General features: G+C 43.5%; 3 protein-coding genes across 13 annotated transcripts in view; 1 reads left to right on the top strand and 2 right to left on the bottom strand.

The window, feature by feature from the left end:
• snx25 (sorting nexin 25) overlaps positions 1 to 21,766 on the top strand; it is a 317,716-nt gene extending 295,950 nt beyond the window's left edge. For 2 of the 3 annotated variants that reach the window (XM_068029407.1, XM_068029408.1), the window contains exons 14-20: positions 861 to 974; positions 1,828 to 1,992; positions 5,448 to 5,565; positions 6,373 to 6,439; positions 12,779 to 12,960; positions 16,930 to 17,030; positions 21,138 to 21,766. In XM_068029407.1, coding sequence (XP_067885508.1) covers positions 861 to 974; positions 1,828 to 1,992; positions 5,448 to 5,565; positions 6,373 to 6,439; positions 12,779 to 12,960; positions 16,930 to 17,030; positions 21,138 to 21,233 — 843 coding nt within the window. In that variant the 3' untranslated portion in view covers positions 21,234 to 21,766. The remainder of the gene's footprint in view (positions 1 to 860; positions 975 to 1,827; positions 1,993 to 5,447; positions 5,566 to 6,372; positions 6,440 to 12,778; positions 12,961 to 16,929; positions 17,031 to 21,137) is intronic. The other variant, XM_068029409.1, reaches the window with a different exon arrangement.
• lrp2bp (LRP2 binding protein) lies at positions 20,080 to 71,028 on the bottom strand. 7 transcript variants are annotated; one of them, XR_010974848.1, is made up of 11 exons: positions 70,707 to 71,027; positions 67,787 to 68,231; positions 58,187 to 58,302; positions 54,831 to 54,946; positions 52,763 to 52,876; positions 48,884 to 49,026; positions 48,628 to 48,733; positions 34,645 to 34,868; positions 33,589 to 33,754; positions 31,425 to 31,557; positions 20,109 to 20,169 (listed from the first exon to the last, which is right to left on the bottom strand). XR_010974848.1 is itself a non-coding variant. In XM_068029414.1 (11 exons), exons 2-10 carry the CDS (start codon positions 67,813 to 67,815, stop codon positions 33,231 to 33,233), a joined length of 987 nt encoding a protein of 328 aa, XP_067885515.1. In that variant the 5' UTR covers positions 67,816 to 68,231; positions 70,707 to 71,028; the 3' UTR covers positions 20,112 to 20,169; positions 33,184 to 33,230. The 7 variants fall into 7 exon arrangements, 6 of the variants coding, with proteins under 6 accessions (XP_067885513.1, XP_067885515.1, XP_067885512.1 ...); XM_068029414.1 differs by lacking the exon at positions 31,425 to 31,557 and adding an exon at positions 33,184 to 33,268 and having other exon boundaries at positions 20,112 to 20,169; positions 33,589 to 33,689; positions 70,707 to 71,028; XM_068029411.1 differs by lacking the exon at positions 31,425 to 31,557 and adding an exon at positions 33,184 to 33,268 and having other exon boundaries at positions 20,112 to 20,169; positions 70,707 to 71,028.
• A 4,975-nt stretch (positions 71,029 to 76,003) lies between these two features.
• ufsp2 (ufm1-specific peptidase 2) lies at positions 76,004 to 226,137 on the bottom strand. 3 transcript variants are annotated; one of them, XM_068029417.1, is made up of 12 exons: positions 226,068 to 226,137; positions 194,757 to 194,835; positions 190,216 to 190,399; positions 166,369 to 166,432; positions 161,141 to 161,295; positions 133,417 to 133,609; positions 127,869 to 128,012; positions 127,527 to 127,694; positions 97,764 to 97,885; positions 85,088 to 85,164; positions 84,484 to 84,608; positions 76,004 to 76,257 (listed from the first exon to the last, which is right to left on the bottom strand). In XM_068029417.1, exons 1-12 carry the CDS (start codon positions 226,068 to 226,070, stop codon positions 76,174 to 76,176), a joined length of 1,398 nt encoding a protein of 465 aa, XP_067885518.1. In that variant the 5' UTR covers positions 226,071 to 226,137; the 3' UTR covers positions 76,004 to 76,173. The 3 variants fall into 3 exon arrangements, with proteins under 3 accessions (XP_067885518.1, XP_067885520.1, XP_067885519.1); XM_068029419.1 differs by lacking the exon at positions 226,068 to 226,137 and adding an exon at positions 192,596 to 192,630 and having other exon boundaries at positions 194,757 to 194,837; XM_068029418.1 differs by lacking the exon at positions 226,068 to 226,137 and adding an exon at positions 192,596 to 192,698.
• Positions 226,138 to 276,287: the final 50,150 nt, after the last annotated feature.

A 276,287-nucleotide genomic window follows, 5' to 3' on the forward strand; every position in this document is an offset into this window, starting at 1 on the left:
AGTGACCTGTATTTTTTGTGTGTGTGTGTGTTTTGAACTTTTTGAACCTTCTTGTATCTGCACTCCTGTAGTTCGGTTCCCCCTCCCCCCCCCCCCCCCCCCCCCCCAGCCCCAGTGCAATTCTGCATCCTAACTTAGGGACAAAATTCCTGCCACCACATTGGGATCTTCCACCCCTCCCCCACTCCCACTTCCATTCTCGCTCATTTAGGAAGTGGAGATTATCAGATCTCTTGTCTGGGAGTCCTGAGAGAGGGAGAGTGACATTGGAGGATGTGTCAGGAAGGTAGTCCTGAGTGGATTTTCTATATTCATGTTGTACCCATGTAGAAATACTTCATTGACAGGATTATTCTAACAGACAGGTCCAAAAGTGTCTGTATATATGTCCAAGTTTTGAGCAAATATTAGTATCCTTATATGCTCCTGATGTTACTATCCTTATTATATAGCTCTCCTCATTAAATGGGAAGTACAGCCTGTATTTCAGCTGTATTATTTTGCTGTAATGTAGTGGAACAAAAATGACCACCTCCTTCAATCAAGCTGGGTACAACCAATGTTTAATTACAATAACTCAGTTAGCTTTGTTAAGAAAGCCAGGTTACAAATGCAGCTACATTTACATGCAAGACTAGCTTGATGTATGCTGGATTTACTGTCTCTATCCTGTTTTTATTTATTGCCGTGAGGGCTCCAGTTCTATGTAAATGGTGTGGGACATTCACTGTAAACATTAGATGGAGGCACAGATCCCTGTAATGTGATCTGACGAGTGGATTAAGTTTATACAGCTCTCAAAACTCGCCCTGTGATGATGCAGTGTTGTTAAAGTAGTAAATACCTGATGTGTTTTGCAGTGTTTCCCGATATTAAAGAAAGTGCAGCTCCCTTCTATTAGTAAGCTGCCCTTTAAATCCATTGACCAGAAGTTCCTGGACAAGTCAAAAAATCAACTGAATAATTTTTTACAGGTAAGAGAAAACAGAAATTTTAACTCCATGAGCAACATGAACACAATTGTCAATGGTAGATTGAAACTGGGCACATTCAAGTTTCATGATATGATGAACAATTTCTATATCTGGGGTAACAACACTTTATTCTACAGATATTTTAGAGTTATTGCAGATTTTCTCACTCTGGTTCCATTCCCGCTTCCAAGTTGGGTAAAACTCCTACTTCACTTTGATGAAAAGATTGATGCTACAGTTGCCATTTCAGCTCTTGGGTCAGAGCATGTCATTTGCTCCTTCTGACAGAAGACTAAATCATGGATAAATAGGTCTTCACATTATGATTCTTGCCATGATCTGAATATTACTCAAGTCAGACATCAAGAGCAGATTGTACATCTGGTTTAAGAAAAGAGTCAAAAATAAAAGTGAAGCATGATCTTTTTTCTGCACTCACAGGCAACATTTACGGAAGTATCTATTTGCTGGGGTAAAACAAGTTTTTTTTTTAATGTGTCTCTCTGAGGATTATTCGAGTTGAGAGACATATTTAAGAATAATGACTTGGAGTACACATTACATGGCATTAAGATCCACATTGAGGTGCTTTTAAATAACCACAGCATCAAAGATTTCAGCCTGTGTAAGTGTTTGCTGATCTGGGAAAATGGTTCACCACAGTTTAGAACATTGATGTTGATTATCTCCATAACTGGAGGAAGGTTTTGCTCTCTGGATTCATGGCTGCTTTAAAAGTCACCTGTTTTCTAGAAGTACAGTAGATCTGCTGGCTGGTTCCAAGGTATAACTAAGAAAATTGCTGTGCCGTTGTCTTTGTTACTACTTTCTCGCCTGAACTTTCTTCTTACAGAAACTCCTCACAGATGAGAGACTGTGCCAGAGTGAGGCACTTTATGGTTTTCTAAGCCCCTCTCCAGAATACCTGAAAGTTGTCGATATACAAGGGAAGAAGTCAACTTTTTCACTTTCCTCCTTTCTGGAGAGGCTCCCTGGAGATTTCTTCTCTCATCAAGAGGTACACATCACTAAATCGCTGCACGAATTGGAAAGAAACTGTATTATTCGACTTATTTTGTCTCACTCTGGTTTAACAGTGGGCTTTGTAATCCCCGATTACACTTCATAATTGATAAAAATATATTATGAACTCCCCTAATGGCAGAGTTTAAATGTCCTTGCTTCTCTCTGCAAACTCCTCCAGCCCCTCCAACTCTCCTTCAGTAAGGACCCCTTGAAACCTATCTCTGTCTGAGCTTTTGATCATCCCTCCCAATATCTCCTTGTTTGTTTTGACATCCATTTTTGTCTGATTACACTGCTCTGAAGCATCTTGGGATGATTTTTGATGATAAAGCTGCAATATAAATGCAAGTTATTGTTTGCGCTCTCTTGCGTCCACTTTTGTTTTGGTCAAGATGGGAACATGAGAGCTCAGCCAAAGTTGTCCTGATTGAGAGCAGGAGAAAATAATTTGATCTGTAGTGTATTGGTTTTGACCCAGCTCTAGAAAGGATTATTTTAACGCTCCTGTTGAGGCTGTATAAATGCAAAGAAGTGCTTCAAGACATTCATATACATCATAGATTTTTTTTCTCCTTATTCGACTATTTAAAAAGCAAATCCTGAGGGGGAGAATTTTATGCTTCCCCCCCCCCCCCCCCCCCGTGGTGACTTCGGAAGCAGGAAGAGTATATCATTGCGTGGGGTGGGTTGGGGGGCTCCCTGTCACTTTCCCACCTCCACCCGAATTAAGTCCAGGGCAGAAGGGCTTGTGGACAGCCTTCCCACTCGCTGCCAAGTGAGGGTCTTAAGTGGGCAATTAATACCCAATTAAGGGCCTCATCCCGCCACCACTGGTATTAGCCCAATGGCAGGCGGACCTGTTGCGTATGGGAAGCACGTCAAGCAAGCTCGTGCAGGTTGCTTGGCGGCTCCAGGGCTGGGAGCGGTGGTGGGTCCCTCGTTAAAAGGCACATAGTGCCTGATTGAGGGACCCGGCATCAGGAAGGGGACCCGCTGAGAGCCACCCCTGCCCTTGCTGCTGACACCACCCCTATACCCACCTCCACAGTGACATCCATCCCGTGAAACTCCTCCCACCCTGACTCACCTGTGGCATGTGTCCAGCACCTCCAGTGAGTCCAGTACAGGTGGTGGTGCTGTTCAGTTAAAGAGCTGCCGGTCTCTGATTGGCTGGCAGCTCTGAGCAGGTGGGACCTCTGTCGCTGAGGTCCTTAATCCTGGGGAAGGCCCAGTGCTGTCCACTTAAGTGCCTAATTGGCACGTATTGTGGCGGGTCTTCCCCAGAGGAGGCATTGCGGGGCTCTCGCTGGCGCTTTAGCCAGTGGCCAAGACCTGCGTTGCCTGGATACAATCCTGGCCTTAGTCTCTAGCAACACCAGAAACTGAACTGGAGTAGCCATATAATACTGTGGCTACAAGAGCAGGTCAGAGGCTAGAAATCCTGCGGCGAGTAACTAACCTCCTGACTCCCCAAAGCCTGTCCACTATCTACAAGGCACAAGTCAGGAGTGTGATGGAATACTCTCCACTTGCCTGGATGGGTGCAGCTCCAAAAACACTCAAGAAGCTCAACTCCATCCAGGACAAAGCAGCCCGCTTAACTGGTACCCCATCAGCAAACATTTACTCCCTCCACCAGCAACGCACAGTGGCAGCAGTGAGTAACATCTACAAGATGCACTGCAGCAAGGCTTCTCAGACAGCACCTTCCAAACCTGCGACCTCTACTACCTAGAAGGACAAGGGCAGCAAATGCATGGGAACACCACCACCTGCAAGTTCCCCTCCAAGTCACACACCATCCTGACTTGGAGCTATATCGCCATAACTTCACTTTCGCTGGGTCAAAATCCTGGAACTCCCTTCCTAACAGCACTGTGTGTGTACCTACCCCACATGGACTGCAGTGGTTCAAGAAGGCAGCTCACCTTATATTAGGGATAGGCAATAAATGCTGGCCTAGCCAGTGGCGCCCACATCCCAGGAATGAATAAAATAAAAATTATTGTCCATCCCTACTTGCCCTTAAAAGATGTTGATACAACTCAGTTGCTTGCTTGGCCATTTCAGAGGGAAGCAAAGATTCAAGCGTGTTGGTGTGGGAATGGAGTCAAGTATAGGGCAGACCGGGTAAGGGACATTGGTGAACCTGATAATTTTGTCACTACAATTTAACAGCTTTGTGGTCACTTCTACCAGCTATTTACAGTATTTCCAGATTTTTTTTATGATCGATTTCTCAAACTGCCTTGGTAGAGTTTGAACATACTTTCTCCAAATTACTCGTCCAGTCATTTCTATAACCAGGTATGTCATTAACTGAGTGAAGGAGCTTTTTATATAGTCTACTGTGTTACAGCTCATAATTAGAGGCAACTATTTATTGCAGAAATGAAGAATTCTTAGCTGTCTATTAACTGCTGAAGCTCATAATCTTTCATGTTACATTCTATCAGTGACGGCAGAGGCTGTCTTTAAAGATTCATCCACAAGGAAACAGTTTGCGTGGCCCTAGTTCTGTGTAAAATTATCATGGGGATATCTGTTTCAGTCATAACTAGATCCAAAGGAATTCAAGTACTTTCTTGAAAATAGACTAACACAGGTTATGGTGAATTACGCAAGTGAGAATTTTCTGATTAGCGGCAGCATGCACCTAAAACCCTGAACTAGCAAAGGATAAATTGGCCACTTTTATTCTGTATAGAAATTAATTTTTCATTTTCGAGGCTGCATTGTCTTTCCATTTTATGTTTAGTTCTTCTGGTCTTCCCAACCCATGCGTAACATGCAGCCAATGGTGAATGGGCAGAATACACCAAGGGCCGAGGCAGTAATGTGAAAGCACAGGTGTGAATAGGAACAGCCTGCGGATGGCCTCCCCACCCCCCACCCCAGCCTTTTTCTTCCAACCCCCACCCTCCACAGATGCCACAGGCATGTAGCTCCCACTCAATACTCTTCATGCAGCACAGCCTATACTGTAAATTCAATAGTATGTCTGATTAAATGCTGTCACTATATGGTGGTCCCAGTATTCAATGTATTGGAATTAGGTTAATTTATTTATGATGACAAAGATACCAGTTAGATTAGTATTCATGTATTGCCAAACTTATTGCTGCTGAAAAATAATGGTCATATAATATCAGAGACTGCACTATTAACGGCAGGCTTGTGACATCAGAGATATAAAATAACTCGGGAATGATTTTCTCATTCTGAGGTATTAACAAGGACCTACAAATCATAAAGATGGAATTTTCTGACATATGCGTTAGGATAAGAAGCTGATGATGACATCGCCATTGAAATGAAGAATGCTTAGCTGTGTACTGGCTTCAGATAATCTTTCATTTTAAAGTCTTGTCATTTGCCGAAGCTGTATACAATGTCAGTTCCTCCAAATATGTTTTTCGATTATTGTTTTTCCATTGCTGTCCTCAGGAGGAGACCGAGGAGGACAGCGATTTGTCTGATTATGGGGACGAGGCTGACTGCAAAAGAGACTCTCTTGCTGAACCTTGTTTCATGCTCATTGGAGAAATCTTTGAGCTCAGGGGAAGTAAGTGAACTTAATACATTTCTTTTTTTCTGTCGTTGTTTGAGATTAAGTGCATGAAGCTTCACTCCATTTTTCAGTCAGAAAGGCCTAAAAGAGTTTGCCATAAGAGGCTGGAATGCAATTGTAGTGTCAGCCTTGACTCAGTTGAAAATGCAGTACTAATTGTGTGCCTTCAACATTTAGATTTAATGTACTTGTGTTAGACGGATAGGGGTTGGAAAACAAGTGAAGGATTGTTGAGTATTCCAACAGCTTAAATTACAAACCCATGTAACGGCTTGTTTTTACGTATCTTTGGCTTTTTGAGGGCTATCACCTTTTTTGAAGTTATTAGTCAGTTTTTCCTACTTTTCTAGGCTGATATAAATGTGGTGACTGTAATAAATAAAGTTTATCGATCCTGAAGAAATATTTTTTTCTAAACTTTTGGACTACTTCTACAAGTACCATATCCCACATCCCACTCAACAAGCCTCATACAATACCATACTAAAAGAGGGACGATTTCCTTTGGAGAAAGGATTGTTGGCAACAGGCCTGGGGAAGTCCTTGATGCAGCACAGAAAGAACTATGTGCGTGACATCCTTGATATGAAAATGTCTGAAATAAATTTTTGTTCTTCATGACTTTACTGTTGTTGGCCTGGGTTTATTCCTGTTGTATGTAGATAATGCTTTATTTGAATGAAGAGTATTGTAGAAGATAATGCAACTGTTTACAATGTCTCCTTGAAGAGCACAAATTTGTACCTTTTTGTTTGGGAAGAATGGCAAAGATCTGTAATCTAGTCTTTTTATGTGTTACAGTGTTCAAGTGGGTCAGGAAGACACTTATTGCTCTAGTACAAGTTACATTTGGAAGGACAATCAACAAGTAAGTAGTTTGTTTTGCATCTTCAGTGGAAGGGGTTCTTTGTACTATATTTTTAAAATTCATTTGTGGGGTGTGGGCGTTGCTGGCTAGGCCAGCATTTATTGCCCATCCCTAATTGCCCTTGAACTGAGTAGTTTGCTAGGCCATTTCAGAGGGCATTTAAAATCCAGCTACATTGCTGTGGGTCCGGAGTCATACGTAGGCCAGACCAGGTAAGGACAGCAGATTTCTTTCTCTAAAGGATGGGTTTTTACAACAATCGGCAATGGTTTCATGATCATCATTAGACTAGCTTTTAATTCCGAATTTATTAATGGAATTCAGATTTCACCATCTGCCATGGTGGGATTTGAACCCATGTCCCCAGAGCATTAACCTTGGCTCTGGATTACTAGTCCACTATGCCACCGCCTCACCTGTTAATCCAATATCTGACCCAGGCAAGTGTGGAGTATTCCAAGGTGCAGTTGATTGATGATGGGACAGGGAAGGGTAGACTGGCACTGTGGGCAAGAATTCTTCTTACTTGGGCTTTAAATAATCCTCCAGAGCTAAAGCACAAACAGGTAGGGTGGTCTTAGCTGGTTGAGCAGCAGGAAGCTTACCAGTGGTCTGTGCTAGAAGGTTGCATGGTTTCCCAGCCATATCCATGCACACATTTGGAGATTCCTGAGCCTTGGCACTTCTCCACATGCATCTAATTAAATAGACAAGTAGAGAATCATAAGGCACAGAAAGAGGCCACTTGGCCCATCGTGTCTGTGCCGGCCGAAAAACAATACACCTATTCTAATCCCACCTTCCAGCATTTGGTCCATAGCCCTGCAGATTACGGCACCTGAGGTGCATATCCAGACTCCTTTTGAATGAGTTGATGGTTTCTGCCTCAATTACCCTTTCAGGCAGTGAGTTCCAGACCCTCTTTGGGTGAAAAAGTTTTTCCTCATCTCCCCTCTAATTTTTCTACCAATCACTGAAGAGTGTGTCCTTTCAGGCCGATGGAAGTTCTGATTTTGGACTAACTCGGGTTAGTGAATGTTAAGTGCAGTAAGTGGATTTTGATGTTCCTCAGACAGCTTGTTGGCCACAATGAATCACCCAAATTGGGTAAAATTGCTGGAACTTGTCTTAAGTTAAAGATGCAAAAGAAAATGATTAAAATACACTAAAAACTACTTCTGTCCTTGAAATGCAATTGTTGCACTTCAGTCAGCTCTGTTGCTTAGTCTTGATTCCATTGTCAAATTGTTTCCCAAAGACTGCTTTGATTAATTGACTGAAGGCCACATATTTCGCAGTGTAATGTCACTTGCTATTATTTAATGCAATTCACTACATCTAATCTGAGTATGGATACTCATATCCATATGAGTAAATAACTGCACTGGGGACTTGCAAACTATATACCCAGATCAGTAACCTTTCAACTTTTAATTATTTTCTGTGAATGCTTTTGCAAACACTCAGAGCAAAAAAAAAAACCCCATAGTGATGTGGAATTCATATTCTTGCCTTCTGTTGAAATTGTTTTAATGAGAATGACCTCCTTGAGCCATTCAACCACTTCAACACAAATCTATAAGGCGGTTTGGACATATTGGCCTAGAAATTTGGGCATGGCCATTTTTGGGCACGCAGATGGGTAGCAAAGGATTCCACCTCTGTGCCTGAATGGTCAGACTTGCGGCATACTCGATGTTGGGCCTCTAATCTTATTTCCAATGAGCTGGCAAACTGCAGGCAGTAATGGGCACCTTGTTGGCAGTGTGGCATTGAAGATCGAAGCGCTGCGACACCAGCAGCTAAAGGCCTGCTTAGGTCAGGAAAAAGAACCCGACCCAAACCCAATCAATCTACAGCGGACCTGAGCCCGACCCGGTCTGAGCCCCTCCAATTTTGCCCTGCGCCTGACCCGAGCCAGACCCCAACTCAGCCCAACCCGACCATTCCTTTACTTACCTTTCGACTCAGAACCTCCAGGAAGCTGCAGCGTGTGCGTGATGATATCATTGTGACATCACTCACTGACTGCGCAGATTCAGTTTCATCCCGGACTCCCAGCTCAGGTAAGTTTTTTATTTTTAATACTTACCGGCAGAACACTTAGCGTGTGTACCCGACCCGAGCCCAAAAGCCGGATCCGGTAGAGGGGCCAGACTCGACCCGAACCCAATGCATGTCGTCGGATCCTGTCGGGTTCGGGTCAGGTAGCAGGCCTTTACCAGCAGTGGTGCTCCAGTAAATGATGAATTGGGGTGCGATCAGGTCAGGAAGGAGGCAGTGGCAGCAGGCACGGAGTAGTAGTAATCTGTAACACAAACAAGAAACGCTGGAAATACTCAGCAAGTCTGGCAGCATCTGTGGAGAGAGAAGCAGAGTTAACAGGTCAGTGACCCTTCATCAAACTAGCAGTAATCTGTGTTGGGGTGGTGACCAGCAGCAGCTCACTTCTGCTCCACCTGGCTCCACATTCAGCTTACATTCTAAGATGTTACGTTAGAACATTAGAACATTACAGCACAGTACAGGCCCTTTGGCCCTCGATGTTGCGCCGACCTGTGAAACCATCTGACCTACACTATTCCATTTTCATCCATATGTCTATCCAATGACCACTTAAATGCCCTTAAAGTTGGCGAGTCTACGACTGTTGCAGGCAGGGCGTTCCACGCCCCTACTACTTTCTGAGTAAAGAAACTACCTCTAACATCTGTCCTATATCTATCACCCCTCAACTTAAAGCTATGTCCCCTCGTGTTTGCCATCACCATCCGAGGAAAAAGACTCTCACTATCCACCCTATCTAACCCTCTGATTATCTTATATGTTTTTCTATTAAGTCACCTCTCCTCCTCCTTCTCTCCAACGAAAACAACCTCAAGTCCCTCAGCCTTTCCTCGTAAGACCTTCCCTCCATACCAGGCAACATCCTAGTAAATCTCCTCTGCACCCTTTCCAAAGCTTCCACATCCTTCCTATAATGCGGTGACCAGAACTGCACGCAATACTCCAGGTGCGGTCTCACCAGAGTTTTGTACAGCTGCAGCATGACCTCGTGGCTCCGAAACTCGATCCCCCTACTATAAAAGCTAACACACAATATGCCTTCTTAACAGCCCTATTAACCTGGGTAGCAACTTTCAGGGATTTATGTACCTGGACACCAAGATCTCTCTGTTCATCTACATTACCAAGAATCTTCCCATTAGCCCAGTACTCTGCATTCCTGTTACTCCTTCCAAAGTGAATCACCTCACACTTTTCCACATTAAACTCCATTTGCCATCTCTCAGCCCAGCTCTGCAGCCTATCTATGTCCCTCTGTACCCTACAACATCCTTCGGCACTATCCACAACTCCACCTACCTTCGTGTCATCCGCAAATTTACTAACCCACCCTTCTACACCCTCTTCCAGGTCATTTATAAAAATGACAAACAGCAGTGGCCCCAAAACAGATCCTTGCGGTACACCACTAGTAACTAAACTCCAGGATGAACATTTGCCATCAACCACCACCCTCTGTCTTCTTTCAGCTAGCCAATTTCTGATCCAAAGCTCTAAATCACCTTCAACCCCATACTTCCGTATTTTCTGCAATAGCCTACCGTGGGGAACCTTATCAAACGCCTTACTGAAATCCATATATACCACATCCACTGCTTTACCCTCATCCACCTGTTTGGTCACCTTCTCGAAAAACTCAATAAGGTTTGTGACCTACCCTTCACAAAACCGTGCTGACTATCGCTAATGAACTTATTCTTTTCAAGATGATTATAAATCCTGTCTCTTATAACCTTTTCCAACATTTTACCCACAACCGAAGTAAGGCTCACAGGTCTATAATTACCAGGGCTGTCTCTACTACCCTTCTTGAACAAGGGGACAACATTTGCTCTCCTCCAGTCTTCCGGCACTATTCCTGTCGACAATGACAACATAAAGATCAAGGACAAAGGCTCTGCAATCTCCTCCCTGGCTTCCCAGAGAATCCTAGGATAAATCCCATCTGGCCCAGGGGACTTATCTATTTTCACACTTTCCAAAATTGCTAACACCTCCTCCTTGTGAACCTCAATCCCATCTAGCCTAGTAGTCTGAATCTCAGTATTCTCCTCGACAACATTTTCTTTCTCTACTGTAAATACCGATGAAAAATATTCATTTAACGCTTCCCCTATCTCCTCTGATTCCACATACAACTTCCCACTACTATCCTTGATTGGCCCTAATCTAACTCTAGTCATTCTTTTATTCCTGATATACCTATAGAAAGCCTTAGGGTTTTCCTTGATCCTATCCGCCAATGACTTCTCGTGTCCTCTCCTTGCTCTTCTTAGCTCTCCCTTTAGATCCTTCCTGGCTAGCTTGTAACTCTCAAGCGCCCTAACTGAGCCTTCACGTCTCATCCTGACATAAGCCTCCTTCTTCCTTTTGACAAGCGCTTCAACTTCTTTAGTAAACCACAGCTCCCTCGCTCGACAACTTCCTCCCTGCCTGACAGGTACATACTTATCAAGGACACGCAGTAGCTGCTCCTTGAATAAGCTCCACATTTCGATTGTGCCCATCCCCTGCAGTTTCCTTCCCCATCCTACGCATCCTAAATCTTGCCTAATCGCATCATCCTTTTTGATGCCAGCCTGTAGCAGTCCGTTTTAAGGCCTGTGGGCTTGGTTGTTTTGAGTGTAGCAGCGACTGCCCGGCTCAGGACAAACCAGTCTTGTCGTGGGGATCTCAATCAAGCGTTGGGTGTGTTGGGCATCTTATTTGCATATCAAAAGGGCCTAATGCCTGTAACAGATGTTGGCACTGTATGCCAATTTTTCTTCCCCCTTGGCATTTACTAATATGGAGGATGGCACACTTCTAGCTTGTAATGAGTGTGTGCTTCATGCCTTCCATATTGGAAGCTTAGGAGGCTGTTTATGGCCTGCAAAACGGACACCACGAGGCCGAATCTCTAGACCAGAGTAATGTTCGCCTGCAGTTCTATTTTGTACAGCTAATTAACAAATAAACACTCGCATTTGCATGACTCTTTTTCTCAAATGCATCTGAAGCAGATACAGTTCAGTTAAAAAAAATCAGATAATTTGCAACTAAAAATCACTCAATCAATGCCATTTGTTTTATGTGCTCCTCCCACAGTTTAAAAATGTTACTTTCAATCCTACTCTTAAGTGTCATCCAGCTCCTCAGCTCGAGCTGTCAGGCTCCAGCTCTCTCTGCTCTTCAGTTGTTCACCACTCCTGTTAGAAATACCTGTCATCTTGTTGAGTGTGCAAACCAAATCAGGGTCAGGATTCATGATGGACGAATACACAGTGCTGTGTACCATTATTCTAGGGCACAGTGTGTTAAGAGAGGGGGAGGAGGAAACCTATGGAAGACAAATAGGCAGAACAAGGTGGCACAGGGTGAGCCTCTCCAGAGAGTCAGTTGGTCAGTGAGAGCCTCAAAACATTTGCATTTGATAATCCTATCATAGGAAGGCCAACAGTTAATTAACTGTTAATTAAGAATCAGTCACAGCATTTTTATGGATCTTGTTGCGCTCTAATCAGTGTCCAATGAAAGTGAGCCTCTTCTAATGTAGCCACAAGGGAATTTTAGAAAGGTGCTTCTGACTGTTAATTCCTTGCTACAGTAGTATAGTGATTAAGTTACTGGGTTAGTAATCCAGAGGCCCGAAGTAGTGATTCAGACGGGAGTTCAGTTCCCACCACATCAGCTGAGGGATTTGAATTCAGTTAATTAAATAAATCTGCAATTAAAAAAACAAGTATCAGTAAGGTGACCATGGAACTACTGGATTGTTGTTAAAAAAACCATCTAGTTCACCAAATCACCAAGTCTTTTAGGGTAGAGAATCTGGGTCCGACCTGGCCTGACTCCAGACCTACAGCAATGTGATTGACTGTTAGCAGCCCTCTAAAATGGCCTAATAAGTCACTCAGTTGTATAGGACTGGGCAGTACATCACGTGAATGAGTTTTAAAAAATTTCACCCAAATTAATTCAGACGCATGCTTTTTAGTGCATTATTACTTCAATGTGCAACAGAATGATACAGAATAAACTGAAGCATGGCAAAAGCCAGCCAACTACCTCAAAAACCATCACTTACTCTTGTTTTCCATTACAAATGACATGAGAAGTACGTAGGATCTGACTTTCTTATGGCAAAGACACATGGCATTACTCACAGGAATAGTTTATATTCTTCAAATAAATGTACCCCCTTCAAAAATCAAGACTTTGATCGTATTTAAGTTTCAGTTATCGGGCTGTTGGAAATGTTTGACCATGACCAGTTTGTTTCATTCATTTCAGGCAAATCCGTGACACAATCAACTGGATAGTCAGTGAACAGATGCTGGTTTGCTACATCAATCTCTTTCGAGATGCCTTCTGGCCAAATGGTAAATTAGCACCTCCTACAGCTCCTAGAACAGAGCAGCAGCGATTGGAGACAAAGCACAAAGCTCAGCAGAAACTACTCGATAACATTCCAGGTATAGCTGGCGATGCATTGCATTAACTCTGGCAAGTAACTGATTTTGAATTTCTCACTAAAATCGATCAGTCCTGCTGGCTGGCCAGCCAGGCTTGTCATCAAAGGTGCAGCGTGTAATATTTGTCTTGACGACCATGGCCGAGGAATGACATTGCAATCAGACAATCATATTTATTCTGCCATCCTTTATTGGTCATTGAAATGGAGGATTGTTGCAAAGTCATTTAGTACAACTAGGGATGATTTTTTTTTCTATAAGGAAGCCTTTACTCTTGTTGACCATACTTACCAAACTTTTGGACGAGAGGAATCCTGTCCTCTCGACATTAGTGACATTTAGTTTGCTATTTTAAATGTTGCCATGTGGAAAAACACACAGAGTATCATGCTCATTCAGTATCTTTTGCATAAAACTGTGACATTTTTAACTCTTGGTCTGCTGCAGGTGGATGTCTACAGTATGTTCAGACAGCTTTTCAGCATGGTATTTCTCTGGTTGCCATGTTACTATCAACGGTTGATTAAATATTAGACTGGCTGTGGTTCTCTGACTTTAAAGATTTTGTTTCTGAAAGAGGAAGCGTGCTGCAGGTGTTCTGCCTTTTTATAAACTGATTTCTAATTTAATCAGTTAGTGAAATTAATATTCTAATATTGTTTCCCCTTTCCCTGCCCCCTCTGCTTCCTTTGGGATCGCACCTGAGCCGCCTTGACATCCCACCCTGACTGGTCAAGCAGAAATGTATCATGTTAGGAATCTGAGTCCTGGTTTCTGCACTGATTTTCCTCCCCATAGCTGGGATGCATTTGGCACTGTTTGTGTGTACACTAACTCCACACGGCAGAGGCATGAGTGGCCTCAGTCCTGGTGCTTCCACTGAGCCCAACCAGATGAGAAATCAGCATTATGGTCTCAGCATCTGCACCTGAGATACAGACAGTATGGTCTCAGTGTCTGCAGTGATGCATTGTGTATCTATTGGGAGAGTTGTTATGCATGGTCAAGCAGGGTGCATCCATTATTCCTCACCAAGGAGTAGGAGCAGGTCTGAAGTGAAGCTGTTTGTCTTGGGGATAAACTTTCTAAAAGTAGAGGATGAACCAATCCTATTGTCATACTTGTTGAAGGGTAGAAGAGATGTAAATGATCTCCTGTCCAGCCATTGCGCAGTTCTGTTTCCAATGCAGCATGTGGGACATTGACATGATTTTTTTTTTTCATTCATTCATGCAATGTGGGCATCGCTGGCTAGGCCAGCATTTATTGCCCATTTCTAATTGCCCTTGAGAAGTTGGTGGTGAGCTGCCTTCTTGAACTGCTGCAGTCCATGTGGGGTAGGTACACCCACAGTGCTGTTAGAAAGGGAGTTCGAGAATTTTGACCCATTGACAGTGAAGGAACGGCGATATAGTTCCAAGTAAGGATGGTGTGTGCCTTGGAGGGGAACTTGCAGGTGGTGGTGTTCCCTTGCATCTGCTGCCAATGTCCTTCTAGTTGGTACAGGTTGCGGGTTTGGAAGGTGCTGTCTAAGGGGCTTTGGTGCGTTGCTGCAGTGCATCTTGTAGATGGTACACACTGCTGCCACTGCATCGGTGGTGGAGGGAGTGAATGTTTGTGGATGAGATGCCAATCAAGCGGGCTGCTTTGTCCTGGATGGTGTCGAGCGTCTTGAGTGTTGTTGGGTGCACCCATCCAGGCAAGTGGAGAGTATTCCATCACACTCCTGACTTGTGCCTTGTAGATGGTGGACAGGCTTTGGGGAGTCAGAAGGTGAGTTACTTACCGCAGGATTCCTAGCCTCTGACCTGCTCTTGTAGCCACGGTATTTATATGGCTACTCCAGTTCAGTTTCTGGTCAATGGTAATCCCTAGGATATTGATAATGGGGGATTCAGTGATGGTAATGCTGTTGAATGTCAAGGGTAGATGGTTAGATTCTCTCTTGTTGGAGATGGACATTGCCTGGCACTTGTGTGGCACGAAAATTACTTGCCACTTATCAGCCCAAGCCTGGATATTGTCCAGGTCTGGCTGCATTTCTACACAGTCTGAGTATCTGAGGAGTCGCGAATGGTGCTGAACATTGTGCAATCATCAGTGAACATCCTGACTTCTGACCTTATCATTGAAGGAAGGTCATTGATGAAGTAGCTGAAGATGGTTGGGCCTAGGACACTACCCTGAGGAACGCCTGCAGTGATGTCCTGGAGCTCAGATGATTGACCTCCAACAACCACAACTATCTTCCTTTGGGTTAGGTATGACTCTAACCAGCGGAGCGTTTTCCCCCGATTCCCATTGACTTCAGTTTTGCTAGGGCTCCTTGATGCTGTACTCGGTCAAATGCTGCCTTGATGTCAAGGGCAGTCACTCTCACCTCGCCTCTTGAGTTCAGCTCTTTTGTCCATGTTTGAACCAAGGCTGTAATGATGTCAGGAGCTGAGTGGCCCTGGTGGAACCCAAACTGAGTGTCACTGAGCAGGTTATTGCTAAGCAAGTGCCGCTTGATAGCACTGTCGATGACACCTTCCATCACTTTACTGATGATTGAGAGTAGACTGATGGGGCAGTAATTGGCCGGGTTGGACTTGTCTTGCTTTTTGTGTACAGGACATGCCTGGGCAATTTTCCACATTGCCGGGTAGATGCCAGTGTTGTAGCTGTACTGGAACAGCTTGGCTAGTGGCGCAGAAGTTCTGGAACACAGGTTTTCAGTACTATTGCCGGAATATTGTCAGATCCCATGGCCTTTGCAGTATCCAGTGCCTTCAGTCATTTCTTGATATCACACTGAGTGAATCGAATTGGCTGAAGTCTGGCATCTGTGATGCTGGGGACTTCAGGAGGAGGCCGAGATGGATCATCAACTCTGCACTTCTGGCTGAAGATTGTTGCAAATGCTTCAGTCTTATCTTTCACACTGATGTGCTGGGCTCCCCCATCATTGAGGATGGGGATATTTGTGGAGCCACCTCCTCCAGTTAGTTGTTTAATTGTCCACCACCATTCATGGCTGGACGTGGCAGGACTGCAGAGCTTGCATCTGATCCGTTGGTTATGGGATCGCTGAGCTCTATCGCATGCTGATTACGCAGTTTGGCATGCAAGTAGTCCTGTATTGTAGCTTTACCAGGTTGACACCTCATTTTGAGGTGGTTTTGCTCCTGGCATGCCCTCCTCCACTCTTCATTGAACCAGGGTTGGTCTCCCGGCTTGATGGTAACGGTAGGGTGGGAATATGCTGATATTCAGGAAAAGTGTGATTTGGGGAGACTAAATAGCACGGTGGTTTAGAGATCTGCGGTTTGGCTTCTAAGAAATCCAGGTATTTCATGGGGTTTGTATTCCCTCTGTTTGCAATTCATCAATGTATCTGCATACTTATAATTTGCCATAAATTGGTCCCAAATTCTATTAGATCATCACATTTTTGGTGATAAAGATAGATAACCTCACGACCAGAATTTTCTTCATTCTATAAATGGATGCATTCTGAACACATCAAGGATCTTCCCCTCGTCCGATTGGTCCTAGGGAGTCACATGCATTGCAAAAGGTGATGTCATTAATGTGCAGGTTAAGATGTGATTGGCTGTTCTCAGACTGTATGAAAGGGCTGCCCTATAGCTACAAAATCTGACCAGCTGCTAAACTTTGACTTGGAAATGGGGAATGTATCCCTTCTTTGGTACTGTCTTTCTGATTCAGCATTCTCAACTTTATTTTAACAACTTTTAATTGTAATTAGACATGAATTTCCTCCAAGCTTAATTATAGCTACTGACACAGATGGAAAAAAGATGATCTTTGGTTATTAAACCGAACCAATGAACACTCTCTTTTAGGTTTATTAAGAATTATCTTTAACATTTTTCTCTTGAGGCGGTCTTCCTTGTGAGTGGATCAATGAGGAATCCTGTGACATGAACCAAGTGATAGTAGTTATTCTCTGGTATTCTTTTCCAGATGCACTGCAGAACCTCGTCGGACAGCAGAATGCGCGACATGGGATCGTTAAAGTTTTCAGCGCTCTACAGGAATCCAGTGCCAACAAGCATCTTCTCTATGTTAGTACAGTAGGAATTACAATTCCCAATATGGGCTCTGCCAATGAGACTTTGTGGCCAACTCGTTGGAGAAGGGTGTATAAATGTCAGCTAGTGTTGGTCCTGCTTTATTTCCATCCTGCATTTGTCTGCCCCACTCTCTTCCTCACCTGCCATCCTCTACTGCCTCATGTTAGGCAATGACAAGACAGCCAGATGAAATCAGCTGTTGCTTATTTGGGGGAAGCTGAATTTTGAACTCAGATCTCCCAATCTGACACTGGTGCATTTTTGCCATCAGCAATTTGCCCAAATTCTCTCATACCCAGCTTTGAATGGTCTATAGTGGGATTCTCCAGGGGTTGTTATTAGGACCACTGCTTTTCTTGATCTATATTCATGACCTAGACTTGGGTGTGCAAGACACAATTTCAAAATTTGCAGATGACACAAAACTTGGAAGTATTGTGAACTGTGAGGAGGATAGTGACAAACCTCAAGAGGAGATAAACAGGCTGGTGGAATGGACAGACACATGGCATCCTGTTTCTGACTTGTACATTGCTCAATGTTTAAATATAAAATGTGGTCAAGAAACTGTAAAGATATGAAAATATGTGATTGTCAGTTAAAGGAAAAATACTTTTGAATGTTATTTTAAATGGAATCAAAATAAAATGTCACACATGGCGGTGAGATGTAATAAGCGCGAGGCTGACAAGGTCACTCCTGGCTGTGTCATTTGTGGGTGATCAGGCCAACCTCCCACTATTCTCAGCTGACCATGTCTGGTCCACTGTTTGTCTTTGCCAGCTGTGAAATATTATCAATCTTGAGTGGTAGCTGGTTGATACATTGCTGCAAATCTCGCCCAGTGTTTGGTTTTGAATGGGATGAGATTGCCGTCAACAATTTTAACCTCCTCCAGCCCTAAAACTTTCCAAGATCTCTACACTCCTCCAATTTTGGCCTCTTGCGCATTCCGTATTTTAATCACTCCACTAGTGGTGGCTGTGCTTTCAGTTACTAAAGCTCTGGAACCATAACCTCTCTGCCTCATTTCCTGTCTCTCCTCCTTTACAATGCTGTACAATGCTCTCTAAAACCTACCTCTTTGACCAAACTTTTGATCATCTGACCTAATATCTCCTTATGTGATTCACTGTCAAATCTTGTTCGATCATGCTCTTGTGAAGCACCTTGGGACATTTTACTACATTAAAGATGCTATTTAAGTGCACGTTGTTGGTGTAGCAAACATCTTAACATGCTAATGTTAACCCATTTACTTTAAATGGCTATTGTAAAGATGTGACAAAAATAGTGTTGAGAACCATTTCACCAGCAATAACAACTACTTGAATTTTATGTAGCATCTTTCAATGTGCAGTGTCCAACCTCTGCTTCCGCTACACCGCCCCACCCATCCCAGCTGCAAGACCCCGGGAACAACCCCCTCATTCCGCAGGTTACCTTGCTGCCAGTCGCCTTCCCTTGGTGCTGACAAACAGACTCTAGGCTGCCCAGTCTTCGCCACCCACCCGACGGTCATCTGCTGCTTCCTGCCCAAACAGACAACAGAGTGGTGCCATTCAAAATGTCTGACTCCTGTCCGCTCCATTTCAGCAACCAATTGTTTCTGAAAAGATTCCACTAGTCGTCTTGGAAATCTATTTCATAAGTGATGAGCCCTAAATTTACTTTTTACTAATGTGAATCCATGCCTCCTTCTGCTTCACTACTTAACTTAGTGATATGCCGGCTTTACCTGTCCCTGTGCGGAAATATCGTATGCCCCTGCAGGAAGTTAAAATCACCCCTCAGTTCCTCTGACTCTAAACCTTTGTGCATCTTGGCCTATCTTCACCCCATCATTGGCTGTCCTGCCTTCAGTTGACTGGACCCTACACTCTGATATTAGCTCCCTAAGCTCCTCTGCCTCTCCACCTCCGTCTCCTCATTTTGAACCTCCTTGTCTTTGTGCTTTTGCTCACCCCTCATAATATCTCCTTCTGTAGCCCGGTGTGAATTTTGTCTGATTCTTCTCTGTGAAGCACCTTGGAGTTTTTTCTGTGTTAACGATGCTGTTTAAATCCAAATTGATCTCTTTCAGAGTTCTGCCAATATTGAGTCGTGACCTAGCTTAGCTTTCTAATTCTCTTTTCCTCACCCTCTTTTCCCAAGGGAGGTCCACCACCTCCAATTAAACGTCATAAAAGGGAAGTGACGTAAGTCACCAGGTCAATAAGGAATCACATGCACAGACCTCCATGCTGTCAAACAATGTTTGTCTTTTTTTTATTCATTCATGGGATGTGGGCGTCGCTGGCTAGGCCAGTATTTATTGCCTATCCCTAATTGCCCTTGAGAAAGTGGTGGTGAGCTGCCTTCTTGAACCACTGCAAGTCCATGTGAGGTAGTTACACTCACAGTGCTGTTTGGAAGGGGGGGGTTCCAGGATTTTGGTCCAGTGACAGTGAAGGAACGGCAATATGGTTCCAAGTCAGGATGGTGTGTGACTTGGAGGGGAACTTGCAGGTGGTGGTGTTCCCATGCATTTGCTGCCCTTGTCCTTCTAGTTGGTAGAGGTCGCGGGTTTGGAAGGTGCTGTCTAAGGAGCCTTGGTGCGTTGCTGCAGTGCATCTGTTAGATGGTACAAACTGCAGCCACTGTGCGTCGGTGGTGGAGGGAGTGAATGTTTTTGGATGGGATGCCAATCAAGCGGGCTGCTTTGTCCTAGATGGTGTCTGTTTAATACATAACCATGAACCCCATAGACTTGTTCTCCAGACCTGTTTGATAATTCTATGTGTGCTCAGGAGAGCTATTTCCACACTAGAAACTCAAAATATCCTAACCCAGTTACAGTTAATGACTGGTAACAATTGATTTCTGTTAATAAATGTAATACAAAAACCTGTAGCAAAGACATTGAGTTCTTACAAATGTGATTTAATAAAACCCAGAACAGTGTTAGTGATAGAATACTGAGACTCAGTTATTTAGTTGTTGAATGACTTTATTAACACAGTCACATCACTGTTGGAATTTAAAGTGTAGTTTGTGTGGTGGTATTCACAGGATGACTGAAGTATTAATCCTGTCAGGAGGGCCACAAAGCTTCCACCTTCAGTTCTCCTATTCATTTGCTTGGTTAAATCTGAAATTTAAAATTAGAGTCATGTAATCTACTAAAGAGAACAGAACTTTAGCTAAACGCTAAGATGGTATTTCTAGACCCCTTATCATTAAATTGTGGTGAATCTTTTGGAAAGCAGACCATCATAGGGGTCCGGTCATTAATATTCTATATTCTGCATTATTAATATTCTCAAAGTTATTGAAGAGTTTTATAGAATGGGTGAATTTCTTTTATTCATTCATAGGATGTGGGCATTGCAAGGCCATCCCTAATTGCCCTTGAGAAGGTGCTGCTAAACTGCTGCCTTGAGCAAAACTGAGGATTTACTAAGCCATTTCTAAGGGCAGTTTAGAATCAGCACAATATGAATTTGAATTGTAATGGGCTCTGTGTACTTATGTTAGTGGACGGAGGTGTGATCAGACTACCTGCATGCCGTAGAATCTATATAGGTTCTATATCCAACAGCCAGAATTCTGCAAGTGATTGGCTCTAGGGCATTTGGTAACCTTGATGATTGACACACATTCCATCCGTTATTGCCAGACAAACTGTGGGAAATGGAAATTGAGTTATGTCCAGAACTGCAAATTAATTTGATTAAGCTTGCCTGAGCCTATCCAGAACCTCATGCATATATATAAATATACAAGCTGCTTTGGCCAGATCAGACCTTTGGAGAGCTTGCAGTGGACACTTGACAGATGCTCATCTGACAGAGCTGGACTTAACAACCTCCTTCCCTACCAAAACTACTTCAGAGTCCCAGCACCTGCTGGTTATGTGTATCTATCCGGATATGTGGATAGAGCACCCTCTCATGGGGCTTTGTATAACATCAGTTTCCTGGAACCAGACAGGCAGATTCAGCAAAGCTTTCTGGACAGGATCTGTTAGGTTCAGATTTGTCAACTGGATTTTGAAAGACGGGATGACATTTGTGTGTTAAACCTTTCTTCCGTTTTTTTCCCCCTTGCGCCTTTCAGATGCTGTTGGAGTTGCTCCTGATTGAATTATGTCCAGAACTGCGAATTCATTTGGATGAACTTAAAGTCTGCCCGAGTCTATCCAGCACCTCATGAATATATATGAAGTAAAAGTCATAATGGACCTAAAGTAGTTTTTTTTTAAAAAACACAAGCTACAAACTTTTTTCCAGAAGGACAAATAGGCCGGGATATGTTGATGTTTATTGTTTCTCCTCACACATGACAGATGTAGCACTAAGTGAAATGACTTTATGCTTCAGCATTGCTGAATCAATGCATAAAGCTACTTATTTTTTCCTTTCACGCTGATATCCGGTAGTTTGATTCTTTAAGAAGTACAGATGCCAGTAATTAATGTTGTGAGAAATGGAATAAATATTTTTTAAGACAACTTGAGAATTGTATTATTTTTGTTGGTGGTGCATGTGTCGTATCTAAGTTGCAAGCTCCTCACAGAGGAATTTAACATTCCTTTCTTATCAGTGACCATTGAGTAGCCTCTGTGTGCAATATGTATGTAGATCATTGTGAATATTTTATTGTTAAATAGAACTAGATTTTATTTTTACCAAAGATTTCAATGGTGTAGATGATTTATAAGCAATAAATTATGACGAAAATCTAAACTCTTCAGTGCAAACTTTCTTCTGTTGCTCAATGTCGTACCAAATGGGATTTTTAACATGGGTTATTGATTTCCATCAGATCTCTTCTTGGATCTCATCTGTTTAAAATAAAATTGTGATAGCCCTGGATACTCCATCTACCTAACACTGGCATTGCTGTGCAGTTCAGACTGTTGAAAATGAAGTAGTGCAGGTTGTGTGTGTATGAGGAACAGCCAGGGGTGATTTTACTTCTTGATTTTTGCCTACCTTATAGGGGAAATGTTTTGATTTCTCTGCAGCTCCAAAGCTGAAAATTAGAACTCGCCATATGAAGATTCACAAGCAGTTAGCCATGTTCTATATTTGTTGAAGGTCCAATGCATCACATCATTCTCTTCATTGTAACATTATGACTAATTATAAGTGCTCAGATTTGCAAGAAATATGTGGCACAATGAGCAAGTTAGTGTACGAGTACAATTTATATTTTGTAACTACATGCTCAGGGGACTCTGTTCTGGTCGTGAGGCATCAAAATTAGTTTTTGTTCATCTGGTTCAATTGATTGTGATGCATAATGTAAGCAACTGTTTTATTGATGCCAAATCACATACAGCACTGAGGCAATAAACTCTCAAAGCCAGTCATCTAATCAATGACTGCCCAAAATCAGTCTTGCTGATGCAGGATGCAGGCTTGAACCTACTGGGAGACTACCAGTGAACATATGAATTAGGAGCAGGAATAGGTCACTCAGCCCCTCGAGCCTACTCTGCCATTGAACAAGATCATGGCTGATCTGATTGTAACCTCAACTCCACATTTCCACCTACACCCAATAACCTTTCACCCCCTTGCTTAGCAAGAAGCTATCTAAAATCTATCTAAAAATATTCAAAGACTCTGCTTCCACGCCTTTTGAGAAAGAGAGTTACAAAATTTCAAGACACTCAGAGAAAAATATTCTCCTCATCTGTCTTAAATGGGTGACCCCTTATTTTTAAACAGTGACCCCTAGTTCTAGATTCTCCCACAAGAGGGAACATCCTTTCCACATCCACCCTGTCAAGACCCCTAAGGATCTTATGTTTCAATGACCTGTTTTAGCTGCACAATACTACAATTTTGTTCAATACTCACTTTTTTTTTTACCTTTCCCCACACCACCACTGGTCTTTATAATTTATTGCAGTTCTTTCCCCCGACCCCATGCCAGACACTTGCCCGCACTCTTCCAGTTCTAAATTGACCAATGGTTCAGCTCTCACTTCTGTCCTATGGGTAACACCATCCTCAAAATGGTCAGGCTGAGATTATGAAGCAAACATGTAAAATTGCATGCTAAGGCATTACATTGTACCATGCCACCATGCAGAATATAGGAACAGCAGTAGGCCATTCAGCCTCTCAAGTCTGTTCTGCCATTCTATTGGATCATGGCTCATCTGTACCTCAATTTCAATTACCCACCATTGCTCCACATCTTTTGATACCCGTACAGCAACAACTTGCATTTATTTAGCACTTTTAATGTCTCAAAATATCCCAAGGTGCTGCACAGGAGCATTTATCAAACAGAATTTGACCCCTAACAAAAATGTATGGAGTTCAGTCTTAAATTTCAATTGACTCAACAACCACAGCTTTTTGGGTGAGAATTCCAGATTTTCCACTACCTTTTATGTGAAAAAAAGTCCTCCTGATTTTACTAATTTGCATAGCTTTAATTGTAAGATGATGTCCCCTTGTCCTGGATTCCCTGTGAAATAGTTTATCTGTATGAATCTCTTATATTAAAGTCCTCAATTAGATCATTCCTCAACTTTCTAAACTCAAGGAAGCACAAACCTAACCTGCCCATATAATTTAAATCTTTACACCTCTGTTCTGTTCCAGCGAATGTATCTTTCTGGAGGTGCAGTGCCTCATATCTGTAATTTCCTCAACTATTTTTTAAAATCCCTGGGGTGGAAACCATCGACCCTTGGAGATTCATTTATCTTGCACTGAGTTACATTTTTAATTTCTTTTACTTTTACTTTTATTAACTCCACGAGGTTCCTGTCCTTGTCTTATGTTTATGTTCCTCATACCACTGATATTTTGTCCTCTTTCCAAACTGTGAAAACAGGCACAAAGCACTCATTTAACAAGTCTGCCATTTCCTTATTATCCATTATAGTCTCATCTGCATCTCTCGTTAATTGACTTCATAATATATTTATAAAAACTTGTTGGCTTTGATACGCCTTGCAAGATTTTTTTCATATTCACTTTTTGCACCTGTTACTTTGTTTCCCTTTGTCCCGCCCAGTCCCCTGGATTCCCTTTCTCCCTTAGATTGTGCACACCTTTGAGCTTGCTTCTTACCTTGTTTATTAACCATTGTTCTTTTTTGGGGTATGTGCAGATTTTCTATTCCACCAAATAACTTACTTGAAAAATTCCCACAGTTTGTCTTGTGGGTTTACCAATTAACAGTTCAGCCCAGTTTATTCTGGTCAATTCATTTATTTTTTCAAAGTTTATCTTAAATTAAAAACACTGGTTTGTGACTCTCCCTCTCAAACTTAATATAAAATTCAGTCACATTATGGTCATTATTCTCAACATGCTCCCTTCCTCAGATTTTTAACTTAATAGTGGTTCAATGCTCATCACTAAATCTAGAATGGCATGTTCCATTGTTGGTTCCAAAATATAATTGTTCTAGAAAACTGCCCACAATACATTCTAGAAATTCATTGTTTTTACTGCTGTTAGGACCAGGTGAGAAAGAGGTCTCTGATTCCTTTTCAGCCTTCGCCTGGTCTTACTGTAACAGGGTTTTATTTTAAACAAACCACGTTTCTCGCTCCCCCCTGGTGAATCCTTGTTCACCACTTTCCAATTATACGGCAAAGAAATTAGCACAAACAGGCTTTCTTAGGTTTAAAGAAGAAAAATTGAAATTTATTAAAACTTAACCTTAAACTCTAATTCGGTTGACGCCTACGGATACACAACGCGCCCACACTGGCATGCACATGCAAATAGAGACAGAAAAGAGCAGAAGAAATAAAGTGGAAAAGTTTGAGGCAACTTCTGAAGAGTTTTTGTTATAGGTCTTCGAGCTCACTGTAGAGTCCTTAACTATAGGTGGTTCTTGCTTTTTGTTGGGAACCCAGTATTCTTCGTAAACCTTTCTCACTGTAGGAGACTGTTCTCTCTTGGGGTTCATGTGTCTTCAGTCCATTTTTGGAGTTCTGTGAGAGAAAGAGATGGGAGCAGACAGGAGAAGGAGGTCTGCTTCAGTCCAGGAACAAAGAGCTTTCTGCAGACCCTCAATTCAAACTCTGCAGCAGCCAGCTAGTCATGTGACTAACTGGTCTGACGACGTCTGTGGATTGAATTGGAGCAGGAAACAGCTTCCCTGTCTATAAGCACTGTCTGCTAATATGTAAAAATGTCCTTCCACTTAGGGGGCTGGGCAACCCCTTGTAACGGGCCTTCTCTTCTTCCCAGCAACAATTTGAAATTTAATGTCCATGTGGCAAAATAAATGTGCTTCATTCTTGGCAGGTGGGGGTCTGCATGACACTAAAGTTGGGAGAAGCTGGACAGCTCATGTGAAAATTAAAATCTCTCATGATAACCACATTGTTTCTGCTATGTGCTTCTCTGAATTCTTTATTTATACATAACCTACTGCCTCACTACAGTGGGTAGAAAACGCCTTCCAGTTTCTTGTTCTGTTCCTTAATCCTATCCATAATGTTTCTACTTTCTTATTACACTTACTTATATTGCTGATATTGTCAATATTGCCATTACTCCTTTCTAATGATCCTATAGCTCCTGTCAAAGGAGGGTTGGCGAGTTGCTGCAATGCATCTTGTAGATCAGGTGTGTCCACCCTTTTCATTGTGAAGGGCCACATTACAATTTTTGTCCTACATAGGGGGCCAGTGAGGAAATTTCATTAAGTTAAAGGCATTAAAAAATTTATCTTACTGTTAATCAGAACAACAAATGTGCATTTTTGTGACAAAGCTTTAAATGAGATGACTGATCTATTTAACTTTCTTGTCACTATGTTAAACACCGAGTTAGTGAGATGCCAGGCATTGTTTTTGCTTTCATAAGTAGTCAATCTCTGCCTGCACACTTGATGTTATGATGTGGAGTATTCTGGATAGATGTCCATCTGTCAGGAGAGATCTTGATCTCTCCCCCTCACTATCTCTCTCCCCCCTCCCCTCTCTCCCTCCCTCCAACTGCCCTCTCTCCCTCCCTCTCTCTCCCTGCCCCTCCCTCTCTCTCCCTACCCCCCCCCCCCCCCCAGCCTGCCTCCCTCTCTTTCCCCCCTCTCTGTCTTCGTGCCTCCCTTGCTCCATGATCCATGTTCCCCACTACCTGCTCCTCACAGCAGCCAAACCCACAACTGGATACTGACCTTACCTGTTTTATCGAAGCTGGGGCAAATGGAGGGGGGAACCTGCAAGATACAGGACATTTAGTAAACCACACAAAAGCAGCAGGGGCAGCCAATTCCAGGGTGCCTGTGCCACATTCCACCAATCAGTGCTAATCCCCATCTGGTCAGCCTCTTTCAGTCACAGAGAGTGTCCAGTCATAGATAGGGGGTCCCCTGCTCGTCAGACATAGGTTCTGCCTACCCTCTCCACTTGGCATACAGGGGAGTCATCAATCAGAGCCGAGGCACGGGTAGATTGGCGGGCTGGATGGAAACCTTTGTTGGGCTGGATTCTGGCCCGTGGGCCATTTGTTGGACAACCCTGTTGTAGACCCCTACTGCCAGTGTGTACCAGTGGTGGATGGGTTTGCAGATCAAGCTGCTTGGTCCTTGATAGTGTTGATGAGTGTTGTTGGAGCTGCACTCATCCAGGCAAGTGCAGGGTAATCCATCACACTGTGACTTGTGCCTTTTAGATGGTGGACAAGCTTTGGGGAGTCAAGAGATGAGCAGAAATCCTAGCTTCTGACCGGCTCTTGTCGCAAAAGTATTTATACCACTGGTCTAGTTACGTTTCTGATCAATGGTCGCCTCCCCCCCCTCCCCCCAGGATGTTGCTGGTGGAGGTTTCAGTGACGGTAGTGCTGTTGATCGTCAAGGGGAGATGGTCATCACCTGACAGTTGTGCACGAATGTTACTTGTCACTTATCACCGCAAGCCTGAATGTCATCCCGGTCTTGCATGCAGGCACAGACTACTTCAGTATCTGAGGAGTTGCAAATGGTACTGAACACTGTGTAATCATCAGCAAACATCCCCACTTGTGACTTTATTTTGCAGGGAATGTCATTGATAAAGCAGCTGAAGATGGTTGGGCGTCGGACCCTGAGGAACTCCTGCAGTGATGTCCTGGGGCTGAGATGATTGGCCTCCAACAACCACAACCATCTTCATGCGAGCTATGATTCCAACTAGTGGACAGCGTTCCCCTGATTCCCATTGACTTCAAATTTGTTATGGCTTCTTGATGCTACACTCAGTCAAATGCTGCCTTGATGTCAAGGACAGTCACTCTCGCTTCACCTGTGGAGTTGAAATCTTTTGTCCATGTTTGGACCAAGGCTGTAATGAGGTCTGGAGCTGAGTGGCCCTTGCTGAATCCAAACTGAGTGAGCAGTTTATTGATAAGTGCAGTATGATGACTACACCTTCCATCACTTTGCTGATGATTGAGAGTAGACTGATGGGGTGGTAATTGACTGAATAGGAATTGTCCTTCTTGTAAATGGGGACTACCTGGGCAATTCTCCACATTGTAAGGTAGATGCCAGTGTTGTACCTGTACTGGAACAGCTAGGGGACACAGCTAGTTCTGGCGCACGTCTTCAGTACTACAGCCGAGATGTTGAGAAGGTCAATTCCTTTGCTGTATCCAGTGCCTTCAGCCATTTCTTGACATCATGTGCAGTGGATCAAATTGGCTGAAGACTGGCATCGGTGATGCTGGGGACCTCAGAAGGAGGCCAAGATGGATCATCCACTTGGCACTTCTGGCTGAAGATGGTTGCAAATGCTTCAGATTGGTCTTTTGCACTGATGTGCTGGGTTCCCCCATCATTGAGGAAGGGGATGTTTGTGGAGCCTCCTCCTGTTTGTGAATGGCAATGGGCAATTAACAACAGGATGTGGCAGGACTGCAGAGTTTTGATCTGATCCATTGGTTGTGGGATTGTGTTGCTCTTTTGCATGCTTCTTTCACTATTTCAGTGTGCAGTGTTGTAACTTCACCAGGTTGGCACCTCACTTTTATGTTTTGCCCCTTGCATGCTCTCCTGCATTCCTCATTAAACCAGGGTTGATCCTCTAGCTTGATGGTAATAATAGAGTGAGCGATATGCCAGGGTATGAGATTACAGATTGTAGTTGAATACAATTCTTCTCCTGCTGAAAGTCCAAAGCGCCTTATGGATGCCCAGTTTTAGCACGGTGGTAATGCTGCACAACACAACTTTGTCTCCACAAGGACTATGTGGTGGTCACTCCTACCAATACTGTCATGGAAAGATGCATCTGCGACAGGTAGATTGGTGAGGGTGAAGTCTAGTAGGACTTTCCCTTTTAATGGTTCTCTCACCAACCTCCCATCACCCGGGCTGGCAGATATGTCCTTCTTGGTCATGGACATTGACGTCCTCCACCCAAGCCCTTGCTACCCTCAGCGCATCTTCTAAGTGGTGTTCAACATGGAGGAGCACAGCTCCATTAGTTGAGGGAGGGCAGCAGGTGATTTCCTTGCCCATATTTGACCTAATGCCATAAGACTTCATGGCGTCTGTAGTCACTGTTAAGGACTCCCAGGATCATTCTCTCCCAACTATATATCACTGTGTCATCACCTCAGGTGGGTCTGTTCTGACAATAGGACAGGGCATACCGAGGAATGGTGATAAAGGGGTCAGGGACATTGACGGTAAGGTATAATTTGGTGAGTATGACTATGTCAGGCTGTTGTTTGACTAGTCATGACTAGTTGATTGGTTGCTCGACTAGTCTTTGGGACAGCTCTTGCCAGATGTTCGTGAGGTAGTGAGGATGAGTTTGCAGGGTTGATTGGGCATGGTGTAACTTAGGCGTTTCCAGTGTTTAGGCTGATGCTAGGTGGTCCATTCAGTTTTACTTTTTTGGTTTATCAGTAGTGATTTGATGCAACTAAATGGCTTGCTAGGCCACTTCAGAGAGCATTTAAGAGTACACTTCAGGGAAGGAAATGCTTGAGGGGCTGAACGGCCTACTCCTGTTCCTATTTTTTATGTTCTTAAATCTGCTGTCCTTATCTGGTCTGGCCTCCACGTGATTCCAAACCCACAGCAAGGTGGTTGATTCATAACCAGATGGGTTTTTACAGCAATCTAGTAGTTTCATGGTTACCATTACTGAGACAAGCTTTTTATTCCCAATTAATTAATCAAATTTAATTGCTATGGTGAGATTTGAACTTAGGTCTCTGGAGCATTAGTCCAGGCCTCTGGATTACTAGTCCACTAACATTACCATTACACTACCATTCCCATATATTACCACTACGCTATTTGCATTTGTGCATATTGTACTGAAATAAATTAAACATGTGCACCATGAGGGAGGGAGCTTTGTTTTCCCTTTTCATTCTGCAATTTTTCTGTTTTGCATGTGGGATTCTGATCCCACAGCTGCCAACAGTGTTGTACAATATCAACTCAATGTTAGTATTTTGACAATGCCAGGTAATATCTTAGGTAGATTTTATTTCAATACATATTTTGTTGGAAGAAACACTCCGAAGAATCCAACCTATTTTTGGGAATAAGAAAGATGTTCATAGAAAAGTTTTAATCAGTGGCCCAGAATAACCCAAAGCATTTTACAACAAAGTGCAAACTGTTGCTGTGTAGACAAAGACAGCAACTTACGCACTGAAAGGACTTACAAACAGATGATTTTTGTGGTTGTGATGGTTGAGGAAAGCATGTTAGCTAGTCAGGACATCGGGAGTAGTGCCATGGGGATCACTTACACCCACCTGATGAGCTGGCAGATAGAGAGTTCTGTTTGTCTCATCTGAAATCCCTGCAATGAAGTTGTCAGTCTAGATTAGAAGCTCAAGTCCTGAAGTGGACTAGGCTAAGATGACCAGACGAATTCCAGTTCAGTGCACACCAGTGTGGTATGGCAGTATTGCTACTGACAGTGCAAGATCTTGCACATTGTCTTCAATGTTTAAACACTCACAAAATACAGGAACTACTGTCTTACTGTTCTGAAAAGTCACATGTAAACATAATGTCTATTACTAAAGATTGCCTATTTGTCCTTTGTAACCTCAGCTTGTCCGCCTCCGAAATCCTCATCTCTGTTTGTCACCTCCAAATTTGATGTCTTTAAAGCTCTCGGGCTGGTTTCCCACCCCCCACCCACCTGATCTTGCACAAAATCCCATTTGCCCATAACCTCTATTCTCACTGCTGTACACTGAGGCCTGGTCCCCACTGCTTCAAATTTGAAACGGTAACTCTGTTTCTCTCTCCACAGATGCTGCCAGACCTGCTGAGTATTTCCAGCACTTCCTGTTTTAGTTCAGATTTCCAGCAGCTTTTATCAAAATTCTAACTCTCCTGGTTAAACTCCTCCATTGTTTCATGCCTCCCTATCCCTAAGTGTTGTCAAGTGTGACATGACACCCACCCACTCCAAACTCCCCACTAATTCTCCATTCTGCCTATTCATGTTTCTTGTGCCTCTCTCTCATTCTTTGAACCATCATTGTTAACCATGTCTGCAATGGCTTGCAAGGTTCTGGAATTCATAGAATGGTTACAGCACAGAAGGAGGCCATTCGGCCCATTGTGTCTATGCCATCTCTCTGCAAGAGCAACTCAGCTAGTCCCACTCCGCTGCCTTTTCCCTATAGCCCTACAATATTTTTCTCTTCCGATAAGTATCCAGTTCTCTTTTAAAGGCCTCAATTGAATCTGCCTTGACCACACTCTCAGGCAGCGAGACCATTTTTAAAGCCAAGCTTTAGCACACACACCTAGGGCTGAATTTTATGAGCCCTCCCGTATCGGGGGTCATGGCGGGGGGAGGGCCCCAGAAAATTCTTCCAGGAGAGGCCCGCCATGACCTCCAATGGGGTGAAGGCCCCGCTGTATTTTACCGCTGGCGGCGAGGCCTCTGTGCGGCCCCCACCGCTCAACCGCGTGGGAAGACCGGCGATATTGGAGTGCGCTGCCGTGAATGGTGGCGAGCTCATAAATTTCAGCCCTTAATATCTCATTTGGCTTGGTCTCCATTTTTTTGATTATGCCTTTGAGATGCCTGAGGATGTTATTCCAAATCAAAGGCTAGGTAAATTCCATTTCTAGGCTCCTTGTCTGTTGACAGGTCAGAAGTTTTTTTTAAAAGCAAAAAGGCCTCAAGTTGAAGTACTGCAGGATAATCTTTTTTCAATATATGATTAAAAATCTGATGCAATTTAAATAGTTACACTGGGAGTTTGAGGTGAGTAAATGGCTCAGTTCTATGAAGCTCAAACACCTGTTTGTCTAGTAATAAGGCGTTTAAGATGTTTTCCAGGAATCACAAGTCTTTTTTACTCAGGACTTAGTAACAGTGCTGCAACTTCCTGTTTCCAAAATGATGTGGGATTAACTACATGCTGAAAAACTGTTGTTTCACTATACCTAATTGTCATAACAATAATCCACAGGAGCAGAGTCTTTTCAAGGATATCATCACAATGGACTCTTCTTAAATTCTTTCCATTATAACTTGAAATTGCAGGTCAGATGCTATATCACGATCCATGTTAAATGCCTTGGATTAAAAAAAGCATTGACAGTCAGGTTAGATATTCCTTCTTTTCAGCGTGAAGTGCAATAATATATCCTGTGTGACATTCTGAATGGTTGGGCTATAAATGCAGCCTTGCCAGTGTCACCCTCTTTCCAAGCACAAGTTAACAATATGTGCTTCAGAACAGAACATGGAACTCCAAGTGAAAATCTCGGCATAACTATCAGAGACTGAGATTTTTTTTTGCTGGGGGGCACAATATTGCCACAATACCAGGTCAGAAAATTCTGTACAAAGTTTTGTTAAAATTGGTTTGGTAATTGGAGGACAATTTAGTGGATTCTGACAGCCTCCGCTACTGTCAGCACCCCGCACCCCTCTCATTTAACAGGTAGGATTAATAAATATGCGCTTTGCATAAAAATCATGGAACTTAAAGATGCAGTATCTTTTGTCTATTTTGGCTCCAATGCAAAAGTCCAAGCAACATCACATCCACTTAACCAACAATAAGTTCAATCCAAGAAATTAAGTTCCTTGTGTCACGCATACTGAAAGTGCAATGATACAACAATCATGGACTTACTCTGAAGAGTTATGAAAAAGTGACTTTGTCGTGAAAAAAATGAATCTTTATTTTAAAAAGTGAACAATGGTCCAAAATGAACACTGAAGAAAAAGGGATTGGTCTTTTGTGTATTCAAACTGTCTGAAAAGACATAGGACAAATCTTCAAAGCTACAAGGTGTCAAATGAACCCATCCTACACCTATCCTAACAGAATTGAATGTCTTCCACTGAAACAAACAAGGTGTGAAGTAGCCACGTCCTGGACCAAAGACCAGAGCGTCTTCTAACAGGAGGTGAGAGATAACAGCTTTGCCTTAAAAAAGGACAGCCAGAGAGAGAGAGAGAGAGGGAAGGGGAGAAAAGAAGAAACCTCCTAACAGCTTTTGTTCTGGCCAAGCCAGAAAACGCACATGCCCTGCTCAGAATCTGACATCTAGGTCAGTGAGAGCTAGAAGTAATGCACCATCTTCAACTGAACCTTCAATCAAGAGAGCAATCTACAATCATCTCAGGCCTGCATCTATTGAGAACTTGATTTCCAAGAGAATTCAACAAGTTTAATCGTAAACTCCTCCCTTCCCACTAAAAGTCACGCCTTTTTTTCCCTTCACTATTTGTCTCTTTCTGTGTGCATGTGTGTGCGAGCAAATGCGTGAGTGGATGTAGTTGTGACAATTTTGGGATAAGGTGTATTGATCAATAAACAATTGATTTTCCGTTTTTAAAACCTACAAGAAAACGTATCATGATCTATTTATTTGAAAAATAAAACATCAAGGGGCTAAACTGTAATACAAATCCACTTCTGTGGTGAGGTGGGAATCACCCACGTCGCACCACATCATTGTAACACTTGGAATACTCCAACTTTCCACAAGGGCAAAGCTAATTAAACCTTCTCCTCTTTTAATAATAGGTTTAATAATATCAACCCCTCCCTGCCAGCATAAAAAGATATTTGATATGGGATTGCCCCTTTCATTCAATGTGGGATGTAGGTTGATCTCGCCACTCCATTTTTTGCTGATCATAGCTTCATGGTTGTGGCTGGATATCAAGTGGAGTTCAGGCACCTACCCATGTTAGGAAGGAAAAATTCAAAATCAGCCATCTCTCAGCCACTTTCATGTACCCCCAAAGCGACAGCAACATCGGCAGGGATCTAAAGCCATGTTGTTTATCCAGTTCAGGCAAATTAAAAAGAACAGGAGAAAGCAGGTGAATTTCATTACGCTGAAATTATAATTTGCTCTTTCTGAAATTATACACATACAGTCAACCAAAAATATAAGTACTTCACTTGTGGGACAGATCAACATGATTGAAGCAGCCTGACGTCATGCAGGACTTGTCATATATATGAATTCTCAATGGGTAGTAAATTCTGATAAAGATCATACTAAAAAAAATCAATATATAGGATGAAATTCTATTTGTGTTCGTGAAATTTTGATTGATTGTAACAACATTTTTAGAACCTACCCTGTAATAGTACTTTCTGGCTTCCGCCTGATCTTCTTGTGTCCCTAAGCCCAACTGTAGACATCTGGCATAGTAGAAAGCAGATATGGCGATACCCTTTGCTATGTAAGATGGCAGACAATCAGTTTCATTGGCTATTTGTGAGATTTTGTCACATTGAGCAACCCTAGTGCAAATTTGAGACAAATGAGTTTGGGAAAAAGGACATATTACAATAAATCAATAATGTAACAACACTCAAATTAAATGAAAATCTCAAATCATTGATAGTAGCCAGATAAATACTGTAAACCCAGACACAGAAGATGGTGCTAATTATAAATTGATAATTAAACAATTTCAGTCACTCAGCCTCACATTGCTGGAATAATAAATACAATGCACTATATAAATATAATGCCACATGTCACATGCCATAGAAATATCTTGAAGTATCTGAGTTCTGAGTAAGCGAAAGCAAATCAGAGATTGCAGCTGTATTGAAATGCTTTGGTTGCGCCATGTTTGCTCACTGGTTAACACATTTATGTTACTTTTATACCTGTGTTGTTTTAACCCTTTTTTAATCAGCAGATCAAATTAAAATGGGAGTATCAGGAAAGGAATTAAGCATCCTGCTAAATAAAACACTCAGATGGAATTAAACTCCCATGAGACCAATTGCGGCAGAGGCTTAGTAGTAGGTATGTACCCAGTTTTGGTCACACGCATATATGGCATAAGCAGGCCGAGTTGCTGACATGGACTATCAAAAGAAAGTATTACTCTGCCAAAATAGAGGAAATAAAAATTAATTATACAAAGGGAAGGTGATTCAAACAAAATTGGAGGTTAGTGGATTTTACGTTAACTATTGCTGCATTATGCCATTCTCAACATTTATAAATTATAATTTCCATATAACCCTACAATATTTTGAGCTGCTTTGGTCATAAAAGTGGAATTGCTCCTGGATCATTGGTCTTTCTGTCCAGAAGGCAGTTTGGTTCTTACTAGGCACAATTACATTCCTGTATGGTTATTTTGATGAAAAATTAGTTTGATAATTCTCATTACCTTTGAGCAAGCTCAACAGCACTATGGTACAGTTTACGACTGTAGAAGTAAGCAACTAGGTGACCCTGAGCATAAACATTGCCTCTGCTTGATGCTGCCTTCAGGCATTCCCAAGCTGACTGTGCGTCCTTACGGATACCCTGCCCATTGAGGTACAGTAAACCCAAGGCACCCTGAGACTCTAGACTTCCATTGCCACAGGCTTCGGAATGCCAAAAGAATGCCTAGAAAAAGGGAAGCATATAAGAATAGCACATTTGTTAGGACAAAATGCTATGGTCCAAGGTTGTAACAGAATTAAAATTTATGGGCAGCCAGGGTGACCATCAACGGTGAAAACTGCAGCCTTCACATATAAACTACTTATCATTCAGCTTTAGGCGTTGCAGTTCTGATTTTTTTTTTAATAGCACAACTGTAAATGATTTTCTTTGAACATATACTGCAATTTATTTAGTAATTTTCATTTTTTTAAAAAGAAATACAGCCATTGGGCAGGGATTTTCTGCTACAGTGAAATCCCGTATAATTGTTGGGGGGTGGGGTGGGGGGGACCCTGCACTGTCCTCAACACTGTGTTTTTAACCCTAGACAATTTTCCAGCATATTGTCAGTGGGTCCCTGATGCAAATCCTGCCTTGATTGAGAAGTAGGGGCTGGTAGGGGGGGTTGTTGGGGGTGGGGGGAGGGGGGTTGAGCGGGAACCACTGTGGTAGTTGCTAAATACCTGATACTGGTGGACTGTGGACCAGGCCCAAATAGTATTTTTTTTTAAACATTACCCAAATCCTACCACAAACTACAATCAGCTGTCTGGGTTGCTAGGGCATAAATGACAGGAAATAGTCGATGCATTCCCATCATTTGTGTGGCATTGATTGTCGGCCTTGGCCCAATAGCATTCTCACCTCATGGCCAGAAGGCTGTGGGTTAAAGGGCCATTGAAAGACCTAGGATAACACTTCAATGTAGTACTGAGGGAGTTCTGCAATGTTGGAGTAGATATCTTTCTGATGACATGTTAAAGTTAGGACATATCTGCCTGTTCAGATGGACACAAAAGATCCTGTGGAACTATTTGCAGAAGAGCAGAGGAGTTCTCCCAGTGTTGTGGCCAACATTTATCTTTCAATCAACACTTCCAGAAATAAATGATTTGCTCATTTATTTCATTCTTGTTTGTGGGATCTTGCACAAATTGACTGTTGTATTTGCCTACCAAACATCTGTGATTACAATTCAAAAGTAATTAATTGGCAAGATATTTATGCTCCCACCCATGTATGCGACATTCTTGTCATTTCTGGTTAAAAAAAACTCCAGAGGTGATGGGGTTGTGGAGAGCTAATAGAGTAGCTCTCTGCCTATATCCTGCATCATCTGTGGGAGTTAAAAAATCCTTCCCCAAATTTACTTATCATCAATGTATTACATTGAAAATCAATAAAAAAGGAATGTATAAAATTGTCAAAGTATAAAATACAGCAGTTTATTTATATCAAAAATTTCACTTTTATAGTGAGCCAAAATTCCATATACAGACCATAAGACAAATGAAGAGTTGCTTGAAATTGCAAGAGCAAAAAGAACTCTAAAAAGTGACACCCAGAAAAGAAAATGTCAATATTTTGGACATTTGATCAGGGCTGAACAGCTACAGAGATCTCTTCTAGAGGGCAAAGTGGAGGGCAGCAGAAAGAGGAGTCGACCTAGGTGTAGTTAGATGATGGATGTCACAGAGCAGTTGCAGATGAGCTACAGTGGATGTGTGAGGATTGTGCAAGATAGATGAGCTGGACATACCATGACAGCATATCTGGTAGGAGTAGCTACAAGTGGCAGCAACAGCAGTGAGCCAAAATACTTCAATTAAGCACTACTTAAACTTACAATTTTCCAGAGACAGAGGTGCTATTGATTTGCTGGCTATTAAATATCACCCAAGCATGGCAATCAGCCGATTTACATGGGTATTTTTCTCCACATGAGCCACCCAGTATGTTAAGAACATAAGAACTAGGAGCAGGAGTAGGCAATTCAGCCCCTCGAGCCTGCCCCGCCATTCATTATGATCATGGCTGACCTCATCTCGGCCTCAACTCTACTTTCCTGCCCGTTCTCCATAACTCTTCAATCCATTACTAATTAAAAAGAAAGCTCTGGCTGGTAAAAGTAGGGAAAATCCCAAGATATTCTATAAGTATATCAATGGGAGGAGGATAACCAGGGAAAGAGTAGGACCCATTAGGGACCAAGAGGGAAATTTGTGGGTGGAGCCAGAGGACATTGGTAGGGTGTTGAATGAATACTTCACATCTGTCTTCACCCAAGAGAATGAGGATGTAGATATGGAACTTAGAGAGAGAGAGAGACTGTGAGGTTCTTGAGCAAATTGTCAAAGGGAGTGACAAGGTATTGAAAGTTTTGGAAGGCTTAAAAGTGGACAAATCTCCAGGTCCGGACGATTTGTATCCCAGGATGCTGTGGGAGGCGACGGTGGAGATTGCAGGGGCTCTGACCCTAATTTTTAATTCCACTCTGGCCACAGGGGAGGTGCCAGAGGACTGGAGAACAGCAAATGTGGTCCCATTATTTAAGAAAGGTTGCAGAGATAAGCCAGGGAACTATAGACCAGTGAGTCTCACGTCAGTGGTAGGGAAACTATTGGAGAAAATTCTGAAGGAGAGAATCTATCTCCACCTGCAGAGGCAAAATTTGATTAGGAATAGTCAGCATGGCTTTGTCGGAGGGAGGTCATGCCTAACAAATTTGATTGAATTTTTTGAGCATGTGACCAGGTGTGTAGATGAGGGTAGTGCAGTTGATGTAGTTTACATGGATTTCAGCAAAGCCTTTGACAAGGTCCCACATGGGAGACTTATCAAGAAAGCAAATGCACATGGGATACAAGGTAACTTGATAAGGTGGATTCAAAATTGGCTTAGCTGTAGGAGACAGAGAGTGATGACAGACGGCTGTTTTAGTGACTGGAAGCCAGTGTCCAGTGGCGTACCACAGGGATCTCTGCTGGGTCCCCTATTGTTTGTAATTTATATAAATGACATAGATGACTATGTGGGGGGTAGGATCAGTAAGTTCGCGGATGACACTAAGATTGGCCGAGTGGTTAACAGTGAGGTGGAGTGTCTTAGGTTACAGGAAGATATAGACGGGATGGTCAAATGGGCAGAAAAGTGGCAGATGGAATTTAACGCTGAAAAGTATGAGGTGATACACTTTGGAAGGAGTAATGTGACACGGAAGTATTCAATGAATGGCCTGACACTGGGAAGTTCCGAGGAACAAAGGGACCTTGGCGTGTTTGTCCATAGATCTCTGAAGGCAGAAGGGCAGGTTAATAGGGTGATGACAAAGGCATATGGGACACTTGCCTTTATCAATCGAGGCATAGATTACAAAAGCAGGGAGGTCATGTTGGAGTTGTACAGAACTTTGGTAAGGCCACAGCTGGAGTACTGTGTGCAATTCTGGTCCCCACATTATAGGAAGGATGTGATTGCATTGGAGGGGGTGCAGAGGCGATTCACCAAGATGTTGCCTGGGATGGAACATTTAAGCTATGAAGAGAGGTTGGATAGGCTTGGGTTGTTTTCACTGGAGCAGAGAAAACTGAGGGGTGACCTGATTGAGGTGTACAAGATTATGAGGGGCATGGACAGGGTGGATAGGGAGCAGCTGTTCCCCTTAGTTGAAGGGTCAGTTACGAGGGGTCACAAGTTTAAGGTGAGGGGCGGGACTTGAGGAAGAACTTTTTTACCCAGAGGGTGGTGACGGTCTGGAATGCCCTGCCTGGGAGGGTGGTAGATGCAGGTTGCCTCACGTCCTTTAAAAAGTACCTGGACGAGCACTTGGCACGTCATAACATTCAAGGCTATGGGCCAAGTGCTACTGCACTCTGGGGTAGTGAATTCCACAATAATAAAAAGAAGAAATGCTGGAAATACTCAGCAGGTCTGGTAGCATCTGTAGAGCGAGAAGCAGAGTTAACATTTCAGGACAATGACCCTTCTTCAGAACTGACAAATATCAGAAATGTAAAAGATTTTAAGCAAGTAAAGCGGGGGATAGGGCAAAAGATAACAAAAGAGAAGGTGTTGCTAGGACAAGGTGACAGAGAATAACTGACCAGAAGGTCATGGAACAAAGGCAAATGGTTTGTTAATTGTGTGCTGAAAGACAAAGCATTAGTACAGAGAGGGTGTGAATAGACTGTAAAGATTTAGATTTATGATTTTAGATTTAGATATACAGCACTGAAACAGGCCCTTCGGCCCACCGAGTCTGCGCCGACCATCAACCACCCATCTATACTAATCCTACACTAATCCCATATTCCTACCACATCCTCATCTGTCCCTATATTCCCCTACCACCTACCTATACTAGTGATAATTTTATAATGGCCAATTCACCTATCAACCTGCAAGTCTTTTTTTCGGCTGTGGGAGGAAACCGGAGCACCCGGAGGAAACCCACGCAGACACAGGGAGAACTTGCAAACTCCACACAGGCAGTACCCAGAATTGAACCCGGGTCGCTGGAGCTGTGAGGCTGTGGTGCTAACCACTGCGCCACTGTGCCGCCCTAAAGCACAAAGCACTCCAAGCACAAGCATTACATTTTTTTTAAAAGAACAGAAACAGTGGGTAGACACAGTAGAAACAAGCTAAACACACTAACAAAACTAAAACAAAATAAACAAAGAAAAAAGAAAAAAGAAAAAATAACTAAACATAAAAAGGCAGGATGCTCTGAAATTATTAAATTCAATGTTCAGTGCGGCAGGCTGTAGTGTGCCTAATCGGTAAATGAGATGCTGTTCCTCGAGCTTGTGTTGATGTTCGCTGGAACACTGCAGCAATCCCAGGACAGAGATGTGAGCATGAGAGCAGGGGGGAGTGTTGAAATGGCAAGCAACCGGAAGCTCGAGGTCATGCTTACGGACTGAGCAGAGGTGTTCCGCAAAGAGGTCACCCAATCTGCGTTTGGTCTCCCCAATGTGGAGGAGACCACATTGTGAGCAGTGAATACAGTATACTATATTGAAAGAAGTACAAGTAAATCACTGCTTCACCTGAAAGGAGTGTTTGGGGCCTTGGATAGTGAGGAGAGAGGAGGTAAATGGGCAGGTATTACACCTCCTGCGAGTGCAGGGGAAGGTGCCATGAGAATGGAGGAGTGGATGAGAGTGCCGCGGAGGGAACGATCCCTTCAGAATGCTGACAGGGCAAGGGAGGGGAAGATTCGTTTGGTAGTGGCATCACGATGGATGTAGCGGAGGTGGCAGAGGATGATCCTTTGGATCTGGTGGCTGGTGGGGTGGAAAGTGAGGACAAGGGGAACCCTGTCACAGTTCTGGGTGGGAGGGGAAGGGGTGAGGGTAGAGGTGCGGGAAATGGGAGTGGGGGGGGGGGGTGGGGAGTCCTCAGTTGAGGAAAAAGGAAGACATATCAGAAGCACTGTCATGGAAGGTAGCATCATCAGAGCAGATGCGTCGGAGACAGAGAAACTGGGAGAATGGAATGGAGTCCTTACAGGAAGCAGGGTGTGAAGAAGTGTAGTCGAGGTAGCTGTGGGAGTTGGTGGGCTTATAATGAATATTAGTAGACAGCCTACTAATGCCTCCAATGCAACTACATCCCACCTCAAGTAGGGGACCAAAACTGTACGCAATACTCCAGGTGCGGTCTCACTTATGCCTTGTACAGTACAGCAACACTTCCCTACTTTTATATTCTATTCCTGCTTGCTCCCCATATCTTTTATATGGGTGGCACAGCGGCGCAGTGGTTAGCACCGCAGCCTCACAGCTCCAGCGACCCGGGTTCAATTCTCAGTACTGCCTGTGTGGAGTTTGCAAGTTCTCCCTGTGTCTGCGTGGGTTTCCTCTGGGTGCTCCGGTTTCCTCCCACAGCCAAAAGACTTGCAGGTTGATAGGTAAATTGGCCATTATAAATTGCCCCTAGTATAGGTAGGTGGTAGGGGAATATAGGGACAGGTGAGGATATGGTAGGAATATGGGATTAGTGCAGGATTAGTATAAATGGGTGGTTAATGGTCGGCACAGACTCGGTGGGCCGAAGGGCCTGTTTCAGTGCTGTATCTCTAAAATCTAAATTTTAACATTCAAGTAACTACCTAATTTTTATTAAGAATTTATGGACTCTTTGAACAAAGGTCTGTGGTAAAGAATTCCCCCATTCTAACCACAATATGTGCAAATACATTATTCCAGCTCTCCCTTTAATTTTTGTTTGCTGTTGTCTTAAATTTGTTCCCTCTCATTACCACCTTACAAACCAGTGGAAACAATCTATCACTTCAAAATCCTGAAAATCTCTATTAGGTCACCCCATAACTTTCTCAACTCCAGTGAGAAAAGTCCTAATCTTATATGCCCTGTAATCGCTCATCCTTGGTGACATCCTAGCGAATCTACATTGAGCCTTTTCCATTGCCCTAATATCCTTCTTACAATGGGATTTCCCATGGCCTAATTAAGACCTTGTACAAATTCATTTCTTTTATATTCTATGTCTCTAGATACAAAAACATTTTTATGGCCTTATCTACTGTGCTGCCACTTAACTGACCTGTGCAGATGCACACCAGGGTTCATCTGCTTCATTTAATATTTTACAGAGCCAAGTTGGCATTCCAATTACCACCTGCCTTGCTGAAACAGCTAGGAGGGCTCAACGAGAAGCAAGTATAATAAACAGGGATAGGTTAAGGGTGACAGACAAGTGTGAATAAAAGTAGGCAGACTGGCAAGCATTAATGAAGTGAATGAGACACTTAGAGCAGGTGTGTGCTGCGGTCTACTCCTCTTAGAGAGAGAGCGAGCGAGAGAAAGAGACTTGTATTTATATAGCAACTTTCACAACTTCAGAGTGTCCCAAAGCAATGAAGTACTTATGAAATGCAGCTGCTGTTGTAATGTAGAAAACACAGGAGTCAATTTGTGCACAGTAAGCTGCCACAAAGAGGATTATGATAATGACCAGATAATCCTTTTTTTGTGATGTTGATTGAGGGGTAAATATTGGCCAGGATACCAAGGAAAACTGCCCTAACCTTCTTGAAAATAGTTCCATGGAATCTTTTATGTTCATCTGAGAGGGCAGACAGGGCTTCAGTTTAATATTTCATCTGAAAGATAGCACCTCCAACAGTGCAGCATTCCCTCAGTACTGCACTGGAGTGTCAGCCTGCATTTCAGGTCTCTGGAGTGGGATTGAACCCACAACCTACTAACTCAGAGGCGACATTTCTAACAATTGAGCCACAGCCGAGGGTTGTTTAATTCAAGTTATCCAATAATTCAATTTTTTCTTAGCAGTTTCCCACTTTCCTGTGTTATTTACATTGCTTAATACAAATTGTTAGATAATTCAAACTTAAAAGTTGTTTGAAGGTTTTCATGGTGAGAGCGGTAATGTTGAGTAAGACAATTTTACAGTTTTACACCATGTGAATTTACTCTGAAAAGGGCAGTTGTTTCCTTGAAAAAGGAGCTCTTAGAAGAACTGGCAGGCCTTGATGGTTCAGGTAGCGTACTCTGCTCGTCAATGGAGAAATGCTCTTTTCTGAGCAAATTCACATTGGTGTAAAACTGTAAATAACCATCTTAATTCAAACTTTGGCACCAACTGGCAAATTAGATGAAAAATTTATATTACATGGTTGTTATATAATTGTAGAGGTTTCACAATAAAAGAAATGGGAGTTTAAATTAATGTGAAATATATGAAATAGTTGCATAGGATTATATAGATTGAAATTGATTTGTTTTAACTCCTTTTTCATTTGAGAAACCTGTACAATTTTAACATGCTATAACTGTATTATGTTAAAATATATGCTTGTATATACATAATGTACACATCAAGGGCTCATTTTCTAAGTAAATGTTGCCAAAGAAAGCCTGGAGTCCAAGATAGAAATAAAGGACATACCCAAACAAACTAACCAAACTTAAAGCTCAGGGTCCAGATGGATTGCACCCAAGGATAGAGTCATAGAATTATACACCACAGAAGGAGACCATTCAACTCATTGTACCTGTGCCAACTCTTTCAAAGAGCTATGCAGTTAGTTTCACCTTCCTCCTGTTCCCCATAAACCTGCAAATTTTTCCACTTCAAGCAGTTATCCAATTCCCTTTGGAAAGTTAATATTGAATCTGCTTCCAGCACCCTTTCAGACAGTGCATTCCAGGTCACAACAACTCAGTACTGAATTTTTACAGCTCGCCACCAATCTTGGTGGCGAGATTCAAGAACGGTGCGGCGCACACGCGAGATATGTGCTGCTGAGCCACCGCAGTATTTAGCGCAGCGGCTCATTTACATGGAGGAGGTGGAACACCTACCCCCTATGACGTAGAGGGGGCGGGCACTCTGTCCCCAGCAACAGCATCCACCACCACCGCACAGGCGCTGGCGCTATTTTTAAAGGGCATCAAGGCCTTCAGTTAGATTTACATTTTTAAAGGTCCTGGTCTCCAAATACTAAAATTAAACTTGTAATAGCATTTTGATTCCCCTCTCCCACCTCCCCCAATGAGTAATTAATATATAAATTGCCCTCTCCCCCACAAAAAAAGTTTTTTTCCAATCCTGAACTTTCCCCCCAAACTTTACTAACTCTGACTCTCAGCCCCTTCCCGTCATCCCCACAACTAATAGGAAGAGTTTTCCCCACTCCCCCCCGCCCTGAAAACTTCACTCCTCCCCCCTCCCCACCCAAGTTCCGCCTCGGATATCCAAACGGAGATCCAAAGGCGTGGGAATTCCGGTAACCAGCTGGAATATTGGCGTGGGATGGCCATCGGGACAAGGTAAGTGATTATGCAGTAATTAACATTTATTTACATATTTACATTAAGGTTCTGTTGCCAAGCGCTGGGGGGCCGCCACGAGGCCTTGCCACTGCAGGTAATATGGGGCAGGGCCATCCCAGCGTCGAGGTCCGTGGCGAGCCTCTCCCGGAGATATTTTATGGGCACCCCCCGCCACAATCCCCGACATTGGTGGGCTGCTAAAATTCAGCCCCAAATGTTTTTCTCCATATTCCTCTGGGTCTTTAGCCAATTACCTTAAACCTGTGTCCTCCGGTTATCAACCATTTATCAAATCTCCACTTACCCTTCTCTGCTCTGAGGAGAACAACCTCAGTTTCTCTAGTCTCTCCATATAACTGAAGCCTTTTGTACCTTTCTAGTAAATATCAAAAGCACCATCTCCAAGGCCTTTTCAATCTTCCTAAAGAGTGCTACTCCCCTGCACTTTCTGTACTCCTCTAGGCTTTCTAAAGTGCAAAGTTGTTCTAACTGTCATAAGCTTTCTTTTTCTGCTTTATCTTACCCTGTATGCTTCTAGATAACCAGAGGGCTCTAGATTTGGCAGAGCCACCTTTTTTCTTTGTGTCTGCACTATACCCGTAGAATCTCATTTTCGAATGCCTCCCACTGGTTTGCCACGCATTTTCCTTCATGTAGCTGTATCCAGAATCTTTTAGAAAGATTCTACTGCTAACTGGTTTATAGCTGTCTGAAATAATTATATTTCCCTTTTTAAAGATAGTAATTACATTTGCTGTTGTGTTTGCCAGTTCTCTGGCACTAATCCTTTTTCTATTGAGTTTTTCTGTAAGGATACTGCCACTGCTAATTTCTCCCTAGTTTCTTTGCGTATAGTAACAGGTGTCAGAAGGACTTAGATAGACTGGGAAATGGGCAGACACATGGCAGATGAAATTTAATGCAGAGAAGTGTTAAGTTATACATTTTGGTAGGTAGACTGAGGAGAAGCAATATAAACTAAATGTCACAATTTTAAAGGGGGTACAGGAACAGAGAGACCTGGGAGTGCATGTACACAAACCTTTGAAGGTGGCAGGACAAGTTGAGAATGCTGTTAAAAAGCCATATGGGATCCTTGGCTTTATAAATAGAGGCATAAATTACAAAAGTTATGCTAAACCTTTATAACACTCTGGTTAGGCCTTAGCTGAGGTGTTGTGGCCAATTTTATTTTATTTTATTTAGAGATACAGCACTGAAACAGGCCCTTCGGCCCACTGAGTCTGTGCCGACCAGCAACCACCCATTTATACTAATCCTACATTAATCCCATTATCCTCTCACATCCCCACCTTCCCTACCACCTACCTATACTAGGGGCAATTTATAATGGCCAATTTACCGATCAACCTGCAAGTCTTTGGCTGTGGGAGGAAACCGGAGCACCCGGCGAAAACCCACGCAGTCACAGGGAGAACTTGCAAACTCCACACAGGCAGTACCCAGAATTGAACACGGGTTGCTGGAGCTGTGAGGCTGCGGTGCTAACCACTGCGCCGCAAATGTAATTACTATTTTTAAAAAGGGAAATATAATTATTTCAGACAGCTATAAACCAGTTAGCAGTAGAATCTTTCTAAAGGATTCTGGATACAGCTACATGAAGGAAAATGCGTGGCAAACCAGTGGGAGGCATTCGAAAATGAGATTCTACGGGTATAGTGCAGACACAAAGAAAAAAGGTGGCTCTGCCAAATCTAGAGCCCTCTGGTTATCTAGAAGCATACAGGGTAAGATAAAGCAGAAAAAGAAAGCTTATGACAGTTAGAACAACTTCGCACTTTAGAAAGCCTAGAGGAGTACAGAAAGTGCAGGAGTGAAGTAAAAAAGAAAATTTGGAAAGCAAAGAGAGGACATGAAAAAATATTGGCAGGTAAAATCAAGGAAAACCCAAAGATGTTTTTCATCAGTAGATTAAAAGCAAGAGGATAACTCAGGAAAGGGTAGGGTCTATCAGAGATGTACAAGGTAACTTATGCACGGATGCAGAAGATGTGGGCAGGGTTCTTAATGAGTACTTTGTCTCTGTCTTCACAAAGGAGAGGGGTGATGCAGACATTGTAGTTAAAGAGGAGAAGTGTGAAATATTAGATACGAGGGTCTGACAGCCTTGAAAGTGAATAATCACCAGAGCCAGATGGATTGTATCCCAGGCTGTTAAAGGAAGTCAGGGAGGAAATAGCGGATGATCTGAGGATTATCAAACCCTCACTAGTTCCAGGCGAGGTACCAGAGGATTGGAGGTCTGCGAACGTGTACCATTGTATAAAAAGGGTGCTAGGGATAGGCCAAATAATTATAGGCTCGTCAGTCTGACCTCGGTGGTGGGAAAATTATTAGAATCAATTCTGAGAGATAGGATAAACTGTCACTTAGAAAGGCATGGACTAACCATGACTAGCATGGATTTGTTAAGGGAAGGTCGTGTCTTACCAACTTAATTGAATTTTTTGAGGAAGTAACAAGGAGGTTTGATGAGGGTAGTGCAGTGTATGTTGTCTACATTGATTTTAGTAAGGCATTTGACAAAGTCCAACATAGCAGACTGGTCAGAAGAAATACAGGGAAATGTGGTAAGTTGGATCCAAAATTGGCTCAGTGACGGGAAACAAAGGGGTATGGTCAATCTATGTTTTTGCAAATGGAAAGCGGTTTCCAGTGGCGTTCCACAGGGCTCAGTATTGGGTCCCTTGCTGTTTGTGGTATATATCAATGAGGGAGGCATGATTGGGAAATTTGCAGATACCACAAAATTTGGCCATGTAGTTAATAATAAAGAGGATAGCTGTAGACTCCAGAATGATATCAATAGTTTGGTTGAGTGGGTGGAAAAGTGGCAAATGGAATTCAATCTGGAGAAGTGTGAAGTAATGCATTTGGGGAGGGCAAACAAAGCAAGGGAATACATGATAAAGGGGAGGATATTGAGAGGGGGAGAGGAAGCGAGAGACCTTGGAATGCAGGTTCACAGGTCCCTGAAGGTAGCAGGACAGGTAGATAGAGTGGTGAAGAAGGCATATGGAATGCTTTCCTATATTGGCCGACGTATAGAATACAAAAGCAGAGATGTAATGCTGGAACTGTATAGAACGCTGGTTATGTCACAGCTGGAGTACTGTGTACAGTTCTGGTCAATGCATTAAAGGAAGGACATAATTGCTCTGGAGAGAGTACAGAGGAGATTTACAAGAACATTGCCAGAGCTGGAAAATTGCAGCTATGAGGAAAGATTGGATAGGCTAGGGTTGCTTTCCTTAGAACAGAGGAGGCTGAGGGGTGACTTAATTGAGATGTACAAAATTATGAGGAGCCGAGATAGACAGGAAGGACCTGTTTCTCCTAGCGGAGAGGTCAATTACCAGGGCGCACAGACTTAAGGTGATTGGTGGAAGGAGTAGAGGCAACATGAGGAAACATTTTTTCACCCAGAGTGTGGTGGGTGTGTGGAATTCACTGCCCAGATCGGTGGTGGAGGCAGAAACCCTCAACTCATTTAAAAGGTACCTGGACGTGCACCTGAAGTGCTGTAACCTGCAAGGCTACGGACCAGGTGCTGGAAGGTGGGATTAGAATCGGCAGCTAGTTTTTTCAGCCAGTGCAGACACGATGGGCTGAATGGCCTTTTTCTGTACTGTAACTTTTCTACTGTTCTATGGTAAAAGATCAAATGACAAATCATCAATAGATGGAGAGTATAATGATGTAATGTTTAACCAAACTTATTGAATATTTTGAAGGAAGAGACTGCAAGAATAATACCGTGGATTTTCAGAAGGCCTTTGATAATGTCACATAAAAGACTCATGATGAACGTCAGGACATGTGGTGTCAGGGACCAGGTAGCAGCTTGGCTTGAAAGATGGCTACAAAGCAGAGAACTGAAAAGAGCCCTACAACCCTCTGAGAACTCCACGTACCTTCAATTCTGGCCTCTTGTGCATTTCCTTTGTTTCCAAAGTTTGCGGCATAGGATTTATATGGACAATTGTATTCAAAGAAAATTGTGCCATGTTGGTGTTTGTTATCCCAGTGTGAAACGTAATGTGTGGCTTGTGGAAAGGAAGGATGAAGAGCTTGGATTGAGTGGTAGGCTAATTTTAAACATTAGAGAGGCAGCAGCAGGAAAGAATGGGGGTGCAGAGAGGTTGCTGATGATAGGTGAAACAAGAATGTTGGTGGTGATTGGGTGGTAAAGTGCATTATTTGGGCTGAGTATCAGAGAGTAGCGAAAGATTAGGAAATGAAGGAGGAAAGCAATTCATTGCAGATAGTTTGTTGGTAAGTATGAAAGGGATTGGTGGGACGATGTGCAAATGGGATGAGAATGTGTTGAAGAAAGAATAGCGAAGGAAAGGTTCGGTAGAAAGTAAAATATGTGTGCATATGTATGTGCACGCACTAGGGAGGGCAATATTGGTGATTAAGAACATTGGGTGAATGTCATGTGTGAGAGAATTTGGAATGAGGTTTCCTATGTGGGAGTATTTGGGAAGCTGTTTCTGGGGTATGAGAAATTGGATGGAGCGAGATGGGATGTATGAGCAGTGGGAGGAATGTCCTGGGCACTGCAGGTAATGTATAAGGATGCTAGTGATAGGAAAGAGGCTTTACAGAGTGTGGTAGTGATGGGAGGATGGTGTTGGGAAGGAGAACTAGGAATGGAGCCATGGGATTTAGTGCATTTAAGGTGATTTCACAGTGTGGATATAGTGAGGAAGTTTGTGTGATGCAGTAGTACTGAGGGTCTGGACTATAGGAATATTAGAGGGATGCAAGTATTATGAGACAATGCAACTAGCTTGAGATGGCTCAGTGTCCTGATGAGGTACAACTGCCAGCATCAATGAGATTTCCCATAAAGCACAGGAATCCTTTATAGGGAATCCTGGCCAAACAGAGGGAAAAACCAATACTTTCTATCAATGGGAACCTCCTTTAAGTTTCTAAAGTCCTTTACATTATTAGCTATAGACCCTGCAAGTTTTTTTTCAAGCTGCACTTAACTGTGTAGAAAGAAGCAATGCCTAGTAAATGCATGAATATTAATCAAGAACATACTGTGCATTTAATATAGAGATCCCTAAATCATCCCTTACCTTTTGCAAATCCTGTGACTCAGGTCTACTGTAGAACAATCCCAGAGTAGATTGGGCTTTCACACTCGCGCTTGGGTTCCCATCATCTGCAGCAAGAAGCCATAGTCTGTAAAAAGCAATGTCCATTAACCATAAAAAAGACTTGCATTTATATAGCGCCTTTCGCAACCACTGGACATCTCAAAGCGCTTTACAGCCAATTAAGTACTTTTGAAGAATCAAATTGTCAGATGGTAAGAACAAACATTTTGCTTACCTCTCAGCTTCTGTATCACTCTGTTGGATGCCAAATCCTTCGAAGGAAGCTCTTCCCAAATTGTAATATGCTGCATATTTCAAGTGTTGTGCTCTTGGGTCATCAGAGTTTATGATTCTGTTCATGTATTTCACACCTAAAGCCTGACCAAAAAAAGCACTGTGATTATATGCTGCAAGAATACAGGAAGATTATTGGTTTTGAAAAACAAGCTAAATTTTCCAGACATCATTAAAAGCTTCTGATGAAAAGTCACTGACCTGAAATGTTAACTCTCTCTCCACAGATGCTGCCAGACCTGCTGAGTATTTCCAGCATTCTTTGTTTTTATTTCAGGTTTCCAGCATCTGCAGTATTTTGCTTTTATTTATCATTAAAAGCTTTTTTGGCAGACTCTGAGACTCAGTTCCCATAATCTATTGGTGTCCAAATTGTGACCCAGAGGCTGCATGCCACCCCTGAGACCTGGCATTCCAGCCTTTGAAGTACAGGCAACTAGCTCCAATATTTCTAAATTTCTAGTTTACTGCCTTGTCTTTTGTAAGTGTAGGTGTTTGGGAAGAGCTGTTCTGAGCACTACTGCTCATTAGTGGATAATTCCTAATTCAGAACACCAGGTCCTGTTTGTATCAGTAAATTGAGATAAGTGCAAAGTGATGGCAGCATGAATTAAAACTTTGGGGTCAATATTAATTTCTTGTGGGTTTTTGGTGGGCAGGACGAGCGCCAATGTGAAAGGCACTTGCTGCCCTAAATTTGGTGCCTGGGGCATTTTAACCCCCAAGCCTTAGCTCTATACCACCAATCAGCTGCCTGCACCAGAAACAGGCAGAAAGCAGCAGCTGACCAGTGGGTGAGAGAGGGGGCTGAATGTGAATCGTGCGCTGCGTTCCTCAGCAATGCGCTTTCAACTCAGCGGCCTACTGACATGGAAGGGCTGTCGAGCAGCCTCTGTGATATTTCGCATGGGGGCTCATTTAAATAGTGGGGGTGGAGCGGCCGCTTCCGATGACGTATAGGGGATGGCCGCCGTTTCCCCGGCAGCGGTGTCTGGTGCTACTTCGCAAGCGCCAGCACCATTTGTAAAGGGCTTTAAGCAGCAATTTCATTTTTTAAAGGGAGCAGGAATTTAATTTGTAATAAAAACAGTAAAGTAGACATAAAAGTGCCACTTACACCCCCACAATGATCACACAATAGAGTTAATTCCCTCTCCCCCTCCCCCCAAAAACCATTCTTGACACTTCTGAACTTTTAAACCTCAAACTTTGTATTCTTCACCCTTCAACCCCTTCCCACCATCCCCACAGCCAACGAAAAATGTTTTTTCCGCTCCTCCACCCCTCTCGCCCTGAAAATTTTATTCCTCCCCCTTCCCCACCTGGTTCTTGCCTTGGAACTCGGTAGCTGCGTTCGGAGTCGGTAAAATTAGCATGGGAGATCCGACAGGTAAGTTTATTAGCATCTAATTTAGGTTCATTTGAATATTTAGATGAAGGGCCGCACCGAGGTCCCCCCGCCACCGGTAATATGCGACGGGCCCTTCTTGACATCATGGGTCGAGGTAGGCCACTCCCCACAACATTTTACCAACCCCTGCGCCACGCGCCGCAGTGTCAAGGGGCCGGTAAAATACAGCCCAGGACGTTTGGGCAGCAGTAAGGTTGTTGTCGGTAAGCAAGTAAGTCATGGGAAGGGGGTTATGGCAGGGACCTGCAGGAGGGAAGTGTAGTATAAGGGTTTGAAATGGTTAATCTCTGGGACAATGTAAGTAACACCTCCCACTATGGTGATGTAAGAGCTCACATGAGAGAGGTTTGAGGAAAAGAAGCATCATGGCATCAGAGGAGTGAGTCATACTTGAGTGAAGCTGTACACAGTTCTTTAGTATGTAATAAACCAGTTATTGTTACAACCTACCAAACACTCAGTAATCTCTCCTAGCTAGACGAACCAAACATACAACAGGAAGGGGGTAGATATTTGTGAAAGGGAAGACCATGACTTTCCTTGTAGGGCTCAGAGGAGCACTCCTAGACTTCATTGACCCACAATGGAAAGTTTTATACTTACCTTGGAGAGCCTCTTTTGTCCGCAAGCCAGCTGCAGACCTGCTTGAGGCTGGCAGGAATGTTGCTCAGGTTTCCTTGCTCAGGCCCCAGTTTGGCCCTTTATGACCCCAACTTCCATAAAATCAAGAGGCCACTGCGTACTTTAAACAGGCACCTCGACTGCCTGTAGAATTCTGCTGCTTAAAATAGGCTATAGCACAAAAGATTTCATTTTCGAGCGGCTAAGTAACTTGGTTGTTTTTAATCAGAAACTGGGCATGGAGTTACAATTGACTCCTGTGTATGAAGCTATTGAGACTCTATGGTATGGATCTATGGGGTACACAAAGGCAGAAAAGCTTGTTTGAGGGAACCTCCATTTTGTACTTCTATTAGATTATTTGCCTACATTGAGTGAACATAAATATACCTTCAAAGTTATCAGGGCAATACTCAAGCATTTAACTATACAAGGATCTCAAAATTGTTTAGAAAACTATTTCTGCCGGAGGGATGGGTTATTTTCTGCCTTTCTTATCATCCCTTCCCAAAGCATGCATAATTTCCTAACTGAGCAAGCAACATGGTGCCAGCCCAGACTTCTACATTCTATAACCAACTGTGTGTGAGAGAAATAAAAACAAAAAATGCAGGAAATACTCAGGCAGTCAATGGAGAGACAAAAACAGTTAACGTTTCAGGTCAATGACCATTCATCAAAACTGTTTGCTCTGCTGGGTATTCCCAGCATTTTCTGTTTTTATTTCAGATTTCCAGTACCGTAGTACTTTGGTTTTAGGGTGAGAGAGAAGTCTGGGGTGACTCTTCTGCCCATTTTATTTCCCTCCCTGTGAGGAAGCACCTGGCACCTGCTCTGTGCCTTTTTTAATCGCACAGCTGAGATAGGGAATACATGCTTTGAGGAATTATGACTGTGATGCAACATGTTAATACTGTGTGCATGCCACCAGAAAACAATATGAGGATGAATTTCCATGATCCCAATCACTTTTACAGCAATGGAAAAGGATTTTCACTGGCTGCTGGGTCAGTTTACTTGCAAATCCACTGGATTAGTGATTCATGTAAATCCCTTGTAAAGGTGTGTAATCTGCTGGAGTGGATGCAAATTAGACTGCAGCCTTTAAAAGGATCATGCTGCCTGAACATGGCAGTAGCAGACTGAGAGATAGGTAGGTAAGAAAGAAGCAATGTTTGGCTCACTCACTTGATTTTCAGCTACCTTTACTGCAATCTCATCACTCCTTTTCTCAATACACACAGTCTAATGAGGCAACAGGACATGGTACACAGGCAATTTTACACATTCTGACCTACAAGTCGCCCTTGAGAATAGTGGCATCAAGAGGCATAGACTGTGGCAGAAAACCATCTGGGAATGTCACTCTCAGTGCCTACCCTCCTCCCATCCCCAGGATTGCAGACAAGTGCTGAAAAAAGTTCAACAACCGCAGTAGGGCAGGCAAGGTCATGCACCAGATACTCTCCCTTTTCTTCCTTGTCAGATTTAAGAAATTCTTGAGGCTCTGAGCACCAACATAAGTTTAAAGTTTGAAATAGTTGTGCGTATGCATGCCGGTAAATTGTGCATAAGTGGAGCCTCACTTGATGGGAGTGTGGATCACAGCAGTGACTGTAGAGGTCAGCATGTTCAATTCACAGCACTCATCATGTAGAATTGAGTGCACTGAATGGGGGCCTGATTCCCTGATTCTCCAATTTACCCTATTCTGTTTGTAATATCACTATCACACAAAGATATGGTGTAAAAACATCTTAGATGGTAATGGCGATTTGTTCTACTCACAGGATCCTCTTTAGTGCCTAAGCCATCGTAATACATCACACCAAGCTGATAGAGGGCCTGGAAGTCTGTGTCTTTAATTTTGTTAAATTCTGCCAAAGCTGTTTCATAGCATCCCTAAAGGCACACACAAAAAAAGCCAATACAACAATTAGGATAATCTTCAATTTTGTTTTTGAATGCATTCAGTTTTCTTACTGCTACCAGCCTTCACAGAGATCTGTGAAATAAAACTCTAGGTTTGGGTTTTATTCTTCATATATCTACAGATACATTTTGAATTCACCAGCCAAGGTACTTTCTATGATAGCTGTTATATCACTATAAATATATCAAACAATATATAATATGCAACCTAAATTCAATCATACCAAATTTGCAGAGTATGCAGTTTCTTCTTAGAAATACTCCCATAAACATTAGGGGCAGAAATTTCCCAGTCCCAAGGTGGCGGGAGTGGAGGCAGGCAGGCCAGGAAAGTAGCTGGGAGTCACATCAGGATGGCTCCCCAATGCATTCCCACTACCAGGGAAGTTTCTCAGGATGAACTGGCCAGCGGATTGGCTGTCTGCTACAAGGCAGCGAGCAGCCAATCTGCATATTTAAGGTCCCAATTAGGGGCCATTTAGAGCACTCGCCGGCATTTTGGCAGTGGCGGAGCAGGCCCCATTACATGCAAAGACCACCACCTCAGGGGTTTCCCCTCTAATTGGAGGGTCAACCTCCATGTTCAGGTGCCTGCTCAGACCCCGACCTGACTCAACAGCTCCCACCTCTCCCAGTGGGGCTGCCAAGGCTCTAGAACTGCCAGCCCTCTGATTGGACTGGCAGCATCAGGAACCCGCCCACCATCCTTAATTGGACAATGAACTCAGAGGCGACCAATTAGGAGGCCGTCTCTGGGAAAATAGCTCTCCCCGGTCTCGATGCCGCAAATGCAGGTCCTGACAGTTGGTTCCCGAAGCCCACGGTTACATCCTGCTCTAGGTTTCTGTTAATAAAATGATTCAAGTTTGATTTCCTTATATAACTAACCTCCAGTTCATATGGATAAACAGATGTGATTCCTTGGGTAGTTGTATTGGTGGAGTTCTGAGTCCACTAAGGGGCAGTATACTGTAATGTAATAGCAGCAGCTGACACTATAGGAGAGGCTGAAATCTTATTTTAATTGGGAAATATTTTATGTAGCAGCTAACCAATGATTTTATGTTGGTCTTATCATTCTCTACCTTTCATGGTACTGGTTCGTGAAAACATCATGTAGAAGCTATGCTGTATTGTACAATTTTTTTTAATTTATAGAATTTTAAGTAAACAATGCCACCTAGAACAATAAAATGTTTTATCCAATTATGTTCTGCAATAAAGCATCTGCTACAGATTTTTTCTGCCTAATGTTTGATTGATCTTCTGAGATATAATATGATCCAGTATATAATAGAATTAAAAGACAGAATGGGCTGAATGGCCTCCTTCTCTGCCAAAAATGTGCTATGTTTCTATGTCTCCACATGGCTCCTAATGTTTGGCGAAGGATAATACTGGCAGATGGCTAGCAGCAAACCATTTTTCCTGCTTCCTTGTATAACCTTGCTGGGGTGAGGGAACCAGCAAGAAGAGAATATCAAAGAAAATAAAGACGATGCATACTCAGGCACAAAGAATAAAACACCTCCTTCGTGTAATTTTAATTTACAACAAAGGTGTACTAATGTATTATAAAGTTGGGCAGAGACAATGCCAGAAAATACCAGAAAACATCTGATAATGTGGCTGCAAGTCATGAATGTACTCATACTCAAAACCAAAGTAGAAATTAGAGACTTGCTTAAGAAATTTCTTCTTGAAGGAAAAGTAGCCAGTAATGTCTTTTTCAATAAGTACCCATATTAACATGTTATTCACTCCCGTGATAAAAATTAATGTTGGAGTGTATGATGCAAAATATCAGTTTTGGTACTGTAAGTAGGAAAAAACAAAGGATAATTATTTTTATTGATTTTACCTCCAGAAATCATCGAGAGTCTATTAGCTGCTTTTTTGCTATATTTATGGACTATTACCTCACCTCTTCAAAGTAGAGTTGTCCCAGTAGGAAAATTGCTTGCAAATCTCCTTCTTTGATCCGTTTCCTTAAGAAGGCAGCCGCCTTTTGCACATCAGTGGTATATTTGAAGCTTTTAGCTGAATATAAAACACCAAAATATGCATAGTTTCCAACAGAACTTTTGAAGTTTTGCTTCTAATCTATGCTTTAAGTTAAAGGTAGTGCCAAGCAACTGTTACTGTGCCTGTTATTTCACATGTGGTGAGTTCCCAATTCTCAGTTGTGCATCAGTGGGAAAATGCTGAATTACAAAAAGTTGGATATTTCCCCAATGGGAAATAGGAAGAAAAATGATTATTGAATTGATAGGCAAGTCACTCTGGACTTTTGCTTGTGCTAGACGACCTTAGAAAAGGGCTGCAGTTTGACTACTCAGCTGGGAAATGATTTGCAGTGCAGGAAGATCTGGAGAAAAGGTAAGGTGAGTAAATGTAATCATTTATAAATTAAACCTTGCTTTTTAAAAATGTGATTTTATTTTTTATCCTAATTTTACCACTCTCTCCTGAAGACACTAACTCAAGCTGGGGTGTTGTTTCATGGTTCCACAGAGACCGGCTGCCTGGGGTGGGGGGAGGGGATGGTGCTATTCTTCATGATGGAAACTAGACAGTGACAAGGGAAGTTAACCCTGTGAGACATCGCAGCTGAGCCCAATGCTGTCTTAACCTAACTTCCTCACATGCACATTTTCCTGCAACAGTCACTGAACAGTAGTCAGCAGAGGAAATCTAAGTTGCTTTCTCCCTCTGCAGCAAAACAAATATAACTAAAGACCTTTCTTATCTGCATGACTCAATTTCACAATGGGCAGTACACTTTCCAATGGAGCAATGCAAAATACAGCTTAAAAGAAGTTAAAAACTTATTCCAGTAGGATTTCTATACAACTAGCATTTAATGGGCTCAATTTTACCAGCACTCTGACGTAGGGGGCCCGGAAAATCCTTCCAGGAGAGGCCCGCCATGGGCCTCGATGCCAGGAAGTTTCCACTGCATTTTACCGGTGGCGGCGAAGCCTCGAGGCGGCCTCCCTGCCACTCGGCAGTGGAGCCTTAATCTAAATATGCTAATGATATTAAAATTAATGAATAAACACTTACTCGGTAGCAACGGCCGTCCCACGCCAATATTCCGGCCAGTTGCTGCAAGTCCTGCGCCTTCGGATCTCCGTTCGGAGATCTGAGGCGTGACACTGGTGGGGAGGGGGAAGAGTGAATTTTTCAGGATGGGGTGGGGGGAAAAAAGCAACGCGATTGGTTGCGGGGATGCTGGGAAGGGGTTTAGGATCAAAGGGGATAAAGTTTGGGAGGAGAAAGGTCGTGAGTGAAAACTCACTTTTTCAGGGGGACAGGACAAAAAAAATCAACGTATTATTCACTGGGGGGCTGGGAGGGGATTGGAAGTGCTAATAAAATCTTATTTCACTTTTGAAACAACACTGTCTCTTTAAACATTTAAATGGCACTGAAGGGCTTTAAGCCCTTTAAAAATGGCGCCGGCGCCTGGGCGGTGGCACCAGACGCTGTTGCTGGTGATGGAACAGCTGCCCCCTCTACGTTATCGGGGCGGCCGCTCTACTCACTCCATTTAAATGAGTCCCCGCGTGAAATATCGCGGGGGCTTAGCGACGGCGCATCTGCGCTTGAAGGCGCACTAATAAAACTCAGCCCAATGTCTTTCTCTAAATCTTAACTGAACTTTTGTAAAAACATAGAAGTTTTTTGAAGGCTGATAAAGAATTAAAAAATGACTCATAATTGATATGAAAACATATTTAACATGGTAACACCAATGTTATGAAGCAAATGGATCTATGTCACCTCAGCACTGCTTTACTATGGAGACAGAGGGCATTCAACCTCACAGAACAATGCTTTCTCTAAGGTCATTTATTGCACAAAGTACACCCCACATAAATGCCATAAATTTCATCCCTCCCTGCTACTGGATGAGCTGTGGCCAGAAGGGCATCTTCCTACACATGTTCACATCCAACAGTTCTAGATAGTAGTCTAGGATATAGATCACAAGGACCATGGCAAGTCATACAATCCCAAAGGATCCAGCACAGTACTTGCTGAGCATACCAATTGGAGAAGGAAGGACCCCTACAATAAACAGGCTGCCACACAGTCACTACTACCTGCAGATGCATCACTCTCTGTGATGAAGTGCAGCACGTTGGACATAAAACCAAAAAGAACGAGTGATGTTCAGCCACCACCTGTAACTGGGGAAATACCAAACAGGCTCAAACTGTTTTTTGAGGTCACTCAGCACCAAGTGTCTCCTCCTCAACACAGCAATCCACTACATGAAAAACAACAACCCCGTCCAACACGATGACTAATAGGCAGAACAGTTCCTCAGCCCCATTCCTACCCGACCCTCATCCAATCCAATATCACCAGGCTAGAATGACTCCCAGAAACCCAACCAACCAAGCCTCCTCAACCCTTTTGCTTCATAGAATAAATGAATGTACTTTTCTGAAAATAAAGATTAACAACACTAAGTGTTATAAAGAAAATAATCACCTACCTGGGCATATCTAGAAATATAATTTGAAAATCAGTACACTATTTTATCACAAAAAATATGCAGCATATTACCTATACTTCATAATTTAATAGATCTAAGAAAATATGTGCACCACTCCCTTAAATACAGGCTTTTTTCTGTGAAATTAACTTATTCATTTAGCAACATATGAAACAGGTATAGGCAATTTGCCCCTCGACCCTTGTTCACCATTCAATTAGATCATGCCTGATCTGTACCTTAACTTCATTTTCCTGCTTTGATTTCCTATTTTTAATATCCCCTGACAACAATCTATGTACCTCAATTTTGAAATTTTCAACTGCCCGAACCTCAACAGCTTTTTGAGAGTGAGATCCAGATTTCCACTAAGCTTTATGTGAAGAAGTGCTTCCAGATTTCATCCCTTGTCTAGCTCTAATTTTCAGTTGTGACCCCTTGTTCTGGACTCCCCCATCAGAAGAAATAGTGTAGATAGAAATAAACTATCAAATCCATGGATCATCTTAAACATCTCAAATAGATCGCCCCGTAATATTTTATATGCAACAGAATACAAACCTAGTCTATGCAATCAATTAAATCAGACTCTTATGAGATCAGGAAAGCTATTGATCAGGAAATTACTGAGGTATTTAATTTGTTCAAACTTATTTTTAAGAAAGTTTTCTTTAAACCTGATTATTTTATTTGTTCCTCATTAAACAGTGGATACATTTTCAATAGGAGTCTTCTCAATTTTTAAACATTCTTGTCCTTGTATCACTATTTACCTAAATTCTGGGCGGCATTGCTCTTGATCCCACGCTCTTGCAATGTAGGACACTTGTTGGTTTGCTTCTGAGGCAACAGTTCACATGTTAACCTGCTTCGATTTGTAGACTGCAACCTGCAATTTATTTCATTATTAGCATGCTGAAAACGAACAGGTGAATGGTTAAAAATGGCAATTTATTAAAACTTACAGATAATTTAAGTATTATTTAAAATTTCTATATTTGTCTGCACAACACTAATAAATTTCATTTCAAGATTTAATTTATATTTTTACTTAAAATTTTTTAAACTAAAATTCTTTGTTGACACGCTGACCACACTGAAGTAGAAACTAGATGACACTGCACCCATTTTATGAGTGTAAAACTAGGGCAATGATGGCCAATTATAGGGACCAATGTCTTGTGCCAAATGGATGCCTGAAAGACTTTTGTCCCGATATTGACTTGGGCCATTTTTTAAACATTCCTGTCGATACACTTAAAACAGGCCTTAGGCCCCTTATATATGTTTTTAAAATGTTCCTGTGGAGCAGGAACTCCACAGTCTCCTGAATGCAGCCCCCACAACCATCCTACCACCCCACTACCTCAGGACTTACCTTTGGGCTGCTGCCAGCGAGGCATGCAGATAACCCAAAATTCATCTGGCAGTAGTTCACCTAAATAATATTAATGAGGCCCAATTTCAGGCTGGCCTTGGGCCTTCCTGAGGCATGCCTAGGGTTGGCAACTCTGGTTAAGATATTCATGGAGGTTTAATCAATTTTCTGACCACATGACATCTGACCTTGTGAAGGCTGATCACGTAACATCTACAAATGTTATAGCATTTACTTTAGGAAGGTGGGGTCCACTGTAGCTGAGTATTTATTTCATTGTTTCACATCGACAGCTGTGCTGTTGTGCAACAAAGTCCAAGAATCTGGAGGCCACCCATGAACAGGAGAAGAGGGGAAACCAAGGGCAGGGAAAAGAGCAATCCAAGGGCAGGGAAGTGAGGAAACAGTGGAACCCCAAGCCCCATTTCACGCACCTGCTCATTTCAGAGCTCCCCCATTTCAGCACTCCCCTATTTCAAAGAGCCCCCTCAGCAATTGCCAAAACCCCTCAATTGACTCCCTGATTACCCGGTCTCCCCATTTGCCGAGGCTTCAGAAAACTCCCCGTGAGATGTCACTGCTGATAAACCAGTCCAGCCATATTGCTGACTGTGTTTGCTGCATCTTATCATGCCATCCCTGGATTACTTGCTGAGAGAGCATCTGTAACTCCTCATCTTTGCTGGTTTCATCTCCAATTTAACTCAGTTTTGGTGGTATTACGTTCACTAGGTGATGAATTTTTATACCTAGATCTTCCATCTCGTGTTTTCCGATGGCGACAACCGAGATAGGGTATCTGCCAGCACCATTTCTCTTCCTGGCTTGTATTTCAGAGTGAAATCGTAACTCTGAAGCCTCAAGATTAACCTCTGCAGCCTTGCTGGTGCTTTACATAGATTTTTCTTGTAGATCTGCTCCAGTGGATGATGATCACTCACCACTATGAACTTTCTCCCATAGAGATATATGTGGAACTTCTCACATCCATACATGACTGCCAAAGTTCTCTTTCTAAGTTGGTCTCAGCTGATGTTAGAACTTTGAATGTGAATGCTATCGGCTTTCCCTGGTGTACCAGAGCTGCCCCCCCACTCCTTTTGTAGAAGCATCTACTTGCAGAGTGGAAGGTTTCTTTTTGTCATGGTATGACAGACTTGTCACATTACCTCTTTGAGTTTGTTGAAATTCCTGTTGTGTGACTCTGACCACTGGCACTCTCATCAGCTCCCGCAAGCTTCCTGTGTATTCCGACGTATGCAGTATGAAGAAGCTCATGTATTGGATCAAGCCAAGGAAACTTCTCAACTTTCCCTTATCTCTTGGGGCTTCCATTCCAGAGATAGCCGAGATTCTTTCAGAACTTGGTGTGTACACCATTCCGAAGAACTGGCATTCTGTCACCTTCACATTGCATTTGTCTGTAATTAGCTTGATCCCAGCATTCCTGGTTCTCTCCATGGCTTCATGTAGATGGTAGTCATAGAGAGATACAGCACTGAAACAGGCCCTTCGGCCCAACGCGTTCGCACCGACCATCAACTACCCATTTATACTCATCCTACATTAATCCCATTTTCCCTCTCACATCCCCACCTTCCCTCAATTCTCCTACCACTTACCTACACTAGGGGAAATTTTACAATGGCCAATTTACCTATCAACCCGCATGTCTATGGCATCTTTTTTGTCTACACCATATATATGGACATCATCAGCTATGCCAACTGCTTCTTTACATCCTCAGTATGTTTCATCTACTTTCTGCTGGAACACATCCTGGCTCACTTCAAGGCCAAAAGGTAGATGCAGAAATTTGTACCACCCAAAGGGTGTGTTGAATGTCTTAAACAGCGAAGATTTGTTGTCAAGCTTCACATTCCAGTAGCAATTTCTGGTATCAAACTTGCTGAAAACCTTTGCCCCTGCCAGTGCTGGTGTGATCTCTTCCAGTGTTGGAATAGGGTAGTGATTCCTCTTTATTGCTTGATTAAGGTCTTTAAAATCCAGGCAAATTCTTAGCCGTCCATTTGGCTTCTCTCTCACCATGATGGAATTTACCAGTCTGTAGGCTCTGTGACTCTAGTGATCACCTCTTTTCTTCCATCTCTTTCAAGCTTTCCTTTTATGTACTTTATGTGGGGGTTTCATCACTGGGTCAACAGTGATGTGAAATTCAAAATCTTCAAACCATCCAACCTTCTCATCAAAACACTCACGATACATTTGTACCAGATCTTCTTTGCTTCTGAGTGGAGGGCACTTTTCAATGGGTGTACTATCTTCAATCCTCAGTGTCACCTCTGTCACCTCATGGTTTACTGAGATAATCTGCAGCTCTTTGCAACTGTTCAATCCCAGAATAGTAGGACCATCTGTTATAGTGACGTAGGATATACAGTAAACATTGTTTCCTTTGTGTGTCCCTCTGATTTAGGTTGTTCCTAGCTTTCGAATCTCAGTTCCTCCGTATGCTGTTGGATGACATTTAGTTTCAGAGCACCTTTCCCTGGATAACCATTTTCTTCCACATTTTCAGGAAAGATCTTCCGGTATAGTCTGAGCAGGATGATGTTATTCTGTGCTCTGGTATCAAGCTGCACTTTCAGGTTTATCGTTGTGGGCTTGTTTTCCCCCCTCTTCCTGATCTGAATAGTGTGTGAATTTCTTTTCTCTGGGAACTGTTGCAATCGGACATTTCATGCAGTTGTAGGTTCCTGTGTCTATCGAATTCTCAAACCCATCGTCATCTTCCAGGATATGGGTGTTGTGGTTTCTTTTCCTACTCTTCACCCTGTTGCTCTGTCTCTGGTGACTCATCTACCACCTTCTTGCTTTGTTTTGCACATCTTTTCCAAATGATTAGCCTTTCCGCAAGCTCTGCAGATTGATCCATATGTGGGACATTTCCTTCTGTCCGTGGTCGTCCACAGATCCTGCACGTCTTTCACTCATCTGGCGTGCATTCTTTTGTTGCTGTTTTACTGCATCAACCCTGCTGCCTTTCTCTTGGCTTAACTGAAGGCTAGTTGTTTGGGCAGTCAGTGTCTTCATCTATCTGCTCATGGCTTCATGTACTCTGGCAATGTCTACAGTTTGCAATATTGTGAGCTTGTCTTTGCCAATTAGGACTTTTTGTACTTCAGGGTATGTAGAACCCCAAATTAGCTGATCTATCGCATTTCATCTGTATCTTTAAATTTACATTTACTGGCTGCATTTTTCAATCTTGTTACGAAATTGTCAATAGGCTCATCTAATTCCTGTCTGAGGCCTTGAAATTCATATCGGTAGATCCGATGATTTGAGTTTGGCTGGAGATGGTGCTGAATTTTTCAAAACTTTTGTTTGGGTTTCTGCTGTCCTCTTCACTCAGCTTGCAGCTATTAAACAAATTTAATCCTTTATCTCCTGCCCACAGAAGGATATAGCTGACACTTTCCTCTTCATTAGCGCCTTTTAGAAAACAACTGAATATCAATCTGCACATACTTTTAAACGTCTCAAATGCCTCTATGACATCCTTCCTCATTCATTATGGGCTGTAGCTGGGCATTCATTACTGTGCCAGTGGCCATTTTGGTTTCGCACAATTCACTTCCCAGGACATCACTGCAGGAGTTCCTCAGGGTAGTGTCCTAGGCCCAACCACCTTCAGCTGCTTCATCAATGACCTTCCCTCCATCATATGGTCAGAAGTAGGGATGTTCGCTGATGATTGCACAATGTTCAGCACCATTCACGACTCCTCAGCTACTGAAGCAGTCCATGTCCATATGCAGCAAGACCTGGACAACATTCAGGCTTGGACTGCTAAGTGGCAAGTAACATTCGCACCACACAAGTGCCAGGCAATAACTATCTCAAACAAGAGAGAATTCTACCATCTCCCCTTGATGTTCAATGGCACTACCATTGCTGAATCCCCAACTATCAACATCCTGGGGGTTACCTCTGACCAGAAACTGAACTGGACCAGCTGTCCAGTACTGTACTGTGTAACACAGTACTAAGTACTGTGGCTACAAAAGCAAGTCAAAGACTGGGAATTCTGCGGTGAGTAACTCACCTCCTCACTCCCTCAACCACCGACGCACAGGGACAGCAGTGTGTACCGTCTACAAGATGCACTGAAGCAACTCACCACACCTCCATCGACAGCACCTTCCAACCTCTACCACCGAGAAGGACGAGGGCAGCAGATGCATGGGACCACCACCTGCAAGTTCTCCTCCAAACCACACACCATCCTGTCTTGGAACTATATTGCCATTCCTTCACTATCGCTAGATCAAAATCCTGGAACTCCCTTCCTAACAGCACTGTTGGTGAACCTACACCACATGTACTGCAGTGGTTCACCACCATCTTCTCAAAGGCAATTTGGGATGGGCAACAAACAACCTCCGAAAGAATATAAAAAAACCTCAGTTTTTCCTCTCTTTCTCTCTGACACTAATTTGGGTTGATTTTTTTCAATCTAATTCAGCATCAAATTTGTCTAAAATGTTTTAGGCTTACTCACAGACAGCTGCTGCCACCATATTATGTCTTTGCCATAAGTTAGAAATAATCACACTTTGGACTTAAAAAGGTTGGTGGCTCACTTTGTATTGTTCATTGTCCATGCTGCTTGACCAGTGGAGTGTTAAACATCACATGACTCCAGTGCAGCAGTGAAAGTAGCACATTGGAACACACTTACACATAACAATTAGTTCCTAGCTCTTTACGAATGATATAACAGTATATAACACTTTGCTTCAGCATTCAATCATTTACTTGCCCAAACCGCTCACTCACTCGCTCAAATCTACTCTCTCTCTCCTCCAAATTGCTCATCCACTTGCCCAAACCACTGACTCAAATCATTAACTCATTAAAACTTTGAAAATTTACAGCACAAGAGGAGGCCATTCGACCCATCATGTCACTGCCAGCCGAAAAAGAGCTATCTTGCCTAATCCCATTTTCCAGATCTTGGTCCATAGCCCTGTAGATTACAGCACTTGAAGTACATAATCCAAGTATTTTTAAATATGAGGGGTTCTGCCTTCACCACCCTTTCAGGCAGAGAGTTCCAGACCACCAGCTTCTGGATGAAAAAATTCTCCTCAGGTCCTCTCTAATCCTTCTGCCAATTACTTTAAATCTATGCCCCTCTCTGCTACTTCTATCAAGGCCCCTCATAATTTTATTCACCTCAATTAAATGACCTCTCCGCCTCCTCCGTTCCAAAGAAAGCAACCCGAGCCTATCCAATCTTCCCTTGTAGCTAAAATTTTCCATTCCTGGCAACATCCTTGTAAATTTTCTCTGTACCCTCTGTAGTGCGAATACATCATTCCTCACTCCCCCAAGTCAATCACACACTCCTCCAAATCACTCACTCATTCACTTACCCCAATTACTCACTTGTGTAAAAACGCTGCTCCCTGATACCTTAAAATATAAACAATCATGGAGCAGCGTTTTTTCCAAACAGATTTTCTAACTTTGGTTTGACATATTCCTAGAGATATGATCATGTGACATTTGATCACATAATATTCAATCATAAGACATCACTCATGTGATATGTTAAGAGGCAGGAGGAGTGCACTGTTTATTCTAGTTCCACTTCTCCACGGGCCACAACATATATTTAATACTTTTCCCACTTACCGATACAGTTAATCATAGACTCTATTTCTAACCTAGAATAAAACACACCAAACAGGTTTCTTTAACAAACAACCAAATTATCAGTTTATTCTAAAACAAGTCTTAACCAATCATGAAGCAAAGCATCAATACACAGATTTGAAGTATAACAGTTCTCTTTTTACCTTATCCCCTCACACACACACATACATACATAGGTTAACCATAAAAATTGAAGGGAATTTTGATTTTAGACCTCTGTTGGGATCTCCCTAGAATGGTTCTTTCCAGGCAATGTTGAAGACCAGTTTGGGTAGGCTTTCCAAGAAATGCAGCTACAGAGGATTCAGATAGGCCTTACAGCAGAAATGCGGCAACAGGGGTTTCAGTTCCCACACATTCGATACGCAGGGTTTCTTCAAATATAGGAGTAAAGAGGAGACGGACACACTAAATATGCAGTGTTTCTTTCCAAGAGAGAGAAAGAGATGAGCTGGGTTTTCCTGGTAGGCAAAAACCAACCGTCTTGTTTAACAATTATAAAGGAAACCAAAAACATTCCAGAAGTCAAGCCTCCTGACCACTGTAAATCTTGACCTGTCACATCACTGTAAACATCTTCTCCAAGTCGCAATTTCATAATTTTGTTATTGCGATGGGAAAAAGTGCCAGTTCTGCTTGATATCATCTTTCATTTCAACTGATGCCGGAGGGGAAAATTTGCAGCCATTCTGTTTTGCCCAATGCTTTCAGCTGTGGCCTGCTTCGTTGTTCCTTTTCTGTGGCTTCTAGCCACTTTCGGCAGCTCTGAACATTCCTGTGTTCCTCTTTTAGTAGCTATGCTTCTATACGGCTCTTCAACACTCATTCTCATCTCCACTCTGACACCATGTCATGAGCTCAAAGGACAACAGTCTTTCGTGTACTGTGTCTTTATTGAACTGAACTTGTGATGGCTGCCTGCAATGAGCAACTCACGGCAGAGATCACATGACTATGGCAAGCCAGGAGGCACATTAGTACTGTATTTCATTTCTATTCCAAACAGGCTGTTTAAATCACTTTGCCCAAGCTGCGCATATTCCCTAATTCTACCTCCTGCTCCTTTCATGAGAGATTGGATAAAGATAGATAAGAATGAAGTGGAAAGAGACCCAAGAGACTTGACACAAAACATATCCAACCAATGCAGAGCAGCAATCAAGAAATCCAATTGAATGAGGTACAGAAAGCAGCTTAAAACTTGTAAAAGGTAACTTTAAGATTGATAAAAGGTGATTCTTCTTTATGCAGAGAAACGCATAGAATCTCTGAAAGTACAGGACAAGTCGATAAGGATGTTAAAACAGTACATGAAATCCTAGGCTTTATAAAGAGAGGAACAGAGTACAAAAGCAAGGAATTTATGTTACACTTTTACAAAACACTGGTTAGGCCTCAGCTGGAGTATTGTGCCTAATTCCTTTAGGAAGGACGTTAAGGCCTTGGAGAGGGTGATAAGGAGATTGGCAGGTATGATACCAGGCATGAGGGCCTTGAGTTATGTGGAGAGACTAGAGGAGCTGGGATTGTTCTCCTTAGAACAGAGAGGTTAAGAAGAGATTTCATAGATGTATTCAAAATTGTAAGGGGGTTTAATAACGTAAATAAGGAAAAACTGTTTCCAATGGCAGATGGGTCAGTAACCAGAGGGCACACATTTAAGATAATTGGCAAAAGAACCAGAAGGGAGATGAGAATTTTTAAATTTTATTTATTTAGAGATACAGCACTGAAACAGGCCCTTCGGCCCACTGAGTCTGTGCCGACCAACAACCACCCATTTATACTAATCCTACATTAACCCCATATTCTCTACCACATCCCCACCATTCTCCTACCACCTACCTACACTAGGGGCAATTTACAATGGTCAATTTACCTATCAACCTGCAAGTCTTTGGCTGTGGGAGGAAACCGGAGCACCCAGCGGAAACCCATGCAGACACAGGGAGAACTTGCAAACTCCGCACAGGCAGTACCCAGAACTGAACCCGGGTCGCTGGAGCTGTGTCGCCAACAAGTTGTTCTCAACAAGTTGTTATGATCTGCGATGCTTTCCCTGTATAGAGTGGTGGAAGTAGATTCAATTGTATCTTTCAAAACAGCTGGCACAGGCACAGGCATAATGGGACAAATATCCTTCTGTGCTGTGAATACTATTAATCTAAGTACTTTAGGACATTTCTCAGAGATGTGGTAAAGAGCTATATAAATGCAACTTGTCATGTAACTTCAGGAGGAGGTGGTCATTATTCTAGGAGCAATTATCAGAAGACAAATTTGCTCCAACACGTAGATTTTCAAACTGATGTACCTGGACCCTTGGAGACTAGTGGATTTTGGAAAATGTTCATGGTCAGCAGATTTATGTTGCAGTATTGGCAGACTCATGACATTTTCTATATTTGTTGAGCTAATAGCCAGTGTTCCTGTTTACATACAGAGGCTCCCTGGAGCGTATCAATATTTGCAGATGGTTCCCCATGCAGAATACTTTGAAAAATACTGCTTCAAATAAGAAAATTTATGTTTAGTGTCAAGAATTTCTCCTATATTTATTCCTCTTTTAAATTATATCAGCTCACTGATGATCACTCTTTCCCACAGATAAATAACGAGCCTGCTGTAATCATGGTTAGCCACACTGATGTGGAGGAAGATTCACAAGAGGTTAGAAAAAGGGAGAAATTTTCCATTGAGCATTTTAGAGAGGATAACTTTAGGAACGTGTGTGGCACATTTTCAGTTAATTATTCAGAGTTTACTACAGTCCAAACAACTGTTTATAAGTGCAACAATGAATTAGATTTAATACGTAAACTAAATAATAGTTCAAAAGGATTAAGAAAAAAGTTTAAAACAGCCCACTGGGGAAGTGAAGTGGCTTCTTGTACACAGATTTTGTCCAAAATCCAAAATCTGCCAAAGTATGTCAACATGGTCCAAGAACTTTAATCTAATATTTTTAATTCAAAAGTCAATTAAACTTTCTAATAAATATTAATGGAATGTGTAGGCAAATTATATACTAGGCTAATTAAAAATTTGAAAGAATAATTAAAGAAAACTGCAATCCATTCAGATGAGTACCTTAAAAGGATAGTAATTATGTTATTTATGTTCTCTTCAGAAAGATTAATATTGATTTATTTTTCTGTGCTATGACAACTTCCATTCCATTGTCACCTGTATAATGGTAAGCATTACCTTTGTGTAGATATATGAGAGATTATCATATGCACTAAAAAATATAATGCTGAGGATAAGAGTGGTTTAAGATGGCCACCCAGCTCTGGTATGTCTAACTTACAGAGGATGAATTTTCCTTTTGCCTTCCATACAGTATGGATGTGCTTAACCGGGAAGATTTAGTTTGAGAGATGTGAACAACACCTACTGGTGGATCATTCAACCTGAAAATGAGATCATCAGAAAAGTCGTAAAACCATTAGGTTGCATTCCACACAATGCAAAGGCTATTGGATCATTTAAGCAAGAAAATAAAGATTTACATTCATATAGCAACTCTCGTGACCTCTGGATATCTCAAAGCGCTTTAAAGTCATTTTTGAAGTAAAGGCACAGTTGTTATTTAGGAAACGTGGCAGCCAATTTGATCCAGCAAGGTCCCGCAAACAGCAATGTAAAAATGACCAGATATGTTGTTTGAGTGACATTTGTTGGAAGGTAAATATTGGCCAGGGCACCAGGGATAACTCTTCTTCAAATAGTTCCATGCGATCTTTTACGTCCACCTGAGAAGGCAAATGGGACCTTGGTTTAACATCGTATCTAAAAGACAGAATACCCAAAAGTGCAGCAATCCTGCAGTACTGCACTGGACTTTTCTGTTCATGTCCCTGGAATGGGACAAGCATAATGCCTGTGGGAATGAGGCTTGCAGAAAACAGAGTGCAAGGGACAAGGTGAATTTAACTCTTGAGAAAAATAAAACTAAAAGTGGCATTGTTCAGTTTTAAAAGATGAGGTCTGTTTACTGTTGTCATTATACTGTGCTGTTTTTTGCTTGCTTAAAATGTAAATAAATCCAATTTATATAAGTCAAATTCTGTGTTCAGCTTGAGTGCAGTGTGTTGCTAATGTCATCTTTCACAGTGAATTGGAGAGAAATAAAACGATGAGGCATTAACCTTCCAAAATGATGCAAGTGCTAAAGGATACGCTGTTTCTCTAGAGGCTTCTGGTTCATAAAGACATGAGATCTACTTCTATGTGTGATCACACCATTGCAAAAGGAAACAGATCATTAAAAAAAAATCTTGAAATGACACCACATTGATAACAGCAAGTTGTGCCTGGTAACAAATACATTAATAAATTAATTTGATACTTAGCCAGCAGTCGGCAGTGATAATGAGGATCAGTCAGTGAAACTGACATTTAAAAATGTTGGAATAAGAGCAAAATATTGCAGGTGCTGGAACTCGAAAACGAGAACAGAAAGTGCTGGAAATATCTCAGCAGGTCTGGCAGCATCTGTGCCGAGAGAAACAGAGTTAACGTTTTAGGTCTGTGACCCTTCATCAGAACAAGGAGAAGTTAGAAATGTAACGGTCTTTGAGCAAGTAAAAGGGGGGGGGGGGGGAACGAAGAACAAGAAGGAAGGACTCAATATTGGTTCAATAATTTCAGACCATGAGCCCCATTATTTCTTGTTTATTATTTTTATATAGTTTCTTCTTGTTGATTATTTATTTATAACCATGTGTTAGTCTTAAACTTATTTTTCATGCTTTTGCTTTCATACAGAGCTGTTCATTACTCTGCCATTAGCACTCACTCTGGACTCATGCTTTGTCTTTCACTATAACTATTTAGCACTCCATTTGCATTCTGTTCCATGACATCTGTCATTTAATCTCTCCCCCCTCCGTCCTATCACAGTCCTTCCTTCTTGTTCATCTTTCCCCCCTTCCTCCTTTCACTTGCTTAAAGACTGTTACCTTTCTAACTTTTGCCAGTTCTGATGAAGGGTCACAGACCTGAAAGGTTAACTCTTGTCTCTCTACACAGGTGCTGCCAGACCTGCTGAGTATTTCAAAAATGTTGGCATTTATCAACTAGCAGAGAAACAGGCAATGCCTCATAACTTTACAGTGAATTCTGGAGAGAGGAAAGGAGCCTTTTAAAGATGTCTGGAAATTTTATTTCTGTTTGAAGGGGTCAGACATGACACAGTGCCAGCATTCTTGCATCTGAGTCAGGTAGTGGGTTCAAATCTCGCTCCAGAGACTTGAGCAAATACTCCAGGCTGACACTTCAGCACAGTTCTGAGGGCTGCTGCACTATTGGAGCTGCTCGCTTTATGATGAGTGTTCATCTGAGGCCCTGTGTGCCCTCTCAGGTGACACTATCTTAAGATGAGCAGGCGAGTTCTTGTGTCTTGGCCTCTATTCCTCAACCAACATTACAAAACATATTATCTGGCCATTAGCTGTGGGACCTTGCTGTGAGCAAACTATTATTTCCCTACATTACAACAGTGACTGCACTTCAGAAGGTACTTAATTGGCTGTAAAGTACTTGGGATGTCCTGAGATCATGAAAGGTGCTACATAAATTCTCTTTGAAGTCACCCCACTCACTCCATGGAAGTGATCAAGAGACAAACGAAAAAGACAATTTATTCTATAAATCCTTTACAGATGTTTAAAATATTTTAAATGATTTTTCAATTAAAGCAAGTACAGTGAATGGTTTGACATCCTTAGCACAACAACTAAGTCCAGATTGTGAAAAATTGGAGGATAGGGATACCTATTCTGTGTTATAAAGTTCAATCAATTACAGTGATCACCTGCACTAGTGTCCAAATTTATCAATAAAAATAAAGACTTACATTTGTATGGAACCTTTAACGACCACAGGATGTCCCAAAGTGCTTTACAGCCAATGAAGTACGTTTTTAAAGTGTTGTCTTTGTTGTAGTGTAGTTAACGCAGCAGTCAATTTTTGCACAGCAAACTCTCACGAACAGCAATGTGATAATGACTACAAAAATTGTTTTTGTGATGTTGATTGAGGAATATATATTGGCTAGGGCAAGATAAATGCTGGTTCCAATGTAATTATTTACACACATTATTTATTTCAGATATTTGATATTCAATATTTTTCTCGCATTAATATATAAAATTATTTTGGATAAACTAACATATTTTCCATCCATTAATGTTATTTTCTATACATTAATCTACTGTTTGCCATACATTCATATGTAACTTCACCACATCTTCGTTCTCAGTGCTGAGGCGCGGCAGCAGCAGTGGCACCAGCCCTGACTCCTCCACTTGCTCTGGGCGCCTCGCACTGGCTCCTGCTCGGCTGCGTTTCAGATGTGAGGCCAGTTGCCATGGAGACTGCCATGCGCATCCTGCCGTTGCTAGGTTGCCCGGAAGTCCGCCCCTTTGTTTTGTTCCGGGTGCAACATGATCATGCGGCCCCAAGGTGGTGAGCGGAAAGGAACAGTCCGGGACTCGCAGGGAGCTGAGATTCGTGGCTTTGTTCCACTCCAGCAGGTGTTCAGCTTCGTTTCCGAAAGAGGTCGTTTGATCTCTGACAACCACCCAGAAACACACATCGCCACCACCTCCAAGACGGCTTATGTTAATTTGTTTTGGGTGTTAATGGAGAGCTTGATAAAATGGATTTAAGGATCCTGCGGAAAACATGTGATTGATTAAATAATTAGGCCAATAATCTGATATGAACATGCTCCTGGGAAAGAAGGTGGAGGAAGAATTAACTTGGCCTCTATCACACGAATACACCTGCTACTGGTTTGTGACTTAAATCTGATGAATGCAGAGCTCTACAGAAAAACCCAGCGAGCGGGATTTTAAGAAACAGCTATGCAGGAGATTTTAGGGAAAAGAAACTGCTTCTAAAGTTCGACACTCCCCCCTGCTCTCATGCCAACATTTCTGTCTTTGGTCTGCTCCAGTGAACATCTACGCAAGCTCGCAGAGCAGCACCTGAGCTTTCAATTAAGCACTCTACAGCCTTGCAGACTGGACTAACTTCAATAACTTCAGAGCATAACTGGCTTTTTAAAAATATTTGAACCATGTGCCTCTTTTTCATGTAGTCAGAGCTGCTCATTATTCTGCTATTAACATTCTCTGGACTAATGCTTTGTCTTTCACCACAAGCATCAACACACTCTTTGCCTTTGTCCCAGGACAGCTTTGTTATTGAATCTCTCCTGCCCTCTGCCCCATCAAACACCTTCCCCTTGTTCTCTCCCCCCACCCCCTCCCCTGCTCTTGCTTAAAACCTAATTCTTTTCTAACCTTTGCCAGTTCTGATGAAAGAACACAGACCTGAAATGTTAACTCTGTTTCTCCCTCCACAGATGCTGCCAGACCTGCTGTGTATTTCTAGCACTTTTTTAAATTTAATTTTTTATTTTAGAGATACAGCACTGAAACAAGCCCTTCAGCTCACCGAGTCTGTGCCTATCATCAACCACCCATTTATACTAGACCTACATTAATCCCATGTTCCTACCTTCCCTTAATTCCCCTACCACCTACCTATACTAGGGCCAATTTACCTATCAACCTGCAAGTCTTTCGCTGTGGGAGGAAACTGGAGCACCCGGCGAAAACCCACGCGGTCACAGGGAGAACTTGCAAACTCCGCACAGGCAGTACCCAGAATCGAACCTGGGTTGCTGGAGCTGTGAGGCTGCGGTGTTCCTCCACCTCCCCAAGAACTAATTGTATCACAACTATATCAGGAGTTCCTGTCGCCACTGGTATCTTCTCCTATACCAGTGTGTACCATCTACAAGATGCACTGCAGCAACACACCATGGCTCCTTAGACAGCACCTTCCAAACCCGTGATCTCTACCAACTCGAAGGACAAGGGCAGCAGATGCATGGGAACACTACCACCTGCAAGTTCCCCTCCAAGCCACACACCATCCTGACTTGAAATTATATCACCGTTCCTTCACTGTCGCTGGGTCAAAATCCTCAAACTCCCTCCCTAACAGCACTGTGGACTGCAGTGGTTCAAGGCGGTAGCTCACCACCACCTTCTCGAGGGCAATTAGGGACGGATAATAAATGTTGTCCTAGCCAGCGACACCCACATCCCATGAATGAAAAAAACCTATGTAATGATCTTGGTTGGCATCCTTCCATCTGCGAAAGATGAACACGCAGCAAGCAATCCATTTAAGTGGGGTGGCTTCTCTTGGTGCACCTTTGTTGATGGCTGTGAAGGCCAATCCTTGAGAGACAGGTTCTGCCACAAGTGCTACACATGAAGCTGCCAAGTGACGCTGAGAGTTGTTGTTTTTCGTGCTAGCGCCTGTTGTCAAGCTGCTGTAGCAACTGGTCATTGTGGTGGTGCACACCAGTCCAAAGGATTTGTCACCATTTCCCTCTTTCACCAGCTAGTGACTTCCAAGTGTGACAGTCGACATTTTGGGCCTTCATGTCACACTTGCAAGCATCCTTGAAGCAGAGCTTTGGGGCCCCACTGGGCGTCTGGTCCTGGCTACCTCACCACACAGAAGCTCCTTGGGTATGCGACCACCTTCCATTCTGCGAACGTGTCCGATCCACCGAAGCTGCCTCTGTTTCATTAGTACCAACACACTTGGGAGCTCTGCCTTTGCAAGGACTGCCACATGTGTGATTGTTCTGCCGGGATATACCTATATTGTGGCACAGACAGCAAAGATGGAAATTATTAAACTTATTTTCCTGGTAGTTGTAAGTCTATGTTTCACAGCCATACAGCAAGGCCTTATAAACCATCAGCTTGGTCTCAAGGGTCAGCATGGTTATTCCATGCGCGTTTCGCAAGTTGGCCAAAGCCAGTAGCTGGTTTCCCTATGCGTGTATTAAGGTCTGCATCAAGGGACAGATTGTCTGTCACTGTGGACCCAAGTAGCAGAATTTGCTAACCACTTCAGCAGGGCGTTATTTAGTGTGATCAAGGGCGGAAATGCAACACTTTGTCCCATGACCCCAGTTTTCTTGACGTTTATAGTCAATGAGAACAAGTTACAGGCATGGGAGAGATAGTCCGTGAGTCTTTGTAGTTGAGCTTCCTTGTGAGCTACTAGCGCAGCATCAACAGCGTAGAGAAGTTCTCTGATCAGGACGTGATGTGCTTTTGTCTTTGATTTTAGCCTTGAAAGATTGTAGAGTTTGCTGTCTGACCTAGTGTGCAAGTAGACTTCTAAGATGAAGTTCAGGAGCATGGAGAAGATGCCAGAGTGGGGACTAGGACACAAGCCTGTTTAACTCTATTCTTCACTCTGAAACTGTTGGAAGTGGAGCCATCAAACTGTACATTGCAGTGCATGTTGACACGTAAGGAACAGATGAAACTGAGCAGCTTCGGTGGACTGCCAATATTCCCCAAAAATCTTGTAGAGCCCTGTGCTGCTGATGGCGTCGAATGCCTTAGTGAAAGCTACAAAAGTAAGGAAAAGGGGTATACTCTGTTCCCGACACTTCTCTTGTAGCTGGCATATGGAGGCAATCATATTCACAGTAGATCTGCCAGCACGGAAACCGTGTACACTCGGTCTGCAAGTAAATGGAGTCTTTTAAGTATGACCCTAGCAAAGGCCTTCCCTGTGAGGCTAAGGAGTGAAATGACTTATAGTTGTTGTAGTCTCCTGTCGCCTTTGTTTTTGTATAGTGTGTAATGATCTGTGAAAGCAAATTTAGTAGGATTACATCAAATAAACATGGTGGCGACAAATGATTCCATTTGTGATTTGCATTTCATTTGCTCTTGAACTGTAATGCCTTTACTATTTAGATTGTATTTGCATATTTGCCTGGCATAGGAAATATTTAATAGAATTATACAGTGCACGAGGCCATTCAGCCCATTGTGCCTGTGCCAGCTCTTTTAAAGAGCTATTCAATTACTGCCAAATCCTCTTGTTCCATAGTCCTGCAAGTTGTTTTTCAAAATATATTCTATTCCCTTTTGAAAGTTGTTATTAAATTTGCTTGCACCACTCTTTCAGGCCTCCCGATCATAACTCACTGCGAAAATTCTCAACTCCTCTCTGATTCTTTTGCCAGTTAGCTTTGTTCTGTGTCCTCTGGTTACCGACGCTCCTGTTAGTGGAAACAGTGTCTCTCTATGTATGCTATTGCTATCAAAGGCTCTCATGATTTCTAGTTAAACTAAAAGCCATTTGGAATCCAGGATTGAGCGTGGGAAAGAAGTTCTATTTAAAAACAGAAACAGAATATTTATAAGAGAAATACTGTTAGACTGGGGTAAAGGCATTGAGTGGAGCTCACCAGACAAGTGGCATATTAAATTTAAAGCTCCAAAAGGTAGATTATACATTGGGTCTTTAAGGTAAGTCAGACCAGTGGAATCACAAAACATGAATTTAAGAGTGAAAAATACATTAAATTATTTCTCATATCTTTTAATCAAAGTAGGCTAAAGTTTGGAGTAATCTGCCAGGAAAGATAAGTGTGTTGCAAAATAGGAGTGTTCCAAGTGCATTTTGGATGGCAGATGAAGAGAATTTGGGAAGTAGAAAGAACGAACAAACTTGCATTTTTTAACAGCTTTGACAACCTTGGGATTCCTCAAAGTTTTCACACTCAATTAAGTAACTTTCTAAATGTAGTTACTGTTACAATGTAGGGAAACAACAGCCAATGTGTGCAGAGTCAGATCCCACAAACAGCAATGCGATAAATGATCACAATCTGTTTTAGTGTTATTAGCTAAAGGGTAAATTTTGGCCAGGACACTGGGAGAACCCTTCTGTTCCCCTTCAATGGAGTACTATGGGTCTTTTTACATGCACCTGAGCTAGCAGGCAGGGATTCAATTTAATATCTTAGCTGAAAGATGGCACCTTTGACAGTACAGCACTCCCTCACTGCACTGAATTCCAGGATACTACTGGAGCAGATTAGTGAGGGGGAAATCCGCAAGTCTCCAGCAATAAAAATTATGTTTTTAATTAAAAGTTAAATATGACTTAGTTCTTCTGTTAGAAGGAAGAATACTTGAACAGAAAGTACTATACTTTCCTCTTTAAATCGTTTCCCCCCACACTAATATATCTGATTTAGTTTTAATGTTTAAAGAGTTTTACTGATCAAGATTTCTTCAGTCACCTCAACTTCTGTCTCATCAATCTAATTCGGAATAACTTTTACGAGGTACCCAGATATTTATCATCTTATTTGTACACTTATGTAAGTTTGTACTATTGGACCAAGTCTGCTGTAGGTGCTTTTACAATGTCTAAATACAGAGAGTATCAACATTAATTCCTGCCTCCATCTTTAAAGTGGATGAAGTTTCTTAAGTTTTAGTAGCTTTGTTAATTCCATTGATTTAATGTTTTATTAAAAAGCAGACATTGATAAACACACCTGAAAATTACTAAAGAAACTAATGTCAATCAATTGTCTTTCAATAAGTATCTACGGCCTGAAGCAAGAGTGCCTTTGCAGTTCGGCTATCCTGTTTAAACAGTAGAGTAGTGAAGATATATTTAGTTGCTGTTTTTATTGCAGTACTATGTAAAGTACATGTATTCAACACTCAAGTGCTCATTTCGTTTGAAGTACACAAAGATTGTAAGAGTCCTGTGCATCTGAAAATTCTGTTCCTTTCCAGGCACAGTTCTATAAGCATATGTACTCAGGTGGTGGTGGCTTTAAACACCCGCTGGTCTCTGAGGCAGGCAGAGGTTGTAAGGTTCCATCTGATCCCAGAATTCTTCTGTCTTCCAGTCGACACCCTGAAATAAGAACATACAAACGTTAAGAAATAGGAGCAGAAGTAGACACACAGCCTGTCGAGCCTCTCCTGCCATTCAACATAATCATGGCTGATCTTGGGCTTCAACGCCACTTTCCCGCCCACTCCCCTTGATTCCCTGAGACACCAAAAATCCATCTATGCCATCCTTAAGTATATTCAACAATGGAGCATCCACTACCTTTTGGGATAGAGAATTCCAAAGATTCACAACCCTTTGAAGAAATTTCTCCTCAACTCAGTGTGAATTGATCGGCCCCTTATCCCGAGACTGTGCCCTAGTGTTTTAGATTCCCCAGCCAGCAGAAACAACTGCTCAGTGTCTACTCTGTCAAGCCCCTTCAGAATCTTGTAAGTTTCAATGAGATCACCTCTTATTCTTCTAAACTCCAGAGAATATAAGCACAATTTACATAGTGTCTCATCATACGACAACCCTCTCATCCCAGGGACCAATCTAGTGAACCTTCACTGTACTGCTTCCAGTGAAATCATATACTTCCTTAAATATGGAGACCAAAACTGCACACACAGCATTCCAGGCGAGGTCTCACCAAAGCCCTGTACAATTGCAGCAATACTTCTTTATTCTTGTTGACTTTTCTTTTTTTTTTTAACAGCACAGAAGGCGGCCATTTGGCCCATTGTGTCCATACTGGATCTCCAAATGTACAATGCACCTAATGCTATTCCCCTGTCTTCTCCCCGTAGCCCTGCACATTCTTCCTTTTCAGATAACAGTCTAATTCCCTTCTGAAGGTCTCGATTGAACCTGCCTCCACTACACTAAAAGACAGTGCATTCCACATCCTAACTACTCGCTGCATGAAAACATTTTTCCTCATGTCACTTTTCCTTCTTTTTCCAATCACTTTAAATCTGTGCCCTCTCGTTCTTGATCCTTTCACGAGTGTGAATAGTTTCTCCCTATCCACTCTGTCCAGACCCCTCATAATTTTGAATACCTCTATCTTCTCTCAGCCTTCTCTTCTCCAAGGAAAGCAGTCATAACTTCTTCAATCTATCTTCATAACTGAAGTTCCACATATCTGGAATCATACCTGCAAATCTTTTCTGTACTCTCTCCAATGCCATCACATCATTCCAGAACTGGACGCAATACTCCAGCTGAGGCCGAACTCGTGTCTTCTATAAGTTTAACATAACCTCCTTGCTCTTGTACTCTATGCCCCTATTAATAAAGCCTAGGATATTGTGTGCTTTATTAACTGCTCTCTCAACCTGTCCTGCCACCTTCAATGAATTATGCATACATACCCGCAGGTCCCTCTGCTCCGACACCCCCTTTAGAGTTGTACCCTTTATCTTATAATGTCTCTCCATGTTATTCCTCCAAAATGAATCATTTCACATTTTTCCTCATTGAACCTCATTCCACTAACTTGTCGATGTCCTTGTGAAGTTCTACACTATTCTCCTCACAGTTCACAATGCTTCCAAAATTCATATCATCTGCAAATTTTGAAATTGTGCTCTCTACACCAAGATCTAGGTCATTAATACATATCAGGAAGAGCCATGGTCCCAATATTGATCCCTGGGGAACTCCACTACAAACATTCCTCCAGCCCGAAGAACATCCAGTAACCACTACTCTCTATTTCCTGTCATTCAGCCAATTTTGTATCCATGTTGCTACTGTCCCTTTTATTCCATGAGCTATAATTTTGTGCACAAGTCTTGTGGGGCACTGCATCAAATGCCTTTTGGAAGTCCATGTACACCACATCAACAGCATTGCCCTCATCAACCCTCTCGGTTATCTCTTCAAAAATTCCAGCAAGTTAGTTAAACATGATTTTCCCTTAGCAAATCCATGCTGGCTTTCCTTAATTAACCTGCATTTGTCCATGTGACTATTAATTTGGTCCCAAATTATTGCATCTAGAAGTTTGCCCTCCACTGCAGTTAAACTGACTGGCCTGTAGTTGCTGGGCTTATTCTTACACCCTTTTTTGAACAAGGGTGTAACATTTGCAATTCTCCAGTCCTCTGGCACCACCTTTGAGTCTAAGGAAGACTAGGAAATTATGGCCAGTGCCTCTGCAATTTCCACTCTCAGTTCCCTCCATATCCTTGGATGCATCTCGTGTGGCCCTGTTGCTTTATCAACTTTAAGTATAGACAGCCTATCTGTGCCCTGGGTAGCATCTTATTCCTTGGTAAAAACAGGTGCAAAGTTTTCATTTAATTTCTCAGCTACTCCCCCAGCCTCCATTTGTAAATCTCCCTTTTGGTCCTAATCGGCCCTACTCCACCTTTTTTACTATTTATATGCCTATAGACATGGCCATGTGAGCCGCATGGAAGATGGCAGGATCCCCAAGGACACATTGTACAGCGAGCTCGTCACTGGTAGCAGACCCACAGGCCGTCCATGGCTCCGCTTTAAAGACATCTGCAAACGCGACATGAAGTCCTGTGACATTGATCACAAGTCGTGGGAGTCAGTTGCCAGCGATCGCCAGAGCTGGCGGGCAACCATAAAGGCGGGGCTAAAGCATGGCAAGTCAAAGAGACTTAGCAGTTGGCAGAAAAAAAGACAGAAGCGCAAGGAGAGAGTCAACTGTGTAACAGCCCCGACAACCAATTTTATCTGCAGCACCTGTGGCAGAGTCTGTCACTCTAGAATTGGCCTTTATAGCCACTCCAGGCGCTGCTGCACAAACCACTGACCACCTCCAGGCGCTTACCCATTGTCTCTCGAGACAAGGAGGCCAAAGAAGAAGAAGATGATGCCTATAGAAGACTTTGGGATTCCTTTTATGTTAACTGCCAGTCTCTTTTCATACTCTCTCTTTGCTTCTCTGATTTGCTTTGTCACTTCTCCTCCGAACTTTTATATTCAGCCTAGTTCCCCATTGTATTATCTACCTGACATAAGCATGCTTTTTCTTCTTCATCTCGCTCTCTTTCGTCATCCAGAGAGCTCTGGATTTATTTGCCCTACCTTTCCTCTTCAAGGGAATATACCTTGACTGTGCCTGGAACTATCTCTTCTTTGAAGGTAGCCTATTGTTCAGCTACAGATTTTCCTGACAAACCTTGATTCCAATTATTTGGTCCAGATCCATTCTTACCCCAATGAAGTTGGCTTTCCTCCAGTCTTACTCTAGATTGTTCTTTGTCCTTTACCATACAAAGATCACAGTCCCCTAAATGTTCTCCTACTGATATTTGATCCACTTGGCCCAACTCATTCCCAACAAACAGGTCCAGCAGTACCTCCCCTCCCATTGGACTAGAAACATACCTCTGTAGAAAACATTCCTGAACACACTGTAAGAACTCTTGTCCCTTTCTGTCCTTTACACCACTACTATCCCAGTCTGTATTTGGATAACTAAAGTCCCCCATTATAACTACTCTATAATTCTCTGTAATTTCCTTGCACATTTGTTCCTCTTCCTGCTTTCCACTAGTTGGTGGCCTATAGGCTACACCAAGCAATGTAATTGTTCCTTAGTTCTAGTCAAATACATTCCGTCTTTGAACCCTCAGGGATATCCTCTGTCTCCAGCACTGCAATGCTCTCCATAATCAATACTGCCAGCCCTCCCTTGTCTTTCTTTTCTATCTTTCCTGAACACCTGGTATCCAGGAATATTTAACACCCTTCTTTGAGACAGGTCTCTGTTATAGCCACAACATATTTTCAGATGTCAATCTGCACCTGTAAATCACCAATCTTGTACTCCAATCCCCTTGCAAGAAAGGCCAACATGCCATTTGCCTTCTGAATTGCTTGCTGTATCTGCATGCTAACTTTGTGTTCCTAGTGTGAGCACAACTAAGTCGCTTTGAACATCAACATTTACAATTTTCACGCCTTTTAAAAAATATTCTGCTCTTCTATTCTTACGGCCTAAGTGAATAATCTCACACTTCTCTACATTATACTCCATCTGCCACCTTGTTGCCTACTCATTTAACCTATCTATATCTCTTTGCAGCATGTGTCCTCCTCACAGCTTGAATTTCCACTTACCTTTGTATCATCAGCAAACTTAGATACATTACTCTCTGTCTCTTTGCCTAAGCCATTAACGGAGATCATAAATAGCTAAGGCCCCAGCACTAATCCTTGCGGTACTCCACTAGTCACAGCCTACCAAGTTGGAAATACCCATTTATGCCTTCTCTTTGCTTCTTGTCTGTTAACCAATCATCTATCCATGCTAGGAAACTACCCCCAACTCCATGAGCCCTTATCGTGCCTAATAACCTTTGTGTGGCACCTTATCAAATGCCTTTTGGAAACCCAGGTATACAACATCTACTGGTTTCCCTTTATCTACCCTTCTAGTTACATCCTCAAAAAACTCTAATACAGATAAATGGTTACTTACAATAAATGTGAATTCCAGTAGTAGAATCATCCTATTTATAAATGTGTAAGGCTGTTTTTGTGGCTAAGCTAATAATCAGAATAGAAGCTTCTGCCTTTTCATACCCTTTTGCTGCATTTAAGCTATTCAGGAAACTTGACACTTTCACATAGCAGTTTGGCACAAGGATCCAGATCCACAGAACCCCGATTTAAGGTGACTGGCAAAAGACGCAACGGCAACATGAGGAAAAACCTTTTTACGTAGTGAGTGGTTAGGATCTGGAATGCACTGCCTGAGAGTGTGATGGAGGCAGATTCGACTGAGGTCTTCACAAGAGAATTGGATAATTATATGAAGCGAAAAAATTTGCAGGAAAAGGCAGGGGAGTAGGACTAGATGAGTTGTTCTTGCGGAGAGTCGGCACAGATGTGATGGGTTGAATAGCCTCCTTCTGTGCTGTAACCATTCTATGAACGGGTAGAGGGAAGGTGGCGAGGGAAGGTACACAGGCATACAATCTGTGCTGAGTACCATGAATCCTTCCAACAACTGAACCTCAACACCAGACATCCAACAACACATGACTTTTCATATATGAATCCTGCTCCAGACTCAGCACAGCAATTTACAGAAACATATCTGTTGAGATGAAACTAGCTACACAAGATTGGCAAATGCATTCTTTGTGCAAAGCGACAGTAAGGTACATCTATGCATAGAAGCACTCCAATTTTCCATCACAACTGAAAATAAACAGCAGCCATAAAAGCTTCACCTCTTCAACCACACAGCACAAAGCTCATATGGATGAGAAGGTATAATGGACCTTTGGAACACCTAGAACCTCCTTCAGTATCAGCCACAAACTGGCCCAGTACTGCAGCGTTCACTCTCTGGTCTGCCTTCAGTTGAGTGAATCAAGGTTGTTGACTGCATTCAGCCAATTCATCGCCTCCACTCGCACTTTGGCTCCAGGTTTTGATCAAGGTTGACTGACCTTAAGCCCACAAATTTAATAAATCAATTCATCTTTCCTGGAGACTAGCCCTTTCTGAAATGCTAATTGTTACCCCTACATGACTTTTTTTAAACAATGTTTATGTAAAATATATTATACTGACTTAGATGACTAGTATGCTGTACACCACATCACCATGCTACATTACACGGTTTACACTGCTGTTCACTTACATTATGTAATCACTTTGTTACTATAGCTCCCCTAAACATTAGAAAACAAAAAACACCATTCTGAGGTGTCAAATTTCTTAACTTTCAGTTGAAAAATGTCTCAGACTATTTCAAGATCACGCTGACATTCACTCCAATCAACCTAGTCCATATAAGTCACACAGAGCAAGTCAAGTGACTTAGAACAAGCTTGTGGAGTGGGGGTTGGTTCCACGTGTCACAATGAGCAAGAGGGCTGCACGATTAAGTCACTTGCCATTTCTTTTTCTTTTTGAAAAAACATTTCCGCAAGGTTAAATGAAGAATTTTGACTAGTATTACTTTCTTTAATTGTCACAGCACCTAAGGGGTTAAAAACCAACATCGCTCACATAAATCATACCCCAGCTTAACTTGTTACAATTGGCAGGCAGGAACTAAACCATTCAATTCAAATCTAAACAACATTTAAATACATGTTCAGCATTTAAAAAAAATCAGACAGCTATTCAAATCTGATTGATAAATAACTTAAAAAAAAAGAGGACCAGGACTAAACTGTCTTGTTCAAATCAGAGAATCTATTTGTAGCCCTTCAGGAGAGTTTGGAGTGCGTGTGTGTAAATGCACAGAACATGGTAAATAAGGTTGGCATAAGGCACCACATGGGATTATGATAGTGACAATAATGGGTCAAACAAGGGAAGGATTGGGACTGCATATTGCTGCTACAATATTTTCAGGAAAGAAAGGGTAGGAAAAAAGAGGTATTGATCAAAGCACTAGAAAGGATGATGTACTTGAAGATTCGGCAACAAATGTCAGTCTAGACAGCGATGCCCGTATCCCATTATCGTATATGAAAAAAATTCCAACGGGTTTGTTAAACATGATGTCCCTTTCATGAATCCGTATTGATTCTGCCCAATCATACCATTATTTTCTAATTGCCCTGTTATCACATTCTTTATTAAAGATTCTAGCATTTTCCCTACGACTGATGTCAGACGAACAGGCCTGTAGTTCCCCGCTTTCTCTCTCTCTACTTTCTTAAATAGTGGGGTTACAACTGCCACCTTCTAATCTGCAGGAACCATTCCAAAGTCTATAGAATTTTGAAAGATGACCACCATGCATCTACTATCTCTACAGCCACCTCTTTCAACACTCTGGAAGATAGATCATCAGGTCCAGGGGATTTATCTACTTCAAGTGCCATTAATTTCTCTAGTACTTTTTATTAAACTAGTATTAATATCTTGCAGTTCCTTGTTCTCCATTATTTCTGGGAGGGTTTTAGTATTTTCCTTCATGAGGACAGACATGAAGTATTTGTTTAGTTTCTTTGCCATTTCCTTATTCCCTATTATAAATTCTCCTGACTCCACTTGCAATGGACCCACATTTGTTTTTGCTAATCTTTTCCCTTTTACATATCTATAGAAGTTTGTACAGCCCGTTTTTATGTTTCTCGCTAGTTTACTCTCATATTCTATTCTCCCTTTCTTAATCTTTTTCTTGGTCCTCCTTTGCAGAATTCTAAAATGCTCCCAATCCTCAGGCTTACCTTTTCTTTTGCAACTTTATACACGTCTTCCTTTGATCTAATACAATTCTTGATTTCTTTTGTTTTGCACAGTTGGGATTTTGTGCATTAAAGGAATGTATTTTTGTTGTAAACTATGTATTAGTTCTTTAAATGTTAGCCATTGCCTGTCTCCCGTCATATCTTTCAACGTAGTTTCCCAATTCACCATGGCCAATTTGCCCCTCATACCTTCATAGTTTCCTTTGCATAGATTTAAGACTTCAGTTTCTGATTGAACTACATCACTTTCAAACTTAGTTTAAAATTATATCATATTATATTAAATACAAGAGTTAGTTGGACAATCAGATCCTGATGAAACGTCATTGACCGGAAACGTCAACTCTATTTCTCTCTCTACAGATGCTGCCAGACTTGCTGAGTATTTCTAGCATTTTCAGTTTTTATTTCAGATTTTCTGTATCCGTAGTACTTTGCTTTTGGGTCTGGTATTGTGTGGCAGCAGTGTTAGTTTGTCTTCATGCACAACACTAAATTCTGAATGAAATGTCATCGACTTAAAAGGTTAAGTCTGTTTCACTCTGCACAGATGCTGCCTGACCTGCTGAGCATTTCCTGCATTTTCTGTTTTTATTTCAGATTCTGAATGAATCCTGGCAAGTGTAGGAGAATTAAGCAAAACCATCCCGCATTTATAGAAAACATTGCCTGACAAAATATATAAAATTCAACGCCTACCATGGCTATATAAAGCAGTATTTTTCATTTTAACAAAATTATAGAATGTTAAAAGTAAGAGTTATGATAAACATCTCTCAGCATCAAAACGTCCTGGTCAGATGCAAGATAGGAACATCTGACCTGAAAAAAGAGTGATAGGGAAATGGATTTTTGCAGTAGGGGATGATAATGTACAGCTAAAACTGGCCATCTAAGTTAATTGAAAACGATGCTCGATCTTGAGATGGAGTCTCATTTAAGACAATGAGATAAAAAAATTTGAACTGAAATAATCTGTAATAGTGGAATGATTTAACATCACTCCCATCACCTAATTTGATTCCAGCAGGAAAGCCCTGCTTAAATTTTACACAGTTAAGAAAATAATTTGTGTTCCTGCTTTTCCTACACATACCCTTTCAATTACATTGGCCCAATCATCCTCTCCTGTGTAGTGCACATCTAAGACAAGGAATCTTACTGCTCCCGTTTCTTCATTCCATGCAACTCCCAGAATAGTATGCGCTAGAGGTTCACCACCTGTTTTATAAAGCAACAGCAGCAAACAAGTCAGAACAGAGGTTAAGGAATCAAAACGAAAATGTATAGCTGCATACATAAATAGGTTATGTCGTGCATTTAAGCAGTGTTGATACACTTGCGTTTTAATCTACTTTCAATCATACAACTATTAAAAAACTTTTGACAGTTACGAAAAGTTAGCGATTAGGAAAGGTAATTCAGAATTTTTTTGAAGAAATAGTTTGTTTTACAGATATAATATGCAATTGTACAAACCATATCCTAACTCACACCAACTTCCATTCACCCATAACCTATGAGCTTGCTGACCTACACTGGCACCCGGTCTGGCAATGCCTCGATTTTAAATTGCACAGTGAACAATATTCAATTTATGTAACGCCGCATTCAACATTTTACAATTTACCAGGCACATTTCTTATGCAGAATTAAAATAAAAGTTCAAAAGTAAAGAAAAAAAGAAAACACAAACTTACCAACCATAATTGGAGTTCCTTGCACCTCAAAATGCTCAGAAAGTTCCCTAGCTGCTAAAGCAAACTCAGAGCCTGATCTGCAAAAGTTAAAGCATTTCCTTTATTTTAGATGAAAACAAGAAGTGCTGGAATTACTTAGCAGGTCTGGCACATCTGTGGAGAGAGAAACAAAGTTAACATTTCAGGTCTGTGACCTTTCATCAGACCTGAAACGTTAAATCTGCTTCAGTCTCCACAGATGCTGCCAGACCTGCTCAGTATTTTCCAGCACTTTTGTTTTTATTTCAGATTTCCAGCATCAGCACTATTTTGCTTTTATTCCTTTATTTTAGTATTGTTGAAAAATATCATTTTAAATCAAGAACAAAAATCTTTCATTCTGCTATGTGTCATGGACTTCATACAAGAAATAATAAACATAAAAGCATGCAGTTCCATGATAACTATTTCGGTATATTGGATTGTATCTTGCCACTAATTTCAATATATCTCAGATAACCATTATACCATTTAGTAAACAAATACCAGAATTGTACCCAAATTTAGATCAAATCAACATGTGAATTTATATAAATGTTGAATTTTCAATTGCCCACACCTAGCCTAGTTTTAGGTTTGACACAAGGACCAACTCAGAAAATAGGTACAAAAACAAGAAATGCTGGATTCACTCAGCAGGTCTGGCAGCATCTGTGGAAAGAGAAGCAGAGTTAACGTTTCGGGTCAGTGACCCTTCTTCGCAACTAGGTATATGATGCTCAACACCCTTTCCCCACATTTCTGTATCAATAAATCCTCCTGTACAATGTTTTCCTCTCACCTCACTTGACTGCTGTGTGGGCACTATCTTAAGAAATAGCGAAGAATCAAAAGCACGTGACAAAACTATTAGGCATACAATCCCAACGGGTCAGTATCATTATGATTAGGATACCAAATTCACGGTCAAATTTTTACAAATTTCATGGTCACAGCATTTCAAGAATCGTGAATTTCATGATTTCACATATTTAAATCGTAAATTTCACTGTTGCAACAAACCATGAAAATGATCTATTTAAAACAAAAAAAAGACAAGGGAGGTTTCTGGTTTCAAATGGCATTTATTGTGTAATCAAAAACAATTGTAAAAAGCTGACTACACTCACTGAATTTAGTGGCAGAATGTGAGCATGAAGCAACCAGCAACTGTCACTTTCTTCATTCCGTCTCTGCGCTCAGACACATCAGAGTGTTGTTCATTTGACTGTGCTTCAGCCCAGAACAGTACATCCATTACGTTATTGTAAGCGTTGTGGATTGTGATGTGTTGGGATTCAAATCAAGTGATTAAATCCATCAGTCATGTAGCATTTTTGGCAACAAGCTGAACCTCAATAAGCTGAGCATAGTTTAGAAGGGTTACAATGTCTTTTAAAACCTTTGTTTTCAGTGTCAGTGTGAGCTCTTCTGAGACGAAGTCTGAGTAGTATTTCAGTTGAGCTGCATGATACCATACTGCCCGAAACCAAGAAATACTGGCTCTGGAGGAAGGGTGATGTTTTGTTCCCCAATTTCAGCTACTTAGCCGCATTTACAACATGTTGCCTGCATCGAAACTTGCAGCTAGGGCAGTGTTTGAAGATCTTTTTAATGTAGCTGACCAGTATGTTGACTTTACCAAGCTTGCTTTTCCACAGCTCACTGACGAGATATTACATGTACATTACATGTAATATGGACAACATTAGGCATTACACCTTGGAGCACAGATCTGAAAGACTTTGTCATGTAAGTTGCATTGTCACTAATGAAAGCACTTTGCTGAAATCTGCACAGTATTTTGAAACAGTTTTGATCACCGCTTGGGAAACTGTGGTGTAATTAACAGCTTCTATGTGGATGCAGTCTGTCAGCACTGTTGTTAGCTTTCCTGACTGTACACTTTTGGCTTTACCAGACATGAAATCAAACAAAACATGCACCACATAGTTGTCTTGCTCATCGGTGGACTCATTACAAATAAATGCTAAAGATTCACATGCGTTAATCTGAGACTTCATCTCTTCACAACTTGTGGCAATAAAACTTTGGTAGGTAGCCCTGCCGTAGTTTATTTGCATTTTTTTTATTCGTTCATTCAATGTGGGCGTCGCTGGCTAGGACAGCATTTATTGCCCATCCCTAATTGCCCTTGAGAAGATGCTGGTAGTGAGCTACCTTCTTGAACTGCTGCAGTCCATGTGGTGCAAGTACACCAACAGTGCTGTTAGGAAGGGAGTTCCAGGATTTTGACCCAGCAACAGTGAAGGAACAGCGATATAGTTCCAAGTCAGGATGATGTGTGGCTTGGAAGGGGAACTTGCATCTGCTGCCCTTGTCCTTCTAGGCAGTAGAGGTCGCGGGTTTGGAAGGTGCTGTGTAAGGAGCCTTGTGAGTTGCTGCAGTGCATCTTGTAAATGGTACACAGCTGCCACTGTGCGTCAGTGACGAAGGGAGTGAGTGTTGAAGGTGGTGAATGGGGTGCCAGTCAAACGGCTGCTTTGTCCTGGATGGTGTCGAGCTTCTTGAGTGTTGTTGGAGCTGCACCCATTCAGGCAAGTGGAGAGTATTCCATCACACTCTTGACTTGTGCCTTGTAGATGGTGGACAGGCTTTGGGGAGTCAGGAGATGAGTTACACGCTGCAGAATTGCCAGCTTCTGACCTTCTCTTGTAGCCATGGCATCTATATGGCCAGTCCAGTTAAATTTCTGGTCAATGGTAACGCCCAGGATGTTGATGGTGGGGGATTCAGCGATCATAATGCCATTGAATGTCAAGGGCAGATAGAACATAGAACATTACAGCGCAGTACAGGCCCTTCAGCCCTCGATGTTGCGCCGACCTGTGAAACCATCTGACCTACACTATTCCATTTTCATCCATATGTCTATCCAATGACCACTTAAATGCCCTTAAAGTTGGCGAGTCTACTACTGTTGTGGGCAGGGCGTTCCACGCCCCTACTACTCTCTGTGTAAAGAAACTACCTCTAACATCTGTCCTATATCTATCACCCCTCAACTTAAAGCTATGTCCCCTCGTGTTTGCCATCACCATTCGAGGAAAAAGGCTCTCACTATCCACCCTGTCCAACCCTCTGATTATCTTATATGTCTCTATTAAGTCACCTCTTCTCCTCCTTCTCTCTAACGAAAACAACCCCAAGTCCCTCAGCCTTTCCTCGTAAGACCTTCCCTCCATACCAGGCAACATCCTAGTAAATCTCCTCTGCACCTTTTCCAAAGCTTCCACATCCTTCCTATAATGCGTGACCAGAACTGCACGCAATACTCCAGGTGTGGCCGCACCAGAGTTCTGTACAGCTGCAGCATGACCTCGTGGCTCCTAAACTCGATCCCCCTACTAATAAAAGCTAACACACCATATGCCTTCTTAACAGCTCTATTAACCTGGGTGGCAACTTTCAGGGATTTATGTACCTGGACACCAAGATCTCTCTGCTCATCTACACTACCAAGAATCTTCCCATTAGCCCAGTACTCTGCATTCCTGTTACTCCTTCCAAAGTGAATCACCTCACACTTTTCCGCATTAAACTCCATTTGCCATCTCTCAGCCCAGCTCTGCAGCCTATCTATGTCCCTCTGTAACCTACAACATCCTTCGGCACTATCCACAACTCCACCGACCTTCGTGTCATCCGCAAATTTACTAACCCACCCTTCTACACCCTCATCCAGGTCATTTATAAAAATGACAAACAGCAGTGGCCCCAAAACAGATCCTTGCGGTACACCACTAGAAACTATACTCCAGGATGAACATTTACCATCAACCACCACCCTCTGTTTTCTTTCAGCTAGCCAATTTCTGATCCAAAGCACTAATTCACCTTCAATCCCATACTTCTGTATTTTCTGCAATAGCCTACCGTGGGGAACTTTATCAAACGCCTTACTGAAATCCATATCGACCACATCCACTGCTTTACCCTCATCCACCTGTTTGGTCACCTTGTCAAAAAACTCAATAAGGTTTGTGAGGCACGACCTACCCGTCACAAAACCGTGCTGACTATCTCGAATGAACTTATTCTTTTCAAGATGATTATAAATCCTATCTCTTATAACCTTTTCCAACATTTTACCCACAACCGAAGTAAGGCTCACAGGTCTATAATTACCAGGGCTGTCTCTACTCCTCTTCTTGAACAAGGGGACAACATTTGCTATCCTCCAGTCTTCCGGCACTATTCCTGTCGACAATGACGACATAAAAATCAAGGACAAAGGCTCTGCAATCTCCTCCCTGGAGACGTTTAGATTCTTTCTTGTTGGAGATGGTAATTGTCTGGCATTTGTGTGGCGTGAATGTTACTTGCCACTTATGTTCCCATACCTGAATGTTACCTAGGTCTTGCTGCATGCTGACACGTACTGGTTAAGTATCTGAGCAGTTGTGAATGGTACATTGTGTAATCATCAACGAGCATCCCCACTTTTGACTTCATGATGGTGGGAAGGTCATTGATGAAGCAGCTGAAGATGGCTGGGCCTAGGACACTACTCTGAGTAACTCCTGCAACGATGTCCCGGGGCTGAGATGATTGACCCTCAACTATTACAACTATCTTCCTTTGTTCTGGGTATGACTCCAACCAGTGCAGACTTTTCCCCCGATTCCCTCTGACTTCAATTTTGCTAGGGCCAAATGCTGCCCTGATGTCAAGGGCATTATTCACTCTCATCTCATCTCTTGAATTCAAGCACCTTTATCCATGTTTGGACCAAGGTTGTAATGAGGTCTGGAGTGGAGTGGCCTTGTGGAACCCAAACTGAGCAACAATGAGCAGATTATGGATGAGAATGATGGGGTGGCAATCACTTTGCAGGAGTGTACTACAGGCCTCCAAACAGTCAGGGAGAGATAGAGGAGCAGATATATAGGCAAATCTCAGACAGGTGTAAAAATAGCAGGGTAATAATAGTAGGGGATTTCAACTTCCCCAATATTAACCGGGATAGCCTTAGTGCAAAAGGCTGAAAGGGGGTGGAACTCTTAAAGTGCATCCAGGAGAACTTTTTGAGCTAGCACGTAGAATGTCCTACAAGGGAAGGGGCGGTACTGGGACCTAATCTTAGGGAATGAAGCCGGACAAGTGGCAGAAGTGTCAGTGGGGGAGCATTTCGGGGATAGCGACCATAACTGTATAAGATTTAAAGTAGTTATGGAAAAGGACAAAGACGGACTGGAAATAAAGGTACTGAATTGGGGGAAGGCCGATTTCAATATGATAAAACAGGATCTGGCCAAAGTGGACTGGGAGTGGCTACTTGTAGGAAAGTCTACATCAGACCAGTGGGATTTATTCAGAAAGGAAAAACTGAGAGTTCAGGGCCAACATGTTCCCGTAAAGGTGAAGGGTAGGACCAATAAGTCCAAGGAACCCTGGATGTCAAGGGATAGAGAGGATTGGATAAGGAAAAAAAAGGAGGCAGAGGGCTGAAAACAGCGGAGGCCCTAGAGGAGTATAGAAAGTGTAGGGCAGTATTTAAAAAAGTAATTAGCGGAGTGAAGAGGGGGCATGAAAAAACACTGGCAGGCAATATAAAGGAAAATCCCAAGGCGTTTTATAAGTATATGAAGGGCAAGAGGATACCCAGGGAAAGAGTAGGGCCCATTCAGGACCAAAGTGAAATTGTGTGTGTGGAGCCGGAGGACACAGGTGAGGTTTTAAATGATTACTTTTTATCTGTGTTCACTATGGAGAAGGACGATGTAGGTGTAGAGATCAGGGAGGGGCATTGTGATATTCAAACAAATTAGCATTGAAAGGGAGGAGGTATTAGCGGTTTTAGCAGGCTTAAAAGTGGATAAATCCCCAGGCCCAGATGAAATACATCCCAAGCTGCTGAGAGAGGCAGGCAGGAGACTGCAGGGGCTCTGACACAAATTGCCAAATCCTCTCTGGCCACAGGAGAAGAGCTAGAGGACTGGAGGACAGCGAATGTGGTACCATTATTCAAGAAGTGTAGTAGAGATAAACCAGGTAATTATAGGCCAGTGAGTCTAACATCAATGGTAGGAAAACTATGGGAAAAAATTCTGAGGGACAGGATTAATCTCCACTTGGAGAGGCAGAGACTAATAAGGGATAGTCAGCATGGCTTTGTCAGGGGGAGATCATGTCTAACAAATTTGATTGAATTTGTCGAGGTGGTGACTAGGTGTGCAGATGAGGGTAAAGCAGTTGATGTAGTCTACATGGACATCAGTAAGGCTTTTGATAAGGTCCCACATGGGAGATTGGTTAAGAAGGTGAGCCCATGGAATCCAGGGCAATTTGGCAAATTGGATCCAAAATTGGCTTAGTGGCAGGAGGCAGAGGGTGATGGTCGTGGAAGCCTGTGACCAGTGGTGTACCACAGGGATCGGTGTTGGGACCCTTGCTTTTTGTAGTGTACATTAATGATTTAGACATGAATATAGGAGGTTTGATCAGTATATTTGGAGATAACATGAAAATTGGTGGTGTCGTAAATAGTGAGGAGGGTAGGCTTAGATTACAGGCAGATATAGATGGGCTGGTAAGATGGGCGGAGTAGTGGCAGATGGAATTTAATCCTGAGAAGTGTGAGGTGGTGCACTTTGGGAGGACTAACAAGGCAAGGGAATATACAATGGATGCTGGGACCCTAGGAAGTACAGAGGGTCAGAGGGACCTTGGTGTACTTGTCCATAAATCACTGAAGGCAGCAGCGCAGGTAGACAAGGTGGTTAGGAAGGCATATGGATACCTGCCTTTATTAGCAGAGGCATAGAATATAATAGCAGGGAGGTTATGATGGAGCTGTATAAAACGCTAGTTAGGCCACAGCTGGAGCACGGTGTACAGTTCTGGTTGCCACACTATAGGAAGGATGCGTTTGCACTGGAGAGGGTGCAGAGGAGATTCACCAGGATGTTGTCTGGGCTGGTGCATTTCAGCTATGAGCAGAGACTGGATATGCTAGGGTTGTTTTCCTTACAGCAGATAAGGCTGAGGGTGGACCTGATTGAGGTATACAAAATTATGAGGGGTACAGATTGGGTAGATAGGAAGAAACATTTTCCCTTAGCGGAGGTGTCAATAACCGGGGGCATAGATTTAAGGCAAGGGGCAGGAGGTTTAGCGTGGATTTAAGGAAATAAGTTTTCACCCAGAGGGTGGTTGGAATCTGGAACACACTGCCTGAAGGGGTGGTAGAGGCAGGAACCCTCACAACATTTAAGAAGTATTTAGATGAGCACTTGAAACGCCATAGCATACAAGTGCTGGAAAATGGGATTAGAATAGATAGGCTTGATGGCCGGCGTGGACACGGTGGGCGGAAGGGCCTGTTTCTGTGCTGTACAACTATGACAACTGGCTGGATTCGATTTGCCTGGCTTTTCGTGGACAGGACATACCTGGACAATTTTCCACATTGTCGTATAGATGCTAGTGTTGCAGCTGTACTGAAATAGCTTGGCTAGAGGAATGGCTAGTTCTGGAGCACAGGTCTTCAATACAGTAGCGATGTTATTGGTGCTCACAGCCTTTACAATATCCAGTGTGCTCAGCCATTTCCTGATATTGCATAAAGTGAATCAAATTGGCTGAAGACTGGCTTCTGTGATGCTGGGAACCTCAGGAGGAGGCTGAGATGCAATCGCTCACTTGGCACTTCTGGCTGAAAATGGTTGTGAACGCTTTTTGCACACACATGCTGGGCTTCACCATCATGGAGGATGGGGATAGTCATGCAACCTTCTCCTCCAGTTGGTTGTTTAATTGCCAATTGCAACTGGATGTGGCAGAACTACAGAGTTTGATCTGATCTGTTGGTTGTGGGATTGCTCATCTCTGTCTATAGCATGCTACTTCTGTTATCTAGCATGCACGTAGTCCTCTGCTGCTACTTCACCAGGTTGGCACATCATTTTTAGGTATGCCTGGTGCTGTTCTTGGCTGTACGCATACTCTCTTACACTCCTCATAGAACCAGGGTTAGTCCCCTGGCTTGATGGCGATGGTAAAATGAGGGATATGCTGGGCCATGAGGTTACAGATTGTGGTGGAATAACATTCCACTGTTACTAATGGTCCACAGCACCTGGCAGATGGCGAGTTTTGAGCTGCTTCTGTTCTGAATCCATCCCATTTAGCACAGTGGTATTGCCACACAACACAATGGAGGGTGTCCTCAGTGTGAAGACGGGACGTTGTCTCCACAAGGACTGCACATTGGTCACTCCTACTAATCTGTCAGTTACAGATGCATCTGGAACAGTTAGCTTACTGAGGAGATCAAGTAGGTTTTTCCCTTGTGTTGGTTCCCTCATCACCTGTCACAGATCCTGTTTGGCAGCTATGTCCTTCAGTCAGTCAGCTCAGTCAGCAGTCATGCTATCAAGCCACTCATAGTAATGGACATTGAGGCCCACACCCAGTTACATTCTGTGCCCTTGCTAACTTCAGTGTTCCTTCCAAGTGGTGTTCAACATGGAGAAGTACTGAATCATCAGCTGAGGGAAGGTAGCAGGTAGTAGTCAGCAGGAGGTTTCCTTGCCCAGACCATAAGACTTCATGGCATCCAGAGGCAATGTTGAGGACTCCAAGTTCTGCTCCCTCTGTCCCGTACATCATTGGACTGCCACTTGTGGTTCTGTCCTTACCCATCATTTGGTGATGAATGAGGCTGGGCTGTTGGCTGAAAGGTATTATACTGTGAGTGTGACTGTCAGGCGTTAGCTCGACTAGTCAGTGGGGCGGCTCTCCCAATTTTGGCACAGGTCTCTATCTGTTACTGAGGTGGACTTTGCAGAGTTGATTGGACTTTTAAAAAATTCATTCAGGGATGTGGGCATCGCTAGCTAGGCCAGCATTTATTGCCCATCCCTAATTGCCCTTGAGAAGGTAGTGGTGAGCTGCCTTCTTGAACCGCTGCAGTCCATTTGGGGTAGGTATACCCACAGTGCTGTTAGGGAGTTCCAGGACTTTGACCCAGCGACAGTGAAGGAACGGCGATATAGTTCCAAGTCAGGATGGTGTGTGACATGGAGGGGAACTTGCAGGTGGTGGTGTTCCCATGTATTTGCTGCTCTTGTCCTTCCAGTTGGTAGAGGTCGCGGGTTTGGAAGGTGCTGTCTAAGGAGCCTTGGTGCATTGCTGCAGTGCATCTTGTAGATGGTACACACTGCTGCCACTGTGCGTCGGTGGTGGAGGGAATGAACGTTTGTGAATGGGGTGCCAATCAAGTGGGCTGCTTTGTCCTGGATGGTGTCGAGCTTTTTGAATGTTGTTGGAGGTGCCCCCATCCTGGCAAGTGGACAGTATTCCATCACACTCCTGACTTGTGCCTGGTAGATGATGGACAGGCTTTGGGGAGTCAGGAGGTGAGTTACTCGCCGCAGGATTCCTAGCCTCTGACCTGCTCTTGCAGCCACGGTATTTATATGGCTACTCCAGTTCAGTTTCTGGTCAATGGTAGCCCCTAGGATGTTGACAGTGGGGGATTCAGCGATGGTAATGCCGTTGAATGTCAAGGGGAGATGGTTAGATTCTCTCTTGTTGGAGATGGTCTTTGCCTGGCAATTATGTGGCGCGACTGTTACTTGCCACTTATCAGCCCAAGCCTGGATATTGGACAGGACTTGCTGCATTTCTACACGGACTGCTTCAGTATCTGAGGAGTCACGAATGGTGCTGAACATTGTGCAATCATCAGCAAACATCCCCACTTCTGACCTTATGATTGAAGGAAGGTCATTGATGAAGCAGCTGAAGACGATTGGGACTAGGACACCACCCTGAGGAACTCCTGCAGTGATGTCCTGGAGCTCAGATGATTGACCTCCAACAACCACAACCATCTTCCTTTGCGCCAGGTATGACTCCAGCCAGCGGAGGGTTTTCCCCGATTCCCATTGACCTCAGTTTTGCTAGGGCTGCTTGATGCCATACTCGGTCAAATGCTGCCTTGATGTCAAGGGCAGTCACTCTCATCTCACCTACTGAGTTCAGCTCTTTTGTCCATGTTTGAACCAAGGCTGTAATGAGGTCAGGAGCTGAGTGGCCCTGGCCGAACCCAAACTGAGCGTCACTGAGCAGATTATTGCTAAGCAAGTGCCACTTGATGGCACTGTTGATGACACCTTCCATCACTTTACTGATGATCGAGAGAAGGCTGATGGGGCGGTAACTGGCCGGGTTGGACTTGTCCTGCTTTTTGTGTACAGGACATACCTGGGCAAATTTCCACATTGCAGGGTAGATGCCAGTGTTGTAGCTGCACTGGAACCAGCTTGGCTCGGGGCGCGGCAAGTGCTAGAGCAGAGGTCTGAAGTACTATTTGCCAGAATATCGTCAGGGCCCATAGCTTTTGCAGTATCCAGTGCCTTCAGTCGTTTCTTGATATCACGCGGAGTGAATCGAATTGGCTGAAAACTGGCATCTGTGATGCTGAGGACTTCAGAAGGAGGCCGAGATGGATCATCAACTCGCCACTTCTCGCTGAAGATTGTTGCAAATGCTTCAGCCTTATCTTTCACACTGATGTGCTGGGCTCCCCCATCATTGAGGATGGGGATATTGGTGGAGCCACCTCCTCCAGTTAGTTGTTTAATTGTCCACCACCATTCACGGCTGGATGTGGCAGGACTGCAGAGCTTATATCTGATCCGTCGGTTATGGGATCGCTTAGCTCTGTCTATCGCATTCTGCTTACGCAGTTTGGCACGCAGATAGCCCTGTGTTGTAGCTTCACAAGGTTGAGACCTCATTTTGAGGTATGCCTGGTGCTGCTCCTGGCATGCCCTCCTCCACTCTTCATTGAATCAGGGTTGGTCTCCTGGCTTGATGGTAATGGTAGAGTGGGGGATATGCTGGGCCATGAGCTTACAGATTGTGGTTGAGTACAATTCTGCTGCTGCTGATGGCCCACAGTGCCTCATGGATACCCAATTTTGCAATGCTAGATCTGTTCGAAATCTATCCCATTTAGCACGGTGGTAGTGCCACACAACACGATGGACGGTATCCTCAATGTGAAGGCGGGACTTCGTCTCCACAAGGACTGTGCGGTGGTCACTCCTACCAATGCAGTCATGGACAGAAGCATCTGCGGCAGAAGATTGGTGAGGACGAGGTCAAGTATGTTTTTCCCTCGTGTTGGTTCCCTCACCACCTGCTGCAGACCCAGTCTAGCAGCTATGTCCTTTAGGACTCGGCCCGCTCGTTCAGAAGTGGTGCTACCGAGCCACTCTTGGTGATGGACATTGAAGTCCCCTACCCAGAGTACATTTTGTGCCCTTGCCACCCTCAGTGCTTCCTCCAAGTGGTGTTCAACATGGAGGAGTACGGAGTCATCAGCTGAGGGAGGGTGGTAGGTGGTCATCAATAGGAGGTTACCTTGCCCATGTTTGACCTGATGCCATGAGACTTCATGGGGTCCGGAGTCGATGTTGAGGACTCCCAGGGCAACTCCCTCCCTACTGTATACCACTGTGCCGGTGGGACAGGACGTCCCCGGGGATGGTGATGGCAGTGTCTGGGACATTGTCTGTAAGGTATGATTCCGTGAGTATGACTATGTCAGGCTGTTGCTTGACTAGTCTGTGGGACAGCTCTCCCAACTTTGGCACAAGCCCCCAGATGTTAGTAACGAACACTTTGCAGCGTCGACAGGGCTGGGTTTGCCGTTGTCGTTTCCGGTGCCTAGGTCGATGCCGGGTGGTCCGTCCGGTTTCATTCCTTTTTATTGACTTCGTAGCGGTTAGGTACAACTGAGTAGCTCGCTAGGCCATTTCAGAGGACATGTAAAAGTTAACCACATTGCTGTGGTTCTGGAGTCACATGTAGGCCAGACCAGGTAAGGACAGCAGATTTCCTTCCCGAAAGGACATTAGTGAACCAGATGGGTTTTTACAACAATCGACAATGGTTTCATGGCCATCATTAGACTAGCTTTTAATTCCAGATTTATTAATTAAATTCAAATTCCACCTTCTGCTGTTGGTGGGATTCGAATCCATGTCCCCAGAGAAATACCCTGGGTCTCTGGGTTACTAGTCCAGTGATAATACCACTACGCCACTGCCTTTGTCATGTCCAGTCCCTAGGTTGATGCTTGGTAGCCTGCCTAGATTTATTCTTATTATATTTTTCTGTGATGGCTTGACACAACTGAGGTGGCTTGCCAGAACATTTCAGAGAGCAGTTAAGAGTCAACCAATTGCCGTGGATCTGGAGACACATGGGCCAGACCTGGTAAGGAGCTAGATTATCTTCCCTAATTACATGGTCACCATTACTGATACTGGCTTTTTTTATGTTCTAGATTTATTTAACTGAATTTAGATCCCCAGCTGTCATGCTGAGATTTGAACTCATGTCAGTAATACTGTCCAATTGTGGTCACTGGAGAGAGTTCAAAAAGAGCTGAAAGAATGGCCACCAATCATGAAGCCAACCAGATATGAGATCAAATTAGAGAAGCTCAAATTTAATACACAATGAAGATTTCAATGCTGTTTATAAAATTTTAAACGGTATCTATAAGGTAACCCATTATATTACTTTAAAGCAAGTCTGACGAGTAGGATAAGAGGACATGCATTTAACTTTGTGAAAAATAGGTTTAGAGAAGATTTTACTTATAAGTTTTTCTTACCGGAAGCTCATGATCTTTGATGTAATCCCCAAAGAATTTAATACTGATTGGAGCTCAAAAGATCCAATCCAATCTGTTGATCCCACAATATTGGGGCCTTTCTCTCCAGTACTTACCAACAGCTGAAAATGCAAAAGTAAACCATTTACTAAATAGCAATTCTTGGAAGAGATAAAAAAAAATTAGCAGAAAATGTGCAGCATTGCTTATAGTTTCAACATGATTAAGAGAAAAGAACATAAATAAAAGATTGAAATCAAAGCACCGATCTGATTTCTTTTATTCATCTGAAGAGCTGGGTTTGGACATCAATGCTGTTTTTATTTTGCCAACAGAACACAAACCCAAAAAAACTGGTAGCAGAGACTTCATTTTCTCCATGAAAACCTACATTTATCACTACGGTATGTCTGGGCCAGTGCAAAGATGTGATGAACTTGAACAAATGAACTTGAATATGATGCGTCCCTCCCGCATCACAGAAAACCAGAGCAGTCAATTTATCCCCAAAAATAATGAATAAATAAATCCAAAAAGAGACACAGTGGGTTAGATTGGTGCCACTGCTATTTGAAGATCTTAACAAGATAGAAAAGCTGCCAATCAGTCTTTTTTGTTGACACATTTTACTTGCACTAATACAGTTGTATGGAGAGGGAAAGATGAGAATATACCTTTCAGGATGGATCAATCGGTGGTAAAACACATCATCTAAGATTTCAAATTGGATCAAATTGGTAGTTAAAGCACAACTGAATCAGAACCCAAATCCTTTTGAACCAAAGGATCCCAACATACTAATTAATAGAACTACAAAGAATACTTTCACCTTACTACCTTTAAAGACACAACCAAAACTAAAGGAGAAGCACTGACCTACTCTCTTGTCCTTATCACAACTATGATACTAACATGCAACGTTTTAGCTGTTAATCAATATGCTACTGAATCCGCTTATGTTATTGGACTAGTAATCCAAAGAATACAGAGATGATATTAATCGGGAGGGTGTGGTGGGCTACAATTGTCTGAATGATCCATCTTGGCCAGGGACATGAAGGTGCTGCTGATCTTAACAGGTTAGGTTGGTGCCACTGTTATTTGAAGATCTTAAAAAGTAGAAAAGCTATTTTTTTGTTATATTTTACCTGCACCAACACAGTTATACAGCTAGGGGAAGATGAGAATTATACCTTTCAGGATGGATCAATCGGTAGTAAAACACATCATCTAAATCAGAAACCAACCCTCTTGAGCAAAAGGATTCAAACAATAGCCCAATGAACAGCCTGGCCAGCAGGCAGGAGGAAGCACTAGCAACAGAAGGGCATAACCAGGACCCTTTGAGAAGGTGCCTGTCACTGGGAAAGGAGCCCTGGGCGACAATTGGTGTGCTGCGGGAGTGGGGAGAGGGTGCTGATCAGCAGGACATGGGTGAGCACAAAAAAACCGAGGCCATTATTCAAAAAAAAAAGTAGGGGAATCGCTCTGATGGCCTGTTCAACATTTATATCTTAAACAACATTAGTAAAACCAGATTATCTGGTATTTACCTCATTGTTGCTTATGACACTTTGCTGTGTACAACTTGGCTGCATTACAATAGTAACTAATTTTAAAATGACAATTAGCAATCAAGCACTTTGGGCGATGCTGAGGTCATGATAGGTGATATAAATAGCTGTATAAAACGCTAGTTAGGCCACAACTGGAGTACAGTGTACAGTCCTGGGCACCACACTATAGGAAGGATGTGATTGCACTGGAACAGGTGCAGAGGAGTTTCACCAGGATGTTGCCTGGGCTGGAGCGTTTCAGCCATGAAGAGAGACTGAAAAGGCTAGGGTTGTTTTCCTTAGAGCAGAGAAGGCTGAGGGGGGACCTGATTATGGCATACAAAATTATGAGGGGCATTGATAGATTAGATTGGAAGGAACTTTTACCCTTAGCGAAGGGGTCAATAACCAGGGGGCATAGATTCAAGGTAAGGGGCAGGAGGTTTAGAGGGGATTTGAGGAAAAAATATTTCGCCCATAGGGTGGCTGGAATCTGGAACGCACTGCCTAAAGAGGTGGTAGAGGCAGGAACCCTCACAACATTTAAGAAATATTTAGATGAGCACTTGAAATGCCATAGCATACAAGGCTTCGGGCCAAGTGCTGGAAAATGGGATTAGAATATGTACATGCTTGATGGCCTGCACAGACACGATGGGCGGAAGGGCCTGTTTCTGTGCTGTATGACTCTATGAAATGCAAGTTGTTCTAATTCTTTAGAAGAGAGATTTAACTACACCAGCTGTTACAGATATGAATGCTGGTAACATAACGACAGAATATGCTCTGTTAATTCCTTAATAAGAAACTGTCTTGTAACAGTTTAAAAAAAAAATATTCACATGCTGTAGACATTGTTGTTAAAACCAGCATTTAATGCCCTTCCTTCATTGTCTTTGAGAAGGTGTGCCACTTTCTTGAATACAACTGAGTTACTTGCTAGGTCTTCTTCAAGCGCAGCTAAGGATCAACTACATTGCAGTGGGTCTGGAGTCATCACATATACGCCAGTTTGGGTTAAGGACTAAAGGACATTAGTTAACCAGATGGGTTTTTAATGACAATCCAGTAGTTTCATGGTCACCATTATCAATACTAACTTTTTATTCCAGATTGCACTTAATTAATTGAATTTAAACTCAAATTTAAATTTAAAACGATTTGCACTCATGTCTCCAGATTATTAGACCAGGCATCTGGATTACTAGTCCAGTAATATAATCACAATGCTAGCAAGCCTCATATTATTGATGACTCAAAACACAACGATCCACCAGCCAAAGGCATCATTCTAGGTATATGAGATATGTTTGGCTCTGTTGTTGCAAGAAGTTATGGGACTGTGTCTAGGCTGACATTCCAGTGCAGTACTGTGGGAACGTCGCAATATCAGAAGTGTTATTCTTTGGATGAAAATGTTAAACCAAGGGCTCGTTTTCCGGCTCTGATAGTTCAGATAGGTACTAAAAATTCAATAGTATTATGCAAAAAGTAGTAGGCCAACATTAGTCCCTCAATCAACATTGCTGATAATGCTGTTCAGTTGTAAAACTTCGCCATTTATTTCAGTCACTGAAATAGAAAATATTTCATTATACAAAGTGCTTTAAAACATTTCTGAGATGCTCTAAGGCACTAATCATAGAGTCATAGAATCAGAGAATGATAACAGCACAGAAGTAGGCCATTCAGCTTGTTGTGCCCATGCCGATTCTCTGCAAGAGCAACTCACCTAGTCGCACTCCTTGGCCTTTTCACCATAACTCTGCAAACTCTTTTCCCATCAGATAGTTATCCAACTCTCTTTCGTAGGCCTAGATTGAATCTGTCTGCACCACACTCTCGGGTAGTGCATTGCAGATTCTAACCAATTGCTGCATTAAAAAGTTTTGCCTCACGTTGCTTATATAAATGAGAATCAGAACTGTGATAGAGAAAAAAAATCCTCTTCAAAAACTAAGGGGAAGAGGAGGGGAAAAACGGCAGTCAGCAGAAGGCAACAGGTCTTCAGGGAGCAATTCTTTTACCTCAACCTCAGTGACGACCAACGCAAGTGACACCTTTGCTTCACAAAGGAGTTCGTTACTGAAATCTGCCAACCAATTCAGCCACAGTGACAGCCTCAAAGTAGGGCAGGGCAACACTGCCTATAGCTGTTAATGTTGAACAGATGCCAGTGCGTGCAAGCTTTAAGTTGTAGGTGCAAGGCTTGCAACAGTGTTAAGGTGTGAAGGCGAGGTAAAATATACGAACTGAAGGGTTGAGTACTGATTAAGAGAGATTGTTGGTAAGTGGGTGATCAGGGTCTAAACGATGATAGCTGGTAGGATGTGCCATGTGAAGATGGAATTTACTCACCCTGACAACTCAGGTCAGATTATTAAACTTCTTCCAGTAGAGAATCCACATTCTTGGAGCTACAATCCTGGCATGGACCTCGATGGTCTTCTTTCCACTGCCTCCTGAGCGTATGTCTGGTGGGCCACCCGCCCCAATGCAGATAAAGGATGTCTCGCCTTTTCTCCATGACTTCGCCAAACTTCCAGTGCATTGTCAGAAAACCTTGGTGCACACTCTCTCGCATTTTATTTTTATTCGTTCCTGGGATGTGGGCATCGCTGGCTAGGCCAGCATTTATTGCCCATTCTTAATTCCCTTGAGATGGTGGTGGTGAGCTGCCTTCTTGACCCACTGCAGTCTAGTGGAGTCAGTATATCTACAGTGCTGTTAGGAAGAGTGTTCCAGGATTTTGACCCAGTGACAATGAAGGAATGGCGATATAGTTTCAAGTCAGGATGGTGTGTGGCTTGGAGGGTGTAGGGGGAAAAATTGTGGCCGATGCAGCTAAATAAATATACACATATTGTTACAAAATGGAGTATTTAACCAAGGCATTGTGGGACAAGTTAGTTAGCTTGCAGCCTTGAGCATGGTACTGCTTAGCACAGGCAATTAGCCTGGCCAAGGAGGGCCCCCCATATCAGTGCTCTGTCTAATTGCGGACTACACAAAGCAACTAGGAATGCAGGCCTGATAGAGGTAGAAGGATTCATTGTGAAGACTCAAGGATAGTTGATAAGGCAGTTTGGTAAACAAGCCGAGATGGTCAGGAGCATACCATGAGCTATTCCCACAACCACATGATGCATAATTAATAATTTTATTGGTAATGAATGTAATGTATGTAATCAATAACCGTTATGATTGGATTGTGTCCAGCTGGGATGAGCTAAGTAACTGTATATCTGTTGTGGATTTTCCTTTGTTCAGTGGAGAAGCGCATGCAAAGCCCAGCATCTTACACCCCACCGGTGTAAAATAAACCTTTTGACGATTGGAACAGACCTGAGCACCAAGTGGTTCATTTTAGTCAATTTCACTCCAACAATTGGCATAGTTGGCAGGACCAGGTGTCGGTCAGCTCTTCTGTAACCCCGCTATCCCAATCACCCAGCCTGAGCCTGAATTAAGAGGACTTCGTCCCACGTGACGGCCAGGATCAAGTGGGTGAATGGAACTAAGGGGCCAAGGGGGAGTTAGCTGGAGCCTGATTCCGAACTTGGGACGAACAGGATATTGAAGGGTGCCCACCACTGACAGAGTACCAGGTGAGTATGTTTATTCATTCTCTCTGGGACCGGGTGGTGGTGTTCAGTGGCTCGGATATCCAAATTGTAGTGGGGTCTGACCAGTCGCCAAATGGTGGTAGGCAGCTCGTTAGAACGCGTTATCGGGTATTGTGTGAGCTACCATAAGTTTGTTGTAAAGTTGTGACAGGCTTGTGACCCGATAATTGGCAGAGTTGATAGTCCACTACAAATCGCGCTGGAGTTGATAGGTGAACCTCTGGGAGTGGACAGTTGGTAGTTCACTACAAGTCGCGGACCTCTGAGAGTAAATAGTTACTACAAGTCACGGACCTCTGAGAGTAGACTGACAGGCGAACCTCTGAGAGTGGATAGTTATTAGTTCATTACAAGTCGCGCTGGGGCTAGTTACTACAAGTCGCAGACCTCTGAGAGTAGACTATAAAACGGTGCTGATCCTACTCAAGTATGGCCAATGAGAAAGCAGAGCTCGAGCGGGGACCAGAGGGTTCCCTTATGTGTTATTTGGCAGTTAAGAACCAGAAACTTATTGTTAAGATGATTAAATCTAATTGGAATCCCCACGACCCTGCTGCAAAACAAAGGGAGTGGTGACAAAAAGAAAAGCATTCACTAAGTTTATGGCAGAGTGACATAAAAACTATGTTTTAGAGTAAAAACAAGTTACTGTGTCTTTTGAATGTGTGAATGTTGGAAGCTTCCACGAATTAATTGAATGTCCCTGGGATGTACAGCTTGTGTTCTGTAGAACTTGTGTTCTGTAGAACTGACTGTCATTAACTCTTTGTTGTCTGGCTTTTACGTTGAAAGCATGGGTCTATTAAGTTGTTTGGAACTGAACAGGCGTGAAAAGTGATTGTTGAGTGTGTTCATTTCAATTTAAGATTGTGCACCCAGGAATGGAATATAAACTTGAATTATATTTTAAGTTAAAGTTTTATTTTAATTTTAAAAGTTGGTTTTGCAACTGTGAAAAGGCGATGAATAATTTTCTAAGAGATAAGCTTCAGCCTTGAAGGTCTGAAAATGTCTGGCAGAAATCCAATCATAATATCATAAGAACTAGGAGCAGGAGTAGGCCGTCCGGCCCCTTGAGCCTGCTCCGCCATTCAATAAGATTATGGCTGATCTTTTCGTGGACTCAGATCCACTTACCCGCATTCTCACCGTATTTGAAGTTTAAAACACTGCTTTAATTGGAAACTCTGCTATTACTTTATTTTGCAGTCTAAACTTGAAGACATGTTTTACTGACTGTTTTTAAGTAGCAAATGTCAAAAGATTGAATATTGTCTTAAGGGAGAGAAGGATAAACAAAGGAGATATGGGAAAGATTAAAGTTTGTGTAAGGAGCTGGTGTTAAGTCTTTTGTTGTAAGAACGTTACATAACGTTTTCTTTAGTTTTTGGTTTTATTACAGTCATTTGAAAAGGCGCCTGAAGAAGGAACAAGAAAAATGAAGTAATTTACCTATCTTTTTAAAAAAAAGCACGTGCTATTTTGTTCTGTGTGTAGTTAATAATTATTATAAGTTAATAAGTCTGAATTAAATTAATACTGTTAAGGTTAACTAACCTGTTAAATTGAGGAAAACTTTCAAATGTTTATTGATGTGAACTGGAATTTGGAATCATCTTGGTCGTATAAAATCCTTGGACTAGAAATCTCTTACAAAAGATGCTAAAAGTTTGGAAACAATTGGAGTTTAATCTAAAATGCTCTCTTTCCTGATGGAGATGGTTTCCTTTGAAGTTGATAATGTTACTAAAGATTTTGTTGTTTTAAAACAAAGTTGATGAGTTAACGGCACAAATCATCGTAAATAAATATGATTTGGTAGCCATTACGGAGACATGGTTACAGGTTGGTCATGACTGGGAGTTAAATATCAAGGGGTACCAGACTATTCGGAAGGACAGACAGGAAGGTAAGGGAGGTGGTGTAGCTCTGATACTCAAGGACGACATCAGGGCGGTGCTGAGAGATGATATAGGTTCTATGGAGAATGAGGTTGAATCCATTTGGGTGGAAATTAGAAACTCTAAGAAGAAAAAGTCATTGATAGGCGTAGTCTATAGGCCACCAAATAATATCACATTGGGGCGGGCAATAAACAAAGAAATAACTAATACCTGTAAAAATGGTACGGCAATTATCATGGGGGATTTTAATCTACATGTAGATTGGTCGAACCAGCTCAGTCAGGGTAGCCTTGAGGAGGAGTTCGTTGAGTGTATCCCTGATAGTTTTCTTGAACAGTATGTAATGGAACAGACGAGGGAGCAAGCTATCCTAGATCTAGTCCTGTGTAATGAGACAGGAATAATTAATGACCTCATAGTTAGGGATCCTCTTGGAAGGAGTGATCACAGTATGGTTGAATTTAGAATACAGATGGAGAGTGTGAAGATAAAATCCAATACCACGGTCCTGTGCTTGAACAAGGGGGACTACAATAGAATGAGGGAGGACTTGGCTAAAGTAGACTGGAAACAAAGATTTTACGGTGGGACAGTTGACGAGCAGTGGAGGACTTTCAAAGCAATTTTTCAAAGTGCTCAGCAAAAGTATATTCCAGTGAAAAGGAAGGACTGGAAGAAAAGGGGTAATTTGCCATGGGTGTCTAAGGAAATAAGGGAGGCTATCAAATTGAAAGAGAAGGCATACAAAGTGGCCAAAAGCAGCATGAAACTAGAAGATTGGGAAAACTTTAAAGGTCAACAGAAAGCTACAAAAAGAGCTATAAAGAAAAGTAAGTTAGAACATGAGAAAAAACTAGCACAGAATATAAAGACAGATAACAAATGTTTCTATAAATATATAAAACGAAAAACTGTGGCTAAAGTAAACGTTGGTCCTTTAGAGGATGAGAAGGGGAATTTAGTTATGGGATATGATGAAATGGCCGAGGCATTGAACAGGTATTTTGTATCGGTCTTCACAGTGGAGGACATTAATAACATGCCAGTAATTGACAAAGAGACGAACGTAGGTGAGGACCTGGAAACAATCATTATTACGGAAGAGGTAGTGTTGGGCAAGCTAATAGAGCTAAGGATTGATAAGTCTCCTGGCGCTGATGGAATGCATCCCAGGGTACTAAAAGAGATGGCGGGAGAAATAGCAGGTGCCCTGACGGTAATTTTCCAAAATTCGCTGGACTCTGGGGTAGTCCCAGCTGATTGGAAAACAGCAGATGTGATGCCACTGTTTAAAAAGGGAGGTAGACAAAAGATGGGGAATTATAGACCAGTTAGATTAACCTCTGTAGTGGGGAAGATGCTTGAGTCTATTATCAAGGAAGAAATAGCAGGGCATCTCGATAGAAATTGTCCCGTTGGGCAGACGCAGCATGGGTTCATGAAGGGCAGGTCATGCTTGACAAATCTTTTGGAATTCTATGATGACATTACGAGCAAGGTGGACAATGGGGACCCAGTGAATGTGGTGTACCTAGATTTCCAAAAGGCCTTCGACAAGGTGCCGCACAAGAGGCTGCTGCATAAGATAAGGATGCATGGCGTTAGGGGCAAAGTATTAGCATGGATAGCAGTGTAGAGGGGCATCTGTTGTTCACGACATTTCTCCTGTATCTGACGAAGGGAGAACAGCATGTCAATGGTCGATCTCTCTGCACGAAATCCACACTGTGCCTCAGGGTAGACGTGCTCGGCCAGCTTCTGGAGCCTGTTCAGAGCGACTCGAGCAAAGACTTTCCCCACTATGCTGAGCAGGGAGATTCCACGGTAGTTGTAAAAGCCTTTGACCTCGTCAGCAGACATGGTCTCTTCAGACTACTAGAAAAGATTGGATGTCCACCAAAGCTACGAAGTATCATCACCTCATTCCATGACAATATGAAAGGCACAATTCAACATGGTGGCTCCTCATCAGAGCCCTTTCCTATCCTGAGTGGTGTGAAACAGGGCTGTGTTCTCGCACCCACACTTTTTGGGATTTTCTTCTCCCTGCTGCTTTCACATGCGTTCAAATCCTCTGAAGAAGGAATTTTCCTCCACACAAGATCAGGGGGCAGGTTGTTCAACCTTGCCCGTCTAAGAGCGAAGTCCAAAGTACGGAAAGTCCTCATCAGAGAACTCCTCTTTGCTGACGATGCTGCTTTAACATCTCACACTGAAGAGTGCCTGCAGAGTCTCATCGACAGGTTTGCGGCTGCCTGCAATGAATTTGGCCTAACCATCAGCCTCAAGAAAACGAACATCATGGGGCAGGACGTCAGAAATGCTCCATCCATCAATATCGGCGACCACGCTCTGGAAGTGGTTCAAGAGTTCACCTACCTAGGCTCAACTATCACCAGTAACCTGTCTCTAGATGCAGAAATCAACAAGCGCATGGGTAAGGCTTCCACTGCTATGTCCAGACTGGCCAAGAGAGTGTGGAAAAATGGCACACTGACACGGAACACAAAAGTCCGAGTGTATCAGGCCTGTGTCCTCAGTACCTTGCTCTACGGCAGCGAGGCCTGGACAACGTATGCCAGCCAAAAGCGACGTCTCAATTCATTCCATCTTCGCTGCCTCCGGAGAATACTTGGCATCAGGTGGCAGGACTATATCTCCAACACAGAAGTCCTTGAAGCGACCCACATCCCCAGCTTATACACACTACTGAGTCAGCGGCGCTTGAGATGGCTTGGCCATGTGAGCTGCATGGAAGATGGCAGGATCCCCAAAGACACATTGTACAGCGAGCTCGCCACTGGTATCAGACCCACCGGCCGTCCATGTCTCCGCTATAAAGACGTCTGCAAACGCGACATGAAATCCTGTGACATTGATCACAAGTCGTGGGAGTCAGTTGCCAGCATTCGCCAGAGCTGGCGGGCAGCCATAAAGACAGGGCTAAATTGTGGCGAGTCGAAGAGACTTAGTAGTTGGCAGGAAAAAAGACAGAGGCGCAAGGGGAGAGCCAACTGTGCAACAGCCCCGACAAACAAATTTCTCTGCAGCACCTGTGGAAGAGCCTGTCACTCCAGAATTGGCCTTTATAGCCACTCCAGGCGCTGCTTCACAAACCACTGACCACCTCCAGGCGCGTATCCATTGTCTCTCGAGATAAGGAGGCCCAAAAGAAGAAGTAAAGAAGAAGATTAGCATGGATAGAAGATTGGTTGACTAACAGGAAGCAGAGAGTGGGGATTAATGAGTGCTATTCTGGGTGGCAATCAGTCACTAGTGGTGTGTCTCAGGGATCGGTGTTGGGACCGCAATTATTTACAATTTATATAGATGATTTGGAGTTGGGGACCACGTGTAGGGTGTCAAAGTTTGCAGATGACGCTAAGATGAGTGGCAGAGCAAAGTGTGCAGATGACTGTGAAACTTTGCAGAGGAACATAGATACATTGAGTGAGTGGGCAAAGGTTTGGCAGATGGAATACAATGTTAATAAATGTGAAGTCATTCATTTCGGTAGGAGTAAGAGTAAAAAGGATTATTACTTGTATGGTAAAAAGTTGCAGCATGCTGCTATGCAGAGGGACCTAGGTGTCCTTGTGCATGAATCGCAGAAGGTTGGTCTGCAGGTACAGCAAGTAATTAGGAAGGCAAATGGAATTTTGCCCTTCATTGCTAAAGGGATTGAGTTTAAAAGCAGAGAGGTTATGTTGCAGCTGTATAAGGTACTGGTGAGGCCGCACCTGGAGTACTGTGCGCAGTTTTGGTCTCCTTACTTGAGAAAGGATATACTGGCACTGGAGAGGGTGCAGAGGAGGTTCACTAGATTGATTCCAAAGTTGAGGGGGTTGGCTTATGAGGAGAGATTGAGTAGATTGGGATTATATTCATTGGAGTTCAGAAGAATGAGGGGGGATCTTATAGAAACATATAAAATCATGAAGGGAATAGATAAGATGCAAGTAGAGAGGATGTTTCCACTGGCAGGTGAAGCTAGGACAAGAGGGCATAGCCTCAAGATTAGAGGGAGCAGATTTAGGACTGAATTAAGAAGGAACTTCTTCACCCAGAGGGTTGTTAATCTATGGAATTCCTTGCCCAGTGAAGTAGTTGACGCTTCTTCTTTTTGAACAATAAAGGAATTAAGGGATACGGTGGGAGCACGGGTAAGTGGATCTGAGTCCATGAAAAGATCAGCCATGATCTTATTGAATGGCGGAGCAGGCTCGAGGGGCCGGACGACCTACTCCTGCTCCTAGTTCTTATGATCTTAATCCTAAGGATACTAAAAAAAACATTTAAAATGGAGTTTAGTTCTTTTCGATAAGGAAAAAAAGGGTTACGTAAAGCGACGCAGCTGAGAATGCTTTGCTCCACCCCCTTGGAGACAAGCAAAGAAATTAACCTTGCTGCAGCTATCTTTATTAATGAGACAAAGTGATTGAGAAGGAGAGATAGTTGCAAGCACTTCTGTCTTTAATGTAAAAAAAGCAATATCACCAAGTCTGAGCATAAGAAATTGGAATCAATAAACAAAATTAAATTGATATGAATGGTTATTTAAAGCATTCAAAGGAAAATTTACTGTTTTTTGAATTTGGAATAATCTGAGATGTCAAAAATCCAGTTTAATTTGGCAAGTTATTTAAGGAATTAAAATGTCATCTAAGGTAAAAAAAAACAAACAATATACAGTAATGCCTGGAATCAAATTGAAATGTTTGATTTCTGTTTTAAGCAATTATGAATATTGATTGTAAAGGTTCTCCAGGGCTCAAAATGAAATAGAATTATAATTAATGGGAATTGGCAATTAGATCTGGCTGATGCAAGAGCTAATAAAGGAATTCTGCCGATAAACAAATGGTGAAATTTGAATTCAAACAGCTAAATTAATATAGTGTGAAATTTCCAAGAAGCCTAGAATTTTCCAGTGAAAGTCAGGAAAGTGTAGATAAGACTGACAATTGATAGTTTTCTCTTGGAGATATGAGTTTTTAAAGAGAGCTACATTTGAAAGTCTGGCCATTTTTGATCTTTTGATAAGATCACCTGAGAGTTGTTATGTGGCATGACATTGGGATACCAGTGTAAGTGTGCAGATGTGATTTGTTGCATGCAGAGCAATTAACATGCAAAATGCATGGTGAAATGCACTGACGAATGGGTCTCAAACATGTTTACTGACTTGAGAAACAGCATGGCATGAAACGGTTAATGTAGCCAGTGCGGTGAGACAACTCACTTAGAGAAAATTACTTTATAATAATCAGTATAAATTAAACACCTTAATAATGACAGGAAGGGCAATGAGGTTACCAGGGGATGTCGTAGTAGATAGCGAGGAAATAGGACCCGCAAGAGAAAAGGTTAAAAGATTTTTGAAGGAGTTGTGCAGACAACTGCATGCGCTGAGGCAGGAGGTTCTATAGAAACAGACATGAAAGAAGAACAGACAAAGGTTCCTGTTGTGGGGAACAAAACCTGAACATGACGGGACCATACAGATAATTTCGAAAGAGTAGAGATGATAAGAATATAAATTAACTACTGGATTCCCCAGGACGTGTTCGGTCCCGATAGGTAGACATGTATCCCTCATCAGGAGATACTCACAACATGGACAAGTACTAACACCTGGTGACCACCAGGGCAGTGTGTTTAAATTACAGATATAACTACTAGTGGAGAATGGGAAGGAACCGGACTGCACTGGCTGTGGGCCCTGATGCTAATATCCGGAGAGGAAGAATAAAGACCCGGTAATGGATGCACAATGGATTAATGAAAGGAGTACTAATATGGACTATATGAACTTTGGGGCATTGTACAACATGTTGGATGGGAAGTGTATACCGGCGAGTAAAGATCAAAACAGGGACCGAACCTACTTGAATGCATGGCTTATAGTGAATCCGGGCAAAGATGCAGTATGTGTACGGTGGTCCACAGATGACCGTGCTAACTGCATGACCAGATAGAAAGGAGGAGGCGTGACTGAGAGCTGTGTCTTTGGAATTGTTTGTGCCCCTCCCATTGGGCAACAGATGATAAGGAAAGTTGAAGGGAACATGGATGTGCGTGGGTACATCGAGCCCAGGGGACGTGTTGTATGATAATGTAAAACATGAAATCGTGCCTGTGTTGATCAATGTCTCAGGTATCCGGATGCTGGAGTATTGTTCAGAACAGGCTAAGAATATGTATAGTATATTAGCCACTGTAATATTGCGACAAGCTGCTGGATGCCACGGGGCCACAAGAATAAGGGGGGCATAACCCATTTCATAGATACAAGAGGAAAAAAATATTAAATGATGAAGAAACAGGGATCAATACTGGGACTTCTTCAATCAATTCTTTAGATACACAAGGGGTCAACGAGAATGTGGAACGACTCTGGAGGGTTATAAGGGAGCTCATAATTCAAGCTGAGGGGGCCCAATCAAACAGATCTGGGGCAGAGAACAATGGAAATACAATTTGATGGGATAGCGGTGCTGGAGGCCCATGCCAAGACCATTAATTACTTAGAATGCCGGACCCGGCAGGGACAATTGTGCCATGCTGATGGGCTGTGGATGGTGGAACAAATAAGACACAACCTCGATCAGCTCCAAAGGGGGAGGTACCAGATTGGATCGAAAGGGCAACACCTCCCTCCGATATTATCTGACAGAGACTTTGCAAGGTTGGGTTACCAGGGAAACGGAAAGAACTGTGTGTCCACCACCGAAACATCAGACTGCTACGGAAGATTACGCTGTCCCATACCATATCCAGACTTCTGTTTTACCCCTCAATGACCAGTCACTATAGGACGAGCCCAGATAGTTTATATCCAACAGCAGGGGCTGGAAACCATTAATGCAACTGATCAGCTCCACGATCACCTCCAGGATTATAAAGAGACAGAGCATGCCCCAATCTCACACCTAAATGAGGGATTGAGGGGATTATGGGACAAGGTAGGTCACTCAGTGAAGCTTTACCATCAGTTAAAAAGAAAGTTAAAGGTTCTCAAGGAAAATACTGAAAGGGAACTTCAAAGTACAAGCAGGTGGGAAAGAGTTTGATATTGGGGAATGAACGTCAATATTCACCCTTGAATCAGGATAATATCACACGTGTCGGCGGGAGAGCAATTGGTACTGGCTCTCACCTGGGGAATATCTGCTTGCAGATCATGCCGACGATATACTATGCAAAAGAAAGCAAAGGCTTTGGTAAAGGAACAACACAGGAGGTTAACCTCAAAGGGACACAATAATTTCAGACACACTGATTTGATTTAAGTGACCGGGATTCCTGAAATCACGTGACTGGCCAGCACGTAGAGGCAGGGAATACCGGACAGGGTTAAAACGGGGATAATAAAGTAGGTATGTCAGTTAACAGGACTAGGGGTAGTCCTTTACCGAAAGGGGTGATTGTATGGGGGGGAAAAATTGTGGCCGATGCAGCTAAATAAATATACACATATTGTTACAAAATGGAGTATTTACCCAAGGCATTGTGGGACAAGATAGTTAGCTTGCAGCCTTGAGCATGGTACTGCTTAGCACAGGCAATTAGCCTGGCCAAGGAGGGCCCCCCATATCAGTGCATAAGACAGCTGCTCTGTCTAATTGCGGACTACACAAAGCAACTAGGAATGCAGGCCTGATAGAGGTAGAAGGATTCATTGTGAAGACTCAAGGATAGTTGATAAGGCGGTTTGGTAAACAAGCTGAGATGGTCAGGGGCATACCATGAGCTATTCCCACAACCACATGATGCATAATTAATAATTTTATTGGTAATGAATGTAATGTATGTAATCAATAACCGTTATGATTGGATTGTGTCCAACCGGGATGGGCTGAGTAACTGTATATCTGTTGTGGATTTTCCTTTGTTCAGTGGAGAAGCGCATGCAAAGCACAGCATTTTACTCCCCACAGGTGTAAAATAAACCTTTTCATGATTGGAACAGACCTGAGCATCAAGTGGTTCATTTCAGTCAATTCCACTCTAACAGAGGGGAACTTGCAGGTGGTGGTGTTCCCATGCATCTGCTGCCCTTATCCTTCTAGGTGGTAGAGGTCGTGAATTTGGAAGGCGCTATCTAAGGAGCCTTGGTGCGTTGCTGCAGTGCATCTTATAGATGGTACACACTGCTGCCACTGCATCTGTGGTGGAGGGAATGAATATTTGACGATGGGATGCCAATCGAGCAGGCTGCTTTGTCCTGGATAGTGTTGAGCTTCTTGAGTGTTGTTGGATGTCAAGGGATATAGAGGATGGGATAAGGAAAAAAAAGGAGGCTCATGGCAGATTCAAAGGACTGAAAACAGCAGAGGCCCTAGAGGAGTATAGGAAGTGTAGGGGGGGGACTTATAAAAGTAATTAGGAGAGCGAAGTGGGGGCATGAAAAAACACTGGCGGGCAAGATAAAGGAAAATCCCAAGGTTTTATAAGTAAATTAAGGGCGAGGATAACCAGGGAAAGAGTAGGGCCCATTAAGGACCAAAGTGGCAATCTGTGCGTGGAGCCGGAGGACGTAGGTGAGGATTTAAATGATTACTTTTCATCTGTGCTCACTATGGAGAAGGACGATGTAGGTGTAGAGATCAGGGAGGGGGATTGTGATATACAAACAAATTAGCATTGAAAGGGAGGAGGTATTAGCGGTTTTAGTGGGCTTAAAAGTGGATAAATCCCCAGGCCCAGATGAGATGTACCCTAGGCTGTTATGAGAGGCAAGGGAGGAGATTGCAGGGGCTCGGACACAAATTTTCAAATCCTCTCTGGCCACAGGAGAAGTGCCAGAGGACTGCGAATGTGGTACCATTATTCAAGAAGGGTACCAGGGATAAACCAGTGAGTCTAACATCAGTGGTAGGGAAACTACTGGAAAAAATTCTGAGGGACAGGACTGATCTCCACTTGGAGAGGCAGGGATTAATCAAGGATAGTCAGCATGGCTTTGTCAGGGGGAGATCATGTCTAACAAACTTGACTGAATTTTCTGAGGAGGTGACTAGATGTGTATATGAGGGTAAAGCAGTTGATGTAGTCTACATGGACTTCACTAAGGCTTTTGATAAGGTCCCGCATGGGAGATTGGTTAAGAAGGTAAGAGCCCATGGGATCCAGGGCAATTTAGCAAATTTTATCCAAAATTGGCTTAGTGGTAGGAAACAGAGGGTAATGGTCGAGGGCTTTTTTAGCGAGTGGAAGCCTGTGACCAGTGGTGTACCACAGGGATCGGTGCTGGGACCATTGCTATTTGTAGTATACACTAATGAATTAGAGGAGAATATAGGAGGTATGATCAGTAAGTTCGCAGATGACACAAAAATTGGTGGTGTCGTAAATAGTGAGGAGCAAAGCCTTAGATAACAGGACGATATAGATGGGCTGGTAAGATCGGCAGAGCAGTGGCAAGTGGAATTTAATCCTGAGAAGTGTGAGGTGATGCATTTTGGGAGGACTAACAAGTCAAGGGAATATACAATGGATGGTAGGACCATAGGAAGTACAGAGGATCAGAGGGACCTTGGTGTACATGTCCATAGATCACAAAAGGCAGCAGCACAGGCAGATAAGGTGGTTAGGAAGGCATATGGAATACCTGCCTTTATTAGCAGAGGCATAGAATATAAGAGCAGGGAGGTAATGATGGAGCTTTACAAAACGCTAGTTAGACCACAGCTGGTGTACTGTGTACAGTTCTGGTCGCCACACTATAGGAAGGATGTGATTGCACTGGAAAGGGTACAGAGGAGATTCACCAGGATGTTGCCTGGGCTGGAGCCTTTCAGTTATGAAGAGACACTGGATAGGCCAGGGTTATTTTCCTTAGAGCAAAGAAGGCTGAAGCGCGACCTGATTGAGGTATACAAAATTATGAGGGCCATAGATAGGGTAGATAGGAAGAAACTTTTTCCCTTAGTGGAGGTGTCAATAACCAGGGCGCATAGATTTAAGGTAAGGGGCAAGAGGTTCAGAGGGGACTTGAGGAAAACAATTTTCACCCAGAGGGTGTTTAGTTTTTTTAGTTTAGAGATACAGCACTGAAACAGGCCCTTCGGCCCACCGAGTCTGTGCCGACCATCAACCACCCATTTATGCTAATCCTACACTAATTCCATATTCCTACCACATCCCCACCTGTCCCTATATTTCCCTACCACCTACCTATACTAGGGACAATTGCTAATGGCCAATTTACCTATCAACCTGCAAGTCTTTGGCATGTGGGAGGAAACCGGAGCACCCGGAGGAAACCCACGCAGACACAGGGAGAACGTGCAAACTCCACACAGGCAGTACCCAGAATTGAACCTGGGTCGCTGGAGCTGTGAGGCGGCGGTGCTAACCACTGCGCCACTGTGCCGCCCATGAATCTGGAACACACTGCCTGAAGGAGTGGTAGAGGCAGGAACCCTCACAACATTTATGAAGTATTTAGATGAGCACTTGAAACGCCATAGCATACAAGTGCTGGAAAATGGGATTAGAATAGATAGGCTTGATGGCTGGCATGGACCCGGTGGGCCGAAGGGCCTGTTTCTGTGCTGTATAACTCTATGGAGCTGAGCCCATCCGGGCAAGTGGACAGCATTCCATCATACTCCTGACTTGCGCCTTGTAGATGGTGGACAGGCTTTGGGGAGTCCGGAGGTGACTTACTTGCTGCAGGATTCCTAGCCTCTGACCTGCTCTTGTAGCCACGGTATTTAAATGGCTACTCCAGTTCAGTTTCTGGTCAATGGTAACCCCCAGGATGTTGATAGTGGGGAATTCAGCGATCGTAATGCCATTGAACGTCAAGGAGAGATGGTTAGATTCACGCTTGCTGGAGATGGTCATTGCCTGGCACTTGTGTGGCGCAAATGTTACTTCTCAGCCCAAGCCTGGATATTGTCCAGGTCGTGCTGCATTTCTACACGGACAGCTTCAGTATCTGAGGAGTTGCGAATGGTGCTGAACATTGTGCAATCATCAGCAAACATCCCCACTTCTGACCTGATGACTGAAGGAAGGTCATTGATGAAGCAGCTGAAGATGGTTGGCCCTAGGACACTACTTTTAGGAACACCTGCAGTGATATCCTGGAGCTGAGATGACTGACCTCCAACAACCACAGCCATCTTCCTTTGCGCTAGGTACGACTCTAACCAGCGGAGAGATTTCCCCCGATTCCCATTGATTCCAGTTTTGCAAGGGCTCCTTGATGCCATACTCAGTCAAATGCTGCCTTGATGTCAAGGATAGTCACTCTCACCTCACCTCGAGTTCAGTTCTTTTGTCCATGTTTGAACCAAGGCTGTAATGAGGTCTGGATCTGAGGGGCCCTGGCAGAATCCAAATTGAGCATCAGTGAGCAGGTCATTGCTGAGCAAGTACCGCTTAATAGCACTGTCGATAACACCTTCTATCACTTAATTGATGATTAAGAGTAGACTGATGGGGCAGCAATTGGCTGGGTTTGACTTGACTTGTCTTGCTTTTTGTGGACAGGACATAACTGGGCAAATTTCCACATTGCTGGGTAGATGCCAACAGCTTGGCTAGGGGTGCGACAAGTTCTTGGGCACAGGTCTTCAGTACTATTGCCGGAATGGTGCCAGGGCCAATAACCTTTGCAGTATCCAGTGCCTTCTGTCTTCTCTTGATGTCATGCAGAGTGAATTGAATTGGCTGAAGACTGGCATCTGTGATGCTGGGGACTGCAGGAGGGGGCCGAGATGGATCATCAACTCGGCACTTCTGGCTGAAGATTGCTGCAAATGCTTCAGCCTTATCTTTTCCACTGATCTGCTGTGCTCCCTCATCATTGAGGATGGGGATATTTGTGGAGCCACCTCCTCCAGTTAATTGTTTAATTGTCCACCATCATTCATGACTGGATGCGGCATGACTTGAGAGTTTAGATCTGATTCGTTGAACATGGGATCGCTTAGCTCTGTCTATCGCGTGCTGCTTACTCTATTTGGCACGCAAGTAATCCTGGGCTGTAGCTTCACTAGGTTGACACCTCATTATTAGGTATGCCTGGTGCTGCTCCTGGCATGCTCTCCTGCACTCTTCATTGAACCAGGGTTGGTCCCCCAGCGTGAGAGTGATGGTAGAGTGGGAGACATGCCGGGCCATGAGGTTACAGATTGTGGTTGCGTACAATTCTGCTGCTGCTGATGGCCCACAGCGTCTCATGGATGCCTAGTTTTGCATTGCTAGATCTTTTCAAAATCTATCCCACTTAGCACGGTGGTAGTGCCACACAACATGATGGAGGGCATCCTCAAAGTGAAAACGGGAATTTGTCTCCACAAGGACTGTTTGGTGGTGACTCCTACCAATACTGTCATGGACACATGCATCTGCGGCAGGCAGATTGGTGAGGACGAGGTGAAGTATATTTTTCCCTCTTGTTGGTTCCCTCACCACCTGCCGCAGACCCAGTCCACCAGCTATGCCCTTTCATGTACGTTTCAATGAGATTGCCTCTCATTCTTCCAAACTCCAGAGAATATAAGCCCAATTTACTCAGCCTCATATCACAGGACAATCCCTCATCCAGGGACCAATTTAGTGAACCTTTGCTGTACCACCTCCAAACCAAGCATATCCTTTCTTAAATGTGGAGACCAAAACTGCACACAGTACTCCAGATGTGGTCTCACCAAAACCCTACACAATTGTAGCAATGCTTCTTTATTCCTGTATTCCAATTCCCTTGCAATCAAGGCCAATATGCCATTTGCCTTCCTAACTGCTTGCTCTGCCTGCATGCTAACTTTTTGTGTTCCATGTACGAGCATACCCAAGTCTTTTTGAACAGCAACACTTACAAGTTTCATACTTTATGAAAAATATTCTGCTTTTCTATTCATACAACCAAAGTGAATAACTTCACTCTTCCCTATACTATACCCCACCTGCCATCCCACTCACTTAACCTGCCTATATCTCTTTACAGCCTCTCTGCGTCCTCCCTACTGCTTACTTTTCCACTTACCTTTGTATCATCAGCAAACTTAGATACATTACTCTCTGTCTCTTCATCTAAGTCATTGATATGAATTGTACCTACCTGAGGTCTCAGCACTGATCCTTGCAGCACTCCACTATTCACTGCCTGCCAACTTGAAAATGCCTCTTTTCTGCCCACTCTTTGCTTCCTGTCCGTTAATCAGTCCTCGAACCAAGCTATGAGCCCTTAACTTGCCTTTTGTGTGGCACCTTATTGAATGCCTTTTGAAATTCAGGTATACTACATCTAACGGTTCCTCTTTATCTACCCTACTAGTTACATCCTCAAAAAACTCTAATAAATTTGTCAAATAGGATTTCCCTTTAGTAAAATCATGCTGACTTGTTTTAATCATACTATGCTTTTCTAAATGCAATGTTAAGACTTCATTAATAATAGTTTCTAGCATTTTCCCAACAACTGATATTAGGCTAACTGGCCTGTAGTTTCCTGTTTTCTCACTACTTCCTTTCTTGAAAAGCGGTGTAACATTTGCCAACTTCCAATCTGATGGGACTGTTCCCAAATCTAAGGAATTTTGGAAAATTATAGCTAGTGCATCTACCATCTTTGCAGCTATATTTTAGAACCCTAGGGTGTAGGCCATCAGGTCCCGGGGATTTGTCAGATTTTAGTCTCTTCAGTTTCTCCAATACCTTTTCTTTGCTGATACTAATTTCTTTACTCTTTTTAGCCCCTAGTTACTGCCTATTTCTGATATGAAACTTATGTCTTCTACTGTAAAGACAGACATAAAATATTTGTTCAATGCCTCTGCCATTTCCTTATTCCCCATGATAACTTCTCAGTCTCTGCTTCTAAGGGACCAACGTGTACTTTAGCTACTCCCTTCCTTTTTATATACTGAGAAATGCTTTTACAATCTGTTATTTATATTTCTGACTAGTTCAGTCTTATATTCTTTTTTTACCCTTTTTATCAACTTTTTGTGACCCTTTGCTGGTTTCTAAAACACTCCCAGTCCTCAAACTTGCTACTCTTTTTTGCAACATTATAAGTCTCTTCTTTTAATCTAATGCTATCCTTAACTTCCTGAGTAAGCCACAGATGGGTCTTTCTTGCTGGGTTTTTATTTAATGGAATGTATTTTTGTTGAATATTTTGAATTGTTTCTTTAAAGGCTTCCCACTGTTCATTTACCATCATACCTTTTGGTCTATTTACCCAATTTACCTTAGCCAGTTCTCCCCCATACCTATGTAATTGGCTTTATTTAAGTTGAAGATTCTTGTGTGTGATTGGAGCATGGGTCTTTCAAACTTAACGTGGAATTCAAAATGATTATGATCACTATTTCCCTGTGGATCTTTTACTATGACATTACTAATTAACCCTGCTTCATTACACAATAGTACATCTAAGATAGCTTTATCCCTCATCGGTTCCACAACGTATTGCTCTGAGAAACTGTCACAAAAACATTCTACAAACTCATCTTCTAGACCACTCTTGCCAAATTCATTATCCCAGCCTATATGAAGATTAAAGCTCCCATAATTATTACATTGCCTTTGTGACAAGCTCCAACAATTTCTTCTTTAATAATCTGTCAAACGGTATAACTATTGTTAGGAGGCTTGTAAACTACTCCCGCCAATGTTTTCTGATTCTTGCTATTCCCAATTTCCACCCGTACTGATTCTACTTCATGATCTTCTCAGGCCAGATCTTTTCTCACTAATGTCCTTATGTTATCCTTTACTATCAGGGCTACCTCTCCTCCTTTGCCATCTGTCTGTTTTGTTCAAATGTTGTGTACCCTGGAATATTTATTTCTCAACATTGATCACCTTGTCACAATGGGCTGAATTTAATGCCGCCCAGTGGGTCGTAAAGTGGCGTGGGGGCGGCGTAAAATTGAGCGGGAGGCTCCAGGAGGGCTTCCCGCCCCACTCCCGCCAACTTTACGGCGGTTGGGGGGGGGGGGGGGGGGGGTGGAAGATGGGGGAATGGCCCGCCCAAGGTCAATCAAGGCCCTTAAGTGGCCACTTAAGGCCCCTCGCCTGTCTGCACGGGTATTTTACCCATGGCAAGCAGGTGTGCTGGGGATGTGAAAGGCCACCCAGCGATAGCTGCCAGCCTTTCTGCGTGCTGGGAGGGGGGGGGGGGGGTGGTGAGGGGTGCCATGCCATGGCAGTCAGGCAGAGGGTGCCCGATTGAGGGCCGCCCCCACCTCCCAACCCACCCCCAGGTCCCAAGATGCCACTCCTCCCCCCAAACATCCTCCCTAGCCTCACCAGGGCACAACCAATTCCCCTGGTGGGGCATGCCCAACTTACCTTCACTCCTGGCTCCATGTAATTGGCTGGGCTGCAGTCCCAGCAGTGGCCACCGCTCCCACTGGGACTAAGAGCTGCCAGCCCGCTGATTGGCCGACAGCTCACTGAGGCGGGACCTCCTGCTTCAAGCGGGTGGAAGTCCTGCCTAGGGATAAGTAAAGCCCGGGGACCCATAAAATACGGGACAAATCCCCGGGCTAGGCAGAAGCGGGCTCACCACCGACTTTTACGTCGGTGGCGAATTCCCGTCCGCCTAAGGTAAAATCCAGCTCAATGTCCCTGTAATGGCGATTAAATCTAAATCATTTAACTCCATTTTTTCCACTACTACATTCTATTTAATTCTACATAAAACAATGAATGATCAAATGGAGCTGGCCTCAAGGAAAACAACAACAACTCCTCTGAAAGTGATGGGGAAGCAGTGAAGATTCAGAGGGATTTGGACAGAAATGACAGTTAAATGTCTTATGTACTTAGATAAGCATCTTAAAAATGAAGTTATGATCCTTCTATTCCCTGAGTTTATTCCTAGGTGAACTATGGAAATTAACTTAAAAGAAAAAAAAACATTTATATAATGCCATTCACAACCTCAGAACGGCCCAAAGAACTATACAACTAATAAATGCTTTTGAATTATACAGCTGTTGTAATATCGACAACGTCGCAGCCAATTTGCACACAAGTTTCCACAAAAAACAAAGGGATAGTGTCCAAAATAATGCGCTTTTTTTTTAAACAGTGTTGGTTGAAGGATAATCTTTGGCCTGTAATGGCAATTAAATTGTGCATTCAAATCACCTACCTTGTTGCAAATGCTGCGTGCATTCAGATCGAGTGCTCTAAACTTTCTCTTTTTAACATTATTCAGCATTCTGATCCTCTTTGATGCTTGCCTTCGCTTCGTCTGTCTTCTAATTTCACTTACTACTGTTCTACTTTGTTACCAGTTTTGCTTCCCTCCAATCTTCCCTTCCTTATATAAGATTAAAAGGAAAGGCCTATAAAGTTGCCAGAAATAGTAGTAAACCTGACGATTGGGAGGATTTTAGAATACAGGAGGAGCAAGAAACTGATAAAGAAAGGGAGAATAGAATATGAATGTAAGCTAGCAAAACCTATAAAAATGGACTGTAAAAGCCTCTATAGGTACGTATAAAGGAAAAGTTTGGCTAAGACAAATGTGGGTCCATTACAGTCAGAGTCAGGAGAACGTATAATGAGGAATAGAGAAGTAGCAGAGAAGCTAAATGATTACTTTGTGTCTGTCTTCACTGAGGAAGATACAAGAAATCTCCCAGAATTAGAGATCCAAGGGATTAGGGAGAATGAGGAATTGAAGGATTATTAAGTATTAATTGAAGTATTAGTAAGAGATTATTGGAGAAATTAATGGGGCTGAAGGTTGATAAGTACGCAGGGCCTGATAATTCTACATCTCAGAGTGCTGAAAGAGGTAGCTAGGGAGATAGTGGATGCATTGGTGATCATCTTCCAAAATTCTACAGATTCTGGAGTGGTTCCTGCAGATTGGAAGGGTAGCAAATGTCACCCCACTATTTACGAAGGGAGGGAGAAAGAAAACAGGGAATTGCAGACCTATTAGCCTTACATCAGTCGTTGGGAAAATGCTAGAATCTATGCTAAAGGATTTGATAAATGGACACTTGGACAATAATGATCTGATTGGGCATAGTCAACATGGATTTATGAATGGGAAATCATGTTTGATGAACCTGTTGGAGTTTTTTTGAAGGTGTTACTAACAGAATTGATGAAGGGGAGTCGGTGGACATGGTATACTTGGATTTTTCAGAAGGCTTTTGATAAAAAGTCCCTCACAGGAGGCTAGTTAGCAAAATTAAAGCACATGGGATAGGAGGTAATATACTGGCATGGATTAAGGATTAGGTAACAGGCAGAAAGCAGACAGTAGGAATAAATGGGTCACTCGCGCGTTGGCATGCTGTGACTAGTGGGGTACAGCAGGGATCAGTGCTTGTGCCCCAGCTGTTCACAATATATGTCAATGATTTGGATGTGGGGACCAAATGTAGTATTTCCAAGTTCGCGGATGACATAAAACTAGATGGGAATGTGTGTTGTGAGGAAGAAGAAAAGTGACTTCAAGAGAATTTGTATATATTTAGTTAGTGGGCAAGAACTAGCAGGTGGAATATAATGTGGAAAAATGTGAGGTTATCCACTTTGGTAGGAGGAACAGATGTGCAGCGTATTTCTTAAATGGTAAGAGATTAGAAAGCGTAGATGTACAAAGGGACCTGGATGTCCTGGTCAATACGTAACTGAAAGCTAACATGCAGGTGCAGCAAGCAATTAAGAAGGCTAATGGTATGTTAGACTTTATCGCAAAAGGATTTGAGTACAGTAGTAGTGAAATCTTGCTTCAATTGTATAGAACCATGGTTAGGCTGCACCTGGAGTACCGTGTGCAGTTTTGGTCCCTTTACCTTAGGTGGAGCACTACCTAGAGCTACCTAGAACTGTACTCCAGGGAAAATGTAGTCATGGAGACCGCCCTCAATGCAGCCCAGTCTCTGCCAGTCATGGATGAGCAGGACAAACAACCAACAAAATTGGAACTCAGTGATGCCATTGATTCTCTAGCAGTGGAAAAGCCCCTGGAAAGGACGGCATTACCCCTGAAATAATCAAGAGTGCCAAGCCTACTATACTCTCAGCACTCCATAAACTGCTTTGCCTGTGCTGGTATGAGGGAGCAGTACCACAGCACATGCGCAATGCCAATATCATCACCCTCTATAAGAACACGGGTGACCGCGGTGACTGCAACAACGACCGTGGAATCTCCCTGCCCAGCATAGTGGGGAAAGTCTTCGCTCGAGTCATTTTAAACAGACTCCAGAAGCAGGCTGAGCGTGTCTACCCTGAGTCATAGTGTGGCTTTCGAGCAGAGAGATTCACCATTGACATGCTCGTCTCCCTTCGCCAGCTACAGGAGAAATGCCACGAACAACGGATGCCCCTCTACGTTGCTTTCATAGATCTTATCAAAGCCTTTGACCTTGACAACAGACGTGGTCTCTTCAGTCTACTAGCAAAGATTGGATGTCCACCAAAGCTACGAAGCATCATCACGTCATTCCATGACAATATGAAAGGCACAATTCAGCATAACGGTGCCTCATCAGACTCCTTTTCCATCCTGAGTGGCGTGAAACAGGGCTGTGTTCTCGCACCGACACTGTTTGGGATTTTATTCTCACTGCTGCTCTCACATGCATTCAAGTCTTCAGAAGAAGGAATTTTCCTCCACAAAAGATTAGATGGCAGGTTGTTCAACCTTGCCCGCCTTTGAGCGAAGACCAAAGTACGGAAAGTCCTCATCAGGGAACTCCTCTTTGCTGACGATGCTGCATTAACACCCCACACAGAACAGTGTCTGCAGAGACTCATCGACAAGTTTGCAGCTGCCTGCAATGAATTTGGCCTAACCATCAGCCTCAAGAAAACGAACATCATGGGACAGGACGTCAGAAATGCTCCATCAATATTGGCGACCACACTCTGGTAGTGGTTCAAGAGTTCACCTACCTAGGCTCAACTATCACCAGTAACCTGTCTCTTGATGCAGAAATCAATAAGCGCATGGGAAAGGCGTCCACTGCTATGTCCAGACTGGCCAAGAGGCTGTGGGAAAATGGTGCACTGACACGGAATACAAAAGTCCAAGTGTTTCAAGCCTGTGTCCTCAGTACCTTGCTCTACGGAAGCGAGGCCTGGACAACGTACGTCAGCCAAGAGCGACGTCTCAACTCATTCCATCTTCGCTGCGTCCGGAGAATCCTTGGTGTCAGATGGCAGGACCTAATCTCCAACGCCGAAGTCATTGAGGCGGCCAACATCCCCAGCATATACACCCTACTGAGCCAGCGGAGCATGAGATGGTTTGGCCATGTGAGCCGCATAGAAGATGGCAGGATCCCCAAGGATGCATTGTACAGCGAGCTTGTCACTGGTATCAGACCCAGCCATCCATGTCTCCGCTTTAAAAACATTTGCAAATGCGACATGAAGTCCTGTGACACTGACCACAAGTCGTGGGAGTCAGTTACCAGTGATTGCCAGAGCTGGCGGACAGCCATAAAGGCGGGGCTAAAGAGTGGCGAGTTGAAGAGATTTAGCAGTTGGCAGGAAAAACGACAGCAGTGCAAGGAGAGAGCCAACTGTGTAACAGCCCCGACAACCAATTTTATCTGCAGCGCCTGTGGAAGAGTCTGTCACTCTATAATTGGTCTTTATAGCCACTCCAGATGCGGCTCCACAAACCACTGACCACCTCAAGGCGCTTACCCATTGTCTCTCGAGACAAGGAGGCCAAAGAAAGAAAGACAGACCTTAGGACGAATATTATTGCCATTGAGGGAGTGCAACGAAGGTTCACCAGACTTGTTCCCAGGATGGCGGGACTGTCACTGAGTTTAAAGCAGCGATTGATAAATACCAATGACATAAGCGGATATGAGGACAGTGTGGGAAAAAGACACTGAGGTGGACGATCAGCCATGATCATATTGAATGGCAGGGCAGGTTTGATGGGCTGAATGGCCTACTCCTGCTCCTATGTTCCTATATTGTTGCCACACTCAGATTATTAATTCCCTTATTGCTGCATTGCTTTCTTGCCTTCTCCTCTCTCTCTAAATTAATACATCTTCCCTCACTTGATCCCTCACCCCCACTATTTAATTTAAAGGCAACGCAGGTCAATAGAGTGGTCAAGAAGGCATACGGCATGCTTTCCTTCATCGGACGGGTATTGAGTACAAGCGTTGGCAGGTCATGTTACAGTTGTATAAGACCTTGGTTCGGCCACATTTGGAATACTGCGTGCAGTTCTGGTCGCCACATTACCAAAAGGATGTAGATGCTTTGGAGAAGGTGCAGAGGAGGTTCACCAGGATGTTGCCTGGTATGGAGGGCGCTAGCTATGAAGAGAGATTGAGTAGATTAGGATTATTTTCATTAGAAAGACGGAGGTTGAGGGGGGACCTGATTGAGGTGTACAAAATCATGAGAGGTATAGACAGGGTGGATAGCAAGAAGCTTTTTCCCACAGTGGGGGTTTCAATTACTAGGGATCACGAGTTCAAAGTGAGAGGGGAAAAGTTTAGGGGGGGGATATGCGCGGAAAGTTCTTTACACAGAGGGTGGTGGGTGCCTGGAACGCGTTGCCAGCGGAGGTGGTAGACGCGGGCACGATAGCCTCTTTTAAGATGTATCTAGACAGATACATGAATGGGCAGGAAGCAAAGAGATACAGACCCTTAGAAAATAGGTGACAGGTTTAGATAGAGAATCTGGATCAGCGCAGGCTTGGAGGGCCGAAGGGCCTGTTCCTGTGCTGTAATTTTCTTTGTTCTTTTTTTTTTGTTCTCTTACCTGCCTCACTCACAGTCACACTTGCCTGCCCCTAACCAAATGAGAATATCCTATCCTATGGGGTGTGACTGTCTTCTGGAACAAACTGTCCAGGTAACTTTACCCCTCTCTGATGTATCGCGGTGTCTGTACTTCGGCCTCCAGCTCATCAACTAAGCCGAAGCTGTTCAAGCCGTAGAAACCTACTGCAGACGTGGTTACCGTGGATCACACTGGTGTCCACAAACTCCCACATACTGCAGCTGAAACACATCTCCTGCCCTGTCATCCTGACTGTGTTTTAAATAACAAATTAATTATTTACTTAAATGTTTTAATTGATGCCTCTCCTCACCAGCACTTATCATACTAATTAACCCTGGTAATACAATAAACCTTACTACTTAAAAATAAAACTAAACAGTGTATTCACCAGCTTCTTACTTCCCTTTTGTTTGCGTGTCTTAATTAATTATAAAGGTAGCTACTTAAATTTTAAATCTAATTTTACATTTTTCTAATTTCCAGCTATCACCTAGGCAATCTCCTCATTGATAGGTAGATGTCATTGTTATAACAATACTGAAACAACTTGGCAAGGGGCCAGCAAGTTCTGCAGCACAGGTCTTCAGCATTACAGCCAAGATGTTGTTGGGGCCCATATCCTTTGCCGTGTTTGCTGCACTGAGCCATTTCTTCATCTCACATGGAGTGAATCAAATTAGACGATGATTGGCATATGATGGTAGGACCCTCAGGAGGAGGCCGAGAAGGATTATCCTGTTGGCACTTCTGACTCAGGATGGATGCAAGGGCTGTGGCCGCCTTCTTTTTGTACTCACATGCTGGACTCCACCATTATTGAAGATGGAGATGTTCATGGGGGCTTAATTGAAGATGGAGATGTTCGTGGAGGCTTAATTAAAGATGGGGATGTTCATGGAGGCTTAATTACCCACCACCATTCACGACTGGACGTGGCAAGAATACAGATTCTGCAATGTCAAGACGGGACTTGGTCTCCACAAGGACTGTGTGCTGGTCACTCTGACCCTTGACAGGTGCACAGTTCCATGGGTACTACCAGCTTTGTCAGTTTCTCACTCAAATGATTATTCTTTATGTATGAGTTTAAACAGCGAGTAGCTGCAAGATATTCTACCATCACACTATATACAATAACAATCCTGCTCTCACCCCATTTCTAAAAATGCACACTTTGCATCAGAGGTCACTGGGTAGCAATCAAGAGTGAGAAACCTGGCTAATCTTTCCTTTTCCAAGGCAAAGGAAATTAGGCCAATTGTTAGTTCCCTGGCATATCAGCTAACTCAGCTTGGACCAGATTTTGAAGCTGAAACTTCATTTTATGACCTATCAGGATGGAGCGAAATTTGAAGTATGGCAGAAGCAGTGGTGGTGGGGGTGTGTTATGAGGTTAAGGGAAGATGGGATGATGTCCAGATTTGGCTGTGAGCAACTCCACCTACTGCTTCCTCCTCCCAACATAGCTATGCCACCATTTATAGTTTTACTTTTTGAGTTATGTGACATCCTCCAATTGAGTTTGGATTGGGGATTGGCCATGACCCCACAATGGCTCTGCTGCTGTCTGCCATTACACCAGGCATGCCCTTTATATGCTGAAACCTCTTGCATCAAATTTTCAGCAAATTTTCAGCAAAACAATCCATTTCATTGATGTAATTTGCTACGTTAGAGCTTCAATTATTCAATCAAATAGCAAACAAAAAACATGAATAAATTTAAAAAAAAATGTCTTTGAAAGTAAATTTATCACTGTGCTGTATTATGTGGCTGCTGAACAAAGTATTTTTTTAAAATGAAAATGTGTGGCATTAAATAGCATTTTTCTAGGATTCCCATTGAATAAGTCCCAAAAGCATAGAAAACAATTAAAATACTGACAATAATTTAAAGGGATCGTCAAACCTGTTGGATCTTCTCATGTGATGGTATAGGGACATTGATGTACCCCTGACAGTTGAACCAGGAGATGATAGTTTGCAAAGAACGGTATGCACAACCCCATCCGCTGTCATTTATATCATCCTGCAAGTAGTGATGATAGGTATATGATCCGTGTACTACATGAATCTCCTGCAAAGTAAATGAAACAGAATAACTGTAAACTCAAATGTTTAAAGTGAAGTTATTGGAATTAAGTTTTGATTTGGCATAGTTGTGCATCATAAAAATGCTTGTAATGACAAATCATACCACTGTGGCTATTTTACAAAAACTGTATATAACAACATAAATGTAGGCATGTACCTTGAATTCTTCAGTGTTGGGAAGTGGAATATACTTGTGTATATTTTTCAGATATTTATTTGCTAAATCATCGCTTGGAAAATTATAAGCCATGGGACGGCGAAAGAAGGGTTTATCGCCTAGGCCAAATTTGGCATGCAACTCCTGTACATTAAAAAAAAAATGAAGATTTTAATCTGACATCGTAAGATCTTTGGGTCATTCTTTAAAGATAATTTTACAACCTACATGAATACTCTAGCCTAAAAGCACAACCAAAAGACCATAAGGCTCTAATTTCTGCAATATCTATGTCAATTCATTATGGTTGACTTAATGTAGAAAATATGCACACTCAAAATCAACTCTGCTCCTTACTCTAACAGAACACAACTACATATCTGGCAGCTACTAGGGCTGCTGCACTATAGATCACAAGAATATGAAAAATTACTTCCAATTCCAGAAGCAGAACATAACTTGATCCTGTTAAAAAAAAATCTACATTGCAGCTCCACTTTGTCCTCTTCCTTGGTTAAAATGTCCTTTTACTGCCAAATAAATGCAATGGACAACAATCAGAAAAACAAAAAGCAAAGGCTGCAATTCAAATGGGTAGATAAGGATGCCCCTTTGCAATGAGATTGAGTCTAAATTACGACAAATTTAAGCATGAAGGGGAAAAATATTTCTACTATAATATTCCAATACACTGTTCAAGGCCTTGATGTTACGTTACAGGAACAAAGGAACAGGTGCAGGCCATTTAGCTCCTCAAGCTTGTTCCCGCCATTCAATGAGATCACAGTTGATCTGTGATCTAACTCCAAATACCTGCCTTTAAAGGCCTGCTCGGGTCCGCAAAAAAAAAAACACCCAAGCCCGACAGAACCACATCCGACCTGAGCCCGACCCAGCCCGAGTCCTTCCATTTTTTCTCGCGCCCGACCTGACCATCAGTTAACCTACCTTCCGTTTTTCACTTTGTTGCTGATCTGCACAAAATAAATTAACTGTAACAAAACCACCTTTAAAGTCCAAAAATTAAATTAACTTTGGATCCACTTACCTGTGATAGAGCGTGTCCGACCCGAACCCGAATGCTGGACCCGGAAGTGCAACTCGACCTGACCCGAACCCGACACATGTCGTCGGGTCCTGTCGGGTTCGGGTCGGGTAGCAGGCCTTTACCTGGCTTTGCCCCCAACGCTTAATACCTTTAGTTAAATCCATCAATCCCAGTTTCAAAATTAATAACTGACCTAGAATGAACTGTTGTTTGTGGAAGAGAGTTCCAAACTTTTACCACCTTTTGTGTGTAAAGGTATTTCCTGACTTCACTCCTGAAAGGCCTGGCTCTAACTTTTAGGTTACGTCCCTTAGTCCTAAACTCCCCAACCAACACAAATAGTTTCTCTCTATCTACTCTGTATGTTCTGTATCTTGAAAACTGCAATCAAATCACCCCTCACCTTCTAAATTCCATTGAATACAACCCTCATTTGTACAATTTCTCCTCATAATTTAACTTTGGAGTCCAGGTACCATAGTGGTAAATCTACACTACAAAAGGCCAGTATTCCATTACCTTTTTGCTCATTTTCTGTACCTGTCCATGATATTTTAAGTCCCTTTGGACCTCCACTGTTTCTACATTTTCACTATTTAGAAAGTACTCTGATCCTTTTAGGTCCAAAACGGATGACTCACACTTACCTACATTGAATTCCTATTGCCACAGTTTTTCCCATTCACTAAATTTGATAATATCCCTTTGTAATTTTATGCTTCCATCTACATTGCTTGCAATGCCACCTACCTTAGTGCCAGTGACAAACTTGGATATGTGGATCTCTATCCCACCGCCTATGTTATCAATAAGTATAATGAATAGTTGAGGTCCCAACACAGATCCCTGTGCAGCACCACTAGTCACATCTTGCCAAGTAGAGTATCGTCCCATTATCCCTACTCTCTGTCTTCTGCCACTCAGACAATTTCCTAACAAGGTTAACAATTAGCCTTCAATTCCATGAGCTTCAACTTTAGCTAACAGTCTCTTATGAGGGGCTTTATCGAATGCCTTCTCGAAGCCCATGCAAATAGCATCCATAGACATTCCCCTGTCTACTACTTCAGTCACCTCTTCAAAATGTCATGTTTGTCAGGGAATAAATCCTTTATAAATCCATGCTGGTTCTCTCTGACCAGCTGAAAATTTTCAAGGTATTAAGCCACTCTAGCCTTAATTATATGCTTTAGAAATTTCCTAACAAATGTTTGGCTAACTTTTATAATTTCCTGGATTCCCAGTCCCACCTTTCTTGAAATAGTGGAGTGACTTGTGCAATTTTCTAATCTAAAGGAACCGTTCCTGAATTCAGAGAACTTTGAAAGATTATAGTTACTGCATCTGCAATGCTCTCACCTACTTCCTTTAAAACCCTGGGATGGAAACCATCTGGTCCGGAGGATTAACATTCTTCGCTGCCATTATTTTCTTCATTACTGTTATTTTGCTTGTTAATTTTGGTGAGTCCCTGCCACAGATTCAATATTAGTTTTCTTGGGATGTCTGGCATGCTATCCTCTTCCTCTACTGTATAAACTAACAAAATTATTCAACATGTCCGCCACTTTCTTATTCTCATTGACACCATCGCCAATTTACTTTTTAAGGGACCCACATTGCTCCTGTTCAATGTTCCCTCTAAACTGTGCAGCCATGCCGCAACTAACAAGTCCCCACGCAGGCTGTGCATAAACAGCTCCATTAAATTAGCACACGTGCACAGCCATACATACTTAAAAAGCGTCTGCACACTCTGAAAAAAATTAGAGGAAACGTCGCTCCTGACCACCCTCTTTTTCCTAATATAATTGTAAAAAAAAATTGTATTGATTTTGATATCCCTTGCAAATTTCTTTTTATACTCCTTTTTGCAGCTCTTACTATCTGTCTTGTCACCTTTTGTCATTCTTTGTCTCTCTCCTAGTCATCAGGATCTGTCCTATTTTTTGCATTTTTGAATGCTTTTTCTTTTAGTTTTACATTCTCCCTTACCTCTTTTGTCATCCATGGCTGCTTTTTGCCAAGTAAAGCTCTTGGCCCTTGATAGTTTAAGCTGGCTCTGTATCGCGTTAAATTCTTTTTGAACACATCCCACTTACCTTTTGTCTTTTCATCCAGTATCAGATTTGCCCAGCTTGATGTGGACAATCTCTGTCTTACCCATTGAAGTCACCCTTACCTAAATCTGGAATCTTAGTATCTGTTTCGTGTTTCTCCCTTTCAAACTCAATTATATTATGATCGCTATTAGATAAATGTTCACATACAGTTAGGCTGTTCACTAAGTTTGGCTCAATACTCATTATTAAATATAATATGAGCTGCTGTTGCTTCTAGGACATATTGCTGCAGAAAGCTATCCTGAAAACTCAAAAATTTGATACTTTTCTGACATGAGTTAGTCTGCTTATCCCAATCTTTCTGAAAGTTAAAATCCCTCATTAAAACTACTCTGCTTTTGCTCCATGCTTGTCTAATCAGTGCATTTATACATTCTGCCACATCACAGCCACTACCAAGGGGCCTATAAACATCTCCCAATGCAATCTTAAATCCGTTTCTATTTCTTAATTTAACCCATAAAAGTCTCAACTGCCTGCTTACCTTCTCATTATATCCTCTCATTATTAAATTTAATTATTTCAATCACTAAGGCTACTTCTCCTCCTCTACCAATTTCTGCTTCCTCTATGTAGACCTTACAATGTAGTATATTCAGATCCCAATCCTGACCATTTTGCAGCCAGGTCTCAGTAAAAGCTACCAGATCATACCCTCCAAGCTGAATTTGCGTCTACAATTCATTCAATTTGTTCCTTTTACTCTGCATTTGTATATAGAACACTTATTTAGGCCTAAAGTGTCCTTCTGCTCTAATGTTTTTCTCACACATTTCTTATTTCTCTCTCCTGATTTAATTACTTTACATCTTTTAATTTTCTCTTGCAGTGCCGAAAGTTCAATTTCTGGCTATTCCTCTACTCTCTTCCGTTTTGTTAATTGTTCTGTTAGCACAATAGAGTAAGGACGTTTTCATATATTTGACAGATGTTTCCATGCAGGTGGAGTTACCCATTGCGATCTCTTAAATAGACACATCCCATTTACCAAAGTCCAGCAGCAGGTTGGTCAGTGCCAAGATTTAGAAGCCTATCTGGTACTTGCATTGTCACTACTGGAGTTTAATCCATCCAGTCTGTCAGTATAGGAGACTTCCTGCCATCTGTCCAACCAGGATCACTCCATCCACTAGGGTATTGCTTTACATAGAGGTATATCTGGAGCCAAGACAGAACATTCCCAGCCTTTTAGGATCAGAAGCAGGCTATTCAGCCCTTCGAGCCTACTTTGCTATTCAATTAGATCTGTACCCTTTGCTTATTTCCCTTGGTGTCCTTGTCTAACAAAAATCTATCCATCTCAATCTTGACAGCTCCAAATGTCTCAGTATCCACAGCCTTTTGGGGAAGAGTATTCCAGATTTCTACTAATTTTTGTGTGAAAAAGTACTTCCTGATTTTGCTCCTGAAATACCCAACTCTAATTTTAAGATTATGCCCCCTTGCGCTTGATTCCGCTACCAGAGAAAGGTTTATCTCTACCTACCGTATCAAATCCTTTTAACATTTTTAACACTTCAATCAAATTGCCCCTCAATTTTCTATACTCAAGGAAATATAAACCAAGTTTGTGCGACCTGACCTCATACTCTAACATCCATACCTCGGTATCATTCAGTAAGCAAAACTGGTCAAACAGTACTGTAGTCCTACAAAAGCAAAATACTGCATACGCTGGAAATCTGAAATAAAAACAGAAAATGCTGGAAATACTTAGCAGGTCAACCAGCATCTATGGAGAGAGACACAGTGGACCTGCCTGGCTCAAGTTAGCCACAGAGGGTTGCCTCTGTTCCAACCCCAATCACCCAGTATGTCATCTTGCAGCGAATATCCTCTCCCATCCCTCAAAGCAGGATATTTACTCAAAATTGATGGCAGGGCAAAAAAATAACTGAAGATGCCTGTTTGGGCATAGATGTTTAAAGCAAGTAGAAGTAGTGTAGTGGTTCTGCTTCAAAAGCATTTTGCAGTTTCATTATTTGAATAAGTGTAATATCCATGACATGTAATGTGTAAGAAAGGAAAACTTAGATGGAAGTAGCATGGAGCGTGATTTAGAAACTTGGGAAGTGACTCAGAAACCAGCCTTTTCACTGCTTCCAGGAATTTTATTCAAAATTGGGCACCATATATCACATTACAGTCAATTAGCGTGGATACTATGGGATTTATCTTGAATGTGTGCATCATGCAGAATCATGTTTCCTATTAAAAAACCAACTGAAACACACTGTAACGGCCGAAAAGACAGATTGTGCCATTCAAAAAATTGAGCTTCCATCCAAAATTAATAAAATAAATTGCGACTTTAAACATTTAGTAGTTCGTGGACAGACTGCATAAATGGAAAAAGTGACCTGGACTCCAGCCATACTTTTCGTTGCGGTTCCAGATCTTCTTCCACGAATCCAGCAGGGTATATTACTGTAGTAAGAGTAGTGTTCTCTGGCAATTCAAAGTGGAATGGTTGTGGTACTGGGACAGAATGTGCTTTTGCATATCTCTGAATGCAGTTGTCCATCTCAGACAGCTGTGCAGCAACTGCTTCCACAAACCGATCCTGTACTCTGTCAAAAACAAAATTTATAATTAATACTAAAGGCATATTCTAAACTACATACGTTTGACAAGAAAACTACTTTAAGCCTCAAACTCATGCACTGTGGTAATTTAGCTTCCCTGCCAGCTGCTGCTGCTTTGTCCTCAAATAATGCCAGAAGAATTAACACCTTTACATTCAATAAGCTTGGAAACCATGGTATGGTTTCCCTCATTCTTCTATCAAATTTAACAATTCAGGTTCACTGCTAAATGGGTTGGGGAAACTAAAATCATGAAATCTGTAGCTTTGCAGAAACAAATGTTCTTTCCAACCCATCAGGAATTTTCCTGTAATAAAAACAGAAAATGATGGAGACATGCAGCAGTTGCAATGCAAAGACAGGCAGGCTAATTTTTCATCTGCAAAACCTTCATCGGTACTGAGCTCTGATCAAAGATTGATATTCAAAACACTGATGAAGCTGCAACAATTTCTGTTTTATTTCATATTTCCAGCATTTCAGTATTTTCTTTGAAGGCTTTTTAAGAGCCTAGGTCTGGAATCCATCCTCAGTTCTTTACAACAGGACTGATGGTAAGCATAACAGGAGGAAGTTCAGCTACAACATAGACTTTGGTCATATGATGAAAAGGTAATCTTTAAACTAATGTTCCAGGTATTCAAAATAAAACAATCTTAGAGAAACAACGGGGGAAACCTGTATGCACATTATAAATAAATTCCACAATTTAAACCCATAACATCAGTTGTGGGGAACCTACTAGAATCTGACATTAAGCTGACTGGACGAATATGAGCTGCAGTAAGCCAGCATGGCTTTGTTATAGGGAGGTTATGTCTGACTAATCAGGTTGAATTTTTTTTTTTTTAAAAAGCAAGTCACTAAAGGAATGTCCATGGATGCTATCAATAGGAACTTCCAGAAGGCATTCGATAAGGTTCCACAAAAAAAAATGATTGGCACAAAACTGGACACAACCTTTTGCCTTGGGATGAAAATTGCTTGGGAGGTGGGAGAGAGACTGATGATAAAGGTGTCATTCGGGAAATAAGCAGTGCGCCTTTAAGGCTGTAAGAGATCAGTACATCTTTAAGGCAACAAGCTCAGAGACTGAGCGAAAGTGCATTCTGGTTGCTTAGCTACAACCATAAAAATCGAGGAGACGATATACAATGTTGCCATTTGACTTCGAAACTGGGCGACAGACAGACAGTTAACACAGCTGTGTGCTAGCAGCTGAAGTGAGAAAGAAGGGCTCTCAGACCATTTAAACTGAAGGGAGAGAAGTTAGTTTATTATTCTCTCAAAATTCTAAAAAGTCAAGCCAGATTAATTCCTTGAAGAAAATAACCAATTATTGATATGCTGTGTTCATCACTGGAAGAAAGAAAAGTTTGATGCTTCAAATGCTGAACTGAACTGCTGAATTCCTAACTCTGAAAGGATTCTTTCCCAATCGGACCTTGGAAGACTGCAAGTAAACTTGGACTGTGTGGAATTTGAAGATCATGCATAGGAAGCGTAATCTGCAAAGACGTTATTGTTATTTCTATTTTTTCCAGCAGCTAATTAAACACCAAACTACCATTAGTTTGGGTATATGTATGTGAATGCAGGAGTTAGATTTCTTTAAATAAGTTATAATGTCTTCAGATATTGGTTTATCTTAGTCGTATTTAAGATTTTAGTTTTTTTAATAAACAGTTAATTTGTTGATATCTAAAGATACCTGGTTTGATTCGCCTCAGTCAGGGGTTACTAGATTGTTCAATTCGGCTGCTGCTTTCTTTGAGCTATGTATGATGGGACCTGTGGAGCGGCAGGACTGAATTGACAGTGCGTCGTTCCCATTGCAATCAGAATCATATATTTTGATTGGGGGCTTTGTCTTGAACAGTTGTAACTTAACAAAAGGTATATGCTCAGATTAGTAGTTGTGACAGCAGTGTTCACCAGAGATTTGTTTTGGGGATTGAACTTTTCATTACATTTATTAATGACTTGGATGAAAGAATAGATTGTTAACATATCCAAGTTTACTAATGAGGAACAGTAAGCTGCGTAGATGGGAGCATGAAGTGAGAAACATACAATGGTTACAGCACAGGAGGCAGCCTCTTGGCCTGTCGCATTTGTGCCAGCTCTCTGCAAAAGCAACTCAGCTAGTCCCACACCCTGCCTTTTTCCTGAAGCCCTGCAAGTCTTTTTTCTTCAGATAATTATCCAATACTCTTTTGAAAGCCACGGCTGAATGTACCTCCACTACACTCTTAGGCAATGCATTCCAGATCCTAACCACACTCTGTATAAAAAAATCTTTTCCTGATGCCGCCTCTGGTTCTTTTGCCAATCACCTTAAATCGGTGTGGTCTGGTTCGCAACCCTTCTGCCAATGGGACCAGATGCTCCCTATCTACTTTGTCCTGACCCCTCATGATTTTGAACACAGTTAGAAAGGGGTATAGACAAATTAAATAAGCAGCTTCTTGTAGGAAAGTCTACATTAGACCAGTGGGAGTCATTCAAAAAGGAAATAGTGAGAGTTCAGGGCAAACATGTTCCCGTAAAGGTGAAGGGTAGGTCCAACAAGTCCAGGGAACCCTGGATGTCGAGGGATATAGAAGATTGGATAAGGAAAAAAAAGGTGGCTGATGGCAGATTCAGAGGCCTGAAAACAGCGGAGGCCCTCGAGGCGTATAGACAGTGTAGGGGGGTACTTAAAAAAGAAATTAGGGAAGCAAAGAGGGGGCATGAAAAAACACTGGCAGACAAGATAAAGGAAAACCCCAAGGCATTTTATAAGTATATTAAGGGCAAGAGAATAACCAGGGAAAGAGTAGGGCCCACTAGGGACTAAAGTGGCAATGTGTGTGTGGAGCTGGAGGACGTAAGTAAGGGTTTGAATGATTACTTTTCATCTGTTTTCACTATGGAGAAGGACGATGTAGGTGTAGAGATCAGGGAGGGGGACTGTGATATACTTGAACAAATTAGCATTGAAAGGGAGGAGGTATTAGCTGTTTTAGCGGGCTTAAAAGTGGATAAATCCCCAGGCCCAGATGAAATGTATCCCAGGCTGCTATGTGAGGCATGGGATGAGGTAGCAGGGGCTCTGACACAAATTTTCAAATCCTCTCTGGCCACAGGAGAGGAGCCAGAGGACTGGAGGACAGTGAATGTGGTACCATTATTCAAGAAGGGTAGTAGGGATAAACCAGGTAATTGCAGGACAGTGAGTCTAACATCAGTGGTAGGGAAACTATTGAAAAAAATTCTGAGTGACAGGATTAATCCCCACTTGGAGAGGCAGGGATTAATCAAAGATAGTCAGCATGTCAGGGGGAGATCATGTCTAACAAATTTGACTGAATTTTTCGAAGAGGTAACTAGGTGTGTAGATGAGGGTAAAGCAGTTGATGTAGTCCACATGGACTTCAAGGCATTTGATAAGGTCCTGCGTAGGAGATTGGTCAAGAAGGTAAGAGCCCATGGGATCCAGGGCAATTTGGCAAATTGGATCCAAGATTGGCTTAGTGCCAGGAGGCAGAGGGTGATGGTCGAGGGTTGTTTCTGCGATTGGAAGCCTGTGACCAGTGGTGTACCACAGGGATCGGTGCTGGGACCCTTGATGTTTGCAGTGTACATTAATGATTTAGATGTGAACATAGGAAGTAAAATCAGTAAGTTTGCAGTTTACACAAAAATTGGTTTTGTTGCAAATAGTGAGGAGGAAAGCCTTAGATTACAGGACGATATAGATGGGCTGGTAAGATGGGCAGAGCAGTGGCAGATGGAATCTAATCCTGAGAGGTGTGAGGCATTTTGGGAGAACTAACAAGGCAAGGAAATATACAATGGATGGTAGGACCCTAGGAAGTGCAGAGGGCCCTTGGTGTACTTGTCCATAGATCACTGAAGGCAGCAGCACAGGTAGATAAGGTGGTTAGGAAGGCATATTGGATACTTGCATTTATTAGCCGAGGCATAGAATATAACAGCAGGGAGGTTATGATCGAGCTTTACAAAACGCTAGCTAGGCCACAGCTGGAGTACTGTGTACAGTTCTGGTCGCCACGCTATATGAAGGATGTGATTGCTCTGGAGAGGGTGCAGAGGAGATTCACCAGGATGTTGCCTCGGCTGGAGCATTTCAGCTATGAAGAGAGACTGTAGGCTTGGGTTGTATTCCTTCGAGCAGAGAAGGCTGAGGGGGAACTGATTGAGGTATACAAAATTATGAGGGGCATAGATAGGGTAGATAGGAAGAAACCTTTCCCTTAGCGGAGGTGTCAATAACCAGGGGGCATAGATTTAAGGTAAGGGGCAAGAGGTTTAGAGGGGATTTGAGGAAAACAATTTTCATCTAGTGGGTGGTTGGAATCTGGAACACACTGCCTGAAGGGGTGGTAGAGGCAGGTAACCTCAACATTTAAGTAGTATTTAGATGAGCACTTGAAACTCCATAGCATACATGGCTACGGTCCAAGTGCTGGAAAATGGGATTAGGATAGGTGCTTGATGGCTGGCACGGACACGATGGGCCGATTGGCCTGCTTCTGTGCTGTATAACTCTATGATTCTAAGTGATGGTGTATATTGTGGACAAGCGTGAGGTCAACCACTTTGGACCCACGATTGACAAATTGAAGTATTTTCTAACTGGTGAGAGACTAGGAACTGTGAAGGAAGATAAGTTTGTGTACAGAAATCATTAAAAATTAATGGATGTACAAAATGCAATTAAAAAGGCAAATGGAATATTGGTCTTTATCTCAAGGGGGCTGGAATACAAAGGGATTTAAACTATGATACAGATGTATAAAGTCCTCATTAGACCCCATCTGGAGGACTATGTTCAGTTCTGGGCACCGCATCTCAGGAACGTGCGTCACAGATTCATCAGAACGATACTGAGGCTTAGAGGGTTAAAATATGAGGACAGGTTGTATTTGTTTGGTTTGGTTACAACTGGGTTTGTATTTCCTTGAGTACAGAAGACAGATCTGATTGAGACTTTTTTATTGAATATTAAAAGGACTCAATAGGGTAGATACAGAAAAACTATTTCCTCTGATGGGAAACGAGGGGATTAGAGCTAGGCTATTTAGGAGGGAAAGCAAGATAACTTTTTCACATAATGTATAGCAGAAATCTGGAATTCTTTCCTCCAAAATGCTGTGGATGCTGAGACAATTAGAGATTTCAGGACTGAGATGGATAGATTTTTGTTAGGTATGGGTATCAAGGGATAAGGAGCTAAGGTAGACAAACGAAGTTGAGTTATAGATCAGCCATAATCTAATTTAATGGAGGAGCAAGCTCGAGGGACTGAATGGCCTACTCCTATTCCTATCTTCCTCTGGTTATTTCGATTCCAGCAGGTTCAAAGTATTCCCTTTCTACTTTGCCTGATTCTTGTTTGATTTTAGTTCATGGACTTCATCACTAGTTTATTAAAATATGACAGTTAAAAAAAGATAAACATTTGAAAAAAGTTAAATTGTTTAAAAATACAATTTTACCCAAAACAAAAAATACTGTTTTGCTTTATGTTGTCCTGTTCTATGCCCTTTAAAACTAATTTTAATTTTACTCCTCTTATTGCCCAACACTATCAGTTCTATTGCAAAGAACTGATGGATTCCTGACCCAGGCTGTTAAAAAGCTTACAAAGAAAAGAGTGAAATGCTGGAACCTAAAATAAAAACAGAAATTGTTCGAAATAGCTCATGGTCGATGTGTTTCATTCTGGGATAAAAATACAGTCTATGATTGACCGTATCATTAAGTGAGGAAAAATTTAAATATGCACGAACATATGCATTAGGAGCAGGAGTAGGTCACTCAGCTCTTCGAGTCTGCTCTGCCATTCAATAAGTTCATGGTTGAACTGATTACTCCACATTTCCACCTACCCACGATAATCTTCCACCCCATTGCTGATCAAGAATCTATCTACCTCTGCCTTAAAAATATTCAAAGACTCTGCTTCCACTGCCTTTTGAGGAAGAAAATTCCAAAGACTCACGGCCCTCAGAGAAAAAATTCTCATCTCTGTCTTATTTTTAAACAGTGACCCCTAATTCTCCCTCTACCTGGACCCCTCCCCCTGGCCGCTTACCCGCTCTTGATCTCTTCATTGAAAACTGTCGGCGAGACATTGTCATCTCAATTTCTCTGCTCCCCTCACTCACTCTAACCTGTCCCCCTCTGAACTTGAGGCACTCCGTTCTCTCAGGTCTAACCCCGACATGGTCATCAAACCTGCAGACAAGAGTGGTGCTGTTGTTGTACGGCGTACCAACCTCTACCTTGCAGAAGCTCAACGCCAACTCACAGACACTTCTTCCTACCTCCCTCTGGACCATGACCCCACCACCGAACATCAAGCCACCGTCCAAAGGACTGTTACTGACCTCATCTCCCCTGGAGATCTTCCCTCTACAGCTTCCAACCTCATAGTCCTGCAACCCCGGACAGCCCGCTTCTACCTCCTTCCCAAAATCCACAAACAGGACTGTCCTGGCAGACCCATTGTGTCAGCCTGCTCCTGCCCCACTGAACTTATTTCTTCCTATCTTGACTCTATCTTTTCTCCGCTGGTCCACTCTTCCCACCTACATCCGTGACTCTTCTGACGCCCTACGTCATTTTGACAATTTCCAGTTTCCTGGTCCCAACCGCCTCCTCTTCACTATGGACGTCGAATCACTCTACACCTCCATCCCCCACCAGGATGGTTTGAGGGCTCTCCGCTTCTTCCTGGAACAGAGGCCCAACCAGTCCCCATCCACCACCATCCTCCTCCGCCTGGCTGAATTTGTTCTCACATTGAACAACTTCTCCTTCAACTCCACGCACTTCCTTCAAGTAAAAGGTGTCGCTATGGGTACCTGCATGGGTCCTAGTTATGCCTGTCTTTTTGTGAGATATGTCGAGCATTCTTTGTTCTAGTCCTACTCAGGCCCCCTCCCCCAACTCTTTTTCCGGTACATTGATGACTGTATCGGTGCTGTTTCCTGCTCCCGCCCTGAACTGGAAAACTGTATCAACTTTGCTTCCAATTTCCACCCTTCTCTCACCTTTACATGGTCCATCTCTGACACTTCCCTTCCCTTCCTCGACTTCTCTGTCTCCATCTCTGGGGATAGGTTGTCTACTAATATCCATTATAAGCCCACTGACTCCCACAGCTACCTCGACTATACTTCTTCACACCCTACCTCTTGTAAGGACTCCATTCCATTCTCCCAGTTTCTCCGTCTCCAACGCATCTGCTCTGATGATGCTACCTTCCATGACGGTGCTTCTGATATGACCTCCTTTTTCCTCAACCAAGGATTCCCCCCCCCCCACTGTTGTTGACAGGGCCCTCAACCGTGTCCGGCCCATTTCCCGCACCTCTGCCCTCAACCCTTCCCCTCCCGCCCAGAACCGTGACAGGGTTCCCCTTGTCCTCACTTTCCACCCCATCAGCCTTCATATCCAAAGGATCATCCTTCGCCATTTCCGCCAACTCCAGCGCGATGCCACTACCAAACGCATCTTCCCCTCCATTCCCCCGTCAGCATTCCGAAGGGATCGTTTCCTCCGCGACACCCTGGTCCACTCCTCCATTACCCCCACCACCTCATCCCTGTCACATGGCACCTTCCCCTGCAATTGCAGGAGGTGTAATATCCGCCCATTTACCTCCTCTTTCCTCACTATCCAAGGCCCCAAACACTCCTTTCAGGTGAAGCAGCGATTTACTTGTACTTCTTTCAATGTAGTATACTGTATTCGCTGCTCACAATGTGGTCTCCTCTACATTGGGGAGACCAAGCGCAGACTGGGTGACCGCTTTGCGGAACACCTCTGCTCAGTCCGCAAGCAGGACCCTGAGCTTCCAGTTGCTTGCCATTTCAACACTCCCCCCTGCTCTCATGCTCACATCTCTGTCCTGGGATTGCTGCAGTGTTCCAGTGAACATTAACGCAAGCTCGAGGAACAGCATCTCATCTACTGATTAGGCACACTACAGCCTGCCGGACTGAACATTAAGTTCAATAATTTCAGAGCATGACAGCCCCCTATTTTACTTTCATTTTTAGTTATTCTTTTCTTTTTCACAATTTTTTTTTTTTTGCATTTATTTCATTTCATCTCAGTTTGCTTACCCACTGTTGTTTTTTCATGTTTGCACTTGCTGCTGTTGAATCTTCAGTCCGTTAACACCTTATCTGTACTAATGCTTTGTCTTTCAACACACCATTAACATATTGTTTGCCTTTGCTCCATGACGTTCTGATCAGCTATGTGGCCTTGTCCAATCTACACCTTCTCCTTTGTTATCTCTTGCCCCACCCCCACCTCACTTGCTTATAACCTGTGACATTTCTAATATTTGTCAGTTCCGAAGAATGGTCACTGACCCGAAACGTTAACTCTGCTTCTCTTTCCACAGATGCTGCCAGACCTGCTGAGTGGTTCCAGCATTTCTTGTTTTTATTACCCCTAGTTCTAGGTTCTCCCACAAGGCAAAACATCCTTTCCACATCCACCCTGTCAAGACCCCTCAGGATCTTATATGTTTCAATCAAGTCGTCTCTTACTGTTCAGCCTAGCTGTTCAATCTTTCCTCGTAAGACACCCCACGCATTCCAGGTATTAGTCTAGTAAACCTTCTCTGTACTGCCTCCAACACATGTACATCCTTCCTTAAAAAAGGAGACCAGTACTGTAAACAGTACTCCAGATGTGGTCTTACCAATACCTGTATAGATGAAGCATAATCTCCCTACATTTGTATTCAATTCCCCTTGCGATAAACGATAACATTTTATTAAACTTTCCTAATTACGTGCTGTACCTGCATACGAACCTTTAGCGATGCATGCAGCGACGACTGGGCAACTCTCAACCTCCATAAATTTGCCCAGGCATGCGCCATGGAGAGGTCACTCACTGACGACCTCCAGGCGCGTATCCATTGTCTCTCGAGATAAGGAGGCCCAAAAGAAAGAAAGAAGAAGTAGGACACCCAGATCCCTCTGCATCTCAGAGCTCTGTAATTTCTCACCATTTAGATATTATGCTTCTTTTTTATTCTTCCTGCCAAAGTGGACAATTTTACACTTTCCCACATTATACTCCATTTGCCAGGTCTTTGCCCACTCACTTAACCTATCTGTATCCCTTTGCAGCCCCCTTATGTCCTCTTCACAACCTACTTTCCTACCTATCTTTCTGTCATCAGCAAGTTTAGCAACCATACCTTCGGTCCCTTCATCCAAGTCATTTATATAAATTGTAAAAAGTTGAGGCCCCAGCACAGATCCCTATGGCACACCACTCATTACATCTTGCCAACCAGATAATGACCCATTTATGCCTATTTTCTGTTTCCTGTTATGTTGTGAATGATGGAGAAGTGGAACGAGAATAAACAGTGCACTCTTCCTGCCTCAGTTGTAAAAATATCCTTATAAATGAACCACTAGAGTCACACCATTCACCACCGCCCCGCTTCACTCACCTACTAACAGCACCTACCAAGCACGACTCAGACCTCACATTCATAGCTTTACCTCACCCTCACACATTTGTCACTGCTGCAAGCCTCACATCCACATCTCTCAGCCTGCACACACTGCCAGTTATTCAACTATGACAGGCCCAACACCCAAACACATTGCACCACATTCACTGACTCACTTATCCCTCTCTTGCAGGACAAGGTGCAACAAAACTAGAGCCAGCAACATCTAACTGGCAGTGGGCAGGTACAGCTACATGTCCTCATCCCAAGAAGGAAACAGTGCTGGCCATCATGACAGGATTGTAACTACAAAAGATGACTCTACGTTCTGACCTAATCCACTTTCTCACATTCCACCGGCCCCTCATCCCACAATGTCTTCTGATATACAAGCTGTCGATGGTGTAAGCATCTGCAAGCAGGATGGTGTCTTGCTTCCCTGACACCTGCCCTCCCCCGCCCTTATCTCAACCGAACCTTTGAGCCTTTGTCGTCTCAGAACTGTCACCTCATCAAGTACTGGCTCAGGAGCGTGAAATCCAAGAGCAGCAGGACACAGATGAGGAATAAACACAGTCACTTGATCTCACACTCGTAGCCACCCACTCAGATACTAGCACTGTGTATACTTTAGAGGGTAGCATAGAGGTGGGAGCTGCATATGGTGAGTCACCGAGCACGAGTAGCCTGCAGCCACTGTAGGTGGAAATGGTAGTGCAGGTGGCAGCTCCCCAGAAGGCAAGGTCACACACATGTTCCACTGTAGGGGAGTCAGATGAGATTTGGATGAAGACTTCAAAGGGGGAGAGGGGCATACAGAAAAGACGGACGAGGATGCTTGGTATATTGGCAGTCCTGCCAAAAAGCCTGCTGTCGCCATCAAGGAGCCTGGAGGAGTCTGGTTCCAATCTGACAAAGGGCTTTGCACAAAGCTTGCAGCCCATCCTTTCTAGTGTGGAAGTGGCAGCCAATTCCACGAGAGCACCCGCAGATGTGCTCATGGTGCACTGTCTGATGGCCAATATCTCAGCTTCCATTGCAGCCAAGCAGAGGTCACACAGTGAGTGTTGCAATGGAAGCTCAGATTTATGTCAAGAAAGCTCAGCTTGTTGCCATGAAAGTACAGCTTGCTGCCATGCAGGCTGAGACTGCTGCCATCATGGCTGTGGATACCAATGTTTGAAGCATCTTGCAGACTCTCACAGCAATCCAGTAATCTGTCCTCCAACCCCCGAGGGAGTGGCACCAGGGAGTAATAGCCTGCTGTCCATGCTTCGGGCAACAGCATTCGTCCTTCCGCCTGCTAGTGTCCTTATTGTTCTGTCAGCTAGCAGGCACAGAGTGCTGCCACCCATGCTTAGGGCAGTGTCCTAACCCCAACCATCTTCAGCTACTTCATCAATGAACTTCCCTCCATAAGATCAGAGGTGTGGATGTATGCTAATGATTGCACAGTGTTCAGTACCATTCGTGACTCCTCAGATACTGATGTAGTCTGTGTCCAAATGCAGCAAGACGTGGACAACATTCAGGCTTGGGCTCATAAGTGACAAGTAACATTCACGTCACACAAGGGGCTGCCAATGACCATCTCCAACAAGAGAGAATCTAAACATCTCCCCTTGACATTCAACAGCATTACCATCACTGAATTCCCCACCATCAACATCCTCGGAGTAACCGTTGACCAGAAACTGAACTGCGAATTTTCCTGATGAATGCAAGACGAAAAGCTTCGACAAAATGTGTTTTCAGCAATACTCAAGAACGACCATCAGAAAAAGAAATTATAAATAGACACAAAAGCCACAGATTTTACATATCTATAGTAATAATATGTTGATTTTGTCTGTCTGCACTTTTTTGATTGGTCGATGGGTTGATTTGGTAGATGGTGCCTGCAAAACCAGTGGGATTGGATATTTTAAAACCTGATTGTAACATTTGGGTACTGAGCGTACCTAGTGTAACAATTCATGCAAAGTACTTTGGGACATTCGAAAGACACATACTGCTGCCAACGGTTGGTGTATTGCCGTCCACGTGCAAAGGTGGATTCTGAAAGTGTGTGAAGCAATGTTGATTCAGAGTTATGAAGGTCTTTTTTTTTTCAAAGCTGGAGCAGAAATCAGTGAGAAGCGCCAGAATCCATCCTGTCCTCTCACCTCCCTCCGGTGGTATTAATGTACAGAAACTGGAAGACAAGGATGTGCAAGCGTTACATAGAGTCACCTCAACAACGACTGCCGGCGTCAGCCAGCAGCCTTGCACTGGCCGTGGTCAAAAGTCAGGATTGCAGTGAGACTGACCAAGGAAGGTACCCTCCTCATCCCGCATTAAGGAGTGAAGCTGAGATCCTGCTGCACTTTGTAAGTCAGCAGTGCCTTGTGTTTAGTTCGGCATAACTGAACCTGCTGAATTCTAATTAGATGATTTTCAAAATACGAACATACGAATTAGGGGCAGGAGTAGGCCACTCGGTCAGCCGAGGAGCCGCTACACTGGCGGGTTGGTGGTCAGGGTCAATACGGAAATGGCATGAGGGGGATGGCATGGAAAGGGAGGGATGGAGGAGTTGGCACAGGAGGGAGGAATGGCATCAGAGGAAGGGAATGGGAGGGAGGGCATGGGAAGCATGCATTGAGGATGGTATGGGGAGTGCATAGGAAGAATGGAATGGTATGGGAACGGCATGGAGGAGGGAGCGCCGTGGCATGGGATGGGGATAGTACGGGAGGGAGAGCATGGGATAGGAAGGATAGAATGGCATTGGGATGGGATGGAGGGACAGCATAGGAGTTGGACATGGGAGGGACGGGGATGGTATCAGAGGGGTGGCATAGGAAGGATGGAATGGCAGGGGGATGGAGGGGATGGCACAGGAGGGGTGGCATTTGAAGGATGGAATAACATACAATGGGGATGGCATGAGAGGAGTGGGAGGGAGGAGATGGGATCAGAGCAGCAGCATTGGAGGGAGGTGCTGGCATGGGAAGGAGGGGAATAGGTGATGGAATTGGTTAAGTATACTAATTTGACCTCAAATGTTTTGCGGGTCTCTGCTAGTATCCTCAAGATATTCTTAGTGTAGCATGCAAAAAACAAAAATAGATAGATCCAATTGTTGAGCATTGTCGCAGGTGCAGAGGAGGAATTGGCCTCCTTGTGTGCTGTAATTTCTAGTTGTAAGAAATTTTGAGACCCAGCCCCTCAATGTTACAATGTTTCCTGAACTCTGACTGTACTTTTCCATTACCTTTCTTACTCTCTCCATTTCTGCTCTGCACTTTTGTATTCATTTGTGGGATGTGGCCATCACTGGTAAGGCCAGCATTTATTGCCCATCCCTAACTGGCCTTAAGGAGATAGTGGTGAGTTACCTTCTTGAACCCAGTAGGTACACCAGTTCCTGTTATTGGGTCGAAACTTTCTGGAAAGATAATGCATGTTATCAATGCCACTATTAATATGAAAAATTGGCCAGCAAATTCAAGGGTTTAAGAGATATAACATGAGATTATTTATTTATGAATTGAAGATTTCACTTCCACAGCATTAAGTTTGCATTAAAGGAGAACATTGTGCAGAGAATTTTCAATACAGAGTGTTCTCTTCTCTTTACCCGCCTCAGCCCTGTTTACACTTCAGGAAGCAGAATTCTTTATCATCTTGTCTTGTTGTGGTTATTTCCTCTATCTCAATGTTATCACTTCAATGACGGAGGCGGTGGTGTAGTGGTATTATTACTGGACTAGTAAGCCAGAGGCCCAGGGTATTGATCCGGAGACATGGGTTCGAATCCCACCACAGCAGAAGGTGGAATTTGAATTTAATTAATAAAAATCTGGAATTAAAAGCTAGTCTAATGATGGCCATGAAACCAATGTCGATTGTTGTAAAAAAGCCATCTGGTACACAAATGTCCTTATTGTGGTTGACTACAATGTGGTTGACTCTTACATGCCCTCTGAAATGGCCCAGCAAGCCACTCAGTTGTACCTAACCGCTACGAAGCCAATAAAAAGGAATGAAACCGGACGGACCACCTGGCATCGACCTAGGCACCGGAAACGGCATACCCAGCCCTGTTGACCCTGCAAAGTCCTCCTTACTAACATCTGAGGGCTTGTGCCAAAGTTGGGAGAGCTGTCCCACAGACTAGTCAAGCAACAGCCTCACATAGTCATACTCATGGAATCATATCTTAACAACAATGTCACAGACACTGCAATCACTATCCCTGGGTATGTTCTGTCCCACCGGCAGGACAGACCCACCAGAGGTGGCGGGACAGTGGTCTACAGTAGGGAGGGAGTTGCCCTGGGAGTCCTCAACATAGACTCCGGACCCCATGAAGTCTCATGGCATCAGGTCAAACATGGGCAAGGTAACCTCTTACTGATTACCACCTAACGCCCTCCCTCAGCTGATGAGTCAGTACCCCTCCATGTTGAACACCACTTGGAGGAAGCACTGAAGATGGCAAGGGCACAAAATGCACATTACCAAGAGTGGCTTGGTAGCACCACTACTGACCGAGCACTAAAGGACATAGCTGCTAGACTGGGTCTGCGGCAGGTGTTGGGGGAAATCAACACGAGGGAAAAACATACTTGACCCTGTCCTCACCAATCTGCCTGCCGCAGATGCTTCTGTCCATGACTGTATTGGTAGGAGAGTCCTTGTGGAGACGAAGTCACGCCTTCACATTGAGGATACCGTCCATCGTGTTGTGTGGCACTATCACCGTGCTAAATGGGATAGATTTCGTACAGATATAGCAATGCAAAACTGGGCATCCATGAGGCGCTGTGGGTCATCACTCAACCACAATCTGTAACCTCATGGCCCGGCATATCCCCCACTCTACCATTACCATTAAGCCAGGAGACCAACCCTGATTCAATGAAGAGTGCAGGAGGGCATGCCAAGAGCAGCACCGGGCATACCTCAAAATGAGGTGTCAACCAGGTGAAGCTAAAACCCAGAACTACTTGCATGCCAAACTGCATAAGCAGCATGCAATAAACAGAGCTAAGCAATCCCATAACCAATGAATCAGATCTAAGCTCTGCAGTCCTGCCAGCATCTGGTCGTGAAGGGTGGTGGACAATTAAACAACTAACTGGAGGAGGTGGCTCCACAAATATCCCCAACCTCAATGATGGGGGAGCCCAGCACATCAGTGCAAAAGATAAGGCAGAAGCATTTGCAGCAATCTTCAGCCAGAAGTGCCGAGTTGACGATCCATCTCGGCCCCCTCGTGAAGTCCCCAGCATTACAGATGCCAGACTTAAGCCAATTCGATTCACACCGCGTGATATCAAGAAACGACTGAAGGCACTGGATACTGCAAAGGCTATGGGTCCTGACAATATTCTGGCAATAGTACTTAAGACCTGTGCTCCAGAACCTGCCGCACCCCGAGCTAAGCTGTTCCAGTATAGCTACAACACTGGCATCTAACCGGCAATGTTGAAAATTGCCCAGGCATGTCCTGTACACAAAAAACAGGACAAGTCCAACCCGGCCAATTACTGCCCCATCAGTCTACTCTCAATCATCAGTAAAGTGATGAAAGGTGTCATCAACAGTGCCATCAAGCAGCACTTGCTTAGCAATAACCTGCTCAGTGATGCTCAGTTTGGGTTCCGCCAGGGCCACTCAGTTCCTGACCTCATTACAGCCTTGGTTCAAATATGGACAAAAGAGCTGAACTCAAGAGGTGAGGTGAGAGTGACTGCCCTTGGCATCAAGGCAGCATTTGACCGAGTATGGCATCAAGGAGCCCTATCAAAACTGGAGCCAATGGGAATCAGGGGGAAAACTCTCTGCTGGTTGGAGTCATACCTAGCGCAAAGGAAGATGGCTGTGGTTGTTGGAGGTCAATCATCTGAGCTCCAGGACATCACTGCAGGAGATCCTCAGGGTAGTGTCCTAGGCCCAACCATCTTCAGCTGCTTCATCAATGACCTTCCTTCAATCATAAGGTCAGAAGTGACGATGTTCGCTGATGATTGCACAATGTTCAGCACCATTCGCGACTCCTCAAATACTGAAGCAGTCCGTGTAGAAATGCAGCAAGACCTGGACAATATCCAGGCTTGGGCTGATAGGTGGCAAGTAATATTTGCGCCACACAAGTGCCAGGCAATGACCATCTCCAACAAGAGAGAATCTAACCATCTCTCCTTGACATTCAATGGCATTACCATCGCTGAATCTCCCACTATCAACATCTAAGGGGCTACCATTGACCAGCCATATAAATACCGTGGCTGTAAGAGCAGGTCAGAGGCTCGGAATCCTGTGGCGAGTAACTCACCTCCTGACTCCCCAAAGCCTGTCCACCATCTACAAGGCACAAGTCAGGAGTGTGATGGAATATTCTCCACTTGCCTGGATGGGTGCAGCTCCAATAACACTCAAGAAGCTCAACACCATCCAGGACTAAGCAGCCCGCTTGATTGGCGCACCATCTACAAACATTCACTCCCTCCACCACCAACGCACAGTGGCAGCAGTGTGTACCATCTGCAAGATTCACTGCAGCAATGCACCTTAGACAGCACCTTCCAAACCCGCGATCTCTACCACCTCGAAGGACAAGAGCAGCAGATGCATGGGAACGTCACCACCTGCAAGTTCCCGTCCAAGTCACACACCATCCTGACTTGGAACTCTATTGTCGTTCCTTCACTTGTCACTGGGTCAAAATCCTACCTCACATGGACTGCAGCGGTTCAAGAAGGCAGTTCACCACCACCTTCTCAAGGGAAATTAGGGATGGCCAGCGATGCCCACATCCCATGAATGAATAAAGAAAAATGGGGAAATCTTATCTTTGAAATAAATACGTACAAGAAATAAGTGAGACACCAAAGTTGACCTCTTTTTCAAAGGTGAAATGCTTCCATTTAATGTTACGCCTGTTTCCACTTTTGAGCCAATTTTCTATTCATGACTCGTTAACCATAGTTATTCATCGCCAGAGTGGAAACTGGTTAATTGTTTTCTTTTACTTTTTTTTTTCCCAAGGTAGGGAACCAGAGAAGAAAGTTCTGGTCCTCAACTGTTTTATGTTAAACCATGGTCAATCATCTCAGCTCCAGGACATCACTGCAGGAGTTCCTCAGGGTAGTGTCCTGGGCCCAACCATCTTCAGCTGCTTCATCAATGACCTTTCTTCAATCATAAGATCCGAAGTGGGGATGCTTGCTGATGATTGCACAATGTTCAGCACCATTTGCGACTCCTCAGGTACTGAAGCAGTCCGTGTAGAAATGCAGCAAGACCTGGACAACATCCAGGCTTGCGCTGATAGGTGGCAAGTAACATCTGCGCCACATAAGTGCCAGGCAATGACCATCTCCAACAAGAGAGAATCTAACCATCTCCCCTTGACATTCAATGGCATTATTATCGCTGAATCCACACTATCAACATCCTGGGGCTTACCATTGACCAGAAACTGAACTGGAGTAGCCATATAAATACCGTGGCTACAAGAGCAGGTCAGAGGCTAGAAATCTTGCTGTGAGTAACTCACCGCCCGACTCCCCAAAGCCTGTCCACCACCTACAAGGCACAAGTCAGGACTGTGATGGAATACTCTCCATTTGCCTGGCTGGGTGCAGATCCAACAACACTAAAGATGCTCGAAACCATCCAGGACAAAGATGCCCGCTCGATCGACACCCCATCCATAAACATTCACTCCCTCCATCAACGCACAGGGATAGCAGTGTGTACCATTTATAAGATGCACTGCAGCAATGCACCAAGGCTCCTTAGACAGCACCTTCCAAACCCCTGACCTCTACCACCTAGAAAGATAAGGGCAGCAGATGCATGGGAACACCACCTGCAAGTTCCCCGCTAAGCCACACCTAATCCTGACTTGGAATTATATCACTGTTCCTTCACTGTCGCTGGGTCAAAATCCTGGAACTCCCTTCCTAACAGTATTGTGGGTGTACCTACCCCACATGGACTGCAGCTGTTCAACAAGGCGGCTTACCACCACCTTCTCAAGGGCAATAAGTGATGCCTGCATCCCATGAACAAATAAAAAAATCTCCATGGTCTTAAATCTTTGCTGTCCATCAATCCCCAAATTGCATTTCCTACATAGACAGGGCGAAGGCCACATTAATGATCTGCGACAACCAAACCAAAGACATTAACTGAAGTTGTTGTGGTATGCAAGTGTTTTATATGGACATTCAAAGCTCTTAGTTCAGAATAACTTGTGTCAGCAGACACTATTTTGCTAAGGCATTACCCAAGGTTTCTTTAGAAGGTGATTGAGATGATGCCTATGACAATTCACAGGAACAATTGTCATAAATGCATAGGTTTCTTTAACCATGCAGACTAAAGCCATTCTTTACTCAGAGATTATTTTCCAATACATTTTTTTTTAAAGAGATACAGCACTGAAACAGGCCCTTCGGCCCACCGAGCCTGTGCTGACCAACAACCACCCATTTATACTAATCCTACATTAATCCCATATTCCCTACCACATCCCCACCATTCTCCTACCACCTACCTACACTCGGGGCAATTTACAATGGCCAATTTACCTATCAACCTGCAAGTCTTTGGCTGTGGGAGGAAACTGGAGCACCCGGCGGAAACCCACGCGCTCACAGAACTTGCAAACTCCACACAGGCAGTACCCAGAACTGAACCCGGGTCGCTGGAGCTGTGAGGTTGCAGTGCTAACCACTGCGCCACCCCTATTAATATTTCCAAGCACAAAAGTTATATTTGGTATTTCACTCAATAATTATACTATTCATAAGTAAACTTCAATAGTGAATTTTGCCAGGCTTTTTGATTACAAAGAATATTAAAATCAAGCCAAATGCTGTCTCGACCCCACGTCCATGTATGCAGTTTAAGCAGTGACTGGACGGTGATCAACAGCAGGAAATTAGATTTGCAGAACTTAAATTTGACTAAAAAAAAATAAACTGTTTTAGTGCAAAAGCTAGAGAGAATAACTTTTGGAATTGATGATGCCAAATGAAATAAAAAGTGCAGCTATAAATCAAGTTAATAATCAAATATAAAAGCTATAAAATACTGTACAATTTTTCTAAGTAGACAGCAGCAGTCAAATTCTGCTGCCACCAAAAGAAATAGTAATGAAATCCCATAACCAAAGTCAAAAAACAAACTTCTCACAAGACTGACGTGAGATAAATTGTTAGAGATACTGACAATGATTTCTGTCATGAAAACTATATGTAAAGGATAGTTGAATAGGAAAAAAAAGTACTGCAATACTCAAAACACCAAATTAATTACAGCCTTAACTTCTACTGCATACAATGATAATTAGTTTTTAAACTAATTAAGTACAATGGAATAGTTTGCTTTCATGCAATGAAAATTTTTCAGGGGATATGTATATTTGAGAATTAAAAGTTGTGCCTTGTATTCCAGGCTCACGTATTGTATATTAGGTCAACATTATACTCAGTAAATACACTTGGCTATTTTGGGTTGTCCCGAGAAAAGCTCATGACTATGAGCAGGTCAACACATAAATGGACAAAAGGTCCAAATTGCTTGCAAGTATGATGCACTCATTTAAAATGATCTATGATAAAATAATTATTGGCCTTAAGAGTTCTGTTTAAAAGTTCTGTAGTGAAAATGCTCATGGGATAGTAAAATGTAGTCTTGATAGAAGAGTTTGAATACAAAACTGGGATGCATCATACTTGCTGTATTTTTTTTCTCAGCATTAGCACGTTTCTTTTAAGACAGAAAGTGGGTTCTTGGATCTTAGGAAGAGAATCCTGGAAGATTCAGATGGTCACTGAACATCTGTTCATCTGAGGTTCAGCGTAGGGTTCAGTATACCAAATTTGGTAAGAATTTGTTATTCTTCAGGATTTGTTGACTTACTAGCATGATATTATTGTTGCTATGTATTAATAATATAAAAATGTTAAGGGAGGGAGTCTCAGAATCACAGAATTGTTACAGTGCAGAAGGCGGCCATTCGGCTCATTGTGTCCGCACTGGCTCTCTGAAAGAGCAATTGCCTCAGTTCCATTCCCCTGCCTTCTCCCTGCAGCCCTGCACATTTGTCCTTTTCATATAACTGTCTAATTCCCTTTTGAATGCCTCCACCAAGTTCTCAAGCAGTGCATTCCAAACCTTAACCACTCGCTGCGTGAAGAAGTTTTTCCTCATGTCACTTCTGCTTCTCTTACCAAATACTTTAAATCTGTGCCCTCTTTTGCTTGATCCTTTCACGAGTGGTAACAATTTCTCTCTATCTACTCTGTCCGGACCCCTCATGATTTTGAATACCTCTATCAAATCACCTCTCAGCCTTCTCTTCTCCAAGGAAAACAATCCTAACTTTGCCAATCTATCTTCATAACTGAAATTCCTCATCCCTGGAACCATTCTTGTGAATCTTTTCTGTACTTTCTCCAATGCTCTCACATCTTTCCTAAAGTGCGGTGCCCAGAACTGGACGCAATACTCCAGCTGAGGCTGAACTAGTGTCTTATACAAGTTTAACATAACTTCCTTGCTCTTGTACTCTAAGCCCCTACTAATAAAGCCCAGGATACTGCATGCTTTATTAACCACGCTCTCAACCTGTCCTGCCACCTTCAATGACTCATGCACATGTACACCTAGGTCCCTCTGCTCCTGCACCCACTTTAGAATTGTACCCTTTATTTTGTATTGTCTCTCCATGTCCTTCCTACCAAAACGAATCATTTCATATTTCTCTGCATTGAACTTCATCTGCCACCTGTCTGCCCAGTCCACCAACTTGTCTATGTACTTTTGAAGTTCTACACTATCCTCCTCACAGTTCACAATGCTTCCAAGTTTCATATCATCTGCAAATTTTGAAATTGTGCCCTGTACACCAAGGTCTAGGTCATTAAAATATATCAGGAAAAGCAAGGGTCCCAACACTGATCCCTGGGGAACTTCACTACAAACCTTTCTCCAGCCCAAAAAACATCCATTAACCACTACTCTTTATTTTCTGTCACTCAGCCAATTTCGTATCCAGGTTGCTACTGCCCCTTTTATTCCATGAGCCACCAGTTTGCTCACAAGTCTGTTGTGTGGCACTATGTCAAATGCCTTTTGAAAGTGCATGTACACAACATCAACAGCATTGCCCTCATCAACCCTCTCTGTTACTTCTTCTTGTGACTATTGATTTCGTCCTGAATTATTTTTTCTCGAAGTTTTCCCACCACTGAAGTTAAACTGACTGGCCTGTAGTTGCTGGGCTTATCGTCACACCCATTTTTGAACAAGGATATAACATTTGCGATTCTTCAGTCCTCTGGCATCACCCCCGAGTCTAAGGAAGACTGAAAAATTATGGCCAGTGCCTCTGCGATTTCCACCCTCACTTCCCTCAGTATCCTTGGATGCATCCAACTCCCTCGAGGAGTTGCCTCTCTGTAGGACAAAATATTCATCAGGAAATAATGGAGGCGTGTAAGAAGGGCACTGCAATTATCACGGGTGATTTTAATTTACATATAGACTGGACAAATCAAATTGGCAAGGGTAGCATGGAAGACGAATTTGCAGAGTGCATCAGGAATTGTTTCTTAGAACAATACATTGCAGAACCTACCCAGGAACAGGCTATTTTAAATTTGGTATTGTGTAATGAGATAGGATTAATAAGAGATCGCATAGTTAAGGATCCTCTAGGGGGAAGCAATCACAACATGATAGAATTTCAAATTCAGTTTGAGGGTGAGCAACTCAGGTCTCAAACCAGTGTCTTCAACTTAACAAGGGAATTTACAGAGGTATGAAGAAAGAGTTGTCTAAAGCGGTCTGGGAAAATAGACTACAGGGAAAGTCAGGAGAGGAGCAGTGGCAGACCTTTAAGCAAATATTTCATAACACTCAGCAAGCATTTATTCCGGTCAGAAGGAAGCACTCGATGAGAATGATGAACCACCCGTGGATAACAAAGGAAGTTAAGGAGAGTATCAAATCAAAAACAAAGGCGTACAAAGCGGCGAAAGCTAGTGGTAAGCCAGAGGATTGGGAATTTTTTAGAAACCAGCAGCGAGCGGATGACTAAAAAACTAATAAAGAGGGAGAAAATTGATTGAGTAAATTGGCAAGAAATATAAAAACAAACAGTAAGAGCTTCTACGGGTATTTAAAAGGAAGAGAATAGCTAAAGTAAGTGTGGGACCCTTAGAGGATGAGACTGGGAAATTAATAACAGGAACAGGGAAATGGCAGCTAATTTAAACCAATATTTTGCATCAGTCTTCACGGTGGAGGACACTATAAACATCCCAACAATAATAGATGAGCAAGGTGTAAATGGAAGGGAGGAACTTGTAACAACCTTTATCATGAGGGAAAAGGTGTTGGGCAAACTGATGGGATTAAAGGCAGACAAGTCGCCAGGACCTGATGGCCTGCATCCAAGGGTTTTAAAAGAAGTGGCTGCAGAGATAGTGGAGGCATTGGTCATAATATACCAAAAGTCACTGGATTCTGGTAGGGTATCAGTGGATTGGAAAACTGCTAATATGACGCCCCTATTCAAGAAAGAAGGGAGACAGAAAGCAGGAAACTATAGACTAGTTAGCTTAACATCTGTCATTGGGAAAATGCTAGAGTCCATTATTAACAAAGAAATAGCAGGACATTGAGAAAAACATAATGCAATCAAACAGAGTCAACATGGTTTTATGAAAGGGAAATCATGTTTGACAAATTTGACAGAGTCCTTTGAGGATATAACAACCAGAGTGGATGAAGGGGAACCAGTAGATGTAGTGTATTTGGATTTTCAGAAGGTGTTCGATAAGGTGCCACATAAAAGGTTATTGCACAAAATAAGAGCTCAGGGTATTGGGGGTAATGTTTTGGCATGGATTGAGGATTGGCTAACACACAGAAGGCAGAGAGTCAGATTAATGGGTCTTTTTCAGGTTGGAAAGCCGTAACTACTGGGGTGCCACAAGGATCGGTCCTTGGGCCTCAACTATTTACTATCTATATTAATGACTTGGAGGAAGGGACAGAGGGTAATGTATCCAAATTTGCTGACAACACAAAAATAGGTGGGAAGGCATGTTGTGATGCGGATACAAAGAATCTGCAAAGGGATATAGATAGGTTAAGTGAGTGGGCAAAAACTTGGCAGATGGAGTTCAATGTGGGAAAGTGTGAGGTCATCCACTTTGGTAGGAAGAATAAAAAGGCAGATTATTATTTAGATGGAGAAAGACTACAAATCCGGGTACTGCCTGTGTGGAGTTTGCAAGTTCTCCCTGTGTCTGCGTGGGTTTTCTCCGGGTGCTCCGGTTTCCTCCCACAAGCCAAAAGACTTGCAGGTTGATAGGTAAATTGGCCATTATAAATTGTCACTAGTATAGGTAGGTGGTAGGGAAATATAGGGACAGGTGGGGATGTTTGGTAGGAATATGGGATTAGTGTAGGATTAGTATAAATGGGTGGTTGATGTTCGGCACAGACTCGGTGGGCCGAAGGGCCTGTTTCAGTGCTGTATCTCTAAACTAAACTAAAATACTGCAGTACAGAGGGATTTGGGTATTCTTGTATATGAAACACAAAAAGTTAGCATGCAGGTGCTGCAAGTTATTAGGAAGCAAATTGAACCTTGGCCTTTATTGCTGGGGGTTTAGAGTTTAAAAATAGGGAAGTCTTGTTACAACTGTACAGGGTGTTGGTGAGGCCACACCTGGAGTACTGTGTACAGTTTTGGTCCCTGTATTTAAGAAAGGGTATACTAGCATTGGAGGCAGTTCAGAAAAGGTTCACTAGGCTGATTCCTGGGATGAAGGGGTTGTCTTATCAAGAACGGCTAAACAGGTTAGGCCTTTATTCATTGGAGTTTAGAAGAATGAGAGGTGATCTTATTGAAACATATCAGATTTTAAGGGGGCTTGACAGGATCGATGTTGAGAGAATCTCAAACTAGCAGACATAGTTACAGAATAAGGGGGCACACATTTAAAACTGATATGCGAATGAATTTCTTCTCTCAGAGGGTGGTGAATCTCTGGACTTCTCTACCTCAGAGTTGTGGAGGCTAGGTCACTGAATGTATTTGAGGAGGAGGTAGATAGATTTTTCAAATCTCGGGGAGTCGAAGGTTATGCGGAGCAGGCCGAGAAAGAGGAGTTGAGGCCTGGGACCGATCAGCCATGATCTTATTGAATGGTGGGGCAGGCTTGAGGGGCCGAAAGGCCTACTCCTGCTCCTATTTCTTATGTTCTTATCTCATCTGGTCCTGGTGCTTTATTCACTTTAAGTACCAACAGCCTAATACTTAATCTTTATCAATTTTAAACTCCTCTAGTGTCTGACTTACCTCCTCTTTCAACATTGCCTGAGTTGCATCTTCTTCCTTGGTAAAGATAGATGCAAAGTATTCATTGAATACCTCTGGGATAGTCTTAGTGCAAAAGGTTAAAGGGTGAGGAATTCTTAAAATGCATTCGGGAGAGCTTTTTAAGCCAGTACGTAGAAAGTCCTACAAGAGAAGGGGCAGTACTGGACCTAATCCTACGGAATGAAGCTGGACAAGTGGTAGAACTATCAGTGGGGGAGCATTTTGGGGATAGTGACCATAACTCTAAGATTTAAGAAGTTATGGAAAAGGACAAAGACGGGCCAGAAATAAAGGTACTGAATTGGGGGAAGGCCGATTTCAATTTGATTAAACAGGATCTGGCCAAAGTGGACTGGGAGCAGCGACTTGTAGGAAAATCTACATCAGGCCAGTGGGAGTCAAAAAGGAAACAGTGAGAGTTCAGAGCCAACATGTACCCGTTAAGGTGAAGGGTAGGACCATCAATTCCAGGGAACCCTGGATGTCACGGGATATAGAGTATTGGATCAGGAAAAAAAGGAGGCTTATGGCAGATTCAGAGCACTGAAAACAGCGGAGGCATTAGAGGAGTATTGAAAGTGTAGGGGGGTACTTAAAAAAAGTAATTAGGAGAGCGAAGAGGGGACATGAAAAAACATTGGCGGTCAATATAAAGGAAAATCCTAAGGCGTTTTATAAGTATATTAAGGACAGGAGGATAACCAGGGCAAGAGTAGGGCCCATTAGGGACCAAAGTGGCAATCTGTGTGTGGAGCCGGAGGACATAGGTGAGGTTTTAAATGATTACTTTTCATCTGTTTTCACTGTGGAGAACGACAATGTAGGTGTAGAGATCAGGGAGGGGGATTACGATATACTTGAACATATTAACATTGAAAGGGAGGAAGTATTAGATGTTTTAGCAGGCTTAAAAGTGGATAAATCCCCAGGCCCAGATGAGATGTATCCCAGGCTGTTGCGTGAGGCAAAAGAGGCGATAGCAGGGGCTCTGACACAAATTTTCAGATCCTCTCGGGCCACGGGAGAGGTGCCCGAGGACTGGAGGACAGCGAATGTGGTACCATTATTCAAGAAGGGTACCAGGGATAGACCAGGTAATTACAGGCCAGTGAGTCTATCAGCGGTTGGAAAACTATTGGAAAAAATTCTGAGGGACAGGATTAATCTCCACTTGGAGAGGCAGGGAATAATCAGGGATAGTCAGCATGGCTTTGTCAGGGGAGATCGTGTCCAACTAACTTGATTGAATTTTTCGAGGTGACGACTAGATGTGCAGATGAGGGTAAAGCAGTTGATGTAGTTCACATGGACTTGATAAGATCCCGCATGGGAGATTGGTTAAGAAGGTAAGAGCCCATGGGATCCAGGGCAATTTGGAAAATTGGATCCAAAATTGGCTTAGTGGCAGGAAACAGAGGGTAATGGTCGAGGATTTTTTTTGCGAGTGGAAGCCTGTGACCAGTGGTGTACCACAGGGATCAGTGCTGGGGCCCTTGCTGTTTGTAGTGTGTATTAATGATTTAGATGTGAATATAGGAGGCATGATAAGTAAGTTCGCAGATGACACGAAAATTGGTGGTGTCGTAAATAGTGAGGAGGAAAGCATTAGATTACAGGACGATATAGATGGGCTGGTAAGATGGGCGGAGCTGTGGCAGATGGAATTTAATCCCGAGAAGTGTGAGGTGATGCATTTTGGGAGGATTAACAAGACAAGGGAATATACAATGGATGATTGTATGATTGAGGACCATAGGAAGTACAGAAGGTCAGAGGGACCTTGGTGTACATGTCCATAGATCACAAAAGGCAGCAGCACAGGCAGATAAGGTGGTTAGGAAGGCATATGGAATACCTGCCTTTATTCGCAGAGGCATAGAATATAAGAGCAGGGAGATTATGATGGAACTTTACAAAACCCTAGTTAGACCACAGCTGGTGTACTGTGTACAGTTCTGGTCGCCACACTATAGGAAGGATGTGATTGCACTGGAGAGGGTGCAGAGGAGATTCACCAGGATGTTGTCTGGGCCGGAGCATTTCAGCTATGAAGAGAGGCTGAAAAGGCTAGGGTTGTTTTCCTTAGAGCAGAGAACGCTGAGGGCGGGCATGATTGAGGTATACAAAATTATGAGGGGCATTGATAGGTTAGATAGGAAGGGACTTTTTCCCTTAGCGGAGGGGTCAATAATCAGCGGGCATAGATTTAAGGTAAGGGGCAGGAGGTTTAGAGGGGATTTGAGGAAAAATGTTTTCACCCAGAGGGTGGTTGGAATCTGGAACACACTGCTAGAAGTGGTGGTGGAGGCAGGAACCCTCACAACATTTAAGTAGTATTTAGATGAGCACTTGAAATGCCATCGCATACCAGGCTATGGGCCAAGTGCTGGAAAATGGGACTAGAATAGTTAGGTGCTTGATGGCTGGCAGAGACACGATGGGCCAAAGGGTCTGTTTCTGTGCTGTATAACTGATCTCAGCTATGCACCCTGCCTCCATGTGACCACCTCCCTAAATGTGCTATCCACTTAGACCTCCGCCTCAAGGATGCACAACAGTGACTTCAGCCGCCGCTTGAGTTCCGAAACCCGCAGCTCAAGCTTCTGCAGCTGGTGATACTTCCTGCAGATGTGTTTTTCTAGGACAAATGGTGCGTCCATGACTTCCCACATACCACAGGCTGCACATTCCACTTGACAGAGCTCATACCTTAACTTTACAGACTATTTATAAGTAGAATAGCTTACCAGTTACTCACCAACCAGCTCTTTTCACTGCACTGAACCAAATACTGGAGGGTTAAAAAAAGTTGGGAAAAAAAGTAGAAAAATGGAGCACCTCCTCCCCCCTCACCAAACTCAAATCTCCACACTCAGCTTGCAAGCTACACACCATTTGCAGGCTGCCCCTAGACCTCTCTGTATTTATATTTTTTGAAGCTGGAACTGCAGCAGCCAGATTTAACTGGTCAGCTACTTAACTAAACAGCTACTCTGCAGTACAGCCTGTTAATCCTTGCCTAAGACTATAAGAAACTTACTTTACTTTCTTAACTTTACTTTATCTAGAGGGTAAATCCCAGTTAAATGTTAACTGCAGGCCAGACTTATATAAAGATAACACTTAAAATCCCCACTCACCAAACTCGAATTTCCACACTCAGCATGCAATCTGCACACCATCTTTTCTGTATTAGTGTGTCAGTATTTGCTGGGGGTCTTTGAGAGGATGTCACTATTTGCAGGAAACCTCAACTTAGAAATGTCTGAATAACACTGCTTTAAGAGTAAGTCAATAGTATACAACAGCAAATGCAAAATTCTCCCCAAGCATACTTAGATTAATGCCAAAGAATACAAAATAAATGGAAATCTTGTGCCCCCAGAGAAGATAGCCCATTAGCACAAAGTATCCAGCAAGTGCCTCAGAATAAAACCAAACAAATTTGGATAGCAGACTTGAATATCTGGAGACAATATTTAACTGAAGATATCATAGAGGCAACATGTTAAGAATTATTTTACTGAAGTATTATTGACCATGGATTACATTAGTGCATTGTTAACATACCAAATGAATTCAGAAATCATTTAATATTTAGGACACTACATACTTTCCCCATGGATCCTCTGGATTGGCAAATATTACCACATCGACAGGGAGAGTCAGCTTGAAGTGGATACGTGACTTGTTATCACTCTGCACAATTACATTTTCAGCGATGTCAGGCCTCGTCAACTCAAACAAAACCTCTAGGTTTATTACTTTCTGAAAGTTAAAAACAGTCGTGCTAGAATTATTAAAATAGCTTTTCACATGCGGCAAGAAAAAAAATTAGGAGTTTTACCACTGAATCCTTTAAAAGCAATATTCATGTTAGTCTGAAACAGCACTGAAAACTGCATATTTAATGAAGTCTGTTTGAATTTTTTTCTTACAAATTTGAATGATTCCATCTATCATACTGGTTCTTTACATGCAGTCATGCAATATGAGAAAATCAACTGCTGCCTGTGACACTTAATTGGTAGTGCTGTGGAAATTCATGCAAGAGGTGCAGAAATTCATTATAAAGGCTGAGATCAAAACCATTCTTATCCTATTAAATAAAAGAGGTGTAGTATGCAGCTTTAATGGTGGTTTTGTGTGTGAACTTTCCAACCACTTCACTGACTACACTCAACTATTCATCAAGGTGAAAAAAATTAGGCCCTCAAAAGTGAATTAAATAGATTCTCCACTAGAAGTCACACAAGGTCAGTCTCCCACTGTTTAATGATGCTCCATGATGTCGCTGACTGCCCCTGTATGGCTCCATTATAAAACAATGGGCCAACAGATAAAGAAACAAGGGGTCAAAAACAATAAAAGGGCCAAACAAGCTAGGTTTCCAGGACAAGTTGTAAAATTCTTTGAAAACACCCACTAAACACAACTCTGAGAAATTTTAAAAGGGAAGCCAGTATTTAGAGAAGTACTTTAGTTCAAATGACTTTACATTTCCAGCTGGCATTGTGATTTTCTGAGGTTGGCTGGCTTTGGATCAGTCTCAAATTGCTTACTATGGAGAATGTTTTGCAATTTGGGAACTTTCATCCATAGCATACAGCAGTAGTCTATCCCCCAAAGTAGTAGCAACAGGTAGGAGCCAGGAGCAATGGAGAGATGCAAATCACTACGACTGGCTCCATGAGCTAGCTAGCAGGAGGAAGAAAAGGGGAAAGAAGAGAAGAGAACAGTACCAAAATGAATGGGTATGAAGAGGGTAGAAAGCGAGCCACTGTGAACATCAGAGAAGGGAAACAGAATCACTGGGAACCGAAGGGAGGTGGAGAAGATTATGAATTGAGAAAGGAGGAGGGAATTCATGAAATAAAACATCAGAGTCAGTACTGCTGACTTACGATCCAAAACAGCCTTTCCATTTCTTCACCAGAAATGAGGGAAAACCCCAGCAACTGTTGGCCTGCTCTCCCAGTCATCATGGTTAAGATTAGTACCATAAGCAAACACCTAACCTGTATAAGTGAGTTGGAACAAGTGCACACAGCCCAATATATGCATGACAAATGGGCACTGAGATAAGTACATTAGAATGCATGTGTGTTAGGATATATAGCTAGGACAATCAAATAAAAAAAATGGAGTACAAGAATGGTGTTTCTGTTTTCATATTTAATTACCAATAAATTATACTTCAAATATGCAGCGACATATCCCTTAAAAGATGCAAGTGTCTGGCTCAATTACATCCAGTGACAAAGCATTCCACATTTAATCTGTTTGCTCACTTAGTCATAGAGTCATAGAGAGATACAGCACTGAAACAGGCCCTTCGCCCCACCGAGTCCGTGCCGACCATCAACCACCCATTTATACTAATCCTACATTAATCCCATTTTTCCCCTCTCTCATCCCCTGTAACCCTGTTAAATCGATGACCCCTTGGTCTCAACTCAACCAACCAAATGGATCAGTCCCCCTCTTCATCCTACCAAAACCGTTCCTACTTTTAAACTCCTCGATTAAATATTGAGCTTTGTTTGCTCCACTGAAAACAGTATTTCAAGCATTTTCCATCCCTGCCATACACTCCCTATGGCCTTTGCCCTTGGGAAACAAAAACAAATGAACAGTCAATACTTTCAGTGAAATTCTGCAAACATTAAGACATTTCCAGTAAGATTATAAATTTATTTGATAGGTCAACACCATTTCCTACTCCCATCAGATGATGATCTGTACACCTACTCTGTACATTCTTATTCAGAAATGATAGTTTAACATGATATTTTTTCAAAGCAACTTAGTCATCTAGCAAATTTACTTCTGTACTCAAATCCTCTCGCAATAAAGGTTAACATACCATTAGCATTCCTAATTGCTTGTTGCGCCTGACTTATTGACAAGGACACCCAGGTCCCTTTGTACATCTACAAGTTTCTCTTGTTAGAAAGCATCTGAACATTACTTGAACACTAACCCTTTCTGTTCATGTAAGCCCTGTAAGACACAGAATTATGGTCAGGATTAACAAATCTCAGTCTGGCCATTTTACAAAGTATGATGGACTGCTGAAAGAAAAGGAAACAGACCACTGGCTTGTTAAATCAACAGATCTGTCAGCTAACCAAAATCGTCCAAATAACTGTTTCAGGAAACAAAGGTAGAAAAATAGTCATAATGTCTGAACTTTATGCCTCATCGATAAAACTGAAAGAACAATTCCTTATATGGTAGCAGGAAGCCAGAAAGGGAGGAAAAAAGAACATCCTTATAAGTAATCAGTAAGGCTAGCCTCCCATGCTGTAAAGGACAAACTGTGTTATCTGTAAAAGAGGCAAAATACCTCAGTGGGGTAGTTAATCACTGAGTGTTGAGATCCACATGCAAGAAAAAGGACAAGGAATAATTGCAGAGTTAGACACTCCAGATCTCCCAAACAGTGGCTTGCTCAACTCACTGAATATAGCTCTGAACTATAGTCTGCAGTTGTAAGTATTGAGCTGTTGCTAATTGCCATTTGGTAATCAAATAAAGTCTTCAGTAATCTCGATTCCAGGTTCAGCAGTTGTTGTCTCTGCTCAGGGTTAAAACATATAAAGGTTAATTCCCCTTAACACGCAAAAATAAAAACTGCACAGCCTAGGTACATGAAGAGCCCTGATGCCTACAGGATAACTATCTACAACATCCTGCACTCATGAGATCTACTACACAAGAAGTGTTCTGTGTATTGTCAAGTTGGTACCTCACTTCCCCAGAAAAAGAAATGAACGCAGTGCAAAGAAGGCCACTGTCACTTGCTAAATGCATTTGTCGACAATCAACTCATTGAATTGGCATTATCGGCAGTGACTTGGAAAATTCCGATAACATAAAATTTAATGTCTCGTGTCCTTGTGTCATGTTAGTTGCAAGTTGGCTCCCAAGGATAGCATATCCATTTGGCAGCCGCTTTGTGAAGCAGAGGCAGTGATGCGCACAAGGGACTGTTTGGGTCAGTAACTATGGGTCCCAGGATAAGCATAGCTCCGCACATAACCTGAGTTATAACCTCAACTGCCTTTTTGTGCCCTCAATAACTGCTCTTCCCTTCTAAAGCCAGGAGTGCCACTGGAACCCACAAACAAATTCCCATCCTAACCAGTTTGATTACTGCAAACAAGGTGGCTGGCATTGTATTTGGAAGCAAGCCTCACAGTGCAAAGAACAAAACCTAAACAACAATTAATGAAACAACAAAAAGCAATATGGTTAGTCAAACAAAAAGATCAGCCTAAGAGTAAAATGTGATAGTCACCTTTAAGAAACCCACTCCTACAAGCCAGGGCACACAGACACCATCTAGTCCATTCATGGGAAAGTTGTGGGTCCAATTTTAAACATGTAATGAGGCCTCCAGTCGACCCACCTTTTCTTCACAATAAATGAAACCAATGATCAATTGGATGCACCCATCTGTGCATCTGATTTTGCAACCCATGCACATGAATATGAAGGTGCCACATTGCCAGTGAAGCCATGGTAAGTTATACAAAGTGACTCCTGACAACGCAGCGGCCTGCTGACATCATTAGAGTGCGCAGCTACATCTTGCCAGGACTAAGTGGCGCACGCGCCGGATGACGTCACCGCGCAGCACCACTGTCATCGCGTATCCGCGCCTGGTCCACCTCCGCAAATGTGCGACAAAGCGTCATCGGGTATCCAGCCCCCCACTCGGCTGGAGGAAGCGGCAGAATGGGAGACTTTGAGGCTGGAGTTCTCCCCCCTTGGCAACTCACTCCAGGCCTCGACGCTTCCTCCCTTCAGCCACTTGCTCCAGACCTCGCTGCTCCCTCCCACTCCCCTGTCCAATTGTTCCTTGCTTCACGCCACCCCGCTCTCCAGCCGCTCACTCCCCGCTTCCCTGCCCCCCTCCAGCTGCTAGGTCTAGGCTGCGCCACTTCCCTCCTCTCGGCTACTCGCTCCGACATCACCCCATTACCCCTTGCAGCCTGCCTTGCTTCTTCACACGGCGCAAGGAGACTGATCAAACATGGGAGCAAGTGGCCGAGAGGAGGGAAGCGGCGCGGCCTATAACTAGCATCGGGGGGGGCGGGGGAGTGAGCGAGCGGAGTGGCATGAGTGGGGAACAATCGGCCGGGGGGGAGGGGTGGGGGTGGGGAGCAGTGAGGTCTGGAGCGAGTGGCTGAGGGGGGGGAAGGCAGCTGGTGGGGATGAGGGGGTGAAAGCGAGTTGCGAGGGGGAAAGCGGCCAGTGGGGCGGGAGCTAGTAGCTGCGTTCGGGTGAAATCAGTCCTGGTCAGTCATATGAACGAATCACAATAACAAATTGGCAGCACATTTTATATGCTACCCAATTTTCTTTCCATCGATCGGGGTGCCAATTCACTATCTCCCAATGGAAATTCATTCATAAAATTCTTTTTGTATTTAATAGATTTACTGGAGTATTAAATGGATCTGAGGATTACAGTTAGTATCCTATAACTACATAGCATTTTACTGGGCTTCCATCCAAATTAATGCAATGTTAGCTAGCCAGAACGATCTAGCCAAAAGCATTTCCTGTGATAAATTGAGCAGTGCTATCTTTAATCCTGGCAGCTGTCTGAACGTCACAGACACTGATGTTCCAGTTGAAGAGCCTGCATTTGTACATGTGCAAGTACTGCACCACCTAGTGGTTGCGTTGTCAGCAAACGCAGCCTACATTATATTACTACTATAGAAGTTTGGCTGAATACTTTAAAATCGTTACACATGTTGCATCATCAGTAATACTTGTAAAAACAAGCAATCCTCAAAGTCAAAAATTAAAAATATATATGCTTACCAGAGGTGTGATCTTTACAGATTTCTTTCTGGGAACCTTTTTAAGATAGTCATTGACTTCAATGCTGAAATAAAAATTGCACATTGTGATAAGACATCAGGCAAATAGAAGCTGATCGTTCAGGTAAGTTCATTTTTAAAATCATGCACAAGAGCAATACTCGCAAACGTATATAACATCTCATAAATCCATCAATTCCATGCATCTGTCTACTGTGTAGGTTTTGAGCGAGCTGAAACATTATTGTGTACTAATATGCTTTTACCTATGGGAAAAGTAGCAAATTTTGTCGTCAAACACTCTTTTCCTCAGATGACCGAAGTGCGCTGGCACACTGGAGGCAATGCTGAGTTTCATCTTCGATGTCAGCCTTTGCTGAGAGGAGGGTCCTGAGATACGGGAAGTGATCCACATTGTCCAATGGCTCGCTGTGGATCTTGCTAGTCAGGGGGCAGTGCAGCGCTGCAGGAGAAGGCTAGTAGAGGACCTTTGTCTTCTGGATGTTTAGCTTAAGGCCCATTCTGTCATACACCTCCGTGAATGCATCAACGAGAGTTTGAAGCTTGGCCTCTGAGTGTGCGCATATGCAAGCATCGTCGCATACTGCAGCTTAATGACAGAGATTGGAGTGACCTTGGTTCTGGACTGGAGGTGACATAGATTAAATAGTTTCCCACTCATCCTGTAGAGTAGTTCTACACTGGCAGGGAGCTTCAAGGAAATGAGGCGGAGTGTTGCAGCGAGGAAGATGGAAAAGAGCGTTGGTGCGATGACCCAACCTTGCCTGAGCCCAGTTTGCACTCAGATTTGGTCAGTGGAAGGTGCGTTGGCAAGGATTACAACTTGCATGTCATCGTGCAGCAGGCAGAGGATGGTGACGAATTTCTCTGAGCAGCCAAATTTGAGGAGGTTGTTCCATAATCCCTCCCAGCTGATAGAGTCAAAGGCCTTGTGAGGTCAAAGGCAGCCACGTATAATGGTTGCTGCAGCTCCCCATATTTTTCTTGGAGTTGTTTTGCTGTCAAGATCATGTCCACTATGCCACTTGATGGACAGAATGCACATTGTGATTCTGGTAGGAACTCTTCAGCCATGGGGAGGAAGCAGTTTAGAAGGACTCTTGCGATGACTTTCCCTGTGGAAGACAAAATTCCTCTAGGTGTATGATGCCTTCCCAAATGAGATTTCTCCATCTAGGAGAATCATGAGCCACGGGCTCCCACGAGTCAACTGGGATGTTTGATGTCTTTAGGGATGCTTTAAGGACATCTCTGAAGTGTTTCTGCTATCGTCTTCCTCTGGTGGGGCAATCTAGAACGAGAGGTCATAGTTTTAGGATAAGGAGTAGCAGATTTAAAACAGAGATGAGGAGAAATTACTTCTCTCAAAAGGTCGTGAGTCTGTGGAATTCACTACCCCAGAGTGCAGTGGATGCCGGGACATTGAATAAACCGGAGGAGATAGACAGATTTTTAATTAGTAATGGGTTGAAGGGTTATGGAGAATGGGCAAGAAAGTGGAGTTGAGGCAGAGATGAGATCAGCCATGATTGTATTGAATGGCAAAGCAGGCTCGAGGGGTTGAATTGCCTACTCCTGCTCCTAGTTCTTATGTTCCTACGTCTTGGGAGTCCCCTGCCGCGACCAAGTTCTAAGTAGAACAGCTGCTTCAGGAGTTGGTGTCAGGCATGCAAACGACATGTCCTACCCAGCGGAGCTGGTTTTAGGTGATTATCACCCCTGGGCAGGTTGGCTTGGGAGAGGACTTTACTGTTGGACCGCCTTTCTTGCCACCGTATTTGAAGGCTCTTGCAGAGGCACTTCTGGTGGTATTTCTCCAGCGCTCTGAGGTGCCCTGTAGATTGTCCAAGTCTCCGAAGCACATAGAAGCGCAAGCAACACCACTGCCCGGTAAGCCATGATATTAGTCTCGGGTTTGAGATCCTGATCCTCAAGTACTCTCTTCCTCAGTCGGCTGAAGGCTGAGCTGGCACGTTGGAGGTGATGATGAATCCCGTCATCTGTGTCTGTCTTCGCAGAAGAGGCTGCCAAGATATGGAAAATTGCACATCTGCACAACCTCATATCCCTTATCTGGGATGAGGAGTGCTTGTCGGGAGACTTCAGGGACGCTGTGATTGTGATTGTATTCAAGAAGGGAGACAAGACTGATCGTGACAACAAACGAGGAATCGCCCTGTTGTCTGCCACAGGGAAGGTCATTGCAAAGATCCTCCTCAATTGCCTCCTCCCAGTGGCTGAAGAGCTCCTTCCACAGTCGCAGTGCTGTTTTCGCCCATCGAGAGGCCCCAGAAATGTCATCTTCAGCGTCAAATCTATGAAAAATGCAGGGAACAACGCCAACCGCTGTACATAACCTTTTCTGACCTCACAACAGCCTGACTGTCAACCGCGAAGGCTTATGAAGCATCCTGCTCAAACTTGGCTGCCCTCACAAGTTTGTCGTCATCCTCCGGCTACTCCACGATGACATGCAAGCCATGATTCTCACCAATGGAACCAGCATAGACCCTATCTCAGTCAAGACCGGGGTCTAGCAAGGCTGTGTCATCACACCAACCCTCTACTCCACTTTCCTCACTGCAATGTTACACCTCAAAATCGCTCCGACCTCAGTCATCCAGTTTCCATATGTAGATGACGCTCGAGTATGTGCTCACTCTAAAACTGAGCTCCAGGACACTGTCAACTCCTTCTGTGAAGCATATATGAAAATGTGTCTTTCACTAAACACTCGGAAAACCAAGGTCCTCTTCCAACCAGCTCCCACAGGACAACACCCCACTCCCCCCCCACCCCTCAATCAATATCAATGGCGAGACCCTGGAAAATGTGGACTTGACTTCCAGGTTTACTCTCAGAGAATCACAGAATAATACAGTGCAGAAGAGGCCCTTCGGCCCATCGAGTCTGCACCGAAGCATTAAAACACCTGACCTGTCTACCTAATCCCATTTGCCAGCACTTGGCCCATAGCCTTGAACGTTATGACGTGCCAAGTGCTCATCCAGGTACTTTTTAAAGGATGTGAGGCAACCTGCCTCTACCACCCTCCCAGGCAGGGCATTCCAGTGGCATTCAGTACTCTGATGTTCACAATTGCAGAACACAGAACAAACGATGGACTGGTACCAACATTAGCACAGATGAATTAACAAAAATCAAGTCAAACTCACAGAACTTCTTCATTTCTATCACTTTACAAGAGAATAGAAAAATTTGAAGAGTCAAATTTCTTTCATTCTCTTCCCCTCCTTCTGAACAAACACATGACACATTGTGGACTAGAGCAACACACACTACCACAGCAGTTGGGATTGGGGGGCTTCACAGGCACAGACTCAATTTTCTCTACACCACAGGATTACCTTTATTGTGTAGTATTCTGGGAAGAGACTGAATTCACAAGAAATGCAGCAAGTTGTGCAGAATTCTTGGCACATATTTAGACAAGTTAAAACCAAGTGGCAACCTTCATCATAACTCCTACAGTCAGGCTCAGCAGTGAACAAAACAAAGATAATGGGGTGGGTTTTGCAGTCAGTGGCACAGTATCCTCTACAGGAAAACCAAGACCTGTGTGAACAGGGAAGTAACAGTGTACCTCCTTAACCAATCAGACTGAAGAGTCGTTAATGAGCAGCGCATAGTCTGAACCAGGAAGTGTCAGTTAGAATATTTTATTCAATTTCAAATCAGATATAGAAAGCAAAATAATAAAAGGGAAAGAAAGTTGGGATTGTGAGAGATAAATGAAACAAAGAGAAAGCTAATAAAAGTTACTTAATTTAAAAAGAAATTTCCAATAATTAAAATCTGAAGGAATGAGACTCCACAATTGCAAAAAGTTAGTTTTCAGCGTCAGAGGGGTTGTTGGGTAGTAAATGAGACTGATCACAATGTTAAAAATTTACTTACACTGGAATGGACAAGCCCTAACTTTTTCTGGCGAGTTTAGTGGGTATAGGTCAAGTAAGTGCAGCAATTTCACGTCAATCCTTATATTTTAATGCTGAGTCTTGCAGTGAGATACCATAATATTGCAGTTTCTAGAGGAACAGAGCAAATTGGACAGCAACTTTTGGATTTCTGCCGTTATATACCTTATTAGAGATGATTTGGCCTGATATATTTGTACCCGCTGGTTAGTAGTCTAGCAAGGGAAGGAAGAGTTGAATTTTTGCTAACACTCCGTGCAATCAAATAAAAAAAAATCGAACTCCAATTTAATTTTACTTTAAGAATCCTGCTAGACTAACAGTCTATGACGTATTTGACATGTCTGGTTGTAGAGTTTCTTGTGGGAGTTGGGAGAGAAGTAAGTTGGTGATTATCAACTAAATAATTCCTAACAAACTTATCTAGTAGAGGAGTTGCTACAGTGTAGTTTCTTCACCTCTGAAATGTGTTTTGAATTATCTTACCTATTATTTTCATGTTTTATGGTGAATATTTTACTTGTCTACATTAGCTGTGAAACAGGTTAACAAAGTCAGATCCCCTTTGTGAAGAGGAGGCAATCTTAGAACAGAAAGAACAAAATGGGTGAATATGTAATTACTTAGCAAAGTTATGAATATATTGATGTGTCTAAAGTTTTAAGTAGCTTTTCAGTCATGGTGGCTACCTAGCCAGTTTGTCATCAGACAAGTCAGATTTTTGAAATCGGTGTCAGCAGTCAGCAGCAACACAGTGGCTGTTTTCTTCAATATTACAAACTAGGTCACTCTATTACTCATTACAGATTATGCTGATTACTAATCAACAAGTTATTGAAGGTGAATGAATTTTTTGTCGAACAAAACCTTTAATAATTTTAAAGACCTCTATTAGGTCACCCCTCAGCCTTCATTTTTCAAGAGATCCAGCCTGTCCATCTTTTCTTAATATGTATACCCTTGCATTTCTGGTATCATCCTTGCAAATCTTCTCTGCACTATAGCAGAAAGATAAGCTGGCTAGTGACTTATCAGAGGCTCTATAAAAGCAGTCAGGTTTTCAAACCACACGGAGTAAGGTATGCACAGAGAGGAGAATTCGCCTAAGTGAGACGTAGTCAGAGGGTGAAGGTGAGAATTTGATGAATATGGGAATATGGTGCAGAGGGGGAAAAGAGGAATTGACGTGTGATGTTCCAGCAAAGAAGGTAAGTGAATGTTTGGTGAACATTTTCTCATATCTAAACTAAGGAATCTTAATTGGGGTTAGTATAACATTAATTGAAATAAGAATAAGAATCTTCTGAGACTCATAACTTATTAGTAAGGTTTTATTATTAGAAACATAGGAGGTGTAGGCCATTCGGCCCTTCCAGCCTGCTCCGCCATTCAATACGATCATGGCTGATCATCCAAACTCAGTAACCTGTTCCCACTTTCTCCCTGTATCCCTTGATCCCATTAGCCCTAAGAACTATATCTAACTCTTTCTTGAATATATTTAATGATTTGGCCTCAACTGCTTGCTGTGGTAGAGAATTCCACAGGTTCACCATTCTCTGGGTGAAGAAATCCCTCCACATCTCGGTCCTAAATGGCTTACCCCTTATCCTTAGACTGTGACCCCTGGTCCTGGACTCCCCTGCCATCGGGAACAGCCTTCTTGCATCTAGTTTGTCCAGTCCTGTTAGAATTTTGTAGGTTTCTTTGAGATCCCCCCTCATTCTTCTAAACTCTAGCGAATACAAGCCTAATCAACCCAATCTCTCTTCATATGTCAGTCTTGCCATCTCAGTAAGGTTTACAGCATAATAAAACTTAGTAGTAGTGGGGCTTATTAATTACAAATTAATTATGAAAAAAAAACGCATAATAAAGATGACAAGGCAGGAGAAGTATTGCGGCTGCAGTATGTGGGAGCTGGTGGATGCCAGTGTGATCCACGGCAAACATGTCGGCAGTAAGTGCCAGCAGCTTGCGGAGCTTCAGTTGAGTCAAGGAGCTGGATGCCAAGCTACTGACACTGCAATGCATCAGGGAGGGGGAAAGAGACCCGGACACTTTGTTCCAGAAGGCAGTCACACCCCTGAGGATAGGATCTCCTAATTTGGTCAGTAGTCAGGGACAGCAGGGTGTGACTGCCAGTGATGCTAGTAAGAGGATTGAGAAGGCAGAAGTGGAGGAGCCTCAGCCCCTGAATTGTCCAACAGGTTTGAGGCTCTTTCACCTTATATGGATGAGAGTGAGGGCTGCAGGGTGGATGAGCGAACTGACCATGGCACCATGGTACAAGAAGCCATTTAAGCAGGGGGAGTAATTAGGAATGCAGTATTAGTAGGGGACATTATAGTCAGGATGATAGACACAGTTCTCTGCATCTGAGCGAGAGTCTAGAAGGCTGTGGTCCCTGCCTGGTGCCAGGGTTTGGGGCATCTTCTCAGTGCTGGAGAGGAACTTGCAGTGGGAGGGGGAAGGTCCAGTTGTTATGGTCCACATGGGTACCAACGACATAGGTAGGTCTCAAAGAGACCAAGTATGAGCAGCTAGGGACTAAATTAAAAAGCAGAACCTCAAAAGGTAATAATCTCTGGATAATTACCTGAGCCACGAGCAAATTGTAAGGTAAATAAGATTAGAGAGTTAAATGCGTGGTTCAAAGACTGGTGTAGGAGAAATGGGTTTTGATTCATGGGGCACTACACCAGTACTAGCGAATGTGGAGGCTGTACCGTTAGAATGGCCTTCACCTGAACCATGCTGGGCCAGTGTTCTGGCGAGTCATATAACTAGGACGGTAGAGAAGGCTTTAAACTAAATAATGGGGGCAAGGGATCAAGTGAGGGAAGATGTGATAATTTAAAGAGAGAGGAGAAGGCAACAGAGCAAGATAGCAATAAGGGTAATGATAATCAGAGTGTGGCAGGAAGGCACAGAGTGTACAAACTTAAGAGTGCACCAGCAGATAAGGCTAGAGGTTGTGAACTGAAAGGGGGAGGGGTGGGTGCGGGTTCGGGTGAAGGGAGATTTCGAAATTCAAAGAGAAAGGTTGAAGCATCAGAACAATGTATTGTGGGTAAAAAAAAAAAGCAGAATGGGACAGGAAGGGACAGCGAGTTTAACAAAAATTGTACATTCACGTATAAACTCATTGCAGGGAATAGAAGTAAAAAAATAAAATTAAAGATTCTTTATTTGAATATGCAAAGCATCTGCAATAAGATAGATGAAGTATTTGCACAAGTAGGGGTAAATAATTTAGATCTAATCACCATTACAGAGACATGGTTACATGGTGATCAAGGTTGGAAAATAAATATTCCAGGGTACACAATATTTCAGAAAGACAGAAATAATGGCAAGGAGGACGGGTAGCTCTGATAGTACAGGATGACATAAGAACATTAGTGAGAAGGGATTTGGCCTCAGATGATCATGAAGTAGAATCAGTATGGGTGGAAATTAGGAATAGCAAGAATCAGAAAACACTGGTGGGAGCAGTTTATCAGGCACCTAACAGGAGGAAGTGCAGGAAATGGCTGGAGAAAAGAGGAAATTAGTGCATATCAAAGAGAGAAAGATACAATACTTTGGTCACATCATTAGAGCAGAAGGTAGACAAAGACAATTATTGGAAGGAAAGATCAATGGAAAACGTAGGAGAGGGAAGCAGAGAAGAAAATGAATGACAGATATAATGGACTGGATACAGCTGACCTATGCAGAATGTATAAGGACAAAGATGGAGATCCATGATAGTCAATCTTCTGGGAAGAAGCTGACACCAACGAATGAAACAGAAGTTAATATTGTTGAACAGAACATTAAACAATAAATTATTGGAGCTTGTAACAAAGGCAATCTAACAATTGTGGGGGACTTTAATCTTCATATAGACTGTGTCATATAGAATGCTAGGCCCCCACCCGCCAAGAATAAGGCACATTAATTTTGTCATGAACATTGATTTTAAACTGTTACTGGAGTGAAGAAAGGACTTGTTAAACAGATCAGCCGTTGCTGGAAATGACATTTGCATATTAACAGACAGTGCTTGGAAGGACAAAGGACCATTCCCTGACATATTCAACCCACAATGGACCTTGATCACCAGGTAGTGTGTGTAAGAGGACATTCCAGAGACTGCTAAGGTGATGTAATCCAAGATGTGGTCAGACCAGTTAGTCACATGACTAACCTGCTTGGCAACCTGGGTTTTCTGAATTGTACAAACAGTTTGAACTGAGAACGCCTGTTTGCTACTGGATTGAAGATTTCTCCTGTCTGCTCCCATCTTGTTCTCACAAATCTCTGAATCCACTGAAGACACATGAACCCCAAGAGAGAAAAGTCTCCTACAGCGAACAAGGTTTAAGAATAATACTGGGCCCCAATGAAAAGCAAGATCTATCAGCCATCAAGGACTCTACAGTGAGCTCGAAGAACTGTAACAACAACTCCTCAGATATTACCTCAAACTTTTCCACTTTATTTCTTCCGTTTTCTTTGAGTCTATCTGCACGTGTGTATCGCGTATGCATGCTAGCATGGCCGCGTGTGTATCCGTAGGCATTAACCGAATTAGAGTTTAAGTTTAATAACATTTCACTTTTCTTCTTTAAACCTGAGAAAACCTGTTGTGCTGGTCTCTTTGCCTTATAATTGGAAAGCGGTAAACAAGGATTCACCAAGGGGGAGCTGAAATCACGGTGTGTTTAAAAATTAAACACTATTACAGTAAGACTAGGTGAAGGTTGAAAGGGAACCTTAGACCTCTTTCTCACCTGATCATAACAGAAATTTGGGTGCTACCATCTGGGATTTTACCCACAGACAAACGAGAGAAATTGGAAGTGGGACGTCAAATTGTTCCCAATCAAAAAAAAAGCAAGCTTTCAAGACAGGTTTTCTTGTGATTGCCTGTGCTTGAATACTAATATGTCTGCAACTGAAGCTAGTAGCTCCCCAAGCCAGGGTCAAGTAATTTAGATAAAAACAAGAAATGCTGGAACCACTCAGCAGGTCTGGCAGCATCTGTGGAAAGAGAAGCAGAGTTAACGTTTCGGGTCAGTGACCCTTCTTCGGAACCAAAGGGTCACTGACCCGAAACATCAACTCTGCTTCTCTTTCCACAGATGCTGCCAGACCTGCTGAGTGGTTCCAGCATTTCTTGTTTTTATTTCAGATTTCCAGTATCTGCAGTATTTTGCTTTTATATTAGTGAAGTAACTTAGGTTAAGTTAAAAGCACTGTCAATGGAGGAGCTGAGAAGAATGGCTGCGCAGTGTGGGATCACTGTACGTGGCAAGGCTATGAAGTCTGAACTCCTAAGGCTAGTGGCCAACCATTTTTCCCTTGAATCTGAAGAAGCAGAAACAGGGTTAGAAGTAGACCCAGACAGGGTGTTGCTAGCAAAGATACAACTGGAACAAAGGAAACTTGAATTAGAAAACAGGGAAAGAGAAAGAGAGACAGGAGAGGGAGAAAGAAAGATTCTTCCAGAAGGAACGTGGAGAAAAAGACAGGAGAAGAAACGAGAGAGAGGAGAGAGCGAGAGAAAGAATATTCCGGAAGGAATGCGAAGAACGAGAACTGAAGTGGCTTGAGTTAACTAGGGGGCAACAGAGTAACCCGAGTGAAAGCATGGCCAATATGCAGCAGCGTAATCCAGGGCTGTGTACATAATTGTTAAAACTAGCTCAAATAATTCCAAAATTCAATACGGAAGATGTAGAAACATTTTTTGTGTCCTTTGAGAAACTGGCAAGGCAGCTAAAATAGCCAGCTGAGATCTGGCCTCTTTTACTGCAAAGCAAGCTAACTGGAGAAGTCCATGAGGTTTATTCCCTGTTGCCAGATGAAAGTTCATCAAATTATGAACTGACCAAAAATGCTATCCTCAGGGCATATGAATTAGTACCTGAAGCTTATCGCCAAAACTTTAGAACCCTCAAGAAGCAAGCTAATCAAACTTATCTAGAGTTTGAAAGAAGTAAGCAGCAGGCTTTTGACCAGTGGCTGAGGGCTCTTAAAGTTCAGCTCAGCTATGAGAATCTTAGAGAAGTAATTCTGTTAGAGGAAGTTAAACACTCTCTTCCGTTCTCCATAAAGACCCAAGTAGAGGAGCAATGGGTCCAGAGAGCCCGGCAAGCGGCCGTTCTGGCCGATGAGTTTGCTTTAATTTATAGGTCGGTTTCCCAGGGAAGAACCTTTCCTAGTCACCCCACAAATCTGAAAAGGACAAAGGGTGGGAAAGTGACAGGAGCCTAAGCAGTCCTGGGAGAGAAAGGAAAGCAGAAGACATAGGGGGACCTCCTCTAGCCAAAAATGAAGGTGCTGTGAGCAAGAGTGAGACCCGGAGACTGATGTGCTTCCACTGGAATAAAGCAGGGCATTAAAAAGCTGACTGATGGAAACTAAAAGAAAAACCGGTAGGGTTAATCAGGGCACACCCGCTCACTGAAGAAGTGACCCTGATGGAAAGCAAAGCAGAACAGGCTGTGGCTTTAACTGCAGCAAGAGGGAGATCCAGGAAGCTTACGGCTGCAAGTGCAGGAAAATTTAACAGGATTTTTGAAGGTTGTCAGGGTTTTGTCTCTGAAGGGAAAGTAACCCCATATCCCTTGAGTGGGGAAATCAAGCCCACAGTAATTCTCAGGGACACAGGGGCCACTAGATCCCTTCTACTGGGAAAAGGCCTGACCTTTACTCTAGAGAGAGCAGTGAACACCAGAATGGTGGTGAATGGTATTGGAGGGCAGTGCATGCCTGTACCTGTACACTGGATGCATCTAGAGTGCGACTCAGTTTCGGGACCGGTGACCGTAGGGATTGTCCCTAGTTTGCTTGTGGACAGGGTTGACCTGCTCCTAGGTAATGATCTGGCGGGGAAAAAGGTGGCTGGCAGCCCCCCCCCCCCCCGCCCCCCAGTAGTGGAGGAAAGACCGCAGGAGGTCAGAGAGACAGGACAGTGACAGGGGACGGACCCCTGCAGTTTCCCTGAATGTGGTGTGGATCAGGCCATGATCAAAGTAGCTCCCCAAGAGGAGACTGAATTGGCACTGCAGGCGGATGACCATGAGGTCTTTTAAGAATTAGAACATTACAGCGCAGTACAGGCCCTTCGGCCCTCGATGTTGCGCCGACCTGTGAAACCATCTGACCGACACTATTCCATTTTCATCCATATGTCTATCCAATGACCACTTAAATGCCCTTAAAGTTGGCGAGTCTACTACTGTTGCAGGCAGGGCGTTCCACGCCCCTACTACTCTCTGAGTAAAGAAACTACCTCTGACATCTGTCCTATATCTATCACCCCTCAACTTAAAGCTATGTCCCCTCGTGTTTGCCATCACCATCCGAGGAAAAAGACTCTCACTATCCACCCTATCTAACCCTCTGATTATCTTATATGTCTCTATTAAGTCACCTCTCCTCCTCCTCTCTAACGAAAACAACCTCAAGTTCCTCAGCCTTTCCTCGTAAGACCTTCCCTCCATACCAGGCAACATCCTAGTAAATCTCCTCTGCACCCTTTCCAAAGCTTCCACATCCTTCCTATAATGCGGTGACCAGAACTGCACGCAATACTCCAGGTGCGGTCTCACCAGAGTTTTGTACAGCTGCAGCATGACATAGTGGCTCCGAAACTCGATCCCCCTACTAATAAAAGCTATTAACCTGGGTAGCAACCTTCAGGGATTTATGCACCTGGACACCAAGATCTCTCTGTTCATCTACACTACCAAGAATCTTCCCAATAGCCCAGTACTCTGCATTCCTGTTACTCCTTCCAAAGTGAATCACCTCGCACTTTTCCACATTAAACTCCATTTGCCATCTCTCAGCCCAGCTCTGCAGCCTATCTATGTCCCTCTGTACCCTACAACATCCTTCGGCACTATCCACAACTCCACAGACCTTAGTGTCATCCGCAAATTTACTAACCCACCCTTCTACACCCTCTTCCAGGTTATTTATAAAAATGACAAACAGCAGTGGCCCCAAAACAGATCCTTGCGGTACACCACTAGTAACTAAACTCCAGGATGAACATTTGCCATCAACCACCACCCTCTGTCTTCTTTCAGCTAGCCAATTTCTGATCCAAAGCTCTAAATCACCTTCAACCCCATACTTCCGTATTTTCTGCAATAGCCTACCATGGGGAACCTTATCAAACGCCTTACTGAAATCCATATACACCACATCCACTGCTTTACCCTCATCCACCTGTTTGGTCACCTTCTCGAAAAACTCAATAAGGTTTGTGAGGCACGATCTACCCGTCACAAAACCGTGCTGACTATCGCTAATGAACTTATTCTTTTCAAGATGATTATACATCCTGTCTCTTATAACCTTTTCCAACATTTTACCCACAACCGAAGTAAGGCTCACAGGTCTATAATTACCAGGGCTGTCTCTACTCCCCTTCTTGAACAAGGGGACAACATTTGCTATCCTCCAGTCTTCCGGCACTATTCCTGTCGACAATGACGACATAAAGATCAAGGACAAAGGCTCTGCAATCTCCTCCCTAGCTTCCCAGAGAATCCTAGGATAAATCCCATCTGGCCCAGGGGACTTATCAATTTTCACACTTTCCAAAATTGATAACACCTCCTCCTTGTGAACCTCAATCCCATCTAGCCTAGTAGCCTGAATCTCAGTATTCTCCTCAACAACTCTGCCTGTCCAGAACTTTCTTTGGACAGTTAGGAGACCCAGAGAAAGAATTCAATGGATTTTCCCTAGCTGAGCCTCAGCGAGCTGACCCAGTATTGCGAGAGTTAGCACAGGCTGCCCAGTCTGAAAGTGAAGTAGAGGGAGTGCCTGATTTCTACTATTTAAAGAAGGAGGTACTGATGAGGAAATGAAGTTTTCCCTCACAGACCTGATAGTAAGGAGTGGACAGTAGTTCATCAGTTAGTGATGCCACAGAGGTACTGGAGAGAAATATTAAGAAGGGCCCATGAGACTACAGTGGCTGTACATGCCAATATACGAAAGACCAAAGCCCACATAAGACAGCAGTTTGACTGGCCAAAACGCCACAAAGATGTGGTGGAGTACTGCAGAAGTTGCCACATGTGCCAGGTTGAGGGGAAACCCCAACCTACAGTGAAACCTGCACCCCTAAGTCCTGTACCTGTGTTAGGAGGACACTCCAGCAGAGGTCTGGTAAGCTGTAAGGGACCCTGCTGAGAACAAAAGGGGACAGGCAGGCACAAGGCTGGCAAAAGTTTAGAAAGAGAAGGGGAAAAAGTGACCGAGAGGATATGTTAAAGGAAGGCCGGGAGGAATCCTGGATAAAAACCCCTGCTCTCTGGTCAGCCAACCCCCAAAAAGTTGAAAAATTAGACCCCATATCCTCCTATATAAATGCAGACACTAGAAGTACCCCATCAGAGTTGCTAACATTTACAGGAACCTGCAGAGACTTCTAGAGGGCACTGACACCGTAAGAGTCATGCCTCACCTAGTCGAAGTGCCACATGGGAGTGCAGTAGAGTCTACACAAATACCTGCAGGCAGGAGTGCCCTCTGGGACAAAGGGGAGATTAGCAAAGAATCCTTCCCCAACGTCAGAACCAAAAAAAACTACCCACCCCCCAAAGTCAAAAGCATGTCTCAGCAAAGCACTGAAAGTGTGTTTAGGGTAGACCCGCCCACTACTGACTATCCTCAGATAAAAAAAATTCCATCTTAGGGTTAATTAAATCTAAACCGCCCCCTCCCTTTCCAGACCTCAACAGGAACAAAGACTCTCGGCAGCCATGGAAATGGGCAAGAAGAGAAACTTCCCCCAAAAAAGAACCACATGCTTATTAGGATTCCAAAAAAGGGGCGATTTTAATAAGTTTTAGGATTTGTGAATGAATGAGAGAAATGCATGTTTTTTTTCCATATCATATATTTTCTCTCGACCCTTTTAATGAAATGCGCTTTTCTCAAATTGTATTTCATTCCGCTGGGTGTGGAGATGTCATGCCAGGCTCCCACCTGCCAAGAATGATGCACGATAATTTAGTCATGAACATTGATTTTAAACTGTTACTGGGGTGAAGAAAGGACTTGTTAAACAGATCAGCCGTGGCTGGAAAATACATTTACATATTAACAGACAGTGCTTGGAAGGACAAAGTACCATCCCCTGACACATTCAACCTACAATGGACCTTGATCACCAGGTACTGTATGTCAGAGGAACATTCCAGAGACTGCTAAGGTGATGTAATCCAAGATGTGGTCAGACCAGTTAGTCACATGACTAACCTGGGTTTTCTGAATTGTACAAACAGTTTGAACTGCGAAAGTCTATCTGCTCCCATCTCTTTCTCACAAGCCTCTGAATCCACTGAAGACACATGAACCCCAAGAGAGAAAAGTCTCCTACTGCAAACAAGGTTTAAGAAGAATACTGGGCCCCAATGAAAATCGAGATCTACCTACAATCAAGGACTCTACAGTGAGCGTGAAGAACCATAACAACAACTCTTCAGGTATTGCCTCAAACTTTTCCAATTTATTTTTCTTCTGCTCTTTTCTGTCTCTATTTGCATGTGTGTATTGCGTATACATGCTAACGTAGACACGTCGTGTATCCGTAAGCATCAACCAAATTAGAGTTTATGTTTAATAAATTTCAACTTTTCTTCTTTAAACCAAAGAAAGCCTGTTTGTGCTGGTTTCTTTGCCTGATATTTGGAAAGCGCTGAACAAGGATCCACCAAGGGAGAGCTAAAAACACGGTGTGTTTAAAATTAAACCCTGTTACAGTAAGACCATGTGAAGGCTGAAAGGGACTCATAGACACCTTTGTTACCTGGTCGTAACAACTGGAACAACGAAATTCACAAGAGCGGTCCAGAAGATGAGTTTGCAGAATGTTTTCCTAAAGTTACTTGGAGCAATACATTGTGGAATCAACTAGGAATAAAACTATCTTAGATCTAATATAGTGTAATGAAGCAAGGTTAATTAGTAATGTCATAGTAAAAGATCCACTGGGAGATAGGGATCATAATACCACTGAATTCCATGTTAAGGTTGAAAGTGACATACTCCATTCACAAACAAGAATCTTAAACTTAAACAATGCCAATTACGTAGGTATGATGGGTGAACTGGCGAAGATAAACTGGGTAAATAGACTAAAAGGTATGGTGTAAAATGAACAGTAGGAAACCTTTAAAGAAACAATTCAAAATGTTTAACAAGAATACATTCCACTGCAAAACAAAAACTCAGGAAGAAAGACCCATCCGTGGCTCACTCAGGAAGTTAAGGGTAGTATTAGATTAAAAGAGGCATATAATATTGCAAAAAAGAGTAGCAAGTCTGAGAATTGGGTATTTTAGAAGCCAGCAAAGGGCCACCAAAAAGTTGATAAAAAAGGAAAAAAATAGAAGAGTAAACTAGCCAGTAATATAAAAACAGATTGTAAGAGCTTTTATAGGTATATAAAAAGGAAGAAAGTAGTTAAGTAAACATTGATCCCTTAGAAGCAGAGATAGGAGAAATTATTATGGGGAACGAGGAAATGACAGAGGCATTGAACAAATAATTTGTGGCTGTCTTCACAATAGAAGACACAAGTTTCATACCAGGAAGATGGTAACCTAGGGGCTAAAATGAGTGCAGAAATTAAGGAAAATATCAGAGAAAAAGTATTGGAGAAACTTAAGGGACTAAAATCCGACAAATCCCTGGGATCTGATGGCCTACACCCCAGGGTTCTAGAAGTGACAGCTGCAGAGATAATGATGCACTAATTATAATTTTCCAACATTCCTTAGATTCGGGAATACTCCCATCAGATTGGAAGTTGGCAAATGTTACACCGCTTTTCAAGAAAGGAGGGAAGAGAGAAAACAGGGAACTACAGGCAGTTAACCTAACATCAGTCATTGGGAAAATGCTGGAATCTATTATTAATGAAGTCTTAACAATGCACTTAGAAAAGCACAGTATGATTACAAGTCAATATGATTTTACTAAAGGGAAATCCTGTTTGACAAATTTATTAGTTATTTTTGAGGAATTTGTTTTATTCATTAGGGGGATGTGGACGCCCGCTGGCTATGCCAGCATTTACTGCCCATCCCGAATTGCCCTCGAGAAGGTGGTGATGGTGAGCTGCCTTCCTGAACTAATGCAGTCCTTGGGATGTAACTAGTAGGGTAGATAAAGGGGAAGCGTAGATGTAGTATACCTGGATTTCCACAAGGCATTCAATAAGGTACCACACAATAGGTTAATACGCAAGATAAGGGCTCATGGTGTAGGGGGTAATATATTAGCATGGATAGGAGATTGGTTAACGGACAGCAATGAGTGGGCTTAAACGGGGTATTTTCAAGCTGGCAAGCAGTAAACAGTGGAGTGCCGCAAGTATCAGCACTGGGGCCTAGGTTAGTTACAATCTATATTGTTACACGAGTGCTTTTTTTTTGTACAATATGTTTTAAGAAATTATAGTTGGTTTATGGACACTGCTTCATCTGGAATCTTGAAGAGGCTGAACTTTGCGTTTAAAAAAACAAAAGGGAAGGTCAACAGAAGGTTAGCTAGTAAACAAATCTTACTGGAAAGCATCTTCTTCTTCTTTGGCCTCCTTGTCTCGGGAGACAATGGGTCTGGAGGTGGTCAGTGGTTTGTGGAGCAGCGCCTGGAGTGGCTATAAAGGCCAATTCTAGAGTGGCAGACTCTTCCACAGGTGCTGCAGAAAATATTGGTTGTCAGGGCTGTTACACAGTTGGCTCCCCCCTTGCCCTTCTGTCTTTTTTCCTGCCAACTGCTAAGTCTCTTCGACTCGCCACACTTCAGTCCCGCCTTTATGGCTGCCCGCCAGCTCTGGCGATCGCTGGCAACTGACTCCCACGACTTGTGATCAAAGTCACAGGACTTCATGTCGCGTTTGCAGACGTCTTTAAAGCGGAGGCATGGACGGCCGATGGGTCTGATACCAGTGGCGAGCTCGCTGTACAATGTGTCCTTGGGGATCCTGCCATCTTCCATGCGGCCCACATGGCCAAGCCATCTCAAGCGCCGCTGACTCAGTAGTGTGTATAAGCTGGGGATGCTGGCCGCCTCGAAGACTTCTGTGTTGCAGATACGGTCTGCCACCTGATGCCAAGGATTCTCCGGAGGCAGCGAAGATGGAATGAATTGAGACGTCACTCTTGGCTGACATACGTTGTCCTGGCCTCGCTGCCGTAGAGCAAGGTACTGAGGACACAGGCTTGATACACTCGGACTTTTGTGTTCCGTGTCAGTGCGCCATTTTCCCACACTCTCTTGGCCAGTCTGGACATAGCAGTGGAAGCCTTTCCCACGCGCTTGTTGATTTCTGCATCGAGAGACAGGTTACTGGTGATAGTTGAGCGTAGGTAGGTGAACTCTTGAACCACTTACAGAGCGTGGTTGCCGATATTGATGGATGGAGCATTTCTGACGTCCTGTCCCATGATGTTCGTTTTCTTGAGGCTGATGGTTAGGCCAAATTCGTTGCAGGCAGCCGCAAACCTGTCGATGAGACTCTGCAGACACTCTTCAGTGTGAGATATTAATGCAGCATAGTCAGCAAAGAGGAGTTCCCTGATGAGGACTTTCCGTACTTTAGTCTTCGCTCTTAGACGGGCAAGTAAAAGCCTCTGACGTCAAGTAAACACAGCAGGGGTTGCGCTTGTGACTTTGAAAGAATGTTTGCAAAAGAGTGACAGACCACAATTGATAGATGTCACAGGATTGAACAGTTTTAGTTTCATTTTGAACTGTTAAAAAAGCCAGCTGGTGTTTGGCCTGAAAAAAATAGAAAGGAGGAGTGGCTGTGTGCCTGCCAGAAGAAGACAGCTAATATTTTTCTCTCTTTGAAGAATTCCTGCATCAAGTTTTACTATTTCTCCTCCTCTATTTGAAGAAATTCTGCAAGTTTGCAGAAACCTTGTATCTTTGAAGGAACTTTGCATCGAATGGGAGAGTATTGAAACCTTTGTTGCTGCAGACCTGATGCAAGTCCTATGTGAAGCATTCTGCAGCTGCATCTCTTTGAAAGCCTACCCAGACTGATCAACATTATCACCTGGAAAGAACTGTTCTAAGAAGATTCCATTGACAGCCGCCTATTCGCCTTTGGGACACCTCACGAAAACAAAGGACATCTTCCGTACTTACTTTTCAGTCTAAGTGTTTTCTTTATTCCTTCTATTTATTTGTAACAGCGATAAACAATAATCCCTTTTATTTGTTTCCCCAGTTAACCAGCTGCATATGTGTGTGTGCATGAGAGCTCGGATAAATAAGGGGCTTTAATGTTTCAATTTGCGTGTATGTTTACTTCCTTATTGGTTAAAATTTGGTTTATAATAAATGGATAGTTTATTGTTTATTAAAGAAACCTGGTTGGTGTGCTTTATTCTGGAAGAAAGTAAGAGTATATGATTGATTGTTTCAGTAAGTGGAAAAATTTAAATATATATTGTGACCTGTGGAGAAGTGGGATTGAATTAATGCCTTGGTCATAACAATATTAATGATATAGATGAAGAGTAATGTATCTAAGTTTGCTGATGATATGAAGGTAGGTAAAAGGGTAAGCTATGGGGAGGACACAGAGAGGCTGCAAAGAGATAAAGTCAGCTTAAGTGAGTGGGCAACAAGATGGCAGATGGGAGTATAATGTAGGAAAGTGTGAAGTTATTCACTTTGGTCGTAAGAATAGAAAAGCAGAATTTTTTTTTAAGTTTTAAAACTTGTAAGAGTTGATGTTCTAAGAAACTTGCGTGTGCTTGTACAATGAACACAGGAAGTTAGCATGCAAGTACAGCAAGCAATTAGGAAGGCAAATGGCATGTTGGCCTTTATTGCAAAGGGATTGGAGTGCAGGAATAAAGAAGTCTTGCCACAATTGTACAGGATTTTGGTGAGACCACATCTGGAGTACTGTGTGCAGCTTTGGTCTTCACATTTAAGAAAGGAGGTGGCAGAGTGAAGGTTCATTAAATTGGTCCCTGAAATGAGGGGATTGTCCTATGATGAGAGGTTGAGTAAATTGGGCCTATATTCTCTGGAGTGTAGAAGAATGAGAGGCGATTTCATTGAAACATACAAGATTCTGAAGGGGCTGGATAGGGTAGACACAGAGATTATTTCCGCTCATCAGGGAATCTAAAACAGGAAGGCACAGTCTCAGGATAAGGGGCAGATCAGATGAGGAGAAATTACTTCACTCAAAGGGTTGTGAATCTGTGAAATTCTCTACCCCAGAGAGTTGTGGATGCTCCATCATTGAATACATTTAAGGCAGGATAGATAAGATTTTTGGTCTCTCAGGGAATCAAGGGAGATGACAAGTGGGTGGGAAAGTGGAGTTGAAGCCTAAAATCAGCCATGAGCACATTGAATGGCACAGCAGGCTCAACGGGCCATACGGTCTACTCCTGCTCCTATTTCTTGGGTTCACCCCCCCCCCCCCCCAGTGCCTCCAAGTCCTTTTTACAATATGGCGACTAGAACCACATGTAGTACTCAAAGTGTGTTCTAACCAACTTTCGATACAGGTTTAGCTTAACTTCCCCTACTTTTCAATCCTATCCCTCTGGGGCGGCACAGTGGCGCAGTGGTTAGCACCGCAGCCTCACAGCTCCAGGGACCCGGGTTCGATTCTGGGTACTGCCTGTGCGGAGTTTGCAAGTTCTCCCTGTGTCTGCGTGGGTTTTCGCCGGGTGCTCCGGTTTCCTCCCACAGCCAAAGACTTGCAGGTGGTAGGTAAATTGGTCATTGTAAATTGCCCCTAGTGTAGGTAGGTGATAGGGAATATGGGATTACTGTAGGGTTAGTATAAATGGGTGGTTGCTGGTCGGCACAGACTCGGTGGGCCGAAGGGCCTGTTTCAGTGCTGTATCTCTAAATAAATAAACTCTAGTGTTTAGTTTGCTTCTTTATGACTTTGCTAACCTGTGTTGCAATTTTTAGTGAATGGTGCATTTGTACTCCATGATCTCTTCGTCCTCTACCCCACCTAGAATCGCACCTTCAAAATAATAAGCAACCTGCTATTCTTCCTACCAAAATATACTACCTCATATTTATCAGTGTTGAAATTCATTTGACAATTATTTGCCCATTCTGCAAGTCTATTAATATCCTCCTGTAATTTGTTGCAGTCCCCCTCAGTACTGATTAGGCCTGCCTCAATTTGGTGTCTCCCACAAATTTAGAAATTGTGTTTTTGTTTCCAACATCCAAATTGTTAATTAGTTTGCCATTCAACATGTCACCAGAGTTATCTAGCATATTGCTACCTATATTACAAAAGAAAAATCACATTCAACAACTTGCATTCATATAACGCCTTTAACATAGTAAAACGTCACAAGACATTTCATAGGAGCACTATCAAATTTGACACTGAAACACATAAGGAGATATTAGAAAAGGCTTGGTCAAAGATGTAGGATTTAAGGAGCATCTTAAGACAGGTGAGACAGGTAGACAGGCAGAGAGGTTTAGCAAGGGAAATCCAGAACTTTGACCATAGACAGCTGAGCACAGAGCAGCCAAAGGTGCAGCAATGAAAATCAGGGACACACAAGAGGCCAGAATTGGAACAGCACAGAGATCTCTCCGAGAGTTGTAGGGCTGGAGGAGGTTACACAGATAGGGAGGTACATGTCTTTGTCCTTCTGGGTGGTAGAAGTCACGGGTTTGGAAGGTGCTGTCCAAGGAGCCTTGGTGAGTTGCTGCAGTGCATCTTGTAGATGGTACACACAGCTGCCACTATGCATTTAGAATTTAGAATTTAGAATTTTAGAACATTACAGCGCAGTACAGGCCCTTCGGCCCTCGATGTTGCGCCGACCAGTGAAACCATCTGACCTACACTATTCCATTTTCATCCATGTGTCTATCCAATGTCCACTTAAATGCCCTTAAAGTTGGCGAATCTACTACTGCTGCAGGCAGGGCGTTCCACGCCCTTACTACTCTCTGAGTAAAGAAACTACCTCTCACATCTGTCCGATATCTATCACCCCTCAACTTGAAGCTATGTCCCCTCGTGTTTGCCATCACCATCCGAGGAAAAAGACGCTCACTATCCACTCTATCTAACCCTCTGATTATCTTATATGTCTCTATTAAGTCACCTCTCCTCCTCCTTCTCTCCAACGAAAACAACCTCAAGTCCCTCAGCCTTTCCTCGTAAGACCTTCCCTCCATACCAGTATTGATGGTGGAGGGAGTGAATGTTGAAGCTGATGGATGGGGTGCCAACCAAACAGGGTGCTTTGTCCTGGATGGTGCGAGCTTCTCGAGTGTTGTTGGTGCTGCACTCATCCAGGAAAGTGGACTTGTGCCTTGTAGATGGTGGACAGATTTTGGGGAGTCAGGAGGTAAGTTACTCGTCACAGAATTCCCAGCTTCTGACCTGCTCTTGTAGCCACAGTACTTATATGGCTGGTCCAGTTCAGTTTCTGGTCAATTGTAACCCCCAGGATAGTGGGGGATTCAGCAATGGGAATGCCATTGAATGTCAAGGGGAGATGGCTGAATTCTCACTTGTTGGAAATGGCAGTTGTGTGGTACAAATGTAACTCGGCACTTATCAGCCCAAGCCTGAATGTTGCCCAGGTTTTGCTACATATGGACACAGACTGCTTCAGTATCCAAGGATCTTACTGTTAACCTAGCAATCTATATAAATAATTTAGACATGGGGACCAATTGTAATATTTCCAAATTTGCTGATGACACAAAACTAGGTGGGAATGTAAGTTGTGAAGAGGATGCAAGGAGGCTTCAAGGGGACTTGGACAGGCTAAGTGAATGGGAAAGAACATAGCAGATGAATTATAATATCAATAAGTGTGAAGTTATCCACTCTGGTAGAAAAAACACAAAGACAGAATATTTCTTAAATGGTGAGGGGATGGGTAGGTTGGTATCCAAAGGGACCTGGGTGCCCTTGTTCATGAGTCACTAAAAGCTGGCATGCAGGTGCAGCAAGCAATTAGGAAGGCAAATGGTATGTTGGCCTTCATCGGAAGGGGATTTGAGTACAGGAGTAAAGATGGCTTGCTGCAAGTGTATAAAGCTTTGGTGAGAATATTGTGTACAGTTTTGGACTCCTTATCTAAGGAAGGATATACTTGCCATAGAGGGAGTGCACCAGAGGTTCATCAGACAAATCCCTGGCATGGTGGGATTTTTAAAAAAATTCATTCATAGGATGTGGGCGTCACTGGCCTGGCTAACATTTATTGCCCATCCCTAATTGCCCTCGAGAAGGTGGTGGTGAGCTGCCTTCTTGAACCGCTGCAGTCCATGTGGGGTTGGTACACCCACAGTGCTGTTAGGAAGGGAGTTCCAGGATTTTGACCCAGCGACAGTGAAGGATCGGCGATATAGTTCCAAGTCAGGATGGTCTGTGACTTGGAGGGAAACTTGCAGATGGTGGTGTTCCCATTGTCCTTCTAGTTGGTAGCGGTTGCGGGTTTGGAAGGTGCTGTCTAAGGAGCCTTGGTGCATTGCTGCAGTGCATCTTGTAGATGGTACACACTGCTGCCACTGTGCGTCGGTGGTGGAGGGAGTGAATGTTTGTAGATGGGGTGCCAATCAAGCAGGCTGCTTTGTCCTGGATGGTGTCGAGCTTGTTGAGAGCTGTTGGAGCTGCACCCATCCAGGCAAGTGGAGAGTATTCCATCACACCCCTGACTTGTGCCTTGTAGATGGCGGACAAGCTTTGGGGAGTCAAGAGGTGAGTTACTCGCCTCAGGATTCCTAGCCTCTGACCTGCTCTTGTAGCCACGGTATTTAAATGGCTACTCCAGTTCAGTTTCTGGTCAATGGTAGCCCTTAGGATGTTGATAGTGGGGGATTCAGCGATGATAATGCCATTGAATGTCAAGGGGAGATGGTTAGATTCTCTCTTGTTGGAGATGATCATTGCCTGGCACTTGTGTGGCACGAATGATACTTGCCACTTATCAGCCCAAGCCTTGATATTCTCCAGGTCTTGCTGCATTTCTACACAGACTGCTTCAGTATCTGAGGAGTCACGAATGGTGCTGAACATTGTACAATCATCAGCGAACATCCCCACTTCTGACCTTATGATTGAAGGAAGGTCATTGATGAAGCAGCTGAAGATGGTTGGGCCTAGGACACTACCCTGAGGAACGCCTGCAGTGATGTCCTGGAGCTGAGAGGATTGACCTCCAACAACCATGGATTGTTTTATGAGGAGAGACTGAGGAAATTGGGCCTGTATTCTCCAGAGTTTCAAAGAATGAGAGGTGATCTCAGTGAAACTTACAAAATTCTTACACGGCGTGACAGGGTGGATGTAAATAGGATGTTTTGCATAGCCGGTGAGTCGAACCAGGGGACACAATCTCAGAATATGGGGTAGGCCATTTAAGACTGAGATGAGAAGGAATTTCTTCACTCAGAGGCTGGTGAATCTTTGGAATTCTCTACCCCAGAGGGCTGGGGAAGCTTAATCACAGAGAATGTTCAAGACACAAATCGACAGATTTCTGGAAACAAATGACATCAAGGGATATGGAAATAGCACAGGAAAGTGGCGTTGAGGTAAATGATGGGCCGTGATCTAATTGAATGGCAGAGCAGGCTCGACAGGCTCAATGACCTATTCCTGTTCCTAGGTTATACAGCTTAGAATAGCTCAAAGTCTTCAGCCACAATCAAAACCTGAAGGATAAAAGCAAAACTTGAAAAACTAGATATTCAACTGAAAAAGACTTTGGACATTTAACATCCACACCATAAGCTTAATTGAAATCCGAGTGACAACTACTGCCAGTCCCAAAAACATGCTCCAATGTAGTACTAAGGTACTTAACACATTCCATTTTGCTACTTACGGAACAAATTTTAAGATGGTTTTGCATGTAGAGTTCTCTTGCAGTTCTGTAGGCTGTGTGCTGGAGTGGGATGTAGGCCATATATATACAGGACTCTCCAAACCAAGTAAGACGAAAGCCTGTGAATTCACTTTACTAATCATATTCTTAATGGCTCCTGAAAAGCCTTCTTTAATTCCTTGTTCTGATTTCAAATGAAGAAAAATTGTTATTAAAGCTATAGGTTACAATATTCGTACTTACAACATACATCTTTCACAGCATTTCCGGAAATGATAGACCAACAACGACGACTTACATTTATATAGTGCCTTTAATGCAGTAAAACATCTGAATGCTCTTCACAGGAGCATTACCAAACAAAATTTGCCAAGCCACATAAGGAGATACTAGGCCAAAATCCAAAAGCTTGGTTAAAGAGACAGGTTTTAAGGACCATCTTAAAGGAGTAAGAGAGACAGAAAGGCAGAAAGGTTTAGATAAGGAATTCCAGAGCTTAGGGTCAATGCAACCGAAGGCACAGCCCCAGTGGTGAAGTAATGGGGTGCAGAACAGGCCAGAATTGGAGATCATGGAGGGTTGTAGGCCTGGAAGAGGTTACAGAGAAAGGAAGGGATTTGAAAACAAAGATGAGAATTTTAAAATCAAGACATAGCAAAACTGGGTGCTAATGTAGGCCAGTGGGCACAAGAGTGATGGCTGAACAGAACTTGTTGATAGTTAGGATACAAACAATAGAGTTTTGATGACCACAAATGTATGTAGGGTCGAACATGGGAGGCAGCCAGGACAGCAGTGGACCTGTCAAGGCTGGAGATAATAAAGGCATGGATGAGGGTTTCAATGTCAGGTAATGGCCAGGGAGAGGGATGGAGTCAGTGGTTAGGGATCCAAGTTTGTGCGAGCCTTCGTCTTCCTAACACTTATTTGGAGAAAATTTCTGCTCAACCAGTACTGGGTAGCAGACAAGCAGTGTAACAAATCAGAGACAGTGGATGGATTGAGAGGGGTGATATGAGGTCGAGCCGGGTGTCGTCAAAGTTCCCCACCGGAGGTTGGTTAGCAAAATTAAAGCACAAGGGATAGGAGGTAATGTACTGGCATGGATTAAGGATTGGTCAACAGGCAGAAATCAGAGAGTAGGAATAAACAGGTCATTCTCGCGTTGGCAGACTGTGACTAGTGGCGTACCGCAGGGATCAGTGCTTGGGCCCCAGCTGTTCACAATATATATCAATGAATTGGATGTGGGGACCAAGTGTAGTATTTCCAAGTTCGTGGATCACACAAAACTAGGTGAGAATGTGTGTTGTGAGGAAGATGCAAAGCGGCTTCAAGGGGATTTGGACTGACTTTGTGAATGGGCAAGAACATGGCAGATGGAATATAACGTGGAAAAATCTACTTTGGTAGGAGGAACAGATGCGCAGAGTATTTCTTAAATGGTAAGAGATTAGAAACTGTAGATGTACAAAGGGACCTGGATGTCCTCATTAATAAGTCACTGAAAGCTAACATGCAGGTGCAGCAAGCAATTAAGAAGGCTAATGGTATGTTAGCCTTTATCGCAAAAGAATTTGAGTACAGAAGTAGTGAAGTCTTGCTTCAGTTGTACAGATCCTTGGTTAGACCGCACCTCGAGTACTGTGTGCAGTTTGGTCCTTTACCTTAGGAAGGATATTATTGCCATAGGAGTTCAACGAAGGCTCACCAGGATGGCGGGACTGTCCTAAGAAGAGAGATTGGGGAAACTGGGCCTGTATTCTCTAGAGTTTCGAAGAATGAGAGGTGATCTCACTGAAACCTACAAAATACTTAAAGGGATAGACAGGGTAGATGCAGGTAAGATGATCCCCCTGCTTGGGGAGTCTCGAATCAGGAGACACAATTTCAAAATAAGAGGGAAGCCACTTCGGACAGAGATGAAGAGAAATATCTTTACTCAGAGGGTAGTGAATCTTTGGAATTCTCTACCCCAGAGGGCTGTGGAAGCTCAGTCATTGAGTACTTTTAAAGCAGAGATTGACAGATTTCTAAATACAAATGAATTAAGGGGATATGAGGATAGTGTGGGAAAAAGGCATTGAAGTGGAAGGTTAGCCATGATCATACTGAATGGCGGGGCAGGCTCCATGGGCTGAATGGCCTACTCATGCTCCTATGTTTCTATGTTCCTTTGTCAGCATACAAATGGAAACTGATGCTATGTTTTTGGATGATGTTGCCGATGGGCAGCACTAAGATGAGAAACAGGAGGGACTTATCATGCTTGCATAGCTATGTATTATTTTGGGAAAAATCACATATGCATCAAGCTAGAATTCTGTGCCTCTGCACCAGAATTTAACATGCGAGCATCATAAAAAAGATTTCTACTCACATTCAAGTACTTTATCTGTAAGGTTTCAATCTGACCTAAGATTTAGAAGATTACAGATTTGAGAGGCAGTGAGGAAGCGAGCAGCAAGAGCATGGATTGACAGCTGGAAAAATATCAAATAGAGCAGAGTCTGTGACAAAATAGGAATTTGTATCATTAGTTTTTTTATAATTTATAGTTAGCTTTAAATGGAGGCTGCTTATTTCATTAATGACAAAATGCTTTGTCAGAGATAGTCCATCTGCATGAATTAGCTGGTCAGCCAGCATGCTTAAAATGTTAATAGATGCAGCTTTCGACATGCTACATAATTTCCAGTTGTGATCATGTGTGAACAATCTGGAGAAAACCCTCCTATTTTCTACTAAAGTGTGCAGGCTTGGCTTTAGCCTTGACACAGTGGTAGCACTCGCCTCTAAGTCAGAATGTCATTGGTTCAGGCTCCATTCCAGAAACTTGAGCACATGATGTCTATGCCTCTACAGTCCATCATAGATGGATGTAAAAGATCCTTTGGCACCAAAGAAGCGCAGGAGAATTCTTACAGTACCTTGGTCAACATTTATCCTTTAACCAGCATCACTAAAACAAATAATCTGGTCATTTATCTCACTGCTGTTTATGGAACCTTGCTGTGACATATTGGCTTCTGTATTTCCCTACATTACGGTGACTACACCTATGAAGTGCTATTATCATCCTGAGGATGTGAAAGTCATTATATAAGTTTGTTTGTTCTTTGATTAAAAAACCAGAAGGATTCCACAGGATTAGTATCTATTCGCTACCACTAGTGTTTAGTCTGGGAATTATATATTAGGTTCCATAGGTGCACGAGACTCACATATTCTATGTGAAACATATTATCCAGAAAGCAATTTTGAAACTCTGAACTGTGCACCAAGAAAAGAGAATGCTCAGCTGATTCACCCAAAGATGCTAATATATTTTTTAAAATGCTTTTTGAAATGGTATATTAATGCCTTGTGGATTGATTTCAGTTTTCTCAAAAGTATTCAATATGTTGTTCAGCATTTTAGCAATATCTATTTATTTTAGTATGTCACTTTCCTTTTAAAAACAGAAAAAATTACCCTGGATAAACTGGTGTAAATCACTGATTTCCCAGTCCAACAGGAGATGTAATAGGTAAGCAATGTGTCATGATGGAAGCCAATGCTGGACCTGGGATACACAGCAGAAAGCTGTTGTAAAGCCATTTTCACAAGGTTAAAGCATTAGGAGAAAACCAACAAGGTAACAGAGCCTTCGTTATCTGAACATAACTTGCCATTCAAAATAAATAATTTAAACAAAAATGTTTTTGCGCACAACATTGTGTACCGGCACAATACAAATGTTTTTGTATCCCAATCTATGTTGGTTAGGCTTCCAAATCTGGCTTCCTGTGCCACTCAGCCTTTTTGTTCCACTTAAGGTGACAGAGCATGCTGTCATCAAGGTCAAATGTGTTAAAGGAGTTCTGATAAAGGGTCCTCACCCGAACTGTAAACTTGGCTGCTCTCTCCAGAGATACTGACTTACCTGCTGTGTTTGCTGAATTTTCTGTTAAAGGAGTTCAAGATGCTGTTGGCAGCAATTCTGGGTGAGTTGAAATATCAAAGAGAAGAAGTTGGTAGATCAAATGGATATTTCTTGTCCTTGACTTTTTGTTAAACTCTCACAAACCAGACACCTGCTGAATTCCCAACCTCACTTGATTTGCCTTTACTAGAATTGGTCCAGAGCCTTGTCAATCACACAAGGCAAGAATACAGTTCGATGCAACCAAGCAAACAAGTGGCAGGAACAGAACTTACATACAATTATATTGGGGCAATGAAATTGCTAGACTGCCACTCAATTGAAAAGGGCACAAGATCACTGTTGGCAAATGAGATTGCTCAAATGGGAAATTTTAAAAATATACAGTATGTGAACTTGAAATTTTGAAAAATAGCTAGCCCAGAAAGACTGGAATTCCCCAGAACAGCTGGAATTTTGAGTTAAAATAACAAACTTCTTCAGAATTTTAGGACCAAAATCTTAACACTACCAAAGAGGTGTTAAAAGTTCTATATTATTCAATGATGCAAAATATTTCCTTCTGAAAACTAAATATTTAAAATTTCAAAATGGGTCTAATAAGTAATGTACTCACCATCTGTTTTGTTGAGGACTCCACCCAAATTAAGTCCCCCTCTTATTCGAAACAACAAATTTTCTGAATCAAGTGGCAGCTGAAATAAATTGATTGAAACAAAGTATTCTATCTGTCCACAGCAGTAGTTAGTCATAGAGAGATCCAGCATTGAAACAGGCCCTTCGGCCCACCGAGTCTGTGCCAACCAACAACCACTCATTTATACTAATCCTACATTAATCCCATATCCCCTACCACATCCCCACCATTCTCCTACCACCTACCTACACTAGAGGCAATTTATAATGGCCAATTTACCCATCAACCTGCAAGTCTTGGGCTGTGGGAGGAAACCGGAGCACCCGGCGGAAACCCATGCGGTCACAGGGAGAATTTGCAAACTCCTCACAGGCAGTACCCAGAACTGAACCTGGGTCGCTGGAGCTGTGAGGCTGCGGTGCTAACCACTGCGCCGCCCCTCAACATTTTTTATCCAGAGACCACTTAGGCAGGGCTAAAAACCCCGTGGACCACCAATCGGTCCTACCCCACCCGCTTTCACTTGCCACCACCAAAATCTCTTCAGAATAAATTTGCGTGTATTAATTTCTCCATGGATGCTGCCAGACCTGCTGGGTATTTCCAGTACTCTGTGTTTTATTTCTGTGAGTGGTTATTGTCTATATTAAAACTTTCTAATTTTTTTCTCGAATTCGAATCAAACAATTTGGTGGAAACTGGGTGAAGCAAATATGTCCCTTTCAGGACAAAAATAAAGAAAAATGATTGCAGAAAATTTAAATTTAATCAACAAAACAACTTTGGACAGGACAAAGGCAATAGCATGCATTAAAACATTTCAAAGGAAAAATACAATATACTTAAGTAATATACAAGTATATCACACTTTAAGAGAATAACTTCTATAGCATGAATCTCCAGGAAGAATCTTCTGTAAATTACTTACTTGTGAATGTCGCTTTCTGTAATTATGACCCATTGGAACAGCAGAGCAGTTAGCAAATTCAATAATTTCATATATTTGCCAAAGTTTCCACAAGTCATGGCCATTATTATTATTCAGAAAACAGGCTACATGCCATCACCAAGTTTGAAAAGAATGAAAATGAAGATGTAGTAAATCAGGAAGTCAGGTGACTTATAAAACTTATAAAAGCTAGAAAATTGTAGGAGGAAGGAATGACTAAGGGAGGTAAGCAGTTCTGCAATTCTGAGGCTTACTATAGGAAGCTATGCAGTAGGTCCAGATTTCAACATAATTGCGAACAAAACCATGTAGAATGGCATATTTGGAGCTTGAAAGGGACAAAGGGGAAATTTTCAGAGAAATGCAGAGAATAGTACTAACAGAGGAATACTAATGATAGTCGTCTTCTTCTCCTCTTCTTTGGCCTCCTTATCTCGAGAGACAATGGATAAGTGCCTGGAGGTGGTCAGTGGTTTGTGAAGCAGCGCCTGGGGTGGCTATAAAGGCCAATTCTAGAGTGACAGGCTCTTCCACAGGTGCTGCAGAGAAATTTGTTTGTCGGGGCTGTTACACAGTTGGCTCTCCCCTTGCGCCTCTGTCTTTTTTCCTGCCAACTACTAATTCTCTTCGACTCGCCACACTTCAGCCCCGTCTTTATGGCTGCCCGCCAGCTCTGGCGAACGCTGGCAACTGACTCCCACGACTTGTGATCAATGTCACAGGATTTCATGTTGCGTTTGCAGACGTCTTTAAAGCAGAGACATGGACGGCCGGTGGGTCTGATACCAGCGGCGAGCTCGCTGTACAATGTGTCTTTGGGGATCCTGCCATCTTCCATGCGGCTCACATGGCCAAGCCATCTCAAGCGCCGCTGACTCAGTAGTGTGTATAAGCTGGGGATGCTGGCCACCTCGAGGACTTCTGTGTTGGAGATACGGTCCTGCCACCTGATGCCAAGTATTCTCCGGAGGCAGCGAAGATGGAATGAATTGAGACGTCGCTCTTGGCTGACATACGTTGTCCAGGCCTCACTGCCATAGAGCAAGGTACTGAGGACACAGGCCTGATACACTCGGACTTTTGTGTTCCGTGTCAGTGCGCCATTTTCCCACACTCTCTTGGCCAGTCTGGACATAGCAATGGAAGCCTTTCCCATGCGCTTGTTGATTTCTGCATCTGGAGACAGGTTACTGGTGATAGTTGAGCCTAGGCAGGTGAACTCTTGAACCACTTCCAGAGCGTGGTCGCCAATATTGATGGATGGAGCATTTCTGAGGTCCTGTCCCATGATGTTCGTTTTCTTGAGGCTGATGGTTAGGCCAAATTCATTGCATGCAGCCGCAAACCTGTCGATGAGACTCTGCAGGCACTCTTCAGTGTGAGATGTTAAAGCAGCATCGTCAGCAAAGAGGAGTTCTCTGATGAGGACTTTCCGTACTTTGGACTTCGCTCTTAGACGGGCAAGGTTGAACAACCTGCCCCCTGATCTTGTGTGGAGGAAAATTCCTTCTTCAGAGGACTTGAACGCATGTGAAAGCAGCAGGGAGAAGAAAATCCCAAAAAGTGTGGGTGCGAGAAGACAGCCCTGTTTCATGCCACTCAGGATAGGAAAGGGGTCTGATGAGGAGCCACCATGTTGAATTGTGCCTTTCATATCGTCATGGAATGAGGTGATGATACTTAGTAGCTTTGGTGGGCATCCAATCTTTTCTAGTAGTCTGAAAAGACCACGTCTGCTGACAAGGTCAAAGGCTTTGGTGAGATCAATGAATGCAATGTAGAGGGGCATCTGTTCTTTGCAGCATTTCTCCTGTATCTGACGAAGGGAGAACAGCATGTCAACGGTCGATCTCTCTGCACGAAAACCACACTGTGCCTCAGGGTAGACGCGCTCGGCCAGCTTCTGGAGCCTGTTTAGAGCGACTTGAGCAAAGACTTTCCCCACTATGCTGAGCAGGGAGATTCCACGGTAGTTGTTGCAGTCACCGCGGTCACCTTTGTTTTTATAGAGGGTGATGATATTGGCATCGCGCATGTCCTGGGGTGCTGCTCCCTCGTCCCAGCACAGGCATAGCAGTTCATGTAGTGCTGAGAGTATAGCAGGCTTGGCACTCTTGATTATTTCAGGGGTAATGCTGTCCTTCCCAGGGGCTTTTCCGCTGGCTAGAGAATCAATGGCATCACTGAGTTCCGATTTGGTTGGCTGTCTGTCCAGCTCATCCATGACTGGTAGAGGCTGGGCTGCATTGAGGGCAGTCTCAGTGACAACATTCTCCCTGGAGTACAGTTCTAGGTAGTATGGATAAAATAGAGGAAAGCTACGGCATAGAGAGATTGGTGACTAGAAATGCACAGGTGATTGCTTCTTGAGTGACATACTTTTTTTCTTGTTATTTGTCCAAGAGTGGACATTTGTCTGGAATTGACATCTGGAGATATGGATTGAAATCTGCATTTACAGGGAATTGACACTTGATGTTGAGGGAAACTGAAGTGTTTGACATTAATGACAAAAGCAAGATTCTTGGAAGCGGCTTTGACCATGGTTTCCAATTGAAATCAGAGGAGATAGTGCAGACAAAAATATATTTAACTGAGGGAGGGCTAAGGGCGGTGCCTTCAAAGTTGGTGGTTTTAACTTGCGACCAGAGCTTCATTTACACGCAGTTTTCATGATGAGCTGCAGGCACATATCCCAGCATTATTGATACAGCTCGCTAGTTGGGGCAGGTGGGAAGTCAGCCTGCTCCTACAAAGGGTTGACAGTTCAAGCTGGAGGCTGGGTAATCCCACGGGGGCCCTCATGCCAGAGATTTTTTTTTGTGGACCCAGGAGGTGCACTTCCGCTCTTCTGACCCCATAAAGGTAAAAGTTAAAAGGAAACTTCAGCACATGTTTAGGCCACTCACTTAGAATCATAGAATGATGCAACAGATAAGGAGGCCACTCAGCCCATCATGCCTGTGCTGACTCTTTCCCCAGAGCCAACAATTTTTTCCCCCCCTTCTAAGTGTTTATACAATTCCCTTCTGAAAGTTACTATTGAATCTGCTGCCACCATCTTTTCAAGTGGTGCATTCTAGAACACAAAACTCGCTATTGTTAAAAAAAAATTTCTCTGACTCATTTGCCATCACCTTGAATCTGTGTCCTCTGGTTACCATTCCTGCTGCCACTGGAAACAGTTTCTCCTTCATTTACTCAATCAAGAACATACATGATTGTAAACATCTCAAATTTCATGCATCCCCTTTAAAATTGTGTTATTTCATTCATATTGTCGCTCCTCATTCTTCCTACCAAAGCGTATCACTTCACACTTCTGTAATCAGACCCACGCTTCCTTTGACTACCCTTTATCATTCACATATTTATAAATAACTTTAGGGTTCCCTTTTATGTCAGCTGCTAATCTATTCTCATACTTTCTCTTTGCCCCCCTTATGGTGTTTTTTTAGATCTGTTCTGTACTTCCTATCTTCAGCTTAGTTCTCTCCTGTATTATATACCTTATTTTTGTCCGTCAAAGTTATAATTGTGATCCTATATATCTCAGGATCCAATCTAAGATGTTGCTGCCAGTAAAAAGAACAGTAAGTGACCTGATGCCATGTATAGACCGTCACTGTCACATTTACACCAGACAGGGACATTTAAAATTAGCCCCATGAAGTTTTGGCCTTTTGGACAGAACTACATTAATATCTAATTCTTATTATCTAAAAATGTTGCATTTACACACATGCCCTGTCTAGAAAACCTTACTTCCTGTTCTCATGTATTGTTTTCAGATTTTTGTGTCAACTTTTCCGCTTGTTACTTCATGCGGCCATGTTAAATACGTATTCCTGGTCACTGGGTGGCTGCTGTTTTTGTAATGTTCCATGTACTAACATGCTCTGTTCACTCGATAGCCATACACTGTTCTTGAAGATTTTCAGGGACTCTGGCCACAATTTTTGTAAAACTTATATTTTAAATTTTTATCTTTTAACAACTTTATTTTTTTTCCAGGTTCTATTACCCCACCATCTCCCAGGCTAAATTTTCAGTTGTTTAAGCCTTACTGCTTTCAAGACTGGCACCATTTCTGGTCACAGAGGGCAATAAAAACTTAATTGCTCTTTGGGATGCTTGTAACTTTCTCACTCCAAGCCATAGTAACATGCATTTACGTACTTCTCATAGCAAAATGCAACTCCAGTTTTGAAAACTTTTATATCGACACTTCCATGGTCAGCATTCTTCAAAACCTTCTTTTCTGTGCCTTCTGACCTTCAAATTAGCCATCCAGCACATTTTTCCTCTTTATTTACAGTGCTAAAATTAAGACTCTTCAGTGTTGTCAAATATGTTAGTCACTACACGTGAAAAATTGGGAATTCAGATGTGGCAAATTGCACATTAGATTAGCAGGGGCACATGAACATGGGCTTCCGACAATTATTTCGATAAATGGTTGCCACAAAACTGGAGCACAGCCACACACTCCAGTGACTACAAATAAGTAAAACATTTAAATTAACTCCCTACAAAATAAAAAGTGATGTTAGCAAAGGGAAGCAGCAGATTAGTGAGTAGCTAGTGAGTCTTAAGTCTTAATTTAATTTTGAGTCTTAATTTATTTAAGTCTTAAGTTTATTTTTGTTAAGTCAGTTAATAATCTGTTAAATAGAGGCATGACAGGGCATCTCAGTCCTGTGGAGTGCACATCCTGTCTCTTATGGGAACTCCAGGACACTTCGAGTCCTGGACAACTACATGTGCAGGAAGTGTCGTGAGCTGCAGCAGCTCGAGCTCCAAGTTTTAGAGCTCGAGCAGCAGCTGGCATCACTGCAGTGCACCTGTGAGGTTCAGAGTTTCATGGAAAGCATGTTTCTGGATGTGATCACCCACAGCTTAAGGGTGCGCAGGCAGAGAGAGAATGGGTACCGCCAGGCAGTCAAGGCAGTCCATACAGCGCATCTTGCTCTCCAACCAGTATTCAGTTCTGAATACAGATGAGAGCACGTTTCCTCTGGGAAGTACAGGAAGTGTCAAGTCCACAGCAGCACGGCTGACTCAGCTGTACTGGGGGAGGCAGGGGGTGGTGGGAGGACGATTGGGAAAGTAATAGTGATAGGAGAAAAGGCAGGCATTTCTGCAGCCACAGGTGTGAATCTAGGATGGTTCATTGCCTCCCTGGTGCCAGGGTCATGGAAGTCACTGAGCGGCTACAGTGCACTCTGTGTGGGGGGGGGGGGGGGGGGGGGGGTGGGAAAAGGTGAACAGCCAGCGGTCACGGTCCATATCAATACCAATGACCTAAACAGAAAAAGAAGGTTCTACTGACAAAATTTAGGGAGCTAGGAAAGAAACTAGCAAGCAGAAACGCCTGTCTGCTCCCTTAACGACTCTATGACTATTGCTTTCCTAATCTTTTTCCTGCCATCCACCCCCCTACAGCTGAGCCAGTCATAGTGCAGTACACTTGGCACTTGCTGCACTCCTGGTGTCATCGCTAGTGAGTAGAGAGACAAGAGAATGGAGATGAAGAATGCCTGGCTGGGGAGATGGTACAGGAGGGAGGGTTTCAGATTCCCTGGGACATTGGGGCTAGATCTGGAGGAGATCAGGGCTGTACAGGCCAGATGGGTTGCACCTGAACAGAGCCGGGACCAATGTCCTTGCTAGTTTGCTAATGCTATTGGGGAGGGTTTAAACTAACTTGGCATGGGTTGGGAACCAGGAGGTAACATTAGAGACGGAAAACAAGATGTACAAAGAATTGGGGGAGAGAAATAGCATTACAGTAAGAAAGATATTAGGTGGGATGAAAGTAAGAGGGAATGCAATAGGTCTAAAGTAGGTTTTCAGTGCCTAAATGTGAGTGTGATAAATAAGGTCGGTGAGCTACAGGCACAGGTAGCCACATAGTAGTATGATGTTGTGGCAACAGTGGAGGTCTGGCTCAAAAAGGTCAGGACTGGGTACGAAATGTTCCTGGATACAAGGTGTTCAGGAAAGATGTTGGTTAAGGATAATATTACAATGCTGGAGAGAGAGGATATCCTCGAGGGGTCAATGACAGAACCTATTTGGTTAAAGAAACAGAGATACCATTACACTACTGGGTGTATTTCATAGTCTTCCAACCACTGGGAAAGATATAGAGGAACAAATTTGCAAGGAAAGGTGCAAAAGCTATAGTTATAATTGAAGGGACTTTATCCTAATAAAGACTGGGATAGTAACAGCGTAAAGATCAGAGAGGGGAAAGAGTTTCTAAAGTGTGTTCAGGAGAATTTTCTATATCAGTATGCTTCCAGCCCAACAAGGAAGGAAACATTGCTGGATCTGGTTCCAGGGAATGAGCTGGGACAAGTGGATTAAGTGTCAGTAGGGGAACGTTTAGGAAACAGTGATCATTGTATCATGGTTTAGGTTAAGTACGGCAAAGGACGAAGAGCAATCCTGAGTAAAAATAATTAATTGGAGCAAGGCAAATTTTAATGGGCTGCAAATGGATCTGGCCCAAGTAAATTGGAATCAAAGACTGGCAGGCAAAACTATAATTGAACAATGGGCCGCCATTAAAAGAGGAGATAGTTTGGGTGTAAGCAAGATACATTTCCAAGAGAGGGAACGGTAGAGCTCCCTGGATGATGATAGAGATAGAAAGTAAGATGAAGCAGAGAAAAGGTGCATATGACAGATCTCAGGCTGTTGTTACAAGTGAGAACCAGGCTGAATATAGAAAATTCAGAGGGGAAGGGGAAAAAAGAAATAAGAGCAGCAAGGAAAGAATATGAGAAGCGAATAGCAGCCAACATAAAAGGAATCCAAATGTCTTCGATATGCATATAAATAGTAAAAGGATGGTAAAAGGAGTAGGGCTGATTAGGGACCAAAAAGGGAATTTATGCTTGGAGGCAGAGAGCATGGCTGAGATACCAAATGACTAATTTGTACCTGTCTTTACCAACAAAGAAGATTCTGCTGAAGTCGTAGTGAAGGAGGTGGTAGTTGAGACACTGGATGGACTAAAAATTGATAAAGAGGAGGCTGGTTGTACTTAAAGTTGATAAGTCACCAAGATCGGATGGGATGCATCCGAGGAAACTGAGGGAAGTTAAGGGTGGAAACTGTGGAGATACTGGCCATAATCTTCCAATCCTCCTTAGATACAGGGTGGCGCCAGCAGACAATTTTAATATTCACGAGGACATAGGCTGGTGGAATGGGCAGACAAATGGCAGATTAAATTTAATGCAAAGAAGTATGAAGTGATACATTTTCGTAGGAAGAATGAGGAAAGGCAAAATAAAATAAAGGATACAATTCTAAACTGGATCTAGGAGCAGAGGGACCTGAGGGTATAAGTGCACAAGTCATTGAAGGTGACAGGGAAGGTCAAGAAAGTGGTTAATAAGGCATATGGGATCCTGGACTTCAGAGAGGCATACAGTACAAAAGCAAGAAAGTTATGGTGAACCAATACCAAAAGCAAAATACTGTAGACGCTGGAAATCTGAATCAAATACTGAAAATGCTAGAAATACCCAGCAGATCAGACAGCATCTGTGAAAAAGAGCTAGCATTTCAGGTCAGTTCTGATGAAAAGTCACAGACCTGAAATGTTAGCTCTGTTTTTCTATCTACAGATATTGCCTGACCTGAAGTTATGGCGAACCTTTATGAAACACTGGTCTGGCTTCGATTGGAATATTGTGTCCAATTCTGGGCACCACACTTTTTCAAGAAAGTGAAGGCACTGGAAAGGGTGCAGTAAAGATTTACGACAATGGTTCCGGGGGTGAGAGATTTCTGTTACAAGGACAGATTAGGGAGGCCGGGGCTGTTCTCCTTAGAGAAGAGATTTGATAGAGGTATTCAAAACTATGACGGGTCTGGACGGAGACAATAGGGTGAAACTGTTCCCATTGGCGGAAGGGTCGAGAATCAAAGGACATCAATTTAAGGTGAAGGGAAAAAAGGAACGGCGACATGAGAAACAGCTTTAAGAAGCAAGTGGATAGGAATAGGAATGCACTGTCTGAGAGTGTGGTGGAGGCAGATTCATTCGTGGCTTTCAAAAGGGAATTAGATAATTATCTGAACAGAAAAAATTTGCAGGATCCCAGGGAAAACGCAGGTGAGTGGGAAGAACTGAGCAGCTCGTACACAGAGCTGGCACAGACAAACAGGCCAAATGGCCTTTCTTCTTTGCTGTAGCCATTCTATGATTGTGTTCCAAAACAAAAAAAAACTGAGTTTCAAGGCAAACTCACCACAGATTAAACAGTGCCCTCAGTGCTCTGCTGTATATCCAAGTGTAACTCTCTAGGTAAGGAAATTGTCCACACCTGCACCATGCAGCTGGCAAGTGATCCCAAGGCAGGGTGACATCTGAACAGAGCGAGTGAGTCTGAAAAGTGTTTTTTCATGTATCCCCAATTCTTGCGCCCACAATGGCTACCAGTCTCAAGTTGTCCATCAGCTCCATGAAAGAACATTTACCTTATCCACATGCACATCACCTTTTTTTTGTGTGTTTGTTAGTAAAATGGCAAGAGGAAAGGCAGAGCATGCATCTGTTTTCTGATAGTTCTGTGTGGTTTATTTCCTTGATTACTGCTTATTAGTTAGCTGCAAAAATAGTGAACACAGATGAAAACACCATGGAAATATCAATAATGTTGTATGGAGAAGGCAGTTCAACCAATTGAATAACTACTCCAAGCCAGCAAAAATCAACTCCAGCAAGCAACTACAACAGGGTACTTCATGGCAAAGTGCAAACACCACTCAATGCATTCTGTATGGAGAACAGGGACATGCCTGGCACGTCTCATGAAAGAAAAATGATTGAACAGATTTGCAAATGTATACATTTTCCACAAGAAAACAGGAAACAGCAACAGTTTCTGTGAATAGTTCTGGAACCTGACCGATTGACACACTGAGCTGAAAGCATCCAGGGTCGATATTGGGTGTTGAATAGGAAATTCAGTATATCGACAAAGAAAAGTGAAGAGAAAGCCGAATATGGCGGAAAACATGGAGGAGCAGTTCGAACACATGCATTCAAATTTTAACAGTAAATTTCCATCTGATTCGCAGAAGAGTGCCGAAATTTATTGACTGAAGTCAACTTTTAATCAGCAGAAAATAGTTCTAAATTGATTTGTCATCTTTAGAGCATAACTTTGGTAAGATACTTCGTGGATTCTGGTGCAAAGAAAGAAACCTTTATCTGATGGAGAGGTAGTGAAGAGAGATTATGAGACACTCGTGGATACTTTACTGGACAGCCATGAACTGAAAATCAGAAACAGCATTGTGCAGAGAATTCGAGAGCTACAAGTGAGTCATCTGGCAGTTTGTCATCATTTTCTAGATTTCGCGAGAAACATCAAATCTCAGTTGACATCCAAGTTGAAAAATTCTCTTCCATCCTCACTTGTACTGGATGAATCTTGAGATACTCATGGTACTGCCGAGTTAAATGTTCTGGGTAGCATTTGTTCTGCAAGACTTTCAACCAAGAAAAGATCATGGGTGCTTACAAGACTGAAATTCACGCACGGATTTCCCATATTTGGACTGCTGTGAAAGTTGTCACCGAAAGGTTCGAGTTGAATCTGTACAGTTTGTTAGTTCCCACTGATGGCACATCAGTACACTGCGCATCCTTGATTTTCAATGCTCCACCACTGGTGGCCATGCCTTCAGCTGTCTAGACCCTAAGCAGTCAAATTCCTTCCCTAAACCTTTCTGCCTCTCTCTCTGTCTTTAAGATGTTTCTTAAAGCCTAACTATGACCACATCTGTCCTAATATTGCTGTGTCAAATTTTGTTTAATAATGCTCCTATGAAGCACCATAGGAAATTTTACAGGTGCTCTAAATATGTTATTGTTGCATCCGTCAGGATTGGTCTAAATTCTAACTTTGAAACACTGCTGAAAAAGTCTGAGTGAAATCAGAAGCTCACAGCAATCGCTGATCTCCAATTTATAACTCACCAGGACAGCCTTTGTGCCCAGATGACAGTTGATGATTCATTTAAAAATGTAATAGAAATTATTGTAAACATAATCATTTCATATGATCAATGTGCAAAATTATCAACAGTTTCGCCAGCTGCTGAAAGAGACTTGTACCCTGTAAGAAATGGTGGTCTAACGGCCTTATAAAATCATAAGAAATTTAACATTAAAAAAAAGAGCTCTTTTTGGTTAAAAGTCCCCCCACTTGTTAGCCATGATGAATAAGATTTGTGCAATAGGGGCCGTTATCTGGTCAAGTACATAACATAGACACAGGTCTTTAACTAAGTCTGATAAGAGGTACAGAGGAGTCATAACCCGCATCTCTAAACACTCCCTTTGGCCCTGCACCAACTGTTGGGTCATTTAACCTCTCCTGTCTTCCACCCTTTCACAGACTTTCCTTTTTGTTCTTTTCTCGCCCACCCCCATTTCACTTGGTTAAAACGTATTACAATTCTAAGTTTTCCCAGTTCTGATAAATGGTTATTGACCTGAAATGTTAACTCTCTCTCCACAGATGCTGCCTGACCTGCTGAGTATTGCCAACATCCTGTTTTTATCACAGATTTCCAGCATTCACAGTATTTTGCTTTTGTACCGAAACAAGCTGAAAGTAACAGATTGTCCTTAAGAAAGATCAGCAAAGATGATTTCATGGGACTGGAGCCAGGTTGGGAGGAATCTGCCTTGAGCATCTATTCCCCGGTAATTGATCAAATGAGTAAAGGTAATTAAACGAATGATTGATGCAAGATAGTCACTGCCCCTAAAATAAGATAGAAAATGGGCAGTCGAGAAGGGAGGGCAGGCAGACGAAGGGATGCTCCCCAGGCGCATGCTTGTTTCAGCTGAATCTCGAAATGGATCCATGCTAGCGTCGGCTTAACACAACAGCCAGTTTGAGACACAACGGCAGACAGCGTCGACATCACCACAGGCTACAAAGATTAGAATGTTCTTCCCCGACATCCATCTGTCCAATCCGGGACTGGCAAACCCTCACTGTTAAGGGCCGTATGTCTACTTACTATGAAATTGAACTATCACCTCTCAATAAACCATTTGTAACTCCTCCAACTCTTTTGCATAATCTGTGACCCTTGGGATCAAATCTTAGTGGTGTCAGGAGTGGTATTCACCAGAAGCGAGAGTCAGATAGATCTTATTTTGTGAGAAACAGACTTGGATGAAAGAGAGTTTACACGTGTGATCATCACTGGGACTGGGTAGGAAAACTTGAGGGAGTGTACCCTCAAGTGTAATGAAGTGATTGGACACCTAACACGGCTGACTGGAATAAAAACAAAAAGTTCTGGAAATACTTGGCAGGTCTGGCAGCATCTGTGGAGACAGAAACAGAGTTAACATTTCAGGTCTGTGACCTTTCATCAGAACTGTTCAACTGAGTATTTCCAGCACATTGTTTTTATTTCAGATTTCCAGCAGCCACAGTATTTTGCTTTTATTTTATATGGCTGACTGGAAATTGTCCGTCAGGGACAAGGAGTTTGAGAAACGGTCTGCCAGTGACTTAGACTCATTTATTGCGAGCCTGGATAAGGGCTCGTACACAAAAGCAGTCGATTGAGTCCAGGGTCAGATAACCCTGGACAGGTTTAAAATGGGTAAAAGGCGTCCACTGGAGAACGTGATCCATTTGTGCGCACAGCACAGTGACTTGAGTGAGGAAAAGCTCCAGGAAGAGAAGGAGCTGTTAAATGAACTTTTTTTATGAACTGTTGGGTCAGCTGAGGCAGGGTGATGCTGTGGTCTCAGCTGCAACTGCGTGGGTGACAGAATGGGACAGTGTATCTGGGATGATACAAATGAGCTGCTGAGATGACAGTTCAAAAGGTTAAAGATATCTAAAGTTGAAACCATCACAAAAGCTGATCTAACATACTGCCAGCTTCTGTGCTGAGAAAAATGAAAGATGAAAATTACCAAAAGAAAGAAATTACTGTGTCTTTTTTTTGTCTGAAGTCTGTCTTTAAAAGGGTGTGTGATTTTTTTGATTGTAGCGCCACCCATCATCTATGTATAGAGCTAGAAGTCGTTCAACACTTTGGTAGTCTTGTCTTTAATATAAATTGGTATATAGTATACAGGTATGTTCCATGTACATTCCTTACTTGTCTTCTCTCTCTCTATATGTATATTGTGGATTTTTGAGAGAAGCCGGAGTCACGTTTTTGGTTTGAACAGGTTGCACAAAAAGCATTTTGGCACTTTGAGTTCATAACCCCTTACAGAGATCAATATTTCTAAGTTGCATGAAAGTGTGACTGTGATTGTTGAGTGTGTTCATTTCAATTTAAGAATGTGCATTTAGAATTAGGCTTAAAAAAAACGAAATTACATTTTAAGTTAAAGATGCTGGTGTGGATTTATTTTGACTAAAATTTACTTGTGCAACTTTGAAAGGCACCAAAGAATTTGTTTTATAAAAGATAAGCTTCAGCCTTGATGCCTTGTTTGCTAGGGTGTCTGATAGAAATTCAATTTGAACTTTCCAAAACACTTTGCTTTAATTGGACTAGAGTTAAAAAAAAACTGCTATTACTTTACACAGTTTAACTTAAAGCTGCATGGTCTTACTGACAGTGTTTCTAAATGAGTTTGTCACAAACATCAGGGATTGAAAAATAGGTGAGAGAAAAAAAGTTTAAAAGTTTCGAAATAATTGGAGTTCAATCTTAAAATGCTGTCTTCCCTGATGAGAGTGTTATTTTGAATTTAATATTGTTACTAATGATTTGTGTTTTTAATTATTAGGGATAAAATTTGTGCAAGTTTAAAAAGATATCAAGACTTGAAAAAAAAAAGCTTAAAATGGAGCTTGGTTCTTACTCGATTATGAATGTTTAGAAAAAATTTGTGAAGTGACACAATTGTGTGCATCTGGGAATTTTTATTTTATTCATTCATGGGATGTGGGGGTCACTGGCCAGGCCAGCATTTGTTGCCCATCCCTAATTGTCCTTGAGAAGGTGGTGGTGAGCTGCCTTCTTGAACCGCTGCAGTCCATGTGGGGTAGATACACCCACAGTATCCTTTTTATTGACTTTGTAGCGGTTAGGTACAACTGAGTGGCTTGCTTGGCCATTTCTGAGGGCATGTAAGAGTTAACCACATTGCTGTGGGTCTGGAGTCACATGTAGGCCAGAAAAGGTAAGGACAGCAGATTTCCTTCCCTAAAGGACATTTGAAACCAGATGGGTTTTTACAACAATCGACAATGGTTTCATGGCCATCATTAGACTAGTTTTTAATTCCAGATTTATTATCCACTTTCTGCTGTGGTGGGATGCGGATAATGTTTTGTTCTGCCCTCTCGCAAACAAGCAGAGAAGGTAACCCTTTATGCTGACAGGTATTGCTTTTTAGTTCACCACAAGTTTTGCACTGATGAAGGCAAATTTATATATTGGGAATTAAGTTTTATTTTTCTAAAATGAGATATGATTGGACAAATTAACACATTATACTCTTAGGCATAGACACAATGGATTCTTTGTTTTTTCTTCTAAACAGGTGACCGTGGTTTCCAGGTCCATGTGAATACTAATAAAGATATTAAATCTCTTGCTGCTCTAAGAATTTAAGAGCTTATCTGCAGTCACCATAGAAACACAGAAACTTACAGCATAGAAGGAGGCCATTCACCACATCGTGTCCACGCCATACAACAAGTAGCCATCCAGCCTAATTCCATTTTCCAGCTCTTGTCCGTCGCCTTCAAGTGCATATCAACAAAGTTTTTAAATGTTGAGGGTTTATGCCTCTACCACCCTTCCAGGCAATGTTCCAGATCCCCACTACCCTCCAGGTGAAAGAATTTCTTCTCAAATCCATTCTAAACCTCCTACTTCTTACCCTAAAATCTGTGTCCCTGATTATGGACCCTTTGACAAAGAGGAATAGGGCCTTCCTATCCACTCTATCTAGTCCCCTCACAATTTTATACACTTCAATTAGGTCTCCCCCCAGCCTCCTCCATTCCAAAGAAAGCAACTCATTGTAATATTCTGATTCCATTAAGTCTAATAACAGAATATTTGAGAGATTGAGAGTTACAGGAATAGGAGTTTATTTACACACGTCTGACTTCTATGGCTTCCAGTTTCACTCTACACAAGGTTCTGAGCAAGTTCAGTTACATTACTTCCTGTGATGACACTCACAGACTATTTACATATTTTGCCCAGTAACAACCCATATTATTATAAATCTCCCCCCAGGTCTCTTGACCACTTTCAGAATGTTAACCACTGTGGCATTTTTAGAAGTCTGCCATGACACGTTCTTCTCTCTTTAGAAGACATCTGGGGTTGAGTCTTTTATTCCTTCCTTCTCATTCTTTTGTACGTCAGTAGAACTATTTGATGACTCAAGTACTTCACCGGCTTGTCCTCTGGGTTGATGGCTGATTGCAGCTCTGTGGGTTCTTCAACTTCGAGATGATAGTAACAAAGCAGCAGCAAATCCAAGAGGAACAATCACCAATGATCTTCTGTTTCTTCTCATCATCCCTTGGTCAGTTTGAACAATGTATGATTGTGGATATGGTGATTGTTCTATCACTTCTCCATTCCTTCTCTGATCTCTAACTCAAGCTGATTCTCCAGGTTGTATGTCTGTCATGTTTCTGGTTCTGTGACATCTGTCATAATTCTTGGATTGACTAGATCTTCCTCTATCCTCTTTCTCCCCCTGTATTTCCAAGTCTTCTGATGGTTTAAGCATTTTTACAAGTATAGGAAGTAGTGTTCTTAATCTTTGTCCCATCAACAATTCACAAAGGGCTAAACCATTCTAAAGTGATGTTGCTCTATAGCTTACAGTCCTTACACCTCTCTCTGCTTCAGCATTTGCCTGAGGATATCTCAGTGAACTAGTGATGTGAGTAAAGCCATACGCCTCTGTGAACTTTTCGAAACATTCATTAGCGAATTGTGGCCCATTGGCAGATATCACCATGTCTGGGATCCCATGTGTAGCAAGAATGTGATCACTGTTACTGAGCTCTGACCTTGTAGCTGCTTCATTTCGACCCACCTCGAATAGTAATCAACAACGATTAAGAATATCTCATTCTTAGAAAATCCATACCTAGACATTCCCATGGTCTAGACAGAAAAGATGACATTAGTGATTCCTTCGTCTCATGACAATTGACATTATACATGATACACCTTGATATCATCTCTTCGATCTCTTTCAATATACCAGGCGACCAAATTGACTGTCTAGCCCTGACTCTGCACTTCGTTATTCCTAAATGTCCTTAGAGCTGTAATCTTTCCAAGATCTCTAATCTTAGTATCCTGGAAATGACTAATCTCTCGTCAAATATCAACAAGTCATCAACAATATGCAATTGATCTCGCTGCTCATAATATTGCCTTAACACTGGGTTGTTTGGCATATATGCTGGGCACCCATGCAAACAGCATTCTCTAATTTCTGCACATGCTTCATCTTTTCGAGCCTTCCTGATTTCATTCAACTTCTGATTTGTAGCAGGTAAAAACTCTAATTGTTAAAGCAAACACTTCTACTTCCTGAAAAATAGAATGTCACCTTCTTCAGGTCCTGCTGATGTAATGCGTGATTACGCATCCACTGTTATTAGCTGTTTCCCAGGAACATATTTGTTTTCAGTGTTGAATCTTATTAATCTCAATCGAATCCTCTGCACTCTTGAAGGTAACTTTGCTAATTCTTTTGTATTTAGCAGAGTAACTAACGGTTTGTGATGTCCTCTGAAGAAGGAATTTTCCTCCACACAAGATCAGGGGGCAGGTTGTTCAACCTTGCCCGTCTAAGAGCGAAGTCCAAAGTACGGAAAGTCCTCATCAGAGAACTCCTCTTTGCTGACGATGCTGCTTTAACATCTCACACTGAAGAATGCCTGCAGAGTCTCATCGACAGGTTTGCGTCTGCCTGCAATGAATTTGGCCTAACCATCAGCCTCAAGAAAACGAACATCATGGGGCAGGATGTCAGAAATGCTCCATCCATCAATATTGGCGACCACGCTCTGGAAGTGGTTCAAGAGTTCACCTACCTAGGCTCAACTATCACCAGTAACCTGTCTCTAGATGCAGAAATCAACAAGCGCATGGGTAAGGCTTCCACTGCTATGTTCAGACTGGCCAAGAGAGTGTGGGAAAATGGCGCACTGACACGGAACACAAAAGTCCGAGTGTATCAGGCCTGTGTCCTCAGTACCTTGCTCTACGGCAGCGAGGCCTGGACAACGTATGCCAGCCAAGAGCGATGTCTCAATTCATTCCATCTTCGCTGCCTTCGGAGAATGCTTGGCATCAGGTGGCAGGACTATATCTCCAACACAGAAGTCCTTGAAGCGGCCAACATCCCCAGCTTATACACACTACTGAGTCAGCGGCGCTTGAGATGGCTTGGCCATGTGAGCCGCATGGAAGATGGCAGGATCCCCAAAGACACATTGTACAGCGAGCTCGCCACTGGTATCAGACCCACCGGCCGTCCATGTCTCCGTTATAAAGACGTCTGCAAACGCGACATGAAATCGTGTGACATTGATCACAAGTCGTGGGAGTCAGTTGCCAGCATTCGCCAGAGCTGGCGGGCAGCCATAAAGACAGGGCTAAATTGTGGTGAGTCGAAGAGACTTAGTAGTTGGCAGGAAAAAAGACAGAGGCGCAAGGGGAGAGCCAACTGTGCAACAGCCCCAACAAACAAATTTCTCTGCAGCACCTGTGGAAGAGCCTGTCACTCCAGAATTGGCCTTTATAGCCACTCCAGGCGCTGCTTCACAAACCACTGACCACCTCCAGGCGCGTATCCATTGTCTCTCGAGATAAGGAGGCCCAAAAGAAAGAAGAACTAACGGTTTGTGATGTGTTTCAATATTAAATTGAAGACCTAGCACATAGTCAAGAGAATTTTTCACATGCCCAAGTTGCTGCCACGCTTCCTTCTCGATGACCACATATCTTTGCTCTGTTTCTATCAAAGAACGAGATGCAAAAGGCCTGTGACTCCCATCGTTTTGTACAAAACTGCTTCTAGCCCTGTTGCTGATGTGTCCGTTGCTATAATGGTTAGTAATTTTGGGTCATAATGTGCTAGTCTTTCTGAAGAAAGAAGTTTCTGCTTGATTTTTTTGAAAAGCTTCTTGTTGGACCTCACTCCAACACCAGGCCTTGTCCTTCTTTAGTTATTGTGGTTCGTTTATCATAGCCAGATTTGGCAAAAACTTTCCCACCTGATTGACCATGCCATGAACCTTTGCAATTCTGTGATGTTCTTAGGCTCAGGAAAGTCTTTTATGACTTTCGTCTTTTGATGGTCTACTCTGATGCCTGATCCATCAATAATATGACCTAGCAATATCACTGTTTGTTGTGAAAAGACACACTTCTCATTCAGCGTTAGACCAGTTTCCTGCAGTCTCTGCAACACTGCTCACACTCATATTGTGTTCCCGCTGACTTGCACCATGGATCAAAATGATGTCCATGTGGCAGATGATCTCTTCTAATCCCGCCAGGATTCTGGACATCGTCTTCGGAAAATTTCCGGAGCTGACGTAATTCCAAAAGGTAATCTGTTAAAACAGAATCTTCCAAACGGTGTTACAAAAGTCGTCAATAGTTTAGATCCTTCATTTAAAAGGTACTTGCCAAAATCCACTGTTAGTATCTAATTCAGTGAAAATTGTGCTTTTCCCTAGCTTTGCCAGACTCATCCACTGATGCCATTGGATATATTTCCCTCTCTACAGCACTTGTTTAATTGTGTAACATCTACACAAATTCGAATGAACCCATTTGGTTTCTTCAGTGGAAGAAGACCTGAACACAATCCAGTAGACTTAGTAACTGGTGAGATGACTCTCTGGTCGTTTTATTTCTTAACTTTCTCTAGGAGTGGGTGTGGAACCTTTCTTGGTGTATATAAACACAATGGTTCTGCATCTTTTGTTAAGGTGATGTGGTGGGCTGTTTTTAGTTTTCCCAATCCTTTGAATAATTTAGGGAATTCAGCCCTAAAATTCCTTGGCTGTTCCTCTATGCCTTTCACCTCTTCAACTCTGCATATTAGCTGTAAATCTATGCAAGTTTTTCTGCTCAATAGCAAGCAATTCTGATTCTTAATATGTAATATCTCAGGAATTTCTTTCCCCAATAACTCAATTGTTTTCACTATTACCTTCAGCTCGTTGCCTCCAGGTCCATACAGTTTTTTTTACCTGTAGGTCTAATGCTTATTTCGTTCAGCCATGGCTCCACGTCTGCCAGTATTGAAACTGCGGCTCCAGTATCCAGTTTGAATCTTGTCTGATAGCCTCCTACAAGAATTTCTGCCATCCAGGAATCTTCACTTGCTCTGTGGATTTCTCCCAGAAACGGCAATTCAACACATTGTACATCCTGTATTTCATTATTCTTTTTTCCTTTGGGTTTGCTTTTTATATTTTGCAGCCCTGGTTTCTTGCCGCGGCATACCAATTGGAAGTGCCCCCTCTTTTTACATAAAGAAACACTCCGCTTCTCTGGCTGGGCGATTTTCCTGCCGGTGCCTCACTCAGCCACACCTACTGCAGCAAGACACTGCTGCCTCTGGATGCTCTTCCCACCTTTCCCGCCTTTGACGCATTTTGGCGGTGTGAGTGCGCAGATGTGATCTGTTCAACTACCATGCGGAAGCCATGGTGAATCGGCACTGGTCTCAAGACACGCTCAGCTACTTGACACAGTACAGCAGAAAATAGTTAATGTGGCCAGTAGAGTGAAACAACATTTTAAAATCATCAAGGCACTGACATATACTGTCACGGTCCTGTGTTAATTTTTTTTCTCTTCTCTCCTCAGAACTGTTGTAGTGCGCCTTTAAGACTGTAAAAAAACCCCTGCATTTTTAAGGTAGAAAGTTCCAGAGGCTCAATGAGCCAAAGTGCATTCTGGTTGCTAAGCAACAGCCAGAGAGCGAGGACATGAGATTCAATGTTGCAGTTTTGACTTTTAAAATTAGCTAAGCAGCATTCAGTTGAGAGCTCTGAGACAATTTAAACTGAAGGGAAAAGAGCTGTGTTCTTTCTCTCAAAATTCTACATAGCTTCAAGTCGAATTAATTCCATAAAAAAGATAAACTTTTTTTACTTCACAACAAATTATTGATATCTGCTGTGCTCATCACTGGAAAAAAGTGTTTAAAACTACAACAACTGAACAGCTGAACCCCTATCTTTGGAAGGACCCTTCTTTCCATTGGACCTTGACAGACTGGAAGTGAACTTTGACTCTGCTGTATTGGAAAACCATTTGTCAAGTACGTAATTTGCAAAGACAATTTTTTTCTGTTTTTCGGCCAGCTAATTTAAAACCGAGTATATGTACGTGAACGCGGGAGACAGATTTTTAAATAAGAAGCTATAAGGTCTTTAGATATTGGTTTATCTTAGTAGTGTTTAAGATTTTAGGTTTTTTTAAAATAAAAAGTTAATTTGTTGATATCTAAAGATACCTTTAAATCTGAGATAGATTTTTGTTAAGCAAAGATAGTAAAGCATATGGGCCAAAGGCAGGTATATGGAGTTAGGCCGCGGATCAGCCATGATCTCACATGAATGGCGGGACAGGCTCGAGGGGCTGAATGGCCTACTCCTGTTCCTATGTTCCTATGTAACTGGTTTGGCTCGCTTCATTCAGGGGTTACTAGATTGTTCAATTTGGCTGCTTTTTTTCTTCAATTTGGAAAGCTTAAAGAAATATGATGCAACCTGTGGAGTGACAGGACTGAATTAACAGTGCGTTGTTCCCACCACGATCAGAATCATATATTTTGATTGGGAGCTTTGCCGAGTGGTCGTAACAATACTCCATGGAACAAATCAGGAAAGAGGGACATGGAATATGGATTCAGAAGGTTGAGGACTTGGGAGAACTAACACTTCGCAAGAATTATCCACAAAATGGACACAGCTGAACAGAGAGCTGGAGAATCTAGTTAGTCCATGCTTCATTTGTTTGAATATTGAGTGTGGCGACCTGCAGGTGGGGAACCAAACTCTGAAAACTATGTTAAACAAATTCCATGCAAATCACCCACTCACGATCTTGAGAAAGAAAGGGTGATAAAGAACAGATATGAAACTGTCCTGGTGATATTCAATCTGTTATAACGAGATATTCTACAGCAAAATGATGCAACAAATAGTTAAGGACTTTGTGGAAAGGAATGCTGAAAACGAGTGTGATGAATTCTGCCCACACGACAAGATGAACTGCATCATAAAGTTAAAATAAGTGATAGAAGGTACAGAGCATGTGAGGAGGAGATGAGGATTGGGAGTAGGAGCTACAGCAGGTACTGCAGTTTGGAATAGGATAGCTATAGAATCAATGTAGGAACATGATGAGACTATGAGGAAGTAACCAAAGAGAATTTTGACCAAAAAGAATAAGGGAGGTTCCGACCAAATTAAAGAAATTAGGGAGGTCAGCCAATAATGTAGAAACACTAGATTAGTCAGGAGCTGATTATGAAAAGTCAATGAGGATATTTCCTTCTCAAAATGCTCCTTAAAGCCGACCTCTTGGACCACACCAGTCCTAATATCTCCTTCTGTGGCTTAGTGTTAAATTTTGCTCAATAATGCTCCTGTGAAGCACCCCAAGATATTTCAACAGGTGCTCTAAATGTACGCTGTTATTGCATCTGTCAGGATTAGTCAAAATTCTGGCTATAAAACACTGCTGAAAAAATGAGCAAAATCAGAAGGGCAGAGCAATCGCTGATCTCCAATTCATAACTTACTAGGACAACCTTTATGCTCAGAATGCAGCTGATGCTTTGTTTAAAAATGTAATGGAAACTGCTGTAAACATCACTATTTTATATGACCCAATGTGCAAAATCAACAATTTCCCAAACTGATGAGAGACAGATACCTGTTATTTAGAAACTATGGCTGGAATTTTATCCCCCCCCACCCCCCCCACCCCAAAAGAGGGGGAAGATGGCGGGGGAGAAGCATAAAATGGAGGAAACTCGGGGGGGCGGGGGCCTTTCCTGACCCACTCCCGCCACCACTTTATACAGGTATACAGGGTGGCGGCGGCTAAAATAAGCCTGCCCGCCCCAGGCCAATCAAGGCCCTTAAGTGGCCACTTAAGGGCCTCTGCCCACCTCCACAGTGATTTTACCTATGGCTGGTTGGGAGGCCAGGTGTCCTGGGTGGGGGCCCTCATGATCGGACACCCTATGCTTGATGGCCGCCCCCAACACGCCCCCCCTGTCGACCACCCTTGCCTCACCGGGGCCTAACCGATCACTTATCTGCATGTTCTGGGGTTCCCCGACATCTTCCTCACGAAACTGGGCTGCAATCCCAGCAGTCGCCACCGCTCCCAGAGGTGTTGCTGGGACAAACAGCTGCCGGCCTGACGATTGGCTGGCAGCTCTATTAGGCGGGACTTGCTACCTCAAGCGGGTAGAAGTCCCGCCTCAGACCAATTAAAGCCTGGGGACCCAGAACATACAGGTCGGATCCCCAGGCCAGGTGGATGTGGGTTCACCACCAACATTTCAGACGGTGGACATCTCCCGTCCGCAAAGGGTAAAATCCCGGTCTATATATTTAGCCACGTGGGCAGAGACAAGGCAAAATGTTGGAAAGGTTTGCCAAACTATTGCAGTCAATTGGAGACATCCTTGATGAAACAGGAGAACTCTTTCTAACAAATTGAAAATGAAGCTTGAAATGTAATTTGTTCTTTCTCATTGATAATCAAGTCATCTGAATAAACTGAACATGAAACTACAGGGAAAAGGAAAAGGGTTTGTGATCATGCATGCTAAGTGACATAATTTTAGGCAGAGTTGAAACTGTTCATTTGGCAAATGGAAGAGCAAGACTTTACTCATCCCTAACTTGGTATATGACTGAGGTGATGAACCTAAGCTGTGCATCTTTGCTCGGCACAACCTGGCTGCCCACGTCAACATTCTCAGCCATCACCCTGATGAAGTCAAATACTGCTCGTAACTGCTGGTCATGCCGGGTCTAATAAATTCAAAACAGAATTTCAAACTTTGCATCAAGAGAAATAATGAAAACTTTTGCACTAGATGTTTGTTAAATTAATATACACCAAAAGTACATTTATCTGCATTGTGTAAGTATATCCAAGGCATTTTCCCACATGGTGTTGCCTTACTACATTTTGCAGTTTCTATGGGCAACAACGCTCTAACACCTTTTTGACTAAGTTCCCAAAATGTTGAGCTCCTTACCTCCCTGTGGTCTTTCCTGCCCTACAATCTATTGGACATTTTTTTTTAAAAACACTATTTTTAATTTTTCCAATTTGGATGTACAGTCCACCCTGAAAAACTAACTTGCAATTTGTAAGGAAGAATGAGGAGAGGCAATATAAACAAAATAGTACAATTTTAAAGGGGGTGCAGGAATAAAGAGGCATGTGGGGCTCAATTACACAAATCTTGGAAGGTGGTAAGACTGATAAAAAAAAACCACATGGACACCTGGCTTTATAAATAAAGGCATTGCGTACAAAAGCCAGGATGTTATGGTAAATCCTATACACCTCAGCTGGAGTCATGTGTCCAATTCTGGGCGCCACACTTTAGGAAGGTCATCAATGTCTTGGAGAGGGTGTGGAGGAGATGTACTAGAATGGTACCAGGGATGAGGCACTTCAGTTAAGTAATGAATCTACAGATGATAGAATTATTCTTATCGCAGAGAATATGATGAGGGAGTTTTGATAGAATAAATAGGAAGAATCTTTTCCCACATGCAGGAGGGTCAATAACCAGAGGTCACAGATCTAAGGTAATTGGCAAAGGAACCAAATCAGAGATAAGAATTTTTTTTAAAACAGCAAGTTGCTGTGATCTGAAATGAGCTGCCTAAAAGGATGGTGAAAGCAAATTCATAGTCAGTCACAGAGACATTATGGCACAGGAGGAGACCATCGGGTCCATGCTGGCTCTCTGTAGAGCAATCCAGTCAGTCCCGGTCCCCCACTCAATCCCTGTAGCCCCAAAAGTTTATTTCCCACAAGTGCCCATCCAATTTCCTTTTGAAATTATTCATAGTCTCTGCTTCAACCACCCTTGCAGGCATCAAGTGCCAGGTCATTATCACTGTATAAAATGTTCTTCACTTCACAACCACCCATTACATCTCTTGCCCAAAACCTTCAATCTGTGTCCCTTAATGCTTGCACCATCACGAATGGGAACAGCTTTTCTTTGTCTAACTTACTAAACCTGTCATAATCTTGTACACCTCTATTAAATCTCCCCTCAAAGAAAAGAACAAAGAACAAAGAAAATTACAGCACAGGAACAGGCCCTTCGGCCCTCCAAGCCTGCGCCGATCCAGATCCTCTATCTAAACATGTCGCCTATTTTCTAAGGGTCTGTATCTCTTTACTTCCTGCCCATTCATGTATCTGTCTAGATACATCTTAAAAGACGCTATCGTGCCCGCGTCTACCACCTCCGCTGGCAACGCGTTCCAGGCACCCACCACCCTCTGTGTAAAGAACTTTCCACGCATATCCCCCCTAAACTTTTCCCCTCTCACTTTGAACTCGTGACCCCTAGTAACTGAATCCCCCACTCTGGGAAAAAGCTTCTTGCTATCCAACCTGTCTATACCTCTCATGATTTTGTACACCTCAATCAGGTCCCCCCTCAACCTCCGTCTTTCTAATGAAAATAATCCTAAACTACTCAACCTCTCTTCATAGCTAGCGCCCTCCATACCAGGCAACATCCTGGTGAACCTCCTCTGCACCCTCTCCAAAGCATCCACATCCTTTAGGTAATGTGGTGACCAGAACTGCACGCAGTATTCCAAATGTGGCCGAACCAAAGTCCTATACAACTGGAACATGACCTGCCAACTCTTGTACTCAATACCCCGTCCGATGAAGGAAAGCATGCCGTATGCCTTCTTGACCACTCTATTGACCTGCGTTGCCACCTTCAGGGAACAATGGACCTGAACACCCAAATCTCTCTGTACATCAATTTTCCCCAGGACTTTTCCATTTACCGTATAGTTCACTCTTGAATTGGATCTTCCAAAATGCATCACCTCGCATTTGCCCTGATTGAACTCCATCTGCCATTTCTCTGCCCAACTCTCCAGTCTATCTATATTCTGCTGTATTCTCTGACAGTCCCCTTCGCTATCTGCTACTCCACCAATCTTAGTATCGTCTGCAAACTTGCTAATCAGACCACCTATACTTTCCTCCAAATCATTTATGTATATCACAAACAACAGTGGTCCCAGCACGGATCCCTGTGGAACACCACTGGTCACGCGTCTCCATTTTGAGAAACACCCTTCCACTGCTACTCTCTGTCTCCTGTTGCCCAGACAGTTCTTTATCCATCTAGCTAGTACACCCTGGACCCCATGCGCCTTCACTTTCTCCATCAGCCTACCATGGGGAACCTTATCAAACGCCTTACTGAAGTCCATGTATATGACATCTACAGCCCTTCCCTCATCAATCAACTTTGTCACTTCCTCAAAGAATTCTATTCAGTTGGTAAGACATGACCTTCCCTGCACAAAACCATGTTGCCTATCACTGATAAGCTCATTTTCTTCCAAATGGGAATAGATCCTATCCCTCAGTATCTTCTCCAGCAGCTTCCCTACCACTGACGTCAGGCTCACCGGTCTATAATTACCTGGATTATCCCTGCTACCCTTCTTAAACAAGGGGACAACATTAGCAATTCTCCAGTCCTCCGGGACCTCACCCGTGTTTAAGGATGCTGCAAAGATATCTGTTAAGGCCCCAGCTATTTCCTCTCTCGCTTCCCACAGTAACCTGGGATAGATCCCATCCGGACCTGGGGACTTGTCCACCTTAATGCCTTTTGGAATACCCAACACTTCCTCCCTCCTTATGCCGACTTGACCGAGAGTAATCAAACATCTGTCCCTAACCTCAACACCCTTCATGTCCCTCTCCTCGGTGAATACCGATGCAAAGTACTCATTTAGAATCTCACCCATTTTCTCTGACTCCACGCATAACTTTCCTCCTTTGTCCTTGAGTGGGCCAATCCTTTTTCTAGTTACCCTCTTGCTCCTTATATATGAATAAAAGGCTTTGGGATTTTCCTTAACCCTGTTTGCTAAAGATATTTCATGACCCCTTTTAGCCCTCTTAATTCATCGTTTCAGATTGGTCCTACATTCCCGATATTCTTTCAAAGCTTCGTCTTTCTTCAGCCGCCTAGACCTTATGTATGCTTCCTTTTTCCTCTTAGCTAGTCTCACAATTTCACCTGTCATCCATGGTTCCCTAATCTTGCCATTTCTATCCCTCATTTTCACAGGAACATGTCTCTCCTGCACGCTAATCAACCTCTCTTTAAAAGCCTCCCACATATCACATGTGGATTTACCTTCAAATAGCTGCTCCCAATCTACATTCCCCAGCACCTGCCGAATTTTGGTATAGTTGGCCTTCCCCTAATTTAGCACTCTTCCTTTAGGACCACTCTCGTCTTTGTCCATGAGTACTTTAAAGCTTACGGAATTGTGATCACTATTCCCAAAGTAGTCCCCTTACTGAAACTTCAAACACCTGGCCGGGCTCATTCCCCAACACCAGGTCCAGTATGGCCCCTTCCCGAGTTGGACTATTTACATACTGCTCTAGAAAACCCTCCTGGATGCTCCTTACAAATTCTGCTCCATCTAGGCCTCTAACACTTAGTGAATCCCAGCCAATGTTGGGAAAACTAAAATCTCCTATCACCACCACCCTGTTGCTCCTACATCTTTCCATAATCTGTTTACATATTTGTACCTCTATCTCATGCTCGCTGTTGGGAGGCCTGTAGTACAGCCCCAACATTGTTACCGCACCCTTCCTATTTCTGAGTTCTGCCCATATTGCCTCACTGCTCGAGTCCTCCATATTGCCCTCCTTCAGCACAGCTGTGATATCCTCTTTGACCAGTAATGCAACTCCTCTACCCCTTTTACCTCCCCCTCTATCCCACCTGAAGCATCGATATCCTGGGATATTTAGTTGCCAATCATGCCCTTCCCTCGACCAAGTCTCAGTAATAGTAATAACATCATACTGCCAGGTACTAATCCAAGCCCTAAGTTCATCTGCCTTACCTACACTTCTTGCATTAAAACAAATGCACCTCAGACCACCAGTCCCTTTGCGTTCATCATCTGCTCCCTGCCTACTCTTCCCCTTAGTCACGCTGACTTCATTATCTAGTTCCTTACAGGCTTTAGTTACTACCTCCTTACTGTCCACTGACCTCCTCATTTGGTTCCCATTCCCCCTGCCACATTAGTTTAAACCCTCCCCAACAGCGTTAGCAAAAGCAATCTCCTTTGCTCCAAGGAGAACAACCGCAGCTTCTCCAACCTAACCTTGTAGCTAAAATCCTTCATCACTGGAACCATTCTGGTGAATCTCTGCTGCACCCTCTCAAGGATCCTCACATCCTTCCTAAAATGTGGTGACCAGAACTGGACACAATACTCTAGTTGGTGCCTAACCAGAGCTTTATAAGGGCTCAGCATAACTTTCCTGCTTTTGTACTCAATGTCTCTATCTATGAAGCCCATATGCTTTGCTAACCACTCTCTCAATATATCTTGCCACCTTCAAAGATCTATGCGCATGAACCCCCAGGTCCCTCTTTCCCTGCAGACTCTTCAGAACTGTGCTATTAAGTCTATATTGCCTCACCTACCCTTCTACCACATGTATCACCTCATACTTCTCTATTAAATTCCACCTGCCATTTGCCTGTCCATTCTACTAGTTTATCTGTTTTGTTTGCTGCTGATTGGTATCATCCTCACTGCCACACCTCCAAGTTTGATATCAAATTTTGAAATCTTACTCAGTATTTCTAAGTCATTTATATATATTTAATAAAGCAGTGGTCTGAGCACTGAACCTTGGGGAGCATCACAGTTTACCATTCTCTATTCTGAAAAACAACCATTTACCATGACTCGCTGTTTTCTGTCCTTAAGCCATTTTTAAAAATTCAAACTAATGCTGACCCTCCTCTTCAATGAGCCTCAATTTTGTCAACCCGCCTTTTATGCGGTACTTTGTCAAATGCTTTCTTAAAATAAATACAGACAACATCCATTGTATTCCCTTCATCAACCTTCTTAGTTATTTTATCAAAAAATGCAATTAGTCAAACACGATCAGTCTTTTACAAATCCATGCTGGCTTCCCTTAATTAACTCAAACCACTCCAAGTACCTGTTGATTGTTTCTCATTATTGTTTCTTAAACCTTACCCACCACTGATGTGAAACTGCCTAGCCTGTAGCTACTAGGAATGCCCTTACACCCTTTCTTGAATAAGAATGTCACATTTGCTACTCTCCAATCCTCTGTGTGTATCCAGGGAAGATTGGAAGATTATGGCAAGCCCTTCCACCATCTCCAATCTCACTTCCTAGAGCAATCTGGGATGCAAGCCATCAAACCAGGTGACTTATCCACTCTAAGCACAGCCTGCCTTTCCAGTACATCCTTCCTATCAATTTTCACCCATCCATTACCTGTGCCATCTCCATTTCTACTCATATTGTCGGAATCCTCTTTCTTAGTAAACACCGATAGAAAGTTCTCATTCAGTATTCTAGTCTTGCCCTGCACCTCTAAGTATATCACTCTTTGTTTCGAATAGGCCCCACCTCATCTCCTACTACCCTCTTACTATTTACATGCTGGTAGAAGATTTTTGGGTTCCCTTTTATGTTAACTGCTATTCTAGTCTCATATTCTCTCTTTGCCAATCTTATTTTCCTCTTCACTTCCCTGCTCAACTTATTGTATTTGGCCTGGTTCTCACTGGAATTCACCTGACATGCATCATACACCTTTTTTTTTGGTTTCATCATATTCGTTATCTCCCTAGTCATCCAAGCAGCCCTGGCTTTGGTGGCCTTACCTTTCACTCTTTTTGGAATGTACCTGAAACATCTCCTCCTTGAAGATCACCCATTGTTCCATTACAGTTTTTCCTGTCAATCTTTACCCTGGCTAGATCCACTCTCATCCCATTAAAGTTAGCCCTCTTCCAATTTAGAAGTTCTACTTTAGATTATTCCTTGCTCTTCTCCATTGCTAATCTAAAAGTCATGATAAAATCATCACTTTTACTCCAGTATTCCCCAGCTGACTCTTGGCCCACCTCATTTCCCAGTATCAGATTCAGCAATGCCTCCTTCCTAGCTGGACTGAGAACATACTGGTCAAGGAAGTTCCCATGAACACATTTCAAAAATTCCTCCTATTCCTTACACTTTACTCAAACATTATCCCAATCGATATTTGAGTAATTAAAGTCCCCCAAAATCATCACTCTCAAGTCATACAGTTCTATAGTGATACAATGCTCGGTGGAAAGGTAAGATGTGGGGAAGACATGGAGAGGCTGCAAAGAGATATGGACAGGCTAAGTGAGTGGGCAAGCTAAGTGAGTGGGCAACAAGATGGCAAATGGAGTATAATGTAGGGAAGTGTGAAGTTGTTCACTTTGGTCGTAAAAATAGAAAAGCAAAATATTTTTTAAAAGGTGTGAAACTGGGGAGTGTTGATGTTCAGAGACTAGGGGGTACTCGTACAAGGAATGCACAAAGTTAACATGCAGGTGCAGCAGGCTATTAGGAAAGCAAATTGTATGTTGACCTTTATTGCAAGTGGATTGGAGTGCAGAAAAAAAGTCTTACTAAAATTGTACAGGGCTTTGGTGAGACCACACCTGAAATAGTGTGTGCAGTTTTGGTCTCCACATTTAAGAAACAATATTCTTGCACTGGAAGCAGTGCAGCAAAGATTTACTAAATTGGTCTCTGCTGAGTAAATTGGGCCGACATTTTTTTTATTTTTATTTAGAGATAAAGCACTGAAACAGGCCCTTCGGCCCACCGAGTCGGTGCCGACCATCAACCACCCATTTATACTAATCCTACACTAATCCCATATTCCTACCACATCCCCACCTGTCCCTATATTCTCCTACCTATACTAGGGGCAATTTATAATGGCCAATTTACCTATCAACCTGCAAGTCTTTTGGTGGTGGGAGGAAACCGGAGCACCCGGCAAAAACCCACGGAGACACAGGGAGAACTTGCAAACTCCACACAGGCAGTACCCAGAATTGAACCCGGGTCGCTGGAGCGGTGAGGCTGCAGTGCTAACCACTGCGCCGCCCATTCTCTGGAGTTTAGAAGAATGAGAGGCCATCTAATTGAGATATACAAGATTCTGAAAGGGCTTGATAGGGTAGAAGCTGAGAGATTGTTTCCACTGGTTGAGGAATCTAGAACACGGGGGCACAGTCTCAGGATAAGGTGCCAAACATTCAGGACTGAGAGGAGGAGAAATTACTACACTCAAAGGGTTGTGAATCTTTGGAATTCTCTACTCCAAAGGGTTGTGGATGCTCCATCATTGAATACATTTAAGGCTGGGATAGATAAGATTTTTGGTCTCACAGGGAATCAAGGGATCTGGGCAGCAGGCAGGAAAGTGGAGTTAAAGCCCAAGATCAGCCATAATCGTATTGAATGGCTGAGCAGGCTTGATAGGCCATATAGTCTACTTCTGCTCCTAGTTCCTGTGATTTCCCTACAGATTTGCTCAATTATAATTTCAAAAGGGAATTAGATAAATACTTGCAAAGGAAAATATTACAGGGCTATGGGGAAAGAGTAGGCATGAGGGACACTTTGGATAGTTCTTTCAAAGAGCTGGCACAGGCAGGATGAGCTGAATCGCTTCTTCTGTGCTGTACAATTCTCTTTTTTCCTCCAGAGATGCTACTGACTGACCTGTTGAGTGTTTCAAATCAGTTGGAATCCTTGACTAATACAAAAACACACAATGCTGGAAACACTCAGCAGGTCTGGCAGCATCTGTGGAGAGAGAAACAGAGTTAACGTTTCAAGTCCGTGACCTGGTGTCCCGCATTGTGGGACCAATATTCTGAGCAATCACTGAGAGCAAGTTCACACTTTAAGAGGTTGGTGGCTCGGCCCGCCAGTTAAACAGATCAGTGCCCTGGGCATCATGGCTCGAATGTGAAGCAAGAGGGTCAGCGGCCTGTAACAACCGCCACCGAGCTTTACTATCACTGCAGGACGCTGGCAAACTCGTGTTCGGTAACAGGTTCAGGGAACGGAATAAAAGGGAAACAGAAATGTGAGCCGGTCCAACTGTGTGATTTTACGAGCGTTGAAACTCACCATTTCCGCCGTTGACCAGCCCAGGCCCAACTCACTCTGACACAAAGGAAGCCCCGCCCCCAGCGGACACGTCGCCGTCGTGGCGTCACATAATGCCCCGCGCCCGTTGCTACGGAAACGATTGACCAAGGCGGCCATCTTTGATTCCAATAATGGATTATGTTCCAAAAAAAGGTGACTTTTTGCTTTACATTGTGCATTGTGTAGGCTGCCTAGCGAGTAGTTATTATTACTGCTGGCGCTTTATAGTAAATCTTTTAGCTCATTTTCTCCCACTTTCATACATCATAATTGTCTTTTGCACATTCTTGTGCTTTCCACTATTTCTTTCTGCCTTCAAAAAAGATGGATCGACTGCTGGCAGTCAGTGTGTAACTTGCAAAGAACAACAACCTCCAACACTCATTGGAAATATGCTCTGGAGTTTAGGGGGGCACAGTTACCAACGAGCAACAGGTAAATTCAGGGCAGATATCAGGAAGCTCCTCACGCAGAGAACAATCAACACCTGCCGAAGAAGGGTCACTGACCCGAAACGTTAACTCTGCTTCTCTTTCCACAGATGCTGCCAGACCTGCTGAGGGAATCCAGCATTTCTTGTTTTTGTTTCAGATTTCCAGCATCCGCAGTATTTTGCTTTTATTATACCTGTTGTATATTGTTGTGTTGTGGTGGTTTCACGAATTACCACCTGGAGACTTGGAAGTCAGGTCAAACTGTAGCTTTATTCTGCAACATGCATGAGGGAGGCCACGACGACAGGGTAAGCTCCGAAGCCGAGACCTCCCGAAAAACAGATACATCCACTTTTATATTTTTAGGTCTAGGTCGTGACACACTACGGGATTTCATTTGAAATAATATATTTAGGTAACGTCACATTGCGTGATTTCATTTGAAACAAAAAACATGCCCAACCACAAAGTGTTCCAGGCTTCGTTCTTAACAGATGCCCCAATCTAATGCAATCAAGCTCCCTTATCTGACAATTAGTTTAAGGTTCATCCTTGCATTACATATTTTGTCATGTCAAGATTATTGTATTAACCTATTCGCTCTCACATCAGTCCCTCCTTTTGGCCATATCACAGTAGTGTGTTTAAGACCACTATACCTTCTATCGATGGCCCATTGAGAGACCCCAGTGATCAAGCGGGAGTCTGGGAGATTCCCATCCTTATCCTTTCCCGCTTGCGTCGCAGTGTGCTGCTAGTCAGCATGTCCGGACTGGGAATATGCACGTTTACCCCGAGATTGCCTAGTCCCCCTAGCTATAGTCGTCCTTCCTTAGGCAATTTTGAAGCCTCGACTAACCTGACTATTTCTTTGTGCTGGATGTGTCCCCCTCTGAAAGTGCTATACCTCGCCTACTCCATGCAATCATATAGTCATGTACCACCCCAAAGGCATATCTGCTGTCTGTGTACACATTTATTCACTTGCCACTGTCTAACTTAAGTACTTTGGTAAGAGCTATCAGTTCTGCTATTTGGACTGAATAGGAGAGTTCCAGGGCCCCCTGTACAACGGTCTCGCCTTCCGCATCTCTTCTTCTTTGGCCTCCTTGTCTCGGGAGACAACGGGTAAGCGCCTGGAGCTGGTCAGTGGTTTGTGAAGCAGCGCCTGGAGTGGCTATAAAGGCCAATTCTAGAGTGACAGACTCTTCCACAGGTGCTGCAGATAAAATTGGTTGTCGGGGCTGTTACACAGTTGGTTCTCCCCTTGCGCTTCTGTCTTTTTTCCTGCCAACTGCGAAGTCTCTTCGACTCGCCACACTTCAGCCCTGCCTTTATGGCTGCCCGCCAGCTCTGGCGATCACTGGCAACTGACTCCCACGACTTGTGATCAGTGTCACAGGACTTCATGTCGCGTTTGCAGGTGTCTTTAAAGTGGAGACATGGACGGCTGGTGGGTCTGATGCCAGTGACGAGCTCGCTGTACAATGTGTCCTTGGGGACCCTGCCATCTTCCATGCCATCTCAAGCACCGCTGGCTCAGTAGGGTGTATATGCTGGGGATGTTGGCCGCCTCGAGGACTTCTATGTTGGAGATATGGTCCTGCCACCTGATGCCAAGGATTCTCCGGAGGCAGCGAAGATGGAATGAATTGAGACGTCGCTCTTGGCTGACATACGTTTTATTTATTTTTATTTTATTTAGAGATACAGCACTGAAACAGGCCCTTCGGCCCACTGAGTCTGTGCCGACCAACAACCACCCAATTATACTAACCCTACAGTAATCCCATATTCCCTACCACCTACGTGCATTAGGGGCAATTTACAAAGGCCAATTTACCTATCACCTGCAAGGGAGGAAACCGGACCACCCGGCGAAAACCCACTTGGTCACAGGGAGAACTTGCAAACTCCACACAGGCAGTACCCAGAATTGAACCCGGATCCCTGGAGCTGTGAGGCTGCGGTGCTAACCACTGTGCCCCCCTGGACACGTTGTCCAGGCCTCACTGCCATAGAGTAAGGTACTGAGGACACAGGCTTGATACACTCGGACTTTTGTGTTCCGTGCCAGTGTGCCATTTTCCCACACTCTCTTGGCCAGTCTGGACATAGCAGTGGAAGCCTTTCCCATGCGCTTGTTGATTTCTACATCGAGAGACAGGTTACTGGTGATAGTTGAGCTTAGGTAGGTGAACTCTTGAACCACTTCCAGAGCGTGGTCGCCAATATTGATGAATGGAGCATATCTGACGTCCTGTCCCATGATGTTTGTTTTCTTGAGGCTGATGGTTAGGCCAAATTCGTTGCAGGCAGCTGCAAACCTGTCGATGAGTCTGTGCAGACACTCTTCAGTGTGAGATGTTAATGCAGCATCGTCAGCAAAGAGGAGTCCCCCGATGAGGTCTTTCTGTAATTTGGTCTTCGCTCTTAGACGGGCAAGGTTGAACAACCTGCCCCCTGATCTTGTGTGGAGGAAAATTCCTTCTTCTGAAGACTTGAACGCATGTGAGAGCAGCAGGGAGAAGAAGATCCCAAACAGTGTAGGTGCGAGAACACAGCCCTGTTTCACACCACTCAGGATAGGAAAGGGGTCTGATGAGGCGCCGCTATGCTGAATTGTGCCTTTCATATTGTCATGGAATGAGGTGATGATACTTAGTAGCTTTGGTGGACATCCGATCTTTGCTAGTAGTCTGAAGAGACCACATCTGCTGACGAGGTCAAAGGCTTTGGTGAGATCAATGAAAGCAACGTAGAGGGGCATCTGTTGTTCATGGCATTTCTCCTGTAGCTGGCGAAGGGAGAACAGCATGTCAATGGTGGATCTCTCTGCTCGAAAGCCACACTGTTCCTCAGGGTAGACACGCTCAGCCAGCTTCTGGAGCCTGTTTAAAGCGACTCGAGTGAAGACTTTCCCCACTATGCTGAGCAGGGAGATTCCACGGTAGTTGTTACAGTCACCGCGGTCACCCTTGTTCTTATACAGGGTGATGATATTGGCATCGCGCATGTCCTGTGGTACTGCTCCCTCGTGCCAGCACAGGCAAAGCAGTTCGTAGAGTGCTAAACGTATAGCAGGCTTGGCACTCTTGATTATTTCAGGGGTAATGCCGTCCTTTCCAGGGGCTTTTCCGCTGGCTAGAGAATCAATGGCATCACTGAGTTCCGATTTTGTTGGCTAATGTCCAGCTCATCCATGACTGGCTGAGACTGGGCTGCATTGAGGGCCGTCTCAGTGACAACATTTTCCCTGGAGTACAGTTCTAGGTAGTGCTCCACCCAGTGGTCCATTTGCTTGCGTTGGTTAGTGATTGTGTCCCCTGATTTAGATTTGAGGGGGGCGATCTTCTTGATGGTTGGCCCAAAAGCTCTCTTAATGCCATCATACATTCCTCTGATGTTTCCGGTGTTGGAGGCCAGCTGAATATGACTGCATAGGTGTTGCCAGTAGTCATTTGCGCAGTGCCTGGCTGTTCTTTGTGCAGTGCTTCTGGTTGCTTTAAGTGCTACGGATGTTAACTCGCTGGGGGCTTTCTTGTAGTTCAACAGTGCAATGCGCTTAGCAGCTATGACAGGTTCCATTACTTCAAAGTGAGATTGAAACCAGTCTGCATTCTGCTTCACACGTTTGCCATAGATGGTCATTGCTGAGTCATAGATGGCGTCTCTGATGTGGGCCCACTTGGTCTCTGCATCCGCTGTAGGAATGTTTTGAAGGGCTTTTTCAAGTTAATTTAGAAACTTATGTAACAGCTGTGGATAAGAAATTCTGCTACCGTCTATTCTGCGTCAGGTGTACGTATTGCCTGATCCCTTATCCTGCCCCTTTCTTCCTGGATTATATCGCCACATACATGTGTTTCCCCTTTTCCTAGTATCCCTTCCGCTGGGTTTAGACTTAAGTCTCTGATTATCGGCTGATGGTCGGCACAGACTCGGTGGGCCGAAGGGCCTGTTTCAGTGCTGTATCTCTAATCTAATCTAATCTAATCTAATCTAATCTGGACCGATCTATCGGGACTAAGACCACCTCCCGTCTATCTGAGGCGAATCTCAACCTCCCTGTGTTTAACAGTTCTACCAAGACGTGTCTCGTATTTAACACTATTTGCTCTGTCATGACTACAGGCTCGCAGACTTTAACTGCCCAGGCTGTGCAGTCAAGTGCTTGTGTCCACTGTTCAATGCCGGTGGCCACGACAGATTGTTTGGCTACGGGACGCTTCCAATCCCCAGGGAATTGGATCACAACCGCGTTGTAGTATGGTCCATTCTGACTACAGATAAAAGGGTTTCTTCTGATTAAAGGCCTGCTAGGGTCTGCTAATGAAACCCGACCCCGAAAGAACCACATCCGACCTGGCCCGAGTCTTTTCATTTTTTCCTGCACCCAACCCAACCACCGGAATATAATCAACTTTTTTGAAGAGGTTGTGCTCTATCTTGGATGGAATCGCTCACTGCAGCCGAGTACGGAATGTTTCCCGCCTTGACATCCTGGCTGTCACTGTGCCTGACCTGACCCAACCCTAGCCCGAATGCCGGATCCAGAAGAGCGACCCGACCCGAACCCGTCGGGTAGCCATGCTGTACTTCTGATAGGGAGCCTTAAGGCTGGTGCCTGTGACAGAGCTTCTTTTATATCTCGGTATGCTGTTTCCTGTTCCGGCCACCAAGTTATAGTTTCTAAGGGTGCCAGTTCTCCTTTGACTAAGGCATGGATTGGCTCTACGATATTCACGTAGTTAGGAATAAAATTTCTGCAATAGTTAGAGTCCTAAGACCTTTTGGATCCACCTAAAGTTCTCAAGCCTTGGCAGATTTTGTATGGCTGCTTTCCTGTCTGCAGATAGTGACCTCTTCCCTTGACTTATCACATGTCCCAGATAGTTTAATTCAGATTTTCCAATTTGTGCTTTCTTAGGGCTCACCTTAAGACCTGCTTTCTGGAGGGCTTGTAATACAGTTATTAGGGCTCCACACCATCCTCCCTCCGTACGTGAGGCTATCAACAGATCATCAACGTATTGTAGGACTGTGCTCTCAAATGGGCTCAGGTCTATATCCTCTAATATTTTGCTCATTAGTCAATGGAAAATTTAGGGGCTATTGTGGAACACTTGAGGTAATAGGGTCCAGGTATATTGTTTGTCTCCCACTGAGAAGGCAAACTTCTCATGTGACTCCCTATCCAATGGTATCTCCCAGGACCCGTTAGCTATGTCTAAGACACTAAAGATCTTATGTTCGGGGTTTAATCCATTAAATATGGTTGCGGGGCTATAGTCTATAGTGAGGCGGTAGGTGCCATCTGGCTTAGGCACCAGCCATATTTTGGAATTTTTTGTAGATTCCTTGCGCCTGATTACCCCGTTTTAGGAGGTCTTGCACTATGTCCCCAACTGCCTGCATTACGGCCACTTTGCTGCTTCTTGAGAGTATGCTGTGAACCTGGAACTTTAATAGGTGCCATGTTCACTCTTCCACAGGCCAGTTTTGCCTGTATCCAGCTCCTGTCATTTGGGAACATATTAACCCAAAGGCTCCATCTTGTTCCCAATTCCTAGTCATGGTCTTTGCAGTGCCCACTTGGACTGTACAGGCCGTAACGTAAAGTAGCACGCCCTCTTTCCTATCTTGGATGGCCATATAATCCGACCGTGTCTGGACCTACCAGCGTTCCAACCTCGTAATATATCTATTCCTATGATTGTCCCCTTGGAGTTGGGGGCATACCCAAAAACAGACGGGCAAGTCTCCTAATTCCAGAAGCATTGTTTCTCTCTGGTACGCTTCTACTGTCTTTCCTCCTTTATTTTATGTTTAGTTACTGGAATATCTTGGTCAACTATTGACACTGAGGCTCCCGTATCCACCAACATTCTGCACTGCTGGCCCCCTAACAGTGCATCGGTGAATATCCTTGGATCCCCCGGGCGCAATGTGATGTTCGCCATCCGGGGGCCGGTACTTCCTATTTCTGAGATGCCGGAGTGAGCAGTTCCCTGACCTGCTCTTTCGTAAGTGTGTTTTTTTCCGGATTTCCCCTATTTCCCTTGACTCCTCCCTCTCTCTGCCAGCAATCGGGATTTTTGTGTCCTCTCTTACCGCAATGATCACATCTAATGGGGCCTCCTGATTTTCTCTCATGGAAATCTCGTGCCATGTGGCCCAGTTTGCCGCATTCATAGCAATTCTGGTCCCCTTGGTGTCACTGTCACCACAAGAGCTGAAGCTACTGCTTGCCTGTTGTTCTACCTCACTTGTCCAAGAGGTGATTTGACTGAACGTATCCCCGATTGGTAATCCCATGTCGAGAACTTTCTGATGTTTAGCACTGAGACCTTCCTTAAGCATCTTAAGAAAGACACTAACATCTCTGTCTGGGTCCTGTACCCCTGCATATTCAACATAAGCATTATACTTCCTCTCTGCACTATTACCCTAACTGCACCCCAGTTACTCTGGCTTTCCTCCAACGCCTCTCTAACTTTTTTAAAAACCTTTGTACTCTTGTATATCATTGTCCAACCCCCAGTCCATATTCGGTTGGAAGTTTCTGCCATGCCCCATTTGGCATCGTAGCTCATACTAGGGTGTGCTGATCCTTCTTATGCATGTCATATATCTCACTTGCTTCTTCTAGATTTTTCCAAAATTCTAAGTTATTTTGGTTTAATTTTAGAACCCCTAAATCTTTCAAGATCATCTGTTATTCCCCTAGAATAAGAGTCTGTAAACCTGTCTCATTACTGCCTTGGAGTCAGAGACTCCTTCCTGTATCGAGATCCCCTCCATTTCATTGCTGTATCTCTGCCCCTTTTTAGTACGTTTTGTCCTTTTAGTTTCCCCTTCATTGGTATAAGTATATTCACTATGAAATGGAGCCGGCGGCCATGATGGATATAACAGGGGTGCGACGGTCCCAGGGATTTCTTTACTTGGCTATTGGTCCCGTAAGGGGTTGGGTCGACGTTCCAGTCGTCTGGCCAGTCATCATCATGTCCATATTCTGCTGCCTCTTTTTCTAAATCATCCCAATCCGGTTCGTCACTGTCCTTAGATATCTGTCTCTGTCTTAATAAAGTATTTCCTATTTTCTGTTCTCTAAAATAGTCGTCTCGACGTCGGTTTTCATAAATCTGACATAATATTCCAATTCCTTTCTACTCTTTATCCTTCTTTTGAACCTATCTACCAATCTAATTGTGTCTTCTCATCCCACTTGGGACTCCACCCATTCTCTTTCATTTGTTTCTACTTTCTTATGTTTTCCTCGTATATACTCAAATAGGGTTGGTCCCCTACTCGAGTCCTTGTTCTCCTTACCACTTTTCTCTTTCTTCTTTGACATATCTCTTACACCCACAACTCAAACTTTCTGAACTCTTCTTCTAACCTTTGTTGCAGACCCCTGCAACCAGTTTATCTTATAGACCTTTTACAACATAACCGCGTTGCAGACCCCTGCAATCGCTTTGCCAGCCGGCCCCCTTGTGCTACTTTTGCCTACTTCTTTAATACAGTCTCCCATTCGAAACCAACCAGGTTGGTCTCACTTCCTTGACTACAGAATCAGGTAGTACATGTACTTACCCATCAGTGTCTTCGGAGCGCCGCCTGTGGTGTTGGATCCTTGTCGACTACGCCAATTATTGTGGTGGATTTCAAGAATTACCACCTGGAGACTCAGAAGTCAGGTCAATCAGTAGCTTTATTCTGCAACATGCATGAGGGAGGCCGCCACTACAGAGTAAGCTCCGAAGCTGAGAACTCCCGAGAAACAGATACATCCACTTTTATGTTTTTAGGTGGAGGTTGCATCACACGACATGATTTCATTTGAGATAAACGTCATGTCTAATCACAAATTGTTCCAGGCTTTGTTCTTAACAGATCCCCCAGTCTAATGTAACGAAGCTCCATTATCTGACAATTGCTCTTTTTGTAGTTAGCTCCCCATTCTAATGCAATCAAGCTCCCTTCTCTGACAATTAGTTTAAAGTTCATCCTTGCATTACATATTTTGCCGTGTCAAGCTTGTTGTATTAGAGTCATAGAGTTATAAAGCACAGAAACAGGCCCTTCGGCCCATCGTGTCTGTGCCGGCCATCAAGCACCCAACTATTCTAATCCCATTTTCCAGCACTTGGCCTGTAGCCTTATATGCTATGGCATTTCAAGTGCACATCTAAATACTTCTTAAATGTTGTGAGGGTTCCTGCCTCTACCACCTCTTCAGGCACTGCGTTCCCGATTCCAACCACCCTCTGAGTGAAAAATGTTTTCCTCAAATCCCTTCTAAACCTCCTGCCCCTTACCTTAAATCTATGCCCCCTGGTTATTGACCCCTCCTCTAAGGGAAAAAGTTTCTTCCTATCTAATCTATAAATGCCCCTCATAATTTTGTATACCTCAATCAGGTCCCCCCCTCAGCCTTCTCTGCTCTAAGGAAAACAACCCTAGCCTTTTCAATCTCTCTTCTAGGCTGAAAAGCTCCAGCCCAGGCAACATCCTGGTGAATCTCCTCTGCACCCTCTCCAGTGCAATCACATCCTTCCTATAATGTGGTGCCCAGAACTGTACACAGTACTCCAGCTGTAGCCTAACTAGCATTTTATACAGCGCCATCATAACCTCCCTGCTCTTATATTCTATGTCTCGGCTAATAAAGGCAAGTATCCCATATGCCTTCCTAACCACCTTATCTACCTGTGCTGCTGCCTTCAGTGATCTATGGACAAGTACACCAAGGTCCCTCTGACCCTCTGTACTTCCTAGGGTCCTACCATCCATTGTATATTCCTTTGCCTTGTTAATCCTCCCAAAATGCATCACCTCACACTTCTCAGGATTAAATTCTATTTGCCACTGCGCCGTCCATCTTACCAGCCCATCTATATCGTCCTGTAATCTAAGGCTTTCCTCCTCACTATTTACAACACCACCAATTCTCATGTCATCTGCAAACTTACTTATCATACATCCTATATTCACGTCTAAATCATGAATGTACACTACAAACAGCAAGGATCGCAGCACCGATCCCTGCGGTACACTACTGGTCACAGACTTCCACTCGCAAAAACAACCATCACCCTCTGCCTCCTGCCACTAAGCCAGTTTTGGATCCAATTTTCCAAATTGCCCTGGATCCCATGGGCTCTTACCTTCTTAACTAATCTCCCATGCGGGACCTTATCAAAAGCCTTACTGAAGTCCATGTAGACTACATCAACTGCTTTACCCTCATCTACACATCTAGTCACCGCCTCGAAAAATTCAATCAAGTTTGTTAGACATGATCTCCCCCTGACAAAGCCATGTTGACTATCCCTGATTAATCCCTGCCTCTCCAAGTGGAGATTAATCCTGTCCCTCAGAAATTTTTCCAATAGTTTCCCTACCATTGATGTTAGACTCACTGGCCAGTAATTACTCGGTTTATCCCTGCTACTCTTTTTGAATAATGGTACCACATTCGCTGTCCTCCAATCCTCTGGTACCTCTCCTGTGGCCAGAGAGGATTTGAAAATTTGTGTCAGAGCCCCTGCTATCTCCTCCCTTGCCTCACATTAACCTATTTATTCCCACATCAGTTGTTAACATAGTTCAAGCATAGTTTACAGATGTCCTGGAGTCTTTGTATCGCTAAGTAGTAACTTGTTTATTTTATATACATAACTATTTACACTCTCATTAAACATGTCCAGCTAGTACCTCTCATAATGCTTCCAGCTTCATCCAAGCCTTATACCATGTCACTATTACATCATCATCACTATAGTGGGTGGGGTTACTCACCATCTCAAACATTAACCTTTTCAGACTCTTACAGTACATCTCCCCACCCCCAAGTCTTTGTCCATATATATACACATTCATTCATTTTGACTTTACATACTACCCCATCTTCCCCGACATCACATATTCAATCTATAGAAGGCTTCACAACTCTCCCTGATTGTGTTCTTGTTGGACTTGGAAGATCAGTAGCCTTTCTTGAAAGTCTTATTTGATGACTTGGACAGCCTTGATCAATGTTTGTAGTATCCTATTGTCTCTGGGTTTCTTAAGTTCCTCCAGATATATGACTGTTTGTTGTGTTTGAGGAATAGGGATAAGGTTTCTTCTATTTCGATGTATAGTACCCTTGGAAGTGTGTACTACATAAGATCTCAGATGAATTTCATCTCTCTGGATGACTACCTTCACGTCCTAGATCTTATATCCATACCTTCTCTCCCTCCTTTAACATTAGTAGGTTTGTGGTATGAAATCTCTTATTGTAATTGCGAGCTTGTTGGTTCCTGTAAGACTTCTCTCTGTCTTGAACTTGTTTATGGTCTTGTATGCCTAGCCTGGGAAGTCATTTTCTGGGTAGAATAGGAAGATAAGTTTTCAGCTCCTCCCCATCAACAGCTCTGAAGGTGAAAGTCCACATATCAATGGAGTAGATCGATAATTCAATAGTGCAGTTGGAATATCTTCGTTCTTCTTCAACAACAATTTAATAGTTTGTACTCCTCTCTCTGCTTCACCATTTGATTGAGGGTAACAAGGGGAATTGTGAGATGTTCAAATCCCCACTTCCTTGCAAACTGCGTGAAGTATTCATTTGCAAACTGTGGTCCATTGTCTCATCAGGAATACCGTGTGTTGTAAAGATCTCCTGTGAAGCTCTAATAACCGATTCTGTTGTTATTGAGTACAATATTTTCACTTCAATCCATCTTGAAAAATAATCGATCACTCTGATGTAAGATTTTCCATTCTACATACATAAATAAATCCATTCCCAGACGTTCCCATGGTCTGACTGGAAATTGTGCAGTTATCAGAGGTTCCCTCTGGTCTAGACTGTGTACAGCACATACCTGGATTCCCCATTCGTCCATGTGACATATCACCCCTTTGAGGCCTTGCAGAATGTTGGACATTGTCCTTTGGAAGATTTCAGATTGCAGATGTTATACTGAATGGTAAAGGCTTGAAGCAAAATCTTCCAAATGGTGTGATAAACCTTGTGAGTAATCTTGACTTCTCCTCCAATGGAACCTGCCAAAAGCCACGATTCGCGTTGAGTTCAGTGAACATTATGCTTTTTGATAGCTTTGCCAGCCTTTCGTCCACCAAAGACATAGGATGGATTTCCCTAGCTATGTCTTTGTTAAGCTGCGTTAAGTCCACACAGATACAAAGAGTACCACTTGGTTTTGGACCATCTGATGTTGAACTTGGTTCATCAACGGTGTGGTATCTTTCTTGGTATAAACATACCTACTGGTCTGGCATCTTTTCTTATGTGATACTTGGGCTTCAGTCTTCCTCGACTCAAGAATAGTTTTGGAAATTCTGCTTGAAAGCGACTGTTGGACTCTGGCTGATTGATTTCATCCACTTTTTTAATTAGTTGTAGGTCTAAGCTTAACAGAGAAAATTCTTGGCTTTTCAGGACATACAGGGTTTCCATTATCAGCCTTCCCCTATATTGGAATGTAGCTTGTAGCTTTCCCTTGACCTTTAGTTCAGTCCTTCCTGGACCGTGTAACTGAGTATCTGCTAATTGTAAACAATGTGTCGACAACTATGGCTCTTGGTTTGACAACACTGTGACACTTGCACCTGTATCCAATTTGAAATTAGTAAAATGTTCATTGACATAAATGTCTGCCATCCAGAATGCCTGATTGGGGTCATTTAATTTCGCTAGGAAGTCTCCTGGTTTGTCTTCCAATGGAGGTTGTTCCACTTCATTCACAGCTCTATGTGTGAAGGCTTTTCGTTTGGCATTTTTATGAGAAGAGGCCTTGCTCTGCCACATCTTTCTAAAATGGCCTGTCTTATTACAATTAAAGCATTCAGCTTTATTAGCAGGACACTGTTCACGTCTGTGGTCTTTCTGGCTCCGCAGAGCTGGCAGGGTTTCACGGCGTCTTGTACCTTTCCCCGAGTCTACCTTCTTATCTGTAGAGTGCTTTTCTGTCCTGGGCTTCAGGAACTATACTCTCATTGGATTCTTTCTGATCTGAGGCTTCTCTCCAACCCGCAGGATGTCTCTAATTTGTCTTCTGACCTCTGCCTGTCGCACCGTCTGAATCGCTTTCACAAGAGTGAGGTCATCTTTTTTGACTGTAGGAGATCTGATAAAGACTTGTCAGCTATTCCCACTACTACTCAGTACCTGATCAACTCAAACTTCAGTTCTCCATAGTCACATCCCTCAGCCAATCTGTACAAATTATTAATGAAAGTGTCCACTGATTCGCCCAGCTTCTGGATCCTTTCATTAAACGTTGTTCTTTCCAGGATCTCATTACTTCTTAAATTAGAGTATTTATCGAAGGCTTCTAAAACATCATCAAACTTGTCTGAAGCCTCATTGATGCCTTGTCTTATGATCACATCATCAGCAATTGCACACACGGAGTATAGTAGAGTATTTACTTGCTCCACTTCAAATTTGGTGTGTAGCTGAGAAGCTATTCTAAATCTTGGAAATCTTTTTCTCCACATCAACCAATTTTGTATCTGATTGGGTCCTTCCAAATTCTGGACGCTTTCAGGCATCATGTATTTTGAATCTATTTTTTCCTAACTCTTTAGGATGTCTCTTTCTTTTAAGAAATTTTTCTTTGCTTTAATGATGTGTTCCCACTCTTCTTGGAGGTCTCCCGCTCTTTATAGGAATCCCCGTGCTTTCCTGAGGTTCCCTGCTCTTCCTCTGTGGTCTGCTCGAGTGATGGCCGCCAACTCCGGACAAGCCCTTGCAAGGGATCGACTTTATTCCACGTCTTACCTGCCCATTGCACCGTTAAACAATAAATGCACATTTTCCAAAAGGTTTCTCACCCAATTCCCGACTGTATATTAGTACTTTTTTTTAATTCTTTCATGGGATGTGAGCGTCACTGGCTAGGCTAGCATTTATTGCCCATCCCTAATTTTTTTTTTCATTCATGGGATGTGGGTGTCACTGGCCAGGCCAGCATTTATTGCCCATCCCTAATTGCCCTTGAGAAGGTGGTGGTGAGCTCCCTTCTTGAACCACTGCAGTCCATGTGGGGTAGGTACACCCACAGTACTGTTAGGAAGGGAGTTCCAGGATTTTGACCCAGCGACATTGAAGGAACAGCGATATAGTTCCAAGTCAGGATGGTGTGTGACTTGGAGGGGAACTTGCATGGTGTTCCCATGCGTTTGCTGCCCTTGTCCTTCTAGTTGGTAAAGGTCGCGGGTTTGGAAGGTGCTATCTAAGGAGTCTTGCTGCAGTGCATCTTGTAGATGGTACACACTGCTGCCACTGTGCGTCAGTGGTGGAGGGAGTGAATGTTTGTAGATGGTGTGCCAATCAAGCGGGCTGCTTTGTCCTGGATGGTGTTGAGCTTCTTGAGTGTTGTTGGAGCTGCACCCATCCAGGCAAGTGGAGAGTATTCCATCACACTCCTGACTTGTGCCTTGTAGATGGTGGACAGGCTTTGGGGAGTCAGGAGGTGAGTTACTCATCGCAGGATTCCTAGCCTCTGATCTGCTCTTATAGCCACATTATTTATATGGCTATTCCAGTTCAGTTTCTGGTCAATGGTAGCCCCTAGGATGGTGATAGTGGGGGTTTCAGCGATGGTAATGCCATTGAATGTCAAGGGGAGATGGTTAGATTCTCTCTTGTTGGAGATGGTCATTGCCTGGCACTTGTGTGGCACGAATGTTACTTGCCACTTATCAGCCGAAGCCTGGATATTGTCCAAGTCGTGCTGCATTTCTACACCAACTGCTTCAGTATCTGAGGAGTCACGAATGGTGCAGAACATTGTGCAATCATCAGCGAACATCCCCACTGCTGACCTTATGATTGAAGGAAGGTCATTGATGAAGCAGCTGAAGATGGTTGGGCCCAGGACACGACCCTGAGGATCTCCTGCAGTGATGTCCTGGAGCTGAGATGATTGACCTCGAACAACCACAACCATCTTCATTTGCGCTAGGCATGACTCCAACCAGCGGAGGGTTTTCCCCCTGATTCCCATTGACCTCGTTTTTGCTGGGGCTCCTTGATGTCATATTCGGTCAACTGCTGCCTTGATGTCAAGGACAGTGACTCTCACCTCACCTCTTGAGCTCAGCTTTTTTGTCCATGTTTGAACCAAGGCTGCAATGATATCAGGAGCTGAGTGGCCCTGACTGAAGCCAAACTGAGCGTCACTGAGCAGGTTATTGCTAAGCAAGTGCCACTTGATGGCACTGTTGATGACACCTTCCATCACTTTACTGATGATTGAGAGTAGGCTGATGGGGCGGTAATTGGCTGGGTTGGACTTGTACTGCTTTATGTGTACAAGACATGCCTGGGCAATTTTCCACATTTCAGGGTAGATGCCAGTGTTGTAGCTGTACTGGAACAGCTTGGCTAGGGGCGCGACAAGTTCTGGAGCACGGGTCTTCAGTACTATTGCCGGAATATTGTCGGGGCCCATAGCCTTTGCCGTACCCTGTGCCTTCAGGCATTTCTTGCTATCATGCGGAGTGAATCGAATTGGCTGAAGTCTGGCATCTATGATGCTGGGGACTTCAGGAGGAGGCCGAGATGGATCATCAACTCGGCACTTCTGGCTGAAGATTGTTGCAAATGCTTCAGCCTTATTTTTCGCACTGATGTGCTGGGCTCCCCCATCATTGAGGATGGAGATATTTGTGGAGCCACCTCCTCCAGTTAGTTGTTTAATTGTCCACCACCATTCACTGCTGGATGTGGCAGGACTGCAGAGCTTATCCGTTGGTTATGGGATCGCTTAGCTCTGTCTATCGCATGCTGCTTATGCAGTTTGGCACGCAGATAGTCCTGTGTTGTAGCTTCACCAGATTTACACCTCATTTTGAGTTATGCCTTGTGCTGCTCTTGGCATGCCCTCCTGCACTCTTCATTGAACCAGGGTTGGTCTCCTGGCTTGATAGTAATGGTAGAGTGGGGGATATGCCAGGCCATGAGATTACAGATTGTGGTTGAGTACAATTCTGCTGCTGCTGATGGCCCACAGCGCCTCATGGATGCCCAGTTTTGCATTGCTAGATCTGTTCGAAATCTATCCCATTTAGCACGGTGGTAGTGCCACACAACACGAAGGAGGGTATCCTCAATGTGAAGGAGGAACTTCATCTCCACAACGACTGTTCCGTGGTTAGTCCTACCAATACTGTCATGGACAGATGCATCTGCAGTAGGCAGATTGGTGAGGACGAGGTCAAGTATGTTTTCCCCTCTTTTTGGTTCCCTCACCACCTGCCGCATACCCAGTCTAGCAGATATGTCTTTTAGGACACGGCCAGCTCGGACAGTAGTGGTGCTACCGAGCCACTCTTGGGTGATGGACATTGAAGTCCCCCACCCAGAGTACATTCTGTGCCCTTGCCACCCTCATTGCTTCCTCCAAGTGGTGTTCAACATGGAGGAGTACTGACTCATCAACTGAGGGAGGGTGGTAGGTGGTTATCAGCTGGAGGTTTCCTTGTCCATGATTGACCTGATGCCATGAGACTTCCTGGGGTCCAGAGTCTATGTTGAAGACTCCCAGGGCAACTCCCTCCCTACTGTATACCACTCTGCCGCCACCTCTGCTGGGTCTGTTCTGCCAGCGGGACAGGACATACTCTGGGATGGTGATGGCAGTGTCTGGGACACTGTCTGTAAGGTATGATTCCGTGAGTATGACTATGTCAAGCTGTTGCTTGACTCGTCTATGGGGCAGCTCTCCCAACTTTGGCACAAGCCCCCAGATGTTAGTAATGAGGACTTTGCATAGTCGACAGGGCTGGGTTTGCCATTGTCGTTTCCAGTGCCTAGGTCGATGCAGGGTGGTCCTTCCGATTTCATTCCTTTTTATTGACTTTGTAGCGGTTAGATACAATTGAATGGCTTGCTAGGCCATTTCAGAGGGCATGTAAGAGTCAACCACATTGCTGTGGGTCTGGAGTCACATGTAGGCCAGACCAGGTAAGGACAGCAGATTTCCTTCCCTAAAGGACATTAGTGAACCAGATGGGTTTTTACAACAATCGACATTGGTTTCATGGCCATCATTAGACTAGCTTTTTTCTTTCCAGTTTTATTAATTAAATTCAAATTCCACCTTCTGCTGTGGTGTGATTTGAGCCCATGTCCCCAGAGCAATACCCTGGGTCTCTGGGTTACTAGTCCAGTGACAATACCACTACACCACCGCCTCCCGCCTAATTGCCCACTTAAGGCATTTAAGAGTCAACCACATTGCTGTGGGTCTTAAGTCACATGTCGGCCAGACCAGGCAAGGATGGCAAGTTTCCTTCCCTAAAGGACATTAGTGAACCAGATCGGTTTTTACAACAATCGACAATGGTTTCGTGATCACCACTAGACTAGCTTTTAATTCCAGATTTATGAATTGAATTCAAATTTCACATCTGCCGTGGAGCTAATCTCCCCAAAGCATTAGCCTAGGCATCTGGATTACTGGTCCAGTGACATTACCACTATGCCACTGCCTCCCCTCTCACCCGATCACAAGAGCTGGTTTCTGCTCACAGACCACCACATATCTGTGGTGCAGCCTGAATGCCTGCACGGCTGACTCACCGACTGTCCTTGTCTTCTTTGGCTACAGAGCAACTCTGGAGCTCGTCCCAGTCTCCCTTCGAGATCTGCTGTCTTCTTGGCGATGTTGTACAAGTTGAGGTCTTTCAACAATTTCCGGGTGTGTTCACCATTGCCACCATTATTGTCTGTTGTTGTTAGTGTAGTTCGAGCATTGTTTGCAGATGTCTCGGAGTCTTTGTATGGCTAAGTAGTAGCTCATTTATTTTATATACATAACTATTTACACTCTCATTAAGCATGTCTAGCTAGCACCTCTCCTGATGCTTCTCGCTTCTTCCAAGCCTAATACCCATGTGACTATTACATCATCATCACTACAGTGGAAGGGGTTACTCTGACTGTCTCGAACATTAATCCTTTCAGATCTTGTACTAGAAGATAAAGTAGAACTGGAAACCTGAGTATTGGTTTTCATTTCAACAACTTACATTTATTTCAAAGAATTGCATAAACAAGTCATTCAGCCTATCATGCAGACCCCCACCTGCCAAGAATGAGGCATATTAATTTTGTCATATAAACATTGATTTTAAACTGTTGCTCGAGTGAAGAAATGACTTGTTTGACAATCACCAGACACTGGGCTGGAAGGATATTTGCATACGAAGAGACACTACTTGTGGAGACAAAGGACTATTCCCTGCTCCAATTAACCCCGAATGGATTTTGATCACCAGACATTGAAAGTGTAAGGAAGCGCATTCCAGGCCCTGCTAAAATGATATAATCCACAGAGCCAAGACTGTTTAAACCAGCTGGTCACATGACTAACTGGCTGGTCCAGGTTTTTGTGAACTAGCCATGGGACAGTTTGAATTGAGAAGGCAATATGCAACTGAAGCTGAAACAAGCAAGTCTCTTGCCTGGCTGTCCCTCTCTCTCTATCGCTTTCTCCCAAGCCACCAGACACATGGAAGACACGTAAACCTGAAGAGAGAAAAGACTCCTATACATCTCGGTACACGAAAAACCGAACTACTTTCTATGTCTCTGTATGCATGTGTGTTTATCACGTATGCATGCTAGTGTGGTCACGTCGCATATTCGTAGTCGTTAACTGGATTAATGTTTAAAATTAATAAACTTCTACCTTTCCTGTTTAAATCTAAGAAAAATGTTTGATTTCTTTGCCCTTACAATTGGAGCAGTGAACAAGGATTCACTAAGGGGGAGCTAAAAACATGGTGTTTTATAAGTAAACCATATTACAGTTAAACCAGGCAAAGGCTGAGAAGGAACCCCTAGACCCCTTCTCATCTGGTCGTAACAACAAAATGAGGAGAAATTAATCTTCTCATTTAAAGCTTCTTCACAAAAATGCATATTTGTTGTTGTTATGATTGAGGGTAAGACAAATTTTTAATGCCTTTATCTTTCCGAAATTATCCCACTGGCCCCCTATGTGAGACAAAAATTGTAATTCCACCCCCCCCCTCCCCCCGCCAACGCGAAACAGTTAGACACCCCAACTCCAAGCCTTTAAATTGGCCAGAGTTTTATGCTGGCGGAGGGGAGGAGAACCCCACGTCACTTCTTCTCTGGAAGGTCTACCAAATCTAGTGCCAATCAGGCACTTACGTTGACAGTAGCGGGCCTTCCACCGGATCAAGGACCCCAGCAATGGAAGTCCTGCCCTCTGAAAGCTTCTGGCCAGTGAGAGGCTGGCAGCTCTGCCATTGAGCAGCACCACTGTGGAGGAGGTGGCTCCTTCTGGAGGAGCACCTACCTGAGGCCCAGGAGCATTGCTGGACCCAGGCCATAGGTAGGTCAGGGAGGGAGGGGTTGCCCGGAGTGGAGATCATGGGGGAAGATGTTTAGTGGGGTTGGTAGCAAGGGCAGAGGGGTGGTTCTCAGTGGGCCTCCCCCTTTCTGATGCTAGATCCCTTGTTTAGGTATTGTGCCTTTTAACGAGGGACTGCAACCCCCCAAGCTCCACTCACCCAGAGCTGAGAGGTAGCCTGAATTGGTTTTCGTGCCCTGTTTCCCGTGTGGCAACAGGGCTGCTGCCACACAGCTAATTGTGGCGGCAGCAGGATGAGGCCCTTAATTGGGTAATAATTGCCCAGTTAAGGGCCTCAATTGGTGGCAGGGCAGGAAGGCCGTTCACAGCCCTTCCCACCCTGGATTTAATTTTGGCGGAGGTGGTCTACCACCCGCCACCATCCCACCTGATTTTATGCTTGCCCTGCCTCCAAGCTCACCATGGGGAGAGCATATAATTCCTCCCCTTGTATTTCAACATAATTTAGCAGCCAGGGTATTTTAAAATACATGTTTAAAGGCTTGTTTTATGTAACTTCATTTTAAAATATCAAAAAGCACTTAGGGAATGACGCGATTTCTACACTCTGGCATGCATTACTTTCACTTGGGGTGCAAGCTCAGTAACATGTTAAAGGTTGCTGGACTTATACTTCTATATAAGTGTTGCAATTCCACTGCTATCCATTTGGAATTACATCGTTCCAGAACTTGTATTGAGGGGAAAACAGGCAAGCAAATCCAAGGAATCTCAAGACGTCAGCACCGTAAGTTCCTTAGGAGTACAAGAGTACGATGTAATAGAGCTCACTGATATTGGCAAAAACAGAATGCTGCTGACCCATATACAATAGTTAGTCAATATAATGTAATGGATAGCTTGAATAAACCATAATCTATGATGAACTGTCTACGATTCCTTCACAAAATTCATGCTGCATTTGCAGTTTTAAAAACTATCAGGGAAGACATAGTAAAAATTTATTATGCTTCAATTACCATCTTAGAAACAATCATTAAATGATTTTTTTTTTGCTGCAAGTTGGATTAAAGGACAAGTTTTACTACAAGTATTTCATAGATCAGTAACGGCATGTACACCATTTACTATCCAGATTGAGGGAAGATAACCTGAGTGGCCAATGTCACTTGAAAGTTGTCTGTATCCTATAGCTACATTACATTATAAGTACAACTTTGCCAACAGGTAAGAGATTTAGCTTGGACATAAACTGTTTAGTCTGGTGTACAATCTTACAGATAGTGATTAAACATTTTGTAGCTGAATACACACAGTAACAACTACTCAACTTTTTGCAGAAAAGCCTTTTGTTAATAATGGTCTTGTCAGAGATGAATCGGAATTGACAGTGATAAACTGAGATATAGACATAAATGAATTTAAGTGAATCACTTTATTGGAGGAACTGAAGAGCGCCCTTTATTCGTAATTGTGTTTGTCAAATTTTGTCACTAGCTTTGGTGAGCAAATTACAGTTGGTCCATTAGAGATTATGTTGTTTCTGTATTTTAGAATCCAGGAGCTAGTTCAACAGCCTATCAAGATGAATAAACTAGTCTTGGCTACCTAAAATTAATCTCTCTGTCCCTTCCTGTCCAACTCTGCTTTTCTGTTTTACACGACTCTTCTGAAGTACTGTCTACTCCATCCTATAAAATCCTCCTGATTTTGAGATCCTTGCCCTTTTGTTGGCTGCCCTGTCTTCTGACACCTATTACAAGCAGGTGGAGAAGCTGCACATACATTGACCATCATTGGTTAAATTGTCTTGTGACAACAGCAGTGTGAGAAATGGTCCTTCTACCTATTGCTGATGTTTCTACTGCCTCAGCTCAATAACCACAATAACAATCCTCTCCCAGAGTTTCATGGTTTATTGTATGAATTTGCATGCCTGATAAAGTTATCTACCACCCCATGACATGGTGCAGCTAGCTTTATTCTGTCAACAAAAGTAATTTGGATTGGCATTGCATTCTGTTTTGCTTGCTAACTAGCTAATACAGTTGTGTTGCTTTCAATTGATGTTTAGCTACTTTATTTATAGGGAGAAATGTATTTTAAGTCAGACTGTGTTTTGATGGCATTAGATTGACTATACACTTTATACACAGATTAATTGCCCCCATGACCATGGCTGAGTCAATACCTTTGTCAAATGTCCGTGGCGCAACATGTCAGCACCCATCCCTAATCTACTCTCGATCATCAGCAAAGTGATTGAAGGTGTCGTCGACAGTGCTATCAAGCTGCACTTATACAGCAATAACCTGCTCACTGATGCTCAGTATTGGCTCCTGACCTCATACAGCCTTGTTTGAAACAAGGACAAAAGAGCTAAATTCAAGAGGTGAGGTGAGAGTGACTGCCCTTGACATCAAGGTGCCGTTTGATCGAGTATGGCATGAAGGAGCCCTGGCAAAATTGAAGTCACTGAGAATCAGGGGGAAAACTCTCCACTGGGTGGAGTCGTTCCTAGCACAAAGGAGGCCAATTATCTCAGTCCCAGGACATTGCTGCAGGAGTTCCTCAGGGTAGTATCCTAGGCTCAACCATCTTCAGCTGCTTCATCAATGGCTTGCATCCCAGGTTGCTGAAGGAAGTCGGCGTGGAGATAGTGGAAGGACTTGCATAATGTACCAATTTTCCCCAGATATGGGGGAGGTGCCAGAGGATTGGAGAGTGGCAAATGTGACATCCTTCTTCAAGAAAGAATGTAAGGACAGTTGTAGCAATTGCAGGCCAGTTCATTTTATAAGAGTGGTGGATAAGGTTTTAGAAACAATAATCACGGGAAAAAAATCAACAGGCACGTTGAGAGAGTTGAGTTAATTAAGGATAGCCAGAATGGATTTTGTAAAAGGCAGATCAGGCTTGACTAATCTAATTGAATTGATTAATCAAATTGAATTGTTGGATGAAGTAACAGAGAAGGTTGATGGAGAGAATGCACTGGATGTTGTCTAATGGATTTTAAGAAAGCGTTTTATAAAGTACCACTTAAAAAGCTGGTTAACAAAATTGAGGCTCATGGAATAGGAGGGTCAGTGTCCAATTGGATGAAAAAATCGGCTTAATGACAGAAAATAGCGAGCTATAGTAAATGGTTGTTTTTTAGACTGGAGCATGGTAGACAGTGGTGTTCATCAAGGCTCTGCACTCCTTTGGACCCCACCAGAAAGGCTGAGAGGGGGGTTTTGACGCTTGGGCAACTCTCAACCTCCATACATTCGCCCAGGCATGCGCCATGGAGAGGTCACTCTATAGTCACCTCACAGCGACTGAAACAACACTGAAGGCAGCAGTTACGGGTTATAAGTCCAGCTAAATTGGCGTAGAGATTGGGCGCCACGGGTTGCCTTTGTCGGTGGGAGAGGTCATCGCACCTCACCGGACAGCTACCGCCCGCCTCAAACCGGGCAGCCCCCAGTCAATAAGGTTCTGTCCCGCCACAGTCCACCTGCTTCAATGGGTGCTTGGAGCTCAGGGTCATTGCCCGAAAAGTGGACTGCAACACCGCACCAAACAAAACGAAAAAAGGAAAGAAGGTACCAGCCCTTCGCTTTGCAAGCTGGAACGTCAGAACTATGTGTCCTGGCCTGTCGGAAGACCTTACACAAATCAACGATTCTCAGAAGACCGCCATCATTAACAACGAGTTCATTAGACTCAATGTAGACATTGCAGCACTTCAGGAGACACGCCTCTTCGCGAGTGGATCTCTAGCAGAGCAAGACTATACCTTCTTCTGGCAGGGCAGGGATCCTGAAGAATCAAGACAGCATGGAGTGGGCTTCGCCATCAGAAACTCCTTGCTCAACATGATAGAGCCTCCCTCAAATGGCTCGGAACGCATACTGTCCATCCGACTGCTCACCATCTCTGGTCCAGTACACCTACTCAGCATCTATGCTCCAACACTCTGCTCCCCACATGAAGCTAAAGACCAGTTCTACGAGGAATTCCATAATATCATTAGTAGCATCCCCAACACCGAACACCTATTCCTGCTGGGGGACTTTAATGCCAGGGTTGGGGCCGACCATGACTCATGGCCCTCCTGCCTTGGGCGCTATGGCGTTGGAAGGATGAATGAGAATGGGCAGAGACTGCTTGAGTTGTGTACCTATCATAACCTCTGCATCACCAACTCGTTCTTTCACACTAAACCCTGTCACCAGGTTTCATGGAGGCACCCAAGACCGCGTCGTTGGCACCAGCTAGACCTCATCGTCACAAGGCGAGCCTCCTTAAACAGTGTTCAAATCACATGCAGCTTCCACAGTGCGGACTGCAACACCGACCACTCCCTGGTGTGCAGCAAGGTTAGACTCAGACCAAAGAAGTTGCATCATTCCAAGCAGAAGGGCCCCCTGCGCATCAACACGAGCAGAATTTCTCATCCACAGCTGTTACAAGAATTTCTAAATTCACTTGTAACAGCCCTTCAAAACACTCCCACAGGGGATACTGAGACCAAGTGGGCCCACATCAGAGACGCCATCTATGAGTCAGCTTGGACCACCTACGGCAAATGTGTGAAGAGGAATGCAGACTGGTTTCAATCTCATATTGAAGAGCTGGAACTTGTCATAGCCGCTAAGCACATTGCACTGTTGAACTACAAGAAAGCCCCCAGCGAGTTAACATCCGTAGCACTTAAAGCAGCCAGAAGCACTGCACAAAGAACAGCCAGGCGCTGCGCAAATGACTACTGGCAACACCTATGCAGTCATATTCAGCTGGCCTCAGACACTGGAAACATCAGAGGAATGTATTAAGAGAGCTTTTGACCAACCATCAAGAAGATCGCCCCCCTCAAATCTAAATCAGGGGACATAATCACTGACCAACGCAAGCAAATGGACCGCTGGGTTGAGCACTACCTAGAACTGTACTCCAGGGAGAATGTTGTCACTGAGACTGCCCTCAATGCAGCCCAGCCTCTACCAGTCATGGATGAGCTGGACGTACAGCCAACAAAATCGGAACTCAGTGACGCCATTGATTCTCTAGCCAGCGGAAAAGCCCCTGGGAAGGACAGCATTATCCCTGAAATAATCAAGAGTGCCAAGCCTGCTATAGTCTCAGCACTACATGAACTGCTTTGCCTGTGCTGGGACGAGGGAGCAGTACCTCAACACATGTGCGATGCCAATATCATCACCCTCTATAAAAACAAAGGTGACCGCGGTGACTGCAACAACTACCGTGGAATCTCCCTGCTCAGCATAGTGGGCATTCCAGACCGTCACCATCCTCTGGGTAAAAAAGTTCTTCCTCAAATCCCCCTTAAACCTCCTGCGCCTCACCTTAAACTTGTGACCCCTCGTAACTGACCCTTCAACTAAGGGGAACAGCTGCTCCCTATCCACCCTGTCCAAGCCCCTCATAATCTTGTACACCTCGATCAGGTCACCCCTCAGTCTTCTCTGCGAAAACAACCCAAGCCTATCCAACCTCTCTTCATAGCTTAAATGTTCCATCCCAGGCACCATCCTGGTGAATCGTCTCTGCACCCCCTCCAATGCAATCACATCCTTCCTATAATGTGGCTGTCCTTTTTATATTCCTAAACTCTACCCAGAAAGCTTCATTTGATGCCCCCTCCAAGATATCATCTCTCCTTACTGCAGTAACTGACTCCTTAACTAATATTGCAATGCCCCCGCCTCTTTTACCCCCTCCTCTGTCTTGCCTGAAGATTCTATATCCCGGGATATTGAGCTGCCAATCCTGCCCCTCCCTCAACCATGTCTCCGTGATGGCTACTATATCACAATTCCACGTGTCAATCCTTGCCCTTAACTCATCCGTTTTACCTGTAATACTCCTGGCATTAAAGTAGAGGCCTTATTCCCTTGAAGCTTACTTCCGCTGTATTCCCTCTGACTTGTTCGCTTTCCTGTGTTTAGCCGTGTCCCTATTCTGCTAGGAGTCTGCATCCCCTCCCCCTGCCAAATTAGTTAAAACTCTTCCCAACAGCACTTGCAAACCCACCAGCAAGGATGTTAGTCCCCCTCTGGTTCAGATGTAGACCGTCCCGCTTGTACAGGTCCCACCTTCCCCAGAAACGGTCCCAGTGGTCCAGGAATCTAAAACCCTCCCTCCTGCACCAACTCTTAAGCCACGCATTCATCTGTGCTATTCTCCTATTTCTATACTCACTAGCACGTGGCACTGGGAGTAATCCAGACATTACTTGTCCTCACTTTTCACCCCACCAGCCTCCAGATCCAAATGATCATCCTCCGCCACTTCCACCACATCCAGCGTGATGCCACTACTAAACGCATCTTCCCCTTACTCTGACCCCACCTAATAACTTACTATTCTCTCCTCTATTGCTATCTATCATGCTCAGTATTCTGTACACCTTGGTATTCCTCTCTGATATTTCCTCATGGTTCCCACACCCCTGACAAGCTACCAGTTTTGCTTCCTGCCAATCTGCGTTCCATTTCAGGTTCCCATTCCCCTGCCAATCTAGTTTTAAACCCTCCCCAACAGCAATAGCAAATCTCACTGCGAGGATATTAGTCCCAGAATAAAAGCAAAATACTGCAGATGCTGGAAATCTGAAATAAAAACAATAAATGCTGGAAATATTCAGCAGATCTGGCAGCATCTGTGGAGAGAGAAGCAGAGTTAACGCTTCAGGTCAGTGACCCTTCTTCAGAACTGACAAATATTAGAAATGTAAAAGATTTTAAGCAAGTAAAGCGGGGGGGTGGGGCAAGAGATAACAAAAGAGAAGGTGTTGATAGGACATGGTCACAGAGAATAACTGACCAGAAGGTCATGGAACAAAGGCAAACAGTATGTTAATAGTGTGGTGAAAGACAAGCGTTAGTACAGAGAGGGTGTGAATAGACTGTAAAGCACAAAGCACTCCAAGCACAAACGAAAAATTTTTAAAAACAGAAACAGTGCGTAGACACAGTAGAAACAAACTAAACACACTAAAAAACCTAAAATAAAATAACCAAATAAAAAATAACAAAACATAAAAAGGGGGGGGCCATCATGCTCTGAAATTGTTCAGTGATTTGATTGAGGTATTCAAAATCATGAGGAATCTGGACAGAGTAGATTGAGAGAAACTGTTCCCACTCATGAAAGGATCGAGAACGAGAGGGTATAAATTTAAAGTATTTGGTAAGAGAAGCAAACGTGACAGTAGGAAAAACCTTTTCTTACAGCAAATGGTTATGGTCTGGAATGCACTGCCTGAGAGTTTGGTGGAGGCAGGTTCAATGAAGCATTCAAAAGGGAATTAGACAGTTATATGAAAAGGAAGAATGTGCAGGGTTATGGGGAGAAGGCGGAGAAATGGAATTAAGTGAGTTGCTCTTTCAGAGAGCCGGTGCAGACATGATGGGCCAAATGGACTCCTTCTGCACTGTAACAATTCTGTGATTCTGTGAGATACACCACGTCAACCGCATTACCCTCACAACCGCATTACCCTCACCAACCTTCTCTGTTACCTCATCAAAAAACACAATCAAGTTAGTTAGACATGATTTGCCGTGTTGGCTTTCCTCCCTGATTATCGTTTCTAAAAGCTTTCTCACCACTGAGGTAAAACTGACTAGCCTAGTCAAAATTATGAGGGGCATTGATAGGACAGATAGGAAGAAACGTTTTCCCTTAGCGGAGAGGTCAATAACTAGGGGGCATAGATTTAAGGTAAGGGGCAGGAGGTTTAGAGGGGAGTTGAGGAGGAATTTTTTCACCCAGAGGGTGGTTGGAATCTGGAACACACTGCCTGAAGGGGAGGTAGAGGCAGGAACACTCACAACATTCAAGAAATATTTAGTTGAGCACTTGAAACGCCATAACTTACAAAGCTACAGGCCAAATGTGGGGAAATGGGATTAGTTAGGATGGGTGCTTGATGGTCGGCGCAAGTTGGGCCGAAGGGCCTGTTTCTGTGCTGTAAAACTCTATGACTCTAGCCTCTAGTTGTTGGGTTTATCCTTACACCCTTTTTTGAACAAGGGTATACCATTTGCAATTCTCCAGTCCCTTGGCACCACCCCTGGATTGGAAGATTATGGCTCGTACCTCCGCAATTTCCAACCTTCCCTCAGCATCCTCAAAGGTGTCCCAATTGATCCTGGTGACTTATCAACTTTAAGTACAGCCAACCTTTCTAATACGTCCTCTTTAGCAATTTTTAGCCCATCTAGTATCTAAACTAGCTCCTCATTCACTATGATGCGGGCAGCATTCTTCTTCCTAGGTAAAGACAGACGCATAGTACTCATTCAGCCCCTCTACCTCCATGCATAGATCTCCTTTTTGGTCCCTGATTAGCCCCATCCCTCCTCCTATTACCCTTTTACTATTTATATGTGTATAGAAGACTTTTGAATTACCTTTTATGTTAGCTGCCATTCTCTCCTCATACTCTCTCTTTGCTTCTTATTTCCTTTTTCATTTTCCCTCTGAAAATTTTATATTCAGCCTAGTTCTTATGTATATTATCAACCTGGCATCTGTCATACACACTCCATTTCTGTTTCACCTTACTCTCCATCTCTTTAGTCATCCAGAGAGCTCTGGATCCGATTGCCCCACTTTCTCCCATTGTGAGAATGTACCTCGACTGTACCCGAACCATCTCCTCTTTAAAGGCAGCTCATTGTTCCATTACAGTTATTCCTGCCAATCTTTGATTCCAATTTACCTGGGACAGGCCCATTCTCAACCCATTGAAACTGGCCCCCTCAGATTGCTCCTTGTCCTTACCCATAGTTAATCTAAAGCTTATGAAACAATGATCGCTATTCTCTAAATGCTCCTGTACTGATACTTGATCCACTTGACCCACCTCATTCCCCAGAACCAGATTCAGCAATGCTTCCTTCTTTGTTGGGCCAGAAATGTACTCATCAAGAAAGTACTGCTGAATACATTTCAGAAACTCTTCTCCCTCTCTGCCCTTTACACTGTTATTATCACCGTCTATATTAGGATAATTAAAATCCCCTATTATAACTATGCTATAGTTTTTGCGCCTTTCTGTAATTTCCATGAAAATTTGTTCCTCTATATATTTCCCACTAATTGATAACCTATAGATTATAGTAGTGTAATGGCACCCCTATTGTTTCTTAACTCTAATCAACTAGATTCTATTCTTTACCCCTCTAGGATATCCTCTCTCTTCAGCACTGTAATAGTCTCCTTAGTGAATACTACCACCCCTCCTCCTTTATTTCCTTCCCTATCTTTTCTGAACACCCTGTATCCAGGAATATTTAGTACCCAATCCTGCCCTTTTTTGAGGTAGGTCTCCATTATCACTACAACATCATATTCCTATGTACTTATTTGCGCCTGCAGCTCACCAACATTATTTACCACACTTTGTATGTTTACATAAATGCATTATAAACCTGAATTAGATCTTGCTGTATTCCCTCTTAGTCTGATCCCATGCAATAACTTTCTCTAGTGCTATTTTTCGCTCACAATCCTTTGTGCACCTTATTTCTCCTTTCTAATGTTACATCCTGATTCCCATTCCTTCCTACCAAATTAGTTTAAACTTTATCCTACAGCACGAGCAAACGGCCCTGCAAGGACATTGGTTTTGTTGAGGTACAACCCATCAGGTCTGTAGAGGTTCCACCTATCCCAGAACTGGTCCCAAGGTGCCTGGAATCTGAAGTCCTCCCTCCTGCACCATCTCTCCGACCATGCAGTATTTGCACTATCCTCCAAATTCTATACTCGCTGGTGCAGGCACCAGGAGTCATCAGAGATTACTACCTTTGAGGTAGTCTCTTGGGGTGGAAATTTGTGCTGGTGGCAGGGGTCTTGACGTCGGGGGAAACCAATGCCGGGATCCCTGCACTGGCTCTTGTATGGAAGGCCTGCTGAATTTAGTGCCAGTCGGTCATTAACTGGACAGCAGCAGGCCTTCCGTACGATTTAGGACGCTGCCGCCAGAAATCCTGGCCTTGCAGAACCGCTGGCTAATCAGAGGCTGGCAGCTGCAGTGCCACTGCAGAGGCTGCAGCCACCGGACACCGAAGAATGGCACTGGAACCAGGCTTAAGGTCGGTCAGGGCGGGAGGGGTTTTGTGGGGTGGGAGTCACAGAGGAGCAGGGTAGGGGGTCAGCAGCAAGGGCAGGAAGTGGCCCTCAGCGGGCACCCCCTTCCCGATGCCGGGCCCCTCGTTTCAAAGAGGGCCCACCCCTCCCTCACGCAGCTGGGAAGCAGCCTGCATGGTTTCTCATGCCGTGCTTCCCATGTGGCAACAGGGCCGCCTGCCGCATGGGTAATTGCGGCCATGGTGGGAAGAGGCCCTTAAGTAAGGGTTAATTACTCAGTTAAGACCCTCAATTGGCGGCGGGGCTGGAAGGCCATTCATAGGCCTTCCCACCCCAGACTAAGTTTCAGTGAAGGCGTGATTATGGCAGGGTCCCCATCCACCACCATCCCACCCAATTTTATGCTCTCCCCACCTCCAAACCCACCGCAGTGGAGAGCATAAAATTCCACCCATGTTCTCCTTCTTAGCTTCCTAAAATCTACCTGCAGGATCTCATCCCTCTTACTTATGTTGTTGGGACCCATTTGGACTACAACCACTTTTCACCTCCCCGCGCCCCCCCCCCCCCCCCCCCCTCAGAATGCCCTGAATCGTGGCATCAGGAGACAACATACCATTCTGGAATCATTTTGTGACCACTGAGATGCCTGTCTGTTCCCCTAAAACGGAATCCTCCATTGTTAATACTTTCCCAAACTTCCTTCTCCTGTCCTGCTCTGATGAGTCATCTGAGCTGTGGACTTGGCTGTGGCTGCACTTCCGAGAGGAACCACCACCCTAACCAGTACTCAAAACTGAATACTGGTTGGAGAGCGAGATGCTCTCAGGGGATTCCTGCACCACCTTCTTCTTCTTCCTTAACTGTCTGGTGGTCATTCATTCCCTCTCTGCCTGCACACCCTTAAGCTGTGGGGTGACCAGCTCCAGAAAAGTGCTACCTATGAAGTTCTCAGCTTTGTGGATGCACTGCAGTGACTCCAGCTGCTGCTCAAGCTCCAAAACCCAGAGTTTCATCTCCTTCACCTGTGGCACAGGATGTGCATTCCATGGGACTGAGGTGTCCTGCCATAGTTCTATTTAATAGGCTATTTACTAAATTAAGAGAATTAAACTGAAGACTTAAATGAACACTCACCAGCTATTCACTAGTCACCTCCTTTCTTTGTGTTGACGTCATTTTATTTTATAGGTAGGTTAACTTAAATGTTTTTACTTAACTCTTATTATCTATATTTATCAAATTTTAATTTAATGAAAAACAGGGAACCCTTTAATGTTACTATCCCTCCTAATTTAATTTTAATTTTATCCTCGAGATCTGATTAATTCATTAAACACTGATTGAAAGTTTAGATAAATTAACCAATATATCATGTATATAAAATATGTTAAAGTTTATGTATCTTATCAAGTTGGCGTACGTTTAATTTTTATACTGACTAATTGACTTTACTTACTTCATAGGTTGATTTAAATTAAATGTTCAACTATAGAACCTCTCATGATATTTACAAGTTAAAAATTCAACATAGACAAAAATTTCATGTGTCCAGCCTTTTTCCATCAACTCAAATGCACATCAATGTCCCTTCTCCTTTTCCTCTGCCTCAAACTTGCAGAGAGTTTCTGTTGTTGCTACCTTTCCTGTTTCTGGTCATCCTTCTCATTCGTCTTGTATTTGTTCTTTCTCTTCATGTTGTTCTTGCATAGTCCTTTGGAAAACTGCAAATGTAACACCTCTGTTCAAGAAAGGAGGGAAACAGCAAGCTGGAAGTGATTAGCCTAAAATCTGTCATTGGGAAAATGCTGGAATCCATTACTAAGGAAGTAGCAGCAGGACATTTAGAAAATCATAACACAATCAAGCAAAGTCAACATGGTTTTGTGAAAGGAAAATTGTGTTAGACAAATTTATTAGAGTTCATTGAGGACATAACAAGCAGGGTGGATAAAGGGGAACCAGTAAATGTAGTGTATTCAGATTTCCAAAAGGTATTTGGTAAGTTGCCACATAAAAGATTACTGCACAAGATAAGAGCTCATGGTGCTGCGGGTAATGTATTCGCATGGATAGTGGATTGGCCAAGGGGAAACTGAAGGTCAGGATAAATGGGTCTTTTTCAGGTTAGCAAACTGCAACTAGTGGGGCCTCAACTATTTACATTATATATGACTGACTTGGATGAAGGGACCGAGTGTATTGTAGCCAAATTTGCTGATGATACAAAGATAAGTAGGAAAGCAAGTTGTGAGGAGGCCACAAAGTGTCTGCAAAGGGATATATATAGGTTAAGTGAGTGAGCAAAAATTTGGCAGATGAAGTATAATGTGGGAAAATATGAGGTTGTCCATTTTGATGGGAAGAATAGAAAAGCAAACTATTATAGAAGAGAGACTGCAGAATGCTGCAGTACAGAGGGATCTGGGTGCCCTCGTACATGAATCACAACAAGTTAGCATGCAGGTAGAGCAAGTTATTTGAAAGGCAAATGGGATGTTAGCCTTTATTGCAAGGGGGATGGAGTATAAAAGTAAGGAAATTTTGCTAGAACTGTACAGATCATTGGTGAGACCACACCTAGAATACTGTGTGCAGTTTTGGTCTCCTTATTTAAGGATGGATATACTTGCATTGGAGGCAGTTCAAAGAAAGTTCCCTAGGCTGATTCCTGGGAGGAAGGGATTGTCTTATGAAGAATGATTGAGCAGGTTAGTCCCAAACTCATTGGCGTTTAGAAGAATGAGAGGTGATCTTATTGAAGCATATAAGATTCTCAGGGTGCTTGACAGGGTAGATGCTGAGAGGATGTTTCCCTTTGTGGAGGAATCTAGAAAATCTAGAACTTGGGGCACAGTTTCAAAATAAGGGGTCTGCCATTCAAGATGGAGATGAGGAGGAATTTCTTCTCTCATAGGGTTGTTAATCTTTGAAATTCTCTATGCCAGAGAGCAGTGGAGGCTGGGTCATAGAATATATTCAAGTCTGAGCTAGACAGATTTTTGATCTACAAGGGAGTCAAGAGTTATGGTGGGGCTGGAAGGAAAGTGGAGTTAAGGCTACAATCAGATCAATGATCTTATTGAGTGGCAGAACATGCTCGAGGGGCCAAATGGCCTACTCCTGTTCCTATTTCGTATGTGATTATGTCTTTCATTTGAACAACCCTTGCTTCCTTCTTGTATTAATATGTACATCATTCCACTCAGGATTAATTTTTAGGTTGTCCTTTTAAATTATATATTTCCCCCTCCTCTTTCTATGATTGTATTAATATTTCTACCTCTTACATTCCAGTTCTGAAAGATCTGCAGTGAACATGCCAACTTGTCTTTTCTCTGCACAGATGCTCTCTATTTTGTTTGAATTCCAACATCTGCAATATTTTGAATTTGAATTCTATTGCTTTATTGTTCCAGTCCTATTCAAGTCCCCTCCCTCACCTCTTTTTCTGGTACAGTGATGACTGTATCAGTGACGTTTCCCGCTCTCACCCTGAACTGGAAAATTTCAATCAACTTTGCTTTTAATTTCCATCCTTACTTCGCATTCACATGTTCCATGTTCAATTCTTCCCTTCCCTTTCTCGACCTCTCTTTCTCCATTTCTGGGGATAGGCTATCAACCAGTATTCACTCTAAGCCCACTTGACTGCACTTCCTCACAGCCCGCTTCTTGTAAGGACTCTATTCCATTCCCCAGTTTCTCTGTCTCCATTGCATCTTTTCTGACAATGTAATCCTCCATACCAGCACTTCTGATATGGCTTTCTTTTTCCTCAACTGAGGAGTCCCCCCCCCCCACCCCCCCACTGTGGTTGACAGGGACCTTGACTGGGTCCGTTCCATTTCCTGCATTTCTGCTCTCACTCCTCCCCAGCACCCCCACCGAACCATGATACTGTTCCTCTTGTCATTACCTTAGACTCAACGCAGACTGGTTGACCGCTTTGTAGAACACCTCCAATCAGTCTGCAAGCGTAACCCTGAGCTTCCAGTCGCCTGTCACTTTAATTCTCCACTCCACTCTCACTCTGACTTTTCTGTTCTCAGCTTCCGACAATATTTCAATGAAGCTCCATTTTAGCTCGAGGAACAGCACCTCATCTTTCAATTCGGCACTTTATATTTTTCTGGATTTAACACTAAATTCAACAATTTCAGGTCAAAACCTCTGCCCCATTTCTTTTGGATGGCAGCTGTTGGTGACAATTCTGCTTTTCACATTTACATCTCCTCTAGATACACCTTTTGCTTCGTGTCCCAGTACCATTTCTTTTTGCCTTTCAATATCATTCCCTTTGTCATTTAATCTCTCCTGCCTTCCACCCGCTCCCTTTTCAATTTCCTCCCCTCTCCCTGCTTTCCCCTCCCTTGATCTGTTACATCTCAAAGTACTCCCAGTTCTGACAAAGGGTCATTGATCTGAAACGTTAACTCTGTTTCTTTCTCCACAGATGCTGCCAGACCTGCTGAGTGTTTACAGCATTTTCTGCTTTATTCATTTGTTGTACAGCAATTGAAAATATTGAGGTTGAATTCATTAAAACCCCTACACCTTTCTCAATTTCACCCATTGCTATTTCATTGCTAATCTTGCCATTTTCCTTCCTATAAACAGTACCTCACACTTGCTGTTTTGCATTTCATCTCCAACTGTTGTGCCCATTGCCCTCCTAATTTTGCATCGTGTAAATATGACTAACTTTCATTGAGTTTCTGAATTCAAGTAATTTATGTAAATCAGAAACAGAGGACCCGATCCTTGGGCACCCTGACATAATTCCTTGCTGCTGTGTTACGCTTCTTTAATTGAGTATATTTATCAATAAATCGGTTGTCATGCACAGTAATTCTAATCCAGTATTTTAGTTATGCTTAAAGGAAAAATTCTGGGAATCAGTAATATTAGGAAAGAGAAAACTCCGAGTCATATCACTTCAAACTAAAATTTGATCAAAATAAATAAATATGGTGAAAGTATCCTGTGGAAAACAGATTTGATTGAATAAATAATTAGGTCAATGATCTGATATGATCTGACATGCTCCTGGGAAAGGAGATGTAGGGAAATTACCTTGGCCTACATCACAATGGTGTGTCTGCTTCTGGTTTGAGGCTGAACCTGATGAACGTACAGCTTTACAGCAGTACCCTGCAGATGGGATTTCAAGAAAAGGCTACCCAGGATGCTGATGTTCCGAAGAAGGGTCACTGACCCGAAACGTTAACTCTGCTTCTCTTTCCACAGATGCTGCCAGACCTGCTGAGTGATTCCAGCATTTCTTGTTTTTGTTGCTGATGTAATGATCAATACAAGCAATTGATTTAAATAGGATTGCAATCAAATAAGCAAGTCTACAGAAATGATTTCATGTATTGTTTGCATTTCATTTGTTCTATGTTCTATGTTCATTTGGTCTTGAAAAGTAATACGGAGAATAAAACCGAGCCGGAAAATAACGCAGACCCAATTAGAGACACCAGCAGTGGCAGCAGAGGATAAAAGAGCGACAGAGCATGGGGGAGCAATGCAGATCTGATCTGTGTATTTCCAAAAAAGCAAGGAGTGACATCAGAGGACAGTAGGTTGGTGATTGGTTGGTGAATATTAGTTTTTTGAAAAAAACTAGGGCAATGGTTTAAACTAGGACCGGGAAACTATAAAGTATTGTATTAAATTTATAGCTTAGCTAGTTAAACTAATTAGTAAAATTTCAAACAAGTATAACAGTAAGATAATTAATAAAGGTATTAGCACAGAGTAGGTCTACAGGCATTAATTCAAATTAATAGTTTAAACAAGGTACTAACTAGATTCTTAAAGGGGGAATAGAGGTTTATTTTAGATCATGGTTGGGCAGCTGAGACCTGTTGCTTGCAATTCCTGTGCCATGTGGGAACTTCAGGACACTTCATGTGCCTTGGGCAACCCCGTGTGTAGGAAGTGTCTCGAATTCAAGCAGCTGGAGGTCAGGAATTCTGAGCTTAAGGGGCAGCTGGAGTCACTGCAGAGCATCAGGGAAGATGAGAGTTTCCTGGGTCATATGTTTCTGTAGGTGGTCACCCTACAGGCAGTGAAAGTTCAGAATAGTAGATGGGTGGCCATTTGGAAGAGCAGGAGGTGCAGGAGTCTTTGGGGTGTCTGTCGCTCTCAAACAGGTATGCAGATTTGGAGACTGTTGGGAGTGATGGCACCTTGAAGGAGTGCAGTCTAGACCATGACACCAAGGGGCAAGGTACTGCACAGGAGGGAACAGAAAAGAGTAGAAATCAGTCATCATAAGATATTCCATATTTAGGAGGACAGGGATTTCTGTAACCTTCATTGTGCGTCCCCCATGGTGGGTTGCCTCTCTGGTGCCAGGGCATAGGACATCACAGAGAGGGTGCAGAATATTCTGCAGGGAGAAGGGACTGAGCCAGAAGTTGTGATACACATCGATGCCAATGACATACAGAGAACAGGTATTGAGGTCCTACGGTCAGATTTTCAGGAGCTGGGGGGAAAGTTAAAAAGTAGGACCTTGAATGTAGTAATCTCTGGATTACTGCCAGTGCCATGTGAGAGTAGAAATAGAAAGATAGGGAGGATCAATGCCTGACTTGAGGCATGGTGCAGGAGGGAGGGGTTAAGGTTCTTGGAACATTGGGATCAGTTTGGGGCAGGAGGCACCTATTCAAAAGGGATAGGTTGCACCTCAATTGGACTGGGACTGATGACCTCTCAGGGAGGTTCACTTGTGTGGTTGGGGAGGATTTAAACTAAATTGGCACCAGCATATAGAAGTTAAAAAAAATATAAGGTGCATAAAGAAGTGAGAGTGTTGGATATTACTAGAGAAGGAAGTAGTACCATATTAGATAGGAGCAGACTAAGAAGAACTAAGAGGAATACAAAGACAGGCTTACACTACAGGTATGTAAATGCACAAGGTATGGTGAATAAGGTTGGTGAGTGACAAGCACAAAAAGCCATGTGGGAATATGAGGCAGTGACAATAATGGAAACGTGGCTTAAAAATAGTGAAGACTGGGCACTTACTATTCAAGGATACAAAGTGTTCAGAAAAGAGAAGGAAGGCAAAAAGGGAGGTGGGGTGGCAGTACTGATACACAGAATCACAGAATTGTTACAGCACAAAAGAAAGCCATTCGGCTTGTCATGTCTGCTGTAACTCCTGGACTCCCCCGCCCAACCTTACGCAAAGATGGGTGGCAGGTCAGAAGATTGGACAGAATATAAAAAGCAGCAAAGAAGGACTAAAAGATTAATAAGGAGAGAAAAATTAGAGTACAAGAGACAGCTGGCTGGAAATATAAAAACAGGTAGTAAGAGTTTCTATAGATATTTCAAAAAGAAAACAGTTAACAAAGTGAGCATTGGTCCTATAGAAAGTGAGTCTGGGGAATTAATAAGGGAAAATAAGGAGAAAGCAGATGAATTGAACAGGTATTTTGAATAGGTACTTCACCATAGTTTATACAAGTAACATCCCAGAAATAGCTGTAAGTCAGGAAATGGAAGGGAGGGAGGAAATCAAGTAAATTACAATCACCAGGGAAGTGGTACTGAGCAAATTGTTGGAGCTGTGGGCTGACAAATCCTTGGGTCTTAAAAGAAGTAGTTAGTGAGATTGTTGATGCATTGATTTTAATTTTCCAAAATTGCCTAGATTTAGGGAAAGTTCCATTAGATTAGAAAATAGTCAATATAACTCCTTTATTCAAAAAGGGAGGGAGACAGAAAGCAAGAACCTAACGCCAGTTAGCTTAACATCTGTCATAGGGAAAATGTTAGAAGCTATTATAAAAGACATTATAGCATGACACTTAGAAAAATTCAAGATAATCAGACAAAGTCAGCATGGTTTAGTGAAAAGGAAATAATGTTTAACCAATTTATTGGAGTTCTTTGAAGAAGTAACATGTGCTGTGGCTAAAGGGGAACCAGTGGATGTACTGTACTTAGATTTCCAGAAGGCATTTGATAAGGTGCCACATCAAAGGTTATTGCAGAAAATGGTGTAGGAGGTAACATTTTGGCATGGATAGAAGATTGGCTAGCTAACAGGAAACGCAGAGTAGGCATAAATGGGTCATTTTCTGGTTGACAAGATGAAACGAGTGGTATGCCATAGGGATCAGTGCTGGGGCCTCACCTTTTTACAACTTATTTAAATGGCTTGGATGAAGGGACCAAAGGTATGCTGACTAAATTTGCTGATAATACAAAGATAGGTCAGAAAGTAAGTTGTGAAGAGGACATAAAGAGGCTACAAAGGGATATAGATAGGGCAAAGATCTGGCAAATGGAGTATAATGTGGGAAAACGTGAAATTGTCCATTTTGGCAGGAAGAATAAAAAGAAGCATATTATCTAATTGGCGAGACATTGCAAAGCTCTGAGATGCAGAGGGATCTGGGTGCATGAATCGCAAAAGGTTAGTGTGCAGGTACAGCACTTAATTAGGAAAGCTCATAGAATGTTAACGTTTATTGCGAGGTGTGAGAACAGAATAACATGGGGACATTTAAGGTGAAATAATTAATCAATCATGTACTACTAGTAAACTAACTTTAGAGCTTCAGCAGGCAGCTTATCAGAAATTAATAGTAGCCCTTTCAGTGCTGTAGGGACAGCTTATCAGAATGACTTCATCGCTTCAGGGATGCACAGACAGCTTATCAGTAGGAGTAGACTAGCAAGCAAAACTAGCAGAACAGCTGTAAGCTGCTTCATAATAGCCTATTGTACCACGGTTCACAAGCAGATAAGGGCCATGAGAAAATGAAGTAAGAGTTAAAAACAAATTGACAAGGCAGGGCCCCAATCAGGCCCTGACACCAAGAAACTGCAGAGTTTGTAAACCAATTGGGAACTTAAAGGGGGTGTCACTGATGTGTATGAAGAACTATAAGAAAGGCTTGTTTTCCTTGCACCACCACGGAGGAGAAAGGTGGAGGCAAAGGTGTTGTTGTAATTTGCTTTGCTGATGATGTAACCAAGAAGTACTGCAATAAAGTTTCTTAAAGCTACAGTCGGACTTCGTCTCTCTTTGTGCAACTAATGGGATCCAACAACTTGGCGTAGTCGGCAGGATCGCTGGAGGATAAAGATTGAAGCCACAGACATCAGACCTATCGGCGCCCCCAGAGGTAAGGACTCCTCTTTGTGTTAAAAGTCCTTGGTCATTGTCTAAATTTCAGTCCCCTGCCACGCGATCCTGAACTTGGCGGTATTTGACGGAAATACCCTTTCTTGTGCGGCTCGAGACCCCCTTTTCTGGACGTCTAACTTGACGGTATTTGACGAAATACCTACTTGGCGAAAAGCCTGACAGCTCAAGACCTACTTCCCTACCTGAATGGGATAAAATGACAGACGAAGGCAACTGACAGTTACCAACTACTGTCAAAGGTGGGCGAGCCCCACCTGACGTTCCCGAAGATGAAATACTTCGGCAGTTGAAAGAATATATAGAGCAACAGTTTAATCTGGCTAAAGCGTACACCGAAATTGGGCAAAAATATGGCACCTCCACGGGACAGTGGTCCCTGGAAGATATAAAGAGAATCTGGAGAAAAACAACCCGTTTAAAGGATAAAGAACGAACCCAATGGTCCCGAGCCGTAATGGGCCAGATTCGGCAATGCAATGAGATTATGCGACAAGCCCAATGTGATCGCGACCTAACGAGTGCAAAGGATCAATTGAAGGCGGTCTGCGAACAACTGAAAAAGGAAAAACTTAAATTGGAACAATTAGAAATTGAAAAGCTTGCGAAGGAAAAGCTAGTGGCTGAAAAACAATCTGAAACGGAAAGGCTACAGATTGAAATTAAAGAGCTTAAAAAACAACTACAAGACCAGCAGACGACCCAACCGAAGGAACCGGGACAGCTCTGCGAACCCCGCCGACCACCACCTCCAACTAACTTGTATCCGAGTTTGAAGTCGTTACAAAAGGAACAACGGAAGATGCAACTGCATGAAGCAGGTCTAGCCGAGTCTTCCAGTGAAGAAAGTGACAATGGTGATGGGTTACCGTTTCCGCGACTAGCTCCCCTTAAACAGAAACGCGTTAAGGTCAAGGCGGAAAAAAAGGCTGTGAGCGGTAGCGAGGTCACCACGGCCGAGCACAACACGTACTGGACACACGTCCCAGCTTCCCCTGAGAAAATCGACAAGTGGTCCACAAGATTGCCCGACCCGAAGAAAGGGGGTCTGAAAACGTGGGAGCAGCTGGAACGATTGAAGGGAATTTACGATCTCCACCCATGGGACGGGGTACAGATTCTAGCCGTAATGGTGCCCGGGCGAGCGGGCCGAAAGCTAAGGAGAGAAGTCCAAATTGCTTTGGGTGTAGATGAACAGCTACTTGACGCCGGATGGATTGCGATTAACACGTGGTTGCAAGAGTTTTGTCCTGTAAAAACGGACTGGAGCAAAGTTGCAGCCTGTCAGCAGAAGAACTCCGAGGACATGCGGGAGTATGAAGAGAGGTTTAGGTCCACCTGGGTGGAATACTCAGGGATAGTAGACCCTACTCCAGAGGATCTGGACGACACCGGTTTTGGACCCTTAAAATCTGCTTTTGTTGATGGACTAAAGCCAGAACTGTCTAAAATACTGAAGGCCACCCTACCGGGGTGGGACGCGGTAAGAGTGACATACTCAGAGTTAATAGACAGATGCGCTCAGCTGGACAGGGACATGGGAGCCAAGCTTCGAGCCGTGCAGATGGATTCAGCACCGAAAGCGCCTGACAAAGAGCAAAATAGGCGACCTGGCCCCTGTTACTACTGCGGGAAGGAAGGCCATTGGGCTAAGGCGTGTAGAGCGAGAGGACGAGGCAGAGGACGCCAAGGACGCAACCCGGCACCCAGACCAGCTCCCTTCACTGATGCCAATGACCTCTTTGAGAAGTTCAAACGGTTGACGCCCCAGCAACAGAAGGAGATGTCCTCCTTACTCGATGTGACAAAAAACTAGAGCAGTCCTCCCTCGCCCTTTCGGCGCCTCTCCTAGTGCTAGTAGAAAATAGAAAAGATGGATTGTATGTAACTGTGAGGGTGGGCAATCAAGACATTGATACCGGAGCGGAATTAACGTATATACCTCAACAATACGGAAACTCCCTACCGAAGGATGGTAAGACTAAAAGAGCTTACGCAGCTGGGGGCAATGGGTTGGTAATTAAGAGGACCCAGCCCGTACGCATCAGTCTTGGTCCGTACGAATTGATAACACCAGTCTGGGTAGGTCTGGTGGACCAAGCACTCCTCGGTATGGACGTTCTCACTCAGCTGGACTCTTGGTTGCATTTCGAAGGCGGCCAGGTAACCTGGTCTATCAGAAGTCTGAAGAAAGCACAGCTAAGGGAGCACCCAATATGGGCCCAGGATAAGAACGATTGTGGGCTACTTCAAATGGAATTGGCAACGTTTACAGGATCTGCTCCGCCCTGTACTAAACAATATCCCATCAGTCAAACATCTATTGCAGGAATCCTACCCGTAATTAGAAAACTAGAGGAGCGAGGCGTGCTGGTGAAAACACACAGTACCTCAAACAGCCCTGTGTGGCCAGTACTGAAACCAAACGGGACCTGGCGGCTTACTGTCGACTATAGAAAGGCTAACCAATGTATTGATCAAAAGGCCCCTCTGGTAGCTGACCCCTCTACGGTATTCAATGCCCTGAAGCCGGAACACGAATGGTTCTCTGTTATCGATATGGCCAACGGATTTTAGTCGGTGCCACTGGCACCCGAAGTCCAACCGTGGTTCGCCTTTACTGTACAACAACAACAGTACACCTATACTCGCCTGCCGCAGGGTTTCCACAACAGCCACACGGTATTTCATATGGCCCTACAAAACCATTTGAGGGAGTTACCTTCCATGTACTCCACGGTCATTCAGTACGTGGACGACATTCTGTTAGCCTCTGAGACAGAAGAACAGCACGAACAAGATCTGCATACCCTGCTTGACCACCTTCATCAGAGAGGACATAAGGCCAGTATTGACAAAGCGCAGATGGCACAAGGAGAGGTCGTGTACCTGGGACAAAAGATTTCAAAAGGAAAGAGAGAACTCACCCAGGACAGGACCACCGCCATTCGAGCTGCCAAACTGCCCACCACTATCCAGGAGCTTAGGTCATTTTTGGGTTTGTGTAACTTCAACAGAAACTGGATCGACTCCTACACACAGCTGGCTCAACCATTAACCGATTTCCTAAAGGGAATGCGGGCCTCTAAAGAATCAGTTACCCTAACCAAAGAACAACAAGAAGCTTTTGAAAACTTAAAGAGGGCTCTGTGCTCAGCGCCTGGGAATCCCCGACAACGGGAAACCGTTTACCCTGTTTGTTCACGAAAAAGAGGGATATATGACTGCCATACTGACGCAGGAACACGGGGACAAACAGAGACCTATTGGATACTATTCGAAAAAACTGGACACCATCGCGTAGGATGGGGCAGTTGTTTAAGAGCTATGGAAGCTACATGCCAAGGAGTAATGGCTACTGCAGGTCTGGTATTAGAGCAAAAGTTAACCGTTAAGTGTCCGCACACAGTCCACACATTGCTATCTATGAACCGAGTATCCCAAGTGACTGCAGCCAGATGGACCCGATGGACAACAGTCCTAGAGGCTCCCAATCTCCACATCATCCGGGCCAGCCCGGTAAATCTGGCGACTATGCTCCCGTGGCCTGAAGAGAGGGAGGAAGAAGAACATGATTGTGTGGAGATTATGGAAGAAACAGAGGAGGTAACCCTAGCGGCAGAGGAAGCATTGCTCAACCCAGATTTAATCCTTTTCACAGATGGTTCATCCTTTATTGACAACGGTACACGGAAAGCAGGATGGGCAGTTACAACCCTACATGAAGTTGTGGAAGCGGGATGCCTGCCTTCAGGGACATCGGCCCAACAAGCCGAACTGCGAGCCCTGTCGGAAGCATGTCGAATAGCAGAGGGGAAGACAGCTAATATTTACACCGACTCACGGTATGCTTTTGGAGTTGCTCACGACTTTGGTCAGTTGTGGTGCAAATGAGGATTTCTCACCGCAGCTGGTACACCTATTCGAAATGGGAAAGAGGTCCGAGACTTACTGGAGGTGATGCAAGTGCCACAAAAGGTATCCATTTTGAAATGTAAAACCCATACGAAAGACAACACCATGGAAGCAAAGGGGAATGCCCTAGCCGACAAGGCAGCCAAGGAAGCCGCCTCGCAAGGTGATCCCCCGGACGCACGGATGCAAATATGTAAACTGAATGCGTCCCGTCTGACACAAGACCTACAAGTGATGCAGAGTGAATGCTCCAAGATGAAAAATGCACCTGGATGGAAGCAGGGATGAAGATATGTGATGACGGCATCTGGAGACAAAGGGACACTGAGAAACCCGTCACACCACAGGCGTTGATGCCCTTTTTAGCCCAACAAATTCACTCCTGGGGACACCTGGCCCCGCAACAGATGACTGCACGATTCCAGAAAAGCTGGTGGGGTTCAGGGTTTAAAAAACACGCACAGCTGGTAGCTGACCGCTGTGTGGTCTGTCAGAAAAACAATCCAGGACCCACTACGATAATGCCTCAACTAAGAGCCCCTGCTCCAGCCGGCCCATTCCAGTGCTCACAAGTCGACTATATCACTCTCCCACCTTGTCAGGGGTACACCGGCATTTTAGTCATCGTCGATAAATTTTCTAGATGGGTAGAGGCTGTCCCAGCTAGAAAAGCCACGGCCAATCACACCGCTAAGGTCCTGTGTAAGGATTACATCCCCAGATGGGGAGTACCGGTCAGCATTGACTCTGACCAAGGAACTCATTTCACAGGCGCGGTCTGTCAAGAAGTCAGTCGACTACTGAACATTACGTGGGATTTACACTGTCCTCATCACCCACAGTCATCAGGCCAAGTGGAGCGAATGAATCAGACGCTAAAACAGCGACTATCCAAGTATCACCAGGAAGGAATAAAGTGGCCTCAGGCACTGCCGATAGTTCTGTGTAGTATCAGAGCGACCCCAAACAGAACCACAGGCTTGAGCCCGTTTGTAGTAATAACAGGGAGACCCATGTCTTTACCGGGAACAATTGATCTGCATAAAGCTGATTGTCACTTGATGAGTGACGCTTTACTAGAATATTGCCAATCTTTTTTTCTTCTTTAGCCTCCTTATCTCGAGAGACAATTGATAAGCGCCTGGAGGTGGTCAGTGGTTTGTGAAGCAGCGCCTGGAGTGGCTATAAAGGCCAATTCTAGAGTGACAGGCTCTTCCACAGGTGCTGCAGAGAAATTGTGGTGCCAGAACTTAACAAATGCTGTCAGTTCTGCTTCCGCACAGGTATCGGCAGCTTGGGGTGACCCACCAGAAGGAGGGCACGAAATCGTCCCGGGCCTCTGGGTCTACGTGAAGAAAATACACAAAGAACCTTTGGGGCCAAGTGGGAGGGACCTTTCCAAGTGCTACTGACCTCCCAGTCAGCAGTTAAAGTCGAAGGAAAGAAAGCCTGGATACAAGCCTCTCACGTAAAACGAGCGACCCATGATTAAACACTGAATTATTAATTGCTGCCATGTTTAAAATTTGTATTATCTTCTTTGCATGTATTTTAAGTAGTTGCTCATTGTTGTCTAACCAAACCTCCTTTTTTTTTGCAGTGGCGACAGGGAGAGTGAGGTGGCAGCTGGGTAAGTGAGTTTACAAGTTATATAAACTTACCTTTTTGTTTCGGCAGTTTCTTTTTGCAGCGGCGACAGGGAGAGCGAGGTGGCAGCTGGATAAGTAAGTCCTATATATTTGGGCAGCGGCTGAACCCGAGACACTACACCTGCAGTGTCTCCCACCCGCCCTCCTCCTCTAACCAAAAAAAAGGACTCGGTGGTGCACAGATAAGGTAAGGCTTTTTCTATTTATTTTTTTTTCGTGTGATTGGTAAAAACTTTTCATTCCTTTTTCATTTATCTAAGTTAAGACTAAGTTAAGTTTAAGATTAAAAATGGCAGGAGATCTCGGACCCGTGTTATGCTCCTCTTGCTCAATGTGGGAGCTCAGGGACACGGCTGATGTCCCTGACTCCTTCACGTGCTGGAAGTGTGTCCAGCTGCAGCTCTTGTCAGACCGCATGACGGCTCTGGAGCTGCGGGTGGACTCACTTTGGAGCATCCGCGATGCTGAGGAGGTCGTGGATAGCACGTTTAGCGAATTGGTCACACCGCAGATTAGGATTGCTGAGGGAGAAAGGGAATGGGAATGGTGACCAAAAGGCAGAGAAAGAGCAGGAAGGCAGTGCAGGTGTCCCCTGCGGTCATCTCCCTCCAAAACAGGTATACCGTTTTGGATACTGTTGAGGGAGATGGCTCACCAGGGGAAGGCAGCAGTAGCCAGGTGCATGGCGCCATGGCTGGCTCTGCTGTTTGGAAGGGCGGGAAAAAGAGTGGAAGGGCTATAGTCATCGGGGATTCGATTGTAAGGGGAGTAGATAGGCGGTTCTGTGGTCGAAAACGAGACTCCCGAATGGTATGTTGCCTCCCAGGTGCACGGGTCAGGGATGTCTCAGATTGGCTGCAGAACATTCTGAAAGGGGAGGGTGAACAGCCAGTTGTCGTTGTGCACATAGGCACCAATGATATAGGTAAAAAACGGGATGAGGTCCTACAAGCAGAATTTAGGGAGTTAGGAGCCAAGTTAAAAAGTAGGACCTCAGAGGTAGTAACTCAGGATTGCTACCAGTGCCACGTGATAGTCAGAGTAGAAATGAAAGAATAGTCAGGATGAATGCGTGGCTTGAGAGATGGTGCAGGAGGGAGGGGTTCAGATTTTTGGGACATTGGGACCGGTTCTGGGGGAGGTGGGACTATTACAAATTGGACGGTCTACACCTGGGCCGGACTGAAACCAATGTCCTTGGATGTGCTTTTGCTAACGCTGTTGGGGAGGGTTTAAACTAATGTGGCAGGGGGATGGGAACCAAATGAGGAGGTCAGTGGACAGTAAGGAGGTAGTAACTAAAGCCTGTAAGGAACTAGATAATGAAGTCAACGTGACTAAGGGAAAGAGTAGACAGGGAGCAGATGATGAACGCAAAGGAGACTGGTGGTCTGAGGTGCATTTGTTTTAATGCAAGAAGTGTAGTAGGTAAGGCAGATGAACTTAGGGCTTGGATTAGTACCTGGGAGTATGATGTTATTGCTGTTACTGAGACTTGGTTGAGGGAAGGCCATGATTGGCAACTAAATATCCCAGGATATCGATGCTTCAGGCAGGATAGAGAGGGAGGTAAAAGGGGTGTAGGAGTTGCATTACTGGTCAAAGAGGATATCACAGCTGTGCTGAAGGAGGGCACTATGGAGGACTCGAGCAGTGAGGCAATATGGGCAGAACTCAGAAATAGGAAGGGTGCGGTAACAATGTTGGGGCTGTACTACAGGCCTCCCAACAGCGAGCGTGAGATAGAGGTACAAATATGTAAACAGATTATGGAAAGATGTAGGAGCAACAGGGTAGTGGTGATAGGAGATTTTAATTTTCCCAACATTGACTGGGATTCACTAAGTGTTAGAGGTCTAGATGGAGCAGAATTTGTAAGAAGCATCCAGGAGGGTTTTCGAGAGCAGTATGTAAATAGTCCAACTCGGGAAGGGGCCATACTGGACCTGGTGTTGGGGAATGAGCTCGGGCAGGTGGTTGAAGTTTCAGTAGGGGACTACTTTGGGAATAGTGATCACAATTCCGTAAGTTTTAGAATACTCATGGACAAAGACGAGAGTGGTCCTAGAGGAAGAGTGCTAAATTGGGGGAAGGCCAACTATACCAAAATTTGGCAGGAGCTGGGGAATGTAGATTGGGAGCAGCTGTTTGAAGGTAAATCCACATTTGATATGTGGGAGGCTTTTAAAGAGAGGTTGATTAGCGTGCAGGAGAGACATGTTCCTGTGAAAATGAGGGGTAGAAATGGCAAGATTAGGGAACCATGGATGACAGGTGAAATTGTGAGACTAGCTAAGAGGAAAAAGGAAGCATACATAAGGTCTAGGCGGCTGAAGAAAGACGAAGCTTTGAAAGAATATCGGGATTGTAGGCGCAATCTGAAACGAGGAATTAAGAGGGCTAAAAGGGGTCATGAAATATCTTTAGCAAACAGGGTTAAGAAAAATCCCAAAGCCTTTTATTCATATATAAGGAGCAAGAGGGTAACTAGAGAAAGGATTGGCCCACTCAAGGACAAAGGAGGAAAGTTATGTGTGGAGTCAGAGAAAATGGGTGAGATTCTAAACGAGTACTTTGCATCGGTATTCACCGAGGAGAGGGACATGACGGATGTTGAGGTTAGGGACAGATATTTGATTACTCTAGGTCAAGTCGGCATAAGGAGGGAGGAAGTGTCGGGTATTCTAAAAGGCATTAAGGTGGACAAGTCCCCAGGTCCGGATGGGATCTATCCCAGGTTACTGTGGGAAGCGAGAGAGGAAATAGCTGGGGTCTTAACAGATATCTTTGAAGCATCCTTAAACACGGGTGAGGTCCCGGAGGACTGGAGAATTGCTAATGTTGTCCCCTTGTTTAAGAAGGGCAGCAGGGATAATTCAGGTAATTATAGACCGGTGAGCCTGACGACAGTGGTAGGGAAGCTGCTGGAGAAGATACTGAGGGATAGGATCTATTCCCATTTGGAAGAAAATGGGCTTATCAGTGATAGGCAACATGGTTTTGTGCAGGAAAGGTCATGTCTTACCAACTTAATAGAATTCTTTGAGGAAGTGACAAAGTTGATTGATGAGGGAAGGGCTGTAGATGTCATATACAGGGACTTCAGTAAGGTGTTTGATCAGGTTCCCCATGGTAGGCTGATGGAGAAAGTGAAGTCGCATGGGGTCCAGGGTGTACTAGCTAGATGGATAAAGAACTGGCTGGGCAACAGGAGACAGAGAGTAGCAGTGGAAGGAAGTTTCTCAAAATGGAGACGTGTGACCAGTGGTGTTCCACAGGGATCCGTGCTGGGACCACTGTTGTTTGTGATATACATAAATGATTTGGAGGAAAGTATAGGTGGTCTGATTAGCAAGTTTGCAGACGACACTAAGATTGGTGGAGTAGCAGATAGTGAAGGGGACTGTCAGAGAATACAGCAGAATATAGATAGATTGGAGAGTTGGGCAGAGAAATGGCAGATGGAGTTCAATCAGGGCAAATGCGAGGTGATGCATTTTGGAAGATCCAATTCAAGAGTGAACTATACAGTAAATGGAAAAGTCCTGGGGAAAATTGATGTACAGAGAGATTTGGGAGTTCAGGTCCATTGTTCCCTGAAGGTGGCAACGCAGGTCAATAGAGTGGTCAAGAAGGCATACGGCATGCTTTCCTTCACCGGATGGGGTATTGAGTACAAGAGTTGGCAGGTCATGTTACAGTTGTATAACACTTTGGTTCGGCCACATTTGGAATACTGCGTGCAGTTCTGGTCGCCACATTACCAAAAGGATGTAGATGCTTTGGAGAGGGTGCAGAGGAGGTTCACCAGGATGTTGCCTGGTATGGAGGGCACTAGCTACGAAGAGAGGTTCAGTAGATTAGGATTATTTTCATTAGAAAGACGGAGGTTGAGAGGGGACCTGATTGAGGTGTACAAAATCATGAGAGGTATAGACAGGGTGGATAGCAAGAAGCTTTTTCCCAGAGTGGGGGATTCAATTACTAGGGGTCACGTGTTCAAAGTGAGAGGGGAAAAGTTTAGGGGGGATATGCGTGGAAATTCTTTACGCAGAGGGTGGTGGGTGACTGGAACGCGTTGCCAGCAGAGGTGGTAGACGCGGGCACGATAGCGTCTTTTAAGATGGATCTCGACAGATACATGAATGGGCAGGAAGCAAAGAGATACAGACCCTTAGAAAATAGGCGACATGTTTAGATAGAGGATCTGGATCGGCGCTGGCTTGGAGGGCCGAAGGTCCTGTTCCTGTGCTGTAATTTTCTTTGTTCTTTGTTCTTTGTTCATGGAGAAACTAATCGAGTGTCCAGACAATTACATGTTAACTCTTTCCTTTACATGACCTATATTTATGCCAAAGAAGCTAACCTCTCCCGCTGTTGGATATGTGCACACGTGCCTATCCACTCCAGGGGAGGCATCCCCTTACGTCCCATTCTGTTTAATGCATCAAAGACGGCGGAATGGATCGCAAGAGGGTCTCGGAACAGACGAGCCTTCATGGGGTGGTACCGGCCCCATTACAATCGGACCCGAGAACCTCCGTTCTTGGTCCTTACTAACACCTCAGGCGTGGGAAGACAGGGATTCATATGCCTGGTTAGAGACCAAAAAGGTGGACGAGAAATGGGACGAAGTAACTGCTCCCACTATTTCAATGTGACTCCAGGCGCTAAATCTATTCTCCTGCGGGACCTTGAAGAACTAAAGGATCGGGACGCCACCTGGCGGGTGGACCCCGAAACAGCTAGAAATCCCATTGCCTACAACGGTACTTATTTTATTTGCGGCAACAAAGCCTATCCCTGGTTACCGAAATTCTGGACAGGATCATGTTACTTAGGTTATGTTACACCCTATATCCATCATTTGAGCTCCCTGTATAAGCCACCTCAGGGACAAACAAAGAAACGAGCTATCACAGAGTCTGAGAGATTTTTCTCAATCATGTTCCCGTGGTACGGGACTGGTAAGTTAGCCAGGGAATCCATCATTATTGCTTTGGTCCTAGAAAAAGTGGCCAATGACACCGTCGAAGCCCTTGATAAAATAAATGCAGAAATGGTAGCTATCCGCACCGTAGCACTCCAGAACCAAATGGCCTTATATTTTGTCCTAGCAGAAAAGGGGGGTACATGTGCCCTGATAGGACCCGAGTGCTGTACCTACATTCCAGATAGCTCCGAAGAAATTTCCGATCTGGCAGCACACATCTGAAAGGAGATGGAAAAGCTAAAACAACCCCCAGCTTCCACCCTGTGGGGCTGGGCGACCAGTTGGCTGGGCTCGATAGGGACCTCAGTGGTACAGGGTTTGGTCTTATTTTTAGTGATGATTGTAATTCTGTATTTGATGTTTTTGCTTATTAAGTGCTGTTGTAAACAAGTAACTGAAGCCCCTGCAAAACCTATGCCTTTACAGAGCTCCCACGGGCCCCTCCTGTGGCACAAGCAGGCAACGTATTGAGTGTGACCCCTCTGGGTGTTGAAGGCTGTTTCAAGACAAGTGGAAACCATAAAGCACCCAGGTGGGATCAAGGGAATGATTCTTAAAAGTGTTTTGGTGCCCTAGTGCATGAATCGCAAAAGGTTAGTATGCAGGTACAGCACTTAATTAGGAAAGCTCATAGAATGTTAACGTTTATTGCGAGGGGAATTGAATACAAAAGTAGGGAGGTTATACTTCAGTTATACAGGGCATTGGTGAGACCACATCTGGAGTACTGTGTACAGTATCGGTCTCCTTATTTAAGGAAGGATGTAAATGCATTGGAAGCAGTTCAGAGAAGGTTTACTAGACTAATACCTGGAATGGGCAGGTTGTCTTACGAGCAAAGGTTGGACAGGCTGGGCCTGTATCCGCAGGCGTAACCCCCGGGCCCCCCTCGACCACTGCTGCTGCAGTATGTCTTGGACCCTCAGTACTGCTGCTGCTGTAACTCCTGGACCCTCCCACTCCTACTGCTATTGTAACTCATGGATGCCCCCTCAACCATGGCCGCTGTAATTCATGGATCCCCCCACCCGATCAATGCTCTTGCTGCTGCTGTAACGCCTCCAACCCCCAATACTACTGCTTCTGCTGTAACTCCTGGATCCCCCTCTGTGGCTGCCTGCTGAAACTCCTCCACCCCCTCTACCACTGCTACTGCTTCTACTGTAACTCTTGGACCTCCCTCTACCGCTACTGCTTCTGCTCTAACTCCTGGACAGCCCTCTACTGTTGCTGTTGCTGCTGCTGCTGCTGTAACTCCTTCACCCCCTCTACCACAGCTACTGCTTCTGCTGTAACTCTTGGACCCCCCTCTACTGCTACTGCTGCTGTAACTCCTGGACCAACTCCTGTTGCTGCTGCTGTAACTCCTCCACCCCCTCTAATACAGTTACTGCTTCTGCTCTAACTCCTGGACCCCTCTCTACCATTGCTGCTGCTGTAACTCTTGCACCCCCCCTCTACTGCTACTGTAATTCCTGGGCCCCCCTCTGTTGCTGCTATGGTAACGTCTCCATCCGCTCCCCCTCCCCCACCCACCATTGCTACT

Source organism: Heterodontus francisci, chromosome 4 (genome assembly GCF_036365525.1).
Source record: "Heterodontus francisci isolate sHetFra1 chromosome 4, sHetFra1.hap1, whole genome shotgun sequence".
Lineage (NCBI taxonomy): Eukaryota > Metazoa > Chordata > Chondrichthyes > Heterodontiformes > Heterodontidae > Heterodontus > Heterodontus francisci.

Bases quoted from the DNA above. Each gene is read 5' to 3' on its own strand.
- lrp2bp (XM_068029411.1), bottom strand. From the start codon at position 67,815: ATGGAAGGCAAAAGGAAAATTCATCCTCT. The intron at 49,027-52,762 runs GTGAGTAGAACA...TTTTTTGGTCAG, and splicing joins TAGGCACTAAAGAGGATCCT to GCTTTAGGTGTGAAATACAT. The intron at 48,734-48,883 runs GTAAGCAAAATG...TGCTTTTTACAG, and splicing joins AGTGATACAGAAGCTGAGAG to ACTATGGCTTCTTGCTGCAG.
- ufsp2 (XM_068029417.1), bottom strand. The intron at 97,886-127,526 runs GTTTGACGATCC...TTGCATTTTCAG, and splicing joins CACATGAGAAGATCCAACAG to CTGTTGGTAAGTACTGGAGA. The intron at 85,165-97,763 runs GTAAGAAAAACT...TAACTTTTGCAG, and splicing joins TCAAAGATCATGAGCTTCCG to ATCAGGCTCTGAGTTTGCTT.